At 45.2% G+C, this 204,856-nt stretch overlaps 4 protein-coding genes, 2 long non-coding RNA genes and 1 pseudogene across 31 annotated transcripts; 5 read left to right on the forward strand and 2 right to left on the reverse strand.

Annotated features, from left to right (window-relative positions):
* Positions 1-19,428: 19,428 nt before the first annotated feature.
* Positions 19,429-33,966, reverse strand: LOC143661275 (all-trans-retinol 13,14-reductase-like). 2 transcript variants are annotated; one of them, XM_077134769.1, is made up of 11 exons: positions 33,848-33,966; positions 29,840-30,022; positions 29,301-29,542; positions 28,567-28,768; positions 27,940-28,137; positions 26,115-26,234; positions 20,908-21,046; positions 20,630-20,739; positions 20,370-20,536; positions 20,016-20,175; positions 19,429-19,801 (listed from the first exon to the last, which is right to left on the reverse strand). In XM_077134769.1, the coding sequence occupies exons 3-11, from the start codon at positions 29,520-29,522 to the stop codon at positions 19,662-19,664; spliced, it is 1,458 nt and encodes a 485-aa protein (XP_076990884.1). In that variant the 5' UTR covers positions 29,523-29,542; positions 29,840-30,022; positions 33,848-33,966; the 3' UTR covers positions 19,429-19,661. The 2 variants fall into 2 exon arrangements, with proteins under 2 accessions (XP_076990884.1, XP_076990883.1); XM_077134768.1 differs by lacking the exon at positions 33,848-33,966 and adding an exon at positions 33,464-33,690.
* Positions 33,718-58,014, forward strand: ELMOD3 (ELMO domain containing 3). 6 transcript variants are annotated; one of them, XM_077134770.1, is made up of 12 exons: positions 33,721-34,245; positions 36,020-36,308; positions 40,572-40,649; positions 41,115-41,184; positions 45,050-45,118; positions 45,968-46,059; positions 47,832-47,955; positions 48,285-48,464; positions 50,765-50,895; positions 56,207-56,283; positions 56,495-56,622; positions 57,059-58,014. In XM_077134770.1, the coding sequence occupies exons 2-12, from the start codon at positions 36,255-36,257 to the stop codon at positions 57,253-57,255; spliced, it is 1,200 nt and encodes a 399-aa protein (XP_076990885.1). In that variant the 5' UTR covers positions 33,721-34,245; positions 36,020-36,254; the 3' UTR covers positions 57,256-58,014. The 6 variants fall into 6 exon arrangements, with proteins under 6 accessions (XP_076990890.1, XP_076990885.1, XP_076990889.1 ...); XM_077134774.1 differs by having other exon boundaries at positions 33,722-34,245; positions 48,342-48,464; XM_077134772.1 differs by lacking the exon at positions 33,721-34,245 and adding an exon at positions 34,263-34,493.
* A 770-nt stretch (positions 58,015-58,784) lies between these two features.
* LOC143661282 (galanin receptor type 1-like) lies at positions 58,785-60,945 on the forward strand (annotated as a pseudogene).
* Positions 60,903-154,651, reverse strand: CAPG (capping actin protein, gelsolin like). 8 transcript variants are annotated; one of them, XM_077134781.1, is made up of 12 exons: positions 154,634-154,651; positions 72,741-72,790; positions 70,736-70,808; positions 66,414-66,449; positions 66,141-66,313; positions 65,887-66,041; positions 65,544-65,711; positions 64,162-64,311; positions 63,714-63,806; positions 63,488-63,620; positions 61,635-61,723; positions 60,903-61,102 (listed from the first exon to the last, which is right to left on the reverse strand). In XM_077134781.1, the coding sequence occupies exons 4-12, from the start codon at positions 66,434-66,436 to the stop codon at positions 61,037-61,039; spliced, it is 1,050 nt and encodes a 349-aa protein (XP_076990896.1). In that variant the 5' UTR covers positions 66,437-66,449; positions 70,736-70,808; positions 72,741-72,790; positions 154,634-154,651; the 3' UTR covers positions 60,903-61,036. The 8 variants fall into 8 exon arrangements, with proteins under 8 accessions (XP_076990896.1, XP_076990894.1, XP_076990895.1 ...); XM_077134779.1 differs by lacking the exon at positions 154,634-154,651 and adding an exon at positions 109,795-109,855; XM_077134780.1 differs by lacking the exon at positions 154,634-154,651 and adding an exon at positions 77,617-77,748.
* SH2D6 (SH2 domain containing 6) lies at positions 107,505-113,838 on the forward strand. 13 transcript variants are annotated; one of them, XM_077134789.1, is made up of 14 exons: positions 107,508-107,566; positions 107,664-107,689; positions 108,034-108,068; positions 108,389-108,459; positions 108,555-108,666; positions 110,011-110,033; positions 110,536-110,596; positions 110,980-111,058; positions 111,208-111,238; positions 111,380-111,404; positions 111,747-111,805; positions 112,057-112,140; positions 112,287-112,445; positions 113,009-113,838. In XM_077134789.1, exons 1-14 carry the CDS (start codon positions 107,564-107,566, stop codon positions 113,123-113,125), a joined length of 885 nt encoding a protein of 294 aa, XP_076990904.1. In that variant the 5' UTR covers positions 107,508-107,563; the 3' UTR covers positions 113,126-113,838. The 13 variants fall into 13 exon arrangements, with proteins under 13 accessions (XP_076990907.1, XP_076990903.1, XP_076990905.1 ...); XM_077134788.1 differs by lacking the exon at positions 110,980-111,058 and having other exon boundaries at positions 107,506-107,566; XM_077134790.1 differs by lacking the exon at positions 110,980-111,058 and having other exon boundaries at positions 107,506-107,566; positions 111,750-111,805.
* Positions 128,181-130,365, forward strand: LOC143661283 (uncharacterized). Its single transcript, XR_013164485.1, has 4 exons — positions 128,181-128,370; positions 129,082-129,148; positions 129,626-129,736; positions 130,003-130,365. It is a non-coding gene; the product is annotated as an uncharacterized LOC143661283 (long non-coding RNA).
* A 17,518-nt stretch (positions 154,652-172,169) lies between the features above and the next one.
* LOC143661663 (uncharacterized) lies at positions 172,170-174,266 on the forward strand. Its single transcript, XR_013164772.1, has 3 exons — positions 172,170-172,235; positions 172,513-172,610; positions 174,165-174,266. It is a non-coding gene; the product is annotated as an uncharacterized LOC143661663 (long non-coding RNA).
* The last annotated feature ends 30,590 nt before the right edge of the window (positions 174,267-204,856 follow it).

Below are 204,856 nucleotides of genomic sequence, written 5' to 3' on the forward strand. Positions count from 1 at the left end.
AGAATCACAGGAAATATCCGTAAATATAAAATTGTCTCACGTAACCATGGAAACATAGAGTCCAGAATCGTAGGGCAGTCTGTGAAGCCAACAGTTCCGATGGAGGGTCAGGACAGGCTCCACAACTCCCTCAGTTTTATGGGGGGGATACTGAGATCTCGTGGGGGTTAACCAATGTCACATGAATTGTTAGTCTCTGAGCAGGGACAGGACGCCAATTCTCCCAACTTCCAGTCTTGTTTTCCCCTGTGTCATCCTGCCTTGCTATTCACATCCTCATCTAATTTCACGTAATAAAGCACACTGAACTTTACACATCGTTGCCCAATCTTTATATTTGACATATTCCAAGGAAAAAGGTTTTGTAAACATCCCCCAATAAGACTGTAATGGCCTTGAGAACAGGGCTGGGGAATTATCCACACTTTGCCTACCATAGTGCTATGATGATAGTGACCGTATTTTTCTAATAAAATTAGTGTGATTCATGATGTCCCATATATGTATGGGATACAGGGATAGAATGCTTAGTCTCTGGATGGAATGTGCAGTCTTTGGATATGGAAATGTTGGATTAAGGAACATTTTGATGGTTTATGGGCAGTGCTGTAATAAGACGATTTGATTTGAATCTGGAACGTGTAAGGCTATAAAAAGTTTCAACCTGAGCTGATTCAGGAAGTGAATATGGCTCCCACTGTGAGGTGAGAAGCCAAGATGAGGATGATAATAAGTGTAAATTTTGAGTTCAGCTTTTTTAACACTAGGAAAGTAAATCTCAGACCGCTTTACAAGAATGGGGTATACTGGGCCAAATGTATGCACGGGCCCCCTCTCACCCGGGCCCCGCGCCCTCCACCCCACGTTCTCAGCTGCTTGCTCAGTGTTGGGAGGTCCAGCAGCTCTGGCACCCGGTTACCTTGTCCCAAACTGGTGGTCCACGGAGGCCCTGGCTTCTCCCACTACAGCAGATCTCAGATGCAGTGCTGTGCTGGGGACAGGAGGGGCTACCTAGAGGGCCTGGGGAAAGCAACCTGAGAGTTTAGGGCAGTTAACACGCCAGGGGATGAAAACAATCTGAAAGGATAGGGGGATTGATACTCCATGAAATGAGCTTTGACTAAAGAGAGAGGAGACGGGAAGCAGGGGAAGCAGTTGCATGGAAATTCTTCTCCCTTCTCTTCCCACCTCCCACCTGTCCCTGCCCGTGAACTGTTCTGAGGTGCAGTGATGTCATCTGACCTGTCCTGAAATGTCCCCTGTGACCAAGCAGCCAGCTGTGTTTTCTTTGGAGGCGGTGGAAGCATACACCTTGTATTTGCTTTCCTCTTTCCCTGCTTTTCCCCTCACTCTCACTGCCCTGGGATTGCACCCCTGCCCCATTAAGTATTAGCATATATGTTTTGCCTCAGGTTTTGTTCCTAGGGAGCACAGACTATAGTGGCTTACTGTAAAGTTGTACAAGGTCCATACAGGTATTTAGGGAACTGTGAACACGCCATACCCAATTTCTCCTTCTAACTAAATTCGCCTATGAATGTCTGAAGCAGCCCCAGTAATTGAATGCCCTGGTCTTCAGTAATAGGATATCTGCTTCTTCACATGTGTTTGTTTGGGCTTCTTCTTCTTCGTCCTGATTAGCCTATTATTTCCACATTATTTACTCCAAATCTCATAGGAAACCAAATTAATCTGCTTACCCAATGCCGGTCACACTTCTTGGGAAACATTTCTGTTCTGAGTCAGGTCTCTTCATGGGTTGCTGGTCAGCTTGCAGATGGACATTCCCTGGATTAGTGGCCCTCTCAGACACGAAGAACACCTTGCCTTACTTCCCTAAGTTAGAGTCTCTTGGAAGGGCAGATGCAGCTAGAATGAGAAGCTGGGTTTGGCATGTTCAATAGATATTCCAATGAAAGGAAGAAAACATCATTGTAGACAGCCTCTCTGAGTGTCCTTCACAGGCTAGCAAGGGTTGTCTTTAGCTAGCTGGGCCTCCTCATGGAAGAACGCTCTTGGCCGTTCCTGTGTAGCTCGGTCTTCTATCCCCAGGGAACGTCTGGGCCCTGGTCAGTGGTCAGTTATTCACTGAGGTGAGCTATTCCATAGAGGAGAATAAAGATCCAGGCAAGAAGTTCATCAATTCTATTTCTCAGCATTATAGCAAATCAAAGGAAAACTTACATTCTCTAAAGATTTCAATAAAATGTCTGAAGATTCCAAGGAAACCGGCTAAGCAAGAGGTCCCAGCTGTTACTTAGACTGTAAATTCTAACCTGCAGCAGTGGGAAGGGAAGAGCTGATGTGAGGCCCTGAAATATGTGGGATAAGAGTAATCAAAACTGCTCACACTTATTAAGTGCTTCAGACCTTGCTCTGTTTTATTTAGCCATCTGTATTAGTTAGGGTTCTCTAGAGAAACAGAATCAACAGGGAACACTAGCAAATATAAAATTTATAAAATTGTCTCACGTGACCGTGGGAATGCAGAGTCCAAAATCCGCAGGGCAGGCTGTGAAGCTGACGATTCCGATGGAGGGTCTGGACGAACTCCACAGGAGAGGCTCACCAGCCGAAACAGGAAGTGCCTGCCTCTTCTGAATCCTCCTTAAAAGGCTTCCAGTGATCAGATTAAGCATTACTCATTGCAGAAGACACTCCCCTTTGGCTGATTACAAATGGAATCAGCTGTGGATGCAGCTGACATGATCATGATTTAATTCTATGAAATGTCCTCATCACAAAGGACAGGCCAGCTGTCTGATCACAACCAAACAGGTACCACCACTTGGCCAAGTTGACACATGACACCATCATAACAACCCCATGAGGTCTTTCAGATGGGCAAACTAAGATATAAAGAGGTGACACAATTTGCTTAAGGTCAGGCCGTGGGACAGTGGCAGGGTCAGGATTCAGATCCAGGCCAGCACCCATAACCTCTACACCACTCCATGAAGAGGTGGCATCTCATTTGTGAAAAGTGTTTTAAAGGAGCTACCACACTAATGGCGTCAAGAAGCAGCACTTTTGCAACAGGACTGGTTGTAAAACTTCAGAAATGAATAGCACAATGCTACCTGATTTTAGCACAATAATGTTAGAACACTGAATGAAGCTGAATGTAAGGAGGATGGAGGGAGGAGGGCTGGGGGTACCTATGAAACCAGAAGGAAAGAAAGACGAAGACTAAGATGGTATAATCTAGGAATGCCTAGCATGCACAATGACAGCGACTAAATGTACAAATTAAAAAATGTTTTTGCATGAGGAAGAACAAAGGAATGTCAATATTGCAGGGTGTTGAAAATAGATGGTCATTCATGTTTCAAAACTTCAACTTCTGTGTGAGACTAAAGCAAAAAATGTTCATTTGATACAAAATTTATATTTTGACTAGTGCATTTCCTAATATAACTTATATGGTCAGGTTAATTGAACACCATAAGTATGTAGAACCTTGAAAAGGGCATGAGATTTTGTATGTTTGTCCAGTGTGATGCCCAGATAAATCCCAGAGTGATTTGAACAGTGAACAAAGAAGTATTTGCAAAGTCCCCTTGGGGGAATGGTGAGAAAGGGGGAAAATTCAACTTCCCCAAGTGGAGAATTCCTGATATTCTCACAAGCAGTGGAAACAACCAAAGCAGTAGACTGAGCCTTCAATCTTGGGGTTTGTTCATATGAAAGGATAGGCTAAGCCTATTTAAAATTAGGCCTAAGAGTCACCCCTAAGAGAACCTCTTTTGTTGCTCAGATGTGGCCTCTCTCTCTCAGCCAGCACAACAAACAAACTCACTGCCCTCACCGTCTCTACATGGGACATTACTCCCAGGGATGTGGACCTTCCTGGCAAGCTGAGACAGAAATCCTAGAATGAGCTGAGTGGGACTCAGCATTAAGGAATTGAGAAAACCTTAACCAAAAGGGGGAAGAGAGAAATGAGATAAAATAAAGTGTCAGTGGCTGAGAGATTTCAAACAGAGTCAAGAGGTTATCCTGGAGGTTATTCTTACACAATATATAGATATCCTGTTTTTAGTTTATAGTGTATTAGAGAGGCTAGAGGGAGGTGCCTGAAACTGTAGAGCTGTGTTCCAGTAGCCATGTTTCTTGAAGATGATTGTATAATGATACAGCTTTCACAGTGTGACTGTGTGATTGTGAAAACCTTGTGTCTGATGCTCCTTTTATTTACAGTGTGGACAGATGAGTAAAAAATATAGATTAAAAATAAATAATAGGGAGAACAAATGTTAAAAAAAAAAAAAAAAAGAAGCAGCAGCACTCCTGGCAGGCCAAGAGTAGAGCATTGTGGAAGAGTAGAACTGTAGGAGATGGCTGAGAACAATTCATCCAGAAGTTTCTAACTGTGGTCCACTCATGCCTTGGAGGCTGCCAGCTCGAGAGCACAGGAGGGCTCAGTGGCTTCCTCGATCTGCTTGTCTCTGTCATATATATTGAGCTTCCTGGTCAGATTCTACTAGAAGAAAATGTTCCCCAGATACAAGAACTGAGTCTGAAAACAGAGAACTATTGGGACCATGGGCTCCAGCTCACTGGTAGCAGAAATGAGTCTACAACCAAGCTTCTAGACATTTTAAATAGTTATTTTCTACCATCTGATGATATACCATCTTCCCACCCCTAAGCCTTCAAAGATGGTAGTTGGTTCAACCCAATGTAGGTTGAAAAGAACTCCAAAGTCATCATAAATCCTGATTTTGCTGAACATTTTTATGCAAGATCTAGTGCCTACATACTGATTTGTCCACCTACTATATCACTATGGAACTGCCATTTGCGGCTGATTCACGCAGATCCATTTTATAAGTATGACGTGAATTTTAAAGTTTCTTATCAATTATGCATTTGGAAATTCATTCATTCATTCACCCATCCATCCAATCATTCAACAAAGACTTACTGAGTTCAAAAAAAAAGATCAAGGGGTTGGCTTATTGATTTGGGTATCCGTAATGTTTGACACAGTTATCAGGGGTTTCTCTGGTGGTAAAATTTAATAGTTCCATAGTTCCATATTTTTTCTCCCATCCCTCAAGGGACCTTGCCAATACTTTTTGATTATCTGCTTAATATACTCTGGGGTGTATGCAGGCATTACATTAAGCTATACAGGATTAAAGGCTCTCATACTTATTCTGGGCTCCCTGTGTTTGGATTGTTTAAATGATCTATCCAGACAGGTTGACGTAGATTACGTGCTACAGAAAATTTAGGTTCTGGACGAAGTAAAACTTTCTTCCTTTGGTCTCAAAGAGCAGGTGAAATTCTAAAATACAGACAATATCGTTCTTATCCCTGTATTCTGAATTACCATAATCTTGACCCGATCGGCTTTGTTCTTATCTCAAAATAACAGTTTAGGGCGGGCCACAGTGGCTCAGCAGGCAAGAATGCTTGCCTGCCATGCCAGAGGACCCAGGTTCGATTCCTGGTGCGTGCCCATGTAATGAAAAAAAACAGTTTATACATATATAAACCAGCTTCTCAAAATCCAGAAATAACAATTTCCACTCCAGACTAAATTTGACTGCTAAAAGAGCTTACAATCTAGGCCCCTGTTTTCTTATAAGTATTTTCTAAATGAGACCATATGATAATTTCTCTTTTGTTTCTGGCTTATTTTGCCCGACCAAAAGTCCCACAGGTTCATTCACAATGTTGCATACCTCACAACTTCGTTCCTTTTTGTAGCAGCACAGTATTTGATCAGATGCATCCACCATCATTCACCAGTCTACTTCTAAGTCAGTGCATCCTTCAGCCATTTCCATTCGTTGGACATCATGTATTATGTCCAAAGTCCATAGTCCATCAACACTATAAAATTTATATAATTTAATTGCCCCCAAGAGAACGATAAACAATAAACACACCCTCACTAAACAGAAAATCCAAACCTCCCCTTAACTCTTGTCCCTCCCCCCATTTTTTTTATCCCTGGTGTTGCTGTAGTACTGTTGGTGCTTTGCATTAGGAGTCTTCGTACCAAAGCTTGGACGCATTCCCTGACCTGTGGCATATTTTTCAAAGCAGTTAGACACCACACCCAGGGATGGCTGCCCTGCCTCAGAGCACTAGGTCACACTGCCTTACTTATAGAACAAGCCACCAAGCCAACGTGGGGATAAACTCTAATAGTGTATTCCCCCACCAAGTCAGAGACATCCTGGAGGCAAGAGGACCTCAGTGGCTTTCAAACAATAGACTCCTAAAATATCAGGCCCAGCTTTTTTATATATATATATTTCTAGGCCCAGCTTTTAAACATGCCAGAGGTGCCACCCTGAACTCAGCCACCCTGTTGCCTGCAAGCCCAGATCAGGAAAATGCGCCCCTTGAGCACTCGTGCATATAGACGCTACTTCAGAATTATTCTAGTAAGCCAGACCTATAAGACCAGCCCCTAAACAACCCAGAGGTAAAATGACTTATGGATGGAAGCAGTATAAAAAAAAAAAAAAAAAAAGTTTAAAAAGCAAAATATGCTATTGTCTCCCTGCAGGAAGTCACAGAGGCAAAGCCTCTATCCACTGGGAACTCAGCCCAAAAGGCCAAACACATAGCCCTCACTTGGGGTTTACCATCAGCAGCTGGGAAGAGGATTGGTCTTTATGCTGACTCTAAGTGCGCCTTTCTTGTGTGGCCTGCTCACTCAGCTGTCTGGAGGGAAAGAGGGTTGCTCAGTAGGAATAAATCCCCTGTCAAGCACAGACAGGAAACTCTCAGCCTGCGGGAAGCTGTATTGCTCCCCCAGGAGGTGGCAGTAATTCACTGTCCAGGGCAACCAAAATCCAACTCCCCGGTGGCCAAAGGAAATGACAAAGCAGATGGAGCTGCTAAAGTGGCCGCCCAGGACCCAGTCTCTGTTCTAGCATTCGTCCCTAACCTCTTTCTTCCTCTTACTACTCCTGTTTACACCCAGGAGGAAGAAAAACCAGCAAAGAAATCAGGGTATAAGTATGAAGCAAACGGATGGTTTACCACAGAAGGAAAATTTTTCCTATCTAGTAAAGTGCAGTGGAAAGTTCCCGAGACCACCACAAAGCTACCCATCTAGGCAGAAATGCTCTCACCACCTTAGCACAAAAAAAGACTTAAAGGAAAAAATTTAACCAAAACCATTTCTGCAAACTGCTTGAAGTTGTGCTTTGTGCTTCATGAACAACCTAAATTCTAGCAAACTTGCCCAGTTGTCATCCCTAACACTCCCAGTTCAGCAGCAAGGAACATACCAGGAGAAGACTGGTGGGTTGACTTTGCCCATATATCACCCTGCCAAGGATTCAAACACCTACTGGACCTGGTACATACCTGTATAGGTGGACAGAAGCTGTGCCAGCTTGAAACTATTATGTACCCCAGAAAAGCCATGTTTGAATCCTGATCCAATCTTGTGAGGGCACCTGTTACTTTTAATCTTGATTCTATATTGTAGGATAGTAACTTTATTTTTGGTCTTTTAAAATTTTTTTTATTATAAAAACAACATATAAACATTCTTTTTTTAAACTTTTTTTATTAATTAAAAAAATTAACAAACAAAACATTTGAAAATCATTCCATTCTACATATACAATCAGTAATTCTTAATATCATCACATAGTTGCATATTCATCATTTCTTAGTACATTTGCATTGATTTAGAAAAAGAAATAAAAGACAACAGAAAAAGAAATAAAATGATAATAGAGAAAAAAAAACTATACGTACCATACCCCTTACCCTTCGCTTTCATTTACCACTATTTCAAACTGAATTTCATATAAACATTCTTGACATTCAAACATTCCATCCATGGTGTACAATCAATGGCTCACAATGTCGTCACACAGTTGTGTGTTCATCACCATGATCATTTTTCTGAACATTTGCATCACTCCAGAAAAAAAAAGGGAAAACTCATACATATCATACCGCTTACCCCTCCCTCTTATTGACCACTAGTATTTCAATCTACTCAATTTATTTTAATCTTTGCTCCCACTATTATTTATTTTTATTCCATATTCTTTACTCATCTGTCCATACCCTAGATAAACAGGGCATCAGACACAAGGTTTTCACGATAAACACAGTCACATTGTGAAAGCTCTATTATTATACAATCATCTTCAAGAAACAAGGCTCCTGGAACACAGCTCCTCAGTTTCAGATACTTCCTTGTAGCCACTCTAATACATCATAAACTAAAAAGGGGATATCTATATAATGCATAAGGTTAACCTCTCAACTCTGTCTGAAATCTCTTAGCTACTGAAACTGTATTTTATCTCATTTCTCTCTTCCCCTTTTTGGTTGAGAAGTTTTTCTCAATCCCTTGAAGATGGGTCCCAGCTCATCCTGGGATTTCTGCCAGGGAGATTTACACCCCTGGAAGTCATGTTCCATGTAGGGGGGAGGGCAGTGAGTTCATCTGCAGTGTTGGCTTAGAGAGAGAGGCCACATCTGAGCAACAAAAGAGGTTCTCAGGAGGTGACTCTTATGCCTAATTTTAAGTAGACTTAGCCTATCCTTTGCAGGGATAAGTTTCATAGGGGTGAACCCCAAGATTGAGGGCTCAGCCTATTGATTTGGTTGACCCCACTACTTGCAAGAATATCAGAAATTCTCCAACTGGGGAAGCTGAATATTTCACCCTTTCTCCCCATTCCCTCAGGGGGACTTCGCAAATACTTCTTTATTCACTGTCCAAATCACTCTGGGATTTATCGGGGCCTCACATGAATCTGGACAAACCAACAGGATCTCACGCACTATTCAAGATTCCACGTACTTATAGTGTTCAATTAAACAAACCATACAAGTTAAATTAAGATATGCATTATCCAAAATACAAATTTTGCATCAAATAAGCATCTCTCCCTTTAGTCTCACCCAGAAGTTGAAATTTTGAAATATGGTTATCATCCTTTACCCAGTCTTCTGATCTACCTCAGTTCTATCCAGATCAGCTTCATTCATATCTCTACTCAATGTCTGATCACTTTTTCAACTTTTTAAACAGTTCCTGTATGGGGTACTGCTGACTTTCATAGCTTCAGAGATCTAACTCTGAGTCTCACATGTCACATAAATATCCAAACTTTCTGGGAAAGGTCATGTTATATAAAACAGCTCAGTATCTGAGAATTTAGACAGTTACACCTCCTGAATATATATAACTGCTGTAAGAGCTTACAATCTAGGACCCTTTACAATATGCCCCAACCTGATATCCCATGCTCTCAACTTTAGTTCACTGAATTTTTATGTTATAGTTAGTCCATATATTTGGGACATGATAATATTTATCTTTTGGTTCCTGACATTTCATTCATTCTTAACATATAGCTCTTAAGATTCATTCGTCTAGCTGCATGCCTCACAACTTCTTTTCTTCCTGCAGCTCCTCAGTAGTCCATTGTATGTGTACACCATAGTTCCACCTTCTATTCCTCAATCGTTGTACCCTTAGGCCACCTCCGCTCATTATGGATCAGGAACACTGCTGCCAGAGACACCAGTGTGCAAATGTCCATTTGTATCCCTACACTCAGCTCCTCCAGGTACATACTAAGCCATGGGGTTTCAGGATCATATAACTCACCCCTAGCCTCCTGTGGAACCACCATACTGCCCTCCAAGGGGCTGCACCTCTCATTTCCTTACTGACAGTGAATAAGTACATCTCTTTCTCCATGTTTTCTCTATCACTTGTTTCTCTCTGTTCATTTTTAAATAGTTTTATTCACATATCATACAATCCAGCCTAAGCGTATAGACATTCCTTTGCCACCATACTCTATCTAAAGACATTTCCTTTTCTTTTACAAAGAATCCATACTCCTTTCCTAATCCCCCCACCTGTTGACATTTAGTTTTGATATAATGCCTCTGTTACATTCACTGGAAGCATATTACAAATGTTACCATTGACATAGACCCTAGTTTGCATTGATTGTATTTTTTCCCATATGCCATCTATTTTCAACACCCTGCAATACTGACATTCCTTTGTTCTTCCTCATGTAAAGTGATTTTTTTAACTTGTACACTTAATCACCATCACTGTACACTCTGGGCATTCCCAAATTATACCATCTCAATGTTTATCCTCTATCTTCCTTCTGGTTTCATATGTGCCCCCAGCCCTTCTCCCTCTCTCATACTCACATTTAGCTTCATTCAGTACTTATATTATTGTGCTACAATAAGGTAGTATTGTGCTATCCATTTCTGAATTTTTATAGTCAGTCCTGTTGTACAATCTGTATTCCTTCAGCACCAATTACCCAATCTGTACCCTTTTTCCATCTCCTGATAGCCTGTGTTCTTAACTGAAATTCTCCAAGTGCACTCATTAATGTTAGTTCATATCAGTGAGACCATACAATATTTGCCCTTTTGTTTCTGGCTAATTTCACTCAACATAATGTCCTCAAGATCCATCCATGTTGTTATATGCTTCATGACTTTGTTCTGTGTTACAGCTATGTAATATTCCATTGTATGTATATACCACAACTTGTTTAGTCACTTATCTGTTGATGGTCATCTGGGCTGTTTCCGTTTCTTGGCAATGATAAATAATGCTGCTATAAACACTGATGTGCAAATGTCCGTTTGTGTCCTTGCCTTCACGTCCTCTGAATAGATACCTTGCAATGGGATTGCTGGATCATATGGCAATTCTACACTTTGCTTCCTGAGGAACCACCAAATTGCCTTTCACAGCAGTTGTACCATTTTACATTCCCACCAACAGTGAATAAGTATGCCTCTTTCTCCACATCCTCTCCAGCACTTGTCATTTTCTGTTTTGTTTTGTTTTTTATACTGTCCATTCTAATGGGTGTGAGATGATATCTCATTGTGGTTTTGATTTGCATTTCCCTAATAGCCAGGGAAGTTGAGCATCTTTTCACGTGTCTTTTAGCCATTTGTATTTCCTCTTCTGAGAAGTGTCTGTTCATGTCTTTTGCCCATTTTTAAATTGCATTGTTTGTCTTTTTGTTGTTGATTTGAAGACTCTCTTTATATATCCTGGATACTAAATGCTTATCTGATATGTGCTTTCCAAATATTGTCTCTGTAGGGCAGAAACTTTTTATTTGATCATCTCCATAGAGATGCAGCATGTCCAAATGTGGGTGTGGCCTTTTGGTTAGATGGAGATGCGACTCCACCCATTCAAAGTAGGTATTGATAATTTTACTGGAGTCCTTTAAAAGGGGACACATTTTGAAGAACTTCAGATACAGACACTTGGAGAACAGCTGCTTCAGAGCTGACAGAGACAAGGATGTTTGGAAATGCGTGAATGCCAACAGAGAGCAGATACCTAGATACAGGTAGAGCCCAGCAAACATTGACATATGCCTCCCCATGAGAGGCTAAGCAAGTCAGAATCCAAAGTTGTGTCCTGAGGAGCTAAGTGAATGCTCACAGATGTTTAGAAAGGAAACTTCTGGCATCAGAAGCTGGAAGCAATGGAACTCGTAACAAGGACCAGAAGGCACCAGCTACATGACTTCCCAGCTGACAGAGGTCTTCCAGATGGCATCAGCCTTTCTTGAGTGAAGGTAGCCTCTTGTTGGTGCCTTAATTAGGACACTTTCACAGCCTTAGAACTGTAAACTTGCAACTTAATAAATTCTCCTTTTAAGCCATTCCATTTCTGGCATATTGCTTTCTGGTAGCATTAACAACCTAATGCAGAAATCTTTCTTACTCAAAAAGAAACAGCTAACACAGTCTTTAAGCTGCTCCTTTAAAAAATTATTTCTAGATTTGAGTTAACTGTTTCCATCCAAAGTGACAATGGACTGGTCTTCATTACCCACATAACCCAATGGGTAGTGATGGCTTTTGGCATAAACTATCACCTCCATTGTGCCTGGAAACCACAATCCTCTGAGAAGGTAAAGAGAACCAACAAAACTTTAAAACAAACATTAGCAAAATTATGTCAAGAGACCCATACACCATGAGTACCAGATCTTCCCTTGGCACTCTTAGAATGTGCTGAGCACTGAAGGAACCCCTCCAGCTGGGCCCCTTTGAAATGATGTATGGAGACCATTTTTAACACAGAATTTAGTGTTAAATCCAAAAGTCCATAATATAGTCAGATACATCACTTCCCTAGGAGTTACACAAAAACTTATATAGGACCTATGGGCCCAACTTCTTCCTGCCCCAGAACCAGATTTACGCCCTCCTAAGGTAATACCTAGGGTCTTTTAAAAATACATATATATATATTTTTTTATTAATTAAAAAAAGAATTAACAAAACAATTAGAAATCATTCCATTCTACATGTACAATCACTAATTCTTAATAACATCACATAGTTGCATATTCATCATTTCTTAGTACATTTGCATCGATTTAGAAAAAGAAATAAAAAGACAACAGAATAAGAATTAAAACATTAATAGAAAGAAAAAAAAAACAAAAAACCTATACCTCACATGCAGCTTCACATATATATTTTTATGACACATCTTCATACACATACATTCAATACATGTGTACAATCAGTGGCTCACAATATCATCACACAGTTGTGATCATTACCATGATGATTTAAATTTTTTTAATTAATAAAACCAACATACAACACGAACATTCTTAACGTATGAACATTCCATACTTGGTGTGGAATTAATGGCTCACAATATCATCACATAGTTGTACATTCATCACCATGATCATTTCTCAGAACATTTACATCACTCCAGAAAAAAGAAATAAAAAGAAAAAAGAAAAAACTTATACATGCCATATCCCTTACCCCTCCCTCTCACTGATCACTAGTATTTAATGTACCCAATATATTTTAACCTTTGTTCCCCCTATTGTTTATTTATTTTTAATCCATATTTTTTACTCATCTATCTATACCATAGATAAAAGGAGCATCAGACACAAGGTTTTTCACATACAGTCACTTTGTGAAAAGTTCTATCATTATATAATCATTTTAAAGAAATATGGCTACTGGAACACAGCTCTACGGTTTCAGGCTCTTCCCTCTAGCTTCTCTAATACACCTTAAACTAAAAAGGGCTTATCTATATAATGTGTAAGAATAACCTCCAGGATAATCTCTCAACTCTATTTGGAATCTCTCAGCCACTGACACTTTATTATCACCATGACCATTTTTTAGAACATTTGCATCACTCCAGAAAAAGAAAAAGAAAAAACTCGTACATACTATACCCCTTACTCCTCCCTCTCGTTGACTACTAGTACTTCCATCTACCCAATTTATTTTACCTCTCATTCCCCCCTATTATTTATTTATTTATTTATTTTTACATGGGTAGGCACCAGGAAATGAACCCGGGTCTCCAGCAAACTTCATGGAAAAAAAATTCCCCTAAATCCTTGAAAACCCCCAAAGTCAAAAGCTTATAAAATCATGGGCCTGAAGCAGACTCTTAGTTAATGACAGAAAACCTGGGGTCATAAAAATTGTTAAACATCTGCCCCAAAACCAATTATTAGCACCATTAACTATCTCCTCCTGAAACCAAGAAGACACCTGGTGTTCAACGGCAGAGATGGAAAATCACTGCTGCAAAACCTCTCTATTAAAGAAATTAAATCCATGCTACTCGGGGTGTGTCTCACTCTTGAGCATGTTCACACAAACCCTTTAGTATGTACTAACCTTTCAACAAACTTCACTACTTACTGCAACTGGCTCTCTCTCATTCTGAGTTCTTTCCCACAACAAGACTCTGGTCAGCAAAGCTTGGGTTACAGCAGCACTACGTAAATTTTAATAGGCACCCAAATCGCCTTGGAATCTTGATAGAAAGCAAATTCTGATTCATGAGTTCTGGGGCACAGCCTATGCTTCCACAGTTCTAAGAATTTCCCAGGTGGTGCCAAGTGCTACCAGAACCACACTTGGAGAGGCAACACTCAGTGTAAACACACAAGCCCAGAGGCACACGGGGATCTCCAGATAAGCCCTGTGTTAAGCAAATACACTCAGACATGTGGACCAGATTTCTTGAGTGCCACCAAACTTCACCCTTGTTGGGAAGAAAAGCCCTCCTTTCCACCCCACAGCAGCAGGAGCCGAGCAGGGTTCTACCAAAAGCCATCTGTGTGAGTTGGGGCAGTGCACACGTGAGCAGCTGCTGCCAGCACACAGTCTTCCTTCCTTTTGCCTCTAGCAATAGTGAGGGCAGTGGCAAAGAACAACGGGTGGCCCTATATTGTTCCCAGATTTCCTGCAGGGAACAGAATTCTCTCCTACAACTTAATCCAGTCACAGAAAAAGCCACTCAGCTCAGAACATCTTTTACTTATTAATGCAATGAGTCAGCTTAACTATTTAGCCCTAGCCTAGTACCTTCCCACGTAATTGACTGAAAATTTCCTAATTAAAAAAATAATTACGCACATAAATCATTCCAAACACAGAATGCTATGAAGCAGAAAGCCAAACATCCCATGTTCCCTCCTCCAAAGTGTGTATCTTCCCAGCGTATGTTTCATTTCAAACTGACTTAGAAATCATCTTGTTTGCTTTTATTTTTATTAATTGCTGTTTGTATAGTAATGGATCAGTTTGTCTTAATTCTGAATTCTTCCCCTGAATCACAGGTCCTATAAGAGAAAATTTTATTTTCAAAATCATAAAGTATAGTCCTCTGGAAAAAGATGAATGTTCTCAATGGATTGTGTTGCTCTCATTTCAGATCTGATGGTTTTTCTTTGAGAACATTGTCCTCCCTGCTGATTTGTTCTTAAAATCATGAGAAATGAAGAAAAAGTGCTTGACTTAAGAGACACCCCCTCTGGGATTTGATGGCAAGTCTGTGCTGAGGGAGGCGGGGGTTGCCTTGGTTTGTTTGCACCTGCACTTTGGTGACCTTGAATTCCCGTGTTCCCTTTATGTGTGCTGATGTCTTCTGTCCTCTCCCCTCTTGAGTGTGAGTGGAGGGAGCAAGTAGGAACTCCGCTGGGACCAAAGGGAGATCCCAGCCCAAGGCAGGCTACTGCTGTTGACCAGCCTCCATCGGGCCTTGGTTCTAGTAAAGTTGCCCCTTGACAATGGTGTTGCACTCTCGACTATTTTGCAGACCTAGAAGCAAACTGCTGGTTGAGGTGCTTTTCCTACGAAAGACTATTCCTTAGGGAGATGTGCCCTTCAAAAGTACAGAACATGGTAAATGCTAATAGGCAAAGGGCTACTTTGAACACACAGGTTCTCTTTGAAGGCTTCAGCAGCAAACAACAGTAGGTTGAAAAGTGCTTTACTGCCTGCAAGTCCGACCTGTTTAGAAGAAATTCTTCACATTTTTGTTATTTTCATATACTTACGATGAATCCATTTGTGATTACTGTACTGAGTGTAAAACTGAACTTAGTGTTTCTGGAGTAAAGCTGTAGAGTCTTGTTGCTGCTGTAGATTTTTCTTTTAATGTGCATATGATTATGGAGATATCATTGTGTTCTTCCATTTTCACAGTCACACTCAAAAGGAACTTTGAAGTAGGGCAGGTTCATGCTCCATACAAGAAAACATGTAAGAGGGTTTTGACTTTGTTCCCCAGTTTTTACAAAGCCCTTATATGAAGTAGGTCTCCCACAAACTCCATTTTCCCAGTGTCACCTAAAATAGACAAAACTGACCTGTATTTAGAAATTAACTACACTCCCTGCCCGTGTTGCCTTAATCTGTTCAGCGGTCCTCTCACCTCATATCAAATACCAGAGGTAATTAATAAAAATTTTCTATCCATCCCATGTCACGTATTATTAAAATTGAAGAAATTCATTAAGTGTCCCCTGGGGAACGAAGGTAGGGTCTGGACCACACTGTCGTTTGACGTTTTGTTGAAATCCCTACTGGTCTGCCACCTGTTATAGAGAGCCTAAAGAGAGTTGTTTCTGCAAAGGAGACACTGATAGGACAGTTGATCTCAGGGGAATAGGAGAATGTATGAGCTGAGGGAGACATGATGCCCTCTGTGTTAATGGAGAAGTCTGAAGAAAGGACCATCCTGTTTGTCATAAGATCTTCCACCTTGCTTAAAACAGCACATGGCCTAAGTTGCAATTTCATTCCTAGTAAATGCACTTCAGTGACATACTTGATGAAGATGAGGAATGAATGAATGCTGCTCTCCCTTCCAGTCTTTCAATACTTTCTTCCAACCTGAGGAATCTTCTACCAGGACCTTCCAGCATTCCCTCAGTCCTTGGTTATTTAAGTCCCTTTCCTGCTCTCTTCCCTGCCTTGCCTCCTTCCCTAACTGTACCTACCCACATTCGCCCATTTCCTTCTGCCTTAATGCATGCTATTTCCCCCTGTGGCCACCCACCTTATTTATCCTGTCATTCACCTTCTCCAGTAAGCATCACTTTCACTACCTTATCATTCATTCTTATCATTTGTGAAAATTCAGTTTGATCCCTGTTTTTCCTGTTTTTGCAAAGGTCACCAAATCCAGTGACCTGTTTCAAAGTTTCTCTTGTCCTTGATAAAATGGACATTATCGGCCATCCACATTGAAATTCCCTTCTTTTTGGTTTCTCTGACACACTGGCCTAGTTTCTAAGAACTCCTTTGCCTTGTCCTATCCTGGTGGGGAAAAGACCCCGAGAGGCAGGTTTCTCCATCCATTTGATTTGAATTCTTCCTGTCTCTATTCTCAGCCTAGTTCCCAAAGACCCCTGTCACGGATGCTGAATATGTCTGATTGTCCTGTCGTCACTGCAGCTGGATTTCTCTTCACCCACTAAGCCATCTGAACTACCCAATGTCTTCAATCATCTGGGCTCAAAATTGCAAACTCACATCATTTTTACCTTATCAAACTCCTACCCAGGTTCTTCACTAATCTTCAGATACAAACTCTCTTTCCACTTTCATTGCCTCCCCCACCCATTTCACTTCTCCCCTGACTTTTTTCTTTCAGGAGCTAACTTCATTGGCTCTTTTGCCTGTCCTCTCTTGTGTACACAGAGACCAGATTGAAGTTTCCAAAACAGTTGCCTGATCTGAAGCCTTTGCCAGGGCTTACAGAATCAAGCCAAGGTCTCTCTGGTGGTTAGGACTGTGCAGACTGGCACCTTCCTGTCTTTTTCTGCATCTGAGCCTGGCCAAAGCCATCTCTTGGGTGGTGTCCAGTTGTGTCTCTTTGTCCTTCGTTAGTTAGTTCTCTCACACCTTCTCAAAATTGGTTTCTTTAGAGCCCACCTCATTTCCCCATCTACCTAACTGGCCTACCACAAATCAACTCTCTCCATTCGACTCTAATAGCTCTTAATAATGCGACTTGCTTGGGGATTTGAACAAAATAGAGCAGTCAATAGCTGATGTTTCTGCCTGGTTTCCCCACGAAAACTAAGCTCCACAAGGGAAAGCCCCCAACAGTCTTCCTATTTGCCTAACATCTTGACCTAGTAGGGGATCCATTTGCAAATGTGACATGGGTCTTCATGATATCTGGATGGGACTTCAGGTCTCAGGCAACTCTTTCTACCTGATTATTACAGCCTTGTTTGTGCTGGGTTTTGCCCTTATAGAGTGGGAAGAAAAGTTGGTTTTAGGAGTCAAGAGTTGGGACACAGCTCAACTCTTTTGAGGCTGAGTAGTAGTTTCCTATACATAAAATTTGTTTCACTTCAGGAATTGCACTAAGGGAAATATCTCATACCAAAGGAAAACTTGTTTTCTGGGTCATTGTCTTTTTGAAACTAGAATAATACTTTAAGGGTCCACTTCTGGATTCTAAGACAGTCAAAGGCCAGTCTGTCTGGAAAGACTAAATCAACTCAGAAAGACCTGACAGCTAGCTATATACTTCTGACATTTTTTTTCCCATCATGGCTTTTCGTGAAACATTTGGTGATAGAACTCTAAATCTCTCAAACTCTCCAGATGTTGATTCTCCTTCTCTTTACTAGTTTATGCCATTAAAGAAAAAAAAAGGAAGCCTGCCCCGCGTACTCACAGGGCAAACTGATCGATAAATCCTGCATGTGATGAAAGCTCGAGTTTTGCACAAGTTCCCAAGCACTCAAACACAAAGGAATGTGCAGGACACCAGATCCTGTGATTCTCCCAGGCTGTTTTCTGAAAAACCTTGCTGGAAAGGTTGTTTGGCACTGCCGTGCTCACATAACTTTCACAGGGAGAGACTTTCAGGTTCAATTTAACTACATACAGAGCCAAGACCGAGTCTCAGCTAGCTCCACGAATCAGATGTGGCCTTTGTAACCCGCCCATGTAGGGACTCCTCTGTAAAGGCTCTTGAGACTGAGCAGCGCAGTATTCCAAGCTGCCAACAAACCCAGCCTCTCATGCTTTGTTAGAAATTCACAACTCTACCTTGTTAAATGGTTGATTCTTGAAATTGTTTCCCTTTTGTTTGCCCAACTGGTAAGAGTCCCACTGTTATCTACTGTTTTATATTTTCAGCTTTGGTGTAAGATGACTACACCAAAAGCACTTAATTTTATTTTTTCAAAGCTTGTTTAGTCTAGTATTTTTCAGTACATGTTGTATTGAGCTTCCATGGCTGCTATTTCAATGTAGTTTTGTGTCACCAGTTTAGAAACCAGTTTTCAATTAAGGCTATAAAATCATTAAATTTGTTAGGTTAGAATGCACGAAAATAAGGCTCTTGGTGGTTCAATTTAAAGTAAGTGAAAATTTGTTTTTTTTCTTGAATATCCTTTAGCCTTCATTCTCTTGTCCAGTCTCTATATGTGAACTGGTAACAGAAGATGCTGACCCGACGCTTTGGGCGTTTTCTCGTTCTGATACAGGCTCGTTTCCCATGCCCACTCCTTATTCTTCTAGGTCTGCCATAGCTGGGCCAAATGTCCTAGTCCATCCAGTTACCCCTTTGTGCTGCAGTGCCCTGTCACACTGCTTCTCCCCTACTGCAGTCATCTCATCAGTCCTGTGTCCTGACGCCTAATATTTTGAAGGATAAGCCTAGCAGCTTGGGTTCTGAGATTCCGGGGTACCCTAATGCTGGCAATTGAAAACATGACACCCCCTCGATCATAAGGAAGGCTTGGGCTTGGCTGTGTAGGAACTGGATATTTCCTGCCACCACTGCACCATGCCAACTAGGATGACTTGTGCTCATTTCAGCCCTAGAGCCACAGTGAATTTGTCACAGGCACTTCCCCACCCCTACACCTGTGGTGCTACCACCCAAACCATGCTAGGTCTTAAAATCTCTTTAATCCTTCTTTGCCCTCAGGACAGGATAGATGTCCTGCAGCCCAACACTGAGGGTAAATATGTGGAGAGAGGCCACAGGCCATGACCAACTTGCCTCAGCTGACCAAGAGGAGATCCACTTGGACTGTTCCAGTTTGGAGGTGTGAGTGTGGGATGCAGAGCACTCCGTGTCATGAAACTTCACGCCTATCCTATTAGTAACCTCGATGGGGTCTTTTACTGAGAAGACCATATTATGAAAGTTAACAAAGAACATCCCTCCCCTTTAAGAAGTGTGATCTACACTATGCCTGCATGTCAGGTACTGTTTGGAAATCAAAAACAGTACATTATATGAAAAAGAAACAGAAGCAGAAAGCATGAGCAGTATCAGGGAATGTGCCCAAATCACTGGCCAAATTCCTGACTTCTCCCCAACAGAACTAATTCTTCTTCTTCTGTGCCCGGATCCTTGAGTTAAGCTTCTTGAGGTCCAAGAACAAGTTCCGCTTCAGGATGGCACTGCTGCACAGCAGGGCCCCTTGCAGGGTCCCCATCAGCCCACAGATGAAGATGTCCTGGCCTGGAAGGCGAGAGCAGAGGTCTGTGAGCACCCACCCAGGCAGGGAGAGGGGAGGGCCACCCAGGAATGAGGCCTCAGTGGGGACCAGGGCCTACAGTGTGCCAGGGCATCAGGCTCAGGGTGTAGGAGGCTGGAGGGGAGCAGGGACGCAGGACTTGGGGTGCCCAAGAGACCCAGCGTCTTGGGTCCTGGTAGAATGGGGCATGCAATGTACCTGTCAGGTAGAGGTTGGGGATGGGGCTTTGGGCCCTTATGGAGGCCATGACACGAGGGTGCAGGCGGCCTAGGTCATGGTCAACCCCGTAGCAGGCACCTCGGGCAGAGGCCAGGTAAAACTGATTGGTCAGCGGGGAACCTCCAGTCGCACTGTCCACCTGAGAAGGAAACAGGCAGTCACAGGGCAAGAATGGGAACTTCTGAGATCCTCATCTCTCCCCGTTTTCTGCTCTGGCCAGATGTTAAGTGCCGGCATATGGTTCTTGTCCTTCCCTGGGGCTCAGTTATCCCTGGAGGGGCAGCACTGGCACCAAGAGGCCTGTCCCTGTTCCTGCCCACTCTGCTCACCCACCTTCCCCTCCAGCTGTGGATAGAGCTTCAGGATATGCGACAGGGCGGCTTCAACAAAGGAGTGCTTGAGGGCCTCGTAGTCGCTGCTCCTCTTCCCCTGCGGCTCCTCTTGCCACTCCTCAAACCACTCGAAGGCGGTGGGCAGCAGTACCTCCACTGTGGACCGGTCTGGGGAGGCAGAGCTGGGGTTAACACTGGGGCCCTTTCTGGCCCGATCCCCTGTGCCCCAACTCCCTCCTCCGCCAGGACCTCTGGCCCCACCTGGAAATCGGTCCTCCCAAGTCGGGTCCTTGGACGAAGGGGAAGTGATGAAGAATAGGGGGATGTGTGCCGCAGCCTTTTCCCTGGGCATAGAGAGGTAGCGCTCCATCCTGCGGGTGAGAGGAAAGGGCTGCCAAGCCTCAGGCCCTGGTTCCTGCAGCCCCCAGCACCACCCCAAGGACCTTCAGCCCTACAGACAGCCCCATGGGATTCTTCTGAGTGCAGGGCCCCGTGGGCTGTGGGCCCACACTGAAGCCTTGCCCCCACACACGCCTTACGCCTTGTCCATGTCTGTGTCAAAGTAAATGTAGTAGTTGGTAGACTCGAGACCCAAGTCCTTCTTGGTGCCTCTCAGGCAGATGAAAACAGAGAACATGCTCAATCCGTGCCGCACCAGCCCCAGCTGCTTCTTCACATCTGCCAAAGAGAGTCAGTGGGGGCTGCATGAACTGTGACCAGAGGTGGTCACCCCCTGCTCCAGACAGCATGTGGACCTGCATGCACCTTTCCAGCAGCCTTATCCTTGGCTGCTGGCCATGTTTCTTGAAGATAATTGTATGATGATATGGCTGTCGCAGTGTGACTATGTGGTTGTGAGAGCCTGTGTCCTTTTGTCTACCTTATCAACAGACAAGTAAAATATACAGATTAAAAATAAATAAAAAAGAGAGGGAACAAATGTTAAAATAAATTTAGTAGATTGAAATGCTGGTGATCAGTGAAGAGGCGGGGTAAGGGGTATGGTATGCATGAATTTTATTCTGTCTTTTTATTGCTTTTTCTGAATTGATGCAGATGTTTAGGAAATGATCATGATGATGAATATACAACTATGATGATAGCGTGAGTTACTGATTATATAACAAGAATGGAATGATATGATAAGAATGTGTTTGTATGTGGTTATGTATCATAAATAAAAAATAAATAAATTAAAAAAAGAAAGGGAGGGTTAAGGGTATGGTATGTATGAATTTTTTTCTGTTATCTTTTTATTTCTTTTTCTGAATTGATGCAAAAGTTCTAAGAAATGATCGTGCTGATGAATATGAACTATGTGATATTGTGAATTTCTGATTATATATATAGAACAGAATGATCATATGTTAAGATGTTTGTGTTTCTTTGTTGTCACATTTTTTTTTTAATTTTTAAATTAATAAAAAGAATTTTTTTTTTAATTAGTTGTAGAATAGATTTCAGAGTTTGGTATGAGTTACAATTCCACGATTTTAGGTTTTTACTTCTAGCTGCTCTCAGATACTGAAGACTAAGAGAAATAACAATTTTATTATTCAACAATCATATTCATTTACCTTCTCTGTATAACTTCACCATCACCTTTGATCTTTCTATACCACTCTTTAGGGGTCTTTGGGTTATGGCCATTCTAACTTTTTCATGTTGGAAGGGTCTGTCACTAATACGCGGTAGGGAGATGGAACTAGCTGATGTTCTGGAGAGGCTGGACCCTCTAGGTTTCAGGACTTATTTGGTCCAGGGACCCATCTGGAGGTTGTAGGTTTCTGCAAAATTACCCTAGTGCCTGGAACCTTTGTAGAATCTTATAAATTGCCCTAGGTGTTCTTTAGGACTGCTAGCCCATTTTATAGCTGCTCTTTCAAAGCAGGTTTTGCAGACGCCTACTCCTCTCTCCCCTCCCTCTGAAGGACATGATCCCAGGCTCCTGTTCTCCCATGCCCACACACTTCTGCTCTAAGCAGCTTTATGAGCAGGTGGGGCCCAGCTCCAAACTCCATCTTCCCCAAGGGGGTTTACAGTGGTAAGTCTCAGATGACCTGCCTGGACAGGCCTCCCCTTCATATTATGGGTGATGATTACATTATAAAGACCACACAAATGAACAGAGTTTGTTGTCAGCCCTGGTTTCAGCTCTATGCATAATGTGCTATATGCATAAGGCCTCAACATGGTCAGCAATGCATAAGAACCAATACAAATGGAATTCCTGGCACTTGCAAAACAGCATTTCAGGAGCCAGCAGGAGAAAAGAAGGAAGGACAGCAGTATGGAGGAAGGCTCTGGGAAGCCATCTAACATCCCCTGGACCTAGGTATTGGACCCAGATGCTCCGCCTGCCCTTCACCAAGGGAGAAGGAAATGGCCACAGAACCTCCAGCCACCTGGTGATGGAGCCTCACCTCATCACATGGGTCCCCGCATCCAGGGCATGCCTGCTGCTGGCACCCTTTCTAAAGATGGGGTACAGGATGGGCACAGAGAGATCCAGGTACCCAGTGGTCAGATACCCAGGTCTTCTTCCAACCTGTAGACTAGCCCCTCCCTCTTCCCTTCAGCTAAAACTAAGGAGCACAGGAACCACATATTTTCCCTCTAAACCACCCCCAGGAAACTCCTCAAGGTGCAGCCATGGGAATTAAGAAAGGCTCTCACAGCGAGATAAAAAGCCACCCCACAACCATACAACACAAAGAGGGAACCCTAGTGCATACTACAGACTTTAGTTCTTAAGATACTGTAATAATATGGATTCACCCATTGTAACAAAGATCCCACACTAATGCAAAGGATTCATAATAGGGAACACTGTGGGGAGGGGTTACAAAGGATCTGTACTTCTCTGTATGATTTTTCTGTAAACTTACAAGTGCTCTAATTTTTAAAAATCTAAAAAAATGGCTGTCTCAGCTTGACCAGTCCAACTCCAAGCCCAACTACCCCTGACTGTCCCACTGGGTATCCTGTTCCCATCCTGCAAGGCAGACAGAACTATGAGAACCCCTCCCCAGAGGACGGGGGCCAGGAGTTCCAGCATCTGGGATCTCTGAGTAAGGTGTCCTCTCTGTCACCTCTCTGAAATGTCTCCCACTGGGATGCATCTGGGGCAGCATCCACTGGTCCACACAGGGGGCATCCATCCTTCAGCCCCAGATGGAGGGCACCGGGAGATTGCTCTCAGACTAGGAAAAACTATCACTGGCCAGGGAGGAGACGGCCAGCTCAACAGGCCACTCTGGAGCTCGGCTGCCTGGAACAAAGGCTGGCACAGGCTGGCACGTCAGGGCTCTGAGACCCTGGGCCCGAGGGTCAGAGGAGAGACAGTGATGGAACAGGAGGTGGCACTCCCCAAAGGCAAAGTCCAACAGCCTGCCTGGGCCCCGCCCTGCCGCCCTGCACTGGGCAGGCTCTGCCGTGGCCTACTTGGCACACCCTGCCTGAGATGGCAGAGGCCTTAGCTGGCAGTGATGCTGGCTGAGGCCCCCTGAGAAGACAGGCCTGAGAAGGCTGCTCTGAGGTGGCTACAGCCTCTACCTCAGAGACAGTCACAGCTGCTGCCATGAGGAAACCCAGGATTTGCTTACTACTGAACCCACCTTCCCCAGCTCTGTGAGCAGCCCGCGGGCCCACCACCCTCCAGGACCCTGCTCCTGGAACCACCAAAGTCCCTGGTTTCTATGCCAATGACACCCTGAGCTGTTCCTTACTCTCCACTCAGCCCATGTGGTGGCTGCAGACCACGAGCATCCAGTAACTTACACAACAGAAGTCACAGGACACAAGAATGAACTTCAAAAACATTCTTCTAAGTGAAAGAAGCCAGACACACAAGACTATGTATTTCAATGACAGCAAAGTTCCAGACAAGGCAGCCCCATAGAGGCTGGAAGCAGATCAGAGGTTGCCTGGTGCTGGGGGCACGAGCTGTGACTGACAGCACACAGGCGTGCAGGAAATCATTGGGGGTGATGGAAGTTCTAAAACTTGATCACAGAACTCTCAGAATTAGGAGGTAGCATATAGGTTACCAAGGGATAGAGAACGGGAAATTAAGGCTTAAAATGTACAGACTTTCTATTTGGAAGGATGGTGACGTATTGGTAATGGACGGTGGTGGTGGTAGCACAAACTTGCGAATGTACTTAACAGGACTGAAATGTATATGTGATTAAAAGGGGAGATGTTAGATTGTATAAATGATAACAGAATTTAAAAATCTTTTTCAATCTATGGACCTACACTGCACAATGAATCCTAAGTCAAACCATAACTGTAGTTAATGGTACAATTATAAAAATCTGCTTTCATCAACCGTAACAAGTGTTCCGCACCAATACAAGGTGCTAATAACAGGGTGGTATAAGGGTATCCTGTATTTTACAATCCATGATTGTCGCGGTAAACCCATGACTTCTCTAATAGAGCAAAAAAATAAATTAAAAAAAAAAAAGTCAACAGAAATAGGCACAAATGCGCTTTCAAAGTACCCTGAAAACTAAGCTAACTGTAAGATGCCAATAATCATTCTTGAAATGAAATAATTTGACTAGTTCAATTAAGATTCTGTTTCTAGGAATTACTAAGAATTTGGGGAAGACATAAAAGGTTATTCCATGTTAAGGCTCTACATCCTTAAAATGAATAAATACATTTATTTATATATATATATAAATACATATATATATAAAATGAATTTTTTATAAACTAAAAGGACTTTCAAAATGAAAGTAACAAACTTAAAGTTTGCATTCTATAGAACTTCTTTAATGGCAACTTAGATGCAACAAATTTAAAGAAAGAATTGAAAATAATCTGTTATTGAAGAGTACTGATCCCTATCTTAAGGATTTTGATAACAATCTGACAGTTTTTAAATGCTACAAACAGAACGGTTTGTTTTTAAGCGTCAGGCATAATATGGACCTTCCTCTCTGACCCCTTCAATTAACTCAGGGATCTCATCAAGTCCCATACTTTTAGCTGTCTCCTTTTGTGTATCTGCAAGGTGTAACTGCATGTTGGCATTTTAGGACTGAAAGAGATCTTAAAGACCCTGTGTCCACTTCCATACCCAGCCCCAACCACACCTGCCATCCCCCAGTAGCACTAACTCCATTGTAAAATAGTATTGATTAATTATAGCTTATGTTTATTATGTGGCTCTGTTTTTCTAGAATGTAAGCACCACAGGAAAGGGATACTGGTCTGTTTTGGTTTTCAACAAAGATCCAGAAAGGTGCTTGGCACATGGTAGATTCTCAAGAGATATTTGCTGCATCACATAATACATATATGACAAACTAAGGAAGAGAGTGGGATTCACAGTCCAAACTCAATGAAAAACAACTATCAGCAAGATGACCTATGATCCTGGAAATTGGAAATGAACAACCTGGTATGGAGACTTTGGAGAGGGCAAAATGGGCTGAAGTTACAATAGGAAAAAGAATCAAGCTGCCAGGAAGGAAATGAGAGAGAAAGGCTGAACGACCTTTGGGGACAACAGGACAGAAAAGAAGTTGCATCCGAAGCCCTAAATACAGAAGCCTTGCTGCAAACAGATGTGGTTAGAAACCAATGTGCTCACTGTTCCTGCTTCAGGATGGTCAGAGGGCAGGGGGCTGGGGCAATAAAGAAGATGGTTAGCATCCTCTGAGACAAGCAAACTAGCTCTAGAAGGGAGCTGTCAGGAAATAGGAAGAGGTGCAATGCAGACCCGTCTTACCTGGGAGAGTGCGGGCGCTCTCTGGAAGTAAGCACTGATAGGTATTGAATATCCCAGCATTGGAGACCACAATGGGGCAATAGATGTTCACCAGCTCTTGTCCCTTCTTCACGCTGACACCTGTGGGCACAAGAACTTGGCTGAAGTTCTGGGAACTCCAGGGAGAGAAAGACCCATATGCCCCCCAGAGCTCCCCCAGCCTAGGCTTCATTTTGTCACACCTGGGAGTCCAGCCCACCTTGGACCACGCAGGATAGGCCCCAGGCGAAACTGCCAAGGGAGTGAACTATCTTCCAGCACCCTGAGTCTATAGCACAACCTCTTCTGTGCTCACCCTGCCCTGCATGGAGTAGACAAACCCTACTTCCTTCACGCTAACCCCATCAAAGCTCAGGGGCTGGAGGACTCCCAGTGGAATCCTAGGCACTCCTGTACTGCTGCCAGAGTTCTATTTCCAAAACGCAAACCATTCACATTACTACTCTCTTTAAATGACATGTCAATGATACTGTAACCTCCAAAGAAACTACAGTCTTTTTCAGGCTTCCCTGATCTGCCCCTTCTATATATCCAGCCTCATCTCTGGCCACTCTCACCAAACTCTCAGGAAGAACTTTATGAAACAGCTTAGAGTCAACCGTTTTCTGCCCACAAAAATAACAGCTATACATCCAGATGCCTGGAAATACTCAGCCCTATCCTATTCTCCCATGCCTTTCAGTAGCTGTTTCTCATGCCTGAAATAACATTCTCTAACCTCATTCACTGGCAAACTACTCACCCTTTCTGACCTGACTCAAACATCTGTGCCTCTGACACCTTCCCTGTCCCACTGTCCTCTCTGTGGCCTCTGCTCATACATGACTCTACTATGGCACTTAAATTATATGTGATGATCTTCCCCAGCAGACTGAAAATTTCTTGAGTCAGCAACTGAGATGTATTTATATTTTATCTCCAGCTTTTATTGCCTATGCCCATGAAAAACACAAATAAATAATTTAATTGAACTGACAAACCCACCTTGCTTCACCGAGCCTTTTCAGCAGGAAGGAGAACAAGCTCACAGGAATGAGAAAAATTCTCGCACAACTGACAGCCACGTTTCTCTTCTACCACTTGGTAACCTCCGGGTCTCTTCTAGAAGTGCATCCTCAGGGACAGCTGGCGGGCTCTCCTCCCTTGCCCGTGTGTGCACTGGCCCACCCTCCTCTGGCGAGGTCACCCTTTTGCCAGCCCTATTTTTATCAGGCCTAGCTCTCTTCCTTTCGTGTACAGCCTGTTCTGTTTCTTAAGAGTCCTTCCTTATGTAGTCTCTCTCCCCAAAGAGTTCACCCTCAGTGGGGTTCTAGCTCTCTGTGAGGTTACATCATCATCCTGAGTCAGGATAACGAGATCCCAGGCCCTGCCCTATTATATACAGACTGAGAACAGGGCATTCTCCCACCCTCCATCCTGCCCCAGGTAGAGCCCCGGTAACTTCTGCATCCCATCAATCATGGAACAAATATTATGAAGCTTCTGGTTGTGCTAAAAATTCCAGATTAAAAGACTAAAAAGACACAGCCCTCCCCTCAAGAAGTTCATGGATTCCTGGATAGATATTCTCATCTACTGATTAAATACTGTTCTTTGGGAACCATGCAATCCCTTCTTCTTCCTACTTTCATTTCACCCTAGCCCCTGATCTGGGAATGATGCTAGCTTTTCAACCCCTTTGATAAGGTGGATCAGTTCTTCTTCACCTTCTGCTCTCAGGGCTTTTCTTCCTCTGCACCCATGTCTCCCTGACTAGGGGCCCAAAGGTAGTGCACAGGGTTCTCACCGCAGGCTCTCCCAGCTGAGTCCAGCAGCACACCCTGCACGGTGGCCCTTGTGAGGACAGCACCACCTGCTCGCTCTATCACTGGGATGGTGTGGAAGGCAATCTCACTGGAACCTCCTCGGGGGTAAAAGGCCCCTTTTAGGTAGTGGTGAACGAGCAGAGCATGCAAGGAAAAGGCGCTGTGCTTGGGCGTCACTCCTATAGAAGGAAGAGGCAGTAAGGCTGGGGCAGGCACCTAGCACCATCTACAGAGGAGCACAGCTTTCTGTTCGGGAATACAGAGCGTGTGTCCACCCCAGGGGCCAAGGAAACCAGGACTGGTGTTGTCGAAACAAGGGGGGCCTTCCAGATCTTGGGGTCAGTGGGAATGTCCTTCCTGTAAATAGCCCTAAGGCCAGGACCAGGGAGAAGAGTGTTGGCTGAATAGAAGCACGACCCGGGGCATAAAGCGTGTTTTAGCAGAGAGACCAGCAGGTAGACAGACTTCTCACCAACAAGCTCCACAGGGCCTGGCCTTTACACTACTTCATTTCAGCTTCTCAAGTAGGCTCAGGGAGGAAGGCTGAGAGCTGGGACTGCAACACCTCCTTCTCCAGGAGCCTCCCAGAGCCTGCAGCCGGTACCCACCGTATGTGGGGAAGATGTAGCTGAGCACAGCCTGGAGCTCCGGGGAAGCTGGCAACTGCTGCAGGACCTGAGACAGGCTCTGGGTAGACGCCCAAAGGAATGGAGAGAGACGGGTCAGCAGCCCAAACTTGCTGAGGAGCTGAATCACAGGCAGCGGGATAAGTTTCAGCAAGACGGCATAAATGACTCCACTGGATACCACCTGGGAAAGAAAGCATCCCAAGGAACAGGTAGAATTATTAGGAAATGGATGTAGCCGAAGCACAGTTCTGTTAGCCTGCATTAGTCCAAGGATCCAGCTACACTGACCCCTGCTGAGCTTTGCTCAATTGGGATTCTTCCAATATCTGTACTCTATAAAGTTTTCCCAAGTCTACACTCAGATGAACTGTTTTTTTTTTTTTGCTTGTTAGCATCCTGCTCAAATTCTTTTTTAAAAACCCAAATCTAGTCTCATAATGATGTGAGCACATGGAAGCCAGCCTAGGAAAAATGACAGGGTGCCTCACAGAGGCCAGAAGTGAGAGTGTAGCTCCAGAGCCAAGATTCAAAGACAGAAGGCCCCATGGGGCAGAGACGTGGCTTCGGGTGGGGGCTGCACTCAGGGCACACATGGCTGTTCCTCCCTTTCTGCACCACCCCCTCGTCAACCACCCCACCAATCACTCCATTAATAAAGGTCAACCTTTCAAAGAACCACCTGACAGTCCTCAGTCTGCTCATGCTCCTATTACCTTAACCAGCTTCATGTACTTGTCAATGGCAGCTGCTTCTTGGGGAAACTTCTCCTTGAGGCCCTGAATATAGGCCTTCTCCCCACTATACATGGGGAACTCCTTTCGGCCACTGGGCCCCTCGAGGACCATGATGTCAAAGGGAGAGGACAGGGCAGCCCAGTCCAGCTGCCCGTCTGTGATCTGGTCCAAGATAAAACGGCCAGTGCTGCCTTCCTGCATGCGCCCAATATAATGGATTCCTGTTGAGAGAGTAGGGATAAGGAGGTTATGGAATTGGGAAGGTAGACTAGGAAACAAAGTGGAGAAGGTTGCCTGCATGACTGAGTCTATGCCCAAAGGGAGCTACCCACCCTCTCTCTAGTGAGAAACCACCATCTCTCTGCCCAGGGAAGAACCCAGCAGAAGTATGGGCATCAGACCAGGAAAGCAGTGCCCAGGAAAAAGACGGGTCTCCAAACAAATAGCAAGCATGGTCCCCTCATGGCTAAGCTCCCTGAAGAAAGAGCCATGTGCCGCTTCTTCTCTACAAAGCTCACCTGTGTCAAATTCAAGGCCATCCTGTCCAAAAGTATGACAGCAGCCCCCTGCCTTGGTATGTTGTTCCAGCACCAGAACTCGTTTGCCAGCTTTGGCCAGAATCGCAGCTGCAGCCAGGCCCCCAAAACCACTGCCGATCACCACCACATCTAGCTCCTCTGGTACTCGGCTGGCTGAGAAAGCTGCAGCAGAGAGGTTTAAGGGGAGGGTGGATTTCTCAGGAAGGAACAGGGAAAGAGCAAAGATAAGGAAAATACGGAAGACCTTGCTAGTTTGTACAATGCAAGAAGCCTCCAGAGCAGTTTGGCATAGGACTCCTAGTGAAAGCCTCACAACACCTTACCTGAGAAGTACACAGGACCAGCCAGGCAGATTAAGCAGAGCCAAACTTGGCTTGATCTAAACTATGTGCCTGGGAATTTTCTCTACTTTCAAAGAATAGAGTAAGAATCAGTGAATTACAACAGAAATAAAAAAGAAACAGACAATACAGACTGAGAAACCAAGGATGCAGACAGAGATAGGGGAGGAAGGAAGATGGGGCAGGGCATGGAGAACAGTATGGGACAGGCTGCCGGCTCCTGGAACCATCCATTCACTAGCCATTAATCTTTGGAAGATGCAGGGTATGCAGACAACAGTGAAGCCATAGAGTTGTGTGGTGGGTCTTAGAGATCCTGCTTGGGCAGGACAGAGCTGCTGGTGACATCTAAATGATCTCAGAAGCTCTGAGAAAACACAGAAGCAAACCCATTTGAGAATTCTGGAAGCAGGGTTGCCGGGGCAGCAGCTTAACAGAACACAAAACTGACAGTACCTGGTGCCCACTGGCGGTACTAAGCGGGCACTTCCTGCACAAAATTGCTCTTTAACAGGCCACACTCACAAGGAACTGAGATTTGCAATTTTCAAGCCGCAAGAGAACTGGCCAAACTTTGTAGCTTTCAAAAGTTTTGGTAGGAACTCAGTGAAAAATATATTTTATATCATGACCCAGAACATATTTAAGTATGTATATATATGTATGAAATATAAGTTTCACAATACAGCAGTTACCCTAATTATCTATAATGCACTGATCTTTTTAATTCTACTGCATTTTTAAAAGCTAGCTGCAACTCACTAAATTTATTTTAGGACCCACTAGGAGTTTGCCACCTGGTCTGGAAAACAGCTACACGAGTCATCTCATGCTGAGACCAGCTCAGAGAGGTGGGCTGACTAGATAAAGTTTAATTAGTAAGTTAGCGACAGAATTCAAGCTAAAACTCTGACCTCAAAAGTCCAGACTATCAGTTCTTCCACTTTGGGCCAGCAATGCCTCCAACTGTGTTGCAAGATGTGTGGCACAGATTCTAAACTTCACGGGTAAGAGGCCCTGAAGGTCAAACAGGGGATACCTTTTTTATTTAAAAAACAAACAAACAAAAAAAAAAAACACAGAACTCTTCCTTCGAACCTTAGCAGTATCGTCAAAATGTGTTAAAGATGACAGGGGAGGGACTCTGGTTAACAGGAGAGCGAGGCATCCTTTACCCAGACTGCCCCAAAGTTTTAGAACCAGGGTCAGCCCTCTGAGTTGGATCAGGCAGAACCCACCCAACCACTTGACAAGCAGGACACAATCGTCTAAGCAAGTTGGAACAGATTTCCGGGCAGCTCCCCCAATCCCATGGAGAGGGAGGGCTCATGACAAAGGAATGCCTTAGAGTGTATAATGATAATGACTAAATGTACAAATTTTAAAAATGTTTTTGCATGAGGAAGAACATAGGCATGTCATTACTGCAGGGTGTTGAAAATAGATAGTAACTTTAAGCAAAATTTTAAAATTTTAACTTATGTGTGAGACTAAAGCAAAAAATGTTTATTTGGTACAAAATTTATATTTTGACAAGTGCATTTCCTAATACAACTTACGTAGACAGCTTAATTGAACACCATAAGTACATAGAACCTTGAGTAGGATGTGAGATTTTGTTGGTTTGTGTAGAGTGATGCCCCGATAAATCCCAGAGTAATTTGAACAGTGAATAAAAAAGTATTTGCAAAGTCCCCTTGGGGGAATGGTAAGAAATGGGGAAAATTCAACTTCCCCAAGTTGAATTCTTGATATTCTCACAAGCAGTGCAGACAACCAAAGCAATAAGCTGAGCCCCCAGTCTTGGGGTTTGTTCATAATAAACCCGACCCCACAAAGGACAGGTCAAGCCTACTTAAAATTAGGCCCAAGTCATTCCAAAGAGAACGAGAACGTCTTTTGCTGCTCAGATGTAGCCTCTCTCTTTCTTCAGCCAACACAACAAACTCACTGCCCTCCCCCTGTCTATGTGGGACATGACTCCCAGGGGTATGGACCTTCCTGGCAACTTGGGAGAGAAATCCTAGAATGAGCTGAGACTCAGCATCAAGGGATTGAGAAAATCTTCTTTACCAAAAGGGGGAAGAGTGAAATGAGACAATGGCTCATTGTCTCATGAGCCATGGCTGAGAGATTCCAAACAAAGTTGAGAGATTATCCTGGAGGTTATTTTTATGCATTAAATAGATATCACCTTGTTAGACAAGATGTAGTGGAGAGGCTGGAGGGAACTGCCTGAAAATGTAGAGCTGTGTTCCAGCAGCCATGTTTCTTGAAGATGATTGTATAATGATATAGCTTTCACAATGTGACTGTGTGATTGTGAAAACTTTGTGTACCTCATCAACAGACAAGTAAAACAAATGGAATATTAAATAAATAATAGGGGGATCAAATGTTAAAATAAATTTAGATTGAAATGCCAGTGAACAATGAAAGGGAGGGGTCAGGGGTATGGTATGTAAGAATTTTTTTCTGTTGTCTTTTTATTTCTTTTTCTGAATTGATACAAATGTTCTAAGAAAAGATCATGATGATGAATATGCAACTATGTGATGATATTAATTACTGATTATATATATAGAACGGAATGATCATAATAAAAAATTATAAATAGATTTTAAAAATGAAAAAAAAAACCAAAACTCTTGCTTCGAACCTTAGAAGTACCCTCAAAACGTGTTAAAGATGACAGGGGAGGGACTCTGATTAACAGGAGAGCGAGGCACCCTCTACCCAGACTGCCCCGAAGTTTTAGAACCAGGGTTGGCCCCCTGAGTCGGTCACGCAGAACCCATCCAACCACGTGACTAGCAAGACGCAATCGTCTAAGCAAGTTGGAACAGATTTCCGGGCAGCTCCCCCAATCCCACAGGGAGGGAGGGCTCAAGACAAAGGGAAGGTCCTACACCCGGGATGGTACAGGTCTCTCCTTATCTAGCCCTAGAACTGTGAGGCGGCCAAGCGACGGGGCCGCGGCTGTGCGGAGCGAGACCTTGGCCCGCCCAGGGCAGTGCCCGAGCCCGTGAGACATCTATTCCCCGGGCTCGCCCGTGAGACATCTATTCCCCGGGCTCGCCCGTGAGACATCTATTCCCCGGGCTCGCCCGTGAGACATCTATTCCCCGGGCTCGCCCGTGGCAGGCGCTACAACGGGCTCCACACTTCACATATGGGGAAACTGAGGCCCAGCTCAACGGAAGGCGCGAACCCGCGAGAACCGCCCAGCGCAGCCCCGGACCCCAGGGCCTCTCCCGCCGACCTTGCTTGAGGACCCGTTTCCTGGCTTCCTTGTTGGTCACCAGGGGCGCCGGGGGCCGCTTGGTATTCTCGGAGAAGGGGTTCCGGGATCTGCCCGCGAACAGCCCCACGTAAGCTTTGTGGAGCACGAAGAGCAGCAGCCCCGCCAGCAGCACCACTAAAAGCCACATCGCGCTGGCGCCGGGTGTGGGAACTGGGTCCCGGGCCGGCGCGCTAAAGTTTACGGTAGCGGCCCAGCCCCGCCCCGGTCCGGCCCACCACGCCACACCACGCCACTCCCCGCCACGCCTCTGCAGAGCAAGCCACAAAGCGCCCCGCCCCACCCCGCCGACCTGTCGGATCCCGAGGCGGGGGAGGCGCTGACCTACAGCCAAGGTCTTCTTACCATCTGGACAACGTCCTGGCGCAGACCGAGCCGTCCGGCGCCCGAACTCCTTTACTCGCGGGAAATGCAATTCTCGGAGTCTGGAGCACTCGCGGGAAGCGCTGTGGGCGTGCGCAGGCAGGGTGCTGCGCTTGCGCAGGAGGCGATGTGCGCATGTCTGTGGGCTCGGCTGCGCTTCTGAGACGGAAGCTGGGCGGCCGGGTCCCAGTACTGAAGGCTCTGGTTACGCGCGGCCTGCGCCCCGCGCGGCTCGGAGGTGGGAGCAAGTGGCGTGCTGGTGACCACCATGGGGCGCGACTAGGCTGAGAGTCGCGGGACTGAAAAAGAATGACGACTGTGGGACAGAAAAGACCTGAGATCTGCTTCCGGCTTTGCAGTGGACTCGCAGATGACCCGAGGCAACTTGTTTTTTCTGTTTCCCCTCTCAGCAGTGAGGACGTGGTGACCCGAGGACCACAGACAGCCGCGTACTGGCTGGGTATCTTGGAAAATTGAGCTCTCCAGCCCATGACAGCCTGGCAAGCACCGTGCCCCGGGTCACCCAAAGGGACGTGGTTTGGCTGCGGTGTCCCCCAGTAACCCGGTTGCCTCCGCGTCCCCTGGCTTGTCCCCAGGCCACCCTCTCGGTGTGAGCCGGCCGCGACAAGTATGCAAAAGGATCCTAGAAGGGCTGTCATACTTATATATGCATTTGGACTCAGTGTGTAGATTAAACGACTCTTCAGGGAGTTTTAGCTCCAGCAAGCAGCTGCGAAAGCCCCGCCCCCCTTCCTGCAGTGACTTTCCTGCAGCGGGGAGCGCGATAAATATTTGATTGATTCGGGAGGATACAAATGATAGGAAGGCCGTTTCCTGTAAGGAGCTTGCCTAATATCCGTAGGAGTTACTTTGCTTGTTTCAGTGTTTTGGCCCTTTGCTTACTCTGATGCATATAGTGACCGTCGCTATGGAAGCCCCCAGCGGTGGTCCTCTCAGAACTGAAACACTAGTAGGTGTGTAAAGCTGGTCCTGCTTCCACACTACTTGTGCCATTTCATACACAGAGACAAGAGCCTTGCTGATAAGTCTGCCCGCCCTCTTGTCAAGGTTGGCTGATGTGCCCGTGTTTTGAAATATGCTGTCATGGAAGCCAAGACTGAAGGAAAAGAAAGAGAGGCAGATGCTTATGCCCCATAGACTCTGGTGAGAGAGAGCTATTTCTTGGAGTTCCAAAACTGAGGGTGCACTGCCCTTTTCCTGCCCCAGTTTCAATGAGCCAGACATCCAGCCGGAGAGCCAGGAGATATTCCCACTAATACCGGATGTTAGGAATCGGTGCATCTTACCCCAGATAGAGATCCCAGTATGTTACCAGCGGCTAGTTAGGGAATTCAGATCATATTTCAGATCACGTTCCCATCTCTCCAAGACTGAGTTTTGACTCAGTTGTGTATGGGCTATCTGCTCACTTAGGAAACTAAAGGATTTAGTGCCACCTATGATGTCCAGTTCTCCCAAATTGTATGGTCCTGTCTAGTCCTTTCTCTGAGACAGATAATGTGAGGTGAAAGACTTAGAGTTAGCCAAACTGACTAGGCAGCTGTCACATATACAGCATCATTGAAAAATGAGGGAGGGGTAGGATGTTGTGTTGCATTTTGAGCATAAGAACCAAGTGTAGTGTTGTGAGCCCCCAGACTCAACCCAACCTGAGACTTGAGCAGCGCCTGAGCACTTCAGCTACTCAGCTGAACCAACCAAGGTGCGACCTGTTAGCCTCACCCCTTTGATAAGCTGCTCAGGTCCCAGTAACTTCATCACTAGAAGGAGACCCTGCCACTCACAGGATGGGTACTGCATTTGGGACCCTGATAATCCAGCCCCTAGACTCCTGCAGGACCCCCTTCTTTCTGTACTAGAGCATGTATAGTAAAAGGTAGGCATTTGGCCAAGGCAGCTTATTTATTCAGAGTAAATTCAGAGTTGCTTGGGTGGGCCATGGTGGCTCAGCAGGCAGAGTTCTTGCCTGCCATGCTGGAGACCCAGGTTCAATTCCTGGTGCCTGCCCATGTGAAAAAAAAAAAAAAATTCAGACCTGCTTAAAGATTTTAAAAGTCACTTTTTCTCAACAGAGGTATAACTAAATGATGAAAACAGTTGCTTTTTTTCAATTTTTTTTTTTTTTTTTTACAGGGATGAAGCTTCAAAGACCTCAGAGACTTCTTTCAGCATGCACAGGAACCTTCTTCACCCTGGTGATGGCACAAAGGGACTGTTTTCTTACTCATAGCCTGAATGACTGCCAAGAAGGAAGGCCAAGGTAGAGCAGTTGGATCTCTGGCTCTCTCCGTTGCTTCTGATCTCAGGCCTTACTAACCCCCTTTCTGAACCCAAGGACAAAGCTCACTTGAACAAATGCTTTTGAGTCATGAATGAAAAATCCTGCTCTTTCCGTAATGAGAAAGAATTAACAGATGGACAGGTAAGCAAGCACTCCTATTTGGGAAACATTGTGGGTTTAGAATATATTATTGATAGTAGTGAGACAGAACATAGCAGGAGAATGTGGAGAGTTAGAAATATTTGTTATAAACCTTATGATTCTCTTTGTTCTATTAGAAGGAGCTTTTGTTCACCTCTGAGTTGGTGACCTTTCCCAATAGATTCTTTTCTAAAGGTGTTTTTTTTCTTTTGGTTTTTTATTTGTTTTTAGAAGGGAGAATTTGAATGAGGAATTTCTGAAGAAATCTGTTATTTCCTAGACTTGGATTGTTTACCTTACTGGCTTCTTCACTGTCATTCACCTGCTTTGACCTGATTGTCTTCAGGCCTCTTCGTTCACTGTGACCAGTCTTTGTATGAACCTAGCAGCCAACCCTACATTTGTTACTTTTCTCCCACCTTCCTCAGAAATGGTCTTATATGAAGCGTATTAGATTCAGTAGCCAGACCTGGCCCTAAGGCTTTGCTTTGAAACTCCATTAAGGTTTTCTTAACCACTGTGAGATAGGTGAGCTGTCCTTCCAGAGAGAAGTCTTTGGATGCTGGAGGGACTGACTTAGAAAGGAAAAAGAATGACTAAGTAAATTCCAGGTACAGAGACCTCTGTGGGGAATAGTTCAGCATGATGAATCATCAAATGGTTTGTAGCCTAGACTCACACTAAACAGTGTTGAAAACGTAAGGGAAATATAAGAGAAGGTCCCTGTTCCCAAAGGTGAGGAAAGGAACCATGGCATTTGTCATGAGATTGAAGTGGGAGATAATAGCACTTAGGCATCAGGGACCAGTTATAAGGGAGTTTCCTCAACTTTGGAGCATTTTGGTATACCATTCTCCTGTCCTGGACATGAAAAAATCAAAGCCATGTTTAAGGAATGTTTAGTTGCAAAAAGTATGCAAGAGGGACTAGAGTTAACCAGATAATCTGGGATTCCAAGGCCTTAATATAAGCACAGATTCCTTTATTAGTTCTTTCTTTTGTTTATTTTTAGAGAAAATAATACGTAAATGTGATTCAAAATCCAGAAGGTACAAAAGGCTGTGCTTGGAGTGAGAAATCTGCCTTCCACCTTTTTTCCCTAGCTTCCCAGTTTCCCTGCAAGAGACCAAGTTGCCACTTCCTTGGGTATAATTCTGGAAATAGTCTCTGCAGAGGCAGACAAATATGTCCATTTTTTTTGTTTTTGAATGGGCAGGCACCGGAAATTGAACCTGGGTGTCCAGCATGGCAGATGAGAACTCTGCCACTGAGCCACCGTGGCCCACCCTCCATATATTTTTGAAAACAATATAAATGGTAGAGTAGAAAGGGATAGAATGTTACTCTTTGCTTTTTTTGCTTAATTGTTCCATATTCTCCATAGAGCACTTTCTCATTCTTTGTTATGGTTATAGAATCTCGTTGAGTGGATAATGCTGTCATTTCTTTAATCAGCCCATTAGTGGCCATTTAGGACTTTTGCAGCTTTTTGCTGTTATAAATGGTGCTACAGTGAATAACATTGTAAACTTGTCATTTTGCACATGGATGAATATATCTTTTGGATAAACTCTTAGATTGGAATTGCAGAGACAAAAGGTACAAAGCCTAACTGTATACTTAAAAATGGCTGAAAAAGCAAATTTTATCTTATAGACATATTACCACAATTAAAACATTTTTTAATTAAAAAAAACTGTTTAAGAATTTCAAAGCTTTATGATTTTGTTGGATACTATCAATCCCTGGAGATGGTGACAATTCATTCTCCAGTGTGTTGTAGCACTTTTCACTCGAGCCCATACAGTATGTCAGCAAGTTTTTTTTTATGCAATTTTATTGAGATATATTCACAAACCATACAATCCATCCAAAGTGTACAGTCAGAGGCTCACAGTATCATCATATAGTTGTACATTCATTACTCCAAGAATAAAATACCCCAAAACATCCTAAGGTCCTTATTCCCCCCATTTATTTCTTGGTCTTTATGTTATTACTCCTCTTTCCATACACTATATAAAGGAAGTGTCAGGAAGTTTTCACACCCACATGGTTATATTGTAAAAGTTATATAGTTATTCAATCATCATCTAAGAATCAAGTCTACTGAATTACAGGTTTAACAGCTTCAAGTATTTCTTTCAAGCTATTCTAATACACTAGAAACTAAAAAGGAATATCTATATAATGCATAAGAATAACCTCCAGAATGACCTCTTGACTATTTGAAATCTCTTAACCACTGAAACTTTATTTTATTCTATTTCTTTTCCCCCTTTTTGTCAAGAAGACATTCTGAATCCCACTATTCCAGGGGCTGGCTCATCCCTGGGAGTCATATCCCATGTTGCCAGGGAGACTAACACCCCTGGGAGTCATGTCCCATGTAGGGGCAGGGTAGTGAGTTTATTTGCAGAGTTGGGCTTGGAGAGAGAGGGGCAACATCTGAGCAACAAAAGAGGTTCTCTGGGGATGATTCTTAGGCACGATTATAAATAGGCTTAGCTTCTTTGTAGGAATAATTTTCATAAGGATAAGCCCCAAGATTGAGGGCTTGACTTATTAAATTGGGAGGCCCTAATGCTTGTGAGAATACCAGGAATTCCTAAGGTGGGAAAATTTAATGTTTTCACGTTTTTCCCAGTCCCTCAAGGGGACTTGGCAAATACTTTTTTATTTTCTGCACAAGAAACTCTGGAATGTATTACAGTAACTGTGTAGAATCGCAAGATCTCATTTCTTATTCTAGGTTCCATGTAAATATGTGGTTTAAATCAACTGACCATACAGGTTAAATTAGATAGTGTGCTAGTGAGAATATAAATTTTACACCAAATAAACATTTCTTCCTTTGGTCTCACATAGACATTGAAGTTTTAAAATACAGTCGATATCATCCTTACTCCTGTATTCTGACTTACCTTAGTCCCACCATTGGCTTCGTTTTTGTCTCTGACTGAAGCCTGATCTGTTTTTCAGTTTCTTTAACAGTTGTATGGAGTAATGCTGTCTTTCAGAACTGCAGAACTCTAGCTCTGAGTCTCAGGTGTCACACAGATACCCAAAGTTCCAAGGAACTACCAAGTTATACACAAAGAGCTCAGCATCTCAAAAATTTGAAATTACAGTTAAAACTCAGGGATAGATATGACTGCTGTAATAGCTTACCATCTAGGAACCTTTACAATAAGCCTTATTGAATATTCTGCATTCTCTAAGCATCGATTGTCTAATCTCTGCCTATGTTCCATCCCCTGATAAATAATCTGTGCTCTCAAATTCAATTCTCACCATTAGCTCATTATAGTTAGTTTATATTAGTGAGGTCTTATAATATTTTTCCTTTGGTTTCTGGCTTATTTCACTCAACAATATGTCTTCACCTGAAAGCCAGGTGGTAAGGTCCCTGCGGGCCCTTAGAGTCGGAATGGGACCCAAGTCACATGGCCTCATGAACCTTCCTCTCGCCGTTTGTGTTTCTCTTGCTCCTTAGCCTCCTTCACCTAGTAGCATGCTTCGTGATTTCATTCATTCTTTCAGCTGTCAGTATTCCCTTGCGTGTGTGCACTGCAGTTGGCCGTTCCGTCCATCTGTAGACATAACCTTAAGGTAACCTCTATCTGTTGCAAGTCGTGAATAATGCCACAGTAAACACCACTGGTCAATGAGCTTTCTGATCTATTCCAAGCTAAGTGAAAAACATTATTTCAGAGTGGTTTTAATTGGTATTTCTCTTATTATCAGTCACGTTGAACATTTTTATGTGCTTAAGAATTATTTGTGCTTCCTTTCATATAATCTATCCATATCTTTTGCCCATTTTTCTACTAGATTGTTTTACTTTTGTTACTAAAATTGTAGGATTCCCCCCACACACACACATTTTGGGGAAATAAGCCCTCTGTCTGTGATATGAGTTGCAAACAATTGTTTGTTATTGTTGTTGTTTTTATCTCAAGTGAGAGAAATGTTTCACTAAGGAGAAAGACTACAAAAAACTGCCTCACTGAATTTTACTCATGCGGAGCCTGATACCTTTAGGAAAGCCAAGACCTTTGCATTAAGATTTTTGAGATAACATTAGCTAAGCGTTTTTGCAGGTTTTCTTAAAACCAGATTAAACAGAAATGTTCCTTGCAGTTAACTTCTCTGGAGTTGATCCATTCACTTTGTGGTACTGGGAAAAGCTGCCACATTTAAACTGTCATCTTTGAGGGATCAATATGTGTCTGCGAAATTGACCCTGGTCGTGTCTTACAGGTTGAACAAGTGTCTGCTGTCTGCTTCTCACCATGTGGCAAAGAGAACAGTATTCTTCCCACATTCAGAGGAATTCCTGTACGTACCAACCATACCTCAGTGCCCCCTGCCAACACAAGCACTGGGTGTGGGGGTCGAGGATGCCACTGACCCTCCTCCAAGAACTCACACTAAGGGGAGGGAAGTTAGGGCACAGACACGCAAACCACAGCCTCGATATGGGAGGATAATTGCCACAGTGAAGCAGTGTGTAGAATGCAGTAGGAATATCAGAGGCACACCATGATCTCAGATGAGTTGTATAAAGTTCTGTTTGTTTACTACTCAAGCAGAGTGTACACTTGCCCCGCACGCCCTCCAACTTCTCCAGCAAAGTTGGAGTTCCCCACGTGCCTCACTTTAAGGTTGGCTTTGATCAGTCCTTCAGGCAGGCTGGATCCTTCCAGCTTCCCGTTTCAGAGGGGCGATGTACAGTGGGTGGGAGCATCTGTGTGGAACGGGCCCGGGCTCCCCCCTCACCCTAATGGTCAGCTGCCCCTCCAGATCTCGGAGCTGAAGAACCTTGGCATCCTCCAGGCCCTGACAACGGATGCTGATACCTGGGAGCCAGGTGGTAAGGTCCCCTGGGCCCTTGGAGTCGGGGTGGGACCCAAGTGACATGGCCTCATGGATCTTCCTCTCACCGTTTGAGTTTCTCACTCCTTGTCCTGCAGAATTTTGTGTATTTATTGTTCCTCAAGGAAAATTAGAGTCAACCCTGGACTAGGAGTCAAGAGACCTGAATTCTGATCTTTCTCTGCTGATGGCTTACTGTACACCTCTGGACAAGTACTTTTAATTGTATTAAATAACTGAAATTTTTGGCTCAAATTGCTCTCAGGTAATTTGAATTAATAGGCTGACAAATCAGCAATGCTATTTAATATATAAATAAATGGGAGAGTGCCTAAAGAAAGGAGGCAGCTGTAGAAAAAGATATAGCGCCACACTAAATGTGAGCTCTGTTCATTAGCCCCCACGTTCTTCTCCAGTCCCGGGAAAAGAGTACTTAGGTTAGAATCATCTTCATAGGTAGAAGAGTCCACCTAGCTCTAAGAGAAACCTTGGAAAGAAGGTTTTAGATGTCTTGGATGTTTGTTTCCAGATTTAGCCTCAGATTAATATTCCCTGTTGAGACCTGCTATGCCTGCAAATTCCCATCCCCTTGCTGGTACCGTTTCCACTTCTCATGCAGAATCTTGGATTTGGTCATGAGTAGGTGAAGGTGTGAGGAGTGAAAGATGCATCAACTTGCTTGTAGATGAGAGTTTAAAGGGCAAAGAACCAATCAAGTTGCGTGTAGGAGAGGGACTGGAGGGTGAAAAGACCCTTTTCGCTTCGTCGTAAGCTTTCATTGCTGTCCTTCCACTTTGTCCCTCCTTGTCATCTCCAAAGGGACCAGCGTGCTAGAAGTAAGTTTTGTTTTCTTGACCGTCCAAGGTTGTGTATTCTGTATTCTGTTGAAGTTGTCTAGTGTGGAAGCCCTGAGGTTAAGTGTCTGCCACCCTACCCGGAGTGGAGCCAGCGAGATCAAATTTCCTAAAGATCCAAATATTTGGTACCGTGGGTCTGTCTCACCTGCTGCTACTATACATTGCCCTGCTGGACCCGAGCGCCTGACTGCGGCAGTAGTAATAGCTGACATTTATTAAGCGCTTATTATCTCCATGCCACATACTCTCTTTTTTCGTAAGTAAAACTTTTTTTTTAATACTTTTATTGAGAAATATCTACACACATAGAGTCCAACATATTGTACAGTCAGTGGCTCACAATATTGTCACATAGTTGTGTATTCACCATGATCATTTTTAGGATGTTTGCATCACTCCAGAAAAAGAAAAAAAAAACTCAAACATTCCATACCCCCTCCTCTCCTTGACCCAGGGTATTTCAATCTACCCAATTTTCACCCTCTACTCCCCTTATTATTTATTTATTTTTTTACTCATCTGCCCATATCCTGGATAAAAGGAGCATCAGATATAAGGTTTTCATAATCATGCTCACACAGTCACATTGTAAAAGCTATATTGTTAATACAGTCTTCTGTAAGAATCAAGGCTACTGGCCCACAGTTCAACAGTTTCAGGTACTTCCCTCTAGCTATACCATAAACTAAAAAGGGATATCTATATAATGCATAAGAATAACCTCCAGGATAACTTCTTGCCTCTGTTTGAAATCTCTCAGCCATTGAGACTTTATTTTGTCTCATTTCATTCATCCCCTTTAGGTCAAGAAGCCTTCCTCATTCCCATGCTGCCAGGTCCCAGCTCATCCTGGGTATTCAGGTCCCACGTTGCCAGGGAGATTTACACCCCTAAGATTCATGTCTCACATAGCGGGGAGGGCAGTGAGTTCACTTGTCAAATAGAGAGAGTGCCACATCTGAGCAACAAAAGAGGTTCTCTTGGGGTGACTCTTGGGCATAACTATCAGTAGGCTTAGCTTCTTTGCAGAAATAAGTTTCATAGGGGCAAGCCCCAAGATCGAGGGCTCAGCCTATTGAATTCACTGTCCTCACTCCCTGTGAGAATATCAGGAATTCCCCACATAGGGAAGTTGAGTATTTACTCCTTTTTCCCCAGTCTCCCATGGGGACTTTGCAAGTGCTTTTTTATTCTGTGCCCAAATTACTCTGAGATATATCAGGACATTACACTGACCTGTACACACCAACAAGATCTCACACCCTATTCAAGATTCCATATAAGTATGGGCTTCAAGTAAACTGACCAGGCAAGTTAAATTAGATAATGTGCTGTCCAAAATACAAATTTTGCACCAAATAAACAGTTCTCCCTTTGGTCTTGTACAGAGATTGAAGTGTGAAAAATGGGCCATTTCATCCTTTACCCTGTGTTCTTATTTACCTTAGCCCTATCCATATCAGCTTCATTCATATCTCTAGGTGAGGTCTGATCACTTTTTCACCTGTATTAACAGTTGCTGAATGGGGTAATGCTGACTTTCATAGCCTCGGTTCTGTAACTGTGAATCTCAGGTGTCACATAAATACCTGAAGTTTCAGGGAATGATCAAGTTATATAAAAATAACCCAGTATCTCAGAATTTAGAAATATCAGTTATAACTCCTAAAAATATATGTGACTGCTGTAAGAGCTTACATTCTAGGAACCTTTACAATTGGCCCCAATCTGATAACCCATGCTCTCAAGTTCAGTTGTGTATTATAGTTAATCCAAAAAGACATAATAATATTTGTCTTTTTGTTTCTGGAGTTTCATTCAACATATAGTCATTAAGGTTCATTTACCTAGTTGCATGCCTCACAACTTCATTCCTTCTTACAGCTGCTCAGTAGTCCATTGAACATAAACACCACAGTTCCTCCTTCCATTCCTCAGTCTTTGTACGCTTAGGCCACCTCTATGTATTGCAAATCTGAACACTGCCAACCACATGCTGTTTTTAAGAAGTTGTGGAACTACCTATTTTGACAGCAATCCCATGAGGCATTGTAGATGATGAAGTAACTTACCCAAAGAAACACAAATGCTAGAGATGAAGTGGAAACATGCAGCTTGGTTCTGAGTGTGCTCCCCAGTCTCTTCCCTATAGGGTTCAGAGATTTGGATAGCATTTTATTTGATTTGCAAGAGAAACTGAGAGATATCCTGAGTTAATTTTACTGTTGAGATTGGAGAGATTATAATTTTTGGCATTGAACTAAAGTTTCTCTTCATATTGTCTGCTAGTGTCCTCTGTAGCAAATTGGAGAGCCCAGAGATAGAATACAACCATTTGAGCTAGAGAGTAACAGCTGTGGTTTGGAGAAAGGGGCTGTTTGGTAGCTATAGGGAACCTATCCTGCAGCTTTTTTCCCATTTTCTTGTGCTTTCCTTCATTTTGCAAACATGCACCAAGGCACTGGGCTGGGTTCTAGGGAACCCTGCCTCAGGTAGCTCATGTTCTAGTAGAAAAGACAGATGACACTGCAGGGTAAGCCCTCAGTATTGGGGTCTCGGAAGAGTGGCTCCTGTCCAGGCTGATGTGGTCAAAGAAGGCATCCAGGTAAGGGCAAGGTTAGTCAACTGAAGGGTGAGAAGGAGCTGTGCCAGCAGGGGTTAGAATTGAAGGTGAGCGCTGCTGGGGTGCTGAAGACAAAGGTGTAACTTCAGGTAGTTCTCCATAGTCCCAAGGCAAAGCTGGAGAGGTCAGAAGGACCAAGACTGAAGGTTCTTACATGCTGTGCCAAAGAGTTTGGCTTTTACCTTGAGAGTTATGGAGAATCCCTGGAGGGGTTTGAGCAGGGTGGAGGTTGACATCATATCTTTTTTGAAAGCTCTCTCTGCTAGCCATGTGAAGAGGGGATTGGAGGGAGCAAGACCAAAGGCAGGCAGCCAGGGTTGGGGCTACTGCAGTCGTCCACACATACCTGGATCTCAGAGGGCCTCTTTTTCTCACTGTTGCAGTTGTAAGTTCAGAGGTGCTCAGGGCCCAGGAAGAATGGGAAGCCGTGGACAGCATCCAGCCAGAGACAGGTAATTGAAGGAATGGCACTGACTTCACATGTCCCAGCTGCTAGCAGAGGCACCATCCCACATGGGTAGCCAATACTTTGGGGAGACAGAATCCCTGAGTGTTCTCATTTTAGCTGTTTGACATAGCCTAAAATCTGTTTCCCATATTCAAAGATAATGACCTCCCTCTGGGGGAATAGGAATGAATGCTCCAGGGAAAGGACCCATCCTCTCCCAGCCCAGTGAGAAGATGGGAAAGGCCTGGGTCAGAGTCAGCCTCTGCAGGGCAGTGAGATGGGCAAAAGGACAGAGGTAGGCAGCCAGCAACAGGCTGGACAGTTGTTCACTATACAGGGAAGTCCCTCGGGATGGGATCAGGCCATCTGTGGTTAGCTCTGAGGGCCAGGTGAAAATTGTTTAGTGTCCCTTTGTAAGAGGGGTGGATGGAGTGAGAAAGGAGTAGAACAAGAACTTGTATCCTGGCCGAGCTCCTGAGAAGATGTAGCTGTGGGCTTCGTCAGCCGTGGTCTGCACTGCCAACTGATAAGTTAATTCCTGTGGGCTGTAACCAGGGATGGGGAGAGGGATCACATGCAGAGTGTGAGAAGAGGCAAAGTGGAAATTAGGAAAAGTCCCTAAACGAATTTATGGGTGCCTACTCACAGGTGTGTGGAAATTAGGGAATCCCCCACAGGGCAGCTCTGTCCCCTAGCCACCACAGAGTTCAACCCAGCAGATACTTCTAGTCCCCTGACTGAATCACCTCTATCTGTGGGTGTCTGATGGTTGGCTGGGAGGTGACCCCCTGTCAATGTTTGCTGACTGAATGCTTACCATTATGAATCCTGAGTGTCTTCCCTTTGGCCACAGGGAGCGGGGCCAGCGCAGAACAACCTGGGCAGCTAATCTCCGTCAGCGAGGTCCTACAGCATTTCCAGAGTCTAGACCTCTCCTCCTTCAAGGTACGGCTGTGGGGAGGTTTAGGGTCTCACGCAAAGCAGTTGTGTCCCAGGAGCCAGATTTCCCTCCCATTGGGACAGGGCCCATCTCACCTAGGAAATCTGGACGTCTAGGATCAGGGGAACTGCAGCCTCTCGGGAATGTTCCAAGGAGCTCCTGTGCCCTGGGGTGTTGGCTCCCACCACCTGTCCCCATGCTCTTCCATCTCAGGGGCAGGGAAGGTCGGGCTCAAATGCCAGGAGGTTCTTTGGGAAAGTAGGGCAGCCTGTCCAGCAGCTGAATGGTTTGTGGCCAATGCAGGGGGATCTACCGTTCCTTTAGGGAACCAAACGCTATTTGGAAATTTGGGAATTATGCAAGATTGGAAGGAGAAGGAATTCTGGGGAGAATAAAAGCTGAGGTGCTTTCTGGAGCATCTTCAGTGACTAGTAGTAAGTTCAGGTGACTGTCTAAAACCTGGTTGGAGAGAGTCAGGCTGAAAAGTCAGAAATGGGGTTGATTATAGGAACCAAAGAGCCAGAAACTACCCGAATCAGAATATTCCAAGGCTGGTGACTGAGGCCTCAGGCCCTGAGAGGCATGTACAACCTGGTCTGTGGAGTTTCCAGTTATGCCTCAGAAGCAGCTAGTTCTAAGAGTCTCCACTAAACTCTCTCCCCACCAGCTCTCATTCTAGGGGTTGAGAGCAGCCTGCTGGAGTTTGTAACTTATGTTCTTTACAGAGTGTTCTAGTTTGCTAGCTACCAGAATGTGATGTACCGAAAATAGAATGGCTTTTTTTTTTATGATAAAAAACTTTATTTTTTTTAATTAATTTTAAAATTAAAAAAATAATAAAACAGCAAACATTCTTAACATATGATCATTCTGTTTGGAATGGCTTTTTAAAAGGAGAATTTATTAAGTTGCTAGTTTTAAGTTCTAAGCCCACAAAATGTCCAAATTAAAGCAAGCCTATAAAATGTCCAATCTAAGGCACCAAAAAGAGGTTACCTTTACTCAGGAAAGACTGATGAAGTTCAGGGTTTCTCTCTCAGCTCGAGGCACATGGCCAGCATAGCGACGTCCACTAGCTTTCTCTCCAGGCTTGTTTCACGAAGCTCCCCCATGGCCATTTTCCTTCTTCATCTCCAAAGGGCTCTGGCAGCGCAGGTTCTGGTAGTTCTCTTGGTTCTCCTGTTCTCTGGTGGCTCTCTCCGATCTCAAGCCTTTTCCAAAATGCTCCTCTTTAAAAGGATTCCAGTAAACTAATCAAGACCCACACAGAATGGGCAGAGATAATCCAATCGAGTTTCCAACATGCAGTGCTGAGTAGGGTTTGAAAGAAACCCTTAAAGCTGTTCCACAAGACTGGATTAGGATTAAAACGTGGCTTTTCTAGGGTACATAAATCCTTTCAAAGCAGCACACAGCATAAAGCAGCTTTGCTTGGAAACCTGGCCTGACTGTTGCCTGAGCACGTGAACTTCACTAGCCTCACAGGGAGTCAGGGCAGTAGCTAGCTTTGGAGAAGCCCAAAGCAGCAGAGACAGAGAACTGGCTGATAATGCCTGTGCTTCGGGATATCTCTTCCTCCTGGCAAAGACCCTGGGTGCTAGGAGAGGTTGGCTCCAGACTACACAGCTGCTCCACAGCTTCTGCCCCAAAGACCAGCCAGTGGGCAGGAGCCCCTTCTTCCTGTGAGAAATGACTCCATTCGTGGGCTTGATGGTGGTCAGTCTGTGAAGGTAGGAAAGCCCAGCACCCTGCGCACTGCCTCCCTTTTCCTCTACAGAAGAGAATCCAGCCAACTGTTCACAGGACTGGACTTGCGGCCCTCCGGCACTGCCTCTTTGGGCCTCCCAAGCTCCACCAGGGCCTCCGTGAAGAAAGGGACTTGGTCCTGACCATCGCTCAGTGTGAGTGCCAGCCCATCCCAGTGTGACACTGCAGCCCCCTGGGCTCCATGTATTGAAGGACATGGCCCCATGGTGGCAGTTATGGTCATGTGTGTCCCCCATGGTGGTGGTTCCGGCCCCATGTGCCCCCTATGGTGGTGGTCCTGGCCCCGTGGACCCCCTTTGTTGGAGGTCACAACCCCGTGCACCCCCATGGTGCTGAGGCTAAGCATGGAGTGGCTTTGCATGTACCCTGTTGGTGGTAGGGGGTGGGAGCTGAGGCATGGAAGTCCAGGAGAGCAGGGTGTCTTGAGCACAGTCTAGATCCCCCTTGTCCATTCTCTGTGAAGCCCCCAGGCCTCCCCTGAGGGCAAGCCAACAGTGGGCGTGGCCCTGTCTGAGGTTAGGTGGCCTGGACAGCGGAGACCCAGTGCATGGCCGAGTCCTCCAGACCATCTTCAGGAAGCTCACTGGCTCCAAGTTTGGCTGTGCCCTTCACGGAGACCACTGGGAAGATTTGGGCTTTCAGGGTAAGAAGAAGGAATGGTTCATCCTCCTTTATTTGATCCCTAATCCCAGGAGCAGTTCAAAATCCTGGCCGGGTAACCCTCATTCCATCGTGCCAGTCCCATGAGATGACACACCTGGGGGAAAGCATGCCGGGGAGAGGGCACGGAGAGGTGCAGAGGCCACAGGATGGAGCAGGGGAAGCAGCTGCAGGGGGCAGGTTTGTCATGGGCTTGCAGACCCTTGGGAAACCTTTCCTCTGAGTGCTGGGGATCTTGGATTAGACTTGGAATCTGGGGGGTTTTCCCTCTCTTTTTAAACCTTTATTTTATATCATTTTATATTTTAGGTGAAATAATTATCTCAACTGTTTCTGAATTATGCTATCTTTTTTTTTTCAAATTCATATCAGATTCTATTTGTAAAGAGTAAGAAAATACCTTAATTTGAAAGTGAATTTTATATACCCATAATTAGTTGGTTGTTCGTCAGTATTGACAGTGTGTTTATCCTCCTGTGTCGAGAATGTCTTAAATGTTTCCTCCGTGTAAGCAATGAGACCTTTGTTTCAGCCATCAAACATAATTTAGAAACTTCAAGAGGCAAAGGGAATTCTCTTGTATTTTCCCATATATTTATTTTCTTTTGTTACTTGTTCCTTTTTCCTTTCTGATATTCCAGGATTCCTTCTTTTATCATTTCCTTTCCATTTCAAGAACTTTCTCAAGTCAAGTTTTAGAGCATATTTTCTATTACAGCGCTGTAGATCTCCGGATCTGTGTCCAGTTTTTCCTGTGTGCTATTGAGACTGTGACCTCTCGCCTTCTGCCTTCACCTTCACAGATTCTTTGCTCTGTCACTATTCTGTTCTTGAGAACATACAGTGAATTTTTCCTTTTAGTTTCTTTGTTTTTCAGTTCCAAAGTTCCTATGGGTTCTTTGTTTTATCTTTTTCTTTGCTGAGACTTTCTATTTTTTCATTTCTCTCAAATATTCACTCTTTGAAGCATTTTTATGATAGCTGCAGTATACCACAAACCTGACAGCTTGAAAGGACACAAATCTAATATCTTTCACATTCTTTAGTTCAGAAGTTACTGGGCTACAGTCAAGGTGATAGCAGGGCAGCTTTGCCTTCTCTACCTGAACATCTGTACAGGTACCAGAAATTAGCACGTGCCCTCTGAGAAGGTTGTCATTCTACCTACAGCAGCTGCTTTAAAAGTCTTTGTCAGATAGCCACAGCATCTGCTACCTCTATTTTGGTATCTATTGATTTTTTTCTCATCCAAATTGAGATTTCTCTGGTTCTTGGTGTAACAAGTGATTTGATTGTATCTTGGGCTTTTGGGTATGAGACTCTAGACCTTGTTTAAACTTTTTACTTTGGCAGGCCTCCTCTGACACTGAGCCAGTGGCAGAAGGGACCGTATCCCTCATTACTGCCAGGGATGGTGAAAGTCCAATTCCCTGCTCTGGCACTGCTGAGACAAACCTAGCAGAGAGAGGGGAGGGGATGCCTCATGCCTTATTACTATTTCCACATGCCCTCTCCTGACACTGCAGAGGGGACTCCCCACTCAGCCTTCTCTGACATGAAGTCGAGACTCCCATTTAATCTTTCCCAGTGGAGGTTGGATTGGGCCACAGCTTTTTCTGTGGAATTCAGCTGGAATAGGGTAAATAGTGTCAAAAGTTTTCTGTGTTGCTAGGCTGCCCCTTTTCTGGTCCTTTGGCTAGAGAGAGCAGCTTTGCATGGAGCTCTTTTTGTCTTATTCCATTGGTGCTGCTGGTATGCCAGTTTTCCCAGCCCCCAATTGAGATATCTTATGCAAAAAGAAACCCAGGAAACCCACCACAACGCCTTCAGCCAGTCTGCCTTCTCTTCTCTGCCTTCCAAGTCATCTTGGGTTTTTAGGTCCAGGGTTTTTAGATACTTAGTGCGAGAAATGTGAAAAAGTGCATCTACTTCATCTTGTCCCAGAACCAGAGATCTCACATCTGTTTTGAAAGGATCACTCTAGTGATTGTGTGGAGAAATGACTCTCGAGAGCCAAGGGCAGCTGTAAACTGACAGAGAAGAAAACAGATATAGTAGGCTGTTCACAGGGTGCTGTGACCTCACTGCCAGCTTGTGTGGCCTCCTAGCCCTTCTGCTCACCCCTTAGTACCAGTCACAGCAGGAAGCAGGTAATGAGCCTAGCTTTTGCTCCACTAGCCCAGGGAAAGAGGTGAGTGCCAGAGGCAGCTTCGCAAACCAAGTACTTGAAGCTCAGGGGAAGCTCACTGGCCCACTCCACTTTCCTTGTGCTTACTGTTATAGGAGCAAATCCTGCTACGGACCTGAGAGGAGCAGGTTTCCTTGCCCTTCTGCATCTGCTGTACCTTGTAATGGACTCAAAGACCTTGCTGATGGCACAGGAGATTTTCCGACTGTCTCATCACCACATCCAGGTGGGGCTCTGGTGGGACTCAGGAGATGGCTGTGGAGCTGGGACCTGAACTGCAGGGCTTTCCCAAGCAAGCCAGGAGGGCCTCCTGGGCAAATGTCTCTAGTTGCTGAGGCAAACCAGGGATGAAGTTCTGTCTGAAGTTAGAATCTACACTGCTCCACCCGTTAACTATGTGAAGGCTCAACTCCTCTGAGCCTTGGTTTTCCCATCTGTAGAGTGGAGATCACAAAAACTTCAGCTGGGTTATTGGGAAAACTAAATGAGATACTGTGCAAAAGCTCTTAGCACAGCTGTGCTTTTTATGATGTTATTGTTTCAGTTCACTACTTCATTAGTCAGGGTTCTCTAGGGAACCAGAAGCAACAGGAGATATCTGTAAATATTATGAGCTTTTATAAAACCGTTATGTAACTGTGAGGTGCACAAGTCCACATTCCATAGGGCACGCTGCAAGCTGGCAACTCCGATGTCCTTGATGAATTCGCCCAGGAGAATTTGGCTGGCTGAAGTAAAAATGAAAGTTCTCTCTTTTGACCACTGAAGTTATTACTTCTCCATTTGAGCCTTCAACTGATTAGATTAAATGTCTCTCATTGCTGGGGGTACTCCTTAGTTTATTGTAGATGTAATCAACCATAAATACAATCAAGTTACTAATGATTGAAGTCCATCAAATGTCCTCGCAGTAACAGGCAGTGCTTGCCTGACCAGACAACTGGGTACCATTACCTGGCCAAGTTGACACATGAACCCAGCCATCACAGCTGCCCTCCTTGAGGAAATCCTTTGCATGGTATTGGTAGTTTCTCCTGCCCTGAAGGAGGAGAGTGAGCCTTCATTTGCCTAAGAGGAAAAGACATGGCACACAGACTTACTGACAGGCCAGATGGTAGGCTTCTGTATCCCATCAGTCTCCTCCCAGGTTGGTTCTCTGGAGTTGGGTTTGATGGTTTTGCCAGGTAGTAAAAGGTGGTGGTACCTCCATTTTAGGAAACAGATTTGACCTGTTCTCCTGCCATTTGTCTGTCTCAGGTTCGTGGGACCTGGAACTCATTTGTTGACTGAACAAATATTTTCTCAGCATCTTGTGTTCTGGGTAGAGTTCTTGGCACTTGGGGTACATCTGCGAACAAAGCAGACAAATATCCTGCTCTTGAGGAGCTTATCTTGCAGCAGAGGAGACAAGGCAAAGCATAATAAATAAGTAAATTATAGAGAATGTTGGTAGTAAGTGCTAAGGAAGAAGTCAGGTGGGGTTTGGAGAATGGCTTGGAGGGAGGTGGCAGTGTCTATAGGGTGATGAGGGACGCTTGTGAGAAGATCAGGGGGCATTTGTGAGAAGGCCAGAGCTAAAGGAGGTGGGATGTTAGCCCTGCTGATGCCATTCTGGGGAAAGGGAGTGGCTGGGGCAAAGGTCCTCAGGAAGGAAAGCGTTTAGTCTATGTAGAGAATAGGATGGGTGCCAACTGGAGCAGGATGTTAGCCCTGCTGATGCCATTCTGGGGAAAGGGAGTGGCTGGGGCAAAGGTCCTCAGGAAGGAATGCGTTTAGTCTATGTAGAGAATAGGATGGATGCCAACTGGAGCAGGGGGCAAGCAGTAGGAGGACACAGAGAGAACACACCACTGTGGTAATGAAGACTTTTGATTTTTTTAAATTTTACTCTGAGTCAAATAAGGAGCCAGGGAGGAGTTGTAGAGAGATCTGTAAACTGTACCTGCTGCTGGGTTGAGAATAGCCTATAATGAGGGCTGGTGCGGCATCCACGCTAGAGATGGTGGAGGTTCAGACCAGGGCATTTTCAGCAGAGATGAAAGCGTGACGTGGTCTAAGTCTGCATTTGGCATCTCGAGGCTATAATCTTGAGAGAGTAGAACCCGCATGTTTGCCTGATGGATTGGATCTAGGTTTAAGAAAAAAAGAGGAATCAATTATGAATTTTAGTTTGAGAAACTGGAAAAAGTAGAGTTGTCTTTAACTGAAATGGAAAAGACAGCAAGTTTGAGGCATTCCATTGTGGCACCCACATTTTGAGAGGCTCATCAGACTTTGAAGCGTTGGGATAAGTGAGTAAGGCATGAGGGGAGAGGCCTGGGCTAGAGATGAGCCTGTAGGCATTGCAGCATGTGGATCTGCGGCTCTGGTCCCGGGCTGATGGCACAGACACGAGGTGCCCTCCTCAGCCCCTTGGATCCGGGCGCACATGCTATCCCTAGCACTTCTTACTGTGGTGTTAACCCTGATCACTGGGTTAGGGTGGCATCTGCTGGGATTCTCCCCTGAAAAGTGACTTTTTCCACTTTGTAATGACTGTCATGGAGGAGAAATCCTGTGTCCTCAAACTTTCACCCACATATGTTATTCAATTACTTTACTATCAGTTTGCACACAGTGGATAAGAATTTTTTTCAGTCGGTCAGTCTACTACTTTGATTATTCAGTTGCTCTGATTGGTCTGACTTTGGCCATTAGGACTGTTTCAGGTCAGCCCTGGGCTCTTTCAATGTGCCACTGCTCTTATCTGAGCCCTTTCAAGCACTAGCAGATGCTCAGCATCATCTCTTTTTTGTTTTTGGCATCATGTCCAGGCTCTGGGAATCAAACCCGGGCCTCTGGTTTTGATACTCTAGTCTCAGTATTAGGAAGCCCAATTCTAATTCCATTTGTAGCATTAACCTTTCAGGGCCTCCATTTTCTACAAAATGAAGGGTTTAGCCTAAATAATTCTAAGGTCCTTTCCAGCCTTATTTTATAATCCCTTGAGTTATAAATAATTTCAAGACTTTAAAACTGGATGTCAAACCCCTAGGAATCTTGAAACAGCAGATGTTTCCAGAAATCATCTGAGATCAGAATAATAGTGATTATAGCCCTGCCAGCAGCAAATCCTGCCCTCCTCTAGGAGAGAACTAGGTACCTGTGGTAAATCTGTCCTGCTAACCAGGACCCCCACGAATCACGAATCCCAGCCTGGTAGAAGTGGCCTGAGAAGCAGGAGAACTGCCCCCAGTCACTCTGGGAGACACAGAGCACTTCAGAGTATAGACTGGCAGGAAGGGAAGCACCTTATAATAACACTATTCGTATCCATAGTTCTTATGGCTTTCCCAGCAGTTTTCCAGCCATTGTTTCATCCCATCAGCACATAAGCCTATGCATAAGAGAGGGCAGAAATGATCCTTGTGCATCTGTTTTACACAGAGGACTGTGAGAGTCGAAAAGTAGACTGTCTTTGACCAAATCCAGGTAGCTAGTAGGTGTTGAGTGAGGGCCTAGAGCCCCCATCTCCTGGCACCCAGCCTAGCTGTGGGCTCTTTGCAACAGTGATTCCTGGCCAGCAGTACATGTCAATTCCCTGGCCTGGGGGCAGCTGCATGGGGGAGGGGTTGGGGGTAGGGTGGGGTGAGTTAACATACAAATGCCCAGGCGTGTGTGGTATGCCCGAACTACTGAAATGACTCTTGTGGTGGGGCCCCTCGAACAGCTGTTCTAGAAGATGGTCTGGTCTTCCCGTTTCAGTATTACACACACAGAATGTGTTTAAGCCCGGCCTTGAGACACAAAGAGAGATCATATCCTAGGTGGAAGCACAAACATTTCCAATCTTTTAGTCTTTTAGTCAGATCCTTAAACACAGCCTCCATGCAGTATTTGAGCTCTAAGCAGCACTCCTAAGTCTACAGGAATTGCTGAAGAAAAAGGAGACATTTTGGATCTGAATTCCAATTTTAATTCCAATTTTCACAGCTTTTTGATAAAATGGGTTGATAAGGATGTCCCCAAGGGTGGAAAAACAGTTAGTTTAAATCCTCTGTTTATGGGTTTAAATCCTCTGTTAGTGGGTTTACTACTATATTCTTGTTCCGATGTTTATTTTTAAACTGAAAATCCACCCTGTGTAATAGAATAGGTGGCACTGACCCCTACATGAAGGTCTGGGGGCATGGCTGCTGCCCCAGCTCTCTGTGTGCAGGCCAGATAATCATTTGTCAGCACCTCCCTGAAGCAGGCGAATGCCAGGCTTGAATTTTGCGTTCCTGATCTAGCCTAGTCCTGAGAGTACTCGGTGGTGTGGGTACTGAGGTGATAGAGTACACTGTAGAAAATACAACCTACCTCACAGGACTTTTGGCATGCTTAGTGACATGACTGCACCCAAATAGCACGTACATCCTGGTCCCCACGACCAGTCCCAGGGGATTCTTTGATTCTCTAGGGGAGCCCACAGGGTGCAGCATGCAGTCCTACCACGCTTAGAATTTATTACAGAAAAAGGTTTTGAAGCAAAATCAGGAAAGGGAAAAGGAGAATGGAGCAAAGTGCAGTGGGAGCCAGGCTCAAGCTTCCAAGCATTATCTCCCTGGGGACACAAGATGCCCTTAATTCCTCCAGCAATAAATTGTGACATATGTGCAGTCTCAGGCCTGCTAGCTTGGCTCTCTTCGGCACAGTACTCATTGCCCTTTTGGTTTTGAGAGTAGAGAGAGCTGAGCCTCAGAGGTTGGGAGTCCTTCCCAAGGACACAGGTTGCAGGTAGCAGAGCTGAAATTCTGGAATCTATACTCTAAACAGTCCCCCCCCGCCGATCTACACGTCCCTCAGCAGATATCCTTGTATATGTGCAGCAGGGGGAAATAACGAGTACTGTCTGCCCATTCTCTGTTAAGAAAAAACAAAAAACCTTGTTCATTTATAAATCCTGCTGCTTGCTTTTATTGCTAAAGAACAGAGAGGAACTCGGCCCTCCAGAAACACAGCTCTGAGGTTCTGGGTGAAGCCCCCCACTGTCCCCCTCCCAGCCTTCTCCAGGCAGGTAGCCTGCCCAGATGGTCCTCAGGCCTCTGTGTTATTGAGAGACAGGGTGTGTCAGCAAGACCGGGCTGACTGCCCCCCTACTGGCCTCTTCTCCATTGGCTTTTGGAGGAGGTGCTCATGAGTAGCAGGTAACTGGAAGCCTAGAGAAGGGGAGGGGTTGGCATTGAGCACCTGTGGAGTCAGTCAGGTAACTGAGCCGCACTCCTCATGCTCATGCTGACCCTGGAGGTAACAGAGGTGACGTGGGCCTGGGGCCTCGTGGGGACTGTGCATGCCAGCTCAGTTGCAGTCTTGGCCCTGAGGCAGTAGGAAGGTCACGGTTGGTTGCTGGGCCTTGGTTTCCTTCTCCGTCAGATGGGAGGAAGATTATTGTGAGAATTAGCAGTAAGGGCTTAACAGTAAGTCAGCTGCTGCCTGTGGCCCATGCTGAGCTGCCAGTGACAAGCATGGCAGGCGGGCACTGGGGTGGCCCCTGACCCGGTGCCTCTCCATTCCAGCACTTCCCCTTCTGTGTGATGTCGGTAAACATCACCCGCATCGCAATCCAGGCCCTGAGGGAGGGCTGTCTCTCCAGGTGAGTGCCCACGCTGCCTGCCAGCCATCACCCTGCCTCATTTTCACCAGCTTGCTTCCTCCCCCACTGCTTCTAGAGGGGCCCCCAGCCCCTTCTCCCACCCACGACCCCAGCTGTGAAGGCCCTGGATGCTCAGGCCCATTCCCTGAGGGCAGGGTGGCCCAGTGTCACCCTTGTGCACTGATGAGCCCCCAGCCTCCATGTGCCACAGGGAGTGTAACCGGCAGCAGGCGGTCATCCCGGTGGTGAACAGCTTCTATGCGGCCGCTTTCCTCCGCCTCGCCCACATCTGGAAGACACAGCGCAAGACAATCTCAGACTCGGGCTTTGTCCTCAAAGGTGTGCTCCCAGGGAGGCCTGGGGTCCCCAGCACTGAGGGCTAGATGATTTGGGGCTACAGTTCCTTACCCATTCCCTCCCTCCAAGCTTTCACCCAGATCTCTACCTGACACACTCTGGACCTTACTACTCCTTTCTCAGCCATCACTCCTCCCTTTCTGGCCTTATCCCCATGCTGGTCATGTTTTCTGAATCAAAAATTAGAAGCTGCAGTCTGACAGTTGGACTGACCATTCAAAATCATGCTTTTCCTGGACTGGGAAGAGCGTGTGGTCCAGGCTCTGTGTGGTTCCTGGGCTTCCTTGGCGATGCTCTTTCCATCTTAGAAGATGTGTCTCCTTTCTCTCCGGGCTATCTGGGTGGGGGTTGTTAGTGCTGCATGAAACCAGGGCAGCTCCCTAGAGCTGCTCATCTTTCCCAATCCTCTCTGTCTCAGACTTGGAAGCATTGGCCAAGAAGAACCCGAAGCTGTTGCTCAAGACCCTGGAGAGCTACTTGGCCCGCGTGTCACAGGGTCAGGCCTCTCTGCTGGGAGCTCACAAGTGCCGGGGGCCACAAGGCCCTCCCTCCAAGGACCTCCCGTTTACGGGTGTGTGTGACCTGCCCCTGCACTCATCTGAGGCCCATGGCTGATGTGACCGCTGGCTGATAGACAAGTTGGGCCACAGCGGCCTTCGGAGAACCATGGTGAGCTATGGTGGAAGCACCATGCTGGGCCAAGGCCTTTCCAGTCTCAGCAGACACGTGGTCAGGGAAAGCCAAGGCTCCTCATGAGCCATTAGACGGGGTTAGACTTGACCCACTGCCCAGACCTATCTCCACAGTAGACATTTGGCCCAAGACTTCATCTTAGCTGGACCACAGCTTCCAGGGTTGGTTCCCAGGCTCTCAGTGAGGGTACGGGGACCCTGCTAGGAGGTCCCTGAGCTGAAGGATAGTCCCAAGTAGAGGCCACCAGAATTCCCACTTCCTGGCAGCAGGGCTGGGAAACTGTGTTACCATCTGGAGGGAGGCAGTAGCAGCAGCAGCCAGCAGAACCACTTGAACCAGAGAAAGTGCCTGAAATGTCTGCCAGCTGGTCTTCCTCCTCCCTCTGCCAGGCCCCTGTCACGGAACCCCCAGGCTTTCTGGCCTTGCCACTCACCCTCTTCTCCCTCTTCTCTCCCTAGCTCTACCCTCACCACCCCACCCCCCACCCCCATTATTTATCATATAGGGGCTGGCATTCAGCCTCGTCTCTTCCTTGGCTGCCCCCACAGTCACCCCTGAATGACAGCTTCCTCACCTGTGGAAGCTGTTGAGGCCCCTTCAGGCACGTTTTTTGGCCTGATGGAGCAAAGGAGGAAATTCACTCATCAACAGTTTTGAAATAAAGGAATTGTTCTAGTTTAAGGTTTCAGGTGTTTTCCTGTGGCCCTGTTGTTTCAGGGCATGGTTAGATGTAAGGCCCCTATACATCTGCCACTAGGGGAGCCTGGCTGTGATCCCACATCTGCAAAAGGGCCACCAGGCCAGGGTCACCTGAGCTAAAGTGTGGGAGCAGGTGAGAGCCCCTGGCTCTGCTCAGGCCGGGCTGGGCTTTGGCTGCACTGGGGCTTCTAGTGTTCAGGCTGTGAGGAAGCTCTGTCCCCTGCATCTGGGCTCTGCTTCTGGAGGGTTCCATTGTCCTCCACCATCCACCACAGGCCATGGGGTGGGTGGTTATCAGGCCACCACCACTCTCTTATCCTCCCTGCACCCTTAAGTAGATCCATGAGAGATCATTGTCTGACCCCTGAATTGGGGCCCATCCCAGGTGTGGGAACAACAGATGGCCACCCACCTGTGGAAGGGAACCCCCAGAATGCTGTCAGCAGGAGACCTCAAGGCAGGGTGATGGGATATCCCACCCTGTGCGTGGTGTTGTCTTTGTCTGAACTACACTAATCTTTGGTTCCTTACTTCCTCTAGCCTGGGCCCTTAGGTAACCGAGGTGGCAGAGTGAGTACTGGGCATGACTACAGGAGAGAAAAGCTACAACTGTGCCTCCACTTCTGAGTGTTGGGGACCCTGATTCCTTTCCTTCTTAAACCACTTACTTGCTCTGAGCCCATACGGCTAACTCAGCAGAGCCGAATGTGGCTGTTCCAAGTACATCTGGGATCCAGTCCCTATGCATGTGGGAGCCTCGGGCTGGGGCGGGGGGGTCCTTTCCTCCCACTCCACTGGCTGTGTAACATGCTCCATATAACAGAACAGTCACAGCTTCATGTCTTGGGACATGAGCCATGACAGAGTCCAGGAATTTTTAGGTTGGGTTCTGCTGAACTGGTCAGGGAGTCGTGTCTGAACTCTCTGAAAATATGCGGAAGTCTTAATATGTGCATTTTCCCTGGGTAAGAGCCTAGGTCCAGTCTTTCTGTTTTGTTTTGTTTTAACATATATAATATTTACTTATCAGATCATAAAAAAGTGCAGATTATAAATTTGCACTCCCCACAGAAACTTTAGAAAATGAAAATTCCCAGAATCTTACCCCTTAGGGACAGTTACTGTTGACCTCTGTTTTATTTCCTCACCTCCTTACCCTTCAGCAAACTGAGGCTGAGAAATGTGGAATAACTTTGCTGAGGTCACCAAGCTACTAAGAAACAGGGTGGGGATTTGAACCCAGGTAGCTGATGCATCCCCTTGCATCAGGATGTTTTGAGGTCTAAAGGGGCTGGAGGGTGCCGCGGGAAGCAGAGCTCTGGTAGGAGAGGGGCGCAGATAAGGAGAGGGGAGGTGGCCCTGGGGGCTGGCGCCTGTGCTGTCCTTGTGTGTCCAAGGCAGGAGAATGGAGCCTGGGCTGGAGCCTGATGCCACGCTCCCGGCCACGCCCAGGCAGCTGCTCCGTTTCGCCTTTGCCAGCTTCTGCGGCCTCATCCTGCTGGGGGAGCTGCTGGCCCGCGGGCTCATGCTGCTGGTGGTGGGCTCGGGCCTGGGCGCCCCCCCCCCGCCCCTCGCACTGACCAACAGCCTCGTGGTGAACATCACGCTGTCTGACCGGCTCTTCCTAGCCTGCATGGTGCCCGTGCTGCTGCTGAGCTTCCTGCAGCGCGACTGGTGGCTGGACCTGGCTGTCTGCACCCCAGCCAGGCCACCAACACAGCCACCATGATCTGTACCTCCTACAGCATGGCGGCCATGGCTCTCCTGTGCCACGTGGCAGTGGCCCGGCCTGACGCTATCCTCCCCGCCAGCCGGGGCTCCTGGCTGCTGCTGTGTGGGGCCATGTGGGACCTGGTAGGCCCAGTCTTAAAATACCCCACAATCCTAAAAACATGGTCAGCACCCCACTTTAGTGCACCCCATACTCTCCACCCATTTATAAAGCATCGCTGGCACACTCTCTTGGTGTAAACTAAGGGGTGGGCAGGGGGTTCTATTCTGCTTCTTGGCATAGAGCAACCAGAGTAATTTAACTGGGATTTTCATTTTTGTTTGGGATGAAAGAATCCCATGTGTCAGAGCTCAGAAACCACATCCTCTCAGGCCCAGGGTAAGGCGTGACAGTAGCAAGGGCAGCTGCAGCCCACCTTGGCCTTGGGGACACCTACCCAGACTCACACCTGCTGGACACGGGGGCTGCGCCCTACAAGATGGCACGTCATTTTGGCTGTTCTCTTGTCACCTCTATTTAGCTCTCTATTCTCTTTGAAGTTTCAGCTACCACCAAATTCTACAAGAGAATGAACTGAGGCTGAGCCAGACGAGGAGTTTGCCCCAGTTCAATGAGGGTCCAAGTGAGGGCCAGGACCCATGCCCTTGACCTACAGTCCCTACTTTTTCCACCTTGCACCACAATCCTGGCCCATCACCCAAGCAGTGCCCTGTGCCCGAGAAGCAAGCCAGATTTCTGCCCACTGGTACAAAGTTGTCTTCCTGCTTGATAAGCACATGCCATGTGGGGCCTGCCTCACAGTGGTTTATTAGGGCATGTCAGGAAGCACTGGCTTAGGTGGATATGCATCCCAAGCCCACGGCCACAGCGTCCCTCAGCTGGAATGTGACTAAGTTGAGCCTATAGGTGGAAGCAAACCTTGGACCTGGACCTGTGCCACCTCCCAGTTGGGTTCGCCAGGTCTCCCTGCCCCTCTGCTTCAATCATGCAAAGCCAGGTCAGATCCCTTGGAGGCCGTGCCCCTCGGGGACTGTGGAGTTGTCATCCATACCCCATGTCATCTCCAGCTTGGCGATAAGCTTGGGAATGTCAGTGGGGGCAGTGGGAATGAGTCCAGGCATTGCTGTGCAAGCAGACAGCTGGAGAAAGCGTCTGTTTCCTTTATTGACCATCCACGGCAGCTGGGGGTGGGGGTGCCTCGGCACAGGCTAGACAGCAAGAGGAGGAACCAGCAGGCAGGCGGCCCCCAGGTGGGGCGGGGTGTGCCCACCCTCATTTCCAGTCCTTGAAGAATTGCTTGAAGATGGGACTCTCGCGGCCCTGGGGCAGAATCTCCACCTGCAGGGATGGTGGGGGAGAGGCCTGGCTCAGGGGTGTCCCCTTCTGCCTCTGCCAGGCTAAGCCAGGGAGAGTCGGAGCCCTGGAGAGGGGTGTAGGGCACCAGGCCTGAGCGCACACACAGGCCAGGCCGGGGCTGCTCCTCCGTTCAGCCGAGAGATGGAAAGCGTGAGTATGGGACATGGGCTGAGAAAACTGCTCCCCGGGCTTGGGTGCACAGCTTCATAAATGCACCTTATTGGCTCGCCTTGCATCAGCTGTGGGGCCACTGGGCTGGGGCTGGAAGGGATGGTCCTAGCTAGGGACAGTGGCCTCAAGGAGCACAAGCTGTCATGCCACCCAACATCCTCTTAGAAAATAATGTGTAGCTTTAATTTCTGAGGTTTGAGAAGGATTTTCCCACTGGATGGGTCTGGGAGAAGCCCGATTGTGCTGCAGCTTTCCTGTCCTTCTTGTCCAGTTTGGGGGGCGGTGGGTAGGAGGCCACAAAGAACCCCAGGAATGGGGTGGGGGGCGGGGGGCGTCGCCTCACCTGGGTGTTTGGGGCGTACCGCATGCGGGAGATGAAGTCCTCGGCCACCTGGAGAGCCGCCTGCCGCTCCTTCTCATTGGCTCTCCGCCCTGGGCCACAGGAGAGTGTATAAAAAGGGCAGGGGCCTTTTCCATCCCCCATCTCATTTTCTCAGGGAAATTCAAGGGGGCCCACAGGATTTCTGGCAATTTTTAACAAATGGACGGGGGTTCCCAGGGATACTGAAGCGCCCCTGTAGGTGTGATGCCCGGCCGCTGGACACGTGTCCCAGGACAGAGGAAAACTCCTTCCCAGGTCTAATCCTCCAGTCGCCTGCTCCAACTAGGCTTATTCCAAGGATATTGCAGGGCTCTCAGAGCTGTTCTCTCCAGCATCAAACTCCAAGGCCAGGGGTTCCCCTCAGCAGGGCCCCTGGCTTCCTGAGTCTGCCCTCTGTCCTGTTATCAATTTTTTTCTGTAAAGCTAAATAGGAGAAGGGCGTGATTTACTACAGACATGACCTTACTCCTACGTAGAAAGCTGGAGCCGGACCTTGGCTCAAAAGTTAGCCAACCAAGAATAACAAAACTGAAGATCGCACAGCAACCCTTCTGCAGGCAGGCCCTGTCACACGTGCTGTGCTCCTACTTAAGGCATTTTTCCAGGGAAACAGTGTTGTGAGTTGTGGCTGGCTCCCCAGCCAGGCTATAAAATCCTAGTTAACCACAGTGGATCTAAAATTAATATGCTTTCTGTACTTTCCTCTTGAGATTGACTGGCTGCACCACTGCCCGGGAGACACTTCCCTTCCTGGTCTCCCAAGTCTCCTTTGTCTCCTCTTCTCTTCCTACAATGCCTTGTCTCTGCCTGGGCTTCAGTAAGCTGTGGACTGGTCTGGGGAGCCCTCCACGTTGGCGTTGGTTCCAGGGGAAGTGCGCCCTATGGCAAAAGTGGAAAAGGCAGCCCAGGGACACAATGCTCCCACTTCCCTTCTTTAATCCTTAGCAGCCTGCCAATACTGTTTACTGCTCCAGGCTCTTCCCTTCTGCCTTTATTTTCATGTTAGGAGACAGTTGTGGTGGTTGCCTGGTGGCAGCTATGCTAGGACACCTAACTCCTCCATCAGCCTGGCCGGGCTCGGAGCTGGGGCTGTCTCTCCATCTTGGTTGACCTCACAAATAATTGTTAAGGAAATGCTATTTTGCCAAAAACACTACAGAAAATGTATTTCTTGCTTTCAAGAAGCTTCTGATCTGGTCCGGGACATAGGACATGCTCAGAGAAGACAACCAGAGGAAAGTAAGAGGAGGTTCCTCGTGTCCCTGAGACTTGGTGCTGTGTCCCGCATTTTTAGAGAGTCACAGCAAGCAGCACAGACTTCTCCACGTAGCACCACTTCTATCTCCAGCCAGTATAATCTACTGGAAGAACAAGGTCCACAAGTCCACCTTTAGTGGACTGCATGTAATGATATTTATCTCACATTTAGCTCTGTCACTCCTCAAGGCTGAATCCCAGGATCGGGGGGCCCAGAAGTACTGAAAGCCTCATTCTCTAGGACAGTGGTTCTCAGAGTGTGGCCCCTGGACCAGCAGCAACAGCACCTCCTGGGAACTTGCTAGAAATGCAAATTCTCAGCTCCAATCCAGCCCTACAGAATCAGAGTCCCTGGAAGGGGGCCCAGCAGTCGTGTTTTAACAGGCCCTGGCACAGTCTGGTGCCCATAAAACTTCAGACCCATTGGCTAGGATTTAGGGAGAGGGAGCCCCAAAGAGAAAACCCTCCACCAGAAGCACCCAGGCTCCCCAAGGCTGGGCAGGCCGAGCCCTCCAGTGGGAAGCCTGCTAAGTGGCAGCCACCGAGAGCACACGCACCCTTCCAGACGTAGATTTGACCACACAGCCCGTTGTCCAGCACGAAGCAGTCGTCTGGCAGCAGCAGCTCCAGGGCAAAGGGGCTGGAGTCGGCCACCTTGGTCAGGTGCATCTGGCCCGTGGCATCCGAGACCTGAGGACAGAGCACCATGCCAGGACCCAGCTCTCTCCGTGGTCCCTGGAGAAGGCACCTCGGCCCTCCCCAGGCCTTCCCCCCCATGCACACCTTATACAGAGCTGCAGCCTGGGCGTTTGTCCGGTCAGCTGTGAGGTCTTCCTCGGGGTTGCCCTCCTCCAGCGGAGGCTTCGGGCCCAGCACCTGCAGGGGCCAGGCCGGGGCAGGCCAGGGTTACGGGGATCCTCAGCCCAACACTCTGGCACTACCACCTCTGCTGGGAGAAACTACCCTGCACAAGTAGTCCTCCACACAGGTGGGTCAACCCACCCCACCAACCAGGCCGCATGGCCTCAGGGCTGCCTCCGTCCCAAGGGGCACCTTATTCTGGACCCCCAGAGGTACCTGTGAGCCAGACACAGCCTTCAGTGAAGGATCAGACCCCCCCCACTAGCATCCTCCATTCGCCACCAGGTGCCCTCAGGCCCCCCAACTGACCACCCTTAATGTGGCCACTCCCGCGCTAAGGCTCCGGGCACCCCGCTGCCAGCCCCTCCACCTGGGTCATCTCGGCGGGTTCCTCCCCATCGGTGACAGTCTCCACCTGCGCCCGGCCCTGCCGCTCGCTGTCCCGAATGGCCAGGGCCAGGTCCCGTGCCTTGTTGCGTTCCAGGATGTTGGATTTGCCCCCGCACCAGACAAAGATGCTCTGCAGGGACCCGGGGAGGCCAGATCAGAGCCAGCTGCCCGGGCCCGTTGATCCCTTTCCCCTCCCAGAATACCCGTGCCCTGAGGCTGGTCACCCAGAGGCAGTCAGAGCCCCGAAGCTGCTCTGAGACATCAGGAGGAGCCAGATCTGCAAGGCGCACTGCCCAGCCTGCAGTCCCTCTGTTTCCTCTTCCTGCACATCACTTATCGCCACATATCTTTCTTCTTTCTCCTATTTATAATCTGTCTCCCTTAATGATATAGTACACATCCCCAGGCCCTGACTGTTTTGTTTCATTTTGCTTTGTTTGGTATCAAAATAGAGCCTGCCACATACTGAGGTGCAAAATAAGCATTTGTGGAATGAATGGATGAGTGGAAGGATGGATGGATGGATGGACGGATGAGTGTATATCCCATCGAACACAGCCCTCCTCACCTCTCCTGAACTGCATGACAGGGTCCATTCCTGGGCCCCAGCTCACTGCTTTTCATCTACCTTCCAAACAACTCCTGGCTGAGCTTCCTGCCCCCCCAAATCCTCAGCGTGAGGTGTAGTCCCCACCTCACCGACAGACCTCGGATCCCTCCTGACCAGGCCTCACCTTCCTTAGCCATCTCTGCTGCCCTGTTCCTGTTCCCACCCTGCTGAACCCTTCCCCACCTCTGGGGCTCAGCTCACCTGTCCCCTCTGGCTGGGAAGACATTTCCCCTCCAGGAAGGTCTCATCAGGCCAGGGGACCCCTCCCTGCCCCAAGCCCCCCAGCCTCCCAGCCCCTGGCCTCTGCCCTCTGGGAGCCCACATCCTGCCGTGGTTGTGGCCAGGGGCGGGCACATCCTGGCTGCCACCCCAGGAGTCACTCCTTGGACACAGGGACTTTGTCTGATCCAACACCGTGGCCCGGGGCTGGCTCAGGGAGGGCTGTGGACTCGCTGAATGAATGAGTGAATGAATCAATGAGTGGTCTGGCAGGCTGCGAACCTGAGAGCCACAAAGGCTCCTCAGACGGGGAGGGCGGGCGGGCCAGGATGCTAGCAGCCATGGCTAGAAGTCCAGGAGTGGCGGGGGGGGGGTGGGGGGGGGTGGGGGGGGTGGGGGGCATGGGGGCAGGTTCAGTCCCCACATATGGGGTGTTCTCTAACGGCCGCAGCACCCCAGCTCGGGCGTCCAGCAGAGCCCTCCCTCTGCGCGGGCCCCCGGGCCCCGACCTCTGAGGGGTAGTGCCAGCCCACCTGGCCCAGGTCCAGGATGAAGCAGTCCCCGGTGTTGAAGCTGGCCCAGGCGAGCGGCCGCTCGGTGGCACGGATGTTCTTCCTTCCCTTCACCTGGTAGAGCCTCCTGACGGCAGCGGGCGCGGCCCCCGCCGGGGCCTTGTGGAACGCCGACTCCACGCCGCCTTCCTGCAGCCCCAAAGCCAGCTGAGCGGCCCGCCGGGGCACCGCTAGCCCCCCCCAGCCCGGGCCGCCAGGAGCGGGAGGAGAGGACGGCAGGGACCGGCCCCCCGGGCCCCCAGGCCTGGCGCGGGACGAGAGCCGGCGGGACGGGGGTGGCCGCGCCCGGGGTGGGGGCTGGGACCTGGTACTTGAGGCCGCGGGGGAAGTAGCTCATGAAGAGGTCCGACTCGTTGCCCTGCGCCTCGCGGTGCTGCACTGGCCGCTCCCCCAGCAGGGTGTTGAGGTGCACGGCCAGCACGGCGCAGGCCCCCTGCTCGTCCCGGGATGACTGCTGGCCTGCGACACGGGGGAGGTCGCAGGGTAAGGCCCGGGAGCCCCAGGCCGGCCTCAGCCCCTGTCTGGACGGATGCGTCCCCACCGGTCCCCAGCCCTCACCTATCCACATGTGCAGGTGTGACTGCTCCTCGGGGCCGTTGTGCAGCACCAGGTAGGAGTCCCCCGAGAAGAAGACTCCCCGGTTCTCAGGGGCCACGGGCACCGGCTTCAGCTTCTCCACCCGCCAGATGTGCAGGCCGGGCGCCTGCACCGAGGCGGGGAATGGGGAGCCGCTGCGGGAGGGGAGGGGAAGGGGTTGTGGAGGCCACGCCCTGGGGCCGGGCCGGGGGGCCAGGGACTGGAACAGGGAGGGTGTGGGAGGCTGGCACCTACCTCTGCGGGATGGAGGTGTACATGGCGTTTCAGGATCTGGAATGATAGGGGAGGCCATGGTTATATTACAAGTGCTACAACGGGCTTGCCTTGGTCTGGGAAGCCCCTTTCATGCTCATCAATTACTACCGCATCTCCAGGAGCCTCAGAGGGGGGTAGCGCTGGCTTCATTTTGCAGATTAAAAAACCCAGAGGGGCCAAGTCCAAGGTCACATGCCTACTGGGTAGCACAGGGAGCCCAGTTCTCTGACCCCTAGCGGTGTTTCCCCACTGCTTCCCTTTGCTTCCAGAACCCTGATTCTGAGTACTGACATAGGCTGGGAAACAACTCCGTCAGCAAAAGCGGCTTCTACTAGAGAAGTCCAAATTCAGTGTCCTAAGTTTCCACTACGAAATAACTAGAAAAGGAAAAGCAAGTTCAACCCAAAGTTATCAGAGGAAAAGAAATAATCAAAATAAGAGCAGAAAACAGAAAATCAATGAAGTGGGTCTTTTCCTTTCTTTTTTTTTTTCTTTTTTGTGAGAACAATGAAATTGATAAACCTCTAGAAAAAAAGAGAGAAGACGCAGATTTCAAATGCAGGAACAAAAAAGATGACATCACTACAGGTTCCTCAGATATTAAAAAGATAAAGGGAACGTTGCAGAAAACTTTATGCCAATTAATCTGACAACTTAGATGGTGTTCTAGTTTGCTAGCTGCCGGAATGCAACACACCAGAGACAGATTGGCTTTTAATAAAAGGGGATTTATTTTGTTAGTTCTTCAGAGGAAAGGCAGCTAACTTTCCACTGAGGTTCTTTCTTATGTGGAAGGCACAGGATGGTCTCTGCTGGCCTTCTCTCCAGGCCCCTGGGTTCCACCAACTTTCCCCGGGGTGACTTCTTTCTGCATCTCCAAAGGCCTGGGCTGAGCTGCGAGTGCTGAGATGAGGAATGCCGAGCTGCTTAGGCTGTGCTACATTGCGCGCTCTCATTTAAGCACCAGCCAATTAAGTTAAACGTCATTCATTGCAGCAGGCACACCTCCTAGCCAACGGCAGATGTAACGAGCAACAGATGAGGTTCACGTACCACTGGCTCATGTCCGCAGCAACAGAACTAGGTGCCTTCACCTGGCCAAGTTGACAACTGAACCTAACTACCACAGATGGAATGGAAGATACAATAACAACAAAAACTCACAAGGAAACATTAACTCAACAGTCCTCTATTTTTTTAAATTGAATTTGTTGTCAAAAACATTGCGACAAGAGGGTGGGCCACAGAGGCTGCCCATGGAAAAAAAAACAAAAGATTGCTACAAGAAAAGTATTCCAAGCCCAGATAGCTACACTGGTAAATTCTACCAAAAATTTAAGGAAGATATTTTATCACTTCTACACAAACTCATCCAAAAAATAAAGAGGAGGGAACACGTCATCCTATACTGCCAGCTTTCTCCTGATCCCAAAAGCAGATAAATATATTACAAGAAAGGAAAATCACAGACCAATGTCTTCGTGAGCAAAGGCACAAAAATTTAACAAAATTTTAGCAAACAGAATCCAACAATATATATAAAAAGGATAAAACACACTAACCAAATGGAGTTTATCCAAGGAATGCAATGTTGAAGTAACATCTGAAAATCAATCAACATAGCCGACCAATTTAAAGCAATCAAATTAGTAAATGACCAATATAAAATCAATCAATATATAAAAGATACCAATCTATATAAAATCAGTTAATAGATCAACATAAATTCAATCATATTAATAGACCAAATAAAAGTAAATATATGTGTGTTGAGTGTGAGAGAGTACGTATGTGTATCATCAGCTCAATAGCAGCACAAAAGCAATTTAACAAATTCTACATCCATTCCTGATAAAAAAAAATCTCTCAGCAAACAGGGAACAGAAGGGAACTTCCTTAACCTGATAAAGACACCTGTCCCAAAACCCTCGTGCTAACTTACTCAAAGGCCCTCCAGTTCTAAACTCCCTCCCTGGAGAATTTCACCTATTCCCCCAGGTGCCCAGCTCCGCCCCAAAAGCCGGATGATAAACATCAACTTTGTTCTGTAGGTCAGTGGGAACAACTTTGTTTGTACAAAAGTTAAAGGGGGAAAGAAAAATGCTGCAGGTACGCATTTTTAAAAAATATGATCTTTTAAAAAAAATCATTAAAATCCAGTAGCTATAGCTTCCACTCATGGTTTCTCCTATAGGTTTCTTTTCTTTTTTTTTTTTTTGGCTTAAAATGCAGAAATCACGTAGCAGCAAACACTGCAGTACCATTCACTCCGAGTGCAAGAACAGTATTTTTGCAAAGTGAGCCCTGATGGTGCAGGGGCCGGCTTGGAGAATTAGAGTGCAGCCATCAGGCGCCTCTTAGGGCCGGCGGAAGCCGCAGAGAGGGCCAGTGATTTGGGTAGGGGTGAGGGAGCAGGAAAGTAAGGGGTGTTGAGTCCGAGCAGGAAACAAAGTGTGTGGCAGGGCGGTGGCAGCGGGGGAGTCAAGGGCGGTGGAAATGGATGCAAAATACCAAATGAGCTCTGACTTTCCTTTTCCATTCCCAACCCCCAAAACAGCGGAAGGCATTTTTTTGGCCCTACACTTCCCCAAAGGGGGGAGGCGGGGAGGGGGAGGGGGGGGGGGGGGGGGAGGGGGAGGGTTGGAGAAAGGAAGCTTTGGTGTGTCTCCATCCCACAGAGAGTCACATGCGCTGCCCACATCCCCTGTGACTCAGGCCCCAAGCCCAGACCGGCAGGGGAGAGCTGGGAACAAGAAGGCCAACTGTCAGAGTTCATGTTTTCCACTCGGGGCTACTGAATGACAGCTTGAGTCGTATTCGAAATCTGTTGGAAGGAGCTTGGCTGCCTGCTCCTCCATTACCCTGTCTGTGCACTAGAATCTCTTTGGAACCTTACAAAAAATGTAGGCACCCATGCCGCAGGCCTGGAGATTCTGATTCCACGGGCCTGGGCATCTGTATTTGGAACTTATGTTCCAGGAGATTCAAACGCTGCCAGAGGACTGTGTCCCAAATAGGGCCCCACCCTGCCTGCACGGTAGAATCATCTGGGGGTCCGGCTCACATATCAGACCAGCTAAAAGCTGATTCTATGGGGTGTAGCCTCTCTGGGTGCAGCCTGGACACCTGCCAGGAGTGCCCTGTCATCACCCTGCCTCTGCAGCCTTCTGCTCCACACTCTCCCAGGGAAGGGCCTGTCCGCACACCTTGTCTTTCACTCTTTTCTCCCCACTTGTGCCCCTCTGCCCAAGCTCTCGGCCCGTGGAACATCCCAAATGCCCACTACCACCCTCCCACCCATCAAGGCGTCACCATCCCTCTGCACCTAGGTGTGCATGGAAACTTCTGGGACTGTTAGGCTACCTGGCCTTGTCTGGAAGAGACCCCAGTCCTCTCACCTGGGAGCCCACCTTCAGCCCTTGCTCCCAAGTCATCCTATAGCATGGCCAGATCCCTTCATGTCTCAACCAGCCTCTAAGTTCTCGGAGGAGGGGAGACACCCGACACTCCTGTATGGCTCAAGCAGCCTACAACAGTCTACTGGATTTCATTCAATGTCTGCATTAGGGGCTCGGTGCTGTGCAGGCTGAGGGAGACTGAGAATGGCCTGTGCTCCCCTGGTCCAACTGCAGGGAGTGGTGGGGCAGGTGACATCACCCCCTGTGAGGATGGCAGATGTCACGGAAAGAATCACAGATGTCAGCATTAGAAGGCGCCTTAGTGCTGATCTAGTGCTGCTCCCCACTCACCTCCCAATACAGAACCGTATGCACACAGCTCAGAAATCCCTGCTATAGCATCGCACACCATCCTCTCCTTGAATGCTCCTGATGATGGGGAGCTCACCACCTCACAAGGCAATCACTACTATACCGCCATCAAACCCTTCACTCTCTCCCACTCTGCAGTGAGCTAAGGACTTTCTTGTCTCCCCTACCAGACTCTATGAGATATTGAAGCAGGGATTGTGTTTTTGCCTCTTTGGAGGCACACTGCAAGTGCTCAAAGAATGTGCTTGACAAACTGGATTTGCTGGGGTCCAACTGTTAGACTAGGTGGCTGAGGGATAGCACAGGATTTCAGCAGGCTGGGACAGCCTGGAGCAGCTGGGGCAGCAGAAAACAGGGGCTAGAGATCCTGGCAGGCTGGCAGGGGGCAGGGGAGCGGGGTAGAGGGGGTAGTAGGGGGTAAGATTCACACCCTGCTGGCTGGCCCTTGGTCCTCATTTAGGAACCAGCCTGACCTTGACAGCATCCTGGGGCACCTGAGGCTGAGGGTGGGAGTGTCACCGCTATGCATACCTTTAAGACGATGCTTGACAGCTGTCAGAATGGCCCGGCCTTGGGAGCCTGGTATCTTTGTCCTCCTCGGATCCTGATTTCATAGAAGGGAGTAGTAGATGTCAACACTTAGGAACTCCACCAGGTCCTCAGAGCCTGGGATGGGGCATCATTAGGAGCTGGCTCCAGAGGCCAGGTTTGCAGCTTCCAGGCCAGTGCTCTCCCCTGACACAAAGGAGGACCCCACCGTTCTCCATCCTCTACCCCCACCTCCCACCCGGCCCCAGGCAGCCTGGCCAGACCCTCAGCCCCGGTCTTGTTGAACTTGCAGAATAACTGATGGTGTCATGCATGTTTGCATTCCAGATGCAGGCCTGCCCCTCCCTGTCCCCAGAACCATTCTGCCCCAGTCATCTGCATAGACAGGTTATTCCTGTTTCAGAGACAAGTGTTGGCAAATCTGAATTCATCTCCAACCAGGGGCCCTCAGGAGTCCAGTCCACTCGGCATACTGGCCTCTGCCTGGAAGGGCCCTCCCTGCTCGAGGAGTGCCTTCGTTTGTAACGGGGTGCAGCCACCCCTTCCTCCCGGGCGGCTGGGAGGGCCTGGCACAAGACGCAGAGGGCCGGGTCCGTCAAGGTGCTGGGGAAAGTGGCTTCCAGAAATGTGGGTCTCTATTTGCAAACCCTGGCTCCCCAGGGCCCTGGGCTCCGCAGCCAGCCTCCCTCCCACTTTTACCCCTGCTTCTGCTTTTCAGATTCCTCTTTCCTCTGGCCTGGCCCCACTCCAGACTCCCACTTCCCTCTCCCTCCTCCTGGGCTGCCCCACCTGTCTGCCCTCCCCACACATCTCCCGCAAGGGGTGGACAGTCCTTGGCGGGATGGGCAGGCCTGGGTGGAGGACAGAGCAGACCCAGGGGGCTCAGCAGTGGGTCCTGCCAGGCCAGGTAGGGGAGGGTGACTCGGCGGTCCCTACCACCCAGCACTGGGCCTCCCCATAGGGCAGTTATGGCCAGCCCGGCCGGAAATGGCATCTCTGAGGTAGGTCTCAGAACAGAGAGGAAAGCCAGAAGATCCACAACCGGCCACGTTCCCCCGACTCACCAGCCTCGGGAGGAAGGCGCGTCTGCACAGCCCGGCACTGCTCCCAGCGGTGCTCAGTTACTCACATTTCCTGGGTGGGGTCACTGCCTCTGCACCACTTTCCCTCCTCCCCCTGGCTCCTCTTTCTCTCTGCCCTGAGTGCCTACATCTGATTTATTTTTTTAAAACTCGGTTAAGAAGGAATGGCTGAGGCCCCTGAAACATTCTGTGCAGTCTTTGGTACCAGACACTCTGGGGACAGCAGTCACATTAAGTGTGGGTCTGGCTCAACCCCAAGGCGGCCAGGCTTTCCATGCCACCACCTTGGGGCCCTAAGCTGGTAGGGTTCCACCTGCTCGTTGGCCAGCTGAGGCCCCAAGAGCAGAGGTGACTTGCCCAAATTCCCACAGGGTGCAGGAGGGGGAGGAAGGGAAGCTTCCGGTACCTTCTAAACCCATGCAGGAGGATGGAGGAGGGGTCCACGGGAGGCTCAGGGAGCAACAGAGCCACCCAGTTATGCAGCCACACATGCGGCTCCCCTCTGAGGGGGCCCCTGGCCTGTCTACCTTTGACCCAGGTCTGACTTGGCCCAGGTGCCTCTACAAACTGGTTACAGGCGAGGCTGAGCTTTCACGGTCACCGCCCCACCCAAGGTGGGGGCAGTGAAGCAAAACCTGGAACAAGTCTTATCTCCAAACCAAACCCTATTATCTGACTGTACAGGAAAAGGTGGAAGACGATAAAGCCCAAGGAGAATGCTTCCTGTTGGAAGAAAATCCATCCACGTGTTAAGATTTCTGGGCCAGAGTACGATGGGGATTTGAATGCTCTCCCCCAAAGAACGCAGCCTAAAGCCTGTGCCCAAGTGTCTCCCAAGCAGGGTCTTATCCCCATGGGCGGAGAACATGGAGGGATGGAAAGAGACAGACAGTCTGGCCACTTACCAGCTGAGCTTCCGAAGGCAGTGCCCGACCTGGAGCGTCCCTGTGCCGGTCTGTAAAATGGGCAGTAGGATAACTGTTAAGATCAAACGCGATCCTGTTATTCATGAACAAATGACACACCCTCAATGCACGCAGGCTCTCTCCCTCTTCTTTTTAGTTTGCCATTCACGGCAGCAGTTAGAAGATATTAGGGGTCTCCAGGAGGTGTTTCAGCATGGGCCAAGCAGTGCTGGAAGGAGGAAAGGAAGTAACTCTTTCCCACCCTTGAGCCCCCCCCCCCCCCCCCCCCCCCCCGGCACGACAGGAAAAAGAGGGAGAGGGCTGCAAATTTACCGGGAAACAAAAGGGCAGATGACTCCTAGGGTTCTGGAGGAGCATTGGAACGTAAACCATCCACATCCTAAGGATGCCATCTGGTAAAAAGACTCTAAAACTTGTTTTTGAGGAAACCCACGTTTTACTGTCCCCTCCGGTCTCCCGCGGCAGGACAGCTTAGCGTTCGTCCCGAGTGGAGTCAAAGGGAGCCTTTCCTACCCGGGGCTCGTGCCCTCTGCCCGCCCTCCCGGCAGGAAATGGGATTCGATCGGCGGGTGTGCCCGGCGACGCGCCGCGGGCCCCGACCCAGAGCCTAGCTGCTTGCGCGCGCCGCCGGGGGGCGCCCCTGAGCCGGCCCCTCGGGGTTCCCCACTCCTCCGCCCGCGAGATCGGAGCTGGGGCGGGGGCTGGGGGAGGCCGGGACAGGCGCGCCTCGCGGGGAGACAGGCGGGGGGACTGCGGCGCTTGCGACCCCTTGTTCCCGCTGCTGACAGCCACTGTCCCCAGAGCGCCTGCTAAGGGGCGGGCGCTTTAAGGGCTCTCAGCCCTTCGTCCATCGGGCAAGGGGGGCCCCACGGTTATTTCCCCTCCATAGAGAAAGGTGAAGGGCTTGTGCGGGACCCCGTCCTAGGTCAGAGGCCCCCACCGGGCTGCTCTGGCTTCCAAGCAGGGCTGGACTAGGCGGCACCCCATCCTCCTCGCCTGTATTCAGGGGAGAGCGGGCCAGCTGGGCTTGCTGCGAGTATGGGGACCGCAGATGGGCCTCGCTGGGTCTCAGCTATAGCTGAGGGCAGCCCGCCAGCCTGCAAGGCGTCAGGGACACAGGGTGTCAGGACCAGGCATGGCCTCAGGACGGTCATAACCGGTCTTTTTCCTTTCTTGGGGAGCAGCTGCAGAAACCCCAACCAGCGTGAGTTCCTCCGAGACCTCGTGATGGGGACTGCGGTCAGGAAAGCAGTTTAAATGCTGGCTGTGCCCCATCCCTTCTGGGTGACTCTGGGTATCCACAAGGAACACTAGCAGACCACTCCCTCCACTCGTCCACACTCATCCCACCCAGCCTTGCCAGCTCTTCAGACTCGGCTTAAATGTCCCTCTCCGAGTGAGCACCCATGTGCTGGGAACCCTCTCCAGCCACACCTAGATGGCAACAGTGGATCTGTGACCCGAAAGCTGGGCCCAGCCAAGTCCCCCCTCCTCACCACCCCCCTAGGCCTAATCCCCCAAAGAATTCACATTTCTTACATTTTTAAGGTGCACACATCCTAAGTTTGATGGTTTTTGTCAGATGTACACACACACAGCCCTCACCTGCACCCAGGGACCTGGGCCATCCCTGTAGCCCCAGCACCAGCAGGTAACAGACAATCAAAAAAAGACAGAGCAAAATCTAGATCGTTCTAGATCTACACATCCTAGATCGTTTCGTAGGCTCTGAGGAATATGGTCTGGACCTGGGGTACCACATTTTCTGACCAACATGCAAGATTTTGAAAAGTTGTTTTTCTTTGGTTTGGGGTTTTATTAGGGCTGTGGGGCTCGAAGGGGGACGCCATGGTGTGGGGGAGGCTGCTGGGCAACGGGGGCAGGAGAGGCAGGGAGGGCTAACCTCCAGGGAGGACACAGAGGGCAAGTTTACCCCTCACCACCAAGGCCACGCAGGGTTCTGAGCACCACGGCAAGGCCGGGACAACAGCTAACACTTCTGCGTGTCCCCCAAGGTGGGGGGGGGTCAGCATTGTCCCACGGATTCCCTCATTTAATCCTCCCACATACTCTTATAAATCCAGATGAGGAAACCGAGGAAGAGCAAGGTCAAAATAACTTGCTTCGGAACCCACTTAGTAGGTGGCAGAGGACAAGCTGGGACCCGGGGGGGGATTCCCGACTCGTCTCGTGGTCACCACTCACACTGCATCCTGGGTAGACCTGGGCTAAGAGGTGCCCTGCTCCCTGCCAGCCCACCTCAGCCCTCTTCCCTGATGCCACCTTCTCAGCGGTGGACGTCAAAGCCAGCTGTGGGCTCTTTTGAGCAAGGAGACAGCTCAGCTCACTCTCTGGGCACCTTGCCTTTTAAAATAAAAATGTTTTATTCCAAAATAATCATAGACCCTCAAGAATTTGAAAAAACAGTTGAGATATACCATGAGTGAAACTCGGAAACATCATGCTATTGGAAAGAAGCCAGACACAGAAGGCCACATGAGACACTATTCCAGCTATATGGAATGTCCCGAGGAGGCAAATCCATAGAGACAGGAAGCAGACTAGGGTTTCTTGGGGCTGGAGGGTGTGGAGAGTTTAGAGGGTGGTTGCTAACAGGTATGAGCTTCTTTTGAGGGTGATTAAATGTTCTAAACCTAGGTTGTGCTGATGGTTAATACAACTCTGTGATTATACTAAAAGCCATTGAATTTTACCCTTCAAATGAGTGAATTGTATTGTATTATATGTCAATAAAGCTGAATTATATGTCAATAAAGCTGTCAAAACCAAACAAAAGGACTTCTAGTCTTTGAGTGGTAAGGCCATCCCTGACCCATTTCAACTCCCACTTAATCTGATTTGCCTATCACCCCGCTTTCCCTATTGGGGACAGCTTACATAACTAGACCATACTATCAAAAGTCTCCCCTTTTTAGAAAAGACCAGAGAATATGCAAGCTTATAAGGACAGAAATTAGAGTACAGGTTGCCAGGGGCGGGGGGTAGAGGGCATGGGGAGTTAATGCATAAATGGTGCAGGGTTTCTGCTTGGGGAGATGGGGAAGTTTCAGCAATGGAATGTGGTGAGTTTAGCTCAATATTGTGAAGGTAATTAATCCCATTGAACGGTATGCTTGGGAGGGATTGAGATGGAAAATTTTATGTTGTATGTGTGTTTCCACAATTACAAAAAAAAGCAACTAAAGAGACAATTTCAGTTAAACACAATACATGATCCTGGTTGGGATTTAACAAGGAAAAAGGCCCAAAGGGACATTATTGGGACATGTGAAAAAATTGGAATATAGACTGAAAGCTTAATATCAACTATATCAATGTTAAATTTCTTGAACTTGATAACTGTACTTAAGGTGGTTACATAAGTGAATATCCTTGTTCTTAGAAAACATGGCAGTATTAAGTGTTGAAGGAGCATGATGTATATAACCTACATTCAACTGTCCCATTGACAAACAGATATCTAGATATCTAGATAGTTAGCTAGTCAGAATGATACAGCAAATGTGGCAAAATGTTAAAAAACTGTTGGATCTGGAGTAGACAGGGATCAGTAGGAGTTCTCTGTGTCTGATTGTACCATTTTTGTCATGGTCCTATAAATTTGAAAGTATCTCAAAATTAAAAGTTGAAGAAAAAGAAAAAGAAAGAAGGAAAGATAAGAAAAAGCAAACCCAGAGTCTTTCCTCCAGGGCTGTGAGTTCGGAGCCTGCTAGCCTGGGACTTCAACTTTCAGTACACACACCCACACACACGCCGACCCTTTATTTGATTCTGTATACAATTCAGAGTCCCCCCATTTCTTGGTTTGCTTGGTCACTAGAACCTCCTCCCTCTCCAGACCCTTTTTGTAGGGTGACCAGATTTGGCAAATATGCACTTTATCGGGCAACTCCATGGGGTCCAGTCTCAGCAGATGCAGTTCCACTTTGCGAAAGGGCCCTCGACCTTCCCCAAGCTCAGCTTTGACCGCCAGACGCGGGATAGGCGTCCCGGGCCAAGCAGGCCTAACACTTTCCCACCTCTCCACCCCGGCCCCCTCAATTTCCACACCTAGAGGGTGGGCCAACACTCGCTAGCTGGCAGTGGGCCGCAGGGCGGGGTCCCGACGGACTTCCGCGCCCTGCCCAGATTGAACTACCAGTCCCAGCAGGAAGTGGGTCGCGCGGCAGGGCTCTGGCGAGCAGCCACGCCGCTCCCCGGTCCGAACTACACCTCCCAGCAGGCCGTCGGCCGCGGGGCGGGGTCTCAGTGGGCGGTCACGCCACCGCCAGGCAGAACTACCATTCCCAGCAGGCAATGGGCCGCGAGGCGGAACCCACCCGGGCGCGGAGAGCCTCCCGCGCAGTGGGATCCGGGTGGTGGGGTGGGGCTACTCTGCCCTACCCTGCGGAAGCACCTCTTCCCTGCTGCATCTGCTCACACGGCCGACTTTGGGGGTCGCCTACCCGAGCTCTCCTTCCCCGCGAGCCTAAGCTCGAGGAGGTTGGGGCTGGAGAGAAAGGGGCCGGGGACACAGACCGCAGCTTCCTGACTTTCCGTCCAGTGCCTCAGCCAGCACCCTTTCCTTTCCCCACTTGGTCTGTAGGGTTTCCGGAGAAGCCCAGTGAAGGCTTGGGTACCCCGCGTCTGGGTATGCGGGCGGGCTGCCCAGGCTTCACCTCTACCTGAAAGCACCAGGTGAGGGCCCGGGGTGGCAGGAGGGGCGGCCCACTTGGGCCCTGACCTGCAGCACCTCTCCAAGGGCTCTGCGCACAACTCCGGGTTGATGTCCAGCGGCCCCTTCTGCCTGCACAGGCTGCTCATAGAGCCCCGAGGCGCTCCAGGAGGGACTTACCTGGCCCTGAGTGCAGGTCAGGTGCCCCGGGACGCGGCCTACTCCGTGGCGCGAGCCGCGCTGAGACTCGCTTTATCCACCCTCCGGGCCCAGGCGGCCTCTCTCTCTGTCGAGGCCTCTGCTCAGCTGATGTCTGGCTCCCAGTGGGACTCAAGTTACACCTGTATCGGGAGCAGTGACACCACAGTGGCCATTGGCACGCTTTCCGTCCCCAACCCCATTTTCACCTTTCACACTTTCTGATCTGAACAGACAGCATTCCATCCCTGATGGCCAAGGTGGATGGAAGACACCTAGTCCACCAAGGGACATCCTGACACCTTCGTGCCAGTGAGATTTCATCCTTCTCTTGTCCTTAGGGCCAGGCCAGTTACTTTGTAGAAATAAACCAATTATTTGTGTTTTTTTTTTCCATAACAATTTTATTCACTCACCAAACAATCCAAAGTGTAAAATCAGTGGCTCTCGGTATAATCAAAGGTGTGATTTCATCAGCACAATCCATTTTAGAACATTTCCGTGGCTCAAAAGAGATATCCCCTTTAATTTTGAAACAATGAGGAACAGCTTTGGAAGGATGTTCAAAGTAGATTGCAGGATCCCTTTGGCAGTTAGTGTGGGGTTCATGCTCCCTGGTCAGGTGGTCTCTAAGCAGCCCTGGAACTCCTCCTGGGAGGTGGCTGGGGCTTGGTTTTCCAAGTGTTTCTGTGAACACAAGCAGCCTTTTGTGGAGGAGCCCCGCTGCCCACTGGCATGACAAAATAGGTACCATAGAAACTTGGAGCATCCACTGTCAGCAGCATCCGCCTTGCGGGGCCCAGCACCCAATGCCTGAGACAAGAAGATTCTGGGTGACTTGCCTGCGATGAGCCAAGGGCCATCTCATGCCCCTCTCCTGCATCCAGGGAATGCCATCCCTGGCTCCCTGGGGACCCAGTGGATGGGGTGCAGGTACAGCCACAAAGATGTGCTAACAGGAAATGTGGCCCAGGAGAAGGTGCCAAGCCCACAAGCTGGGCTCTTTCCCTGCCAGGTCCTGGGGAGTGACTCAGGAGCGGAAGCTTCCTGGACCTGAGGGTCACCCTCCCTACACACCTCCAGGACAGTGTGGGCAAATGGATAATTTCCATAAGAGTTTGATAGATGGTTATTTACCAGTTGTAAATGGAAAGTCATTGTTTTAATAACACCTTCCACCTGTAGTGAAATTACAGTTGTCAGGCACCGTTTTCAAACCTTGCACTGGCACAGGTCTTTATAGCTCAATTAGAGCAGTTGGGCCTTTTGTTTGTTTGTTTGTTTTTTTGCCGACGTTTGAAACCAGGTCCTTGCGATCAAAACGAGGGGAGAAGGAGAACCCAGGAGCGCTCCCCTCGGCCGGCCGCGGCCCGGGTCTGCCCGCCTCCAGGTCCTGGGGCTGCGACAGGGCAGCCGCGCATCCCCCTCCGGCCGCCAGAGGTCGCCCGCACCCTGGAGCGCCCGGCCGGCTCCCAGGTTAGCCCTGGGCAGGGGCTCCGGGAGGGCCTCGGGCGGTGCATGTAGCTAGACGTGCGCCTTGGCCCTGCCTCTTCCGCTGGGGAGAAGCGGGGAGGGTGGTCTCCGGCCCTCCTCGGACGCAAAGGACGTGGGCACGCAGACATCGGCGGGGTGCCTCCCCTCCCCTCCCTACCTCTCCCATCCTCATCCCCACCCTTCCCCTCTTTGTCCTGGGAGAAGGGGACGCGGACGGGCGGGTGGGGAAATGCTCGGTTCCTGGCTCAGACCAGAGAAGGACATTTAAGCAGGGACAGATCACCTGAGGCGAGGGGGGGGACATCCCGCCCCTCAGGAAGGTGCACAGAGGAAAGGACCGTGTGGAATGGGGGAAGCGAGGCCCACCACAGCAACCCAGAGCCATGGCCCCTCCGCCGTCCACCCACATTTAGAGAAGGGGCTACTTCCAGCAGACAGAGCCCTGCTTCCATGTAGGCCCGGGGCTGGTGTTACAGGGCCAGGAAAGGAGAAGCCGTCCAGAGGGGAGCCGCCAAGGACCGTTCCAGAGAGGTGGGAATGAGCAGGATGTAAACACGCAGCTACTGCAAACACTGATGGAAGGGGTCATCTGGGGGTCTTAGGCAGAGCCGCGTCCAATTCCCTGGAGAAGGCAGGGAGCTTGGGGCCGGGGACCAGGGTGCCAGGGAGCTTGGGGCAGGGGGCCAGGGTGCCAGGGTGCCAGGACTCAGGGTAGCGCCCACCTAGCTGGAGAAAGGCCCCAGCTTTCAGCCCCCGCCCCTCACCCTTGGAGAATCCGATGAAAGCTAGAGAGCTGCCCCCCAGGAAAGCACAGAGCAGAACCACACACCACGCTGCGTCTTGACCTTCCAGGGAGATGGAAGGAGAGGGTCCATTATCCGCCCTTGGGGATGAAGTGCTAAAGAACCATGCCAGGCCTGGGACAGAGACTCCTTTAAAGAAGCACATCTGTCCCGTTCTCCATCAGCCCTCCATCCCCCTCCACAGCTGTCACTAGGGTAAACTGAGTCAGTGACCTGAGAGGCCAGCGGGCAGGGGTGGAAGAGGTCCCTCTGCCAGCTCACACCCAACCAGCTCTCTCCCCACTGCCAACTGCTTGTTTTTGAGGTGGTCCCTGACATTGGTTTTAACCCAACCACAGGCTGAGTGTCCCTGGCCCAGCCATTCTCCACCAGGGCTGCTGCTTGGGTCTCTAATGGGACCACCTGCTCTGGTGGACTCGCTGCCCCTTGCCCTTGGTGGGCTTGTTCTCCTCTTCCAGCTCTCCCTTCCCCGTGCCCTCGGTGGCAGAGCTCTCCCCATGTCCCCCACCTAGCCCCCACCTCATGTTCAGAAAGTTTTCCCTCCCCTCTTCCCACCCCACTCCTTCCACTTGCCCCTGTGGGTCCTCATTCCCTGGGGAGAAGAATCCTTGGATTGTCAGCACCATTTACATTTTGTTCTCTTCTCCCCTCACTTCCCTCTTGAAGAGGAACCCAGCCTTCCTGTGGTGGCCCCACAGCCTCGTGAGCTTACCCTTGTCCCTGCCTCTCCCTCCCACAGCCCAGCCTTCCCCTCGTGTACCTTCTCCCTACCTTCCTCATATTCGAACTCTGGCCTCCTTCCCTTCTTCCCTTCCTTGCTTCCATGTTTTTTTCTTTCTACCTAGGTTGCTTGATTTTTTGAGATTATCCAAATAATTCATGCTTGTCATAAAAAAGTCCCAAGATTGTAGCAGCACAAAGCTCTGACACTTCTTTCTCCCTGGTCCCATCTGCCCAGGAGACACCCATACCTGAGCTCCCTGGTTTCCATGCTCCATGTGGTAGCACCACTGAGCTGTGATTTCATTCAAGTTCTTAATTGAAAATAAAGAGAAAGCAACTCTAATACTTAAGTTTGGAAAATAAATTATTTAAACATATTCTATAGCTCCTGGCATCTGCAGGAACAATGTCCCAAAGGACAGGCCAAACTGGCCTCGTGCAGTCACCTCTGGGCACAGAGGTCCCAACCTTGGGTGGCCCGTGAAGGCCTCAGCCTCCTCTGCCTCAGGGAATGGGATGTGGCTGCCACCACATTCCCCAGAGTGGGTTCCTCTTGGTGGCCACCGTAGATCCGAGGTCTGGCATAAGGGCATCTGAGAGGCAGAATCCAGACCACGTGCTGCATCCTGGCTGCGGGGAAGGCTGAGAGGGCCTGAACCTGGCTTCTGGGGCTGGAAGCAAGGACCCAAAGGTGGAGAAGGCTCCTGCCCAGCCAGAAGGAAAGGCGAGTGTCTCTGTCGTAGTTGTCCAGGGCTGCTGGGACAAAGTACCACACATGGGGTGGCTCAAACTACAAGAATGCATTGTCTTGCAGTCCTGGAGTCTAGAGGTCCAAGAGCATGGTGCCAGCAGGGCAGGACCCCTCCTGTGGGGGGCCGGGGGGGCCCACCCCACACTTCTGCCTGGGGTTTAGTGGGCGCACAGAAAGCCACGGGGGCCGTTCATAGACTGGGGCGGCACAACCACGTCTCCCCTCCAGCATGTGGCCATCTCCCTCTCTGCCTGTGCCCAGTTTCTTCTCCTTATAAGGACACCAGCTATGTTAGGTAAAGGGCCTACTCTACTCTAATTGAGTCATGTTTACAAGTCCACATTCACAGGGGCCGGGGGTTGGGACTTGGACTCGTCTCCTTGGAGAACTCACAACTCCATCCCCTTTAACTCTCTAGGGGCTCACCCTCCACCCCACCCCAGCTCAGCAGCTTTTGCCCCACATGCTGAGGCTCCTGTACCCTGCCTACTCTCCTGTCCTCTCTGCTTCCTCAGAGCCCCAGCACGGCCCCTCCCCACTCCTGCCCCATGCTCCCCACTTCTCACTTGGCTCTCACCACAGATCCCACCTCGATTCACCTCCTTTTCTGCCGGCAGCACCTCCACCAACCCCAGGACCCTAGGAAGGGCTGATATTTAGGGCACCCGCACTGTGTGTCTTAGGTGTACTAGGTCCGTTTGGCCCTGAGAGCCCCCACCCGCGAGAAAGACCTTATTAATATCCCCACGGACAAGGGAGGAAACCGAAACCTAGAGAGGAGGAATGTCCCAGGGGCTTGGCTGCCTCCACCCCTTGAGCCCCTGGGGCAGTGTCCACTCCCTTCCCTGCAGAGGACCTTTGTGTTTCCAATCAGCCAAGGGCCATGTGTGCTCCTAAATACATCCTAGAAGGAGTCACGTCCTTCCTGCTTCCTGATGGCGTGATACATCTGGAATGCGTGTGCAGCATAATGGGGGTTCCCGGCCTCTCCCCAGGAGCATCGGAGCCTTGAGCACTCAGGGAGCATCTGGAAAGCTGATTTCAGGGGTTTTAGGCTCTTCAGGGATTCTCAGGATCATGTAAATGGAGGAAATCCTACTCTAGAGAGCTTGTTGTTTTCTAGGAGTGGATTTAAACTCTTCCGGGCCTGTTCTCTTTACAGGTCAGTAGCTGAGATCTGAAAACGGTGGAAATTTGCTTTGTGGCTCTGGAAAGACTGTAAAACAGGCGCTCAGTGGCTGAACTCAGAGGCAGCCATGGGCACCAAAACCTTACAAATGGGAGTTTCTGGCAATTCCACTTCTAGGAATTCTTCCTGAAGGAATAATACCCAAGGTCATGCAGAAAGCAATCCTGTGCCAAAATTACAGAGAGTCCACCCAAATCTGCCTGTGCTGTTAGCAAGCACAGAGGCTCTGGCTGGGATGTGACAGGCACTGGGCAGGCCTCCCTCCTGCCCCTCCTCCCGCATCTGTCCTCAATCCAGGCCAGGTGAGTACTCACCGCCCAGGTGCATACACGGACTCTGTCCTCTGCCTGGGACCCTCCCTTTCACCCAGGCCCTGTCATTTGCTTATGCAAAGCTGAGAACAGAAAGCCCAAGTGAGGGAGTGTGGGCAGGGAAATCTGCTCCATTTGGGGTTTGCAGTGGTGGGGTGGGGTCTAGAAGCTCTTGCTGACCCAACCAGAGCGCCTAGGGAGTCCCCATGGGTGCAGGAGATCTGTCAGCCTTTGGGAGGTGACCTAGAAGCAAAGGACAAGGGGCAGGTCCCAGACCTAGGCCCAGATTGCCTCTTCGTTGTCATTTTCCCAGTGTTTCCCAGAAAAGCTCCTGTTAGGCCACTCCAATGACTCTTTATGACTTCTTTTCTTTTTTATAGCGTTATTGAGAAGTAATTCACATACCATATGACTCACCTATTTAAAGTGAACGAGTCAGTGTTTTTAGTATATTCATATGAATCAATTTTAGAACATCTTTGTCACCTAAAAAAAGAGGCTGTCATCACCCTCCCACCAAGCCCCTCAGCTTTGAGCAACCACTAAAACTACTTTCTGTCTTTATAAATTTTCCTATTCTGCACTTTCATATGAATGGAATCATATGATATGTGGACTTTTAAGAACAGCTCCTTTCATTTAGCATCATGCTTTCAAGGTCCATCCCTGTATTAGCACATGTAGTACATGTATTAGCACATGTAGTACTTTGTTCTTTTTACAGATGAATAATAGTCCATTGTTATGGATATACCACATTTTGTTTATCCATTCATCGGTTGATAGACATTTGAGTTGTTTCCACTTTTTGACTATCATGAGTAAGGCTGCTATAAACACTCATGAACGAGTTTTGTGTGGACATATGTTTTCATTTGGGGAGGGAGGTATATAACTAGGAGTGCAATTGCAGGGTCATATGGTAATTCTGTGTTTAATTGTTCGAGGAATTGCCAGATTGTTTTCCAAAGTGGCTGCACCATTTTACATTCACCATCTTCATGACTTCTTAGGGCCCTTTTGCCTGCAGGCCCCTGGAATCACACGCTGTTCCTTTCTCATGGCTGTGGCCAGCGCCAACTCTGGGACTCCCCAAGTACCCCCAGCCTGGTGGCCTCTGAAGATGCAAGTACATAAGCTCATGTGCTCTTTATGGCATCCACCAGGACGAGACGAAAATACTAAACACAAGAAAGCCAGTGCCCTGGGAAATCAGGCAAAGCCTTATATTCACTGTCCTGGTCCATGTTTCCTCCTTCCCTGATTTAAACAGCCAAACAGCAGGCCCAGCCTTCCTTTTCATCCCAGCATTTCTCAGAAGTCAAGGTGCCACAGCTCATTCAGAGCACCTGGAAGTCACGGGCTCTTTTAGGAAGCCTATGAGTACGGACATGTCTAATTCCATCCCAGGAAAGGTGGACCATGTACATATTCTTGTATATGAGGTACAGGAAAGCTGAGTGGTTAGTGCACAGGCTCCGGGGTCAACAAAATTTCAGGTCGAATCCCACCTCCCTCCCTACCATTTGCATGGACTTGGGAATCTACTCAATTTCTGAGAACCTCAGATCCTCATCTGAAAAGCAGGGACAAAACTACTACTTGCATCATGAGGTTGTTGTGAGAATCCAGTGAAGAATACACTTTTAACACTTACGGCTATTGTTGCCCTACAGTGTCACCAGCACCTGGAGCATGGCCTGCCATATAGTGGATTTCAATAAATATCTTCTGAATGAATAAATACACACACACACACACACACACACACACACACACACACACACACACACAAGGTGCAGTCCAACTAAATATGAGAGCCTACTTTTGGGCTTTACACTAATCTTCATTTCCTGGGTCATTGATTATACCATTCACCAGCAAACAACACAACGTATGGTTTAAGGAAAATGTCTTCAAGGTCAGTCTCCCATTTTTAATTGGAATTTTTGCAATATTTTCTGTGAATTGGGAAGGGTGTGTGCGGCAGTTTGGTGGGAGAACCTGGTATGGCTGATCCTGAGGAGGTATGATCCTCAAGGGAAGGACTTCAGAGACCTAAAGGAAGACTGTGAGCCCTGGCCCAGCTTAGCTGGCCTGGACGTGGAGGGGAGAGCTCTTCCTCTTATGGGCAAAAGGGTTGGAAATGGGAGTGGAATTGTGGGGAAATAACACATTATAAGCTCCAGGAATCACTTGCTTCACCTAAACAACTATTGAGCTGGTAGGAACTGTCCGAATCAAATATTTTGAAACCCTAGAGCCTAGTGGAACACTGTGCAGCACCCGGGGAAGAGCTGAAGGAAGAAGCTGGTAAACTGTGGTAATATTGAAGAATCTCCTCTTCCATGCAGTGGCTATTAGCTCCCATCCCCCAACCTCGCAGCAGTGGTGAAACTTGCTGGTGCCAGGGTGGCCTAAATGGACCTAGACCTCCAAACCAGGGGTATGTGGTCTGATAACTGCTTTTGATCAACTACTTTGTATCACCAGCTCTGAGGGTGGCCATTATTCCAACACCCACCACCCCCACCTTAGGAAAATGTAGCAGAGGCAGTACCTATTTTTCTTTCTCTCTTCTGTTTCCATTGCCCATTTGGGAACAAAGGGTATTTGGAAAAAATCACAAATTGAAGGTTCCAGCCCTCAACAACAACAACAAAAATCCTGGTAATCCCAGAGGAGTGGGAGAACTAGATTTCCAGAGTAATAACAAGACAACACTCAAACTATCCAGACTCAGCAAAGAACTACAAAACACACAAAGAAAAGGAACGTATGACCCATTCACAGGAAAAACAGAATTCGCCAGAAACTATCCCTGAGGAAGCTTATACATTGGAACTATTACTAAAAGACTTTAAATCAACTGTCTTAAATATGTTCAATAGACCCCATATGCAAAGAACTAAAGGAAATTAGGAAAACATTGGACAAAATAAAGAGATGGAAATAAAAAAAAAAAACAGAAATTTTTTTTTGAAATTTTCTCGGAGCTGCAAGTTACAGTTATTGAAATGAAAAAATTCATAGAAGGATTCGACAGCAGGTCTGGGCAGGCAGAAGGATCAGAGAACTTGAAGACAATGGAAATCATTCAATGTGAGCAGCATACACAAAAAATGACACAAAAAATAATGTAGGAGGGCGGTACAATGGTGGCTCAGTGGCAGATTCTTGCCTGCCATGCTGGAGATGCAGGTTCGATTCCTGGAGCCTGCCCATGACAAAATATAACAAATAAAATAAAAAATACTGAAGGAAAATGAGAGAACCTGAGGGACCTGTGGAACATCATTAACATGTCAACATACGTATCATATGGCCCTGAAGGACAAGACAGAGAGAAAGGGGCAGAAAAAGTATTTGAAGAAATAATGGCCAAAACATTCCTAAATCTGATGAAAGACTTGTACACATCCAGGATACTCAATTAAGTAGTTCAGGATAGACTCTAAGGTATCTACATCAAGACATGTTATAGCGAAATCTAAAGACAAAGAAAGGACTTTGAAAGCAGCAAGAGAGATGCAATTTGTCACATACAAGTTATGCTGGTTTGAAACTGCTGTGTACACCAGAAAGCCATGCTTTTTTTTTTTAACATAACAACATACAAACATGAACATTCTTACCATATGATCATTCCATTCTTTTTTAAAATTTATTAATTAAAAAAATTAAGAACAAACAAAAACATTAACATATCATTCCGTTCTACATATATAATCAGTAATTCTCAATATCATCACATAGTTGCATATTCATCATTTCTTAGAACATTTGCATCAATTCAGAAAAAGAAATAAAAAGAAAAGAGAAAAAAATACAAACATACCATACCCCTTACCCCTCCCTCTCATTGACTGCTAGCATTTCCATCTACCCAATATATTTTAGCCTTTGTTTCCCCTATTTGTTTCTATACCCTTTACCATTCCCTTTCATTGATCACTAGCATTTCAATCTACTAAATTTATTTTAACATTTGTTCCCCCTATTATTATTCATTTTTAATCCACGTTTTACTCATCAGTCCATACTGTAGATAAAAGGAGCATCAGATGCAAGGTTTTCAATATCACACAGTCACATTGTGAAAGCTATATCATTATACAATCATCTTAAAGAAACATGGCTACTGGAATACAGCTCTACATTTTCAGGCACTTCCCTCCAGCATCTCCAATATACCTTAACTAGAAAGGTGATATCTATATAATGCGTAAGAATAATCTTCAGGATAAACTTTTGACTCTGTTTGAAATCACTTTGTCTTGTCTTATTTCTCTCTTCCCTCTTTTGGTTGAGAAGTTTTTCTCAATCCCTTGATGCTGAGTCCCAGCTCATTCTAGGATTTCTGTCCCACGTTGCCAGGAAGGCTTACACCCCTGGGAGTCATGTCCCATGTAGAGAGGGGGAGGGCAATGAGTTTGCTTGTCATGTTAAGCCATGTTCTTTTAATCCTGATTCGATATTGTAGGGTAGGACCTCTTGATTAGGCTGTTTCCATGGAGATGTGACGCACACAATTGTGGATGTGACCATTTGATTAGATAGATGTGGCTCTGCCCCATTCAAGGTGGGCCTTAATTAGTTTACTGGGGTCTTTAAGAGAGCTCACAGAGAGAGAAACAATTCAGAGCCAATAGAGACGCAGAAGTTTGGAGATGCTTGCAGAACTGACAAAGGGAAAAGAGAAATGAAAAAGACATTTGGAGATGCAGAGGAAAATGCCAGAAGGGCCCACAACACTGAAAAGTCAGAAGTTGGAAGCAATGGAACCAAGAACAAGGACCAGTAGACACAAGCCAAGTACCTTTCCAACTGACAGAGAAACCCTGGACGCCATTTGGCCTTTCTTCAAAGTCAAGGTTTATTTCTCTGGATACCTTAGTTTGGATATTTTTAAGGCCTTAGAACTGTAAACTTGTAACAATAAATCCCTTTATAAAAGTCATTCCATTTCTGATATATTGCATTCTGACAGCATTAAGAAAGTAAAACACAACAGATGCCTAAGATTAACAACATACTTCTTATTAGAAACCATGGAGACCAGAAGACAGTTGTCATGGTTAGGAACATGTGTCAACTTGGCCAAGTTGTGGTACCTGCTTATCTGATTGGGCAAGTACTGGCCTGTCTGTTGCAATGAGGACATTTCATAGGATTAGGTCATGATCACATCAGCTGCATATACAGCTGATTCCATTTGTAATCAGCCAAAGGGGAGTGTCTTCTACAATTACTGATGCTAAATCTAATCACGGAAAGCCTTTTAAGGAAGACTCAGAGGAGACAGGTCCCATTCCTGCTTCAGCTGGTAAGCCTCTCCTGTGGAGTTCATCCAGACCTTCTATTAGAGTCATCAGCTTCACAGCCTGTCCTGTGGATTTTGGACTCTGCGTTCCTGCGGTCACATGAGACACTTTTATAAATTTTATATTTGCAAGTGTTCCCTGTTAATTCTGTTTCTCTAGAGAACCCTAACTAATATATCTTGGTACCAGGAGTGGTTCTTAAGAAACAGAATCCTAAAAATTGGTTTTTATGAATGGTTCTACTCTGACCAGACTCAGAGACACTAAGGACTCTGATTCCCATAATCAGAATGACACTCCCAATCCATGGAGTGAGTTGGCAAAGGAGATAGTCAAAATATCATCATTCGATTCTCCTAATGCTTCGCTTGTACAAAGCCAGATTCAGGGGGATAATGTTTTTGACACCTTTACAGAGTTTTGTAGAAATAAGAGTTATAGAGATGTTGGTTGGTTGTTGTTAGATACACTGGCTACATTAAGGGGTGAAAGGGATGGGCTTAAGGCTTCAAACGAGGAGCTTAAGCGCCGTCTGAAAGATGTAGATGTTTCTATGAGTATCCTGAAGGAAAATCTTATTTCCTCTAGCCGTAGACTTGAGATCTCTGAAAATCAGACTCAGAATCTTATTGTTAGAGTAGCAACTTTACAACATAAACTGAAATCTCAGTCTTGCATGGTGTCTGCCATTAAAGTGAGGGCATTGATTGGAAAGGAGTGGGACCCTGAAAAATGGGATGGTGACATATGGATTGATAATGATGTTGGGGGCGAGATTGAAACCCTAGGCCATGCTGAGTCTTTTCTAGATAACCGTGTAATAGTCTGCCCTGAAGACATAGCCGCCCCACCTCCAGCCTGCCTTGAGGAATTGGCCACCCAACCTCCTCCTGAAGGGATCAGCCCTAGAGTGATTAATCCTGTTTCACCAGATGAAACTGCAAATGAAGGCCCTGAAGCAAATGGCTTGGAAGATATTTCTAATTCTTTTCATAACCCACCCCCAACACCCCTCATTTCTTCCAGACCTGTAACTAGACTAAAGTCTCAACAGGTCCGTAAAGGTGAGGTACAAAGTATCACACATGAGGAGGTACATTATACTCCAAAAGAACTGTGTGAGTTTTCCAATTTATATAGACAGAAATCAGGGGAATATGTGTGGCAATGGATTTTAAGAGTGTGGGATAATTGTGGGAGGAATATAAGGCTGGATCAGGCTGAATTTATTGATATGGGCCCACTAAGCAGAGATTCTGCATTCAATGTTATAGCTCAAGCGGTTAGAAAAGGTGTTAACAGCTTGTTTGGGTGGTTGGTTGAAACATGGATCAAAAAGTAGCCAACATTACCTGAGGTTGAAATGCCAAAACTACCCTGGTATAATGTAGATGAGGGGATCCAGAGGCTTAGAGAGACTGGAATGTTAGAGTGGATTTATCACGCAAAGCCTGCTCTTACATTCCAAGAATGTCCAGAGGATGCACTTTTTACCAAAACAGTGGGAAATAAATTTGTGAGACTAGCACCATCATCCCTAAAGAGCTCTGTGGTTGCACTTCTCTGTAGGTCAGATATTACTGTAGGAACTGCTGTCACTGAGCTGGAATCCTTAAACACAATGGGGATGACAGGATCCCAAGTTGGCAGAAGCCAGGTGGCAGCACTTAATCACCAAAGACAGGGTAGACGTGGCTATTATAATAGACAGCAAACTCAAAGGAGGCATCAAAATTATATGACACACAGAGATTTGTGGCATTGGCTAGTAAATCATGGGGTACCTAGAAATACAATAGAAGGGCAGTCTACTAAATTCTTGTTGGAGCTGTATAAACAAAAGAGTTCTAGGTCAAGTGATCAGAAGTCTAACCTGAATTACAAAAACACAGAGTCACGGCCCCTTAATCAGTTTCCAGACTTGAAACAGTTTACAGACCCTGAGCTCCTTGAATGAAGGGGAGGCCAGGTCCCTATGGGGGAGAAACCTGTTACACTGCCACAAATTTATACTGTTAATCTTCCTCCAAGTCTTCCCCAAGGAGACCAACGGCCTTTTACCAGAGTAACTGTGCATTGGGGAAAAGGAAATGATCAGATATTTCTGGGATTATTAGACACTGGTTCAGAAGTGACATTAATTCCAGGGGGCCAAAATGTCACTCTGGTGCACCAGTCAGAGTGGGGGCTTATGGAGGCCAGGTGATCAATGGAGTTTTAGCTCAGCTCCGTCTCACAGTGGGTCCAGGCCCACTGGACCCATCCTGTAGTTATTTCCCCAGTTCCAGAATTATAATTGGCATAGACATACTGAGCAACTGGCAGAATCCCCACATTGGCTCTCTAACTCATGCAGTGAGGGCTATTATGGTGGGAAAGGCCAAGTGGAAGCCACTAGAACTGCCCCTACTGAGCAAAATACTAAATCAGAAGCAATACCATATTCCTGGAGGGATTGCAGAGATTACTGCCACTCTTAAGGACTTGAAAGATGCAGGGGTGGTGATTCCCACCACATCCCCATTCAACTCCCCTATTTGGCCTGTGCAGAAAACAGATGGGTCTTGGAGAATGACAGTGGATTATCGTAAGCTCAACTGTGTGGTAACTCCAATTGCAGCTGCTGTTCGAGGTGTAGTATCATTGCTTGAGCGAATCAATACATCCCCTGGTACCTGGTATGCAGCTATTGATCTGGCAAATGCTTTTTTCTCAATAGCTATTAGTAAGGACCACCAGAAACTGTTTGCTTTCAGCTGGCAAGGTCAGCAATATACTTTCACTGTCCTACCTCAGGGGTGTATCAACTCTCCAGCCCTATGTCATAATCTTGTTCGCAGAGACCTTGATCATTTCTGCCTCCCACAAGACATCACACTGGTCCATTATATTGATGATATCATGTTGATTGGACCTAGTGAGTAAGAAGTAGCAACTACTCTAGATTTACTGGTCAGGCATTTGCATGTCAGAGAATGGGAGATAAATCCAACAGAAATACATGGGCCTTCCACCTCAGTAAAATTTCTAGGTGTCCAGTGGTGTGGGGCATGTTGAGATATTCCTTCTAAGGTGAAGGATAAGTTGCTGCATCTGGCCCCTCCCACAACCATAAAAGAGGCACAATGCCTAGTTGGTCTGTTTGGGTTTTGGGTGTGCTACTCCGGCCCATTTATCGAGTGACCAGAAAAACTGCTAATTTTGAGTGGGGACCTGAACAAGAGGAGGCTCTGTGACAGGTCCAGGCTGCTGTACAAGCTGCTCTGCCACTTGGGCTGTATGATCCAGCAGATCCAGTGGTGCTGGAAGCGTCAGTGGCAAATAGAGATGCTGTCTGGAGCCTTTGGCAGGCCCCTATAGGAGAATCACAATGCAGACCCTTAGGATTTTGGAGCAAAGCCTTACCATCTGCTGCAGATAACTACTCTCCTTTTGAGAAACAGCTTTTGGCCTGCTACTGGGCCTTAGTAGAGACTGAACACTTAACCATGGGCCACCAAGTTATCATGAGACCTGAGTTGCCTATCATGAGTTGGGTGTTGTCTGACCCACCATGCCATAAAGTTGGGCTTTCACAGCAGCACTCTATTATGAAATGGAAATGGTATATGTGAGATAGAGCCAGAGCAGGTCCTGAAGGCACAAGTAAGTCACATGAAGAAGTGGCCCAAATGCCCATGGTTTCCACTCCTGCCACATTACCTTCTCTTTCCCAGACCAGAGCTATGGCCTCTTGTGGAGTTCCTTACAGTGAATTTACTGAGGAAGAGAAAACTCGGGCCTGGTTTACAGATGGTTCAGCACGATAGGCAGGTACCACCCTAAAGTGGGCAGTTGCAGCATTACAACCCCTTTCTGGGGTGTCCTTGAAGGACAGTGGTGAGGGGAAATCCTCCCAATGGGCAGAACTTTGAGCAGTGCACCTGGTTGTTCATTTTGCTTGGAAGGAAAACTGGCCAAAGGTGCATTTGTATACTGGCTCATGGGCTGTTGCTAATGGTTTGGCTGGATGGTCAGGGACTTGGAAAGACCATAATTGGAAAATTGGTGACAAAGAGGTCTGGGGAAGAAGTATGTGGATAGACCTTTCTGAGTGGGCTAAAAACATGAAGATATTTGTGTCCCATGTGAATGCACACCATAGGGTGACTTCAGCAGAGGAAGATTTTAATAATCAAGTGGATAAGATGACCCATTCTGTGGATACCAGTCAGCCTCTTTCCCCAGCAACTCCTGTCATTGCCCAATGGGCTCATGAACAAAGTGGTCATGGTGGTAGGGATGGAGGTTATGCATGGGCTCAGCAACATGGGCTTCCACTCACCAAGGCTGACCTGGCTACAGCCACTGCTAAATGCCCAATCTTCCAGCAGCAGAGACCCACACTGAGCCCCCAATATGGCACCATTCTCCGAGGTGAGCAGCCAGCTACATGGTGGCAGCTTGATTACACTGGACCACTCCCTTCATGGAAAGGGCAGCGATTTGTTCTAACTGGAATAGACACATACTCTGGATATGGGTTTGCTTTTCCTGCGCGCAATGCTTCTGCAAAACTACCATCCATGGGCTTACAGAATGCCTTATCCATCGTCATGGTATTCCACATAGCATTGCTTCGGATCAAGGAACACACTTCACAGCAAATGAAGTGCGGGAATGGGCACATGCTCATGGAATTCTCTGGTCTTACCATGTTCCACATCATCCAGAAGCAGCTGGATTGATAGAACGGTGGAATGGTCTTTTGAAAATTCAATTATGGAGCCAACTAGGTGGCAAAAACTTGAAAGGCTGGGGTAATGTTCTCCAGGAAGCTGTGTATGCTCTGAATCAGCATCTGCTATATGGTGCTGTTTCTCCCATAGCCAGGATCCATGGGTCCAGGAACCAAAGGGTGGAAATGGGTGTGGTACCACTCATTATTACCCCTAGTGATCCACTAGGAAAATTTTTGCTTCCTGTCCCTGCTGCCCTGAGTTCTGCTGGTCTACAAGTTTTAGTTCCAAAACAGGGTGTGCTTCCTCCAGGAGAAACAACAATGATACCACTGAACTGGAAGTTAAGATTGCCACCTGGTCACTTTGGGCTACTTATGCCTCTGGATCAACAAGCCAAGAAGGGGATTACATTATTGTCTGGGGTAATTGACCCTGACTATCAGAAAGAAGTAGGACTGCAACTACATAATGGAGGAAAAGAAGAGTTTTCTTGGAATATAGGAGATCCCCTAGGGCGTCTATTAGTACTGTCATGCCCTGTGATTAAAATCAACAGACAACTGCAACAAAACAATCCAGGCAGGACTACTAATGGCTCTGAAACTTCAGGAATGAAGGTTTGGGTCACCCGACCAGGCAAAGAACCAAGGCCAGCTGAAGTGCTTGCTGAGGGGAAAGAGAACATGGAATGGGTAGTGGAAGAAGGTAGCGATAAATATGAACTTGAACCATGTGATCAGTTACAGAAACGAGGACTGTAATGCTGTTTTGTTCATGTTATACTATTTAAGTTGTAAGATATCAAGTTTAAGAATGAATGTTGCCCAAGAATTTGCACCCTATTCTGGAGAGATTTAATGTGTTTCCAGTTATATGCAGGACAGTTGAGATAAGTCGTAACAAAGTAAGCATACTGGAAAGTGTGCTTGGAATAACCAAAGTGTAGCTTAAACAAAAGCACCTGGCTTACACCCAGAAGATTTCAACTCATTAAACCACTTTGAACTAAACCTAGCCCAAACACATTGCAACAAAAATTTATCATTGTCAGGTAAAAGAAAAAAATGTGTGCTTATTTGTTTTCATTTGGAAATTAAGTATGGTTTAAGGTGATATATATATATATATATATATATATATATATATATATATATATATAGGTGCCAAGTTGACAAGGGGTGGACTATCATGGTTAGGGACATGTGTCAACTTGGCCAAGTTGTGGTACCTGCTTATCTGATTGGGCAAGTACTGGCCTGTCTGTTGCAATGAGGACATTTCATAGGATTAGGTCATGATCATGTCAGCTGCATATACAGCTGATTCCAGTTGTAATCAGCCAAAGGGGAGTGCCTTCTACAATTACTGATGCTAAATCTAATCATGGGAAGCCTTTTAAGGAGGACTCAGAGGAGACAGGTCCCATTCCTGCTTCAGCTGGTGAGCATCTCCTGTGGAGTTCATCCAGACCTTCCATCAGAGTCATCGGCTTCACAGCCTGCCCTGTGGATTTTGGACTCTGCGTTCCTGTGGTCACGTGAGACACTTTTATAAATTTTATATTTGCAAGCGTTCCCTGTTGATTTTGTTTCTCTAAAGAACCCTAACTAATACAACAGTGGAATGGCATATTTAAAGTCCTTAAAGAAAAATATTATAACCAAGAATTCTATATCCAGCAAAATTATCCTTCAAAAATGAAGGGGAAATTAAGACACTTACAGATAAACAAAAGCTGAAAGAGTTCATTACCAGAAGACCTGTCCTACAAGAAATGCTAAAAGGAGTCCTTCAGGCTAAAATAAAAGAACACTAGACAGAAACTTGAAGCCATAAGAAAAAATAAAGAACATTTATTAGTGAAGGTAACTAAACAGGCAAATATATAAACCTGTATTATTGTACTTTCAGTTTGCAACTGCTGTTTTTTTTTTTCGTAACTGCCTTTTTTATAACTGCTTCCCCCTCCCCCATCTGACTTAGGCAAATAGTAATATATATATATCACATAAATATTTAAAATCTATGCCAATGGGCATTCGATGTATAAAGATGTAATCCAAGAAGAAAACAATATAAAGGGGGAGGAATGGAGATATATAGGAGTAGAGAGTTTGTATACTACTGAAACTAGGGTGGTACTAGTTGAACCAGGTTGCTATTAGTCTAAAATGTTAATGGTAATTACAAAGGTAACAACTAAGAAAATAACTTAAAAAACACAAAGAAAAGGAAAGAAGAAAGGAGTTAACATGGTACAGTACAAAATGGGAACTAAACAAAAAAGTAATGGAGTAATTGAAGAACAAAAAACATACAAGATATACAGAAAACAAATAGCTAAATGGTGGAAATAAATCTTTCCTTCTCAGTTATTATCTTACATATTAATGGATCAAACTCCTCTATTAAAAGGCAGAGTTTGGCAAATTGGATGAAAAAGCATGATCCATCTATATGCTGTCTACAAGAGACATAATTTATGTACAAAGACACAAAAAGGTTGAAAGTGAAAGGGTGGGAAAAGATATTCCAAGTAAACAGTAATCAAAAGAGAATCAGGATGGGGACAACCAAATCAATAGGGCTGAGCCCTCAATCTTGGGGTTCACCCCTATGAAACTTATTCCTGAAAAGGATAGGCTAAGCCTACTTATAATTATGTCCAAGAGTCACCCCCAGAGAACCTCTTTTGTTACTCAGATGTGGCCTCTCTCTCTAAACCAACTTGGCAGGTGAACTCACTGCCCTCCCCCCACACTTAAGACATGACTCCCAGAGATGTTAATCTCCCTGGCAATGTGAGACTCCCGGGATGAACCGGGACCTGGCACCATGGGATTGAGAAGGGCTTCTTGATCACAAGGGAGAAGATGAAAATGAGAAAAAATAATGTTTCAGTGGCTGAGAGATTTCAAACAGAGTCAAGAGGTTATCCTGGAGGTTATTCTCATGCTATATAGATAGATGTTATATAGATATCCCTTCTTAGTTTATGGTGTATTGGAGTGGTTGAAGGAAAGTACCTGAAACTGTTGAGCTGTGTGCCAGTAGCCTTGACTCTCGAAGAGGATTGCATAACAATATAACTTTTATAATGTGACTGTGTGATTATGAAAACCTTGTATCTGATGCTCTTTTTATCCAGAGTATGGACAGAGGAGTAAAAAATATGGATAAAAATAAATAAATAATAGGAGGGATAAGGGGTAAAATAAATTGGGTAGATTGAAATACTAGTGGTCAATAAGAGGAAGGGGTAAAGGGTATGGGATGCATGAATTCTTTCTTTTTTCTTTTTATTTCTTTTTCTGGAATGATGCAGATGTTCCAAAGATGATCATGGTAATAAATACACAACTAAGTGATGATATTGTGAGCCATTCATAGTATACCATGTATGGACTGTATGTGTGTGAAGATTTGTCAATAAAAATATGTGAAGAAAACGAAAAAGAGAGAGAGAGTCAGGGAGTCTATATTATCATCAGACAAAAAAGATCATAAGTCAAAAAATGTTACAAGAGGCAAAGAAGGACATTATAATTGATAAAAGTTTCAACCCAGTAAGAAGATATAACAATTATAAACATATGTGCACCTCATAACAGAGCCACAAAATACATGAAGTGAAAATTGACAGAATTGAAGGGAGAAATAGATAGTTCCACAATAATAGTTAGAGACTTTTATATACCACATTCAATAATGGCAAGAACATCTAAATATAAGATCAATATGGAAATAGAGGACGTGAAAACACTATTAACCAGTTAGACCTAATGCTTGTATATAGAACACTCCACCCAACAACTGCAGAATACATACTTTTCTCAAGTGTACATTGAATGTTTTACAGGATAGATCATGTTGGGCCTCAAATAAAATCTCAGTAAAGTTAAAAATATTGAAATTATACAGAGTGTCTTCCTTCTCAGATTACAATGGAAATAAAGCTAGGAAACAGTAATGAAGGAAAATTTATAAATATATGGAAATTAAACACTATGAAACAACCAATGGGTCAAAGAAGAACTCACAAGGGAAATTAGGAAATATCTTGAGATGAATGAAAACAAAAACACAACATATTAAAAGTTGAGGAAGACAGTGAAGACAGCACTCAGAGGGAAATATATATTTATATATTGTATATTTATACAGCTCTAAAGGCTTACCAAAACCAGCCAACCAAATAAATAAATAAATAAAAACAGTAAAAACCAACAAATAACAAATGAAGAAAGATCCCAAAGCAATAACCCAACATCACACCTAAAGAAACTAAAATAAGAAGGGCAAACTAAACCCAAAGTTAGTAGAAAAAAGGAAACAGTAAAGTTCAAGTAGACATAAATGAAATAGAGAATTGAAAAAACAATAGAATCAGCAAAGCTGAAAGTTAGTTTTTGAAAAGATCATAAAATTGACAAGCCTTTAGTCAAACTTTCAAAGAAAAAGAGAAAGATGACAGAAATAACTAAGATAAGGAGTAAAATGGGGACATTACTAATGGCCTTGCCAAAATACAAAGATTATATGAGGGTACTATGAACAATTATACGCCAACAAATTAGAAAATTTAGATGAAATGGAAAAATTCCTAGAAACATTCAAATTTCCTAGTCTGATGCAAGAAGAAATAGAACATCACATCAGACCTACATGTAAAGAGATTGAATCAATAATAAACAAACAAACAAAAACAACAAAGAAAAATCCAAAACAAGATGGTTTTCACTGCTGAGTTCTACCAAACATTTAAAAAAGGACAGCCCCAATCCTTCTCAATCTCTTCCAAATAAATAAGAGGAGGGATTACTTCCTAACTCATTCTGTGAGGCTAATACTACCCTGACATGAAAGCTGGATAAAAACAACACAAGATATAAAATTACAGGCCAATATCCCTTATGAACATAGGTACAAAAATCCTCAACAAAACACTGGCAAACCAAATCCAACAGTCTAGGCAAAGGATTATACACCATACCAAGTGGATTTATTCCAGGAATGCAAAGTTGTTTCAACAGAAGAAAATCAATTCACTACATTAACAGAAAAATAACACAAGGAAAATAACACAAGATCATCTCAATCGATGCAGAAAGGCATCTGACAAAATCATACACCCTTTCATGATAAAAACATTCAGAAAACTAGAAATAGAAGAGAACTCTCTCAACATGATAAAGGGTATTTATGAGAAACCCACAGCAAATATACTCAATAGTGAAAGACTGAAAGCTTTCCCCCTAAAATCAGGAAGACAAAGATGTCCACCGCTGTTAGTCAAGATTGTAATGGAAGGTCTAACCAGAGCAATTAGGCAAGAGAAAGAAATAAAAGGTATCCAAATCGGAAAGGAAGAATTCAAATTAACCCTGTTCACAGGTGACATAAGCCTATATATAGAAAATCCCAAAGAATCTAGAAAACTTCTAGAACTGTTAAACGAATTCTGTGAAGTTGCAGGATACTAGATGAACAGGCAGAAGTCAGCTGGATTTCTGTACGCTAATAATGAACAATCTGAAAAAGAACCAAGAAAACAATTCTCTAACAGTATCTAAAGGAGTAAAATACTTGGGAATAAATTTAACCAAGGAGGTGGAAGACGTGTGCAGTTAAAACTACAAAATATTGCTAACAGAAATTAAAGACCTAAATAAATGGAAAGACATCCCATGTTGATGGATCGGAAACCTTAATATGGTTAAGATGTTGTGCCGGTTTGATAATATTATGGACCCCAGAAAAGCCATGTTTGTTTGTTTTTTTAATTTATTTATTTATTAATTTAAAAAAATTAAGAACAAACAAACAAAAACATTAACATATCATTCTGTTCTACATATATAATCAGTAATTCTAAATATCATCACATAGTTGCATATTCATCATTTCTTAGAACACTTGCATCAATTCAGAAAAAGAAATAAAAGGACAACAGAAAAAGAAATAAAACAATAACAGAAAAAAAAAAGATTATACATACCATACCCCTTACCCCTCGCTTTCATTTATCAATAGCATTTCAAACTAAATTTATTTTAACATTTGTTCCCCCTATCATTTATTTTTATTCCATATGTTCTACTCGTCTGTTGACATGGTAGATAAAAGAGCATCAGACACAAGTAGAAAAGCCATGTTTTAACCCTGATTCCAATCTTGTGGGAGCAACTGTATCTTTCTTTTTTTTAACGTTTTAAATTGTATAATATATCATATATTCAAAGTAAAGAAAGAAAAAAGCAATAGTTTTCAAAGCACTCTTCAACAAGTAGTTACAGGACAGATCCCAGAGTTTGTCATAGGCTACCATAACACCCTTTCAGATTTTTCCTTCTAGCTGCTCCAGAATATAGGAGGCTAGAAGGAATAAATATATTTAATCATCACAATCGACTTTTGTTTATATGTGTGTGTGAAAAATAACATATATACAAAAAAGTAATAAATTTCAAAGCACAGTACAACAATTAGTTTAGAAAAGATTTCAGAGTTTGGTATGAGTTATGATTCCACAATTTTAGGTTTTTACTTCTAGATGCTCTAAGACACTGTAGGCTAAAAGATATATCAATTTAATGACTCAGTAATCATATTCACTTGTTAAATCCTACTTTCTCTAAATAACACCATCATCACCTTTAATCTTTCTCCCACTCTTTAGGGGCATTTGGGCTATGGTCTCATTCTAACTTTTTCATGTTGGAAGGGACTGTCAGTAATATGGGGTGGGAAATTTTAAACATGTTTTTGCATGAGGAAGAACAAAGGAATGTCATTACTGCAGGGTGTTGAAAATAGATGGTAATTAATATTTTAAAATTTTAACTTATGTGTGAGACTAAAGTAAAAAAATGTTTATTTGGTACAAAATTTATATTTTGACTAGTGCATTTCCTAATATAACTTATGTAGACAGCTTAATTCAACACCATAAGTACTTGGAACCTTGAGTAGGGCATGAGATTTGGTTGGTTTGTCCAGAGTGATGCCCTGATAAATCCCAGAGTGATATGAACAGTGAATAAAAAAGTATTTGCAAAGTCCCCTTTGGGGAATGGTGAGAAACAGGGAAAATTCAACTTCCTCATGTTGAATTCTTGATATTCTCACAAGCAGTGGGGACAACCAAAGCAATAGGCTGAGCCCCCAAGATAAGATTCATATCTTATGAATCTTATAATTGGAGGCAGTTTTATGGACCTTACACCTAAAGCAAGAGCACTGAAGAAATAAATAAATAAATGGGAGCTCCTCAAAATTAAACACTTTTGTGCATCAAAGAACTTCATCAAGAAAGTAAAAAGACAGCCTACACAATGGGAGACAATATTTAGAAACGACATATCAGATAAAGGTCTAGTATCCAGAATTTATAAAGAGATTGTTCAACTCAACAACAAAAAGACAGCCAATCCAATTACAAAATGGGAAAAAGACTTGAACAGACACTTCTCAGAAGAGGAAATGGCCAAAAGGCAAATGAAGAGATGCTCAATGTCCCTGGCCATTGGAGAAATGTAAATCAAAACCACAATGAGATATCATCTCACACCCACCAGAATGGACATTATCAACAAAACAGAAAATGACAAGTGCTAGAGAGGATGTGGAGAAAGAGGCACACTTATCCACTGTTGGTGGGAATGTCAAATGGTGCAACCACTGTGGAAGGCAGTTTGGCGGTTCCTCAAAAAGCTGAATATAGAATTGCCATATGACCCAGCAATACCATTGCTAGGTATCTACTCAGAGGACTTAAGGGCAAAGACACAAATGGACATTTGCACACCAATGTTTATAGCAGCATTATTTACAATTGCAAAGAGATGGAAACAGCCAAAATGTCCATCAACAGACGAGTGGCTAAACAAACTGTGGTATATACATACGATGGAATATTATGCAGCTCTAAGACAGAATAAACTTATGAAGTATGTAATAACATGGATGGACCTAGAGAACATTATGCTGAGTGAGACTAGCCAAAAACTAAAGGACAAATACTGTACGGACTCACTGATATGAACCAACATTAGTGAATAAACTTGGAATATGTCATTGGCAACAGAGACCATCAGGAGATAGAAATAGGGTAAGATAGTGGGTAATTGGAGCTGAAGGGATACGGACTGTGCAACAGGATTGGATACAAACACTCAGAAATGGACAGCACAATACTACCTAATTGTAATGTAATTATGTTAAAACATTGAATGAAGCTGCATGTGAGAATGATAGAGGGAGGAGGGCTGGGGACATAAATGTAATCAGAAAGAAAGATAGATGTTAAAGATCGAGATGGTATAATCTAGGAATGCCTAGAGTGTATAATAATAGTGAAATGTACAATGTGCAAATTTTAAAAATGTTTTTGCATGAGGAAGAACAAAGGATTGTCATTATTGCAGGGTGCTGAAAATAGATGATATCTAATACTTTAAAATGTCACATTATGTATGAGACTAAAGCAAAAATGTTTGTTACAAAATTTAGATTTTGACTAGAGCATTTCCTAATATAAATCATGTAGATAGTTTGATTGAATGTCATAAGTACTTGGAATCTCAGGTAGGACATGAGATTTTGTTGGTTTGTCCAAAGTGATGCCCCGATGAATCCCAGAATGATTTGATCAGTGACTGGAAAAGTATTTGCAAGCCCCCTTCGGGGAATGGTGAGAGTGGGGAGAATCAACCTCCCCAAGTTGAATTCTTGATATTCTCACAAGCAGTGTGGACAACCAAAGCTATAGGCTGAGCCCCCAGTCTTGGGGTGTGTTCACAAGAAACTTAAACCCACAAAAGATAGGTCAAGTCTACTTAAAATTTAGGCCTAAGAGTCAACCCCAAGAGAGCCTCTTTTGTTGCTCAGATGTGGCCTCTCTCTTCAGCCAATATGATGAGCAGTCTCACCACCCTCCTCCTCTCTGCGTGGGACATGACTCCCAGGGGTGTGGAACTTCCTGGCAACGTGGGACAAAGATCCTGGAATGAGCTGAAACTCAGCCTCAAAGGACGGAGAAAAACCCTAGAATGAGCTGAGAATTAACATCAAGAGACTGAGAGATAACCAAAGAGACAAAAAACCTATATAAAGAAAACTACAAAAAACTGTTAAAAGAAATCACAGAAGACCTAAATAGATGGAAGGGCATACCGTGTTCATGGATTGGAAGACTAAATATAGTTAAGATGTCAATCCTACCTAAATTGATTTACAGATTCAATGCAATAACAATCAAAATCCCAACAACTTATTTTTCAGAAATAGAAAAACCAATAAGCAAATTTATCTGGAAGGGCAGGGTGCCCCGAATTGCTAAAAACATCTTGAGGAAAAAAAACGAAGCTGGAGGTCTCGCGCTGCCTGACTTTAAGGCATATTATGAAGCCACAGTGGTCAAAACAGCATGGTATTGGCATAAAGATAGATATATCGACCAATGGAATCGAATAGAGTGCTCAGATATAGACCCTCTCATCTATGGACATTTGATCTTTGATAAGGCAGTCAAGCCAACTCACCTGGGACAGAGCAGTCTCTTCAATAAATGGTGCCTAGAGAACTGGATATCCATATGCAAAAGAATGAAAAAAGACCCATCTCTCACACCCTATACAAAAGTTAACTCAAAATGGATCAAAGATCTAAACATTAGGTCTAAGACCATAAAACAGATAGAGGAAAATGTTGGGAGATATCTTATGGATCTTACAACTGGAGGTGGTTTTATGGACCTTAAACCTAAAGCAAGAACACTGAAGAAGGAAATAAATAAATGGGAGCTCCTCAAAATTAAACACTTTTGTGCATCAGAGAACTTCATCAAGAAAGTAGAAAGACAGCCTACACAATGGGAGACAATATTTGGAAACGACATATCAGATAAAGGTCTAGTATCCAGAATTTATAAAGAGATTATTCAACTCAACAACAAAAAGACAGCCAACCCAATTACAAAATGGGAAAAAGACTTAAACAGACACCTACCAGAAGAAGAAATACGGATGGCCAAGAGGCACATGAAGAGATGCTCAATGTCCCTGGCCATTAGAGAAATGCAAATCAAAACCACAATGAGATATCATCTCACACCCACCAGAATGGCCATTATCAACAAAACAGAAAATGACAAGTGCTGGAGAGGATGCGGAGAAAGAGGCACACTTATCCACTGTTGGTGGGAATGTCAAAGGGTGCAACCACTGTGGAAGGCAGTTTGGCGGTTCCTCAAAAAGCTGAATATAGAATTGCCATACGACCCAGCAATACCATTGCTAGGTATCTACTCAAAGGACTTAAGGGCAAAGACACAAATGGACATTTGCACACCAATGTTTATAGCAGCGTTGTTTGCAATTGCAAAGAGATGGAAACAGCCAAAATCTCCATCAACAGAAGAGTGGCTAAACAAACTGTGGTATATACATACGATGGAATATTATGCAGCTTTAAGACAAGATAAACTTATGAACCATGTAATAACATGGATGGACCTAGAGAATATTATGCTGAGTGAATCCAGCCAAAAACTAAAGGACAAATACTGTATGGTCCCACTGATGTGAACAGACATTCGAGAATAAACTTGAAATATGTCATTGGTAACAGAGTTCAGCAGGAGTTAGAAACAGGGTAAGACAATGGGTAATTGAAGCTGAAGGGATACAGACTGTGCAACAGGACTAGATACAAAAACTCAAAAATGGACAGCACAATAATACCTAATTGTAAAGTAATCATGTTAAAATACTGAATGAAGCTGCATCTGAGCTATAGGGTTTTTTTTGTTTTTGTTTGCTTGTTGGTTTGTTTGTTGTTGTTGTTTTTTACTATTACTACTACTTTTATTTCTTTTCTTTATATTAACATTTTATATCTTTTTCTGTTGTGTTGCTAGTTCCTCTAAACCGATGCAAATGTACTAAGAAACAATGATCATGCATCTATGTGATGATGTTAAGAATTACTGAGTGCATATGTAGAATGGTATGATTTCTAAATGTTGTGTTAATTTCTTTTTTTTTTTTCCGTTAATAAAAAATAAAAATAAATAAATAAAAAAAAAAAAAAAAAAAAAGAGACTGAGAGAACCTTCTCGACCAAAAGGGGGGAGTAAAATGAGGCAAAGTGTCAATGGCTGAGAGATTCCAAACAGAGTCGAGAGGTTATCCTGGAGGTTATTCTTATGCATTAAGTAGATATCACCTTGTTGTTCAAAATGTAGTGGAGAGGCTGGAGGGAATTGCCTGAAAATGTACTGCTGTGTTCCAGTAGCCATGTTTCCTGATGATGATTGAACAATGATACAGCTTTCACAATGAGACTCTGTGAATGTGAAAACCTTGTGTCTGATGCTCCTTTTAGCTACTATATCAACAGAAGGGTAGAACATATGGAATAAAAATAAATAACAGGGGGAACAGATGTTAAAATAAATTCAGTTTGAAACAGTGGTAGTGAAGGCGAGGGGTAAGGGGTATGGTACATATAGTTTTTTTTTTCTCTCTCTATTATCGTTTTATTTCTTTTTCTGTTGTCTTTTTATTTCTTTTTCTAAATCGATGCAAATGTACTAAGAAATGATGAATATGCAACTATGTGATGATATTAGGAATTACTGATTGCATATGTAGAATGGAATGATTTCTAAATGTTTTGTTAATTTTTTTTTAATTAATAAAAAAAAAGCATAAGTTCACACCAATTTCAAAGACCTGGTAGTAAAAAGGAATGTTAACTAACTCATTCACTGTTTTTACTGATGATGAGTTGCAATAGTATTTTGGATATATTGGGTTAAATAAAATATGTTTTCAAAATTAAAAATAAATAAATAAATAAAAGTTTAAGTTTTCAAAAAAAATAAATAAAATATTAAGAAAAAATATATAATATGGGGTAGGGAGATGAAACTATCTGATTATTCTGCAGAGGCTGGGCCCTCTAGGTTTCAGGGCTTATCTGGTCCAGAGACCCATCTGGAGGTTGTAGGTTTCTGGAAACTTACCCTAGTGCATGGAACCCTTGTAGAATCTTATATATTGCCCTAGGTGTTCTTTAGGATTGGCTGGAATCAAGTGTTTCTATTAATTTTTATTCAGTACTGTAAATTGGAAACTTGATTAAATTATCTCCATGGAGATGTGGCACACCCAATTGTGGGTATTAACTTTTGATTAGATGGAGACGTGATTCCACCCATTCCAGGTGGGACTTGATTAGCTTACTGGGATCCTTTAAAAGTGTAAACATTTTTGGAGAGAGAGCCAGAAAATGACAGAAATGACAGTGCCTAGAGAAACGACAGAAACCTTAGAGCGAACAGAGAGAGACTGAAACTTCAGAGCACAGCTGACACAGATGCCAACATTTGGAGAGCAGAGACACAGATGTTTGGAGATGCTTGGAGCCCAGCAGACATCACCATGAGATGTTAAGCAAGCCAGAACCTGGCGAGAGCCACAGGAAGCCAAGAGATGAAAGGCAGACCTGGAGAAGTAAACTGAGGCACCCCCACAGGAACAGAGGCTGAAAGTAACTGAGCCCAGGAGCACTGGAGCAGTGTACTTTCCCAGCTGACAGAGGTGTTACAGATGCATCAACCTTCCTTGAATTAAGATTTCTTTCCCTGGATGCCTTAGCTTGTACAGCTTTCACTTGCTTGGAACTGTAAACTTGTAACTTATCAAATTCCCCTTTATAAAAGCCATTTCAGTTCCGGTGTATCGCATTCTGGCAGCTAGCAAACTAACTCAGATGTCAATACTGCCTAAAGCAATTTACAAATTCAGTGTAATCCCTATCAAAATTCTAGCAGCCTTTTTTGTAAAGATGGAAAAGCTGATCTTCAAATTCATAAGGAACTACAAGAGGCCCCCAATAGCCAAAACAATCTTGAAATAGAACAAAGTTGGAGGACTCACACTTACTATAAAACTTACTACAAAGTAATTAAAACAGTGTGATACTGGAATAAGGATACTTATATAGACCAATTGAATAAAATTGAGTGTTTGGAGATAAATCCACACATCTATGGCCAGTTGATCTTTGACAAGGGTGCCAAGTCCACATTCAATGGGGAAATAATAGTCTCTTCAACAAAGGTGTTGGAACAACTACATATAGTCATATCCTCTCAATATATAAAAAATTAATTCAAAATTGATCAATAATCTAAAAATTAAAGCTAATACTATAAAACTCTTAGAAGAAAACATGGGGAAATATCTTCCAGACCTTGTAGTAGGCAATGAATTTTTAGATTTTATACCAAAAGTAAAATCATCAAAAGAAAAACAATAGATAAAATAGACTTCATCAACATTAAGAAACATCTGTGCATCAAAGGACACTATCAACAAAGTGAAAAGGCAACCAAGAAAATGGGAGAAAATATTTGGGAGCCATATATCCAATAAGGATTTAATATCTAGAATTTATCAGGAACTCGTACAACTGAAAGACAAAAAGATAGACAACCCAATTTTAAAAATGAGACAAGGACTGGAACAGACATGTCTCCAAAGAAGATATTCAAATGGCCAACAAATATATGAAAAGATCAAACTCATTAGCCATTAAAGAAATGCAAATTAAAACTCCAATGAGATATTATTTCACACCCACTAGGATGGCTATTCTTTAAAAAACCAAAAATAACAAGTGTTGGCAATAGCGGAGAAATAGGAACATTGTACATTGTTAATGGGAATCTAAAATGGGGCAGTCACTGTGGAAAACAGTTTGGCAGTTCTCAGGCAATTAAACACAGAATACCATATGACCCGGCAATTCCATTCCTAGGTATATACCCCAAAGATTTGAAAGCAGGGACTTGAACAGGTATTTTCACACCAATGTTCAGTGCAGCATTAGTCACAACAGCTAGAAGGTGGAAGCAACCCGAGTCCCTCAACAGATGAATGGATAAACAAATGTGGTATATACATAAGATGGAATATTATTCAGCTGTGAAAAAGAAGCAGTGCTGGTACATGCCACAATATGGATGAAACATGGAGACATTTTTAGTGAAATAAGCCTGATACATAAGGACAAATATTGTACCATTCTCTTATATGCTTAGAATAAGCAAATTCTTGGAGACAGAAAGCAGAATAGTGGCATCCGGGGTGGGAGAGGGGGGAATGAGGTGTTACTGCTAAATGAATATGAGTTTTGGTTTGGGATGATGAACATAGTTTGAATATAGACAGTGGTGAAAGTTATACCATATTGTCAGTGTACTTAATGTCAAAGAATTGTCCACACAAAAATGACTAAAATTATTTTTATGTTATGTATATCTTTTAATTAAAAATAAATGAGTATAAGACATTTTTAAAAAATGGTTAAATGGGGGGAAAGGGAGGAGGTGCTGGAAACCACAGCTGGTGGGTGTATCCTAGAGCACTGGAATTGGGCCCTGGGAGTGATGTGGGTGAAGTTGTCTGGGATTAGGGGCAGCAGCAGGCTCTCCTTCCTGATGAAAGGGAGATGCAAATGCTGGGAACAATAGGACCCCTGTCCCTGGGCCAGTAGCAGAGCCAGCCAGCCCTTCCAGGGAGGTACAGCTCCTCCAGCTCTGCCATGGTGAGGCTTGCATGGGGGCAGCTCCAGGACCTGGGCTTGGAGAGCCTTCCCAGCTGCGCTGACCTTCCTTTTTTACTTTCCTCCCCGCTTTTACCAGGACGAGCTCAGTGGGAGCAAGCCCCGGTGAGTGCGTGGGCCCTGTGCCCTCCTTCCTCCCTCTTCACCTTTCCCTGGGCACAGCCATTGTAGGAGCTGGGCTGGCTCCGCCTGTGCCCGCCACTCAGGGTGAGACTACACATGTGTCCCTGCCCCGTCAGCAGGAGGGTCCTCCAGCCCCAGCTTCCCTGGGGCACCAGCTCAGGAACGAGCGCTGCTCCAGACCCCTCCTTCCAGGGCTGCTGAGTCCCATAACTCTGGGGGACACCATTCAGGTGGTCCTGTGAGTGAATGACCTGGAGTTGTGCTACATCTGCATGAGCCAAACTTAGGGGCTCTGTAAGGCAGAGTTGACCAGAGTCTGATTACAGGTTGAGGCCACCCCTCCCACCCACTAGATGCCTGGGTAAGTGCCACAGGGGGCCCCAGCAGACTGGGCTGCCTTGAGCAGCTCTGGACACCTCCTGCCCATCATCTTCCAGAGGACTCTCCCTCCCACCTGCCTTGTTCAGAACTAGGAGTACTGGGGGCAGGGGTCCAGCAGCTGGCTGGGGAGAAGGGGGGGGGGGCCTTGTTTCCCAAATGCCTTTGTCACTCGCCCTGCTGCGGTGCATGGGGCCCACTGTGAAAATGTACACGGTTTATTACCCTGGGAACAGGGGCTAGAGCGTGAACCTACAGGGCAGGGCGGGTGGGGAGGGATCCAGGCCGGCCTGTCCTGTGCAGACTCCCCAGCCCGGAGTGAGGACACCCCGGGCCCATCTCCTCCGCCTGCCCCAGGGACCTGGGCACCCCGGGTGAGTCAGTCCAGCGGCGGCAGCCGGCGGCGGGGGACGGGAGGCGGTGGCCATCACCTGTCCTGAGACCCCCACCCCTCACCCCCTGTGCTCAGGAGGAGGGCGAGGAGGAGGAGGGCGCATATGAGCTGCCCCCTCGTGAGGCCCGGCCCCGCAGGTTGGCCCCTGCGCGTCTTCCCGGCACAGAGGACGACTCGCTGTACTCGGGTGAGCGCAGGGAGCTGGGGCCCGGGGTCTCCAAAGGGAAGAGGGCGCAGGCCCGGCGTCTCTTGTCTGTGCTGCGTCAGCCTGGAGGCCCTGGCAGCCTGAGAGACGGAGGGAGGGAGGGAGAAAGGAATAAAGAAGAGGGGTGGGAAGGGGCGAGGGGCCAAGGGTAGGGAACAGGACAGCCCGCAGGGTCCTCGCACTCCATGGGTCGGGCGCGGGGTCGGCCTGGCGGGGGCAGGGAAGCAGGCGCCTCCCGTTGCCGTGGAAACGGCGCGGCCTGGAAGCCCCAGAGCCCCGGGAGGAGGGCCTGGGGCCGGGGTGGGGGAGGAGGGGGCGCTAGGCCTAGGGGGACGGAGCGCGGCTCTCTCCAGGTCGCTGTAGCGCCCCGGGCCCAGCCAAGCCACCGGCGCCACCGCCACGGCCACCGCGGCCCCGGCCAGCCCGGGTGAGCGCCCCCTCCCCCGTCAGTAACCCTCACGGGCCCCGCGAGTGCCTGCAGCAGGCGGCCAGGCCCCCGGGCCCTCCGTGTGAAGTTCAGCCGCGTCAGGAGCCAGGGCCGGTCCCGCCGCCCGCGAGGCCCTAGGCTGCCGCTCCTGCCGCCTGCCTGCCCCCGCCAGCATCACCCGAAGCACGCGACCTTCTCGCCCCCTCCCTGGAGCCTGGGGGGCCCCTCCCTGCCCAGGGACAGATGCAGTCCTCCCGCAGCCACCCCGGCACTGCCCTGATCGCACCCCCGTCGCCCCTCACACACGCCCCCCTCCCCCATCCCCGTGATCCCGTGGGTGGGTTTTGGAAGGAACCACTCTTCCCTCACGCGTGTTATCGGAATAAAGAGGTTCACAGCAAAGAGTCCAGAAGAGGCGAAGTAGAGCGCCTCCCCTCGCTTCCTCGCTTTTTTTCAAGCTGCACAGATAACACTCCGTCCCCAGTCCACCCCACCTCGCCATCCTTCCCCCCTCCCCTCCCAGCCCTTCTCACTGGGTCCCCTGTGCCCACAGCTGAAGGCAGCACTGGGCCTGCAGGAGGCGGAGAGGAGGCCAGGTAAAGAGCGTCCTATCTCTTTCTACTGGTCCCTCCCCCAGGAAGCGGGGCATTAACCCCTCAGGGCTAGAGTCAGGCGGGCCTTACCTCATCTTACCCGGGACTCCGGCTCGCTTTTCACTTTATGCCCCAGCTGCTGCCTTTATTTTATCTGCCCCTCCCCCACCTTCTGAGGTGGCCAGGTCAGGTGACATCACCTCTAATCAAATAGATGAGGTTCCCCTCCTCTGATGAGTCCCAAGGAAAATAAATGCACTTTCTCCCGGCTATGCCATAACTGTGGGTCTTTCCTCTTCTTTGCAGGGCTGAGTGCCCCAGCCAGAGGGGTAAGCAGCCCCTTTCTCCTCCTCACATTCTAGGGCTCTGGCTAGGAAGCTGGCAGGGGCAAGTGGGGGGGGGGGTGCCAGGGCGGGTCAGGAGATATCCCAAGGAAAGAGACCCAAAGCAGAACCCGTCCCCGTCTGCTACAGGTCTGGGAAGGGTGCCAGCCAGCTGTCCTTGTGAGAAGGCTACCCAGGACCCCCGGGGAGGGCCTTGCTCAGAGCCCCTCCCAGGCACCTGCATCTCTGAGAGCTGGGGGCCCAGGACTGCCTCTGAAAGCAGAGGTGCTATGGGGGACCCCTCCCAAACAAAGGAGCACTTCTAATCATTACAGCTGGCTCCTAGAAAGGAGTCCACCCTGGAAGCAGGGAGTGAGTGCCCAGAACCTCTGTCCAGCTAATGGCTCTGCCCTTCCCTCAGCTCACTGGCCAAGGCAGAGATCCCCTTGTCGCCAGTGAACCCTGGGCTGGTCAGATCCTCGGTGCCACACACCCCTCCCTGCCTTAGGTGCCAGGCCTTCCAGAGAAGCCTGAAGAGGATATCTACCTGGAGTGTGAGCCCAGCCCAGGTGAGCACCTCCCTCTGCCGGCCCCTATGCTTCTGGCCCCTGAGGCCTGTGGCTGCTTACAGCAGGGCACCCTCTCCTGGCCCCCTCTTCCCTTCATCCCCTCACACCCCATAATCTCACTGCATTCAGGCACCCCCACGCTGCCCACCTGTGTCAGGGTTCACCCTCACTGTGACTCCAAGGGAAGTGCTCCCCATACAGCAAGGGCTGCGGGGGGCTCCCCAGCTTCTGTGGCTGGGCAGGGGGTCCCCCAGTTGGAAGGACTTCCAGAAGAACTAGGCAGCAGAGTAGAGTGGGCCCTGTGGCCGGCCTTGGCCCCTGTCTGGCCTACGTGCATTTCCTTGCCTGCTCTCAGCCCAGACCGCCTGTCCTGTCTGTTTTAGTCCCAGCCCTGACTCGGACCCTGAGCTCCCAAGGCCTGGTGCCCCCTGTCCCTCTGCCTAGGACATTGGCATTACACAGGTGAGGGCGCACCAGAGAGACAGAGGGGAGAGTGACCCACTCAGGCTCCCCCAGCCCTGACCCCGGAGTCCCTTCTGCTGTCCTGGGGGAGCTGGTGGTGGGAGTAGCTTAGAACCCCTTGAGGTCTGTTTCCCATTTGCTCCCCACAGGCCCATCGGAGCACCCCAGGAAGCTCGAAAAGTAAGAGGCTGGTGGTTGGTGCTGAGGGTGCTGGGGGAAGGTGGGGGAGGAGGGAAGTGAGCTGAGCAGGTGGGGAGGGAGCCTTGGGGCGGGACCTCAGGCCTGTGGCCAGGCCCCTCTGACCAAACCCCTGTGCCCCAGGGAGCAGTGGCTGTCCCCTTTGCAGGTGAGTGTACGTGCCTCGGCATGACCCCAACCCTCAGGCCACGGGCCCCCTTCCAGTCCCTCAGCCCCGCTCTGCTGGACAGCCCTTGGTGCTCTGACTCCAGGTGACATTGGGCCTAAGCCGAACCCCCTGGGCATTCTCCAGAGTCTGCACCAAAGCAGAACCTCCCAGTCTGTACCCAAAGATCGCTCCTCGTCTGGGGGTCACCTGAGGCCTGGCTGGTGGGTCCTACCAGGGTCCAGGTGTGGGTCCCTTTGGGTCTCCAGCTTAGGGTTTCCAGTCCCCCATCCCCACCCCGCTGCTAATCCCCTTCAGCTCAGCTCTAGTATCTGCTTCTTCCAGCAGGAAAGAGACCCTCTGTTCCCTCTGGAGGCCCCACAGGGAGTCCCTCAGCTGCTGAGGTGTGGAGGGGCTGGGAGCAGGCTGGGAGGAGGCCTGTGGGCAGGGGTCCAGCATGCCGAGGACGCGGAATGGCTCAGGTGTGGGTGTGGGGCCAGCCGCTGGTCTCCCTTGTGCCTCTATCCCTGCTGTGAGGATGCACCATCCCGGGGAAAGGCAGATGCGACCATGAACCACAGGAATCCAGGCTAGGGCTCCCCACCCTCCCCAGCACCCTGGCCCCACTCCTAAGGGGCTGTATGTGCTGGGACAGGACAGAGGTCTGCGGGGTCAGCCGTGGTACTCATGGAACCGGGACCGCCATGCTGTTGAGAGCACCCTGCTCCGCTCCCAAAAGGTGGGCAGCTGCAGACCCCCTGGGCCCCCGCAGACTCACAGGCCTGTAGCTGGCCGATCGGGCAGTGCGGAGGAGGGGAAGGGGGAGCTTGTCCCTGGTGGGCAGCAGGTGGGGTAGGGTTGATGGATGGGACTCCTCCTCCACAGGACGGGGCCTACACTGTGCGCCCCAGCTCCGGGACCCAGGGCTCCTCGCCTCTCGTCCTGGCAGTGCTTGTTCACGGCCATGTCTTCAACATTCCCATCCGGCGGCTGGATGGTGGGCGCCACTACTCCCTGGGTCTGGAGGGCAGAAGCCGTGAGGAGGTGGGTCCAAGTAGAGGCAGGCCAGTAACCCTAGCTGGCCCAGAGTGGCTGCCCCTGGGAAAACCCAGCTTTGGTGTTTTTCTGGGGTGGATAGAAACCACCGGAGCCAGAGCCTGGAACTTCCCCGAAGCCTGGCTCTTAGGGAAGAGGCTGGCCCCGCTCTGGGGGAAGAAGCCGTCTCGTGCTATGGCTCAGTCTGCACAGGGGTGAGGTGGGGGCATTTGCATCCACAATGCACCCAGCTGCGAGGATGGCAAAATCTGTCCACCCCTAAGAACTTAACTTTGAGCTCAGCATATACTGCGGTGACAACCAGCAGAGGCATAGCCCCTACGTTAGTTTGAGTTGGCCTTGGACATAGGATAGTCTGACCCAGTACGTGCCCAACAAGATAGACGCTGAAAGGCTCACCAGGCCTGGAACTGGGCAGCAAATTGGCAATGGAGCTTCATGAGGGTTAAATGGGAAGGAAAATACTGAGAAAAATGTCAACAGCTCTCCTGTGAGAGCCCTGAAGCTCCAGAAGCTTCTGCCACTGACAATGGCCCTGCCTGCCTGCCCAGCTCTTCCCCTCGGTGGAGGCCATGGTGCAGCACTACGCGTGGCAGCCCCTGCCCCTGGTGGACAGACAGAGCGGAGGCCGGCAGCACACCCGCCTACTATTCCCCACCAAACCCTGATCCCCAGCCAGATGCACTTACCTCCCAGGTCTCCACCACTCCACTCCCTCCCCTTGGCTTACTCCCTGCAGGCCCTGGGTGAGAGGCACTGAGTAAGGCTGCCCGAGAGTGAAAGGGCTCCCGAGGCTCCACCCATTGCTCACTCCCAGCTGGCACTGCTCTCCATCCTGCATCCCTCAGGCAAGGTCCCCATTCCTAGTACCCAGGAAGGACTGTCTGCCAGTCCAGACTTCTCGGGGGGCACGATTGTAGGTCTACAGAAGCCTGCCCAAACCTGTGCCCCCCCCTGCCCCCTGTCCCCAGTGGGGGAACAGCATGGGTCCTGCTCGGACAGCAGCGAGAAGGCACCCACAGTTGCTTGGAGGCTGAGCACAGGGCGGGCACTGGGAAGGGACTCTGTGGCGCTGCCCAGAGGATGCTGTCAATAAACATTTGTTGAAGGACTTCTTGGATCTGCTGGGGGAAACAGAGGGAGCCCCTGGCCCTCAAGTGTCCAGGCGCATAGCACATGCCAAGAGTGATGGAGCTCTAAGGGCCAGTCCCAGGCAGGAAAAGCCAACCGGGTGTCTGCCCCACGGGTTTCTAGGAAGTGCCAGGCCAGCCTTGGGTGGCTGTTTTTTATGTTTTATTTGGCGGGGGAAGGGTGGTTGGCTTTTTACTTCCCTCCTCCTGGCCCATTAAATGATGAGAATGAAGCCCATTAAATACTTGTCTCGCACCTGTTCCCCTTCAGTATTCAGAGGAGGGAGCTCAGAGAGGAGCCCGGCTGTGCCAAGCGGCCGCAGAGGCCTCCCCCATCGCACCCCGAGCCACGCCAGGCCTAGGAACAAGAAGCTGGTGGGGACCGGGCGCGGGAAGGTGGGATCCCGGCTGCGGCCGAAGCCCGGGGGCAGCAGAGAGTGGAGGGTGGCAGCCGACAGAGCGGCTGGCAGGCCCGGGGTGCGGGGGGGGCGGGTGGGCGGCGGGGGCGGTGGGGCGCAGCGCCCGGGAACAGCCTGAGAGCCGCGAAGCCAAGGCTGGTGTCCCGGGCTGAGCTCGGGCTGGCACCGCACTGGGGAACCGACCCCCCCTACACCTCTCCACCCCTCCAAGAAGCCCCCCCTCACCTCCCCAAGGTGCCCCCCCACTCGGAGCCGCCTGGCTCTGCCTCCCGCCGAGGGCCCGGGCGCCCTGCGCTCTAGCTAGGACGCAGGAGTCACGAGGAGATGCGGATCGAGGGAGGGACCCCCACGTCACATCTCGCGATCGGGGTTCCCAAGCGTGGACGTTGGCGGGGGTGGGTGGGAGGAGCGCGGGGGTGTGGCCCCGCCACCGGCACGAGTTGTCTTCTCTGCACCTCCACTTCCTTATATGTACTAGGACGGAAAAGCATCGTCCCTGCGTCACGGGGCGGTGAAGAGTTTTGAGTGAGGTGTCCCCTGTGACGCGGTGACGTTTGCACTCACTCCCCAGTCAACGTGGGCGTGAATTCTCTGCGATTAGCTGCCACTTGCAAAGTCACAGCAGGCGTGGCATGTGGTTCTGGGGGAGAGGCGGCAGAAGGGAGCAGCCGGCCCAAGGGCAGAGAAGGGAGCCCCCCAGACAGCTTTGCCTCTCCAGGCGTCCCGGGTAGGGGCATCTCTCTTCCGCACCTGCCCCAGCCTGCCCAGGTGGACCTTGATGACTCCCCGGGGTGGACCTCTGGGTGCGTTCTGACCGCTGCAACCTCCACTGGCTTTGCAAGTTTGATTTTCCTTTCTCAAAGGCGCTGGGGTCTAATTGTACTGAGCCCTGGGGCTCTGCTGCCTGTGCTGAGTTAATGGCCTGGCCAGGACACACTGCTTCACCCACCCCCGCCCAGGAACTAGAGAGAGGAGGAGCCGTCCTGGTGGTGGGAATTGCCTATTTAAGGACAAAAAAAGGAGCATGTAGGGAAGGCACCCTCCCCGGTGACCCCGCAGACTTTAAATCTGTGCTTGGAGGACCCCTTTCCCAGAAGCCCCCCCATCCCCAGCCGGGGCTCAGCGCCCTCCCCAGGCTCCCGCGGCCTGGGCCAGAGCACCCTGGCACCTGCCTTCTCCTGGGGCCCACTGCCCACTCTGTGTCTCAGGGCATGCGAGCTAATTATGTGTTTTAAGAGTCACTGAATAGGTCACATCTACCCTGAATCCCTCCTTTATCAGGGCTTTCTTTGGTAAAAGTCCAACAGGTGCTGTACCATGGAACGTCCTGTGATGACAGAGTGTCCTCTGCACTGATCGGTACAGTGGCCACTGGCCATGAGGGACTCTGAACAGTTGACTGCGAGTGGTGGCACTGAAAACCTGCTTTCTTCTTTTTTAATTAACGAAGTTGTGGGTTTACAGAACAATCATGCTTAAGATCCAGGATGCCCATACACCACCCCATTATCAGCTCCTTGCATGGGTGGGGAAGATTGGTTACAGCTGATGATTTTTATCATTGTACTCTAGTCTGTGGTTTTGCTTAGGGCACCCTGTGCATTGTAGCTCTATGGACTTTTTTTTTTTAATTTTTATATGTACACCTTACAACATTCAAATAAATGTTTCCGTGCTGTTAATTATGTTCAGGATGTTGTGCTACCATCACCACCATCCATTGCCTAAGCCTTTTAAATTAATAACTTTATTAATTTAAATGTAAATAGCCACATGAGGCTTTGCAGCCACCATATCCGACAGCACAAGTCCATCCCTTGAACCTAGCAGCTCTTTGATCCAAGTCTTTGGCCTTCCCAGTGGTGTGGGGCAGTGGTGAGTGAGAAGACTGAAGAGGTCCGAAGGGGCCTCCATGGGAGTGTGGGTACAAGGGAGCCAAGAGGCCCTGAACAGCGGTGGGTGCGGGAGGGACAGGATTTTTGGAGGGTGGCTCCAGCTGTGCTCTGTGGAGTGAGTCGGAGAGGCGGCACAGAGGCAAGGAGAACAATTTGGGGCTGCAGACCTTCCTGGAACCCAGTGGAGAGATGACACTCCTTGATTTTTCCCCTGCTGGTGCCCTCTATGCAGCCTATCCCCATTTTCTCCCAGCCAGCAGGCCAGATTCTAGAAAATTGTAGACTTGGGCCCCCACCGGAAGATTGAGAAGTGACATTTGGGAAGAAAGCTGATGCCCTGCTCACTTGGGCTGGCCTGTTTCCACTGGCCTGGGAAAAGCTGTGGGATGGGGAAGCTGGGGAATTGTGTGGCCAGGCCACACCTGCCCAGACTCAGAGCAGGTCTCTTCTACCATGCAGCAAGCTTTTGGCTTTGAATTCTAAAGACGCTGCCTGGAGACTTCCTGGTCAAGATGGCGGCTTAACAACATGCGCGTTTTAGTTCGTCCTCCAGAACAACTACTAAATAACCAGAAACAGTACAGAACAGCTCCTGGGGCCACGTCAGTGACCAGACACACAGTGTACCCCGGTCTGGACCAGCTGGACCAGCTGCGAGCACCCCCCAGAACCGTGAGTTCCCAAAGCTGCGGCAGCCAGCGCCTCTCCCCCACAGGCCGCTTCCCAGAGGGGAAGGGAAAGGACTTTACCAGCAGCAGGGACTGGACACAACCAAACACCAATTGTGGAACTAATTAACAAATTCTGACTACTAAAAATAGGCCCCCAGCTTAGGTGAACCTGATCAAAGTGGAGGTTGCTCATTTTTGCCCCGGTGCCAAGGGGGCAGAACTGACAGAAAAAGGGGGAAAAAAAAAAGAAGGAACCAGAGGATTTTGTGGCTGTGTATCTACAAAGGCTTGACTGCCTCTGGATACAGCAGCAGGACTTTTCAGGCTGCAACTGCCCCAGGCATAGACAGAAGTGAGCTCTTTTGGGGGCTTGTCTGGAGCCTGTGCCTTCCCCAGGGGAGGGGTGAAGCCCAACTCAGGTGGAATCCCTCCATCAAGGAATTCAGACCCCAGGGCTTGGTAATTTGAAGCCATTAAAACCAGCCTACAACCTCTCCTCCATCTCCACCACGCCCCCAGCATGGAGAGTCCGCCAAGATTAAAGGTACCTCATCATCTTATGCTGGTGGAACCTGCAGTCAGACAAGCACCACACATAGGGCAGGATAAGAAAAACAGAGTCCAGAGACTTCTCAGGAAAGTCTTTCAACCTGCTGGGTCTCACCCTCAGGGAAAACTGACGCAAGTGACTCTTTCCTCCTGATAGGAGGCCAGTTTGGTCTGGGAAAATCTGGCTGGGGTCTATAATATCTAAGTAGACCCTCCTAAGAGTGTGTGGGTGAAAGGCACCACACAAGCAGGGCAAGAAACAAGAAAACAAGAACTGAAAAATTCTCCTCTGTTAAACAAAACTTAAGCTAAAGGTCCAGATAAAGCTGAACGGAATGTCAGAGAACAGATAGACAACAAATTCATCCAGCAAGAAAACCCTAGATAAAAGAAGTGAAAGCAGTCTCCAGAATAAACTAATTAAGGTAATTAAATGCCTAGACGCCAGCAAAAAATAACAAATCACACTAGGAAAATTGAAGATATGGCCCAGTCAAAGGAACAAACCAACAATTCAAATGACATACAGGAGCTGAAACAATTAATTCAGAAGGTACAAACAGACATGGAAAACCTCATCAAAAACCAAATCAATGAATTGAGGGAGGATATAAAGAAGGCAAGGAAAGAACAAAAAGAAGAAACTGAAAGTCTGAAAAAACAAATCACAGAACTTATGGGAATGAAAGGCACGGTAGAAGAAATGAAAAAAACAATGGAAACCTACAATGGTAGATTTCGAGAGACAGAACATAGGATCTCAAAACTGGAGGACGGAATATCTGAAATCTGACAAGAAACAGAAACTATAGGGAAAAAAATGGAAAAATATGAGCAGGGGCTCAGGGAATTGAAAGACAATATGAAGCACACGAATATACATATTGTGGGTGTCCTAGAAGGAAAAGAGAAGGGAAAAGGAGAAAAACTAATGGAGGAAATTATCACTGAAAATTTCCCAACTCTTATGGAAAACTTAAAATTACAGATCCAAGAAGTGCAGCATACCCCAAAGAGAATAGATCCAAATAGACATACTCCAAGACATTTAATAATCAGAATGTCAGAGGTCAAAGAAAAAGAGAGGATCTTGAAAGCAGCAAGAGAAAAGCAATCCATCACATACAAGGGAAGCCCAATAAGACTATGCGCAGACCTCTCAGCAGAAACCATGGAGGTGAGAAGACAGTGGGATAATATATTTAAATTATTAAAAGAGAAAAACTGCCAACCAAGAATTCTATATCCAGCAAAATTGTCCTTCAAAAATGAAGGAGAAATTAAAGCATTTTCAGACAAAAAAATCACTGAGAGAATTTGTGACCAAGAGACCAGCTCTGCAAGAAATACTAAAGGGAACACCAGAGACAGATATGAAGACAGAAGAGAGAGGTGTGGAGAAGAGTGCAGAAAGGAAGACTATGAGTAAAGGTAAAAAGAAGGAAAATTAGATATGACATATAAAATCCAGAAGGCAAAATAGTAGAAGAAAGTACTACCCATGCAGTAATAACACTGAATGTTAATGGATTAAACTCTCCAATCAAAAGACATAGTCTGGCAGAATGGATTAAAAAACAGGACCCATCTATATGCTGTCTCTACTCAAAGGACACAAGGCCAAGGACACAAATGGACATTTACACACCAATGCTTATAGCAGCATTATTAACAATCACCAAGAGATGGCAACAGCCAAAATGTCTATCAACAGACAAGTGACTAAACAAACTGTGACATTTACATAAGATGGAATATTATGCAGCTCTAAGACAGAATAAAGTCATGAAGCATGTAACAACATGAATGGACCTTAAGGACATTATGCTGAGTGTGATTAGCCAGAAACAAAAGGACAAATACTCTATGGTCTCACTGATATGAACTGACATTAGTGAATAAACTTGGAATATTTCCTTGGTAACGAAGACCATAAGGAGATAGAAATAGGGTGAGATGTTGGGTAGTTGGAGCTGAAGGGATACAGATTGTGCAACAGGACTGAATATAAAAACTCAGAAATGGACAGCACAATACTACCTAACTGTACTGTAATTATGTTAAAACACTGAATGAAGCTGCATGTGAGAATGATAGAGGGAGGAGGGCTGGGGACATAGATGGAATCGGAAAGAAAGATAGATGGTAAAGATCAAGATGTGTAGTCTAGGAATGCCTAGAGTGTATAATAATAGTGAAATGTACTATGTACAAATTTTAAAAGTGTTTTTGCATGAGGAAGAACAAAGGAATGTTATGGCAGAGTGCTGAAAGTAGATGATAATTAATACTTTAAAATGTCACCTTATGTGTGAGACTAAAGCAAAAAAATGTTTATTTGTTACAAAATTTATATATTGACTAGAACATTTCCTAATATAACTCATGTAGATTGTTTGATTGAATGTCATAAGTATTTGGAATCTCAGGCAGGACATGAGATTTTGTTGGTTTGTCCAGAGTGATGCCCCGATGAATCCCAGAGTGATTTGATCAGTGACTGGAAAAGTATTTGCAAGCCCCCTTCGGGGAATGGTGAGAGTGGGGAGAAATTCAACTTCCCCAAGTTGAATTCTTGATATTCTCACAAGCAGTGTGGACAACCAAAGCTATAGGCTGAGCCCCCAGTCTTGGGGTTTGTTCATATGAAACTTAACCCCACAAAGGATAGGTCAAGTCTACTTAAAATTTAGGCCTAAGAGTCACCTCCAAGAGGGCCTCTTTTGTTGCTCAGATGTGGCCTCTCTCTCCAGCCAACACAGCAAGCAGACTCACCACCCTCCCCCTGTTTGCGTGGGACATGACTCCCAGGGGTGTGGACCTTCCTGGCAACGTGGGACAGAGATCCTGGAATGAGCTAAGACTCAGCATCAAAAGACTGAGAAAAACCCTAGAATGAGCCGAGAATTAACATCAAGGGATTGAGAGAACATTCTCGACCAAGGGGGAAGAGTGAAATGAGACAAAGTGTCAATGACTGAGAGATTCCAAACAGAGTCGAGAGGTTATCCTGGAGGTTATTCTTATGCATTAAGTAGATATCACCTTGTTATTCAAGATGTAGCACAGAGGCTGGAGGGAACTGCCTGAAAATGTAGAGCTGTGTTCCAGTAGCCATGTTTCTTGATGATGATTGAACAATGATATAGCTTTCACAATGAGACTCTGTGAATGTGAAAACCTTGTGTCTGATGCTCCTTTTAGCTACTATATCAACAGAAGAGTAGAACATATGGAATAAAAATAAATAATAGGGGGAACAAATGTTAAAATAAATTTAGTTTGAAATGCTAGTGGTAAATGAAAGCGAGGGGTAAGGGGTATGGTATGTATAATCTTTTTTTTCTCTATTATCGTTTTATTTCTTTTTCTGTTGTCTTTATTTCTTTTTCTAAATCGATGCAAATGTTCTAAGAAATGATGAATATGCAACTATGTGAGGATATTAAGAATTACTGATTGTATATGTAGAGTGGAATGATATCTTAATGTTTTGTTTGTTAATTTTTTTTAATTAATAAAATAAGTTAAAAAAAAAAAAAAAAAAAGAGGCAGCCTGGTGGCAGGCAAAACGCCAGCTCATAGAGTCAGATGGACCTAAGTTGGAACCTGGCTTAGTCACTCCTTACCTGCTTGATCTTAACCGCCATCTCTTCATTTTCTTTTCACTTTTTTTTTAATTGTGAAAAATAATATATATACTAAAAAAAGGCAATAAATTTCAAAGCACACCAAATAATTAGTTGTAGAACAGATTTCAGAGTTTGGTATGGGTTGCAATTCCACAATTTTAGATTTTTCCTTCTAGCTGCTCCAAGACACTGGAGACTAAAAGAAATATCAATATAGTGATTCAGCAGTCACACTCATTTGTTAAATCTTATCTTCTCAGTTTTAACTTTAGGGGTATTAGGGCCATGCTCGTTCTAACTTTTTCCTGTTGGAAAGTGCTATTGATAATATGGAATAGGGGGATGGAACTCGATTTCTAGAGAGGCTGGTTCCCCTGGGTTTCAGAACTTATCTGGCCTGGGAACCGTTCTGGAGGTTGTAGGTTTCTGGAAAATAATCACAGTCCACACATACGGTGCCACACATTCTCGCCATTCATTCAACAAATGTCTACTGAGCGCTTGCCGTGTGCTGGGCTGGGCCCAGCCTCCTGTCCCTTCTCCACAGCTCTCCTCCCCCAGGCTGTAGTCCAGCACACGCTGGCACTGTTTCCCCAGAACTGATACTTTTTTATTCACTGTTCAAATCACTCTGGGATTTATCGGGGCATCACTCTGGACAAACCAACAAAATCTCATGTCCTACTCAGGGTTACACGTACTTATGGTGTTCAATTAAGCTGTCTACATGAGTTATATTAGGAAATACACTTGTCAAAATATAAACTTTGTACCAAATAACATTTTTTGCTTTAGTCTCACACATAAGTTAAAATTTTAAAATATTACCATCCATTTTCAGCACCCTGCAGTATTGACATTCCTTTGTTCTTCCTCATGCAAAAACATTTTTTAATTCGTACATTTAATCACTATCATTACACACTCTATGCATTCCTAGATTATACCATCTTAGTCTTTATCATCTTTCTTTCTGATTTCATCTGTGCCCCTCGCCCTCCTCCCTCTATCATTCTCACATTCAGCTTCATTCAGTGTTTTAACATAATTGTATTACAGTTAGGTAGTATTGTGCTGTCCATTTCTGAGTTTTTACATTCAGTCCTGTTGCACAATCTGTATCCCTTCAGCTCCAATTACCCAATATCTTACCCTATTTCTATCTCCTGAAGGTGTACATTTCAAGTACAGAACAAGTTTTAAAGTTTGGTATTGGCTACAGTCCCATGATTTTTCGTTTTTACTTCTAGCAGCTCCAAGACACTGGAGACCAACAGAAATATCAATATAATGATTCAGCAGTCATACTCATTTGTTAAATCCTGTCTTCTCTGTTATACTCCTTCTCCTTAAATAACATATATACATCAAAGCAATACAATCAAAGTACATCGCAACAATTAGTTGAAGAACAAATTTCAGAGTCTGAACTCGCTTTTGATCTCAGTTCTCTGAGGTCATCCCTTACTGTATTATGAAAATCTGGCTAAAGAGAGAGACGGGGGCAGCAGAAACCAGAGGACTTCAGGACAGAGGTGTCCGGCTCTGGTTCTCCGAGTCCTGCCACCCCGGACCATGAAGGACATGTCACCAAGCTGATGCTAAGAGGAGAAAACCACAGCCCACGGAGGGAACTTTCCCTAAAGCGAAATTACCTCATCTAAAACCCCATGGTTTAACCCAAAATCAGATTCTTTCTCCTCTTTTGGTTTTGCCAGGCCTTGGTTTTCACAGCTTTACAGTGGGGTGGGAGGGGAAAGGAGGTCGGCCTAGGTTAAACTCCGAGGGTCCCTCTGAGCCTCAGGCCAGGGGCTGGATGCAGCTTAACTGGGGACCCCCCCCCCCGGGCCCCCACAGCCCTGCTCGGGTCTCCCGGCTGCCACCAGCCCCTGGCTCAGCCCCAGGGGGCTGCCCTTGGGGGAGAAGCGGCCCCTCTGTGTGCACCCCTGCGGGAACCGAGGAGAAGCAGCTTATGAAAGGTAGGTGCGGATTTCCAGAGGCCTAATAACCGTCCCGAGACCATTAGAGCTGGGGCCAGGTTCTGGACATTTCTGGGGGTCAGAAGGATGAAAGGTCACAGACAAGGAGGCAAAACACAACAGCAAACAACAAAGCAGGGGCTGGTGGCTGGGAAGGAAGGCTCGGCAGAGGTGGCAGTGCTAACTGAAGAGAGGCTTATGTGAGCCGGGCGCCAGTGTCAGAGCGAAGAAGAGTCTGGAAATGGCGTGGGGGACGCGTTTCGTCCTAGTGCTACCTCTGCTTCTAGGGCTGCCATAACGGTGCTACAAATGGGAAGGCTTTCAAACAACAGAAGTGCCTTGTCCTGCAGTCCCGGGAACTAGAAACCTGAGTCAAACCCAAGCTCCCTTCGAAGTCTGTGGGGTGCACGTGAGGCCCGCCAGGCACCCACGGCAATCTGTGGCTTGTGTCGTAATCCATTCTCTGCCTCCGTCACATGGCCATTGTTTTGGTTTCCTGGGCTGCTCAGAGTGAATACCAGGACACGGTGGGGTTAAACAATGGGAATTTATTCGCTCATGGTTTTGAGGCTGGGAAAATGTCCAAATCAAGGCATCATCAAGGCCTGCTTTCTGCTCTGAGACCAGCTGCCGGTGATCTTTGGCTTCTCTGCCACGTGACCAGGCACGTGTCAGCATCTGCTGGGCTCTTCTGTCTCTATCGGGTTTTGTTGCTTTTGGCTTCTTGCTCCCTGTGGCTTTCTCTCTGTCTGAATTTCATTCTCTTATAGAGGATGAAAGACGCAGCCTGACTGAGGTGAGTCACACCTTCACTGAAGTAGCGTCATCAAAAGGTCCTACTTATAATGGGTTCACACCCACAGGAATGGTGAGATAGAAGCACATGCTTTTCTGGGAACATACAGTTCCAAACCATCACAGCCGCCTTCTCTATCTGTCCATCTGTGTCCAAATTTCTGCTCCTTATAAGGACACCAGCCACATTGGATGAGAGACTCCCCCCACCCCATTCAGTTTAGCCCTATTTCAGCTAATAACATCTTCAAGATCTTATGTCCAAATAGGATCGCATTCCTGAAGGCAGGGATTAGGGCTTGAATATGATCTTTTGTGGGGACACAGTTCAGTCCATAAGGTAGTAGTAAGGTCTGGGGACCCAATGGGAGGGAATGGAGACCCAGAGACTTGGAAACTGAGTTCAGGGGAGGCCAGAGCTACCACGTTAGGGCCACCACGTTAGGGCTGACCCTGAGCCTTGTGTCCCTGCTTCCCAGCCTACTCTGACTGCCTCGGCCCCTTCTCAAGCATCCTTCCCTCCACCTGTGGCTGGGCCTGGCATAGGAGCAGGAAGAGAGCCCTGGCTGGACTGAGAAGAGGGCTGGGGGGCAGCCAGGACTTTAGAAAGGAGGGGTTCTGTCTCCATCCTGGGGGGCTCATGAGTCTTAGCCCTAAGCACAACATCCCCTTGTTAAGAAGCTACAGGAAGAGGGGAGTTAGAAGGGGAAACGTCCTGGCCCTTACCCTCAGAGCAGGCTCCACCTACCCTCCCTCCCTCCCCCTCCCCCTCCCCCTCCCCTCCCTCCCTCTCCCCCTCCCTCCCTCCCCCTCCCCCCCTCCCCCACACGTACCTTTTCTCACCCCAAGTGGAATCCGGGGACAGAATGTGCCATGGGCTCTCAGAGGGAGCCCTCCGCAGATGTGAGAAATTCCAAACCCGGGGGCCGCAGCCCTTGGGGAAGCAGCAGACTCAGGAGCCCCTCTGGGAACTTTCTGTCACATTTGACTCAGAGAATGTGACCCAGCATCAGATGAAGGCCACGCTGGCAGCCCCCCGATCCGTGCCCACATCTGCAGCTGTTGGTGGAGGGGAGTCTTTAAAGTGTTTAAGTCAGGGGGCAAAGGGGAAACAGCCTCAAAGTCCCCAAATCTTCCTGGGAGACTTTCGAAAAGAAGACCTAGGGCAGGCGGGGTGGCGCCCGGGGCCCTCCTGTGGGGCCTGCCCTGGCTCACACAGGCTGCTGGCTGCCTGGGAGTCTGGGAGTGAGGGCAGCTGGGCCACCTGGAAATGGAGGGCCCAGGAGCCCCGCTCCTCCATCCCACCCTCTCTCAGAGCAAGAGGCAGAGCCAGGAGGCTACCAGGAGCCTGGGGCCTGATTCCCAAGGCCGGGCAGCCAGCACCGCAGGTGATGCAAGGCCGGGAATGTGTGGGCTCTACCTTTCCAGGGCACCTGTAAGCACAGCTGTCCACTCCCCAGCCCCCGCTGGGCCCTCCTGGTCTCAGCTCCCTTCCCTCAGGAAGCATATCAGGGCCACCCAAAAATCTGGGAGCAGGCGTGGCTTAGGGGCCAGAGGCCCTGCCTCCAAGGCACCTGCCCGTGGAAGTGCAGACCCTCTTCCCCCACTTGAGGGGTGGACTTTCCTCCCCCTGCCCTCCCTCACCCCCTCAGGCCCAGGGCCCAGGTGGGAACGCCAGGGGACCAGGATTCACGTGGTGTCCATTTACCAAGGGCTCCACGATAACATCCCACGTCCAAAATGCGTGTGCCTCAGTTTACAAAGTGCTGTCAGGGCTAATGGGTGCTTCAAGTGATCCTGGGGGCAAGGCCGACGCGGGAGGCCCTAGGGGAAGAGTCTGAGGCCGAGAGAGAAGCAGTGGTCACTGGGGCCTTCTGGCTGCTAGGCCTTGGCTCCGGCCCCACAAGCACGCGGTGCAGCAGGGAGTGGTTTGGGCCTGGCCCTGCCTGTCCATAGAGACCTTGTTTGGACTGAGGACGAGGGAGAAACTTTCCCCTGGGCAGCGGGGAGCGGTGGAGGAGGCGGAGAGACCAGGAATTGTGGGTCTCCGAGATAGACACGCTGGGGCCGAGACAGGGGGCGACTGGGGAGAATCTGGAGTTGCAGCCCCCAGCCTCTGGGCCTCAGCTGCTCCTCAGCTTCTTAGCTGAGCCAGGCTGGAGTAGCTGCTGCGTGGAGGTCAGGCAGGCTTCAGGAGCAGCCCCTCCGGCTCCGGCCTGGGACCAGGCCGCGGTTGAATGAGCTGTTCCTAGGCTGCCCGGGGCCTGCCCTTTCCCCTCGGCCGCATCTGACCATCTCTGGGCTGCCATACCCACAACTTCCTGATCCCTCGTCCGGCCTCCCAGGAGCTCATGTTGCTGATGCAACTTCAGAGGCTGGTGAGCTCAGGCCTCACGGCTGGCGGACATGAGCGCACACAGTGCCCTGTCCTGGAGAGCAGGCCCTGTGCCAGCTGCACCCGCCCCTCCCCTGCTCGGGCTCTGGGCCTGCCAGGGGGGCCTGTGGTGACCCTGGAGCAGGGAGGGAGGCAGGTGTGCACCTTCCCTCTGGTCCCATCGAAAGGACCAGAACCAAGATTCCCTAGCTCCGGGGTGGGGGTGGGCAGCACGCCAGGCCCAGCAAAACCTTTTCCTGTTCTCTCATCCTTTGGTGGCTCGGGAAGGGGATTTAAAGAAGAAAGACAGAGCAACCTCGTTTTTAATTAGATATTGCAATCATGTGGTATAAAATTTAAAAGGTGTACAAGAGTAGAATTCTTGCCTGCATCGCAGGAGACCCAGGTTCGATTCCCGGCCCATGCACTTCCCCAAAGAAACAAACAAAACAAACCAACAAAAAAAAATCAAACAAACAATAGTAACAAAAATTCAACAAATGGTGCTGCAATAACGGGATACTCACATGGAAAAAGAATGAAATGTGACCCACCATACAGCAGAGAAAAAAAAAAGGGCATGCAAGAGTAGAATGCAGAGGAAAGCAAGGCTGCCTCCCTCACCCCTCGCCCTGCTGCCCCATTCTCCTCCCCCAGTGTCCCCAGTTTCCTGTGTCCTTCCAGTGGTAGACTAGATTACTGGATTTTTGATGATCTCAGCTCATACTGAAGGTCAAACGTCTTGCTTTAAAAAATGGGCAGGAAATAACGAGGAGCAAACCTTTCCTCCTGCAGAGCCATGTCCCAGATCTGCCTCTCTCCTTCCCACCCCCCTGCCCCCTCCACCTGCTGCCTCAATGGATGCCCAAGTCACAAGTGAAGAAGGACAGGTAGGGGTGGCATCATTTCTTAGAGCTGGGACATGAAGGAAACCCAAGATCATATGGTTAGCTGGGGCACCCCCAGGTTTCCCACATCGTCACTCCACCTCCCCAACATCCTCCCTTCACCTTGAAAAAATGACCTCAAGCTCTTAAATATCTTATCAGCACTAGAATATGGGCATCAGGGCAGGTCAAGGGCTCATCTTGTCTCATCCCCCAGCAGCCCCCTCAGCCGTGGTCAGGGGCCTTGGATGAATAAAGCAAGGGAAGCAGAGGGTCTGCTGCTCTGCCACGGACACCTCCTGGCCCTGAGGTTTGCTAACTGGACACGTGCATGCCCCTGGGCACAAGCACTGACCAAAGGCCCCCGGCCTCATGAGCATCTGTCTGTGTGCTCGCCAGCTGATGGCCTTCTCAGAGGGCCAAGACCGTGGGTTGGCTGCCCAGGGGTGGAATCATCTTGCAGCGAAATGTTCTGTTCCTTGCCGGTGAACCGGACAGTGTTGCAAATTACAGCTGGATGACGAAAAGAGATGGGCTGTCCGTGAGCTGCAAAGGACGCAGTTCTCTGGCGGAAGGGTGGGGCCCTTCCTCGGCCATCCCTTCCTCCTCCCAGTTCCTCACCTCCCCCACCTCGATAGCCCTTGGGGTTTTTCTGGGGCGAGCCCATTTTATGTGAAGCTAACTTTACATAAAAGCTATGTGGAACGGTAAAGCAGGTCTCTCTCTGAAGGTCACAGGGTGCCCGGAGTGATGAGGTTCTCAGAAAAGAGGGAGATAGGAAGGGACTGTGGCTTCAGAGGGTCTGGGTGCTGCCTTTTGGGGGACTGAGCAGGCATTAGGGAGGGGCTTTTTATTTCCGAGAACAGAAAGTAGTTGCCATGCCTGCTTTTTGAATTCAACTTCGGTTCGAGGCTGGGGGTGAGGACATGGGTGAAATGAGGGGCTGTGGGCAGTGAGGGGCTGGCCCATGGGCCAGAAGTGGTACAACTTCAGAGGAACCAAACGCCCTGTTGTGGAAGGGAGAACAGGTGGAAGCTGCAGGGCTGGAATCAAAGAGGGGTTCCAGAACACAGAGGAGGGTGAGGGAATGGGGAGTCTAATGGGTGGCGGTCGTGGGGCAGATACAAGGAAACTGGAGGCTCCACTAGGGGTTCTGCTCCTACCTGAACACCAGCACGCAGCTGGCTCCCCTTCCTGCACCTTCATTCCATGGTCCTGGTGGTCCTCGAGCTCACCTGACACCCCCCCCCCCACCTGTTGGTTTGGGATTCCACCGTGGCCCCCTGCCAGGCTCGGCTCCCCACCTTGCTTTGTCCCTTCTGGATCCACCACAGGAGGCTGCCTGAGGTCAGGGGGAGCCTCATGGGAGGGGGTGGCTTCCTGCAGTAGATTGGACAGGATTGGTTTGTTCAACCATTGGCCATGGAAAACTTGCCTTAATGTAGCTATGGCAACGCCATTCCTCCAGTGTCAACAGAATCTCCCACCGGTAGCCTGGGTTCTGCCTGTCAGTAATTCTAGCGACAGCTACAACAAAGGCTCTCGTTTCTCAAACACCTGTGATAGGACAAGCCCGAAATGGGTATCATTCCTTCCTCTTCCCCCAACACTGGGAGCTTAGCGGAGTCATCATTATAACAAAAACCCAGACGCTCAGCCTCTGGGACTCCATTCTTTCTCTCACCTTCTCCCTCACTGGCTTCTCCTTCTCCCTATGGGTTGATGGCTCCCCTTCATTAGAGGAGCCCCAAGACTCCTTCCTCTCTACTCCATCCTCCCTCCACCCTCCATGGCTCACCCCGCCTCATGATTTTTAAGGCTCCTCTCTCTGTGCTAATGATGCCAACATTTTTATGTCCAGCCCTGACCTCACTCTTGAACTCCAGGCTTGAAAATACAACTGCCCACTTAATACCTTGACCTGGATGCCAAATAGACAGAACCAACTACTATCCCAAAGCAAACCTTGGTTTTTCCCCCAGCCTGCCCCTCCCTAGCCAAGAGCAGCTCCATTCTTCCATCTTGTACTCACTCCACTCCCAACATCTCAGCAATTCTCCCCACCCCAAGTGCTTTCGTGTCCTTCTCTCCCCATGCAAAAGCCTCCTCCTCTGCAAAGCCTGCCCTGACCACACTATTCAAGATAGCCAACCCTTCCACAGGCCACACTCTCCAGCCCTCTTGTTTGCATTTTTTTCATAGCCCTTATCACTACCTGATATATTAGGTATCCATATTTACATGTGAATATAACATTGCATTTTTTTGTTTATTTTCTGTGTTTCCTTTCTAGAATATACAATTCCATGAGGATGGAGAATTTTCTGAATTATTTCCTGCTAGACTCCAGGAGCTAGAAGGTACGTGGCATATAGTTTGATAGCTATTAAAGTTGTTGAATGAATGAATGGGATTTAGGTTAGATTAGTTCCCCAAAGCCATACAGCTAGTGGAAACTCAGGGGATAACTCACTTGCCCTAGGTTACACGGCGAGTGGCAAAGCTTGGATGCAATCTGAGGTCTGGATCAAGCAGTCCCATGAGCTCTCTCTTTCTACCCCCCTAACCCCCCACTCCCTTCCAAGGTCAGCTGCTGGGCAGAGTCCCATCCACTGCCACCTGCATTTCCCCAATGGCCGCCTTCTCCCTCCTTCAGCTGCAAACTGCTCTTTAGAAAACATGATAAAGTTACATCCTTTGTAAAATTCTAATGCAATACAGGGTTAGCCTAGAAATAAGAAAATATTTAAAAAGTTGAAAGATAAAAGTTACCTTGGTAACATGTTGTTATTTTATTCTGGTAGTTTCTGTGACGTGTCTGCATCATTTTAATCCAGGCTACTAGTCACGGATTCTTGGTTCTGAACCCACATGAGAAAAGGGGCCTAGAAAGACGGGAGGTGCTGGATAGAAGAAACAGCGAGGAGGGCTCCTCAGGTAGGGGGCAGGTAAGCAAAAAAGGACAGGGGTGTCTGAGGAATGGGTGGGGAACGCTGGGGAAGAAGAGGGTAAGTAAAGGTGGGGGGGAAGCTTGGAGAACTGTAGACGAAGCTGGGGCTATGGAGTTTGGACCTGACAAAGGGAGTCTTGTCCATCCAAGGGAGCTCTGGCCACTTCATTGGCCACCACAGGATGGAATGGGTCACTGCTTTTGAAAATCAAACCAAAACTGAAGGGGCTGAAGCAGTGCCATTTGCCCTCATCTGACTTGCAGGTCGCTGTCAGGACGGATGTGCTGAGACGCTCGGAAGGCCTGGTCGGCACAGAGGTGTGCAGTGTGCGTGTCTCCTCTTCCAGGGCCTGCTGGGGGTGGGGGGCCCCCAATCCAACAGGACAGGATCCTTACAAAATGAGAAGAGATGGGATGTAGGGGAGAAGGCCGTGTGAAGACTGAACCGCTGCAATGAAAAGCCAAGGAGCCTTTCCAGATGACAGAGAAACTCCGAACACTGTTGGCCCTTTATTGAGTCGAGGTTCTTTCTCTGGATGCCTTAGTTTGGACATTTTTATGACCTTAAAACTGTAAATTAATAAATTCCCTTTATAAAAGCCAAAAAAAAAGAAAAAGAAAAAGAAAAGCCAAGGAGCCAGAAAGATAAATACTACTACTACTACTAAAAAGCCAAGGAGCAAGGATGGCTGTTAAACCACCAGAACCTTAAAGGCAAAGAGGAATTCTCTCCTATAGGTGTCAGAGGAAGTCTGGCCTTGCCAACACCTCGATTCTGGACATCTGGCCCCCAGACTTGCAAGGGCATAAATGTCTGCTCTTTTAAGCCACCAAGTCTGTGGTGATTTGTTGTGGCAGCCTAGGAATCCAAGACAGACGATTTCTAAGTTTCTGGCAAATAATGGGGTCACCCTGAGCTGGGGTCGCAGCAGAGGACAGAAAGGAGGGACTGTACTGGGGATGCACTGCTCCCAGAAGCCAGGCCCTTCCAAGGAGAACCCTTACCCCTAGCAAGCAAACTAGTCAGAGCGGCCACATGCTGGCTTCCTCATTTGCTCGCACCAACTCTGACCCTGTGTGGGCTGTTGGCTGGGGACTTCAATTTTTATGCTTGCCCCACTTGTTTGACAGCATCTTACTCTGGGACTCTGGCACTGGCCTGGACCCCATCTCCCTATCTTCTCCCACTGCTCCAGGTGGTCCCGCTTCATAGACCAGCTCTGGTGCTTGCAGCAAGGGGGCCTGTTTATGGTTTGCTAATGCTACCAGAATGCAATATGCCAGAAATGGGACAGCTTTTAAAAAGGGAACGTATTAAGTTACAAGTTTATGGTTCTAAGGACATAAAAATGTCCGAACCAAGGCATCCAGAGAAAGATACCTTGACTCAAGAAAGGCCAATGTCTGTCACATGGGAAGGCATGTGGCTGCCTAGTGTCTGTTCCCAGTTCCATTGCTTCCACCTCCTGATGCCAGTGGCTTCCTCTCTAAGCATCTGTGGGCCTTCACTTAGCTCCTCTGGGTTCTGACTTGCTTAGCATCTCATGGAAAGGCTCATGTCTACATCTGCTGGGTTCTGTATCTCCAAACATATGTGTCTAGGCATCTGCTCTCTCTGTTGGTACTCCAAGATCTTCAAATGTCTGTGTGTCTGTGTCTCTGTTGGCTCTGAAGCAACTGCGTTTTCTCCAAAATGTTTCCCCTTTTGAAGGACTCCAATAAACTAATCAAGACACACCTTGAATGGGCAGAGTCACAGTGTCCATCTAATCAAAAGACCCACGTTGAGTGGATTATGTCTCCTCCCAATCAAAAGGTCCTACCTCACAATATTGAATCAGGATTAAAGAACATGGCTTTTCTGAGGTACACAACAGTTTCAAACTGGCACAGAGTCCATCTCACCCAGTGTGTGAGGCAGGTTGTTCCTCCACTGCCATCTCACAGCCGGATGCAGCGGGATGAGTGGGAAAGCCATCACCAACAGCAGTGGCTGTGACGTGGGGCTGAGGGACAGGGAGGAGCTGAAAATGGTTCCCAGGCTTCGAGACTGTGAGGGAAAGGATGAGAATGTCAATTTGCAGCACTGATCTTTGGGATCAGCTCACTCCTGGGCAAGGAAAAGTGTGACACTGGAGTTCCTGAGAGAGAGGTTTTAGAGACATCCCTACAGATGCTGTTGTTGGGTTAGAAAGGGAGATGAGTCTCTAAGAGAAGACTGAAGGTGGGGTACTTGGGGACATCTCTGTCCACCCATGAAGCTAGAATAAATTCCCAGGAGAGGGCAGTTGGGCCTGAGTCTCACTTTTAGGCTCTTGATGTGCCATCCACCCAGGATACAACTCCAGAGAAGCCCTGAGAGGAGTGACAAAGGGACATCCATCATCAGACTTAAGCTTATGTCTTACTGACTGGCTTTGCTGCTGGCAAGACATGATGGGTTCATATGGCATTAAAAATTCTGGAATGGGTATAATTAGTTATTTTTTTGTGTTACAGCATTAGTTGGTCATAAGTGAACCTTTAAAATAGATCACACTTTTGGCATCCTGACCAGGTATTCTTTATTGTTTCAAAAAGGACCTCCCCAAATCAGAAGAGACCCCAGGAGTCTGTGCTCTGTTTCTAACCTTAGGAGACCCGAAGTCTAGTTTAGTGATTTAGTGTCCAGTCTGAGTGACCAGTTGCCCATCTTGGCTCTCTCAGAAGTCAGTCTCATATGGGGTCCAGATGTGCCTAGACTTAAAATATTTTTTCTTTGTGCTACCTCCCACCTTAAGCTTAAATTGTCCTTTTTTGTTTTAATAGTAACATATTTTCTGATTATCAAATTAACTTAAGTTCATTATAGAAAACCTGGAAAAATATAAGTAAAATAAAAGTCACCCGTCATCAGTGGTAACTGATAAAACTGCTCCCCCCCCATCCAGAAAAAGCTCTGATTTGTAGTGTGTGCTGATTTCTATGGTTTGAATCTCCCCACCATAGCAATTTCAAGCTGCGAATGCGATATCCCAGAGTGCAGAGTAGGAAGGAGATATGCACAGATAGTGGCTCTCACAAGGCCACAGGTCAGGCCCCAGCACACCGCTGCCCCAGGTCCACCCAGCCATAGCCACTGCTTGGGTATGTGGCCATTTCCCACCCTCTTTGCAACTGGAGGTGGTCATGTGACCTAGTGACCTTGTACTGGCCAAGAAAATTTAGAGGAAGTCTCCTCAGGGGAATTTAAGAAAGACATTTCCTTTTCTGATAAATTTAAAGAAGCATGCTAAGGAGAGTCCTCTCCTGCCTCCCTTGGTACCCTTTGTGCCAGTTTGAATCTGTGGTGGACCTCAGAAAAACCAAGTTCTTTCATTTTCCTTCAATATTGATAGGTAGTATCTTTTTCATTTATTTATTTTTTTGAGAACATAGAGATGTCCTCAGAAAAACATGGAAATGTGACTCACCCAATTGTGGGTAGTAACTTTTGATTAGATAGTTTCCATAATGTCTCTACCCATTCAAGGTGGGGTTGTTTACTGGAGCCCTTTAAGAGGGAACCATTTTGGAAAAAGCTTCAGAGCCCACACAGCCAGAGACCTTTGGAGATGAAGAAGGAAAATGCCCCCAGGGGAGCTTCATGAAACCAGAAGCTGGCGGAGAAAGCTAGCAGACTTTGCCACGTGCCCTTCCAGCTGAGAGAAAAAGCCTGAACTTTATCAGTCTTTCTTGAGTGAAAGTAACCTCTTGTTGGTGCCTTAATTTGGACATTTTCATAGCCTTACCTTAATTTGGACGTCTTCACAGCATTAGAACTGTAAACTTGCAAGTTAATAAATTCTCCTTTTTACAAGTGCTGGAGAGGATGTGGAGAAAGAGGCACACTTATCCACTGTTAGTGGGAATGTCAAATGGTACAAACACTGTGGAAGGCAGTTTGGCAGTTCCTCAGGAAGCTAAGTATAGAATTGCCATATGACCCGGTAATACCATTGCTAAGTATCTACTCAGAGGACATGAGGGCAAGGACACAAATGAACATTTGCACACCAATGTTTATAGCAGCATTATTTACAATTGCCCAGAGATGGAAACAGCCCAACTGTCCATTAACAGGCGAGTAGCTAAACAAGCTGTGGTATATACATACGATGGAATATTACACAGCTGTAGGACAGAATAAAGTCATGAAGCATGTAACAACATGGATGGACCTTAAGGACCATCCTTAAGTGAGATTAGCCAGAAACAAAAGGACAAATACTGTATGGTCTCAGTGATATGAACTAACATTAGTGAATGAACTTGGAGAATTTTAGTTAAGAACAGAGACCATTGGGAAATAGAAATAGGGCAGATATTGGGTAATCGGAGCTGAAGGGATACAGATTGTGCAATAGTCTGATTGTGAAAATTCAGAAATGGATAACACAATACTACCTAACTGTGATACAATAATGTAAGTACACTGAATGAAGCTGAATGTAAGAATGATAGAGGGAGGAGGGCTGGGGGCACAAATGAAATCAGAAGGAAAGATAGATGACAAAGACTGAGACAGTATAATCTAGAAATGCATAGAGTGTATAATGATAGTGACTAAATGTACAAATTTAAAAATGTTTTTGCATGAGGAAGAACAAAGGAATGTCATTACTGCAGGGTGTTGAAAATAGATGGTAATTAATATTTTAAAACATTAACTTATGTGTGAAACTAAAGCAAAAAAATGCTTATTTGGTACAAAATTTATATTTTGACTAGTGCATTTCCTAATATAATTTATGTGGACAGTTTAATTGAACATCATAATAAGTACATGGAACCTTGAGTAAGGCATGAGATTTTGTAGGTTTGTCCAGAGCAATGCCTAGCTAAATCCCAGAGTGATTTGAACAGTGAATAAAAAAGTATTTGCAAAGTCCCCTTGGGGAAATGTTTAGAAAGGGGGAAAATTCAACTTCCCCAAGTGGACAATTCCTTATATTCTCACAAGCAGTGGGAACAATCAAAGCAGTAGGCTGAGCCGTCAGTCTTGGGGTTTGTTCATATGAAACTTAACCCTGCAAAGGATAGGCTAAGCCTATTTAAAATTAGGCCTAAGAGTCACCCCCATGAGAACCTCTTTTGTTGCTCAGATGTGGCCTCTCTCTCAGCCAGCACAACGAACCAACTTACTGCCCTCCCTGTCTCTATGTGGGACATGACTCCCAGGGGTGTGGACCTTCCTGGCAAGCTGAACAGAAATCCTAGAATGATCTGGGACTCAGCATCAAGGGATTGAGAAAACCTTCTCAACCAAAAGGGGGAAGAGAGAAATGAGACAAAGTAAGGTGTCAATGGCTGAGAGAGTCCAAATAGAGTCGAGAGGTTATCCTGGAGTTTATTCTTACGCATTAAAAAGATATCACCTTGTTAGTCAAGATGTAATGGAGAGGCTGGAAGGAACTGCCTGAAAATGTAGAGCTGTGTTCCAGTAGCCGTGTTTCTTGAAGATGAATGCATAATGATAGAGCTTTCTCAATGTGACTGTGATTGTGCAAATGTTGTGTCTGATGCTCCTTTTTCCTACAGTATGGTCAGATGAGTAAAAAATATGGATTAAAAATAAATAATAGGGGGAACAAATGTTAAAACAAATTGATTAGATTGAAATACTAGTGATCAATGAAAGGAAGTGGTAAGGGGTATAGGGAAAAAAATAGGGGGAACAAAGGTTAAAATATATTGAGTAGATGGAAATACTAGTGGTCAATGAGAGGGAGGGGTATGGGGTATGGTATGTATGGGTTTTTTCTTTTTATTTCTTTTTCTGAAGTGTTGCAAATGTTCTAAAATTTATCATGGTGATGAACGTACTACTATGTGATGATATTGTGAACCACTGATTGTACACCATGTATGGAATGTTTGTATGTTAAGAATGTGATGCATGTTGTTTATCAATAAAAATATTTTTAAAAATTAAATTAAATTTTAAAAATTTCCCTTTTTAAAAGTTGTTCTGTTTCTGGTTTATCACATTCTGGCAGTTTGTAAACTAGAACACCCTGTTTTCTCCCTTTATATGTGATCACATGAGGATGTGATGCTTGGAGCTGAAGCAGCCATCTTGCGACTATGAGGAAAAGACCATGAAAATTGCAGGAATGTCAGTTTAGCACCTTGACTTTGTGGAACTGCTAAACTAAACCTTGGAACTGCCTATCTCTAGAATTACTGGGTAAATAATAGATATTTTTATTGTTTAAGACAGAAGCTATATACTTTTTTAGTAAAGGGCCAGATAGTAACTATTTTAGGCTTTGTGGGCCGTACAGTGTCTATACACTTAGGTTGGATTGTATGATGTGGGAATAAAACTACTTAAAAATGAACAAAGAGAAGCAAGAGAAAGAAACGTACCTACTCACTGTCAGTAGGGAAACTGAGAGGTGCAGCCCCTTGGAGGGCAGTGTGCTGGTTCCACAGGAGGTGAGGGGTGGGGTTGCCATATGATCCGGCAACCCCATTGCTCAGTATATGCCTGGAGGAACTGAGTGTGGGGAGACAAATGGATATGTGCACACTGGTGTCTCTGGTAGCAGGGTTCCCCATCCACAATGGATGGAGGTGGCCTAAGGGTACAACGACTGAGGAATGGAAGGGGGAATTATGGTATATACACACAATGGACTACCGAGCTGCTGCAAGAAAGAATGAAGTTGTGAAGCATGCAACAAGGTGTATAAACCTTAAGGAGTATATGTTGAATGAAATGTCAGGAACAAAAAGACAAATATTATCATGCCTCAATCATAGGGCATGATGATCAATATACAAACTTGGTAAACTGAGTTGAGTACACGGGTTATGAGTTTGGGATCTTTTGTAAATTTACTAGATTGTAAGTTCTTACAGCTTACAGTAAGTTCACACATATTCAGTAACAATTATTTCTAAATTCTGAGATAATGAGCTGTTTGTTTATAACCTGGTCTTTTCCAGAAACTTCAGGTATTTATGTGACACCTGAGACTCAGAGTTAAAGCTCTGAAGCTATGAAAGTCAGCAGGACCCCATACAGGAACTGTTTAAAAAGATGAAAAAGTGATCAGACTTCGACTAGAGTTATGAATGAAGCTGATCTGGATAGGACAAAGGTAAATATCGTCCATATTTTAAAACTTCAACTTCTGTGTGAGACCAAAGGGAGAGATGTTTATTTGGTGCAAAATTTATATTTTGGGTAGTGCATTTCCAAATTTAATTTGTACAATCAGTTTAGTTGAATATCATAAGTGCATGGAATCTTGAATAAGGATGAGATCTTGTTGATTTGTCTAGGTTAGTGTGATGCCCCTACATATCCCAGAGTGTCTTGGGCAGTGAATAAAGAAGTATTTGCAAAGTCCCCTTGGGGGACTGGAAAGAAAGGAGGAAATGTTCAACTTCCCCATTTTGAAGAATTCCTGATATTCTTACAAGCAGCGGGGACAACTAAATCAACAGGCCAAGCCTTCAATCTTGGGATTCGCCCTTTGAAACTTATTCCTGCAAGGGATAGGCTAAGCCTACTTAAAATTAGGCCTAAACAGCGCTCTCGTCTGCCGTGCTGGAGACCCGGGTTTGATTCCCGGTGCCTGCCCATGCACAAAAATAAAAGAATCAACTGCTAAGAGATTTCAAATAGAGTCAAGAGGTCATTCTGGAGGTTATTCTTATGCATTATATAGATATTCCTTTTTAGTTTCTAGTGTAGGGTAGCTAGAAGGAAATACCTGAAGCTGTTGAACTATAATCCAGTAGACTCGTTTCTTGATGATGATTGCATAAACTATATAGCTTTTATCATGTGACCATGTGATTGTGAAAACCTGTGACTGACACTCCTTTTATCCAGTGTATGGGCAGATGAATAATAAAATAAAGACAAAAATAAATAAATAGTGGGGGGGTAAGGAGTATGAAGTGTTTTGGATGTTCTTTTTATTTTTTATTTTATTTTTTGGAGTAATAAAAATGTTCTAAAATTGAAAAAAAAAAATTAGGCCTAAAAGTCACCCCCAGAGAACCTCTTTTGTTGCTCAGATGTGGCCTCTCTCTCTAAGCCAACTCAGCAGGTGAACTCACTGTCCTGCCCCCCTACATGGGACATGAGTCCCAGGGGTGTAACTCTCCCTGGCAACGTGGGACAGAAATCTCAGGATGAGCAGGGACCTGGCATCAAGGGATTGAGAAAACCTTCTTGACTAATAGGGGGAAGAGAGAAATGAGGCAAAATAAAATTTCAGTGGCTGAGAGATTTCAAACAATTGAGAGGTTAACCTGGTGGCTATCCTTATGCATTAAATAGATATCTCTTTTTAGCTTGTGGTGTACTGGAGTGGGTGGAAGGAAGTATCTGAAACTCTTGAGTTGTGTTCCAGTGGCCTTGGTTCTTGAAGACAATTGTATAGAGATATAGCTTTTGCAGTGTGACTGTGTGATTGTGAAAACCTTGTGTCTGTTGCTCTTTTTATCCAGGGTATGTATAAATGAGTAAAAAAAAACTATGGATAAAAATAAAAAATAATAGAAAGGGGACAAAGGGTAAAATAAATTGGGTAAATGGAAATACTAGTGGTCAATGAGAGGGAGGGGTAAGAGGTATGGGCTGAAAGAGTTTTTTCTTTTTTCTTTTTATTTCTTTTTCTGGAGTGATGCAAATGTTCTACAAAATGATCATGGTGATGAATATACAACTATGTGATGCTATTGTGAGCCATTGATTGTATACCATGTATGAACTGTGTGTATGTGAAGATTTATCAATAAAAATGCTAAAAAAAATAATTGGTCTGTGGTGGACACTTGACTGAAATCGAATTAAACAGTCACTTCTCTAAGGTTTTCAGACTCAGGTTCAAAAGAGTCAAATGCATTTCTCTACATAAAATTTAAAACAACAACAACAATAGCAAATAACAATAATAATAAAATCTATGAATATTGATTTCTACCCTCTCCCCAAATCCACTTAAATGACAGTGGAGAAATCTGTAAAAAGGCATAGATGAACAAGAACACAGAGAAACTGGGAGGAGACATTGCAACAAAAATTTGGTGGCTGGATAGCAGGTGGCGGCGTGGTAACTGAGAGCTGAGGAAGCTCAGTCCTGAATCGTCTGTGGGAAAAACCAGGAAGCAATCCATTTACACCATGGAACTCCCCCAAAGGCTCGGAATTGGAGGCACAAGGTACCCCTGGAAGTGGGGAAAAGCAGGGGACTCATTAAATGCCTATTTAAGAAGCAGTTAGACCCCTGATACCTCCTCTTCGTGAATGACCGTCCCTCTTCCACCTCAGAATAAGACAGACTAGAAGCTTCCTCTCTGGAAAGGGTGACACAGGATTTCTGACTAGGGAGTCCTCAGTAGCTCACACTGGAGACAGGGGGTTTAGGTAGCATCACTCCACATACCAAATGAGGAGACCCCCAGCCCTCTCCCTCCATTTAGCCCCCAGAATGCTGACAGTCAGACTTCTTCCCTCAAGACAGGAGACTGAAAGAAACTTTCCTGAGAAATCTCACCATCCCAAGAAACAAGACTTACAGACACTGACATCAGAAGTGTTCCAAAGAGTGAGCCCAGCCACGTGACCCTAAGTGTGACTCCTTGTTGGCCATATGCACATGGGGCTTCCATGAGCCTTGCTGGGCCCCACGGCCAAGCCTGGGCGCTCAGACAAGAAGTGCCTAAGACGAAGGCCAAGAGTTGACTCCAAGGCCACCCCACATGGCCAGCCTGAAAAGCAACCTCAGCCACTGGGGGACGGTTCTTCAAGATGATGAAATGGATGGAACGCATTGCATCTGAACACACTGAGAGGAGATTTTGCCACCCTGGGGAAAGGGGGTAGTTTGGGTCAAATTAGCAGTAAGTACAAAGAAAACCAGCCAGATTGAAAAACAAGAAACTCTGAGCACAACCCAGAACTGTGTGGGAAAGGAAACAATCTATTGGGACTACCAGGAAATTGAGGCAGGGAGGAGGGCAAGGGGTGATCTGTGGAAATCAAGCCTCCCCCTCTATAAAAGGAAGGCTTGCCCTTAGGTGTCCACAGCAACACCATGCTCTCTCTAATAAATTCCCCCCTTTTGCTTGGGCTCGTTAGAGTCCTCTGCTTTTGCTAAAAACAGAAAGAATCACAGCTAATACATTGGCTATATGATCACTTTCCCTCCCCAGTCTTGGGCTCCTCCTAAGCCCCTGCTCTCTGATTCTATACACCTTTCAACAGTTCATTCTCTTTACCTCCTCTCTCCACCCCCTGCGGGGCTGTGATGGTTTGAAGTTGTATGCACTCAGGAAAGATCATGTTTGTTTCATCCATTCCTGTAGACCTATTGTAGGGGGGACCTTTGATTAGGTTATTTCAGTTATGATATGACCCACCTCTTTCAAGGTGGGTCTTAATCTTCTTATTGGAGTCCTTTATAAGTACGAAAAGAGCCCCAGAGAAGTTTAGGGAAAAGCTCCACAGAAGCTGAGAGACAGAAGCTAAAAGAAAGAAACATGTAGAAGCTGAGAGAGGAAGCCACTGAAGCCAGAAGCTGGAAGCAACAAAACGGGAGAGAGGAAGACCAGCAACTGTTACCTGTACCTTGCTGTCTGACAGATGAGCCCAAACTTGCCTCGAGCTATTCTTCAGAGGAGGTACTGTCCCATCGATGCCTTGATTTGGACATTTTTCACAGCCTCAGAACTGTAAGCTTCTAAGATAATAAATCCCCATAGTAAAAGCCATCTCATTTTTGGTATATTGCATTTCACATGCCTTAGCAACCTAGAACAGGTCTTTCCTACCAGTATCTGTCACACCCATTTACCAAAACTGAATTTCCTTTGAGGCCGTGTGCCCTGGCCCTATTGTGTCACAGTATGAAAGATGTTGAGAAACCCTCAGATGAGGGAACCTACCTTGGCACTCTGCAGGGATGGGCTGGGGGTGAGAACAGAGCTCAGAGTTTCCAGTGTATGCCTGTGTTCCTACTACTCACCAATCTCGGACTTCCAGCTTTGTCTACATTTTAAATTTATTTATCATTTATAGCCCTGCTACATCTTAGACAAATCTAATTCAACTTTACAAAATTAGTAAAATATAAAAGAAGACAATTAAAAGAACCCAGAAAAGCAAATGTCTCAGGGGGGTCTATGATGACATATTGATACAGAAAAGTGTTAAATGTTGTTCCAAGTATGCTGGTAGGTGAGACAGAACAGAAATCACCTGATTTTTGTAGCTATTTCACAGTCAACAAACATTTTGGAATATTGAGTAAGTCAGAATTATGTGTGATGGCATATAACAGGAAAAAAAAAAAACCCCAACCTATTCCAGCATGGTGGTTTGGAGCTGTATGCACCCCAGAAAGACATGTTCTTAAACTTAATCCATTCCTGTGGGTGTGAACCCACTGGAAATAGGACCTTTAAATGAGGCTACTTCAGTTGAGGTGTGGTTCAACTGAATGACAATGAGTCTCAGTTCTATCACTGGAGTCCTTTATAAGCAGAATGAAATTCAAGTACACGGAGAGAAAGCCGCAGGGAGCAGCCAGAGGCTAGAAGTCAGCGAAACCCAGAGAGACCAGGAGAGGCTGCCATGGGCATTGCCAAGGACCAAGGATGCCGGCAGACAGCCCCAGAACACCGCAGCCTCCTGGGAGAAAGCATCATCTTGTTGCTTAGTTTTGGGTTAGCCTCAGAACCATGAACCAATAAATTCCCTTTGTTAAGCCAATGCACTGCCTGGTATTTGCTTTGGCAGCCCCTAAACTGAACCAGTCTGCACAGTTCTTTTGACGTAAATGAAGTCTGGAAGTAGGGTGAGTATGGCCCCTTTCTGGTCACCAGGGGCCCAAGATCCCTTATTGTTCAATATGGGTTTTTCATGCTACATTCCGGATAAAAGGCAAAAAGAGTTCATTTTAAGGGTGCTTCCAGGTAGTGCTACATAACAGTTCCACTTACATTTTAATGTCTGAACGGAATCTCATGGACATACTAAGCTACAAGGGAATCCAGGAAATGTAGTTTTCTAACTGGATGCATTGCTGCCCCAAATAGGGTCATGAATCAATGCTGAGCTGGGCAACCAGGAAGTTTTGCTACAGGTACTTGCTATGTGGCAGTGCTGCTGGGCCTGAGATATACAAAGATGAAGACATTGCAGCCTTGCCCTGAAGGAAGTCACAATTTTTAGGAAGGGGCTACCGATCAGCTGAATATTACAAAATTGAAAATCACTTTGAAAAAATGGGAATAAAGAATTGTGGGGATAGCTGATAAATCCCAGAGTGACTTGAGCAGTGAATAAAGAAGTATTTGCAAAGTCCCCTTGGGGGAATAGGGAGAAAGGAGGAAATATTCAGCTTCCCCATTTGGAGAATTCCTGATATTCCCTCAAGCAGTGTGGACAACCAAATCAACAGATTCAGCCCTCAATCTTGGGGTTTGCCCCTGTGAAATTTATCCCTGCAAAGGATAGTCTAAGCCTACTGAAAATTAGGCCCAAGAGTCATCCCCAGAGAACCTCTTTTGCTACTCAGATGTGGCCTGTCTCTGTCTAAGCTGACATGGCAAGCAAACTTATTGCCCTCCACCTCTCTTCGTGGGACTTGATGCCCAGGGGTATAAACCTCCCTGGCAACGTGGGACAGAAATCCTTGGATGAGCTGAGACTTGACATCAAGGGATTGATAAAAACTTCTTGACCAAAAAGCGGAAGAGAGAAACAAGATAAAATAAAATGTCAGTGGCTGAGAGATTTCAAACAGAGTCAAGAGGTTATCCTGTAGGTTATTCTTATGCATTAAATAGATATCACCTTTCTAGTTTAAGGTGTATTAGAGAGGCTAGAGGGAACTGCCTGAAACTGTAGAGCTGTGTTCCAGTAGCTATGTTTCCTGAAGATGATTGTACAATGATATAACATTCGCAAAGTGACTGTGTGATTGTGAAAACCTTGTGTCTGATGCTCCTTTTATCCAGGGTATGGACAGATGAGTAAAACATATGGATAAAAACAAATAAATAAAAGGAAGATAAAGGTAAAAATAAATTGAATAGATTGAAATTCTAGTAGTCGATGAGAGGGAGGGGTGAGGGGTATGGCATGTATAATTTCTTTCTTTTTAATTTCTTTTGCTGGAGAGATGCAAATGCTCAAAAAAAATGATCATGGTGATGAATACACCATTATGTGATGACATTGTGAGCCATTGATTGCCCACCATGTATAGAATGTTTGTATGCTTGTTTGTTAAGGTTTACAATAAAAATATAAAAAACGAAAAAGAATTGTGGGGGCAGAATGAGGTAGTATGAGTTCTGTCAGGGGACATAGGGAAAGATTCATAAAGAGGATAACAATTGAGTTGGGGCTAAAGCATAGCAGAAATTTAGAGTACAGGAGAAAAAGCATTCCAGGTAGAGAAAAGAGTATGGACAAAGAAAAGCATTAAAACAGATAGAATATTTGGAGAATTTAAACAAGTTTTGTATTTCGTTAAAATAGGGTTGACAAAGTCCTGCAGAAGGTAAGGTAAAAATAAGGTGATAAAAAAACTCCATGAAAAGGAGTCAGATTTAATTCTGTAGACAACAGGAAGCTTCAAAGTTTTATAGGCATGAATATCATGGAATCAGATCCTTATGCTCAAAAGAGAACCATGAAATAAGAGGAAAAGATGAACTATTATTGAAAAATCACATACCATGTAATCATCCAAATTGTACAAAATTTTTGGAGGCTCTGTATTTGCAGGGATTTAAAAAAAAAGATGAACTATCAGACAGAATAGACTAGTATTAAACTTTTTACATAGTATGAAATTTTTACAACATTCCTTCAGGCCAAGATGGCGGCTTAACAATGTGCGCATTTTAGTTTATCCTCCAGAACAACTACTAAATAACCAGAAACAATACAGAACAGCTCCTGGGGCCACACAGCGTAACCCAATCTGGACCACCTGGACCGGTTGTGAGCCCCCCAGAACCGTGAGTTCCCCAAGCTGTGGCAGCTGGCGCCCCTCCCCAACAGGCTGCTTCCCAGAGGGGAAAGGAAAGAGACTTTACCAGCAGCAGGGGCTGAGCCCAACCAAACACCAATTGTGGAATTAATTAGCAAATTCTGACCGCTAAAAATAGGCCCCAGCTCAGGTGAACCTGGTCAAAGCAGAGGGCGCTCATTTTTGCCCCGGCGCCTTCCACAGGAGAGGGGTGAAGCCCAACTCAGGTGGAATCCCTCTCTCAAGGGATTCAGACACCAGGGCTTGGTAATTTGAAACCATTAAAACCAGCCTACAACCTCTCCTCGGTCTCCACCACGCCCCCAGCCAAAGTTAAAGGTACCACATCATCTTATGCTGGTGGGACCTGCAGGTAGACAAGCACCACATACTGGGCAGGATAAGAAAAACAGAGTCCAGAGACTTCACAGGAAATTCTTTCAACCTGCTGGGTCTCACCCTTGGGGAAAACCGATGCAGGTGACTTTCTTCCTAATAGGAGGCCAGTTTGGTCTGAGAAAATCCGGCTGCAGTCTATAATACCTAAGTAGACCCTCTTAAGTGTGTGTGGGGGAAAGGCACCATACAAGCAGGGCAAGAAACAAGGAAACAAGAACTGAAAAATTCTCCTCTGTTAAACAAAACTTGAGTTAGAGGTCCAGATAAAGCTGAATTGCATGTCAAAAAACAGATAGACAACAAATTCATCCAGCAAGAAAACCCTAGGTAAAAGAAGTGAAAGCAATCTCCAGAATAAACTAATTAAGGTAATTAAATGCCTATACGCCAGCAAAAAATAATGAATCACACTAGGGAAATTGAAGATATGGCCCAGTCAAAGGAACAAACCAACAATTCAAATGCGATACAGGAGCTGAAACATTTAATTCAGAGTATACGAACAGACATGGAAAACCTTATCAAAAACCAAATCATTGAATTGAGGGGGGATATAAAGAAGGCAAGGAATGAACAAAAAGAAGAAATTGAAAATCTGAAAAAACAAATCACAGAACTTATGGGAATGAAAGGCACGGTAGAAGAGATGAAAAAAACAATGGAAACCTACAATGGTAGATTCCAAGAGACAGAACATAGGATTTCTGAACCGGAGGATGGAACATCTGAAATCCGGCAAGACAAAGAAAATATAGGGGAAAAAATGGAAAAATATGAGCAGGGACTTGGGGAACTGAAAGACAATATGAGGTGCACGAATATAACATGTTGTGGGTATCCCAGAAGGAGAAGAGAAGGGAAAAGGAAGAGAAAAACAAATGGAGAAAATTATCACTGAAAATTTCCCAACTCTTATGAAAGACTTAAAATTACAGGTCCAAGAAGTGCAGCGTACCCCCCCCGAAGAGAATAGATCCAAATAGACGTACTCCAAGACACTTACTAATCACAATGTCAGAGGTCAAAGAGAAAGAGAGAATCTTGAAAGCAGCAAGAGAAAAGCAATCCATCACATACAAGGGGGGCCCAATAAGACTATGCATAGATTTTTCAGCAGAAACCATGGAGGCAAGAAGACAGTGGGATGATATATTTAAATTATTAAAAGAGAAAAACTGCCAACCAAGAATTCTATATTCAGCAAAATTGTCCTTCAAAAATTAGGGAGAAATTAAAACATTTTCAGACAAAAAATCACTGAGAATTTGTGACCAAGAGACCAGCTCTGCAAGAAATACTAAAGGGAGCACTAGAGACAGATACGAAGACAGAAGAGAGAGATGCGGAGAAGAGCGTAGAAAGGAAAACCATGAATAAAGGTAGAAAGAAGGAAAATTAGATATGACAGATAAAATCCAAAAGGCAAAATGGTAGAAGAAAGTACTACCTGTGCAGTATTAACACTAAATGTTAATGGATTAAACTCCCCAATCAAAAGACATAGACTGGCAGAATGGATTAAAAAACAAGACCCATCTATATGCTGTCTCTACTCAAAGGACACGAGAGCAAGGACACAAACGGACATTTGCACACCAATGTTTATAGCAGCATTATTTACAATCACCAAGAGATGGAAACAGACAAAATGTCCATCAACAGACGGGTGGCTAAACAAACTGTGGCATATACATATGATGGAATATTATGCAGCTATAAGACAGAATAAAGTTATGAAGTATGTAACAACATGGATGGACCTTAAGGACATTATGCTGAGTGTGATTAGCCAAAAACAAAAGGACAAATACTGTATGGTCTCACTGATATGAACTGACATTAGTGAATAAACTGGGAATATTTCTTTGGTAACAGAGACCATCAGGACATAGAATTAGGGTAAGATATTTGGGTAACTGGAGCTGAAGGGATAAAGATTGTGCAACAGGACTGAATATGAAGACTCAGAAATGGACAGCACAACACTACCTAACTGTAATACAATTATGTTAAAGCACTGAATGAAGCTGAATGTGAGAATGATAGAGGGATGAGGGCTGGGGGCATAAATGAAATCATAAAGAAAGATAGACAATAAAGATTGAGATGATATAATCTAGGAATGCCTAGACTGTATAATGATAACGACTAAATGTACAAATTTTAAAATGCTTTTGCATGAGGAAAAACAAAAGAATGTCATTACTGCAGTGTGCTGAAAATAGATGGTAATTAATATTTTAAAATTTCAACTTATGTGTGAGACTAAATCAAAAAATGTCTGTTTGGTACAAAATTTATATTTTGACTAGTCCATCTCCTAATATAACTTATGTAGACAGTTGGTTGAACACCATAAGTACATGGAACCTTGGGTAGGACATTAGATTTTATAGGTTTGCCCAGAGTGATGCCCCGATGAATCCCAGAGTGATTTGATCAGTGAGTGGAAAAGTATTTGCAAAGTCCCCTTTGGGGAATGGTGAGAACGGGGGAAAATTCAACCTCCCCAAGTTGAATTACTGATATTCTCACAAGCAGTTTGTCCAGAATGATCCCCCGATGAATCCCAGAATGATGTGATCAGTGACTGGAAAAGTATTTGCAAGCCCCCTTCGGGGAATGGTGAGAGTGGGGAGAAATTCAACTTCCCCAAGTTGAATTCTTGATATTCTCACAAGCAGTGTGGACAACCAAAGCTATAGGCTGAGCCTCCAGTCTTGGGGTTGGTTCACATGAAACTTAACTGCACAAAAGATAGGTCAAGTCTACTTAAAATTTGGGCCTAAGAGTCACCCCCAAGAGAGCCTCCTTTGTTGCTCAGATGTGGCCTCTCTCTCTAGCCAACATGATGAGCAGTCTCACCACCCTCCCCCTCTCTGCGTGGGACATGACTCCCAGGGGTGTGGACCTTCCTGGCAACGTGGGACAAAGATCCTGGAATGAGCTGAGACTCAGCATCAAAGAAAGGAGAAAAACCCTAGAGTGAGCTGAGAATTAACATCAAGAGACTGAGAGAAACTTCTCAATCAAAAGGGGGAAGAGTAAAATGAGGCAAAGTGTCAATGGCTGAGAGATTCCAAACAGAGTTGAGAGGTTATCCTGGAGGTTATTCTTATGCATTATGTAGATATCACCTTGTTGTTCAAGATGTAGTGGAGAGGCTGGAGGGAATTGCCTGGAAATGTAGTGCTGTTTTCCAGTAGCCATGTTTCTTGATGATGATTGAACAATGATATAGCTTTCACAATGAGACTCTGTGAATGTGAAAACCTTGTGTCTGATGCTCCTTTTAGGTACTATATCAACAGAAGAGTAGAACATATGGAATAAAAATAAATAATAGTGGGAACACATGTTAAAATAAATTCAGTTGAAATAGTGGTAAATGAAAGCGAGGGGTAAGGGGTATGGTACGTATAGTTTTTTTTTTTCTCTATTATCATTTTATTTCTTTTTCCATTGTCTTTTTATTTCTTTTTCTAAATCGATGCAAATGTACTAAGAAATGATGAATATGCAACTATGTGATGATATTAAGAATTACTGATTATATATGTAGAATGGAATGATTTCTAAATGTTTTGTTAATTTTTTTAATTAATAAAAAAATTTCTACAAGAGACAAATGACATTATATATTGATAAAAGGGCCAATCCATCAAGAAGATAAAACAATTATAAATATATTCATACCTTGCAACAGAGCCTCAAAATACATGAAGGAAAAACTGACAGAACTGAAAGGAGAAATAGTTTTAAAGTTATAGTTGGAGACTTCAAAAGCTTATTTTCAATAAAGAGCAGAACAACTAGACAGAAGATCAACAAGGAAAAGAAGACTTGAACAATGGTATGAAGCTAAACTGAACCTAAAAGACATTTATAGAAGAAAATTTCACCTAAAAATTGTAGAATATACGTTCATCTTAAGTGTACCTGGGATATTTTCCAGGATAGATCACATATTAGGTCACTAAAAATCTCTCAATAAATATACAAAGATTGAAATCATACATAGTATCGTCTTTAACCACCTGGAACGAAACTAGAAATCAATAACAGAAGAAAAACCAGAAAATTCACAAACATGGAAATTAGTTAACACATACTGAAACAACCAGTGAGTCAAAGAAGAAAACACATGGGATATTAGAAAAAAAATTGCGTTATTTGAAAATTAAAAAAAAAAAACAGCATACAAAACTTATGAGATGCAGTTAAAGCAGTGCTCAGAGGAAAGTTTATTGCTGCAAAATACTTATGTTAAAAAAAGAAGACCTCAGATCAATAAGCTAACTTTATACCTCACAGAACTGGAATAAGAAGAGCAAGATAAGCACAAAGACAGAGAAGGAAGGGAAATAATAAGACTGGTGTGGAGATAAAACAAAGAATCGAAAAATAATATAGAGAATCAATAAAACCAGAAGTCAGTTCTTTGAGAAGATCAATAAAATTGACAAACCTTAAGCTAGACTAATAAGAAGAAAAGTGAAGATTCAAATTACCAAACTCAGAAGTGAAAGGTCTATAATAAGGGCATTATTATAGACCTTATAGAAAGGAAAAGGACTATGACAAAATATAAGCAATCATTCTCCCCAAATTTGATAATGAACAAATTCTATTAACACACAAACTACCAAAACTGATTCAAGAAAAACTAGAGAACCTCAATAGACCTATAACAAGTAAAGAGATTAAATAGGCAATCAAAAATTCCCCCAAACTAAAAACCCAGGACAGGTGAATTCTACCAAGCAATTAAAGAACAATTAAGACCAACCTGTCTCAAACTCTTCCACAAAATAGAACAGGAGGAAACACTTTCTAACTCATTCCATGAGGCCAGCATTACCCTTATATTAAAGTCAGATAAAAATATCACAAGAGAAGAAACTACAGATCAATATTCCTTTTGACTATAGTTGCAAAAATCATCAACAAATACTAGCAAACCAAATCCAGCAGCATATTAAGAGGATTGTACATCATGATCAAGAGGGAATCATTCCAGGAATGCCAGGGTGGTTCAAAATAAGAAGTCAATAAATGTAATATACTACATTAATAGAATAAAGGGAACAAACTACATGGACATCTCAATTGATGGAGAGAAAACATTTGATAAAATCCAACATCCTTTTATAATAATAATAATAATAATAATAATAATAATAATAATAATAAAACACTTAGAAAACTAGGAACAGCCATGGAAAGAAGCTGAAATTAACAAAACCAGATGAGAAGGGAGAGACCAGGAGACATAGCCATGTGCTTTCCCATGTGACAAGCTAAGGACCAAGGATCTCCGGCAGCCAGCCCCAGAATGCCAGTCTTTGGGAAGAAAGCAGAGCCTCAATGACTCTTTGATTTGGACTTTTTCCCAGTCTCAAACTGTGAGCAAATAAATTCCCATTGTTTAAGCTGATTCATTTCATGGTATTTCCTTGAGCAGCCTAGGAAATTAGTACAGACCTCTACCTCATACCATACAAAAAAATTAAATCAGTATGGCTCAAGATCTAAATATAAGGAGCTAAAACTGTAGTACTCTTAGAAGGAAAAAAAAACAAATAAAGAAATTGAACTTGATCAAAATTTAAGACTTTTTGCATCAAAGGATATTATCCAAAAATGGAGGAGGGAGGAACAACCTAAAGAATGGGGGAAATACTTGCAAATCATATATTGATAAAAGTCCACTATTCAGAACACAATTCAACTATCAAAAGACAAACAACCCAATTTTTAAAATGGGCAAAAGGATTTGAATAATTATTTCTTCAAACAAGATAAACAGATGGCTAACTAACACATGAAAGGATGCTCAATGTTTTCAGTCACTAGGGAAATGCAAATCAAAACCACAAGGAGATACCATTTCACACCCACTGGGATGGCTATAATTAAAAAAAGAAAAGTCAAGAATAACTGTGGTGAGGTGATGGAGAGATTGACAACTCATGCATTGCTGGTGGGAATGTAAAACAGTCCAGCTGCTGTAGAAAACAACTTGGCAGTCCCTCACAAAATTAACCATAGAATTCCCTTATGATCTAGCAATTCCACTCCTAGGGATGTACCCAAAAGGACTGAAAGCCGGTACCCAAACAAATACGAGTACATCCATGTCCATAGTAGCACTCTTCACGGTAGTCAAAGGCAGAAGCAACCCAAATGTCCATCAATGGATGAATGGATGAACAAATATGGGAACTCTACTTTCGGCACAATTCTTCTATAAATCTAGAACTGCTCCAATTAAAAAAAATTTCTGATGGAATGTAGTGCTGATTTGTTCTTCAAAGTGGATGAGTTTCCGAAACATTCACAGAAGGTCATATATTGTATGATTGCTTTCATATAAAAATAACCAGAGGAAGTCAGTCCATAGAGATGGAAAGGATGTTAGAGGCTGTGAGGGGCTGAGGGGTGGTGGAGGAGGGAGGAATGGGGGGTACTGGTTCATGGGTACCGGGTTTTCTTTTGGAGTGATGAAATGTCTGGAATTAGATAGAGGTGATGCTTGCACAACACAGCTAATCTACTGGATGCACTGCACCGTGCGCTTTAAAACGGTTAATGTTTAATTTTATGTTATGTAAAGTTTGCCTCAACAACAAAAAATGAACTAAGGCAGGGGAGAAATGAGAAGCAAAGGGTCAGCTCAGGGGCAAGCTAATTATTCTAGAACCTGAACTAAGCAGCGGAACACATGGGGATGGCAGTGAGGGAATGGTTTTCAGAGACAAAAGTTGGCTTCCTCACAGGCTGGATATGGAGAATGAGGAGAAAGGAGAGACGGCAAAGTCTCTGAAGTGCCTCCTCAACTCCTCAATGGCTTTTGGTTCTCAGTCTCTTTCACAGGCCCCTTTTCTTCCACCTCATTCCTCAATCGGGGCACTGCGCGTGACTGGCCCTGTTCTCGGGATTGGGAATTCAGTGATGGACAAGGCAGAGGTGCTTTCTGCTCCACGGAATTCATTCTTGGTGGGGGTGGGGGGTGGGAAGGGCTGGTACAGAATATCAAGCAATTAAAATACAATTTTCATAGCACACAACCAAGAGCTAAGGGGAGACAAGTTCAAGAAGTAGAGTCTTAGGAATACGGAAGAGGAATGATAGAGCAAAAACATGGGAATCAGGGCGAGACCTGTCCATATTCACTGGGATGCTGAGGCACACTAAGGCTTCTTTAGAAGTTCCTAAGCACTGCTCCCCCCAGCCAGTCTCTCAGGACATGTCTAATATCCTAAGTCTTTCATCAGTGAGTGTATTTCTCCAGGGAACTGAAAAGAAAGTTCAGAGTCCATCTGGGCTAGCATAAAACCTGGTGATAGCAAGGGCATGGGGAGGCAAAACTTTCTTACACTTAGTTGTGAGAATGTGTAACTTGTGAGACCATTTTTATAAAGAAGGCAACTTAGCAATATATATCCAACACCTAAGGAATGTTCATTCCCTTTGGTCCAGCAGGTTTTCTGCAATTCTCTCTGTGGTGCTTTGAAGCTGCATGTGTCCCAGAAAAAAACCCACATTTTTAGATCTAATCCATTCCTGTGGGTGTAAACCCAAGTAGGACCTTTTGATGCGGCTACGTCACTTAAGGTGTATGTGGCCCAGTACAATGAAGATGTTTTAATCCTATTCCTGGAGTTCTTTATAAACGGAATGAATTCCGACACGAGAGAAGAAAAGTAACAGGAAGAAAGAGGCTGGACGTCAACAGAAGGTGAAGGGAAGGGAGTGACCAGGCCACGTGATTTGTCCTGTGACAGAGGAGCCAAGATCAGCAGCCAGGTCCAGAATGCCACGTCTTTGGAAAGAAAGCATCACATTGATAACACCTTCATTTGGACATTTTCTTGGCCTCAAACTAGAAGCAAATAAATTCTCACTAACTTGAGCCATTTCATGGCATTTGTTTGACCAGCCTAGGAAATTAAAACACTGTCTCAAAGAAGTAATTAAGAATGTAAGCAAATAGTCTAAGCTAGCAAAAAATTAGAAATGAACGTGCCATCTAACAAGAGAGAATTTGCCAAGTAGATTCATATGATAGAATTCCATTCAGCCATTACCCTTCACTGCACTTGTTTTAAGGTGACATTTGAGTGGGTGTGTGAAACTGAATGTTCTTTTTATTGTGGAGTCAACAACTTTGGTTAAGTTTTCCACAGTACAGAAATTTCAGCTGAATTATGCACACAGTGAGAGCTTTTAGTAATAAAAAGAAAAAATAAAAGGCTAGGAATATATTAACAAAGTCCATCACACATGTACTTGTGAAGTTATGATACCTTGGAATAGTGACAGATTAAAACCCCATATTCCAGAAAATCTAATAATCTAGAATGTTCTAAATCTGGACTATGATTGATTATTAAACTTCACTGTATAAAAATGTGAAGATATCAAAAATTTTCAAGAAAAAAGTAAAAAAAAAAAAAAAAAGAAAGAAATTTGACTCCATAGTCCACTATTCAAAAACAATCCCTTAAATTGTTTACCTAAGTTATATGTGGAAGTTTAAATTAAGCCCATGGAAATTTATATTTTAATATTATATTTTATTTTATAATAGATCCAGGTGTGTCTAAATCAAGTGTTTTCTATTATTCTTGGTATAAAAAAATAATTTTTTCCCTAAAAAAAAAAAAAAAAAAACAATCCCTTGACATTTAGAGACCATTATAGCAGACCTTTCTTCATGCAAATGTTCCAAATAGGCCTGAGAATGAAAGAAAGTGTGTTTGTGTGAGCATGTGCAGGTGAGAAATAGTTTTACAGCGAATGGAAATATCCACAATAGCATTACAAACACTGGGATCACATGATTTCTTTTTTAAACAAAAGCTTTATCATTAACAGGAGGAAAAACTGAAGGAATTCTTGAACTTCCAAAAATAGTTCTTGACACAGAGAAACATAGCTCCCTAAAAATACCCCTTTAAATTAAGAAAAAGAATAAGCATTAAGAGTTTGAGTCCTTTTTGAAAATGCACGGTTTCAACTTTAAACAGTTGACTATTGACTTCCAGCCAAGATCAACACCCCCTCGTTTTCTCTCATTTCCTCTGCTCTTGCTTTCCTCCTTCTAATTGTGTTGATTGTGTCATTTTCATATAGGAAAGGTTAATAATGTTTGCATTCTATTATTTCATCACAATACCCCATTGTTTGGTCTTGGCTCTGTACTTAAATGGATCTGAGGGCCATCATTTTTCTTTCTTTCTTTCTTTTTTTTTTTTTTTTTAACATTTTTTGTTGTAAAATATAACACATATACAAGGCAAAGAAAGAATAAAGAAATAATTTTCTAAGTTCATTTTAACAAGTAGTTACACAGCAGATCCCAGAGTTTGTCATGGGCTACTATTCTATTCACTGCAGATTTTTCTTTCTAGCTGCTCCTAAACTCTGGAGGCTAGAAGAAATATTAATATAGTGATTGAGCAGTCGTACTGGTTTGCCAAATCCTATTCTCTCTGTTATACCTCCTCCTTCTCCACTGATCCCTCTTCCAATCCATAGGGATCCCTGGCCAATGCCTGTTCTGACTTTTTCATATTGAGAGGGGGTGTCGACACTAAAGGATAGGGGGATGTAATTAATTGATAATCTTGGGCAGGTTGGTCCCTCTGGGTTTCAGGATTTATCTGACCTAGGAACCCTCTGGGAATTACAGGTCATCATTTTTCTTTTACTGTCACTTCTCTATTCTTATTTTTGGAATCATCTCCAAACACATACCGCAAAAATTTGGACTTTTAAAGTGTACCATTCAGTGGTTTTTAGCATATTCACAACATGTACAATCTTCGCTATTACTTCCAGAATATTTTCATCACCCCAAAAGAAACCCCATATTCATTAGCAGTCACCCCCCACTTCCCCTCCCCCCAGCCCCTGACAACCACTAATCTCCTTTCTGATTCTCTTGTGTTAGAGTGTATGGGGCAGAAGCGGGTAGGACGCCACCTTCTTTACCTGCAAGCTTAACGATTGGTGCATGACGTCTCTCTGACCGTAGCCCATCTTTGAAAGAGACCAGCTATTTGTTGGAAATTAGTTGAGAAAGTCATGGGGCAAGTGGCCTGGGACAGACCACGGTTTTCAATGGACCTTTTTCCTTCAAATCCCTGTTTTCTCTTCTGTCCGGGACCATATCTCTCTCCAGGTTTGGTTTTGTTTTTTTAGGATGTAGGCAGCCACTAAAGCAAGGCTTTCTGGGGGTCAGGAGTTCCCTCCCTCCCTCCCTGGTACCCCCTTTCCCTAGCAGACCCCCCTCAGCTAGGAGTCTGGGATGCAGACAGCTGGCATGCCACACTGCGTGGCCCCTCTGCTATTTCCTGTCCCCGCCTCGCCCCTGCAGGGAGCACTGACCCCCCCGGAGTCATTTCTGCTTCTCGCCTGTGGTTCCAGATGACCCCAGAGGCTTCCAGAACAATGGAACTTACCTCCACGTTGGCAGCTTTCCTCGCCAGGCGCTGGACCTGGAGGCAGGCACAGGAGGGCCCCACTCTGTCTGTACCAGCAAAAGCTGGAAACAACGCCAAGGTCCGTTTTCAGGAGGATTGGTAAATACAGGGTCACCTTTTCATACAACGGGACACAATTCATGGGTGGAAATGAGTGATGTGATAGCCACGCGGGGCAGTGGAGATGGATAACTCTGAGTGGCAAAGGTCAGGCACAGAAGAGTGTAGATGTCGTGATTTCACTGATAAAAGTGCAGAAAAACCCCGCAATTAAAATGGATTGTGGCGGGAAATAGATACATTTGCGTAAGCGTCGAAGAAAAGGGCAGGAGTGATTAAGTTAAAATTCAGGACAGCGGTGACTGCCTGGAAGGAGAGGAAGTGGACATGACCCAGGAGGGGCCCATGTTCTAAAGCACTAAATTCAGCTGTTTTAAGCTGGGTAGTAGCTACAGGTGTCAATTTTATTGTTATTATTTAAGCTGTACCTGTATGTTAAGTACATTCTTTTGTTAGCATATTTTGTAATTTAAAAAATGGAGTGAGTTCTCTCTGCTTTCTCTGTCTTTGAAGAGAGGGAGTTGTTTCTTTTCCATTCTTTTTGTGGTTTTGTCTTTGGTGGGTTTAGAGTGGGAGGAGAGTGGAATACGCCATCCCCTCTCCCCAGCATCTGCCTCCACGCTTCTCCCCCAGGGATTTAAATAATCCACAGCCGTGGAGATACTGGGCATGCGGGCCTCGGGTTTCCATCTAACCGAAGAAAGCAAGTCCGTGGAAAACTACCATCCAGAACCTCTGTGACTTCTCCAAGCGGTTTATTTTTGAAACCCTTGAGAGGAAAATAGCTCTGGTTTGGAAAATGACTCGTGCACTTGTTCAGAGAGATGGCAGTGAGGGGGGCTGCCTGCTCAGTGACAGGGAGGGGACCCCGGGGCAGCCATGTGATCTTCACCTTGAGAGTTCCCGGAGGACAAGAAGGGGGGAGAGAGAGTGGAACTGGAGCCGGGGCAGGGAGGGTGGCTTAGGGGAGAGCGGACTGGCCACTGGGGAGGACTGTCCAGTTTGGGTGCCCAAGTGGGGTTCCTAGAGAGGAAACCACTGGCGTCAGAAGCTGGAAGCAACAAAACTGGAAACAAGAAACAGCAGACACCAGCCACCTGCCTTCCCATGTAAGAGGTATCGACCTCTCTTGAGTCAAGGTGTCTTTCCCTGGATGCCTTAGTTTTTATAGCTTTAGAACTATAAACTTATAACTTACTAATTGCCCTTTCTAAAAGTCATTCCATTTCTAGTATTTTGCATTTCTGGAACATTAACAAACCAATACACCATCTACCCTATGGTAGGCCAGCCTCCTCACCTGGCCGGGTACCTGGGGAAGGGCCAATAGCTTTCCGCACTCAGGATCTCTGGAGCTGCTCAAGCCAGAACAGGTATTGAGTTGGGCCCCAGGGCTTTGAGCCTTGGCCTAAAAGAGCCTTCCTGCAGAGCAGGGAGAGGCAGGGCCGGGGCGGTGCGGGGTCGCGCCAGGAGAGGTCAGCAGAATCTCGAGGGCTGGGCGGTTCCTGGGAGGCAAGTTGGACTTTATCCTGAGAGCAGTGAGGAGCTGTTAAAGGGTTGAAGCCAGAAAGGAGCAGGGTGAGGTTTAATTGAGAAAATATACAAGGCAACAAATGCCAATAAGACTCAAGTAATTCATGGAAAGGGAGGGATCCATATTGTTTTCATCATATCATCATCGCATCAACTATAGTAATATGCATATGTGGGACAATTATGCTTTCATTCTGTGAATAATATTGGCACACTTAAGAATTCAGAGACCTAATTGCTCAAGCCTTCTGCACCCACGCCCTCCGCTCCCAGAAGGCTTAGGGCCCTGGGTTAGCTATGCTGGTCTAGTTAATGTTAATGCTAAACTGTCCTTCCTGACAGCAGGTAACTCCGGGTTCAGGCCCTCTTGCCTTGTGTTAGCTAAGACCGTGCTCCCTGCAGAAGGAGAATGCTTACTTCCTTTTTGCTATAAACAACACAATCCAAGAAGTTAATGCTTAAGCTGTACAGAATTTCCACTGGGGTAGATTGTAAAGTTTTGGAAATGGCTGGTGGTGATGGTGGCACAATATTGTGAATAAAATTAACAGCACTGAATTACAATTGTGAATGTGGTTCAAAGGGGGTGTTTTAGGTCACATATATGTTCTGAGAATAAAAACTAAAACATAGTGGTGCACAATACAGTGAACCCTGTTGTAAAGGATGGACTCTAGTTAATAGTACACTTCTAAAAGTGCTCTTTTGTGTCTTATAACAAATGTACCACACTAATGCGAGGGGTAAATAATAGGGTGGTAGATGGCGTATTGGTTTGTTAATGTTCCAGAAATGCAATATACTAGAAATGGAATGACTTTTTAAAAGAGAATTTACTAAGTTATAAGTTTATAGTTCTAAGGCCATAAAAATGGCCAAACCAAGGCATCCAGGGAAAGACACCTTAACTCAAGAGAGGTCGATATCTGTTACATGGGAAGGCACGTGGCTGGTGTCCGCTGTTTTTTGTTTCCAGTTTTGTTGCTTCCAGCTTCTGATGCCAGTGGTTTCCTCTAAGCATCTGTGGGCCTTCACTTAGCTCCTCCGGGACACAACTCTGGGTTCTGGCTTGCTTACCAACTCATGGAAAGGCACATGGAGATGTCTGCTGGGCTCTGCATCTCTAAACGTCTGTATCTAGGCATCTGCTCTCTCTATTGGCGCTCCAAGTATCCCCAAATTGTCTGCATCTCTGTTGACTCTCAAGCAACTCCAGAATGTTTCCCCTTTTAAAGGATTCCAGTAAACTAATGAAGATTCACCTTGAATGGGTGGAGTCACATCTCCATCTAATCAAAAGACCATATCCACAATTGGGTGCCTCATGTCTCCATGGGAGTAATTTCATCAAAGTTTCCACCCACATCTCCTGGAAACAATTCAATCACAATTTCGAAGAAACATGGCTGCCCCATTAGATTGGATCAGGAAAAGGGACATGGCTTTTCCGGGGTACATAACAGCTTCAAACAGGCACAGATCGGAAATCTGTATTTCACATATTTTATGCATGAGAGCAAGGAGTGTGTATCTTATTTACCTTGGATTTCTGGTATCTAGGACAGTGCTGGGGGTGGAGATGCCGGTCAACATTCAAAATGTGTTTGTTGAATGAATTTTGAATCCCCTTTTACATATGCCAGCTCAGTGATGTTAAATAGCTTAGCCAGGGTCACCAACTAATGCACACTCACATTTGCTGGACTTCATCTTCTTACCAAGTCCCACACAGTCTAGGGTATTTATTAGGATCACATAGTCTGGTCAAGTGAAAAAGCTCTTGAGAGACTAACTAGCAACTTTCCAAAGCTCTTTGTTCATAACCATTTTAAGAACATAACAGAATTCACAGGTAAGCAGTTATAGGTTAGTTGCATTTAGACTTGCCACGTTACATTGAGAAATTCACACCTGGCATTTGAGAACAAAAGCTGCCATAGAACTTGGAGGAAGTATCCTTAGGGATTTGCCCAACTAAATCTCCTTAAGCTTATTATCAATAAAGGGTGTTTTTTTAAAATAGAATTCTTTCTGGTTTTGTAGGTCTTCCTACTCTATGGAAATCTCTGGTGGGGGAGGGTTCCAGTTTTCTGAGACTGCCTGATATTCATCATTCTCACCTTATTTGCTTGAAGGAGTTGGTCAAAAAAGCCTGGGTCTTGGCTCCCGCCCTTTAACCATGCCCAACTCTGGCCTGGGCACAAATTCCCTGACAAATAATACTCAGTATTCTAAGGCCTCCAGAAGAAGCCTTGAAAAATAAGACTACCATTTCCCAGAGGAAAGGTGTTGAAGTAACTTGTGCAAGCTACCCACAGTGAAAGAGGGAATGTAAAGTCTCCAGGAAAGGGCTCCAGGGGAGTCAGTGACAAGCCCTGGCCTATTCCCCTGGCATCTTATTTCTAAGTAGGAGTCTAGACAAGCTGCCCTCAGGCCCTCGGCCAGACAATGTAAGGGCAATGATGTATGATATATGTAAGTATCTGTCTTAGTTTGCCCCAGCTGCTCTCCCAAACTGGTTTTGGCTTGACAAATTAATTCGGAATTAATTGGCCCACAGTGTTGAGAGCAGAAGAGGTCCAATGTCAAGATATCGGCAAGTCTGGCTTTCTCCAGGAGTCTGTGCATGCTGGTGCTGGCGGCCAGCCATCCTTGGGATTCCTTGGCTTGTATCCGATGATGTTCTCTCCCTTCTGGTTTCTGTAACTCCTGGGTTCTCTGTATAAGGCCTCAATAATATGGATTAAGACTCATCCTGATTAACTTAAAATAACATCTTCACTAAGCCCTTTTAATGAATGGGTTCACACTCATAGACCTGGGATTAAGATTAAGAACATGTTTTTTCCTGGCATACACAAGTCAGTCAACCAAGAGATGAGGCTAGGCTCGTTTTGGCTCTGGGTCCCAACATCCAGAGTGTGACTAAAGGGGAAGTGCGAGACACCAGCCTGAGACATCCCACTTGCCTTCTTGTCGCAACATGGGTGGCGGTCGGGGTGCAACAGTCTTGAATTCCCCATGGTTTTAATAACTAACACTCCCTAAAGGACACCCAGAGCTTTATCTGAGATTCTATAACGAGTCCATGCACTATGATTACTTTCCAGAAACAACCTCCAGAGGGATTCCTAGACCGGGTAAGTCCTGAAGCCCAGAGGACCCAGCCTCTCCAGAACATCAACAAGTTCCATCCCCCTATTCCATATTATCGACAGCCCCTCCCAACAGGAAAAAAGTTAGAATAGGCATAGCCCAAATACCCCTAAAGAGTGGGAGAAAGATCAAAGGCAAAGGTGGAGTTATACAGAGAAGATAAGATTTAACAAATGGGTATGACTGCTGAATCATTATGTTGATATTTCTTTTAGCCTCCAGTATCTTGGAGCAGCTGGAGGTAAAGCCCTAAAATTGTGGAACTGTAACCCATACCCAACTCTGAAATCTGTTCTACAACTAATTGTTGCAGTGAGCTTTGAAATTTACTGCTTTTTTGATATATATGTTATTTTTCACAATAAAAAAAATTAAAAATGCATAATAAAAGTATCTGCCTTTATCTCTTAAAAAAACAAACAGCTAACGCTGGCATGGATTTTGATGGTCTCCAGAGTGTTTTCAAAAGTGACTTCTCACTGAGGTACACAGGCCTGTATTATTATCCCCAAGCTAGAAAGGAATGGAGCTTACATCACTTATTCAAAGTCACATGGAACAACCCCCGCCACCTACCACCAAAATCAACCCAGTGGACTATTGCTGAGGCATGATTTTTGGCTTTTCTGCTTCTTCAAGTCAATTGCCTGCTATTTATTTCTCTAAGAGAGGACACACCAAAGGGTCAAGAACGACCCTTTGGTGTGTCCTGTCTTAGAGAAACTATCTGCCAACACCCACACACAAACATACGTCTAGCAGCATTCAACAACCCGGGGCTGAGACCCTTCTTGTAGGAGTTCACCCCTAAATACTTAAATATCCCCTAAAAATCTGAAAACTCCTCTCCATAAATAAACACCACTGTCACTTTAAGATCAAAGGTATATAATATTCAAGTGCAATATTTGATTCCTCATTCAAAAATCCAGCTACAAGAGGATAAAACTGGGACTATATAACTTAGTGAAACCTAGAGTAGACAATGACGTACAAGAGTAGTTACTTGTACAAATATAAGAAAATTTTTACATGGACTGGAACTAATGTATGTCACTATTACAAGGTGTTAAAAATGAGATGGCACATGGGAAAAACGTAATTAATGCATAGTTTGCATTCATTTAATTTAATCGCATTTTTCCCATATGCCATCCCATTAATATAATGCAAACTAAGGTCTATAGTTAACAGTCACGTTGTAATATTCCTTCATCAGTCGTAACTATAACAGAGCTAAATGTCAAGAGTAAGGAGATATAAGGGAGGGGTAAGGGACTTTTTTTCTCCTCTTCCTTTTTGGAAGAAATGGGAATGTTTTCGTATAGATTATGGTGATGGATGCATAGGTAAGTGATTATTCCAGGAGGCATTGATTGTACACTTAAGATGAATTGTATGGTGTGTGAATAAAACTGTTTTAAAAAAATTCCTACCAACCACATCTTAGGGACCACCAGAGAAATTTGAGTATGTAATATATATTAGATTTCATTATGGAATTTTCTTAGGTGAAATTAATTTAATTTTCTTACATGTGACAATAGCGTTTATTAATGGAGGAAGTTTTTCAAATTTTTAGTGGATATTTAAGTATTTAGGGGTGAAGTGGCATGAATTCTGCAACATACTTTCAAATGTCAGCAGATAAACATATAGAAAGTTACAAGATTGAGCCTTTTGAGGTGTGCCAATACTTAGCATTTTTTGACCTATGGAAAATAGCAACTACATCTGATACAACTTAATTTATAAAGGAGCTACAGCAAACTATTAAAAATAGTTCACCAAAGGTGGTGGTATAGGGACATTCATAAGAAAAGTTCTTCCAATTTTTCTGTACATTGGAAAATTTTCTGATAAAACAATGGAGACAAAAGAAGTTTCTAAAAAAAAAAAAAAAAAGCTTCTGTTTGCTCCTTCTCAAGTTTGCCCCTATATTAGCTATCTATTGCTGTGGAACAAATTGCCCCAAAATTTAGTGACTTAAAATACTAAGTATATATTATCTACTAGTTTCTGTGGGTGTGGAATGTGGGTGAGTTTAGCCATCCCTTCTGGCTTAGGGTTTCTTACAAAGTTGCAATATCCATGTTGCCTGGAGCTGGTTTTCTCTGAAGGCTCAGCTAACCGAGGCTCTGAGTCTACGCTCACTCCCATGGTTGTGGGCAGGATTCATTTCCTCATGGGTTGCTGGACTGAGGGTTTCAGTTCCTTGCCGGTTATTGGCTGGAGGTTTCCTTCAGTTCTCTTGTAACAGGGCAGCAATTGCATTCCCTCCAAGAGAGCAAGCAAGAGAGAGCAGGAAGGGCAAGGTGGAAGCCAAGAGTCTCTGTAACATAATCTCAGAAGTGATGCATCACATCTCAGAAGTGATGATACAGCAAGATATATCAGATCTACTCAAGGCGAGGGATTTCCTAAGAGCATGAATACTAGAAAGTGCTATCTTTGGGGGACATCTTAGAAGCTGCCTACCGTAGTTGGTCCCCTGGGCCTGTTTTAGTTTCCTTGTCAGCTCAAGCATATCTGTGCAATGAGTCAGTTTAAACAAAGGGAATTTATCTGCACCCAGTTTTGAGGCTAAGAGAGAGCCCAAATTAAGGCGTCATCAAGGCGATGCTTTCTTCCTGAAGACTGGCATTCTGGAACTGGCTGCTGGTGGCCCTCAGTCCTGGGCTCTGCTGTCACATGACCATGCACACAGAAGCCTCTCCTGGCCTCTCTATTCTCTTCCAAGTTCCATTCAACTTCGGCTTCTTGTTTCCTGTGGCTTTTCTCTCTCTCTGTATCTGAATTTCATTCTGATTATAAAGGATTCCAGTAACAGAATTAAGACCCATCCTGATGGAGGTGGGTTGCACCTTTACTGAAGTAACCTCATCCAAAGGTCTTACTCACAATGGGTTCACATCCATAGGAATGGATTAGGTTTAAGAGCATGTTTTCTGGGGTACATATAGCTCCAACCACCACAGATCCCCACCCCACCCCCAACAATTCATGTCCACTCTCACATGAAAAATATATTCATTGCCCATTCATGATAGCCTTATTTCAAAGTCTAGAATCTAATCATTTAAATCAGGTGCAGGTTTGAGTTAGGCTCCTCCAGTATAGTTTCTTAAGTGTACTTCTCCATCTGTAGAGCTGTGAAAGTAGACATGGCATCTACCACCTCCACCCACACCAAGATGGACCAGACATAGGATAACTGCTACAGGCATTCCTTTTCAAAAAGGAGGAAACAGAGGCCACACAGGAGAGTCTGCTCCACGGCAATTTCAAAACCCAGCCATCTTTCTACCGGAAGTTCTTCAATTCAGATTCAAATCCTAGGAGCCTTCATGCCTCTTGACTGTGCCCTCTGGGCTGTCAGTTCGCTCCTCTGAGCCTTTCCTTACTGTGGAAGGTAGTATATGTGTTTCAGCTGAGTGTTTTGTTTTTTTTTTTCAGACTTCTTCCTGCCAGTAGAATTTGGGGGGCTAACAGCCTTTTTTTCATTTTGTACTGTCTCTGTCCCTTGCAGTCCAAGCAGGCAGTTGTTGCTTATACAATTCTCACAAAAACTTTGTAGGCCTCCGGTGACGCTCATTGAGGTTCTCTCCATTGGACAAAAGCATACACACAGAACTCAGGGAGGTAAGCCTTTTCCTTGGCCTCCTGCTGACAATGCACTTTCGCTTCCTAGAAGGCTTGTTGTTGGGCTGAGGGAAACCGTGAAGCACACACTTCTTCTCCAAGGGCCCTTCTTATGACTGAGTCGCACATCGGGTTATTACCCTTGATCTTTCTGACACTTTAGCAAAAAATTTTATAGTTACACCCTTTGCTTTATCCCTAGACCACTGTATTCCTGGCAGGGAAAGTTTTTCTCAGAAGGTGTGCCGATTTGAAACTATTATGTACCCCAGAAAACCCATGTTTTAATCCTGACCCAATCTTGTGGGGCCAGACCTATTGTTTAGGGTGGAAACCTTTGATTAGATTGTTTCCATGGAGACTGACCCACTCAATTGTGGGTGTGACTTTTTGGTTAGATTACTTCTGTGGAGGTGTGACACACCCAGTTGTAGATGGGGCTTTTTTGTTAGATGTAGATGTGACTGCCCTTTCAAGGTAGGTCTTGATTAGTTTATTAAAGTCTTTTAAGAGGGGAAACAGTTTGGAGAAACCTCAAATGCAGACATAGACGCAGACGTTTGGAAATTCAGAAGCCCCGGGAGACTCCAGGAGCTGCGCGAGGAGACAGAAGGTAGACAGGAACCAGAACCCAGCAGAAGCCACCCTGTACCTTTCCATGAGATGCTCAGAAGGCCAGAACCCAAGAGAGCCAAGAGAAGAAATCCAGACTTTCTCCCAGAGAAGCTGAAGAAGGACCAGCAGACACCCGCTGCGTGCCTTCCCATGTGACAGAGGAAACCTGGATACCATCTAGCACTTTCTTCCAAGTCAAGGTATCTTTATCTGGATACCTTAGTTCAGACATTTTTATGGTCTTAGAACTATTAAACTTGAAACTTAATAAATTCCCTTTTTAAAGGCCATTCTAGGATATTGCATTCTGGCAGCATTTAGCAAACTGGAACAGAAACTATTTCTTAATTTTACCATCTTTTCTTCTGGAGAGGCCGAGGTTTTTGAAAATCACCAAGTCCTGGCTCTTTCCATTTACTAGCCTTCCCTCAGTGGTTCTCTCTCCTGTCTTTTATTATTATGCAGCAAAAAGTATAGGTTTCCCCCTCCATACTTGTTGGGAATCTCGGTGGGGAGGTGCAGCCCTCCATAATCTCTCTTTTCATTCCTACTGTGGTTCATCTCTCTAGGGGAGAGGGTCTCTTTTTTAAAAAATATATATTTTGGGTGTCTCAGGAACACTTTATACTCTTAAAATTATGAGCATCCCAAAGAGTCTTGTGTGTAGGGTTATTTCTATCAGTATTTACTGTACTAGGAATTAAATCTGAGAACTTTTAAAAGTTGAATTAATCCATTTCAAAAGCCCAATAAACTCATCACATAATAATATTGGTGATGAAACCAAATCATATCACATACTCCATGATATGTTCATGAAAGAATGAGAGTAAAGAAAGCAAATGATATTAATATTAATATTAATGTGAAAAGAATTTTCAACTCACAGATCTCCTGGAAGGGTCTTTTTTTTTTAATTAATTAATTAATTAATTTTTAAAAACATAGCAACATACAAACATGAACATTCTTACCATATGATCATTCCACTCTTGATCTACAATCAATGACTCACAATATCATCACATAGGTGCATATTCATCATCATATCATTCCTTAGAACATTGGCATCAATCCAGAAAAAGAAATAAAAAGAAAACAGAAAAAAATTCATACTCACCATACCCCACCCCTCCCCTTCATTGATCACTAGCATTTCAATCTACTAAATTTATTTTAACATTCATTCCCCCTATTATTTATTTATTTTTGATCCATATGTTTTACTCATCTGTCCATAAGGTAGATAAAAGGAACATCAGACACAAGGTTTTCACACTCACACAGTCACACTGTGAAAGCTATATCATTATACAATCATCTTCAAGAAACATGGCTACTAGAACACAGCTCTACATTTTCAGGCACTTCCTTCCAGCCTCTCCATTATACCTTAACTAAAAAGGTGATATCTATATAATGCGTAAGAATAACCTCCAGGATAACCTCTGATTCTGTTTGGAATCTCTCAGCCATTGACACTTTATTTTGTCTCATTTTGCTCTTCCCTCTTTTGGTCGAGAAGGTTTTCTGCATCCCTTGGTGCTGAGTCCCAGCTCGTTCAAGGATTTCTGTCCCATGTTGCCAGGAAGGTTTACACCCCTGGGAGTCATGTCCCACATAGAGAGGGGAAGGGCAGTGAGTTTGCTTGTCGTGTTGGCTGAGAGAGAGAGGCCACATCTGAGCAACAAAAGAGGTTCTCTGGGAGGTGACTCTTAGGCCTAATTTTAAATAGGCTTAGCCTATCCTTTGTGGGGTTAAGTTTCATATGAACAAACCCCAAGATTGAGGGCTCGGCCTATTGCTTTGCTTGTCCCCACTGCTTGTGAGAATATCAGGAATTCTCCACATGGCAATGTTCAATTTTCCCCCTTTCTCGCCATTCCCCCAAGGACATTTTGCAAATACATTTTTATTCACTGTTCAAATCACTGTGGGATTTATCAGGACATCACTCTGGACAAACCTACAAGATCTCATGCCCTACTCAAGCTTCCATGTGCTTATGGTGTTCAATTAAGCTGTCCACACAAGTTATATTAGGAAATGCATTAATCAAAATATAAATTTTGCACCAAATCAACATTTTTTGCTTTAGTCTCACACATAAGTTAAAGTTTTAAAATATGAATTACCATCTATTTTCAACACCTTGCAGTATTGACATTCCTTTGTTCTTCCTCATGCAAAAACATTTTTAAATTTGTACATTTAGTCACTATCATTATACACTCTAGGCATTTCTAGATTATACCATATCATCTTTATCGTCTATCTTTTCTTCTGATTTCATTTGTGCCCCCAGCCCCTGGAAGGTTCTTGGGGACCTCCCGGGGGTCCCTGAACCACATTTTGGAAACCACTATCTTGATCAGTCTCTTCAAGCAGTGGCTCCTCATCCCCGTGGGATCAAGTTTTAGCCCCTTACCCTTGTACACCTGCTTTCTCCTCTCCTTTCCACTCCCCGAGGATGCACCTGCCTGAGCCTCCAGCCTAGGGGATGTCTCGCACATTCCCACAGCCTTCCCCTAGCCTGCAGCATCCTCCTCCTCCTTTGCTAATTGCCCTGTGGCTTGTGGCCACCGCACCCCAGGCTCAGGAGGCCATGATCTCATTTCCATGGGTGTCTGTGGGACTGGAAGGACGTGGGATCCAGAGGCTGCTTGAATTCAAATCCTGACTCCATGCCTCTCTGGTTCTGTTTAAATATTTTCATTGGAATATAACATTATGTAGTAGAATCTGATTTCTGAAGAAAAAAATAATACAGAAAGGCATAAGTTTAAAAAGGAAGAGTCTTTCCCCCTTGCCATCTTCATTCCTCATTCCCCAGGGGCCACTACTGCCAACAGCTCACAGCTGTCTTTCCAGACCTTCTAATGCTCATATATACATGCCAGGTGCAATTTATTTCTTCCTTCGTTTTTCTCTTTTCTATAAGAATGACATCATACATTCTGGAACTTGTCTTTTGTGTGGTTATTGTTTTTTGTTTTTTTGTTGTTGTTGCAAAAGCCTCACAGATCTCTTTTGGTTAGATCTACTCATTAATTATCTATTTTTAAAACAAAACAAGAGGGCGGGCCGCGGTGGCTCAGCGGGCAAAGTGCTTGCCTGCCATGCCGGAGGACCTCGGTTCGATTCCCGGCCCCAGCCCATGTAAAAAACAAACAAACAAACAAAATACAATAAAACAAGAAAATGTTTAAAGATGTTTCCCTTTCTTCCTTCCTTCCTTCCTTCTCTCTGTCTTTCCTTCCCTTCCTCCCTCTAAAAAAAAAAAAAAAAAAAAAAAAAACAAAACAAGAAAAGTTCCATTTATTTGAAAGGTTTCATTAAATGTGTCCACAAAGGTAGCACATCTAGGGACAGAGCACATTTGGACAAAAAGCCCAGGGTCCCACGTTGGGACAAAATATCCAATTAACAGTTGCCAAGAAACCTCCAAGATTTGAACATATTTCACTTTTTACTATATTTGTACAAGTAATACGGACGAAAAACTCTAATTCAGAAAAAAAAGTGAGAAGAGATACTCAGACTGAAAACAAAATTATGTAAACCATTCAGAAGCCCAGTGTATTAGTTAGGGTTCTCCAGAGAAACAGAATCAACAAGAAATATCTGTAAATATAAAATTTATAAAAGTTTCTCATGTAACCGTGGGAATGTAGACTCTGAAACCTGTAGGGCAGGCTGTGAAGCTGATGACTCCAATGGAGGGTCTGGTCAAACTCCACAGGAAAGTCTCACCAGCCAAAGCAGAAAGAGAGGAGAGTCTGCCTCTTCTGAATCCTCCTTAAAAGCCTTCCATTGATTAGATTAAATGTCACTCATTGCAGAAGACACTCCCCTTGACTGATTACAAGTGAAATCAGCTGTGGATGCAGCCAAAATGATCATGATTTTATTCTATGAAATGTCCTTGCAGCAATAGACTGACCAGAACACATGCCCAACCAGAAAAACAGGTACCACTACCTGGCCAAGTTGACACATGAGTCTGACCATGACAGTCCACCCCTTTTCAACTTGGCAGCTATATACATCACCTTAAACAATACTTAAGTTTCTAAATGGAAAATGATAAAAGACACATTTTTCCCCACCTAACAATACTTAACTGTCCTGCATACAACCAGCAACACATTAAATCTCCTCAGAATAAGGTGCAAGTCCCTGGGTAATATTCATTCTTAAACTTGATGCCTTACAACTTAAAATACTATAAGAGGAACAAAGCAGCATTACAGTCCTCATTTCTGTAACTGATCACATGTCATAGTTCATATTTATCACGACTTTCTTCCATTACCCATTCCATGTTCCCTTTACCCTCAGCAAGCACTTCAGCTGGCCATGGTTCTTTGCCTGGTGGAGTGACCCAAACCTTTATTCTTGAAGTTTCAGAGCCATTGGTATCTTGCCTGGATTGGGTTGTTGCAGTTTTCCATCGATTTTAATCACAGGGCATAGCAGTACTAAAAAATGCCCTAGGGGGTCTCCTATATTCCAGGAAAACTCTTCTTTACCTCCATTGTGTAGCTGCAGTCCTATTTCCCCCTGAAAGTCAGGGTCAATCACCCCAGCCAGTAATGTAATACCCTTCTTGGCTTGTTGATCCAGGGGCATGAGTAATCCAAAGTGACCAGATGGCAGTCTTAGATTCCAATTCAATGGAATCATTGTTGTTTCTCCTGGTGGAAGCACTCCCCCTTTTGGAACTAAAACCTGTAGACCAGCAGAACTCAGTGTTGCAGGGTCAGGAAGCAAAAATTTTCCTAGTGGATCACTAGAGGTAATAGTGAGTGGTGCCACTCTCATTTCCACCCCTTGGTTCCTGGACACATGGATCCTGGCTATGGGAGAAACAGCACCATACAATGGATGCTGATTCAGAGCATACACAGCTTCTTGGAGAACATTACCCCACTCTTGGTACCAAGCACGCAGTCTATACCACAGAAGGAAATGAATAAAGCCAACCTGTGCTGAAGTTTTCTGTCTGGGGAAAGTCCTCAAACTTATTAATAAAAGTGAATTAATAAGTCAATGCTCTGCTTGGCTGCCTTGCTCCCCTGGACCAGGTCTCTTTTCACCACTGCTGTAGGTGCCCCTTCTCAAGTCTTCAGAGCCTGCTTTATTCTCTATCCTCCCTTGCCCTGCCCCAGGCATTTATAAGCAAAGAATGAGTAGTCGAGTGGGTAACTTTCTTTATAAAAAAGTATAAAATTCCTGCCCTATTCATCTCCACTTTCCTACTACCATTGGCTTGAGTGTCTCTCATTTTGCAGCTTTAGGACCCAAAGAAAACTACCCAAGAGGCAGCAGCCAGACTGGCCACCCTTGTGGGGCGGTTGTTGGTGCCCTAAGCTGGTTGAGGGCTAGCAATGCACAGTTTCTTCCATTTAGTAAGCATGCGAGAATTCAAGAGTCCCAGCTTCCTTCTCCACCTTCATAGTACTGCAGAGAATTCAAACATAGCCAGTCAGGCAAGAATTTCTTTAGCACTTTGAGTTCTTGTCCATACCACAATTTAAAATTTTTCAATGTTGTATAAATTGTAAAGCTGTAAGCTTTATCCTTTACTTTTTGTTGTTTTTGTTGTTCTCATCCATGCTTGGAAATAGTTTTACTAATCCCAAGATTTAAAACAAACAGACTATTCTCCTTTCTTTCTTGTACTTTCATATATGCTTTTTGAGGTGGTCCAATTATCCCTCTACTAGCATTTTCCCATTTATTTGAAATGCCCCTCCAATGAGTTAAATATTATTTTACTCCCACAACTGTTTCTGGATCTTATCCTGTTCCACTGATTTATTCTGGTGATTCTGTGGCAGCATTACATTGTTTCTAATACGAAACCTTCAAGGTATGCTCTGATATCTTAAAACATATCCTCTCATTTTCTTTATTCTCCAAATTTTTCTTGGCTATTTTAATACTAATTTTGCAACCAAAGCAAGTTATGTAAATCTGAGGCTGTTTTCTCATCTGAAAAGACTGTGGACTTGCCTGGGTATCAGTAAGTGTCCACCCAGGAAAACAGAAAGTCTTCTAGGACTTTCAAGAAGAGGGAATCTCATATAGGGACTTAAACATGGAAGATGGGAGGACTGAGAAGTTTCATGCAGGTACAGGCAGCCACTGTACAAGGGCTACAACAGGAAGAGGTAATGTTGCTAACGCCCAGAAGGGGGGCCACATGGTGGACTCTAGAAACCCACAGATCTAGAACTCTGTGCCTGACCATCTGGTGGGATGTTTAATCCCTTGGATCTAGAACTCCATGCTAGGCCATCTGGTAGACTCTAGAACCCTATGCCTGATTGGAGATGAAACTGTGGAAGGAGGGGCTGTAGAGCAGATACTGGAGACAAACAGGGCATGTAGCTGTTCCCAGAGAAACCACAGGAAGCCAAAAAGAGAAAGAAAGCCTAGAGAGAGATGGGGAGAAATACCCTGGCATTTCTCCTGCTCCTTTCTCTTTTGAAGCTTCCACTTAGTGCATCCCATTGACTGAACCAACCTAGAAGCCAAAGCGCACTGAAGCCTGGGAAATGTAGTTCTCTGTGATACAACACAGAGGTTAGGAAGGATAGGAAAGGATTAGGGACTTAACCCAAGAGTAAGCAAGTTGTTGACCACAGCCATGTACAAGCTGTATGACCTTCGCAAAATTATTTACCCTCAGTTTGCCTCAGTTTCCCCCTCCAAAAAGTAAGAATCATAGCAGCATACCTCTCAAGGCTCTTGTGAAGATGAAATATATTAAAACACATAAAAAACACTTTGTAAGCACTTAATGTGCTTTTAATTGTTATTAATCTGAAAAATAAAGATAATACCTATTTGCAAGGTGTGGTCAACACTTAAGCGACACAATGTCTGTAAAATGTTTGGTGTGGTGCTGTGTGCTCCTTGAAGCCCCAGTGCCTCATTCCTCAGAGTTGGGGACATGTTCTTGCGCTGTTGGAGAGCTGGGGGTACTCCAGAGGGCTGGGACTTCAGGCAGTCGGGGTAGTGCATAGTCCTACCTCAACCGAATGCCCACACATGAAGATGCAGGAGGCTTCTTCTCCTGCTCTTGTTGGTGCCCCTTCTTTGCTTTAGCCTGTTCTCTTTGGCTCATGCATAGCACAGCCATGATGTGAACACTCGCGAGTGTGCAGCCCCCTGTGTGTGGTACGTACTTTACTGCATCTACATATTGCCTCATCTGGTCCTCCCAACAACCTCTCTGATGCACACGGGGCAAGCGTTTCTATGCCAGTCGAACAGCAGTGGAAAAATTTAGAGTTCCAGAGGGCAAGTCGGAGACTCAAAGACCCACAGAGAGAGGGATTGTGTCACCAGGACTAGGACGAGGCTGTCTCACTCTGGTGCAGGACTCTTCCTACTAATACCCCAGGCTGCCTCCCACAAGCACCTGTTAGTTCATGCCCACATACGTGCATGCAATTGTGTCAGTTACCCTGATTGGGGGGAAGGGGGTTATGCCTTATCAATCTTAATAGTCCCTGCACCAGACCAGGTGCCTGGCAGCTAAGAGGTAATAAGAGATTGCCGAATTATACTGTCCTTGACTTCTGGGGGAGGGAAAAAAGGCATACAGATGAAATCCAGAGCTAGTGCCAGTGTCCGAGCCCAGCTTGGCCAAACTCCAATAACTCCTTCTGGGCCACCCAAAGAGCAGAAGGCCTGGGCTCCGGAAGAAGCTGAGAGTCCCGGGGCGATGGCACTGACCCTGCGCATGTGACAGCTTCTTCTGGAAGGCGGGAGCCCGGGCAGGCAGGGCTGTATTGAGCTGCCTACTGCTTCCTGCAGAACCTGGCATCCACATGGGCCCTGGGCAGCCCCAAGGGCAGAGGCCTTCACTCGCATGGGCACGGAACAGCGGCAGGAAGCGTGGCTAATGAAAGAGATTGCCAGGAGGGCATCTGCCAGGAGCGTTTACGTAAACATATCTGGTCTCCCCACCACACAGCCAAGGCCTGGGTGCTGCTGGCCTCTGACTCAGCTTGTGTCACTGGCCACAGCTGTAAACTTGCTTCCCTTGGCTATTTTGCAGATTCTATATATTCAGCTCATTGGGTATGGCTTTGCATCCGTGTCCTTCCTCCTACTTCTGGAAGGGGAGCCCAGAGTGTCCTTCTCTTCGCCCTGCTCTCTCCATCTTCTTGGTCAGCTCTTTGCTCTAATATTCTCTCCAAAGCCTTCCTTAGCTAGCCTTTCTACAAGCACAAGTCCCAACTGTTCCCCTTTCTCCCGCCCCCTGCTTTCTCCCTGGCACCACTCACTATCGGCCTTACGGATCTCCTGACCTCAGCATTTTCACCCGTTTGCTCAGGTGCCTGACACATGGTGTGTTCTCAGGAATATTTGTTAAATGTGTGCATAAAGGAGCTGATGGGTTCCCACCATGACTGAGGCATGGTTCCCGTCAGCCCTGTTCCCTGAGTCGGTTCTCCTGTCTGATGAGGAGGGCACACAAGCTGCTGTGTAAGCTGCCTCCCAGCCGTAATAATTGATGAGTCCAGGCAATATCCACTTACCACCCAGAGAGGCCCAGGTAGGAGGCAAGAAGGGAAAGGAGGCAGGAGGTTGCTGCTGCTAAGACTAATTGGGATGGGATCTTAGGGCAATGGCCCGACACGCCAGTTCTTAGGGACCTCAGCCAGGACTCATGGGGCTGCCTGGCTTGACTCACCCCTAAACCACTGTGAAGGCCTCCTGAAAAAATACCCCCCCTCCCCCGTCTTGCACAAGACACCAAAGCCTGGAGAAGGAATGTGCCTGACACTGCACAAAAGTTTTGTAAAACTAGACTTGAATCAACTCTCTTTCAGCAAATACATGCCAAAGCCCTCCTGTGCCAGGCACTATGCCAGGTGGAGCAGAGGTGCAAGCAGGACGCGAGGTGCTGACCCCATCCGTGCATTGATCTGTGAGTCCTGAACTGCCATCCCTTCCCAGGGCCCAGGGCCCACGTGCCCTTTGACCTCTTCCTCTCGAACTGCTAACATTTACCCTATCTAGGCTACGTCTAGATGGATCAAGCTCCTTCCTTCTGAGAAACAAGACACTAGCCTGCACTCGGCTTGCTGGGCCAAGAGACCCTAGCACTGATTTTGCCATATTCCCCTCCTTCTGCAGCCCCATGACTTTAATTTTGCTCTTCTGTCTGGCTGTCAGGAAACCTCAAATTGCTGCCCAGGTCCCACTGCCTTTCTATCTTCAGAGTCTGCTAGTCTCTGACATATTCACCATCTCTACCTGTTGGACCAATTGCCCCAGTGGCCCCCAAAGTAAGTGCATGTCCCCCTTATGTAGCACTTCCATGTCTTCACCCACTTGTCCCCACTGGGACTGGCTCTGCCCTGGCAACCCCTCTGCCCCATCACAGCTAAACCCAACTCTCCCTTCTCCAGGGGGAGGTAGCCTTCTCTTAGCCCCCAACCCTTGACCAACTCTCCACTACCTCGAGTCCTGCTTGCCATGTGCACAGAGTAATTTGTGCTACAAAACTTTCCATGTAATTATCTGCTGCCCTAGGATGTTTCCTGCTTGGGTGGCTTATTTCCTTGCAAGGCTGTAAACTACTTGAAGGCAGGGGTCAGCTCTTAAGCCTTTACCTTCCTGTATCCTACATAGCTTTAGCCCGGTGCCCACTCCCGTAAAGGGAGAATGATAGATTCGACCTGAATTTACCAACTCATGATGTGTAAGAAGAATACATTTGGTAAAATATCTATTTGTTTATGGATTGTTCAGAGGAAAATGTAGAATACAAGGTTGTCTATCTGGTCTGATCACCACAGTAAAAACTATCTACTTATATGGGTAAAACTAGAAGGCAATTGGTAAAAATAATTGTAAGTGACGTGGAACAGCTAGAAGATAAAACAAAAAATCATGGAACTGTAACCCATACCAAAACTTTAAAATCTGTTCTATAACTACTTGTTTAAATTTACTTGGAAATTTATTGCTTTTTTTTCTGTCTCTGTTCTATTTCACAATTTTAAAAAGTTGAAAAAAATTAAGAAAAATAATTGTAGTCAGGTTGTTTGATTAGGGGCGATTTGATTCAATAATCTTTTACTGTTGTTAATACATTGTTCGTGCATTTGAAAAGATTTTTAAAAATACACAGAGGGCTTTAAGAGTCCTTGAAAATTCCAATCTTGGGTGTAAACTCGGTCATTCTTAGTGAGAGGACAAGAGGAAATGGGGTGACCATCCTTTAGAGACTTTACTCAAGTCATATTTATACACAAATAGCTCAGCAAAGGAGCTATTTTTGCCTGCAAATGTTAATTCTCTGGGGAAAAGGCAGAAAGAGAAACACTTTAAAATGAGCAGATGAAACCACGTGATCTGTAGGGATTCTTCCTCTCTCAAGATGGGAATCCATAAAAAAAAAATAAAAATAATAAAAATAAAAAAGATGGAAATCCATGGGGTCTGCTTAGGTGTGTCGTTTCTTGGTGCTCTGAAGCTCTAGATTACATATCAGCCTGCGGAGTTTGAAAGAAGAGAACTGCACCTGTCCTGCCAAGGGGCATCATGCACATGAGAGGAACCTGGGAGATCATTGGCTCAAACCCTCTTCAGACACAGGAGGACCAAGTTCCGAGAAGGTGCCATGCGCCAACCGGGGCTGCCAGCTTCCCTGACCCCAGCCTCACCCTCACGGCATCTCTCCTTAGCTTGGCTAATTAGAAGATCCCACTGACAACTATGTACTGGGCTAGAAAGATGGGAAAAGATCCAAATTAAACAAACCATGCCTCCTCATGTTAAGGAACTTGGAATTCAGTGGGAGAGATGGGGCAAGTTCACGGGTCTCCAGAACAGAAGGCAGAAATCGGGAGGATTGCAAGAAGCGCACACGATGCTGGGAAGGAGTCCTGCTGCAAGGTTGCCCAGGGAAGTCCACCAGCTTTGAGCTGGGTCTTGAAGAGGTTCAGCTTGGCATAAATGAGGTCAGAGATACCAAATCAGTTTCATTCATTTAACAGATATTTGTGATCACCTATGACCACGTGACAAGAAAGTTTCTGGGCAAATCCCTGTCCACGGAACTTACATTCAAGTGAGGATGGGAGACAGAGATTAGACAAAATACACAAGTAAAACTAGGTTGGATGGTGGGGTGCGAGGGTAGACCCAGGTTCGATTCCTGGTCCACGCACTTCCCAAAACAAACAAGCAAAACAAATAAACAAACAAACTTCAAAAAACGGTGCTGCATTTTTTCCCACTCTTTCACATGGAAAAATAATGAAATGTGACGCCACCATACAGCATACAAAAAAGAAAAAAAAAGTAAATTGGATGGTGTGAATGCTATGGGAAAAGATGAGTGAATCAGGGAAAGGGTGAGAGTGCCAGGGGGAAGTATCGGTTTTAAATAGGGTGGTCAGAGAAGGTCTAACCAAGGAGGCAACATGCGAGTAAAGACTAGAAAGGGGTGAGAGAGTGAGCCATGCGAAAATTGGTGGTGGTGGGAGATGGGGGTGGAGGGCACACAGAAGGGTCAGCAAGTGCAGGAGCCTGGAGGTAGGAACACCAAGGAGGCCACTGCAGCCAGAGCCATTTCTGTAGGACTCCACTGATGCCTATTCTATCAATTCCAATGGTTCCAGGGAAACTGCTTAAGAGTAGAGCCAGGAGAAGCCTTCCCCAGTCCTGGGGGAAATACACAGTATACAGAGCCTTATGTGGTTGGGTGGCTTGTTTTTATTCATATTATAGCGAAGTTACCATAAACTCTACTAGTTAGGCTTCTTTCAGGCACGTGTCCACCCAGATCATAAGACCCGCATGTGACCAGCCGTGACTTCAGTTCTTTGGAAACAATCCTGCCAGGACAGGAACTGAGAATTCTTTCTCGGTGACCCCTGGGTGAGTTTGTGTTCTCTGAGAACTCTGGGTTGTGCATTTCTCATTACACTGCTCACATGGCTCTTGGGTTTGGAAGCGGTCATTGTTGTTAAAACTGTTTTATGACTTTCGCCCCCAGCAAACCAAGGATAAAGGTGAATAGAGAACTCACCCAAAGTGAACACCCCGATGCCCGGAGATGATTGCTTTTCAGAAAACCTGGAGTATCCTGCCAGGGACATTCCATAAAAATTAAGCCAGGGCAGCTGAGGGCAAATGGTAAAGTTAAAGCTAATGCTGTGTGATGGAGTCTTTTTTTCGAGATCCTATAATGGCCAGATGCAAAAGATAGTAAAGTCTAGGGTGAATGTAAATGTTTTGAAATGTACAGAGGTGACAGTAGCATGTTATTGTGAGATAATTAACATGCTGACTGGGTGTGAGCATGGTGGAAGGGGGACGTTTAGAGTCATGCATGTCACCAGAAGAAAAGTTGGAGGTTAAAGCATGGAAAGGTAGCATAGTGAATCTTGTGGTGGGTTTGACTGGGCGAAAGCAGTGAATTCTCTGCCCAATGCACTCAAACCCAAACTGCAATAGTTCTGCTAGATTTATGGTATTAAAAGATGGACAGGTTTTAGAATAATGAGCACAATTATCCCAGATGCTGTAATTAGAGGTGATCCAATCATTGAGCATACACACATTGATTACATGCTTAGACACAGAGTGTGTGTAAGAAAATGGCAGCCTTGATATGATGATGAGCATGATTTTTAATATTAGAATGAGGTACAGGTGACTTAAAGGTTAAAGTCTAAGCTACTGTGCATGTCAGGCAGGCCCACTTTGGTTAGATCCAGCTTCGGTTATCAAGATAAATTTGGAATTAGGGTGGGTTAGTTCTGGGTTGACCCAATGCCCTTCATTAATAACTATTACAGCCTGTCTTTAATGATCATAAAACTCCAAAGATGAAAAAAATGGTTAAAATGGGTACCAGTGAAGGTTAATCACAAGGTTTTTACAATCACAGGGGTACAAGATAAAGGCTATACAATCGTTATCAGAGATCAATCATATCAGCTGGGTTATAGTTCAGAGATTTCAGGTATTTCCCTCTGTCTACTCTAATATGCCAGAAAGTAAAAAGGAATATCTACATAGTGATTCAGTAAACAGAATCATCCCTCAATCCTAACTTTTTGGTTATAATAGACCATGCCCAAGGCTAACTGTACACATATTTAAAAGTTCTTTCCTGAATTAGAACAATCGTATACCCTATTACAAGGAGTTAAAAATAGAGTGGTAGATGGGGAAAACAGGTACAAAATGCAAACTATGGACTAAAGTTAACAGCAATATTTTAATATTCTTTCATCAACAGTATCAAATGTGCCACACCAATACTATGGGTCAATAATATGGGGTATGGGGGGGACTTGAGTTTTGTTTTTCCTTTTTACTTCTTTTCTAGAGTAATGAAATGTTTTTAAATTGATCGTGGGGATGTATGTACGTATACTTTGATTTTACGATGTGTGAATTTATCTAAATAAAACTGCAAAAAAAAAAAGCATAGGAAGGGAGACAGGAAGTCTGCAGTTTAATGGATTCACCCCTGGGCTGGATACCTTGTTTGCCTTCCTCACCCCAAAACCATGCTCTATGCTCGCTAGCCTGCTCTATGTCTGGGAAGCTGGTCTGCACAGACCTCAGTGGGCTCCCCTGCCCTCTGGCTTCTGGTGAGTGGAGAGAGGCTGGGGGCTGATTCTCCAGGGAGGCCTCTGTGTGCCGCCCTCCAGGATCGGGGTCCTCTCCCTTCTCAGCCTTGCAGGCCTAGGCGCACCCCCGCCCCCAACCTCTCAGCCGCAACCCCACACTGCCCCTCGCGGGCTTCCCACCCCCTGCCCCCACTGTTACTGAATTCTGCCTAAATGACCCAAGTAGAGTATGCCCTGTGCATCCTGCCAAACCCGGAAGATGTCACCACTAAAGAGCGGGGGTGGGGGCGCAGAGGGAACCCAATCAGACCCCTTAGGCTCCGCGACCCTTGGTTTCCACATCTTTAAAGTGGGGCTGGAAATCCCAGCCCTTAACACATTTATTCCACAGGGTTTTCATAAAGATTATAATGGACATAAAGCCCTAAGCAAATTGAAGGCTGTTTTTGTTTTCTTTTTAATAAATGCGCTTTCTAAGTCTCTCAGTTGCATGAATGTCTAAAAATAATATGCTATTTTTTATATATTGAGATGCTGCTACCAAGTTGCAGGCCTTTAAGCTGCTTTTTCTCGAATGCACATTGGTTTTTATTGCGCACCCCGAAAGGCTAACTGCTTTCACTGTGGCCAATGTAAACACATTAGGTACATAAACAACACTTTCAACCTAAAATCTATCCCCAAGGAAGGAAGATAAGAAAGATAAGGCAAAACAATTTCCCCTTTTGCAGTCGCCAGTGTGTTAATGATTAACATTTTACTAGAAAAAATATATATAAATATATATATTAACATATTTTTCATTTTAGGCAAGTAACAACAGATTTGCTAGCAAGCTGGTAAAAGAAACCTGATATTGTCAGACTCAAAAGACAGGACCTACCCTTAAGCACCAGTTCTGTCACATCCTAAATGTGTAACCTTAAGCAAAACATTTAATCCCCCTAATGCTTTTAACTGGTCTATAAAATGGGGGTAATACTTGTCTTCCTTACTTAGGCTTGAGATAAAAGTGAAAGTCCTTTGAGAGTGAACTTGGGCTGTTTTGTCATTGCTTCCCTCACACCACTGTAAAGATTGGTTATTCTTATCGGATTCAGGGAAATGGGGTGGGGGTGGCCAGGGGGGTGAGCAGCAGTTGCCCTGGTTTGAGAGTCAGGGGAGGGACACTGAGGGGCAAGGCTGAAGGTGACTAACCTCACAGCCAACAGGCTTTATCCCCTCATTCTGCCTTCACCCAAATGAGTTCCACGGTGAATTGGACAAAGTCCCCACCCGCAAGGACTGTGCCTTCTAGCCAGGATGCAATTTAAAGGAGGTGTGACCGTGTGGGATCAGGCTCTGTGGACTGGAATAGCTGCATCGGCTGCTAGGAGGCCCCTGGGTGAGGCCTCTTTGCAGCCGATGGGTGAGGGGCCGCCTGGAGCTGAGAGGGAGGCAGCAGGGCCGGAGGGCGCAGGCTCAGGGAGGGGGAAAGGACTCTGGGGAGATACGGTAGAGGTCAGACAGCCAGGACGTCCATTAAAGTTTGTGTCAGATGCATTAGGAAATAGCAAACCACTATATAATTTTTGAGCAAAAGAGTCATGAGGTAAAAGTAGAGTTTTAGGTTCCTGGTGACTGCCCATGCAAAAAAAAAATAGAGTTTTAGGAAGATGGGGTTTTGCAGATACGGGTAGTGTGAAGTAATGGAGAGAGCAGAGAAATCAGATTTTTTGTTAACTGTAAACAACAAACAAACATACAAACGTTCTTGACATGGTTACAATCAATGGCTCACAATATCATCACATAGTTGTGTATTCATCGCCATGATCATTTTTTTAACATTTACATCTCTACAACAAAAGAAATACAAAAGAAAAAACTCATATATGCCCTACCCCTTACCCCTCCCTCTCACTGACCACTAGTAAAATCAGATTTTTTAAACCCGTATTATTGAACCTAAACACTTGCAACCTAACTTAAGCATTAGGATGGGTGCTTCTATTTAGCCTCAGAGAAAAGTCCTCCCTGGAATAGTTGCTCCTCCTTTAAAGGACATTTATTGGCCCTTCCAAGTGAGAAGCTTCTACTGCAATGAGGTGGCTCACAGAGCCCTGTGGGCCCCCAATCCAATGAGGTCTCTGCTTAAGGTCTGTAAAAATTTTTTTAACTTTTTTTATTGTATAGTATTGCATATATACAAAGCAAAGAAAGAAAAAAGTAAGTTTTCAAAGCACTCTTCAACAAGTAGTTACAGGACAGATCCCAGAGTTTGTCATGGGCTACCATTCCATCATCTCAGATTTTTCCTTCTAGCTGCTCCAGAACATTGGAGGCTAGAAGGAATATATATTTTTTATCATCAATTTTTTTTCCTTTTTTGTGAAAAAATAACCTATATACAAAAGGGCAATAAATCTCAAAGCACAATTAGTTGTAGAACAGATTTCAGAGTTTGGTATGGGTTATAATTCCCCAGCTTTAGGTTTTCACTTCTAGCTGCTCTAAGATACTGGAAACTAAAAAAAAAATATCAATATAATGATTCAGCAATCATATTCATTTGTTAAACCCTGCCTTCTCTGAATAACTCCACCATCACCTTTGATCTTTCTACTCCACTCTTTAGGGGTATTTGGGTTATGCCCATTCTAACTTTTATGTTGGAAGGGCTGTCAATAATAAGGGGTAGAGAGAACCTCTTTTGTTGCTCAGATGCGGCCTCTCTCTCTCAGCCGACACAACAAGCAAACTCACTGCCCTCCCCCTCTCTACGTTAGACGTGACTTTCAGGGGTGTAAACCTTTCTGGCAACATGGGACAGAAATCCTTGAATGAGCTGGGACTCAGCATCAAGGGATGGAGAAAACCTTCTCAACCAAAAGGTGGAAGAGTAAAATGAGACAAAATAAAGTGCCAATGGCTGAGAGATTCCAAACAGAGTTGAGAGGTTATCCTTGAGGTTATTCTGATGCGTTATATAGATATCACCTTTTTAGTTAAGGTATAATGGAGAGGCTGGAGGGAAGTGCCCAAAAATGTAGAGCTGTGTTCCAGTAACCATGTTTCTTGAAGATGATTGTATAATGATACAGCTTTCACAATGTGACTGTGTGATTGTGAAAACCTTATGTCTGATGCTTCTTTTATCTACCTTATGTCAGATGAGTAAAACATATGGATTAAAAATAAATAAATAAATGGGGGAACAATTGTTAAAATAAATTTAGTAGATTGAAATGCTAGTGATCAATGAAAAGGAGGGGTAAGGGGTATAGTATGTATGAATTTTTTTCTTTTCTCTTTTTCTGAATTGATGCAAATGTTCTAAGAAATGATCATGATGATGAATATACAACTATGTGATAATATTGTGAGTCATTGATTATATATCAGGAATGGAATGATCATGTGGAAAGAATGTTCGTCTTTGTATGTTGTTATGTTTTAAAAATAAATTAATTAATTTAAAAAATAATAATAATAAGGGGTAGAGAGATGGAACTAGCTGATGTTCTGGAGAGGCTAGCCCCTCTAGATTTCAGGACTTATCTGGTCCGAGGAAGGACCCATCTGGAGGGTATAGATTTCTGGAAAGTTACTCCAATGCCTGGAACCTTTGTAGAATCTTATTATACAATGCCCTAGGTGTTCTTTAGGATTGGCTGGAGTGGTTTTGGTTGGGGTTTGGCAAGTTATGATGGGTAGCAATGTCTAACTGAAGCTTGGGTAAGACTGACCTCCATAATAGCCTCTCGACTCTATTTGAACTCTCTCAGTCACTGATACTTTTATTTGTTACACTTCTTTTCCCTCTTTTGGTCAGGATGGAGTTGTTGATTCCACAATGCCAGAGCCAGACTCATCCCTGGGAGTCAACTCTCACGTCGCCAGGGAGACTTTCATCCCTGGATGTCATGTGCCACGTAGTGGGGAGGGCAATGATTTCACCTGCAGAGTTGGGCCTAGAGAGAGTGAGGTAAGACCCTCAAATTTGCAACCATGGATTTCCCACTCTTCCAATTTATTTTATGTGTGCATGTAAGCATTTTTAATAAAACTTCCAGCACACACAAATTGAGAGCTTTGGTGTTTCACAGGTAATCATGGTGGTTCGATTTGGTACCACAAATCGAGGAATATATATAAAATTTCCTTTCTTATTCACTCTGCTAACTTTAGCAACAAAAGCCTTTCCTGGCTCCCTGGCCTAGGCCTCGTCTCGGCTCAGCCTCAGAAGCACCTGGATTTCCTCTCGCCTGGATTTCAAATCGCCAACGATTTTTTTGTCTCAGCTCCAAGTTGCTTATCTACCTTTCCTAGACTATCTGAGTCATTAAAAGAAATTGGCTTGTTTTTGCAACTTCTCCCTTCCTCAGAATTTTGCATTCTTATTTTATTTGTGACTGGATAAAAAGTTACACAGGATTTTTTTTTAGCTGATTTTTTTTCTTTTATGGTGGGGAGGAGGGGGTCTCATCTGACATAGAGAAAGAGGGAGTAATGATCATTTTATTTGGTTTGGTTTGGTTTTTTTCTTCCTGCATTATCATATTGGCCATCATGTCCTGAAATTCAACATGTTTTGGCATGACCATGTGGAGGACGCTGCCTTACATGGAGGCTAGCCCTGCCCTCTGGGGGCTTACATGGAGGCCAGCCCTGCCCTCTGGAGGCTTGCGCTCAAGTGTGGTGGAATGTGCCGAATAAGTGTATTCTCTGGGTGGGGTGGGGGGTGCCCAGAGATGGCCAAGGCTGAGTGGTCAGGAGAGGCCCGGAAGGATAGGTGTGCCCTGGAGAAACAAAGAGAAGAGGTGAAGGGTGGGCTCTGGGCAGAGCCTGGCCTGATGAAAGGCTGCCCGTGATGGGGTGCTGGAGAAGGTGAGTGTGACATGGAGAAGCAGGGCTTGTCGCAGAACAGGCACATGTAATCCAAGGTCTGTGGCCCACTTCAGGTCCTGAGTCCTGAAACTGTCATTCAAATCAGGAGGGTTTTCTGCCGGCTTGTGGGGAGATAGGCTGAGGAGCCCAGGGGGTGTGGGGAGACCATGACGGCCTCAGCTGAAGGTTCTGGATTATGTCCTGTAGAAGCGGGTGACTTAGAGGTGGCGAGAAGAAGGACATCACAGGAAAAATGGTTTTAGTAGATGCGTTTTTGTTGTTTGGGGGTTTATTTTTTAAAGATTAAGCCGGCAGGGGTGGTTAGAATGGGCAGGAGCTCAGGCCGGGTGACTCAGTTTCTTGTAGTTTAGGCATGAGGGGACAAAGCCCAAACCCAATGACGGTGACCAGGAAGAATATAAAGGCAAGATTTCGTGACTGTCTGTGATGGGAGGAAAAAGGTGTTGGTGATTCTAAGGTGACAAAAATCTCATTTGCCTTGGTCAGGTCTAACTAGGTTTTTAATGCATTGGCTCATTTCTATAACATATTGCTATTAACAACAGATTGTGCTAACAAACTATCCCAGTTGCAATTTCCAGAGGTATTTTCTTGAAGGATCAGTGTGCTGTCTCAAAAGCATCTCTGATTGGCCAAGAAACTTTTTTTAAATATTTGTGTGCTGTATTTTATATACATATATTTATAGGCAAAATAAAACAACATACAAACATGAACATTCTTTTTTTTATTAATTCAAAAAAATTTTTTTTAAATACCAAAGAACACCAAACAAACACAAACATCTGTAACTTTTGATCATTCTGTTCTACATATATAATCAGTAATTCACAATAACATCACATAGTTGCATATTCATCATCATGATCATTTCTTGGAACATTTGCATTTTTCAGAAAAAGAAATAAAAAGACAAGAAAAAGATTCATGCATACCATTACCCCCACCCCTCCCCCTCACCAATCACCAGCATTTCACTCTTAATTTATTTTAACATTTGTTTCCCCTATTATTCATCTTTATTCCATATATTTTACTCATCTGTTGATAAAGTAGATAAAAGGAGCATCAGACACAAGGTTTTCATAATCACACAGTCGCATTGTGAAAGCTATATCATTATACAATCATCTTTAAGAAACATGGCTACTGGAACACAGCTGCACATTTTCAGGCAGTTCCCTCCAACCTCTCCAGTACATTTTGACTAACAAGGTAATATCTATTTAATGCATAAGAATAACCTCCAGGATAACCTCTTGACTCTGGAATCTCTCAGCCATTGACACTTAATTTGTCTCATTTCACTCTTCCCATTTTTGGTCAAGTAGGTTTTCTCAATCCCTTGATGCTGAGTCTCAGCTCATTCCAGGATTTCTGTACCACGTTGCCAGGAAGGTCCACACCCCTGGTAGTCATGTCCCATGTAGACAGGGCGAGGGTGGTGAGTTTGCTTGTTGTGTTGGCTGGAGAGAGAGGCCACATCTGAGTAACAAAAGAGGTTCTCTTGGGGGTGACTCTTAGGACTAATTTTAAGTAGGCTTGACCTATCCTTTGCAAGCACAAACATTCTTAATATATGAACACTCCACACTTGGTGCATAATCAATGGCCCACAACATCATCACATAGCTGTATATTCCTCAACATGGTCACTTCCTAGAACATTTGCATCACTCCAGAAAAAGAAACAAAAAGAAAACCCCATATATACCACACACCCCCACCCCTCCCTCTCACCAACCATCAGCATCTCCATCTACCCAATTTATTTTTTAACTGTTTTTCTTTTTGCATGGGCAAAAAGAGAATCGAACCCAGGTCTCCAGCATGGCAGGCGAGAATTCTGCCACTGAGCTACTGTCGCACCGTCCTACCCAATTTATATTAACATTTGTTCCCCTATTATTTATTTATCTTCAATCCAAATTTTTTACTCATCTGTCCACACCGTAGACAAAAGGAGCATCAGACACAAGAGCTTCACAATTACACAGTCACACTGCAAAAGCCACACCATTATACAATCATCTTCAAGAAACATTGGTCAAGGAACTTTGAGCTCCTTCCAGACAGAGAGAAGCGGGGGCAAAACACTCGTGGAGTGGCAGTGCCAAACGTGTAGGGCTCCAGGAAAGAGCCATAGCAAGCCTTACGGAGTCACCAGACTGCACGGTTAGATCTTTCTCTTACATTATTATTATAAGACAATGTAAAAATCTTGCAAGGAGTAGGAGAGAAAGGAGAAGGGATTTGCATTTACAGCTTTAGCAGGTAGATTCCTGAACAATCCTACTAACTGAGGCCACAAAATGCTCAAAGATACAGTTCTGCATTCACTGAAAGACTGCACAATCAAGATACTTTTAGTTTTAAAACACTGAGTTCAAATACAAAGGAAAGTAATGTTTTTCAAAGCCACTTTCACTTTGTTGAGGAGACATTAACACTTTTTTTTTTTCATTAACACTTTTATTATCTTGGAAAGAAACAGGTTAGTTAGTCTAAAACACTGCTGTTACAATATCCAATTTAACTTGTATGGTCAGTTCCATAATTGCATGGAACTTTGGATAGGGAGTGAGATCTTGTTGGTTTGTACAGGTCAGTGTGATGCCCCCATACATCCCAGAGTAATTTGGGCAGAGAATTAAAAAAAAGTATTTGCAAAGCCCTGGAGGCACTAGGGAGAAAGGAGGAAACATTAAACTTCCTCCCCTCGGAAATTCCTGATATTCTCATAGGTATTGGGGACAAAAAATTTGATAGGCCAAGCCCACAGTCTTGGGGCCCACCCCTATGAAGCTTATTCCTGCAAAGGATAAGCTAAGCTTACTTATAACTATGCCTAAAGGTCACCCCCAGAGAACCTCCTTTGTTGCTCAGATGTGGCCTCTCTCTCCAGCCAACGCAACAAGCAAACTCACCACCCTCCCCCTCTCTACATGGGACATGACTCCCAGGGGTGTGGGCCTTTCTGGCAACATGGGACAGAAATCCTAGAATGAGCTGGGATTCAGTATCAAGAGATGGAGAAAACTTTCTCAACTGAAAGGGGGAAGAAAGAAATGAGACAAAATAAAGTGTCAATGGCTGAGAGATTCCAAACAGAGTTGAGAGGTTATCCTGGAAGTTATTCTTATGCATTATATAGTTATCACTTTTTTAGTTAAGGTACATTGGAGACTCTGGAGGGAAGTGCCTGAAAATGTAGAACTGTGTTCCAGTAGCCATGTTTCTTGAAGATGATTGTACAATGATACAGCTTTCACAATGTGACTGTGCAACTGTGAAAACCTTGTGTCTGATGCTCCTTTCATCTATGGTATGGACAGATGAGTAAAACATATGGATTAAAAATAAATAAATAGGGGGAACAAATGTCAAAATAAATTTAGTAGATTGAAATGCTAGTGATCAATGAAAGGGAGTGGTAAGGGGTACAGAAAAAAAAAGGGGAAAGAAAGGCTAAAATATATTGGGTAGATGGAAATACTAGCAGTCAATGAGAGGGTGGGGTAAGTGGTATGGTATATATGAATTTTTTTCTTTTTTCTTTTTGTTTCTTTTTCTGAATTGATGCAAATGTTCTAAGAAACGATCGTGGTGATGAATATACAGCTATGTGATGGTATTGTGAGTTATTGATTATATACCAAGAATGGAATGATCAAAAAAAAAATAGTGTGGGCTGTAATGGTCTGTAGGTAGCTGGGTGTTCATTTCATATGCCTTGTCCATGGGATCTATGCTTTCATTTAATATTTAGTTACATTTTGGAAAACCAGATGCGGCAGGAGTCTCCTACTTAAGATGTGATCACAAAGCCTCAGCCTCAAGGTCCCAGAGCTCAGAACTCCCGTCTCTCTTGTTGAGCCTCAGACCAATGAAATATGAAGGCCACATTTATATACAGAGCAAGTGTGCATAGAGAAAAGTAACCCATGAGCCCCCAGTTTCTCAGTCTTCTGGATCACGTTTGTCTTTTAGCATTTCTTATTTTTGCTATTTCATTCAATATTTTAGTTGACAAATATTTCTTGGGTATCCCAAAACCAGACCATTTAGGGGGTGAGGTCTGGGCAGACAGACAGAGGATGGCAGGAGTTGCAGAGAGAAAGCCTGGACAGGAGAGCACGGGGCACGGCGGGCAACCAAGCAACGAGAGCAAGCACGAGGAAAACATTGTGGCTGATGCTCCCTTTATTCAGGCTATGGACAGATGAATAAAAAATAAGAACAAAAATATATAAATATATGTATAAAAATGGGGGAGGTGAAGGGTAAAAAAATTGAGTAGATTCCGATACTCGTGGTCAATGAGAGGGAAGAGTAAAGAGTATGGGATGTATGGGGGTTTTGTTTCTTTTTTTTTCATTTCTTTTTCTGGAGTAATGCGAATGTTCTAAAAATGATTATCGTGATGAACACACAACTATGTGATGATATTGTGAGTCACTGGTTGTATACTTTGGATGAGCTGTATGTACGTGGAGATATCTCAATAAAAATATTTTTTTAACATCAACTAGTTCCATCCCCCTACCCCATATTATTGACAGCCCCTTCCAACACGAAGAAGTTAGAATGGCCATAACTCAAATACCCCTAAAGAGTGGGATAGAAGGAGCAAAGGTGATGGTGGAGCTGTACAGAGAAGGAAGGGTTTAACAAAAGAGTATGATTGCTGAATCATTATATTGATATTTCTTTTAGTCTCCAGTATCTTAGAGCAGCATTTCTTTTAGTCTCCAGTATCTTAGAGCAGCTAGAAGTAAAAACTTCAAAATGTGGAATTGTAATCCATACCAAACCCTGAACTCTGTGCTTTGAAATTTATTGCTTTTTTGTATATATGTTATTCTTCACAAAAAAAAGAAAAAAATGCATCTCTTCTAGCCTCCTGTGTTTTGAGGAGCTAGAAGGAAAAATCTGAAATAGTGGAATGGTAACCCATAACAAACTCTGAAATCTGTTCTGTAATTACTTGTTGAAGTGAACTTTGAAAATCATTGCTTTTTCTTTCTTTTCTTTGTATATATGCTATATTTAACAATTAAAAAAATTAGAAAGGACTAAGGGCAAAATAAAAGAGCATGCACTGAAACTGTAGAGCTATGTTCCAGTAGCCATGTTTCTTGAAGATGATTGTATAATGATACAGCTTTCACAATGTGACTGTGTGATTATGAAAACCTTGTTCTGATGCTCCTTTTATGTATGGTATGGACAGATGAGTAAAAAATATGGATTAAAAAGAAATAAATAATAGGGGAAAAAATGTTAAAATAAATTGGGTAGAGGGAAATATTAGTGGTCAATGAAAGGGAGGGTAAGGGGTATGGATTATATGAGTTTTTTCTTTTTATTTCTTTTTTCTGGAGTGATGTAAATGTTCTGAGAAATGATCATAGTGACAAGTATACTACTATGTGATGATATTGTGAGCCATTGATTGCACACAAAGTATGGAATGGTTATACATTAAGAATATTCATGTTATTATGTGAATTGGTTTTATTACTAAAAAAAAAAAAAGCAGGCACGAGGCCTCTGAGAGGCCTTGACATGACGATAATGCCCAGTGGGGAGTGGGGAGGGCTCCTGTGCACCCCAGTACAGAGGCAGCCTCTAGGAGCTGAAGAAAACATGGGAAGCAAAAGACCCTTTCAAAGGAGCTTGATTAAAAAAAAACGCTTCTCTAAAAACAAGTACCCCTCCAGGAAAGCCCCAACTCTACGTGGCTATTATCACAGGCTGGATAAGAAACTGAAATCAAATGGGCAAGAGGAGGACAGAGGGACCTGGAGACTGCTGCCACTTCAAGTTACGTCATGCACAGCCAGCATCTTCGGAGCAAGGCCAGAGGCCTCAAAACTATGTGCTGAGTCTCCTGAAGTTTGACTGCTGAGTATCGGCCAACTGCCCCAAGACCAAACCTTATAAGCCCAGTCCACCAAGGGTGATGGTTCACATAAAATGAGCAAGTTATGAAAAGGAAAAAAAAAGAGCAGGCCCTGGCTATGTGCCAAGCACTTCATATACTCCACACATTATTTATTAATTCCTTCATCCTTACAACAACACTAACACAATAGGTACTACCATTAACCTCACTTTAAAAAATTTGAAATAACTTCAAACTAATTGGAAAATTGCAAAAGTAATACAAAATAATACCTAGAACTCTAATATACCTCCTTACCCTGATACCCAGATTTATCAACTTTTGGCATTTTGATATGCTTATTATCTCATTCTTTTGATCTATCTCATTAACCCCATTTTACAGATGGGGAAAGTAAGGCACATAGAGGTTAAGTGACTAGCTACTAAGTGCTGAGCCGGGATTTGAACCCCCATGGCCTGGTCCAAAGCTCACATCATTAAGTCTCACCTTCCACCGCTCACCTGAGAAAGTGGCATCCTGGCCAAGTCCTGGGGCAGGCATAGAAGAGGGGGTGAGCATTGAGGGCAGAGGGACACTGTGTATATTAGCTCAGAGTGATACGAGGAGCTAAAATAAATATTTAGTCTCAATATTGTGAAAGTCCCTCCCAGCTGAGAACACTCCTTCCTTTCTCTTCCTTCAGACATTGGCTGGGGAGGGGCAGTGCAAGGATAAGACAGGGTCTGAGGGAGGTGGTGTGGGCCCCATGGCCACTTACTCTGGGTGAGCCGCAGGTTTGGTGCCAGGGCACCGAGGGTTTCTAAGGGCCCATGGCAACAACTGCCAAGGCTCCTGGGAAAGTCCCCTGGCATCCAGGTCCTGCGGCCTTGGCAGCCCCTCCAGCCTCTCCAGGACTAGTTTCCCACATGGAACCAACATCAATCACAGACGAGAACCCAAAGCAGCACCTGGCAAACAGCCGGCAAACACTGTTGAAAATCCAATTTAAGGTTGTATTTGTGTAAGTCCCGGTGTATTTCTCCCGGGGATTCTGTCTTTCAAGTGGAAAATTTTTTTTAAGTCAAATAAGGTAATCACAGTTTTGATTCCCGTCATGCCCTAGTGTGGGGCCTGAGGATGACCGCAACGTGCTAATCCTCTTTAAGCACCAGCAAGCCAGAGCTGGGGAGTCAGGGCAGCTCCGAAGGAGAAAGGTCAGGCCTGCGATATTTATTGTGTTAACTCTGTTGCTGTGTGCTTGGCTCTGTCTGGCAGAAGAGAAGAAATAAAAAGCACGCTCTAGGGTTGCTGGGATGGCTTCTGGGACCTGCCCAGACCTGCCCGAGCTCCCTAAACCTTCCTAGCTCCCTTCTAAAAAATCACAGACGTTAAAGGATTTGGGACAAACAGGAGAGAGGGAAGTGAGAAGAGGGATCCTAGGGTGGCAGAGAGAGGGAAGAGGAGGCAGCAGGCTACATCCTCAAATCACACCGTTTTTTTGTGTGACTCTGCAGCTGCCAGGCCTTGGCCTTGGGCGTTGATGTCCAGATAAAGTATCTCATCCGGGGCCAGCACAGTGTACCCTGCCTCCTGCCTCACCTGACACATGCATGCCTCTTTGCCTTCGACAGCCCGGATCTATTAGTCTGGGCTTTTCTTCTTTCTGAGGCAGCTGCGTTTAGAGACAGCTACGTTTAGAGAAGGATTTCTCTTGCTCTTTTTTTTTTTTAATCTTTTCGGGAGAGTTTCCAAATTTAATTGTTCCTGCCTCACACTTTTTGTCTCAAATATACCCCTTTCTGGGAAAACCCAAAATGATCCTGCGCTATCTGGAGGGTGAGTCCAGCTGTGGTCCACCGCCCCAGCCAAGCGCGTCCCATGCAGGTCACCGGAAGGAAGGACAATGCCGGACAGACGTCTTGGGACGGAGAGGCGATGCCCCCAGACAGGACAGGTGGGCCCCAAGTTCAGGGCAAGGCCTGGGAGGAAGCTCTGACAGGAACATTTACAATTTGCACTGCTGTGATGAGGCACAGTGAGACCCTGCTGGAGGCCACTCGGATGACAGGAGGCGGTTGGGTGAGGAGGGCACGCGGGCTGGGAGCCAAGTCCCAGGACAACTTTACAGGCAAATGATGAAGCCTCCCAATGCAACTCCCCAGGGCTCACGAGTACTAGCGACTGCCACCCAGAAGTGAGCACAGTTTCCTTAAGTAGCTGGTGTCCAAGTCGCAGTGTTAAAAGAAGTTCTCCTAATGCTAGTGGTAAATGAAAGCGAGGGGTAAGGGTTATGGTATGTATAACTTTTTTTTCTCTATTATTGTTTTATTTCTTTTTCTGTTGTCTTTTTATTTCTTTTTCTAAATCGATGCAAATGTACTAAGAAATGATGAATATGCAACTATGTGATGATATTAAGAATTACTGATTATAGGGGCGGGCCGCGGTGGCTCAGCGGGCAAAGTGCTTGCCTGCCATGCCGGAGGACCTCGGTTCGATTCCCGGCCCCAGCCCATGTAAAAAAAACAAACAAACAAACAAAATACAATAAAACAAGAAAATGTTTAAAGATGTTTCCCTTTCTTCCTCCCTTCCTTCCTTCTCTCTGTCTTTCCTTCCCTTCCTCCCTAAAAAAAAAAAAAAAAAAAGAATTACTGATTATATATGTAGAATGGAATGATATCTTATTGTTTTATTTGTTTGTTGTTAACTTTTTTAATTAATAAAAAAAAGAGGGAAAATAAAAAAGAAGTCCTCCTCAAATTGAAATTAATGAACCCTACACCCTAAGCTCACGCCAGGGTCTGGTGTCTACTGTGTTTAACACCCACTAGCTAATATAGTGATTATTATTGAAGAGAAAGCTGCCTCCCCCAAACGCTGTCTGCTAAAGTAACCTGGAACCTGTCTAATCCCCTTTGTTCTAATTTCCAAAATAAACTTCTTCGGTTCCAACATACCTGACATTGTGTGGTTTCTAGACACATCATCAGATAATCTGACTTGCTGATATCCTTTTGAAAAACATTTTAAGTCTAGTACCCAGCTTTGGGTATATTTCAGGTATTATCTGAGCATCCAAGAATGCAGTGGCAAAGGATGCCTCGAACTTTCTCATCTGTTCTACACAAATCATTACGAATAAAAAATGAAAAATAAAGATGAATAAAACACATAATGCCTGCCATTTGCATAGACCCAAACTGGAAAATACCTAAATTATCATCATTCCCGAAATGGATAAATAAATCGTGGTCCATTCACACACACAATGGAATATTATACGGCAATGGAAATGAAATATGCAATGATATGGATGAATTTCACAAAAAGGATATTGATCAAAAAAGCCAGAGACAAAAGAGTACCGACTATTTTTGAACCATTGTTAAAGCATACAAAAACAGAAAAAACAACTTTACGCAGCTGAAAAGACTGGTGGATCCTCTCAGGAGCGAGATGGGAAGCATAAGAGAGCCCGAGGGAGTTCTGGGGTGCTGGAACACTTGGATTCTTCCTGATGCCTCTTGCATGAGTTGTGTTCAGTTTGTGAAGATTGTATGAGCTATGCACTTACAATCTGTGTATCTTCCCACATAGATGTTATGTACCTTTAAGAAATTAAGGGAGAAAAGCGACACGCATGGTATTGAGCTTTGTGGAGGCGACAGACAGAGGGACACCTGTGGTTCAGCATGGCAAATGGCACGGCAGAGGCAGAAGGAGGATTGGCTGGCGCAGGCTCAATGATGGAAGAATGTCAGGGGCCTGGAGAGACACTGGAGCTACACGGGAACTGAGCCTCATCCTTGGAGGCGGCCACCTGGGAAAGAAGCTAGGTTTGGTTTTGAATACATTATAGAGAAAAGGGCTGAGAAGTTTAAGGCACTCACTCCTCAGGGCCAAGAATAGCGGGGAGGCAGGATTAGTGGCAAAGATGAGAGTGGAGGTGAGATTTGAGGAGCCGAGGTGGTGAATATTTACAAAAGCTATGAGGAATGAGAGCCAAAGCCAACCAAGGGTAAGTAAAAAAGAGTTTGGGGGTGGTGCAAGGGTAGTTCAGGGGTAGAATTCTCGCCTGCCATGCAGGAAACCTGGGTTCAATTCCTAGACCATGCACTTCCCCTACCCACCCCCCCAAAAAACACCTCCAAAATAAATAAATAAGTTTGGCAAGTGGGCACTGAGCGAGCCCAGTGGATGTATCAACCATGAATTGGGAGTGGGGCCATTCTTGCTGGTTGGGTGGCCTTTTTCAGGGATTAAACAGAAAATCCAGGGCTAGACTTTTGCTGGGTAGGTGGGTGTGGCAAGAGCAGAGGAACTGGCACAGGTGAGGGAGTAGTTTAAATAGCCTGTGAGAGGTCCATCCAGGAGGAGAGACTGGTCATCTGTGACCCATTTCTCCTGGTTTCCTTCCTGCTGCTCCCATACTTCTGAGCTCCTCTCCCTCTACCCAGACCTTAAGGGGAGGTAATCTCTGAAATCTCACCTTGAACCAGGCCTCTTTTTGATCTACACAGGTCCCTACTCCATTCCATTTCCGCTACCATGTCATCTGATGGGTTCCATCACCAACCCATTGTTTTCAGAGCCCCATGTCCGGATGTCTACTAAACATCTCCACTTGTGTGTCCCTCATACTCCCCAAACTCAATATGTTTAAATTGACCTCACTGCTTTCTTCCCCATCCCCTTCTGATCTCTAAACCTCTCCCTCCTGAGTGTTTCCATCCACAGCATCACATCCATTCCTCTGCCCAAGACATACAACTTCTCTCTCGTTCTCTCCTTCCAATAAGACACTAAGGCTGTCAATTGCCCCTTTTATTAACCCTCCTATGGGGGCCTCTGCTCCATTCTCACCATCATCTCCTAAATTTGACACTGCTCTACTTCACAAGCCTTCTGACCTCCTAGTCCAGACTGCCACCACTGGGATCTTTCTAAAACCCGTGATGATCTGGTAATGATGCGTTTATCAATACATCAAAGTAAGGTTGTCTTGTGTCAGGACAAACCATAATTTCCCATCTGAGGGCTCACTCTTTGCTCTCTCTCTTTTTTTAAATATGTTTATTGATAAAACAACGTACAAACACAAATATTCTTAACATACAAACATTCCATACATGGTGTACAATCAATGGCTCACAATATCATCACATTGTTGTATATTCATTACCATGATCATTTTTAGACTATTTGCCATCATTTCAGAAAAAGAAATAAAAAGTAAAAAACTCACACATACCATGTCCTTTACCCCTCCCTCTCATTGACCACTAATATTTCCATCTACCCAATGTATTTCAACCTTTGTTTCCCCCATAATTTGTTTATTTTTTCTCCATATTTTTTACTCATCTGTCCATACCCTAGATAAAAAGAGCATCAGACACAAGCTTTTCACAACAACACAATCACACTGTACACGTTATATCTTCATACAATCGTCTTCAAGAAGCAAGACTACTAGAACACAGCTCTACAGCTTCAGGTACTTCCCTTTAGCCACTCAAATATACCATAAACTGAAAAGGGTTATCTATATGTGTAAGAATAACCTCCAAGATAACCTCTTGACTCTGTCTGAAATCTCTCAGCCACTGACACTTCATTTTTTCTCATTTCTCTCTTCCCCATTTTGGTCAAGAAGGTTTTCTCATTCCCTTGATGTCAGGTCCCAACTCATTCCAAGATTTCTGTCCCACATTGCCAGGGAGATTTTACACCCCCGGGAGTCATATCCAGCGTAAGGTAGTTTGCCTTCTTCTTTACATCCTCACATTCCTTGTCTCTTTTAAAATGTTTTCTTAATTGTCTTACACTCATATGGCATAGAAAATTCAAATATTATAGAAGAGCATCAAATAAAGAACAAAAATTATTCTTCATCCCTCCAGTCCCCAGGGCCACTCTCCAAAATTTGCTACCACTTCTTATCCATCCTTCTCGGAGGAAAAGAACTCCTTATATACCTATACATCTATTTATTTTTAATTTAACACGCGAAATCTATACTGTTGTGCACACTGTACTTTTCCAACACAACGTATTTAAAAGCTCTTCCATATTAGCACCTACAGTTCTACCTCATGTTTTAATAACTGCATACTTTTATCATATGGCTGTATTTGACCAGTCCCCTGCTGATGGATGTCTAGGTGTTTTCCAGTTTTTTGTTAGTGCAAACAATGTGGCAATCAATAACCTCACACATGATTTTGGCACAGTTTTGCCCATTCTGCCCCAGGGTGAGTACCTAGTGGTAGAACTGCTGAGTCAGAGTACAGGCATCAAAATGTTGACAGACATTGCCAAATTGCCCTCCAAAACAGTTGAATCTGTTTACACTCCCAGCAACAGTGTGTATGAGGCTACCTATTTCCCCATAATCTTGTGAACACTGGGCGTTATCAAGCAGTTACTTCTTTTGCCAATCTGATAGATGAAAAATGGAATCTCCTTGTTTTGCCTTGCATTTTTAAACTATGAGTGAAGTTGAGTACCCTTTCACATGATTATTAGCTGTTAGCATTTCTCGGAAACTGTCTAATCATGTCCTCTGCCTGGATGGTGGTGATTTTACAAGTCTGGGTGTTTGGACCATTGTCAAGTCTCCCAGAGAAGTTACTAGATTGATGGAACTCCATGAACTTCAAGTTTGCCCAAGTAGGAGCCTCTGTCGATCCAAGAGGATGGCGCAGCCCCTGAAAGTTCACGTGGGGATCACTCTGGGGGCTCTCTGTCCACTGGTGCCTGGCCTGGCCAGCTGACTGCTTCCTGCTCCTCGGTCACCCAAAGTTAACAACTTGGAGAGGCCAACACTTCTCCCTTCCCTTTGTGTATAATATCAAGAACAGGGAGTACAGAAATTGGCCAGACCCAAAACTACTTAACTCTTTGGGAAGAAACTTCAGCAACACATATCAATAAGGTTTTTCATCCAGTAATCTACTTTGACCCATTAATTCTTCTTTGGAGAATCTTTCCTAAGACAGAATTCCAAAGATAGAAAAAGGCTATATGCCCAAGAAGTTCAGTGTTGTTCAGAATAATGGAAAGTTATGGTCTGTCTAACAATTAGGGAATTGGTAAGTAAAATTCTTGCTTCTATTATTGTGGAATCCTTTATGATTATAAATACAAAGACTAGGTGATAACATGGAAAATACTAATGTTAAATGATGTAATATTCTGTGAAACCAATATATTTGCATTATGTATTTCCAGCTCTCTATTATATTATATTAGAAAAACAAAAGAAAAGAATGTTAACAGTAATGCTTTTAAAGAACTGACAGTTTAGGTGATTTTTTGCCTCTTTTTTCCCCAATTTTCTTTTAAAAACTTTTTTTATTGAAATATAATTCACACGCTATATAATTTACCATTTCAAATTGTGTATGTACATGTACAAGTGTTTGGTAGAGGTATGTTTTCAATTCTATTGGGTATATAACTAGGAATGGAGTTGCTGGGTCAAATAGTAACTCTCTGATTAAAATCTGAGAAACAATTATTTCCCCATTGAATGATCTTGGAACCCTTGTTGAAAAGTTATTGATCATATATGTATGGGTTTATTTCTGGACTCTCAATTCTGTTGTTCCAAATTTGCTTTAATTGTGCTTTATTACTTCCAAATGAAAAACTTAGTAAGTTTAAAAAAATAACTGAAAAGAGGAGGGGTATCTGTATTCAGTGTTCAGTTCACTAGAGGAAAACCTACATCAGAATCCAATTACTATTAAAAACTGTTTGGAATTTGCTTGCTTAGAATAAGAGCAAAAACAGGGCACCATACAGAAATCTTTAGCAGCATCCCCCTTTCCCGTGCTCCCGGTTGTGCCTAAGGGAACTTCAGGATGGAAGCATGGCAGGAGGCCAAGGGAAGAGGTCAGCGCCTGGCAGTGACAGTGGTGGCAGCAGTGGGCCTGGCAGGGGCAGGAGTCAAAGGAGGGGGCAGGGTTTGCACACACCAGGCCAGGCCTGCGAGGGCTACCCCAACGTGATGCATGAGAGATGGTTCTCAAGGCCCAGCCAGAGTTCCGATACCACAATTGGAGTCCAGTCTCTAATAAAATTATCAACCCAAAGGAGTGTGCAGGGCAGTATTGCCCCTGGGATAGGGAATCTCAGAAAATTGTAGCTTAAGCTAGGACTGCAGGTGGTGTCCAAGGTGTGTGTGATAAATAGGTATATTTTAAAAATTAAAATTCTGTGGCCCCCTGGGAATAATAAATTGACTTTGGAAGAATCAACACAATGAAGCACAGGGTGGCTGTCCTTCTTCTCACAGAGAGTTCTGCAGTGGCGCCAGCACGAGAAGAGGTCCGAGTATTTGGGGGTTTCCTTGGGGTTGGGGGTGCTGTGCTCCAGCACTGGGGTTGCTGGCGAGGTCCAACACTGCCTGGCTCCATTCAGCCTGGTCATCTGCCAGCCTTCACACCCTAGACACAACAGGTGCATCGTAACTGTTGCTCTTTTTTTTTTTCTCAATTTACAGAAATAATTCTTGCAAAGTTTTATAAATTTAAAGAACACAGGAGTGAATACAGGGAAAGTATATATCCCACCCCCAGCCCCAAGAGGTAAGCACTCTAAAGTTTGATGTGCAGACTTTCTGAATTTATTGTTGAACCCACAAATATGATATATATATATATATTTATACTTACTCATATGTAATAATTTTTACAAAAACAGGATGATACTCTATTAAATTGCAGTATTTTCTTATATAGCAGAATATCATAGCCAAAAATTTTATATCCAACGGAAAATCACGATCTGTACTTATGGCTCTATATCTCTTTAATAGCTGCATAGTATTCTGTTGTAAATTAAGTACCATAACTTTCCAATTTCTCTATTCTTGTCCATATGAGAGATTTCCATAAACAATGTTGACAAACACATACAACGTATTTATGCATTGGAAGTTAGTATTTTTTTAGACTAAATTGCTAGAAGTGGGAAAGCAGCATATCAGAGAATGCTAATTTACATTATGAGACATCCCAGCAGGGATTCTTAACTTCCAGTACATGATTGCCCTTCAGAAATTATATGTAGAATTCTGTGTGTGCATGAGTGTGTGTGGTACATGTTTCCAGGGAGAGACCTAAAGAAAGGTTAGAAGCTGCTGGGCTCCAAAGAGCTAACGTTTCCCTGCAGTCCCAGGACATGGGGGACAAATTTGCAGTATTGAGCAATTTTATCAACCAGGTACTTGTCCAGCAAGAACCACACCCTGTTTAGGTCCAGGACCACCTCAGGTCAGCCAAGTGGGATTGCATCTGTCACAGCCACACTGAGGCCTGTGGTGATCCACACGCAGGGACCTCGTCCTCTGGAAGACCATGGGCTTCATCCTGCAAGACTTCTAAGGATGTCTTCCAGACAGGGTATTGGCAATGTGGGCCCTGAGCTGTTAACTTCAGAATTAGCAGCAGCCATGCAGGTTCGGTATCTCGGTGGTTCGCAACCAAGGATAACATTTTCAGTTGTCACAACCAAAGGGAGGAGCTGCTCTTGTCATCTAGTGGACAGAGGCCAAGGATATTGCTACACATCCTACAACACACAAGCCAGCCCCCAATCCCCCAAAAAAGGAATTACCCAGCACAAGCTGTCAACAGTGCCAAGGTTGGAGGAACCCTAGGAAATATCTGACTAATAGCATCTACACGCTATTCTAGGCAGAACATGGTCATGCTTTTGATCATATTCCACATGCTACCCGGTGCTGGCCTCACCTGCAGTACCTGCCTGGACTCTTCGGGATGGCCTCTCTCACAATCACCCTTACACAAACTAGGAAAGTCTATTTCTAAACAATTTGAAGTTGAATTCTTAGAGCGCCTGCTCCTCTTAAGAGGTTCAGAGTGATGGGCTTTAAAGTTTTGTTGCTTTTTACTCCCAAAATACTTTTTAGAACTTATATACTACCAGAACATTTTTTTTTTTTTTTTTAAAGGAAAGACAGAGAGAAGGAAGGAAGGAAGGAAGAAAGGGAAACATTTTTAAACATTTTCTTGTTTTATTGTATTCTGTTTCTCCGTTTTTGTTACATGGGCTGGGGCCGGGAATCGAACCGAGGTCCTCCGGCATAGCAGGCAAGCACTTTGCCCGCTGAGCCACCGCGGCCCGCCCCTACCAGAACATTTTAAGTCGACATCCAAATTTTTTCATCATAAATTCAGTAGAAAAGGTTGCAATTTTGAGCATATTGTATATATTGGCATTTAAAGTATGATAAATTATCATTTATAAGTATATGCAATGGAATCTAAATATTAGAGATTTGACACCCATTATCATTTGTAATGTACAAGAATTCTTTAATAGTTGGAAAATTTTAAATGTTCCTTTTTCTCTGAGAGTGCCAATCTACTTCCCCCACACAAGTTTATGCTAATATATTTTATCTTGAAAGCCTTTTAATTGATTAACCTACCACCTACTCTGAATCAGAATATGTATATAAATTGAAATTTATTAGAAAATGTTTACTGTAAACCATAAAGTTCTAACAGTCAGCAAAATTTCCTTTGGCTCAAGTTATCAATATAATAATTGATACATAATTGATCAAAATAACATAAATATAATTTTTGGTAATTATCAAACAAGAAGGGAAAATTACATATGCATATATATATATATATATATATATATATATATATGAATATGTGTGTATATGTTTCTTTGAGGTGGAGGAGCCCTTTTTTTCCCAATTCTTTTATAAATCCATGGAAGATTATTATTTATTGCTGGGAGACAGGGTTCATTATTGAATCTATTCTTAGTTTTCATTTTTATTGATCAATACACTGAGTAACCTTCTTCACATAAATAAGTAGTTACGGAAGGAGATTTATTAGAGCAATGTACCAAATTTTTAAATTCCTTCTGTGTTAGATACAAAAAAAATCAAAATCACAGTGATGTATCATCTAAAATTATGTCTAATGATCTATCAGCTAACAATGGCATTCAGTCATCAAATTATGTAGAAAACAAGGGATAAGACCAGACTTAACTTGCAAAAAGATGTGTTAGTCATCAGTCCTTCACTTTCTCAACACCTTACATGTTTTAATGTATTCTTTTGTTTAGCACCCCAGGGTGCAAGACAGCTGAGTGAGAGGCCCTCCTTCCTTTAATAAACTTAAGAGAAAGGCCCTTGTGAAAGAGAGTGGGGAGAAGAGAACCTATTCCTCCACTCAGGCTCATTCACAGAAAGATTCGTTTTAGAAAACGGTTTGTTCATCTGGAAGTTGGGGATCTGGAAACTGATTTCCTTAAAATTGTGTCTGGACAGACCTTGGAAAGCCTTCACATAGCCCTAGGAGTACCCTGTGCCAGTTTACAGAATACCAGCCTAGATTCCTAACTACTCCAAGTATGGTCCACGGTCTAACAGGATCAAGGCCTCTTGGGAGCTTGTTAGAAAAACAGACTTTGTTTAAAATTGCACATGGGGAATCGGGAAAAGTTTGTTGTTCCTTGTAGATGAGTAAAAGAATATGGAAAAAGAATAAATAAATAATGGGAGGGAGCAAAGGGTAAAATAAACTGGGTAGATGGAAACACTAGTGATCAATGAGAGGTAGGGGTAAGAGATATGGTGTGTGTTCTAGTTTGCTAGCTGCTGGAATGCAATATACCAGAAATGGAATGGCTTTTAAAAAGGGGAATTTAATGAGTTGCTAGTTTACAGTTCTAAGGCCAAGAAAATGTCCCAATTAAAACAAGTCTAAAGAAATGTCCAATCAAAGGCATCCAGGGAAAGATACCTTGGTTCAAGAAGGCTGATGAAGTTCAGGGTTTCTCTCTCAAGTGAGAAGGCACATGGCGAACACAGTCAGGGCTTCTCTCTCTTGGCTGGAAGGGCACATGGTGAATACGGCATCATCTCCTAGCTTACTCTCCTGGCTTCTGGTTTCATGAAGCTCCCTGGGAGGCGTTTTCCTTCTTCGTCTCCAATGGACTCTCCACTTCGTGGTGCTGCAGCATTCTCTGCTCTCTCTGAGTCTCTCTGAATCTCTCATTCTCCAAAATGTTTCCTCTTTTATAGGACTTCAGAAACTAATCAAGACCCACTCAAATGGGTGGAGACATGTCATCCCCTATTCCAGTTTAACAACCATTCTTAACTAAATCACATCAACCAGGGAGATGATCTCATCACAGTTTCAAATATACAGTATTGAATAGAGATTATTCTACCTTTAAGAAATGGGATTTATATTAAAATATGGCTTTTCTTAGGGGGCATACTTCCTTTCAAACCAGCACAGTGTGTATGAGGGTTTTTTTTCCCTTTTTATTTATTTTTCTGGAGTGATGCAAATGTTCTAAAAAATGATCACAGTGATGCATACACAACTATGTGATGATATCGTGAGCCACTGATCGTACAGCATGTATGGAATGCATGTGTGTGAAGATTTATCAATAAAAATATTAAAACAAACAAACAAAAAGCACATGGTATGAAGATCCCCAGGTGAGAACCCACTGCTTTGAGGATAATTCCCCACATTTGCACCAGGTGATCTACCAGACTTCTTGAAAGTGCAAAGTTATCACCACTGATTCAACCAACCAATGGCTAGGCCATTAGTCGTCTGGTTTGCTTTTTAAAAACTCCTTTGCTTGGGCTCCCAAACCCAGATGTTACCCGGCAAAGGCGGTGGATTTTTTGTCCTAAGCACTTAATGACGAATTCCTGAGACAATGACAGAGTTTATTGCTAGGCGTGAAGCAGGAGAATATATGGCCTATGGGCCCAAAAATCTGTCTCCCCAAATTGAAGTAATTCTGATAGTTTTATAGTATCAAAAGATGGGCAGGTTTTAGGATAATGAGCACAAATGGTTCCAGATGATGTAATCTGAGTTGATCTGATTATCAAGCATGCACAGATTGATTACATGCTGAGTCACAGAATGTATGTATGAAAATGGCGGCCTTAATGTAATGATGGGCATGAACTTTAAGGTGACCTATAGGTTAAAGTCTAAGCTACTGCCAGTCAGGCGGGACCACTTTGGTTAAATCCAGCTTCCGTTATCAAGAAAACTTTTGAATTGGGATGGGTTAGCTCTGCGCTGACCCAGGGTCTCCCATAAATAAACATTATGGGCTGTGTTTAGTAATCACAGGACTCCAAAGTTGAAAAACTAGATAAAATGGGTACAAGTGAGGATCAGTCACAAGGTTTTTACAAATCACAAGGGCACAAGTTTACAAACCACAAGGGCACAAGAGAAAGGCTATATAATCATTATCAGAGATCAAGGCAGGAGGATTACAGTTCAAAGATTTCAGGTATTTTCCTCTGAAATACCTGAAGTACCCTCTCCAATATATCAGAAAGCAAAAAGGAATATCTATATAATGATTCAGCAACTACAATCATCCCTTACATCCTACCTTCTCAGTTACACAGGGTTTCTGACATAAGTCTAGGGCGGGGTGCAGATATCAGTTGGTTTAAAGAGTTCCAGTTGACATGTGCAGCTAAGGCTGAACTACAACTCTGTTCCTGAATTACCAATTTGAGAAAGATTGCCCATTACTCTGAATCCTGACTGTGAAGCTGTAAAGGGATTTCAGAAACAGATCCTGCTGCTTCTCCTCTCCACATGACCTAATCCAGGAGGCCTGGGTTGAAGCTGCCAACCCAGCTAGAACCCTGGAATGGGTGGTACCAATGTAGGAATCCCACTGAGGCAGGAACCTTCTAGTGTGGCCTCCAATTGATACATTGCCCTATATGAAAGCTGAGGATAGTAGGTAGTAAGTAGATCTACATGAAAGCAAAACAATCTCAACTCTATCCCAACAAAAACACTGAGGATCCAGGGAACAGAGCCTGACTGTAGACAACAGCCAAGAGGCTACGGACTAGGCAGCAACAGAATAGGTAAGTAGATCCTTACAGGAGAGCCTTAGACCTCAGATAGACTTCTATATGTAGAAGGAGGGAGAAGTGAATCCTACTGCTTAGACACTGTACACTCTCATGAGCAACACCGTTAAGGAGTGGTTATCATTTTCAAAATTAGCATCATGGAAGCTCCAGCAGAGGCCAAACTAATGGGGAGGAAATGAGATATGAGCACATCCTATTACTTAGATTCCTCCTCCCCGTATCTCCAACCCCTTCTCCCTCCGCCCCCAAACACACCTTACAAATGAATCAATGAAGCTGGGCATCTTTTCATATGTTTATTGGCAATTCGCTTTTGGGCCTTGGTAACTATCCATTTGTACTCTTTTTCTCTAGTTTGTATTGGGCTGTTTGCCATTTTCTTATCAATATGTACAAACCAACCCTTTTCCTGTCAGATGTGTTGCAAATAATTTCTCTTACTGTCTTTTGACTTTACTTAGAAAACAATTTTCCATTTTTGTTTAGTCTATCAATCTTTTCTTTGTGGACTATCCTATCTTACTTGCAGAGGTCTCCTGAGGTTATAAAAATATTATCATTTTCACTTGTCATATGGAAGAAAAATGAAAAAGAGTGATAACATGCACTACCGATAAGAGAGTTGGGAAATGATATTCTCATACCTTGCTGGTAGGAACATGAGTTTCAACAGCCATTTGGAAAGTAATCTGTCTGTAACTACAACACATAAAAAATTCACATGTCCTTTGTTTCAACAATTCCACTTTGGAAAATCTTTTCCACAACAACAAATACAATGATTCACAAAAGTATATGTGCAAAGATGGTAGATTCAGCGTTGTGTGTAGAGCAAATATGAGAAACTGAAGGTCAATCAACAAGGCAGGAGCTAAATGAATTGCATGGCAGTCATACTACAGTATCTTACAGTTACTAAAAGGAATGACTTATCTAGAAAGTGTGCTAAAGAAGTGGCCATGAAAATTGTAAAGAAAAAAATTCAAGTTTCAGAGAAATGTGGATTTCTTGCTAAAATATACGTGTTCATACAAAAAGGTATAGAAGGATACAGACCAAACTGTTACTGTTAATTATCTCAGGAAGTTTGATGTAGTTTTGACTTATAACAAGAGGCATGAATTTAGGCTCAAGTCCCAGCTCCACTGTTGATGTGGCCTAGGTGAATTACATAACATGGTAGTTTCTTCATCTGTCAAACAGGAAGATAAAAGTACTTAACACATTAGATTTGTTGTAAGGGGCAGATATTAGAACAGTGCTTGTCACAGTAACTATCATCATGTATTACTGTCTCCTTCAGTATCTTCTTGACTATATTCTATGTATTCTTTTATCCCTCACTTCTTTGTTGGTATTATGAAAAGATTTGAATAAGTATCAGGAAATAAAAACAGAGAAAACCAAAATGAGAGGATAAAATGAAAATGAAAGGAAATAAAATTAAAATGAGGGGATTCACATAGTACTAGATCCAGTTTGTTTCCAAGGTCATGGAGGATGTCGGAGCTTTGGCACCTAAAGGATTGGCACAATTTTGGAGGATTTTGGCCTAGATTTCTTTCTTCTTGGCCTAACTTCACCCAGAAGCTACTGTCTTAAGACTCACAGCACAGGAGTTTCCTCCTCAGCAGCTTCTTATGCTGCAAATACTTTCTCTTACTGAATTTTGTCCTTGACTGGCAGACTGATAAGACCTACAGTCGTTACAGTTGCTGCTTGATTCATAGACACATTTCTTCAATCCCATGTTGACTTTCACAGGACTGCTGAGTCAAGAAGTCCTGAGCCTCTAGGTACCAATGAGATTTTTTCTGTGTACATTACACATTTGACAACTCTCATTAATGTTAAAGATGAAATAAACCAAATAACTTTCCTAGTTTGTTTTACCCTAAGGTACTAATCTATAAAATCAGAAACCCCGTTCCTCTCAGAACAGAATGGCCATGTGCTTTATTAGTAAAGAGCTCTCAATTTTGTTGTTTAATCCTTGTAACTAAAACAGGACCTCTTTTCACTGATTTTACATGATCACTAGGGTCTCTCATTTTCCCACTTCCTTTTGACATCTATTCATTTTCCGTTTGCCTCCTTCCCTTCTTCCCTCTCTTCTCTCATCCTCTTGAACAAAAATGTTAAGTTTCTTCTATGTGCCAGCATTCAGCAAATAAAGCTTGAGCAAAAAAGACTACCTTCTCACCATCATGGAGTTAAGACGCAGTCACCAATCTGTCATTTCAAACCACACAGAGTGCCAGGAAGGAAAATATGTTGACAGCTTCATCTAGGGAGTGGCAGCTGGGTGAGGATGGGAAGGGTGAGGAATTAGCCAGGCATCTCCTCTCATTTGGAATTCCCCAGGGGGGACACGACCGTGTGTCATAGCAGCAGTTCCTGGACCTGCTGCCAGGAGTACTTGTGGAAGGGACAATGTGAATAATACAAACTAGTGAAAACGTGCTTTGTTTTTGATAGTAATATATTTGTTACTAATCAAAAGAAATCCAGAGGGTGAAGGTGGCACAGATGAGGCTGGAGAAGTAGCAGCCAAATTACACTAAGGCCTTTGACTGTAATTAGGGATTTCAGCCTTTCTCCTAACAGCAATTGGAAGCCACTGAAGGGCTGGTGGCAGGGAGTATGGCTAATTTTTTACAGCTATTTTTGAACATTACTTATTACGCTCTATACTGTGCTAAAGGCTACCTGCATGATGTCATTTAATTCTTGAAACAATCCTGTGATGGTGCTATTATTATCCCTATTTCACCGACTGACGACACAGGGTAGAAGGTGGTTGTCTGTGCAGCTAGTAAGTGACTTCAATACCCCCTCTCAGCCGC

The sequence above is a fragment of the Tamandua tetradactyla genome, chromosome 17 (genome assembly GCF_023851605.1).
Source record: "Tamandua tetradactyla isolate mTamTet1 chromosome 17, mTamTet1.pri, whole genome shotgun sequence".
Taxonomy (NCBI): domain Eukaryota; kingdom Metazoa; phylum Chordata; class Mammalia; order Pilosa; family Myrmecophagidae; genus Tamandua; species Tamandua tetradactyla.

What these genes read in the sequence shown, in the direction of transcription:
- SH2D6 (XM_077134784.1), top strand. An exon ending in CAGGGACCTGGGCACCCCGG is followed by an intron (nt 108,460 to 108,554) that starts GTGAGTCAGTCC and finishes CCCTGTGCTCAG; the next exon opens with GAGGAGGGCGAGGAGGAGGA. An exon ending in GGAGTGTGAGCCCAGCCCAG is followed by an intron (nt 110,597 to 110,979) that starts GTGAGCACCTCC and finishes TGTCTGTTTTAG; the next exon opens with TCCCAGCCCTGACTCGGACC.
- LOC143661275 (XM_077134768.1), bottom strand. Translation starts at nt 33,632, where the DNA reads ATGTGGCTTTTAGTGGTGCTGCTGGCGGGGCTGCTGCTCTTCGTGCTC. An exon ending in GAAACGGGTCCTCAAGCAAG is followed by an intron (nt 30,023 to 33,463) that starts GTCGGCGGGAGA and finishes TCTCTGCTGCAG; the next exon opens with CTTTCTCAGCCAGCCGAGTA. An exon ending in AGTACATGAAGCTGGTTAAG is followed by an intron (nt 28,769 to 29,300) that starts GTAATAGGAGCA and finishes TTTCTTTCCCAG; the next exon opens with GTGGTATCCAGTGGAGTCAT.
- ELMOD3 (XM_077134770.1), top strand. Translation starts at nt 36,255, where the DNA reads ATGAATGAAAAATCCTGCTCTTTCCGTAATGAGAAAGAATTAACAGAT. An exon ending in TAGACCTCTCCTCCTTCAAG is followed by an intron (nt 46,060 to 47,831) that starts GTACGGCTGTGG and finishes TTTCCTCTACAG; the next exon opens with AAGAGAATCCAGCCAACTGT. An exon ending in GGTCCTGACCATCGCTCAGT is followed by an intron (nt 47,956 to 48,284) that starts GTGAGTGCCAGC and finishes TTCTCTGTGAAG; the next exon opens with CCCCCAGGCCTCCCCTGAGG.
- CAPG (XM_077134781.1), bottom strand. Translation starts at nt 66,436, where the DNA reads ATGTACACCTCCATCCCGCAGAG. An exon ending in TCATCCTGGACCTGGGCCAG is followed by an intron (nt 64,312 to 65,543) that starts GTGGGCTGGCAC and finishes GGGTCCCTGCAG; the next exon opens with AGCATCTTTGTCTGGTGCGG. An exon ending in AACCCGCCGAGATGACCCAG is followed by an intron (nt 63,807 to 64,161) that starts GTGGAGGGGCTG and finishes TGGCCCCTGCAG; the next exon opens with GTGCTGGGCCCGAAGCCTCC.